At 43.6% G+C, this 288,358-nt stretch overlaps 2 protein-coding genes and 10 long non-coding RNA genes across 13 annotated transcripts in view; 8 read left to right on the forward strand and 4 right to left on the reverse strand.

Moving 5' to 3' along the window:
• Positions 1 to 2,115: 2,115 nt before the first annotated feature.
• LOC307213227 lies at positions 2,116 to 9,113 on the forward strand. Its single transcript, XR_013837445.1, has 2 exons — positions 2,116 to 2,281; positions 8,850 to 9,113. It is a non-coding gene; the product is annotated as an uncharacterized lncRNA (long non-coding RNA).
• A 21,880-nt stretch (positions 9,114 to 30,993) lies between these two features.
• On the forward strand, positions 30,994 to 33,032 carry LOC307211963. Its single transcript, XR_013836653.1, has 2 exons — positions 30,994 to 31,155; positions 32,769 to 33,032. It is a non-coding gene; the product is annotated as an uncharacterized lncRNA (long non-coding RNA).
• A 1,290-nt stretch (positions 33,033 to 34,322) lies between these two features.
• Positions 34,323 to 36,527, forward strand: LOC307213180. The gene is made up of 2 exons (XR_013837433.1): positions 34,323 to 34,373; positions 36,271 to 36,527. It is a non-coding gene; the product is annotated as an uncharacterized lncRNA (long non-coding RNA).
• Positions 36,528 to 41,425: 4,898 nt separating this feature from the next.
• LOC307211959 lies at positions 41,426 to 46,473 on the forward strand. Of its 2 annotated transcripts, XR_013836644.1 has the most exons (5): positions 41,426 to 41,508; positions 43,557 to 43,682; positions 44,979 to 45,939; positions 45,972 to 46,038; positions 46,459 to 46,473. It is a non-coding gene; the product is annotated as an uncharacterized lncRNA (long non-coding RNA). The 2 variants fall into 2 exon arrangements; XR_013836643.1 differs by having other exon boundaries at positions 44,979 to 46,038.
• A 4,428-nt stretch (positions 46,474 to 50,901) lies between these two features.
• Positions 50,902 to 53,381, reverse strand: LOC307213701 (uncharacterized protein). Its single transcript, XM_079971782.1, has 3 exons — positions 53,120 to 53,381; positions 51,627 to 51,752; positions 50,902 to 51,097 (listed from the first exon to the last, which is right to left on the reverse strand). The coding sequence occupies exons 1-3, from the start codon at positions 53,364 to 53,366 to the stop codon at positions 51,090 to 51,092; spliced, it is 381 nt and encodes a 126-aa protein (XP_079827908.1). The 5' UTR covers positions 53,367 to 53,381; the 3' UTR covers positions 50,902 to 51,089.
• Positions 53,382 to 55,432: 2,051 nt separating this feature from the next.
• Positions 55,433 to 59,259, forward strand: LOC307211926. The gene is made up of 3 exons (XR_013836611.1): positions 55,433 to 55,672; positions 57,638 to 57,763; positions 59,064 to 59,259. It is a non-coding gene; the product is annotated as an uncharacterized lncRNA (long non-coding RNA).
• A 55,411-nt stretch (positions 59,260 to 114,670) lies between these two features.
• On the forward strand, positions 114,671 to 120,075 carry LOC307213167. Its single transcript, XR_013837423.1, has 4 exons — positions 114,671 to 114,766; positions 115,025 to 115,123; positions 116,041 to 116,172; positions 120,028 to 120,075. It is a non-coding gene; the product is annotated as an uncharacterized lncRNA (long non-coding RNA).
• A 10,042-nt stretch (positions 120,076 to 130,117) lies between these two features.
• Positions 130,118 to 133,063, forward strand: LOC307213113. Its single transcript, XR_013837396.1, has 4 exons — positions 130,118 to 130,213; positions 130,471 to 130,569; positions 131,487 to 131,618; positions 133,004 to 133,063. It is a non-coding gene; the product is annotated as an uncharacterized lncRNA (long non-coding RNA).
• Positions 133,064 to 143,706: 10,643 nt separating this feature from the next.
• On the forward strand, positions 143,707 to 158,002 carry LOC307213181 (gallinacin-10-like). Its single transcript, XM_079970904.1, has 4 exons — positions 143,707 to 143,766; positions 154,044 to 154,128; positions 155,528 to 155,669; positions 157,700 to 158,002. The coding sequence occupies exons 1-4, from the start codon at positions 143,758 to 143,760 to the stop codon at positions 157,710 to 157,712; spliced, it is 249 nt and encodes an 82-aa protein (XP_079827030.1). The 5' UTR covers positions 143,707 to 143,757; the 3' UTR covers positions 157,713 to 158,002.
• Positions 158,003 to 195,841: 37,839 nt separating this feature from the next.
• Positions 195,842 to 203,046, reverse strand: LOC307211624. The gene is made up of 3 exons (XR_013836547.1): positions 202,734 to 203,046; positions 197,595 to 197,754; positions 195,842 to 196,153 (listed from the first exon to the last, which is right to left on the reverse strand). It is a non-coding gene; the product is annotated as an uncharacterized lncRNA (long non-coding RNA).
• A 4,438-nt stretch (positions 203,047 to 207,484) lies between these two features.
• LOC307213123 lies at positions 207,485 to 210,745 on the reverse strand. Its single transcript, XR_013837399.1, has 4 exons — positions 210,639 to 210,745; positions 209,684 to 209,788; positions 208,682 to 208,799; positions 207,485 to 207,684 (listed from the first exon to the last, which is right to left on the reverse strand). It is a non-coding gene; the product is annotated as an uncharacterized lncRNA (long non-coding RNA).
• A 74,604-nt stretch (positions 210,746 to 285,349) lies between these two features.
• Positions 285,350 to 288,358, reverse strand: part of LOC307212103 — a 3,460-nt gene continuing 451 nt past the window's right edge. Inside the window, exons 2-3 of the long non-coding RNA XR_013836828.1 lie at positions 286,490 to 286,613; positions 285,350 to 285,522 (exon numbers count right to left, since the gene is read on the reverse strand). This is a non-coding gene — a long non-coding RNA (uncharacterized lncRNA). The remainder of the gene's footprint in view (positions 285,523 to 286,489; positions 286,614 to 288,358) is intronic.

The raw sequence follows: 288,358 nt of genomic DNA on the forward strand, positions 1-288,358 counted from the left end.
GGACTGTCTGACAAAGGCAAGACAGCCCATGTTAGACCCCCATATTGTGACCCACCCGTACCCTCCAATATTTCACAAATGAAAATAGGGATGTCCTATTTAACCATAACCATAACCATAACCATAACCATAACCATAACCATAACCATAACCATAACCATAACCATAACCATAACCATAACCATAACCATAATATGCTTATTTATACCCTGTCCATCTGACTGGGCTGCCCCAGCCAATCTGGGCAGCTTCCAACACATATAAAAACATAATGAGAAGAAGAAGAAGAAGAGGAAGAAGAAGAAGAAGAAGAAGAAGAAGAAGAAGAAGAAGAAGAAGAAGAAGAAGAAGAAGAATAGTAGTAGTAGTAGTAGTTTGGATTTGATATCCCACTTTATCACTACCTGAAGGAGTCTCAAAGCGGCTAACATTCTCCTTTCCCTTCCTCCCCCACAACAAACACTCTGTGAGGTGAGTGGAGCTGAGAGACTTCAGAGAAGTGTGACTGGCCCAAGGTCACCCAGCAGCTGCATGTGGAGGAGCGCAGACGCGTACCCGGTTCGCCAGATTACAAGTCCACCGCTCTTAACCACTACACCACACTGGCTTTAAAGGATTAAACATTTAAAAACTTTCCCATACAGGGTTGCCTTCAGATGTCTTCTGAAAGTTTGTATACTTACTTATCTCCTTGGCTTGGGGGGCTCACATAACTCCATACCCTCCAATATTTCTCCAATGAAAATAGGGATGTCCTAAGGAGAATAGGGACATTCCGGGATCAAATCAGAAACCAAAATGGCTTCCCAAAATCAGGGACTATTCCAGGAAAATAGGGACACTTGGAGGGTCAGCCTATCACAGTAGTATGTTGGAACTACAATCAAGGAAAATGTCTATGTGACTGGTGTAGATAAGCCCATGATTGAAGAAGTCCTGTGCACGACTTAGGTTCCTATGCCTTGAGGGCAGGGTTATATAGATTTCCCTTCATAAAAATCCAGCTTAACCCCCCTGGAACCGAGGAAGATGATCCCCCAACTGAGTCACTTGGGCATGTCCCACGTTCCAGTATTAACAGTATGGTGGTAGTTGAGCTGCGGTGTCACAGTAACTCCTTTTGGTGAAAATGTTACAGGGCAGAATCAGCATAGTAATTAGGAGACCCTGATGGGAAGGATTAGCTTTGGCACACGCTAAGCTCATGGTTGAAACATCTGCTTGGCTGGAATCTCCCACTCCAATCATCAAGCAAGAGCTTGACTTGCCCCATGACGGAGTTCAATGCTGGGTGGTTCTCAACAAGGGAGTTGGGACATTTCCCAGCCACAACGGAGTCCCATTCCCTCAGTGAAGGCTGAGTGGAATGAGGCATTTATCCTTGTCCTACTGCCATGCAAACCTGCTTGTGTCTGATAGTCTGTGAAGTTTAGGACAGTTTTGACCCAACACCTCATGTTCTGTTTCAGTGCTTTCACCACTCTCAAGGGGCCACAGAATGCAGCTGCTTGGGCAAGGCCATTATTCAGGTCTATGCTGTCCAGTCAAAGACAACTATGGGGTGTGATGCTCATCTTGCATTTCAGGCCAAGGGAGCCCCTTCCAATTCTTTGAAGTCTATGTTCAAGGTTCTTGGGCCCAAACTACCTTCTGGACTTTCTGATTCCTAATGTTCCACTTCGCTCACTGGTATCTTCTGATAGGGCACTTTTACCCTTTGGTGCTTCATTGATATAGTTGCACAATTGTGGGCTTTTAATTCCCTACTCCACCCCAGTGCAGTTCATAACCTTTTAAATAAATGCCCCCAACTCCTATCTTATTGCATATACTATTTGACAACTGCATAAAGCCGTCAGATTAAAATGTTTGGGTGATGCATTTATTCTTGGTCCTCCACTGTGTTGCAAAGGATCACCATGACTATAATTGCCCAATAAACAGGAAATTCTCCCACATTATTTATTATCCAGGTGGGGTTTTTGACAGATGTTTGCAGGATGTTTGCCCTGCGGCTATTTATTCCACAACTGAGAAGTTTACTGATCATAAACTTGCTGGCCCACTGCCACAAAATTCTGTATAAATAAAGGGTTTCTGCAATCTCGTCCTTCAACCATTCTTCAGCCTTGCTCTTCTCTTCTGCAATTCTGAGATCCCAGCCAATTGTGCACCATGAAGACTGCTTTCGTTCTCTTGGCTTTGGCCTTCTTGGTTTTCCAGGCAACGGCTAAGCCAAATCCTGATGTTTTAGCAGAAGATGATGCCCAAATGCCAGCAGGTGAGTAGAATTAAGCAAAAACTTATCCCTCCCCCTTTCTCTTTCTTTCCCCTCCTCTTGCAATAGTGTGCCCATATCATTGTGGTTCCTTCACCTTTCCAATGTGTTTCTTTTCTCATGCCCTCAATCTCCTGCATCTGCTGGCTTCTACCACTAGGTCTAGAGTTGAAGGGCATATGGCAGGTCCCACAGATTCTTACATTAGCTGTTTCCAGAATCCTGTCTCTTCACCCAGCCAAAGGCCGGTTGATTTGCACACAAGAAGACACAGCATATACACAAAAGCATATCAGCACAAGTAGATAATCAGGTACCACTGCAGCAGGAAGGTTAACCGTGTTTCTGTATGCTGTGGCAATCATCATGGTTTCCCATTGCACCAGAAGCGGTTTAGTCATGCTGGCCACATGATCCAGAAAGCTGTCTGCAGAGAAATGCCGGGTCTATCAGCCTGAAATGCGACATGAGGGTCACACCCATAGTCGCCTTTGACTGGACTTAACCGCCCAGGGGTCCTTTACCTTTACCTGTAAGCATGGCTTGAATTCAAGCTGAGGAAGCAAAGACTCCAGAGCAGGTCTGAGTGTACTTTCAATCCTTCCCTTTAATTTGAATCACCAATGCTTGGTGATGAACAGTTGTTGTTGTTTTTTTAAAATAATATTTATTCAAGATATTATAGGTTACAAAAAGGAAAAAGAGAAAAAATAAAAATAAAAAAGACAATAAAAACACAATCATTTAAAAAAGAAAAAAGCAAAGCAAACCTTTACATGACTTTCTTCCTTTAGTTATTTCCTTGACCTCCTCACACCTCCCATTTTTGTATTCTAATTCAAGCTGTTGTTTCAGCAAATCCTTCCAACCTTGTTTTTATCTTAATAATTTGTTTTAAAGTTCTGTAATTTTGCATTCTCTCTTTCGTCAATTCATTTTTACTTAATCCTTTATGTCATTTCTGCCAAAACCACATAATTTCTTTTTCAAACCTCTTTCTAACAAAATCCTTAATTTTACAATATTTTTAAAAATCACTTTTACTTTATCCAATCTTAACTCTCATCCAAACCTATATATCCATACTTATTCTTGAAACATTTCCCTAAGGTCGAAAAAAGATTCCCTTCCACGAATTTCCCAACTCTCATAAAAAAAAGAAAAACAAAAAAGCAAATTATATTATATACACTTTGAGTTCCCCATTTCCATTCCACCAGACCCCCTCCCCGGTTTCGGTCCCCAGCAAAAGTCCATCAATCTCATAAAACCATCAACCCGGAGATCTTAAATCCGAGGCTCTTAAATCTCTTTCATGTCCCCTCTGCCAGTCTTTTTGATAGTCTTTAGTATTAAAAGCCAGATCTTGGGGAAGCTCCAACCCAACAGCGTCCACATTCCTTCCTGCCAAACCTCCATGGTTGAAAATAGGGCCTATAAGATATTCCAAATCTTGTTTCATACTCCTTTCAAATCCAAAGGCCCCCAAAACTCCAACCTCCACCTGTGTCAGATTTGTAATCCAAAGGTCATCTAGTCTCCACATAAAGTGATCTCTCCATCTTTGATTTTCCAATTCAGGCCAGGCTTCCATCTTCAAAAATTTACTTCTCCTTGTTGCCATCATGTCAGGCCTCAAATTGTAGTCCACCGTTTCCATCTGTAGGGTTACAGCTCCCCCTTTCTTCGCATCCATCACAACATAATTCTCCTTCTCAAATTTTCTGGTTTGTTCAGTTGAAGGAGGTTCCTGTGCCAGGTTCTTATCAGGTTCCTTACTAGTACCCACTCTTGTTCCCAAAGTTGTAACATTTATAGTCAAAACATTTATCTGGCCTTGCAGCTTTCCCAAGAGAAAGAATGTCCTGTTTAATTCAAATTCAATTTCCTTCCCGACCGCCATCCTTAAACAGTCCAAGGTCAGAAAACAATTTCTCAGCTAGTCCTTAAAACAATGTCCCAAAGCTCCCTCTAGAGGGATTCAAGTTCCTTTCACTCTTTTCAGCAGAAACCCAAAAGTCCCATACGTTAAATTGTAACAGTCCTTCCTTCTTTTTAAACGTAAACTTGTAACAAAGATAGACAATAGAAACAATAGAATCAAAGTCCTCTTTTATATCTTGACAGCTAGCTTGACAGCTGTCAAATTGATCTATTCATCATCAACGGGCTCTCACGGACCACTCCCAGGTCCAGGGGGGTGGCACATCAAATCCCAAATTTGTTCTTCTCCTGCAGGCTCCCCTGCTTCCAAGAAGAAAAATTCCTGCTAATTTCAACCAGTAGAATGGCCAGCAGTTGGCCAGCACCACCTATCTGTCAAAAGTGGTCCAGTTCTCCCTTCGGCAGCACGTATACTAAAATTGGAACGATATAGAGAAGATTAGCAAAAGTGGTCCAGTTCTGCATCTCAGCCACTGACTGCTGGATCTAGTTTCTTTCATATAGACCCATTCCAATATGGCTTCAGGTTTGGGCATGACACCAAAAACACTTTGGTCACCCTGACTGATGACTTTTATCAGAAGTGGGGTGGTTCTACACCAGAGTTTTGCAAACATGGGTCTCCAGCTGTTTTTGGACTACAATTCCCATCTTCCCAAGCCACTGTTTCTGCTAGCTAGGGATGATGGGAGTTGTAGCCCCAAAACAGCTGGAGACCCAAGGTTGGGACACCCTGGTCTACTTTATTGACTCTCCTTAACTTCTCAGTGGCTTTCAGTACCATGGACCTAGAGCAGCTCTGAGAACGGAGGATTAGGGGCACAACGTTGCAGTGTCTCCACTCCTCTCTTTTTTTTTTTTAATATTTTTATTAAGTTTTGCATAACTATATTTCACAGACATACAACAGACAAAAGTAAATGAAATAAACATAAAAAGAAAAGAAAAAAAGAAAAGAAAAAGAACATAAAATACGTACAACATAAACAACACAATTTTAACAACACAACATTAATTTTACAACTTAAACAACACAACATTAATTTTACAACAACATTGATCGACTTCCCTTTATCTCGATTTCGGATAATGTTATCTTAATTATCTTTCTGCTGTATCTATTCCAAAATAAAATTTATAACGTAGTAAGCATTATCTCATGCCTACTGTGATTTTTTTTTTTTAAATATATCTATATATCTGATTAACATTTTGATTTTCCCCTTGTCTCTATTTCCATATATATTCTAAATTTATCCCATTCATTACTAAATTTTGTACTTTTTTGATTTCTTATTTTCTGAGTCAATTTTGCCAATTCTAAGTAATCCATTAATTTAAATTGCCACTCCTTTAATGTTGGGGTTTTTGCTGTTTTCCAGTACTGTGCTATGAGGGTTCTAGCGGCCACTGTTGCGTATTGAAGAAGGGTTCTATCTTCTTCTTTAATATCTTTGCCAATTATCCCCAGCAGGAAGGTTTCAGGTTTTTTAACAAACGTATATTTGAAAATTTTTTTTAATTCATTATAGATAGATTCCCAGAATTTTTTGAGAATCTCGCACGTCCACCACATGTGAATAAATTCGCCCTCTTTACTCTTACATTTCCAACACAGTTTGTCGCCTGTTCTATAAATTTTATGCAATTTTATCGGCGTTATGTACCATCTGTACATCATCTTGTACATATTTTCCTTAAGTGTCGTGCATGCTGAAAAGTTCATATCTTTACACCATAAAGCCTTCCATTTATCAAACTCTATATTATACCCTAGATCTACCGCCCACCTCACCATCACCTCCTTTACTTCCTCATCCTTGGTGTCCCACTCAAGCAACTGGTTATACATTTTTGATAGTAATTTTGTTTTACTTTCTATTATTTCAATCTGGAATCTAGATTTTTTCTCATTTATTCCAATCTTTTTATCTTCCGTCCACATAGAATTTATTTGATGATATTGAATCCAACCAGTCAACTTATTTTTTATTTCTTCGTATGGTCTAATCCTCCACCCGGATTCTGTTTTGGTTAATAAGTCCTCATACGTCCATCGTTCCCCCTCAATGTTTAATTTTTTAATTGTTAAAATATCAATTGGTGATAGCTACCAGGGTGTCTTCTGCTCCAGCAATTTTTTATTCCTTTCCCAGACTTCCAATAGTGGCCCTCTGAAAATATGATTAGAAAAACCTTTATGAACCCTTCCCTTATCTCGCCATAGATAAGCGTGCCAACCGAATCTTAAGTTAAACCCCTCTAGATCTAACATCTCTCTATTTTTGATGACGATCCAGTCTTTTACCCAACAAAGACATGCGGCCTCATAATATAACCTCAGATTTGGGACCGCAAGACCCCCCCTATCTCTTTGGTCTGTAAGCAATTTAAATTTAATTCTGGGTCTTTTTCCCTGCCAAATAAATTTGGAAAGTAGTCTCTGCCATTCTTTAAAAATTGCAATTCCCCTAATTATTGGAATGTTCTGGAATAAGAAGAGTAATTTGGGTAATAAGCTCATTTTAATTGCCGCCATTCTGCCCAACCACGAGAGGTGTAATCTGTTCCATATATCCAAGTCCTTCATTATCTCTTTCCATGTTTTCTTATAATTATTTTCCATCAAATTTATATTTTTCATAGTTATCCAAATTCCAAGATATTTTACTTTTTTGGTTATTTTAATTCCAGTTTGTCTTTCAAGCTCATTTATGATGTCTTCTTTCATATTTTTAGTCATTATTTTGGTTTTTTCTTTGTTCAATTTAAATCCCGATAGTTTTCCAAATTCTTCTAGTAATTTTATGACTTTGCCGATGCTCTCCTTTGGTTCTTCCAATGACAACATAAGGTCATCTGCATATGTTTTCAATTTATGTTCATTCGCGCCGATTTTTATACCACGGATCTCTGGGGTTTTCCTTATCTTATTTGTAATTGTCTCTAAGACTATGATAAACAGCAGCGGAGACCCAAGGTTGGGACACCCTGGTCTACTTTATTGACTCTCCTTAACTTCTCAGTGGCTTTCAGTACCATGGACCTAGAGCAGCTCTGAGAACGGAGGATTAGGGGCACAACGTTGCAGTGTCTCCACTCCTCTCTTAAGGGCCACCAAGAAGGAATAGAACCGGGATGCTACCATTTAGACCTGTAGCATTGACACTGTGCGTTCCCTCAGTGTTCCATGTTGCCTCCCTTGCTGTTTAACATTTATGTGACACCACTGGGAGATGTGTTCCAGAGATCAGGATACCCAGCTCTCTCCCTCCATTCTATCTGAATCAGGAGAGCTGTGCAGGTGCTGGGCCAGTGTCTGGAGGCAGATGGGATGGGGGTCAATAAAGAGAAGCTGCATCCTTACGGTTATCTCTTGGATATGAGAATTTGGAAGACAGTTATTCTGGATGGGGCACCAGACCTCCTGACGGAGCAAGTGTGGTGCTCCTTCATTTTAGATGGGCAACGAGTGCCTATCCCCAGTAATCCCTGACAGTCTCTCATATACACTTTAATGAGCTCTGTGTGGATCTGACCTTGAAAGTGGTCCAGAAGTTGAGGCTGGCACAGAATACTGCAGCCCAGATGCAACGGGGCACCATTGGACAGGAACACATCCTTCACTGGCTGCCAGTGAGAGAACAGGTCTGATTCCAGGTAGTGACTAAGAATGATGGAGAAATTTCATTCAGTTAGCAGTTAAAGGTTTAGCTCCCTAATTCACACTTTCCTGGAAAATACACAAATGGAAACACAGCCATCCTTCAAAATTCACACATTACTCAATTTTGTTTTTAATATTTTTTTTATTAGGGTTTATAAAGAAAAATGCAAAGATTATCGTCAAATATCTTCTCTATTTTTGGTTCAAATGAAAACATTAATCTAGAGGGGGCAAAGAAAAAGAGAATAACAGAAAATACTGGGGTAAAGCATGTCTAAATAGGCAGATATTAATGAAAATGGCATGCAACAGGTACCATATTATGTAGAACTGCTTTGGAAAAATATCTGTCTTTGCTTGCAAAATATGTGTTTATTAGGAGAAAGCTGATGAATTTTCATGAGGACTTTTAAAAAATAAAATCTGCAAACTAGTATGGAAAGGTGGTAAATGGAACCTTGGTTTTTTTTTGGCGGGGGGGGGGGGCGGAAAATGAGGACTTCAGAGAAACTCAATTTGACCAACGCACTCAATGCTTTTTGCTGGCAACGAGGCTGAGATGTTGTTCAGAAAGAAACAAGATCTCTGACCATTCTGCAGAGTAGCCTTAATAAAACCTGTGCAGATGTTTACAACAGTATAACCAGCAACACCTGTGTAGGGGAGAGAAAGTCCATTGTTATATCATCGTCATCATTAATTTTATTTTGGTTAGACACTTTTCTTACTGCATAACTCAAAGAGCAGTTTACAGTAAAACCAATCCCCCAAAAACAATAAAAATGAAAACCAAAGCTAACAAAAAAAGGTAGGATCATATATTATGCTCTAATTTGGAAAACTTTACAGAAAAGCTGTGTCCGCTGTGTTAAAGTGAGATAAGACTAAGCTAAGCCAAGGAAAGGAGAGCTACCTGATATGCATGTTAAGGTCTTCTGCCTTTTCTTTTTTTTCCTGCAGAAGGTGTTCCCCGCCCAAGAAATGCCATGGTATGCAATGCTATGGGGGGAAATTGCCGTCCTGGATGCCATGTCAATGAGAAGCCTGTTGGAAAATGCTTTGCAAGTATGTATTGCTGTGTGGGATTCCAGTAGAGAACCTGATCAAGGGAGATGCAAGGAAGACCAACAGCGTACAATCGGAACAGAGGAAGAATCCAACTCCCAATCAAGATGGATTAATGCTAAACCTCTCTTTTTTGATTAAAACTGAGTTTGCTTCCAATTCAGTGGCTATCCAGTATTTTATTCTTCCTCAAAGCATTTGATCACTTACAGTTATCACTAGCACTAAACTACCATTGTTGCTGTGACTACTACTACAAACTCCCCCTGTGCCCCCAATTATCTGAAACAGTCACAATGTTCTTGATTTCTTGATATGATTTATTATACAGTGGTACCTCTGGATGCAAGGACGCAGGTGGCGCTGTGGGTTAAAGCCTCAGCGCCTAGGACTTGCCGATCGAAAGGTCGGCGGTTCGAATCCCTGCGGCGGGGTGCGCTCCCGCTGCTCGGTCCCAGCGCCTGCCAACCTAGCAGTTCGAAAGCACCTCCGGGTGCAAGTAGATAAATAGGGACCGCTTACCAGCGGGAAGGTAAACGGCGTTTCCGTGTGCGGCTCTGGCTCGCCAGAGCAGCGATGTCACGCTGGCCACGTGACCCAGAAGTGTCTCCGGACAGCGCTGGCCCCTGGCCTCTTAAGTGAGATGGGCGCACAACCCCAGAGTCTGTCAAGACTGGCCCGTACGGGCAGGGGTACCTTTACCTTTTACCTCTGGATGCAAACGGGATCCGTGCCAGAGCCCCATTCACATCTAGAAGCAAACGTAACTAGCGACGGCACGTCTGTGCACACGAGCATCGCTTTTAGCTGCTTCTGTGCGTGACGTCATTTTGAGCATCTGCGCATGTGCAAGCGGTGAAACCTGGAAGTAACACACTCTGTTACGTCCGGGTTGTCATGGAGCGCAACTCAATCGCGCTCAACATGAAGCATATTCAACTCAAGGTATGAAGATGTCTTCACCCCAGTTTGGTTCCCCTTTCTCACATACAAGCCCAACAAGACAACAACAAGAATCCCCCGACAGCATACAAATCAATCTGGCTAACCTGATTCAAAAATACACACTCACACCCCACTCTCACACAAAAACAACGCTCGCTACAGCCAGCCAAAGACAACTAACCACACGCTAAGCCACACCCAACCTCTCTCACCACCAAGGAAATACAAGAAGTGAATAGTAAGAAAACTCATACAGTAACGCTGACACATCCCCTCACACGCACTAAGTAGAATAATAGAAGCATAACCACCTCACCTGCCACTCCCCCTTTTTTCTTTCTTTTTCTTTTCTCTCTTCTTCTTCTTCCTAACTGCTTTAACCAATTCATAAACCAAGAACTTATCCATTGACCACTAATAATGAAACATGTGTTGCAGATATTTTCCCACATTTATTATGCTATTTTTGTCATATGCAAATGACATGAGAAAACGTGGTATACTTGTTTGTATAGCATTATTCTTGTTTATAAAACCCAATTTTAAAAAAGAAGTTTCACATGCAGGAGACAGAAGAATAAGTCTTGTCTGTGTATGCTGCAACAAGATACCCCCACCACTAGAAACATCCAAAAGGTGAAGAAAAGGAAAGACCTAATGGATCGAATGGTTGGAGCAAATCCCTTTTCATCCCTCAGGCGAGAGCTGACGGGAAAAACCCTTCTCCGTCTGAAGCTCTGGAGAGAGCTGTTGCCAGTCAGAGTAGACCATATTGGGCTAGGTAGGCAAAAAGCCTTTTACAAGGAAGCTGCCTGTCTTCCTAAAGTTGGGTAAACCTTCAGTCAAAAGCATTTCAAGAGCTTCTGAGTGGGCATTGAGAGCTGCCCTTCAAGAGCACTGGCACAGAGTTGACTCAATCCTGCTCCTAATTTATTGGTGCTTCGCCAGAAGAAAAAAAAAAAATTGAATAAATACCAGGGACTCCGCACACCTTTCCAGAAGTTGTGAGAACCTCTTGGGTTCTTTACTTCCATCAGAAATTGTGGACATATGCAGCTTACCTTTGAGTATGAAGGCCCTTCACCTTGTTTTTACTGTATAGTCCTCTTCTTGGTTCTCCATAGCCCAGCCAGGCTAGATTTGTGGTCTGCAGGCAGACTGAAAAAACAGCACAGATTCTGAGGCTGAGTGTGCTGCATATCAAGCAGATGTTAAGCTGAGGGGTTCTTTCAGAACAAATAGAGAAGGAGGAACCATGGGGTGTGTAAAAATCCTAGAAGGAATCAAATTTAGGAGGAGGGCTGTTGTTAGAGATGGGGGAGAAAATTGATTCAGTTCACATCTAAAGGCAAATCTAAAAACTTTGTGCTTTCTAAGGCAATATATTAGCTGAACCATGGCCATCCCTCAAAAGCAACACTTGTCTGCCTATACCAGAGTAAAATGTGCACACGTATGCATATATTGTTAATATATGAAACTGCATTATCTTAGGGCAAATGGCTTGCCAAAAATGTATGCATTGGGCAAAATTGCATGGAAATACATGTGCATTGGGATAAATTTGTAGCAAGATGCTGATGAATTTTCAGGAGGACTTGCCATTTCACAAACTGATATGGGAAAGTGGAGAACTGCATACAAGTTTTGGATAAGAAAAAGAAGAGGAGGAGAAAAAGCAGAATGGACAGATTTACCCATCTCTGGGTAAGCTAGGTTCTGGCAATATATTGACAGGATTTTATAGAAACATAAAATCTACCTAACATGGATCTGTCCAGCTTCATGGTTCATTCATTGGCCAGCTGTTATTAGCTTATATGAAGACAGAACATAGCTCTCAGGGGCAGCTGAGGCCATGTTACTGCCTGCTGCAATGGACAGGCTGGTGTCCTCTCCATACTACATGCAGAATCTTACAGGATTAGCACTTGAATCTTACTTTACACTGGTGCTGGGACCACACAAAGCATGAGGCTAACTTAGACTGCTGCTGTCTCTCCCCTGACAACAGAGGCAGCTGCCCTGTGCTGTCCAATGGGAGAGTTGGCCCCAAAAACATGTCCCCCAGTATTTTGCAGTTTCTCAGGGGGGAAATTGGTTGAAACTTGATCCCTGCATCTTTAGCTGTCAGACTGATGCAATGAATATATGGTGCACGGCTTATAGCAGGAAACAATTCATTCATTCTAACACCCCCAGCTCCACTGATTACAAAAGCCCCACCTTGCTCTCACCAGTTTCCCCAGTTTTAACAAAAAACATTTCAGGCGCCTTCTGAAAGATGTCCGCAGTTTAGGTATTGGTGAATCAATTGATGCTGAATTGCCTTGCTAAGGTGAGAACACAGAATCAGCATTTGAAAGAAGCACAATGCTAATCCCAGCAATTGTTGGATTAACTGTAAAGTGAAATAATTTCAGGTGGTTTCAACCAATAGTTGACAATGGATGTTTGATGTTGGCAGCAATCTCAGAACACTATTCTCCCCATTTCCTGGTATAAACTGTATAAATACCAGCAGTGCTTCCAGAGATTCTTTATCCTATATGTTGAGCCTTTTCCTTCCATTAGTATCGACGGTGCAGCAAATCTTCAATGATGAAGATGGTTTCCGTTCTCTTTACTGTTGCCTTCTTGGTCTTCCAGGTTCGCGCCAATCCCAAACCACCCTCCAAGGTTGAAGGGGAAGCCAAGGAGTTTCTCGAGTCTCGTGCTTATAAAGATGATGGGAAGTTGGGCTGAAGAAAAGCATTTCAATGTATCTATGTGGGGTTTATTGTCTGTTAGTCTGGTTGTAAGTTGCCTTGTGTTGTCCCAAGCAAGATGACGTGATGGACTAATTTAATTAATAAATTAACCCCCTGTAGTTATTGAGAGGTGAGAAAGAATTCTAGAATCCCACATGGATGTGCAATCCTAGGTTAGCTCAGCAATGGGGTTGCATAAAGAGAATTCTTTAGACTTACAAGCTCTAGCTGCCATGGACTTTCCAGCCTCGCAGGAAGGACCTAGGCAAACTGGTTCATTGCCCAGCTCATACTGGGATAAGGGAATGCATTCAGGTTCATTGCTTACTGAGTTGGACAGGACTGTGTGTTTTAGGACCTTTTCCCTGACTTTCCTTCAATGGCCTGCGTGGGAAGTCCCCCCCCCCCCCAGATTCCTTTAGGGGCAGTCTGTCAGAAGTTGCATTGTGGCAGTGGCTGAGACTAGACTCAAAAGTGGGTGAGCCATTCCCTCTCTCTGCGACCCCCTTTTCTCTATCTCCCACCCCTTCTCTCTTTCTCTCCTCCACCCTTTTGTTTGTTTCACTCCTCCCCTGCCAGTTTCTGAGGCCCCTGGACTGCAAGTTGCTCACCCATACTCTAGAGCACTGCTAAAAACTCACCCCCCCATTCCTTTTTTGGGAGTGGGGAATTGCTGAAAACAGTTTCTGCTTAAGTAACCCTCAATGTTATCCTCTGTAGGAAGTAAGACAGGCATAGGCAAACTCGGCCCTCCTGATGTTTTGGGACTACAACTCACATCATCCCTAGCTAGCAGGACCAGTTGTCATGGATGATGGGAATTATAGTCCCAAAATTTATGGAGGGCTGAGTTTGCCTATGCCTTAAGTAAGATGTTAAAAGAAGCATGCTGTTTGTGCATCTGCACCTTCATATTTCTCTATGGGAATTTCTGTGCTTAATGCTGCAGCCCTGCAGTCATTTATCTGGTAATAAGAATGAGGGAGAGATTCTATTCAGTTTGCACTCCAGCCATTGTTTGAAATTCGCCCCTTCTGTGAATTTTGCAAGGTGGTTCCCAGGTCAATGATGTGTACAAAAATCATATGTATTTTCTACTGAAATCTGCCCTTCAAGAAGTCCTTTGCTCTTCAAGAGCTCTTCAAGTATTTTGAAGATTTCTTTCTTTCTTTTTATATGCAGGCCCTGGGCTAAACCCAGAACCAAAGGATTCTTCACGGTTTCAGGTGGTTCTGTGCTCCGACAACGATGGCTATTGCCTGCCACGTGACTTCCAGTGTCACAATGGCTTGGCGTTCAAGGAACCATGGAACGACTGCCCGTTTTCTGATGTTCTGAAGTGCTGTGTGCGCTGATGCAAGAGAAGGTGGAATCCCGAGAAAGCCCCCAGCAGAAGTTTCTGCAAGCACGAGGAAGAATGAGGAACTCACTTTGAATAAATCATGGGTCAGTTGATTCCAATCCTTTCAGCAAACTATTGGTTAATTTGTCACTCATGTTTCAATAAACAACCTACTCATGGAACAGACAGCCTCCTAAGATTGTTTTTCTTTATGTTTCCAGTCTAAAAGGTAAAGGTAAAGGGACCCCTGACCATTAGGTCCAGTCATGGCCGACTCTGAGGTTGCAGCGCTCATCTCACTTTACTAGTCGAGGGAGCCAGCATACAGCTTCTGGGTCATGTGGCCAGCATGACTAAGCCGCTTCTGGTGAACCAGAGCAGCACACGGAAACACCGTTTACCTTCCCGCCAGAGGAGTACATATTTATCTACTTGCACTTTGACGTGCTTTCGAACTGCTAGGTTGGCAGGAGCAGGGACTGAGCAACAGGAGCTCACCCCATCACGGGGATTCGAACTGCCAACCTTCTGATTGGCAAGTCCTAGGCGCTGTGGTTTAACCCACAGCGCCACCCGCGCCCCGTGTTTCCAGTCTAGATCCCTGTATATGCAGCTACTGTGCTCCGTTCCCCCCAGTTTGTTGGTGCGAACGATAATATTGCACCACACTGCGGTGAAAGTGTGCTTCTTTCCTTGCATTAATCTGAACTTATGAGAAAGCTTCCCTGCCAATGCAGCTTGGCATCATTTGGCACCTTATAAGACTAATATAGCCTCCTGAAGCTTTGCACAGATATTCTGTTTCCCACTGAATGCCAAGGGTTTCCGAGAAAGTAACAGGCATGCATATGTGTGCATGTGCCTGCTTAATCCCTTGGTTTCCCATTTCCCACATCACAATGAAACCAGGTGAAATGCTCTCTTTGCAGGACTGGAGGCTGTGGAAACCAAAGAAACTGATTCCTGTACTGCAGGGGGCTGGATTACTATGATTCTAGGAATGTAACCCTTGATTGATTCCTGGCAGGGAGGGAGGCTCCTTACCTCTCATGCCCTCACCTAGCCAGGTCCTTCAGGTATACTGGACTGAAGCCATTTAGGGCTTTAAAGGTCAGCACCAACGCTTTAAATTGTGCTTGGAAATATACTGGGAGCCAGTGTAGGTCTTTCAAGAGCGATGCTATCTGGTCTCGGCGGCCGCTCCAAGTCACCAGTGTAGCTGCCGCATTCTGGATTAGTTGTAGTTTCCCAGTCACCTTCAAAGGTAGCCCCACATAGAGTGCATTGCAGTAGTCCAAGCGAGAGATAACTAGAGCATGTACCACTCTGGTGAGACAGTCTGCAGGCAGGTAGGGTCTCAGCTTGCGTATCAGATGGAGCTGGTAAACAGCTGCCCTGGATACAGATTTGGCCTGAACCTCCATGGACAGCTGTGAGTCCAGAATGACTCCCAGGCTGCGCACCTGGTCCTTCAGGGGCACAGTTACCCCATTCAGGACCAGGGAATTCTCCACACCTGCCCGCCTCCTGTCCCCCAAAAACAGCACTTCTGTCTTGTCAGGATTCAACCTCAATCTGTTAGCCGCCATCCATCCTCCAACCGCCTCCAGACACTCACACAGGACCTTCACCACTTTCACTGGTGCTGATTTGAAAGAGAGGTAGAGCTGGGAATCATCTGCATACTGATGAACACCCAGCCCAAACCCCCTGATGATCTCTCCCAATGGCTGCATGTAAATGTTGAAAAGCACGGGGGAGAGGACAGAACCCTGAGGCACCCCACAAGTGAGAGACTTGGGGTCTGAACACTCATCCCCCACCACCACTTTCAGAACACGGTCAGGAGGAAGGAGCGGAACCACTGTATGACAGTGCTCCCAGCTCCCAGCCCCTCTAGACTGTCCAGAAGGATGTTATGGTTGATGGTGTCCTCTGCAAATAAAAAATAAAATAAGAAATACACACACACACCAGACACACACATGAATTATAGAATTGTAAAGTTGGAAGGGAGCCCAAGAGTCATTTAGGCCAAACCCCTACAGTTCAGGGTTGGGTTACATCACATGTTTCTTTCTGAATATCTGTCATTGACAATAATAAAGTGAGTGAGTGATTGAATGTGACCGCATTCTGTAAGATATTCTGTAACCTTGGGTGTTGTTAAGTCAATAGATACAGAATCACATAGCTGAGATGACAACAAAGAGAATAATAGTTTGGGGAAATCAGAATTTCAGTGCCCACAAACACTTCATAAAATGCAAAGTGAAAGTATTTGAAATGATTTGGATTCTTGAGTGACAACAGTTGTTTTTGGCAGCAGTCTCAGAAACCTAACACCATTCTTCCCTTTTCCTGGTATAAACCGTATAAATACCAGCAAAGCTTCCATAGATTCTCCACCCTTCTCTTCATTGAGCCTTTTCCTTCCATTAGCATTGCGACTGCAGCCAATCTTCCACCATGAAGATGCTCTACGTTCTCTTTGCTGTTGCCTTCTTGGTCTACCAGGTCCAGGCCAATCCCAAACCACCATCTGAGGATGAAGCCAAGGAGCCTCTTGACCCTGAAATGAAGTTGAAAGAGGCTAGGTTGGGCTGAAAATGGTCATTCTTTCATATTGCAGCTTGTGGAGGAATCCTAGAATCATGCTTAGAAGTACAACTCTAGGTTGTTGTTGTTTAGTCGTGTCTGACTCTTCATGACACCATGGACCAGAGCACGCCAGGCACTCCTGCCTCCCGCAGTTTGTCAGACTCGTCTTTGTAGCTTCAAGAACACTGTCCAACCATCTCGTACTCTGTCTTCCCCTTCTCCTTGTGCCCTCCATCTTTCCCAACTCTAGGTTAGCTCAGCCATATTATTGCAGAAAGAGAATTCTTTTGACTTACAAGCTTTAGTTATCATGGACTTTCCAGCCTCATAGGAAGGACCTGCGCAATCTGGTTCATTGTCCAGCTCATCATGATGCATTTACTTCTTACTGAGTTTGATGGGACTTTGTGTTTTAGGACTTTTGTCTTGACCTTCCTTCAGAGGTTGGGATGGAGTTGTCCCCCCCCCCCCCAGAATCCTTCAGAAGCAATCTGTCAGGAGCTTCTTTGTGGCAGTGGCTGAGACTGCAATCCAAATTTGCAGGGCATCCCCTTTTCCATGTCCTCTCTCTCCCTCTCTCCCAAACCCTTTCCCTAATCTCAGTGCCATCAGTCTTGCCCTAGTTCCTGAGAGGGACATGCGATCACTGTGAGAACAGGATGCTGGACTAGATGGGCATTCCATATGGGCATAATTCATTTAATGGGATGCCTTACTTGCCTTTTTCATAATGACCAAAGGCAAAATACAGATACAATGGTACCTCAGGTAAAGTGCTTAATTCGTTCTGGAGGTCTATTCTTAACCGGAAACTGTTCTTAACCTGAAGCACCACTTTAGCTAATGGGACATCCCACTGCCACTGCGCTGCTGGAGCACGATTTCTGTTCTCATCCTGAAGCAAAGTTCTTAACCCGAGGTAATATTTCTGGGTTAGCAGAGTCTGTAACCTGAAGCATATGTAACCTGAAGCGTATGTAACCCGAGGTACCACTGTAGATATAAAATAGATGTAAAATATATAAGTCGTACAGACTCTAAAAGCATATAGTTGAAACCAACAAGGGCATAAAACAATAAAAGGAAGCAACACACACAACCCCCACAAAAAAAAATATTTAAAAAGCCAGTAGAATATTGATTGAACTGCTCCATTGGTGGTTGGCACCCACTAGAACTGGTAGGGCAGAAGGCAAGGAGGCCAACAGTGGTTGATTTCTACAGGGGCTACAGGAGGAGGAAAGCAACTAGCAGTTTGAAATAAGAAGGCAGGCAATAAGAAGTTCACAAAAGTGGAAAGATAAAGATAAACCAACCAAGGAAGATTGGTTGAATAAACTGACAGGTTATGTTAAGTTTGGCAAGTTTGACAACAAGAATCAGAGACCAGGAGGAGTCTGTAATTAGAGAGGGGTGGAAGTTTTGTGGTATTTGAAGAAATGTAATAACAGACACGGGTGGAACTAGGGATGCGGGTGGCACTGTGGTCTAAACCACTGAGCCTCTTGGGCTTGACGATCAGAAGGTTGGTGATTCAAATCCCCATGATGGGGTGAGCTCCCGTTGCTCGGTCCCTGCTCCTGCCCACCTAGCAGTTCAAAAGCATGCCAAAAAGTGCAGGTAGATAAAAAGGCAACGCTTCTGTGGGAAAGTAAACTTCTCTGGTTTCAGTGTTCTGTTGCGCCAGAAGCGGCTTGGTCATGCTGTTTACATGACCCGGAAAAACCTTTTAATATCAGATTAATACAGAAGTAGGATCTGAACTGTAATCAGCAGCAAAGCAATGTAGATATTAAGTAAGGATGAAGAAGGATGTTAGGTATAATATGCAGCAGGATAAGGGGAAACAAGGAAACAATGGAGGGTTGGAGGGGAAGTTTGGATTTGTTAAAAAATATTGGGGGAAACCAAATATGTAATTAATTTTGAAAATCAAAAGAAAATTGTAAAAACAAGGGGGGCAGGCAGGCAGGCAGGCAGATGGAGGCAATCTGATGTTTGGGAGTGAGGAGTGCCCAGTTTGCCCTAATGGAACAGAACTACTTTCACCATCAGGATGCTCTGCCAGTCAGGATCTCCCCTCACATAAATTTAAGTTCCTGAGGTCTTTGCTCTTTCCTATGTCTATTGACCCTTGAAGTATTTTCACGAAGTTTGCTTTTCTCTTTTATATGCAGACCCTGGGCTGCCCCAGCCAGACAATTCTGCACGACTAACGGCGATCCGGTGCCAAGGCGGCGATGGGTACTGCCTGCCCCGGGGCTTCTTATGTCACAATGGCTTGGTATTCAAAGAAGTGTTTAACAACTGCCCATTTCCTGCAGTTCTGAAGTGCTGCGTGCGCTGATGTCAGATGACAGAGTCCTGAGAAACCCAGTGGCAGACCTTTCTACAATCACCAGGAAGAATGTGCCACTCCACTCCTTTTGCAGAAGTTGCTGGTTAACTGATTCCACTCCTTTCACCAAATCATGGTTTTTTGTTTTTGTTTTTTGTATATAACTGTAGGTAAAGGTAACTGTAGGTAAACCAACTGAGTTTGCACGGAAAGTAAAGAACTTTTGCTTGAACACTCCAGAGACAGTGCTCACTTTTTGAGAATGATGGGTGATGGGGGGGCGGGGCGGAATTCGACTTCCTGTTTTCTGATGTTCTGAAGTGTGCTGATGCAAGATTAGGTGGAATCCTGAAAAAACCCCAGCAGAAATTTCTGCAAGCAGGAGGAAGAATGAGGAACTCACTTTGAATAAAACATGGGTTAATTGATTCCAATCCTTTCAGCGGACCATTGGTTAATTTGTCCCCCATCTTTCAATAAACAACCTCTTAACGGAACACACAGCCTCCTCAAATTGTTTTTCTTTATGTTTCCAGTCCAGATCCCTGTATATGCAGCTACTGTGCTCCCCCCCCCCCCCCCGCGTTTGTTGGTGTGCATGATAAAATTGCACCACGCTGCGGTGAAAATGTGCTTCTTTCCTTGCATTAATCTGAATTTCTGAGGAAACTTCCCTACCAATGCTGCTTGGCATCATTTGGCACCTTATAAGACTAATATAGCCTCCTGAAGCTTTGCACAGATATCCTGTTTCCCACTGAATGCCAAGAGTTTCCGAGAAAGTAACAGGCATGCATATGTGTGCATGTGCCTGCTTAATCCCTTCGTTTCCCATTTCCCAAATCACAATGAAACCAGACAAAATGCTCTCCTTGGAGGCTGTGGAAAGCAAAGAAACTGATTCCTGTACTGCAGGTTGCTGGATTAGGTGACCCTGGGGTTCCTTCCAGCTCTAGGACTCTATGATTCTAGGAACAGAACCCTTGATTGATTCCTAGCAGGGAGGGAGGGTCCTTACCTCTCTCACCCTCACCTTTTGTCACCCCCCCAGGCAAGACACTTGGGGCAGACCACACCCCCACACCCCACTAGTGACGCTCCTGAGGGTATGGAGTTATCTGACTCTCAAGCTGTCTGAAGGGTTTTTTCAAATGTTTTATGTTTTATTACGCTTTTATATATGTTGGAAGCTGCCCAGAGTGGATGCACACTTCTTCAGATACCCTTCTTAAGATTCTGTTTCAGTGTATCTGAAGAAGTGTGTATGCACACGAAAGCTTATACCCAGAACAAACATAGTTGGTCTCTAAGGTGCTACTGGACATTTTTTTAAATTTTTTAATTTATTTCGACTGTGTCAGACCAACACGACTACCTACCTGATTCCTTATTGATGATTTTATTGTTTTATCTTTTTCATAAGCCACTTTGAATTCTTTTTTTTTAAAAAAAACAACAACAGCAATAGAGCAGTGAAAAAATTTCAAGAAATAAATTGATAAATGTTCTGGGTTATGTTCAGAATTTTATTTGTGTTCAAAGTTCTTTGTATGTTTCTACGGAGAAAAAGATTTATATGTATGTTGCACACATGCAGAAACTCCGGAATGTAAATATGAGTAGCCTCTATTGGGCCAAGTGTTAACAGGTGTTAAATTAGCACGGTGATAATGAAACAATATTATCTGCAATAAAGAAGGTCTTATCTTGTGTGCTTTGGCTCAGCAGAGAAATGCTACACGTGTGTGTGTGTGCGCGCGCGCGCAATTTGTGATAGTTTAGCCCCACTGTTTGTATTTTATTCTATTTTTTAAAACGACATAGAGTTTGTAATACACAGGTTCCTATCTTAGATTAGGCAATTGTTTTAGAAAGGTGAGTGTGACATCGGAGGATAGAGGGAGGAATTCAGCACCACATCAAGGCAATTCTAAGCATTTGAGCTTGCCAGGTGAAATGGTTCCCCCCTCTCCTACCTCTGTGTGCCATTCTGGGAGTTTGCCTATACCCACAAGCCATTTGGGAGGGGGGGGCGTGGGGGTGTTTGAGGGAAGGAGGGGGTGCGAAGCCCCATTGCACAAGCGGAAGTGCAAAGCTTATTTGCCAGGAATGAAAACTTGGCTGTAGGGCACAGAGGCAGAAGGGCTTGAATGCCCAGCATCTTTTGAGCAAAGCACCATTAGCAGAAGTAGCAAAAAGCACAGATCGGGCAGGAACAAAATGACTTCAGCAAACCCTCCCCAAATGGGAATTGGAGAGCCCTGGTAAAATTCCTTCATGAGATTAGAAGCTGGATCTTTCAGTCACAAAAGAGCTCCACCTTCCTTCACTTCTGTTAGAATTCTTGCTCCATGACTACAATCATGGGATTGTTGTCTATCACATGACGGTATATGTTTTGATTCCACAGAGTGGGAAGTGATGGAGACAGGATGTTTGTGTTACTGTGTTCTGTGAAGTGGGACTATTGTCCTTTGTTCTTTTTCTCTTTGCTGTCTGATGCTAGAGAGAGAGGGAGCCATGTTGCAGTGCTCCATGTGTGTTTATATGTAAATAAAGTAGATTAGCCAAAATGCTGAGTTGCTGAGGTCTGTTAAGCAAACTGTGCAAACTCTGCGGATCCCTAAGTGTGCTGGGGTCTGTTGGCATCGGTCGCTGAGATGTTTGGCCTGAAGAAAGCTTTTAAACTCCCAAAAGATCAGCCAGGAGGGAGAGAACATGCCAGTCGGGCATGTGTCTCTGCCAGGGTTCTACTCGAGAATAGGCCGAGCTCCTAACAACTTCCACCCCCATTACCTGGGTTTTATCCTTATAGAATTGTGGAATTGTAGAGTCAGAAGGGACCCCAAAGGTCGGCTAGTCCAACCCCCTGCAGTGAAGGAATCTCAGCTAAAGCATCCATGACAGATGGCCATCCAACCTCTGCTTGAAAACCTCCAAGGTAGGAGAGTCTACCCAGCGCCGGAGTTAGCCGCTCGGCTGCTGAGGGTGGTGCGCATGTCCTGTAGCCAGGGCGGGGCGTGCTGTGTGAAGCCTCTCTGCCCTGCCCCCTCAGCTGTAGGGTGACCAAGGGAGAGGTGGAGGGCAGGCATAAGTTCCATGCTGCTGTTCCAGGCAGTGCAGAGCTTGCAGGCAGCCAAGCCGCAACGTCATTCCCAGGGGAGACGCGTGGCTCGGGCAAGCTGCAGGCTCCATGGTTATACAGTGGTACCTCTGGATGCGAACAGGATCCGTTCTGGAGCATTTCACCACTTTTGCGCATGCGTTTGACGTCATTTTGAGTGTCTGCGCATGAGCGAACAGCAAAACCTGGAAGTAACGTGCTCTGTTACTTCTGGATCGCCATGGAGCGTAACCTGAAAACGCTCAACCTGAAGCATATTTAACCTGAGGTATGACTGTATGCTTGTGAAACATGGACCACTTATAAACGTCATCTCCAACTCCTCAAAAGATTCCATCAACTGTGTGTCGAAGCAATGATTCTTCAACATGAACTTCATTAGACTAGTCATGTTGTGCAGTTGGCTGATGATAAAAATGGAAAGCATAATGCTGGTGGTCAACAAAAGAGGTTTAAAGACTGTCTCAAGGCAAATCTAAAAAAAAAAATGTAGTATAAACACTGACAACTGGGAAACACTGGCCTGCGAGCGCTCCAGTTGGAGAACAGCCTTTCCCAAAGGTGTCATGGGCTTTGAAGACGCTCAAACTCAGGATGAAAGGGAGAAACGTGCTAAGAGGAAGGCACGCTTGGCAAACCCTCACCGTGATCAATTTCTGCCCGGAAACCAATGTCCTCACTGTGGAAGGACGAGTGGGTCCAGAATTGGCCTCCACAGTCACTTACGGACTCATTGTTAAAACCGTGTTTATGGAAGACAATCTTACTCAGCTATGAGTGATTGCCAAAGAAGTGCCGGCCCCCGCAGTGTGGAGCCCAGTGCCAACAGCATGTTGTTACATTTGTTGACTGAACTAAAAAGTTTCGTGAGCCTGATTTTTTTTAAAAAAACACACACCTAAAACTCATATTTTTGTCATTTTGTCACTCTCCCCCATGATGACACTTGGGGCGGCCCCCACCCCCTTCCTCCACCACTGAGTCCACCACCTCCTGAGGGACACCATATCACTGACAGACCTTACTGTCAGAGAGTTCTTCCTGAAGTTGGGTTGGAATCTCCTTTGTTGTAACTTGAAGCCATTGGTTTGAGTCCTGCCCTCTGGAGCAGGAGGAAACAAGCTTGTCCTTGGGCTAGATCTCACTCCTATGTTGACCCAGAACGGCACACCCGCTCCCCAGCTGCAAAGACTATTTACCACTCATTTATAAATTGTTTGAATTGCCCCAATATTCGCTCCTTGAAATGGAAAGAACGAAGTTCAAATATCCTTTTTTTATGACGGTTACAGGAAGAGTGGATGCAAAGGACATTATTTCCAGGATGACCTCCTGCACTGCGGCTGCCTGCTGCTGCAAGAAAAGCCTGCCAAGGGAAGGGCCTTTCCTCAAGGACAGAGCATATGCTTGGCATGCAGAAAGTTCATCTCTAGGTTTTTCTGGAAAAGGATGCCTGTCTGAAATGGTGGGAAGATGCTGCCATTCAGTGCATTCAGTGCAGACAAACCTGAGCTAGCGGTCTGTCTCCGAATAAAGCCGTCTCCCATGTTCCACAATATAATGCTCCAAGGACACCCACACGTCTTTGCAAACCTGCCTCCAGCTCTTTTATTTCCCTTCTCTTCCCTCCCCCTCCCCTTTTATGAAGATCACCCGCTCTGAGAACCCTCAGCTAATTCTCTCCTGACCTCCACGCTGGTCCAAGTAGGACCAATTCAGCCAGCTAGCCCTGGGGATTATCTAATTGATTTTTGATTTTTGAATTTTATTGTTATTCATGTTTTTATACTGTATTTTATTTTATTTTTTTATAAGATATTTATTGAAAATTTTCCAGAATAATACATTGTAAAACAACAAAAAAGAAACAACAAAAATACAAAAATACAAAAAAATACAAAAAACAACTAAAAAACACACACATAGAATTTCCCTTTACTTATTTTCTTTTAACTTATTTTCCGGACCTCCTCATACCTCCCTTTCTTATATTCCAATTCAAATTATTAATTCAGCAAATCCTCACCATTAGTTTTTGCTTATTCCAAAACCTTATTTTCCATATCTCTTAAAGCATTACAGCTGGAAACCTCTTAATTTCTGTCCAACATCATTCTAACATTCATTAATTTTACAATATTTCTGCAAATAATCTTTAAACTTCTTCCAATCTTCTTCCGCCGACTCTTTTCCCTGGTCTCGGATTCTGCTGGTCATTTCTGCCAAGCCCATAAAGTCCATCATCTTCAACTGCCATTCTTCCAGAGTGGGTAGATCTTGTGTCTTCCAATATTTTGCGATGAGTATTCTTGCTGCTGTTGTCGCATACATAAAAAAAGTTCTGTCCTTCTTTGGCACTAATTGGCCAACCATGCCCAGGAGAAAGGCCTCTGGTTTCTTCAAGAAGGTATATTTAAATACCTTTTTCATTTCATTATAAATCATTTCCCAGAAAGCCTTAATCCTTGGGCACGTCCACCAAAGGTGAAAGAATGTACCTTCAGTCTCTTTACACTTCCAACATTTATTATCGGGCAAGTGATAAATTTTTGCAAGCTTGACTGGGGTCATGTACCACCTGTAAATCATTTTCATAATATTCTCTCTTAAGGCATTACATGCCGTAAATTTCATACCGGTGGTCCATAACTGTTCCCAGTCAGCAAACATAATATTATGTCCAACATCCTGTGCCCATTTAATCATAGCAGACTTCACCGTTTCATCCTGAGTGTTCCATTTCAGCAGCAAGTTATACATCTTTGACAAAATCTTGGTTTTGGGTTCTAACAATTCTGTTTCTAATTTCGATTTTTCCACCTGGAATCCAATTTTCTTGTCCAGTTTGTAAGCCTCCATTATCTGATAATAATGAAGCCAGTCTCGCACTTTGTTTTTTAATTTCTCAAAACTCTGCAATTTCAATTTATCTCCCACTTGTTCCAAAATTTCCCAATATTTTGGCCATTTGGACTCCATATTAAGTCTTTTAAGAGCTTTCGCTTCCATTGGTGACAACCACCTTGGGGTTTTATTTTCCAATAAGTCTTTGTATCTTATCCAGACATTAAACAATGCTTTCCTGACAATATGGTTTTTAAATGCTTTATGTACTTTAACCTTGTCATACCACAAATATGCATGCCACCCAAAAGCATTATTAAATCCTTCTAAGTCCAGAATGTCTGTGTTCTCAAGAAGCAACCAGTCTTTCAACCAGCAGAATGCTGCTGATTCATAATAGAGTTTGAATTCTGGCAGGGCAAATCCACCCCTTTCCTTTACATCAGTTAATATCTTAAATTTTATTCTGGGCTTCTTGCCCTGCCAGACAAATCTAGAAATATCTTTCTGCCACTTCTTGAAACAGTCCATCTTGTCCACAATTTGCAATGTTTGAAACAAAAACAACATTCTAGGCAATACATTCATCTTTATAACTGCAATTCGACCCAACAAGGAAAGTTTCAAATTTGACCAAATTTCTATATCTTTTTTCACTTCCATCCAACATTTTTCATAATTATCTTTAAATAAGTTCACATTTTTTGCTGTCATATTAATCCCCAAATATTTCACTTTCTTAACCACGGTCAAACCGGTCTCATTCTGAAACCTTTCTTTTTCAATTGATGTTAAGTTTTTCTCTAAAACCTTAGTTTTTGACTTGTTCAGTTTAAATCCTGCCACTTGACCAAATTCTTGAATTAAGTCTAAAACCCTTTTTGTACTAGATTCTGGCTCCTGTAACGTCAAAACTAAGTCATCTGCAAATGCTCTCAGTTTGTACTGTTTAGCTCTGACCTGTATACCTTTAACCAACTGGTCTCTTCTAATCATATTCAGCTGGACCTCCAGAACCGATATAAAAAGCAATGGGGAAATTGGGCACCCCTGTCATGTCCCTTTTTCTATCTTAAATTCTTCTGTAACCACATTATTCACAATTAATTTTGCTTTCTGTTCAGAATATATTGCACCTATACCATTTTCAAAACCTTGCCCTACCCCCATCCCCTGTAGATTCTTTTTCATAAAACTCCAAGAAATGTTGTCAAAAGCTTTCTCCGCGTCCACAAATATCAAAACTGCTTTAGTGTTTATATTCACTTCTAATTTTTCCAAAATATCAATTATATTCCTCAAGTTGTCAGACAAATGTCTTCCCGGGAGAAAGTCCGCTTGGTCTTTATGAATCTCTTCCATCAATACTTTTTTCAATCTTTTAGCCGAAATGTAAGCAAAAATTTTGTAATCCACATTTAATAACGATATGGGGGGTAGTTCTTAAGTTGAGTCTTTTCAGTCTCTGTTTTCGGTATAAGTGTGATATATGTCTCTTTCCACGACTCTGGCGCCCTTTTCCCTTCCAAAATTTCATTGCAGACTTCCTTCAAAGGTTGTAATAAGCACTCCTTCAAAGATTTGTAGTACCTGGAAGTCAGCCCATCCGGTCCCGGAGACTTGCCCAATTGCATATTTTGAATGGCACCTTCTACTTCCTGTTCTGATATTTTATAGTTCAACATCAATTTACTTTCTTGAGAAATTTTTTGTAATCCATTTGTCTTTAAAAATCGTTCTATGTCCATTTCTTTCTGTGGCCCTTGTGAGTATAATTGTTTAAAATACTTCTGGAAACAATTTCTGATCTCAGTTGGGTTATGTATGTTTTTTCCTTCCACTTCTATATTTGTAATAGTGTTTAATTTTTGTCTTTTTCTCATTTGCCAAGCCAAGAGTTTCCCGCATTTATTCACTGATTCAAATGTCTTTTGTCTCATTTGTTTAATTTTCCATTCTATTTCTTGATTCATCAATTCCATATATTGTGTTAGATATAATTTTATTTCTCTCAAAATCTCCTGCGACTTTGGTTTTGCTCTCAGTTTCTTCTCCCCTTCTTTTATTTTCTCTAAAATCTTGTCTTTCTTCTCATTTTAACTTCTTTTCTTTATAGCATTCTGTTGTATCAAAAACCTTCTCATAACGGCTTTACTTGCGTCCCAGATTACTCTTTTTCAACCTCAGTGTTCATATTTATTTCAAAATAGTCTCTCAAAGTTTTTTGGGCCTTTTTGTAAACTTCTTGATCTCTGAATAAGGTGTCATTCATCCTCCATCTGAAGGAGCCAGTTGCTATTTCTTTCATCTCCATCTTTACAGCATTGTGGTCGGAGCAAGTTTTAGGGCAGATTTCCACTTTCCTTATCTTTGGTGCCATTCCTCTAGTTACCCATATTTGGTCAATTCTAGTCCATGTCATCTTGGCTTCAGAAAAGAAGGTTCCCTCTCTTCCCAAAGGGTTCCTTATTCTCCAAATATCCACCAAATCCATATTGTCAGTCATTTCAAAAAAAGTTTTTGGTAGTTTACCATCTTTGGTGACTACCTGTCTTTGTGCCTTGTCCATATTTGTAGATACTACTCCATTCATGTCCCCCATCAAAATCAGATTATAATCCAAATGGTCCAGTAGGGTCTCATGCAACTTCTTAAAGAATTCAGATTTCCCCTCGTTCGGTGCATAAATTCCAACTATCAAGAATTTCTCTCCTTGATATTGAATTTCAATTGCCAAATATCTTCCTTGTTCATCTTTGAAGATTAATTTCGGTAAAAGTCTCTCCTTTGCATATATCACCACTCCTCTTTTTTTAACTTTTTTTTATTGTTGAATTTTATTGTTATTCATGTTTTTATGCTGTATTTTATGCTGCTTTTATAATTAAGTGTTTTAATTTTGTTGTTAGCTGCCCTGAGCCTGGTTTTTGAACTGGGAAGGGCGGGGTATAAATAAAAATGTATTATGATTATAATTATGATTATGATTATTACTATTATGATTATTACTATTATGATTATTACTATTATTATACTTACGGTGATATGCCTGGAAATGGATTGGGACATGGGGACATTTGCCCCACCTACTAGCAGTCAGGACAAAAGGGGTTTGGGAAGAGCTCCAAAGGACCTCTCCAAACTATAGTAAATGAATGGGTGACAAAATGGGAAAGTGAGCAAATGCAAAGTGGCAAAAGGATATTATTTTCAAACAGATGCCCATAGGGTGGTCAATTGGTGGTGCCTGACCCAGGAATGAGACCTTGGGGTCATGGTAGATAGCTCAAGCAAGATGTTGACCCAGTCTGTGAAAAATGCAAATTCTGAGCTAGGGATTGTAGGGAAGCAGTGGGAAATAAAACTGCCAGTATCATAAGCGTTGTTCTGTGAATAATAATAATAATAATAATAATAATAATAATAATAATTTATTATTTATACCCTGCCCATCAGGCCACTCTGGGCGGTTTCCAACAGAACACCAAAATACAATAACCTATTAAACATTAAAAGCTTCCCTAAACCGGGCTGCCTTCAGATGTCTTCTAAAAGTCTGGTAGTTGTATTTCTGACATCTGATGGGAGGGCATTCCACAGGGCTGATGCCACTACCAAGAAGGCCCTCTGCCTGGTTCCCTGTAACTTGGCTTCTCGCAGCGAGGAAACCACCAGAAGGCCCTTGGCACTGGACCTCGGTGTCCAGACAGAACGATGGAGGTGGAGACGCTCCTTCAGGTGACTGCGTGTAATGCCTCCCCCCACCCCCGGGACACAGTGTCTGGAAAGTGGTGTGGCGGTCATATCCCGTATCCTTCTTAGGCTCTTGAGGGATCTTGCAAGATGCAGTCAGGACAAACCTATCTCCTGGCAGCACTTTCTGGAGCTGTAAGGCAGCCCATGTTAGACCCCCATACTGTGACCCACCCATATCCTCCAATATTTCACAAATGAAAACAGGGATGTCCTATTAATAATAATAATAATAATAATAATAATAATAATAATAATAATAATAATAATGTCCATCTGACTGGGCTGCCCCACCCACTCTGGGCAGCTTCCAACACATATAAAAACATAATAAAGCATTAAACAAGGGGATGCGGGTGGCGCTGTGGGCTAAACCACAGAGCCTAGGACTTGCCGATCAGAAGGTCGGTGGTTCGAATCCCCGCGATGGGGTGAGCTCCCGTTGCGCAGTCCCAGCTCCTGCCAACCTTGCAGTTTGAAAGCATGTCAAAGTGCAAGTAGATGAATAGGTTCCACTCCAGTGAGAAGGTAAACGGCATTTCTGTGCACTGCTCTGGTTCGCCAGAAGTGGCTTAGTCATGCTGTACGCCGGCTCCCTCGACCAATAAAGCGAGATGAGCGCCGCAACCCAGAGTCGGTCATGACTGGACCTGACGGTCAGGGGTCCCTTTCCCTTTCCCTTTTAAAGCATTAAACATTTAAAAACTTCCCCATACCGGGCTGCCTTCAGATGTCTTCTAAAGATTTGTATATGAATAGGCCTGAAGAAGTGTGCATGCACATGAAAGCTCATACCAATAAAAACTTAGTTGGTCTCTAAGGTGCTACTGGAAGAAATTTTTTTATTTTGTTTCGACTACGGCAGACCACCACGGCTACCTACCTGTAACTAAAGATTTGTATAGTTACTTATCTCCTTGGCTCGTGGAGTCGCATAACTTCAAACCCTCCAACATATCTCTAATGAAATTAGGGACATCCTAAGGAGAAGAGGGACATTCCGGGATCAAATTAGAAACCTTAAACGGTTTCTCTAAATCAGGGACTGTCCCTGGAAAATAGGGACACTTGGAGCGCCAGCCCATCACAATAGTGTATTGGAACTACAATCAAGGCAAATGTCTATGTGACTGGTGTAGATATGCCCATGATTGCAGAAGTCCTGTGCAGGACTTAGGTTCCCATGCCTTGAGGGCAGGGTTATATAGAGTTCCCTTCATAAAAATCCAGCTTAACCCCACTGGAACTGAGGAAGATGATCCCCCAACTGCTACCCAAGTGAGCCACTTGGGCATGTCCCACACCCCAGTATTAACAGTATGGTGGTAGTTGAGCTGCGGTGTCACAGTAACTCCTTGTGGCGAAAATGGCACAGGGGAGAATCAGCATAGTAATGAGGGGACCCTGATGGGAAGGAATAGCTTTGGCACACGCTAAGCTCATGGTTGAAACATCTGCCTGGCTGCAATCTCCCACTCCAATCATCAAGCAAGAGCTTGACTTGCCCCATGACGGAGTTCAATGCTGGGTGGTTCTCAATGAGGGAGTTGGGGCATTTCCCAGCCACAACGGAGTCCCATTCCCTCAGTGAAGGCTGAGAGGAATGAGGAATTTATCCTTGTCCTACTGACATGCTAACCCTGCTTGTGTCTGATAGTCTGTGAAGTTTTGGACAGTTTTGACCCAACACCTAGTGTTCTGTTTCAGTGCTTTCACCACAGAATGCACCTGCTTGGACAAGGCCATTATTCAGGTCTATGCTGTCCAGTCAAAGACAACTATGGGGTGTGATGCTCATCTTGCATTTCAGGCCAAGGGAGCCCCTTCCAATTCTTTGAAGTCTATGTTCAAGGTTCTTGGGCCCAAACTACCTTCTGGATTTTCTGATTCCTAATGTTCCACTTCGCTCACCGGTATCTTCTGATAGGGCACTTTTACCCTTTGGTGCTTCACTGATATTGTTGCACGGTTGTGGGCTTTTAGTTCCCTACTCCACCCCAGTGCAGTTCATAACCATTTAAAGAAATGCCCCCAACTCCTACCTTATTGCATATACTATTTGACAACTGCATAAAGCCGCCAGATTAAGATGTTTGGGGTGATGCATTTATTCTTGGTCCTCCACTGTGTTGCAAAGGATCACCATGACAATAATTGCCCAATAATCAGCAAATACTCCCACATGATTTACTATCCAGGTGGGGTTTTGACAGATGTTGCAGGATGTTTGCCCTGCGGCTATTTATTCCACAACTGAGAAGTTTACTGATCATAAACTCGCTGGCCCACTGCCACAAAATTCTGTATAAATAAAGGGTTTCTGCAATCTCGTCCTTCAACCATTCTTCAGCCTTGCTCTTCTCTCCTGCAATTCTGAGATCCCAGCCAATTGTGCACCATGAAGACTGCTTTCGTTCTCTTGGCTTTGGCCTTCTTGGTTTTCCAGGCAACCGCTAAGCCAAATCCTGATGTTTTAGCAGAAGACGATGCCCAAATGCCAGCGGGTGAGTAGAATTAAGCAGAAACTTCTCCCTCCCTTTCTCTTTCTTTCCCCTCCTCTTGCAATAGTGTGTCCATATCATTGTGGTTCCTTCACCTTTCCAATTTGTTTCTTTTCTCATGCCCTCAATCTCCTGCATCTGCTGGCTTCTACCACTAGGTCTAGAGTTGAAGGGCATCATGCAAGGGCCCACAGATTTTTACATTAGCTGTTTCCAGAATCCTGTCTCTTCAACCAGGCAAGAGTCAGTTGATTTGCACACAAGAAGACACAATATATACACAAGACCAATTTGGCCACCACTTTTGTTTAGATGTATCAGCATCACTATTGGTTCTGAAGGAAAGATGCTGCCACTTTCTAACTTGTCAGTCGCTCGCCAAACACCCAGGATTTGCCTTGCAACCACATTCTGAATGTCAGATATGAGCCCCAAAGACTTTGAGAGAGCTGCAGAGGTTACAGGATGACATGTGTTATCTAAAACGGGTCTTGGGAGCCTTTGGCCCATGGGTCAAATTAGACCCATCAAGGATTCTAATTTGGCCCCAAAGTCTGTTTTCATCAAGTCATGGCCACCTGCCCCACACCTGACTTCATATAACATTAGGTGTGGGGCAAGTCAAGCTGCAGTGGCAAATGAACAACTAGGAATCTGGTCCTGATCTTACCTCTACAAATGAGGACTTCGGCACCCTTTAGTTTTTGCACCAAATGCAAACCCCATTGGGATTAGTTTCACTCGAGAGCTCCTGGTCAGAGCCACCAAGTAAAGAGGACGCCTGAAAGGAGGGGCTTGCTTTCTGTCCTGTTTTCAACAGGAATCTTTGTAGCCATGAGCAAGGGACGTCGGTGATGCTGTGGTTTAAACCACTGAGCCTCTTGGGCTTGCCGCAGCCATCCTCAAGCTAGAACAGCGAGATGGAGCGCTGTTTTTTTTTTGCGCAGCTATCCCCAAGGTAGAAAAGCGAGATGGAGTGCTGTTTTTTTGCGCAGCCATCCCCAAGCTAGAACAGCGAGATGGAGCGCTGTGCAGCGCTCCGTTTCACTGTTCTGGCTTCGGGGACAGCCTTTGAAGCCTCTGCAGGGCAGCGGGGTGAAGACACCCCACTGCCCTGCGGAGGCTGTGCGCAGCTAGCCCCGAAGCCTTTGGAGCACAGTGCGAGTTCCCGCTGCGCTCTAAAGGCTTCAGGGATAGCCACCTGAAGCCTTTAGAGCGCAGCGGGAACTAGTGCTGTGCTCCAAAGGCTTCGGGGTTAGCTGCACACAGCCTCCGGCCCCTCTCACTCTCCAGGCTTCAGCGAAAGCAACTCGTAGCCTCCGGAGCGCAGAGGGAGCGCTCCCTCTGAGCTTTGGAGTCTTCGCTTTGCTTTCGCTGAAGCCAAGGAGCTTGCATTCACTCCATAGGACGCACAAACATTTCCCCTTAATTTTTGGAGGGGAAAAAGTGCGTCCTATAGAGCAAAAAATATGGTATATTATGCTCTAATTTGGAAAACCTTACAGAAAAGCAGTGTCCGCTATGTTAAAGTGAGATAAGACTAAGCTAAGCCAAAGAGAGGAGAGCTACCTGATAAGCATGTTAAGGTCTCTTGCCCTTTCTTTTTTTTCCTGCAGAAGGTGTTCCCCGCCCAAGAAATGCCATGGTATGCAATGCTATGGGGGGAAATTGCCGCCCCGGATGCTATGCCAATGAGAAGTCTGTTGGAAAATGCTTTGCAAATATGTGTTGCTGTGTGGGATTCCAGTAGAGAGCCTGCTCAAGGGAAATGCAAGGAAGACCAAGAGCGTACGATCGGAACAGAGGAAGAATCCAACTCCCAATCAAGATGGATTAATGCTAAACCTCTCTTTTTTGATTAAAACTGAGTTTGCTTCCAATTCAGTGGCTATCTAGCATTTTATTCTTCCTTGAAGCATTTGATCACTTCTACTTATCACTAGCACTAAACTACCATTGTTGCTGTAACTACTACTATAAGGTCCCCTCGTGCCCCCTATTATCTGAAACAGTCACAATTTTCTTGATTTCTTGATTTGATTTATTATACAGTGGTACCTCTGGATGCGAACGGGATCCGTGCCGGAGCCCCGTTCGCATCGAGAAGCAAACGTAACTAGCGACGGCATGTCTGCGCATGTGCACGTCACTTTTAGCCGCTTCTGTGCATGGCATCATTTTGAGCGTCTGTGCATGCGCAAGTGGCGAAACCCATTACTTCCAGGTTGCCGCAGAGCACAACTTGAATGTGCTCATCCTGAAGCATATTCAACCCAAGGTATGATTGTCTTTCTATGCCACTTTTCATTCAGAGGAATCACAAAAAGCTAATAAATAAACAAATAACATCAACAACATTTATTATTTATATACTGTCAATCTGACTGGGTTGTCCCAGCCACTCTGAGTGGCTTCCAATGTATTGAAACCTGTTGAGACATTAAACATTAAAAACTTCCCTGTGCAGGGAAATAATATATTGCAAGCTGATAATGGAACATGACAAATATCACTTAAATCATATAGAACATTCAATAAATCATCAGTAAAACAATTATAGGTTAAAGCACTATTAGCAAAACAACTAAAAAAATAAGCAAAGCAGCACAATTACAACAAAAGTTATATTATGGGATTCACAAAGTGTTACAGCATTCATAACCAATAAAGCAATCTTAACAACGAGGAAAAAATAGCAACCAAAAAACAAACTAAGCACTGTTGAATTCTTACACTCTTCTCAACTCTCATGACTCATAATATTCCGCTCATTAAAATACACATCTTTAAAAATGTTTGTTTAGGTGTTTCTATACCACTATGTCATAAAATAAAACATGGTAGGACTCAACCCAATGCCTTCAAGTTACAAGACAAGAGAACTCGACTAAACATTATTTCTGAGAGCAAGAGCAGTTCAACAGTGGAACGGTCTCCCTTGGGAGGTAGTGGACCCTCCTTCCTTCAAGGTTTTCAAGCAGAGGTTGGATGGCCACCTGTCATGGATGCTTCAACTGAGATTCCTGCACTGCAGGGGGTGGGACTAGCTGACCCTTGGGGTCCCTTCTGACTCTACAATTCTACGATTCTATAAGGATAAAACCCAGTTGGGGGGGGGGAGTTGTCAGGAGCTCGGCCTACTCTCGAGTAGAACCCTGGCAGAGACACATGCCAAGACCCAGCTTTGCCAGCTGACTATGATGAAGCTTTGAAGGATGAAGGTAACTGTAGCATACATAGCAGATTGCAACATACATGGTGGGCAGGACAGGATTTCATCGGGAGGTTTTCAATCTTTCATTGAACTCCATTAGAAATACTTCTCTTTGGGTGAATCACACACTAATGGCAGTGTTTTCAATGGTGATCAGTAGGCTGTACATGCTCTTAGCCATGGTCTGTTTTTCTATGTGCAAAAGAGAGAGAGAGAGAGAGAGAGAATAGAATAAAATACTGGGGTAAAGGATGTCCAAATAAGCACATATGAATGAAACAGCCTATTCATAAAACATCTCTGAGGGCGTTCTGGCAGTTCCCTCCCTGCGAGAAATAAGGTTACAGGGAACCAGGCAGAGGGCCTTCTTGGTAGTGGTGCCCGCCCTATGAAACACCCTCCATCAGATGTCAAGCAAATAAACAACTATCTGACTTTTAGAAGACATCTGAAGGCAGCCCTGTTTAGGGAGGTTTCTAAAGTTTGATGTTTTGTTGTGGTTTTAATATTCTGTTGCGAGCCACCCAGAGTGGCTGGTGAAACCCAGCCAGATAGGCAGGGTATGAATAATAACTAAAATAATTATAATTATACAATAGGTATTATATTATGTAAAACTGCTTTGACAAAAATGTTTGGCTTTTCTTGAAAATATGTGTTTGTTAGTAGGAAGTTGATTAATTTTCATGAGGGCTTTTTAAAATTAATATTTGCAAATGCAACTGTGGTCTAAACCACAGAGCCTAGTGCTTGCCGATGGGAACGTCAGCAGTTCGAATCCCCACGATGGGGTGAGCTCCCATTGCTCGGTCCCAGCTCCTGCCCACCTAGCAGTTCTAAAGCATGTCAAAGTGTGAGTAGATAAATAGGTACCACTCCAGCGGGAAGGTAAATGGCGCTTCCGTGCGCTGGTTTGGTTCGCCAGAAGCGGCTTAGTCATGCTGGCCACATGACCTGGAAGTTGTACGCTGGCTCCCTCAGCCAATAAAGCGAGATGAGCGAAGCAACCCCAGAATCGTCTGAGACTGGACTTAATTGTCAGGGTACCTTAACCTTTACCTTTACCTTTTAATAACAGATTATTACGCAAGTAGGATTTGAACTGTAATTGGCAGTAAAGCAATGTACATATTAAGTAAGGATGAAGAAGGATGTTAGATATAATATGCAGCAGAATAAGGGGAAACAAGGAAACAATGGAGGGTTAGAGGGGAAGTCAGGGGTCCCTTTATAAATGTGCTGAATGGAACTTCATTATTTGCAGGTGGAGGGGTGCAAGAGAAACTGAAATTGACAGAGTCACCCACTGCTCATTGTTGGCAAGGGGCCAATAGCATGTTCATAGAGAAACAAAATCCCTAACTTCTCTGCAGGGTAGTCTTATCCAAACCTGTGTAGATTAGTACAGTGGTATAACCAGCAACACCTGTGTAGATGAGAGGAAGCTTTTGTTCTTATATCACCATCATTAATTTTATTTTTGTTAGACACTTTTCTTACCTCATAACTCAAGTTACAGGTAGGTAGCTGTGTTGGTCTGCTGTAGTCAAAGGAATTTTTTTATTTTGTTTCCAGTAGCACCTTAGAGACCAACTAAGTTTGTTACTGGTATGAGCTTTCATGTGCATGCACACTTCTTCAGATTTTTTTTTTTTTTTCTCATAACTCAGAACAGTTTACAGTAAAGCCAACTTGAAAGAAACCCCTATACAAATGAAAATCAGAGCTAAGAAAAAAGAGAAAAAGCTAGACGTATGGAGATGAAATATATCAGGCTTTAATTTGGAGAACGTTTATTTATTACAGAAAAGGAGTGTCCGCTATTTAACACTAAGCTAAGCCCAAGGAACGAGTGATACCTAATAAGCATGTTAAAGTCTCTTGTTATTCCCCCCCCCCCCCAGAAGATGTTCCCCACCCAAAAAATCCCATCGTATGCATTACTATGGGGGGGAGATGCCGTCACAGGTGCTGTCAAAATGAGAAGTTGGTTGGACGATGCTTTTCAACTAGGTCCTGCTGTGTGCGTTATCAGTAGAAAACATACTTGAGAGAGATGCAAGAAAGACCAACAGCGTTTGATCGGAACAGAGAAAGAAACCAATCAAGATGAAATAATGCTGAATCATTTATTTTCAGTTAAAATTGAGTTTGCATCCAATTGAGTGAATATATGGTCTTTCATTCTTCCTCAAAGCAATCACTCATCACTATCACTGAACTACCACTGCTGCTGTAACTACTTCTACAAACTCTCCCAATGCCCCAAATTACCCACAACACTCTGTTTTCTTGATTTTTTATTATACTTCTAGGTAGCTTTTCATTCACATGAATCGCAAAGCAAATAACAACTATAACAATAATAATAAGGCCTTATTTAAATGCCGCCCATCTGACTGGATTGTCCCAACCACTCTGGATAGCTTCCAACAAATTAAAACACAGTAAGACATCAAACATTAAAAACTTCCTTATACAGGGAGCCTATATATTGCAAATGATATATACTGCAAACGATAAATAACAATTACTTAATAGAACACCACAAATGCCACTTAAATCATATAGAACAATTAACGATTCATCAGTAAAACAATTAGTCTCTAAAACACAATTCACAAAACAACCAAAAAAATAAAATAACCAAAGCTGCACAATTACAACAAAGGTTATATTATGGGATTCACAAAGTACTACAGCAGGGGTCAGCAAAGTTGACCTTGCCTGGGCCGGTTCACTCCAGTGGAGATCCCTCTGTGGGCAGGATTGCACACGTGTGTCAGTGTGCGCGCTTGCGATTTCTGACGTCTGCGCAAATGCGATTTCTGGTGCCGCAGAAGTGAGTCCCCGCGTCGCGCTGAACAGGTTTAGTGCAGTGCGCAGGGACTTGCCGAGTAAGTGGCTCGGTTAGGGGGAAGTTCATGGGCCGGTTAAATGACCCCCATATGCCACATGTGGCCCACGGGCCTTAGGTTGCCTACCCCTGTACTACAGCATTCATAAGGCATACAGCAATCTTAACAACACTAACAAAATAGGAATAAAAAATAAACTAAGCACTGTTGAATTCATGCACTAACATTTCTCAGCCACTATTACTCGAAATCTTCCACTCTGTCCAGCTCATTAAAATACACATCGCCATCATGCGCATGGCAAGAACTCCTTTCTGAAGGTTTATTGGGTTGGATGTGGGGCAGCACAAGTGAAACCAACCTCCCTCTGATGACAGACAAGGTGTCTCTCCCCCACATTTCTTTCTCTATTAATAATAATAATAAAATTTTATTTATATCCTGCCCTCTCCAGCTGAAGCCGGGCTCTGATCGGCTAACAACAGTTAAATGATACAACATTCTAAAATCATTTCATTATAAAATCAGTTCAAATCAGATTAATGGCAACCATTGAGCTAGAGTTCTGTGAGGATTGCCAAAGGAGGGGGTCAGGCTGCGCCTTGGCCAAAGGCCTTGTGGAAAAGCTCTGTCTTGCAGGCCCTGTGGAAAGATGTCAAGTCCCGCAGGGCCCTGGAAACCTTCCCCCTTAGGAAGGCTCCAAGGGCTGGAGGGTGAGGCAAGGCAGGTGGGAAAAGGTATTGCCTGATGGCCAGCACCAAGTTTCTCCCTCCTCACAGTACTTCCTCTTGTAATTATCCCAAGGAAAAGGTCACCCCAAATTCTCTTTTAGGGGTGTGTGTTTTTTGGGGGGAGAAGGAGTAGCATCTTTTCGATTTTTTAGGAAAGCATTTCTGTGCCACTGTATCATAAAATACAGGGTAGACTCAACCCAATGCCTTCAAAAGGAGAATCTGACGAAACATTATTTCTGACAGGAAGAGCTGTTTGACAGTGGAACGGTCTCCCTCAGGAAGCAGTGGACTCTCCTTCTTTGGAGGTTTTCATGCAGAGGTGGGATGGCCATCACTCATGGATGCTTTCACGTTGAAGGGGGTTGGGCTAGATGACCCTTGGGGTCCCTTCCAACTCTACAGTAATATGAAACTACCTGTCAGGAGTGCTTGCAGGAGCCAGGCCCTGTGACTGGTAGGGCCTCGCAGGACTGGGGGCTTCCTGAGTTTGGCCTGGAAGGGCAAGGCACTACTGCACAGGTGATGCTTGACAGAAGACTTGTAGCACCTGGTGGCAAGGGCCGGGAGGGGTATATAAGACCAGCATTTCCCTCTGGCTCTTTGCCTTGGCAACATGCTACCCACCTAGCTGTGCTTTGGCTTCCTGACCCTCAGACTCTTGGCTTCCTAACTCCTGGTTTCTTGATTTGTGGACTCTTGGCCTTCTGACCCCTGGACCGTGGACCCTGGACTGCTGCTTCCTGCTTCCTGACCTCTACTCCGGTCCTGATGTACCAAGCCGAGACTCTGACTGCCCGTAACCCGGACTGTGACACCACTGCTCAGTCAAGATTGATAAAGGCTTAATTCTTCCTTTTCAGTTTAAATGATGTTTGGATCCAATTCACTGGGTATCTCAGAGCTTGGTGCTGATAACAACAAGGTTGGAGGTTTGATCTACTTCTGGGACAGCTGCCATATTCCTGTATTGCAGGGGGTTGGACTAGATGATCCTCAGGGTCCCTTCCAACTCTACAATTCTATGGTTCTAAGACTGTCCCCTCAGAAGTGCATCACATTCAGTTACATGGGACTTATTCCTAAGTAAATATTGGTATTTCACTCTTCCTCAAAGCACTCTATCACCTCTAGTTGTCAGCCGTAATGAACTGGGTATCTATGGGGTGTTAGGGGTGGGGTGATACCTCTGTTGTGAGACACAATTTGCTCCTTCTATGGTAGTTTGTCCACCTTTGGTCCCCCTCAACTGTACTCGGTTCTCACCTGTGGATCCTTGAAGTTGTCAATATGTGCCGCCCCAGGATATGGCTTCGACTGGGTGGCCAAAGCAGGTGTCACTGTATCCGATGGGTCTCAAACCCTTGGTGAGATTGGGATTTCCCCTGAATGTGAAGACAGGCTCTGGAAGATTGAGTGGACAAGACCAATAGTGGGTCCAATGGTCAAGAAGGCGGTTTCTGCATGTGCTGTAGAGGGAATTGAGCGGGGAGAAGGGGCTCATGAACCTGGGAAGGCAGCCCATGTAAGAGAAGCAAAACTCTGATCCTAAACCTCCACTGCCTTGTAGGATACCTTAGGGAGAAGAAAAGGCTAAAGAGTAAACTCAACACAAATCCAAGTGAAGTCCCTAAGATGGTTGGGTGGTGCCTTGTACTCCTCCTTCCAGCAACTCCTGCAGCCAAACAGGTACCAAACATATTGCTCAGCCAGTGGCGTAGCGTGGGGGGTGCAGGGGGGGCCGGCCGCACCGGGCGCAACATCTGGGGGTTAGGGTTAGGGGGCGCAAATCCACGGGTTAGGGGGCGCAAATTACTTGCCTTGCCCCGGACGCTGACAACCCATGCTACGCCACTGTGCTCAGCAAGGCCATAAAGATAATTAACAGCAGAAAGAATTTATTCCTATATATAGGATTGTTAAGGGGCTGTGACGAATCTCACAGAAGTCAAACTGGTGCCAAACATATTGCTCAGCAAGGCAACCCAGCTAGATGGGCAGGGTATAACAGCAACCACCACCACCACCACTTTATTATTTATGCCCTGCCTATCTGGGTGGGTTGCCCCAGCCACTATTTTTATTATTAATAAAATATTCCTATGTACAGGATTTGTAATGGGCTGTGTTCCACTGCATTTGAATTTCCACCCTTGATAAGAGTGCAATATGGTGTTTGAGATTACTTCATACTTAATGGCCGATTTATCTTTGACGTTGCCTCCAAATATATTGGCCCTTTCATCAGAATTGCAGCATTTATTTAACTTAACCATCTTCCTTAAACAATCCCTGGCTCCCCATCCCTTGTCCTGTTTCCACACCATCACATTGCAGACACACCCTGATCACAGTCTATTAGTCGTTATATGGGTAACTGAAGAGATTTGCCTTGTTTCTCTGTTATCGTACCTTTTCCAGGTTAAACAGAATCCAATCTTTCAAATATTTATTCTTAGGGGTTTTCCTCACCAACCTGGCCATAATTCTCCAGTCAGCCTCCTCCTTTTCAATGCGGTGCCCAGAGCCAGATCCAGGACCCAGGTTGTGTAGGGGGGAAAGTGTACAATTTGTATAGAACAAAGTGAATCTATATAAATCATTCATGATTTGGATACTATGCTTCTGTTACTTCAGCCTAAGATTAGACTATTTTAGCCGGCAATTGCTGGCACCTGTTTAGCTTCTAATGAGCTAAGACAATTAAAATTCTCCCCTGGGCTGCTGCTAATGCAAGTTTTCCGGATCTTGTCCCATCCCCCCACTTTGTACTGAAAAGCAGAATTTCAACGCTTCTCGTTGGCTGGATCTAGGCCATAGCTGTCAACGTTTCCCCTTTTTAAAGGGAAATTCGCTTATTCCGAATAGGATTCCTTGCAAGAAAAGGGAAAAGTTGACAGCAATGATCTAGGCATGTGAAAGAAGCATTTCAGTTAAACGAGTTGTAAACTCTATAAAGGGAAATCACATTTTCACAGTGTTATAAAGCACCTTCTCTTTATGAATGTTGCTGAGTGCCTTGATTCCGCATGTGTCGCAGCTCCTGTTGAATATTGCTTTGCAGATTATCGCAAGGATGTGTCAGCTGACTGATGGAGAGATGAACAAACAAATGGAGAGCAAAGGGGATTTTAGCAACAGCAACAGTGCAAATAGGAAGATTGCAACACTGAACAGATTGGCCAACAGGTTGGTGGCAACATCAAAGAGAACTGTGTTGCTAAGGGTAAAGTAATCTCAAATGCCACGTTCACCCTTATCTAGAGAGCTACTTCAAAGACAATGAAACCTGTCCCATTAGGGTAGCCTTCTTGGCTTCCCACCTGCATATATAGGTACAAACTCTGTGAAGGCATCACCATTGCTAGTTCATCCTTGCGACTCTTTTCAGTGGCACACAACTAATCTTAGAAGAACCATGAAGTTCATCTGTCTTTTCTTTGCTGTGGTCTTCCTTGGCAGAGCCTAGGCTGATGAAGAGCAAGACTTGAGTGGTCCTCAGGACCAAAACACAGCTTGCCAGCTGGTTATGATGAAGCTTTGAAGAATGAAGGTAATTGTAGTATACATAGGAGATTGCAACAATGGAGGTCTTCACTCTTCCATTGGACTCAATTAGATCATGCACTGATGGCAATGTTTTCAGTGGTGATCAGTAGGCTGTACATGCTCTTAGGCATGGTCATCTCACACATTACATAAAGGTAAAGGTAAAGGGACCCCTGACCATTAGGTCCAGTCGTGGCCGACTCTGGGTTTGCGGCGCTCATCTCGCTTTATTGGCTGAGGGAGCCAGCATTCAGCTTCCGGGTCATGTAGCCGGCATGACTAGGCCACTTCTGGCGAACCAGAGCAGCACACGTAAACGCCATTTAACTTCCCGCCAGAGCGGTACCTATTTATCTACTTGCACTTTGATGTGCTTTTGAACTGCTAGGTGGGCAGGAGCAGGGACCGAGCAACGGGAGCTCACCCTGTCGCGGGGATTCAAACCGCCAACCTTCTGATTAGCAAGTCCTAGGCTCTGTTGTTTAACCCACAGCACCACCCGCGTCCCCACACATTACATAGACACCCACAAATATGTTCCTGAAAAATGCTGAGTTAGACCCAAGTAGTTTACCTCCTTTTCTTCAGTGTTGGAAATTTCTAGCTGGGCCTGCTAGGATTGGAGATGGACAGCCTCCCTGATTTTGATTTGAGAGAAAGCAAAAAGTCCAAGAAGGAACTTAAGGTTTCAAATAAGAAGCCCAAACAACGAAACATGTAAGTAAGTCCTGATTCTGGTTGAGCTGGTGGTGGCTTCTCAGCACAAGGAGGAAACAAGGGAACTGCTGAAGGAGCAGGCTGGTTTGCTCCTGAGCCTAGCCTAGTCCAGCAGAGAGATCTCCTGGTCTGCAGCTGCTCCTGTTGCCTTATCTCCTGCTTGGGAAGTGCTGAGCACAGGACTTGAAATGAGCATTCTGCAGCCTTCCTAAATGCCAAACAAATAGCTGTTGGATGCCTGGGAAGCCTTGTGCAAGAGAATTTGACTTGATGCCATTATGAGCATTATGCTGAACATGAATCATGATACCAACAGGGCAATTATGGGCCCTGGAGTTGGGTCTTCCATGCACACAGAAAACTCCCTGCTGCAAAAAAGCCAGGAAGTGCAGTGTGACTTTGTGTTGTGCGTTTAAATGCATGACACCCACCTTACTTTTGACATGCCTTCCCCTCCACATGCAAGTGATGCAGACAGGCAGCATGGTGCAGTGGTCAGAGTGTTGGGTTCAAATCTGCACTCAGTCATGCATCTCGTTGGGTGACCTTGGGCCAGTCACTACAGTCATACCTCGAGTTGAATGCGCTTCGGGTTGAGCGCATTCGAGTTGCACTCCGTGGCAACCCAGAAGTAACGGAGCGTGTTACTTCTGGGTTTCACCGCTCACACATGCACAGACGCTCAAAATGACGTCACATGCATGCGCGGTAGTGGCAAAATGCGGCCCACGCATGCGCAGATGCACCGTCACACCGTCGCGTCTTGCGTTTCATTTGGGATGCGAACAGGGCTCCAGAACGGATCCCGTTCGCATCACGAGCTACCACTGTATTTTCTTTTCACTGTAGCCAACCTCACAGGTTTGTTGTGAGGATAAAAGAGGGGGAACCATTTACGCTACCTTGAGCTCCTTGGGATGAAAATGGGGGACAGAAATGCTATAGTGAATAATGGGGCTTGGGGGTTAAGTAGCCTTTCCCCTGCTTGCTTCTGTCTTCCCCCACCTTCCATCCAACCAACCAACCAACCAACCAACCAACCATCCAGGCAACTGCTTGCTAAGGAGAAATGAAAGCCAGAGAAATCAGAAAGGCAAAGTGTGATGAATGAGTAGCTGGCCACTCAATGGGGACTTGTTATTACAGATTCTGTTTGTTTCATGATGACTAGCAATGAGAAAGGGCTCCATTCACCAAAATTTCCTATTCATCCCCAAAACAGATGCTCGCTACCAGTGTTATGCATAAAGATAACATCATTTCATTTCATCTCTGCTTTGTGCTATACTTCCGTGTAACAGGTTCCATGCAATCGGACTGTTTTTCTCTGTACAGGAAACATGCAACGGAGGAATGGTACTGGTCAATGTAAGAGTGGTGGCCATAAATACTTTTTTGGCATCTGCCCTTGTGGATCTGTGCCCCCTGGAAAATGCAGTTCTTTCAAGAGCTGCTGTAAAGGTGAAGTCTGCGTTCCTCATTAAGACACCTTGTTCTTATTAGTAGATGTTTATTACTGCAAAAATGGGGGTCATAGGTCACCTGCCTGCACACAGAATCATAGAATTGTAAAACTGGAAGGGACCCCAATTGCCCTTTAGTTCAAGTCCTTGCAGTGCAGGAATCTCAGCTAAAGCATTCCATTCAGAAGTTAAATGGATGGCAACCAGATATTTTGGGTTGTGCTTCCCAACGGTGAATGGTGCCCATTAGGGCTGGTAAGGAGGAAAGCAAAGAGACCTATAGTATCGTACTTCCCTCTAGTAGATGCAGCAGAAATCACAGATCAGACAAGGACAAGAGGACTTGAAGAACCCTGCCCCAAAGGGGAACTAGAGAGTTCCATAAAATTCTTTCATGTGGTCAGAAGCTGGACCTTTCGATAGCTCTGTCTTGCTTCATTTCTTCCCCCCACTTCCTGGGTATTATCCTTATACGGGAAGTGTTAAGAGAAACACAACAAGTTTTGCTTTGTCTTCAAAATTTTGAAAACATGTTCATCTCTGAAGTTTCTTGAAGTGCCTCACTTTGGGGCAATCCTACGAGATCCCACTTTCATTCTGGGATGGAAGACTGGGGCAAGCGTAACCCAAGGAGTCTGCCCATAAGAACAGCTACACACATTTTAGGATAGTTCCATAGGACCACATGGGAGAAGGGGTGTGACAAATTTGCTCCCCCTGGAGGGGTGTATGGCATTGTTTTTTCTCGTGTGTGTGTGTGTGTGTGTTTGTATGGTTTATAAAGAAAAATGCAAAGATGGTTGTCTTTTTTTGTCAAAACAAAAATATTACCGGTAGAGGCAAGAAAGAAAAAAAGTATTGCATAAAATACGGGGGCAACGCATGTCTAAGTATGCACATGTTAATGAAAATGGCATGCAATAGATACCATATTGTGTAAAACTGCTTTGAAAAAAGTCTGTCTTTGCTTGCAAGTATGTGTTTATAAGGAGAAAGTTGATGAATTTTCATGAGGACTTTTTAAAAAATAAAATTTTCAAACTAGTATAGAAAAGTGGTAAATGGAACTTTAATTTTTGCAGGGGGGTGGAAAGTGAGGACATGAGACAAACGAAAAAAAGAAGAAGATGCTAAATGCATGGAGATGAAATATATCATGCTTTAATTTGGAAAACGTTTATTTATTACAGAAAAGTGTTACGTATGTTAAAGTGAGCTAACACTAAGCTAAGCCAAAAAAGGGCGAGATACCTGAAAAGCACATTAAAATCTCTTGCCTTTTTCCCCTCTGTAGAAATTCCCCTCCCAAGTAATCCCATCGTATGCAGTTCTATGGGGGGGGAGATGCCGTCACAAGTGCGGTCGCTCTGAGAAGTCTGTTGGACGATGCTTTGCAACTATGTCCTGCTGTGTGCGTTTTCAGTAGAGAGCATGCGCGCGAGAGAGGCAAGAAAGACCAACAGCATATGATCGGAACACAGGAAGAAACAGATCAAGATGAATTAATGCTGAATCATTCCTTTTCAATTAAAATTGAGTCTGCATCCAATTCATTCTTCCTCAAGGCACTCAATTACTACTAGTTATCACTACCACTGAACTACCACTGCTGTTCTAACTACTACTACAAACTCTCCCAGTGCCCCGAGTTATCTGAAAATGTCTCAGTTTCCTTGATTTCTTAATTTTATTTTATTTATTTTATTTCTATGCAACTTTTCATCCTCATGAATCTCAAAGCAGCTTCCAAAGAGCAAATAACTGAATAGAACATCACAAATCATATAGAATGATGAACAAATCAGTAAAACACTATTAACAAAATAACAACAACAAAAATCAAAGCAGCATAATCACAACAGAAGTCATATTATGGGATTCACAAAGTACTACAGCATTCACAATCTATACAACAATCTTAACAGCATTAACAAAATAGCAAAAAAAAAAAAAAAATAAACTAAGCCCTTTTGAATTCATACACAAACTCTTCTCAACCCTCATGACTTCAGCTCATTAAAATACACATCAACATCTTGCCCATGGCAGGAACTCCTTTCTGAAGGTTTATTGGGTTGGATGTGGGGCAGCACAGGGGAAACCAACCACCGTCTGATGACAGACAAGGTTTCTCCTCCCTCCCAGTTCTTTCTCTGGAAACAGCTCCCTTATGAAGGCTCCTAGGAGTGGGTGCTGTTGACAGTTCCTGGCTATCTGCCCAGGAAATCAGAAATGCAGAGAGAAAGAGCTTTTCAGTTCTTTTATTTGTCCACAGGAATGCAAGAAGACACAGGGAAAACACCTTACAATCAAGCCAACATTGCTCGGAATAACGCTCCACTGGCCCCCTGGCTGTTTTGTTGTTGTTGTTATTGTTGTTTAGTTGTTAGTCATGTCTGACTCTTCATGACCCCATGGACCAGAGCATGCCAGGCACTCCCGTCTTCCACTGCCTCCCACAGTTTGGTCAAACTCATGCTGGCAGCTTCGAGAACACTGTCCAACCATCTCGTCCTCTGCCGTCCCCTTCTCCTTGTGCCCTCCATCTTTCCCAGCATCAGGGTCTTTTCCAGGGAGTCTTCTCTTCTCACAAGGTGGCCAAAGTCTTGGAGCCTCAGCTTCAGGATCTGTCCTTCCAGTGAGCACCCAGGGCTGATTTCCTTAAGAATGGAGAGGTTTGATCTTCTTGCAGTCCACGGGACTCTCAAGAGTCTTCTTATGGAGCTGGAGGAAGCTGAGGCTCCAATACTTTGGCCACCTCATGAGAAGAGAAGACTCCCTGGAAGTAATTAGACCCCTCCTGCTGCTTATGGTGGCTGCTAAGGGCAAACCGCCTTTGGGCTCCTTGTTCTGCGACATGCAGAGCATGTCTAGTTCTCAGGGAAGGACGGGGGCTCTGGAAAACTCTCCAGAGAGGGCGAGTCACTTGGCTGCTGCATGGATCTGAATCCTGCCTCTGTGCACTGCTCCAGTCCTTCATCACCCATTATTTCCCAACTCCTCCCTCTCTCCTGGGGTGCGACCTGTCTCAAACCACCAGTCCAACACATTATTCTCTCCCCCTTTGCCCTCACTGGAATGCTTCTGCAGTCTCCGCCTCTTGTCATCAGCAGTCCAGTCCCTGACAGGTGGAGGATGAGGCAAGGCAGGTGGAAGCAGATATTGCCTGATGGACAGCACCAAGTCTTTCCCCCCTCACAGTACTCCCTCTTGTTATTATCCCAAGGAAAAAGGGTGCCCCAAGTTCTCTTCTAGGGGTGTTTTATTTTGGGGTGGGGAGGAGTAGCATCTTTTCAGTTTTTTAAAAAAGTATTTCTGTACCACTGTACCATAAAATACAGGGTAGGACTCAACCCAATGCCTTCAAAAGGAGATTCTGACCGAACATCAGTAAGGGCTGTTTGTTTTTTGTTTTTTTTTTATAAATGTTTATTAGAATTTTTAAATACAAATGCAAAAATAATCAACAATATAACATATATCATGACATATTTTCAAAACCTCTTTGGACTCCCTCACATCTCCCGCTCCCACTTTGTTGTTGTTTAGTCGTTTAGTCGTGTCCAACTCTTCGTGACCCCATGGACCAGAGAACGCCAGGCACTCCTGTCCTCCACTGCCCCCCACAGCTTGATCAGACTCATGCTGGTAACCTCGAAAACACTATCCAACCATCTCGTCCTCTGTCGCCCCCTTCTCCTTGTGCCCTCCATCTTTCCCAACATCAGGGTCTTCTCCAGGGAGTCTTCTCTTCTCATGAGGTGGCCAAAGTACTGGAGCCTCAGCTTCACAATCTGTCCTTCCAGTGAGCACTCAGGGCTGATTTCCTTCAGAATGGAGAGGTTTGATCTTCTTGCAGTCCATGGGACTCTCAAGAGTCTTCTTCAGCACCATAATTCAAAAGCATCAATTCTTCGGCGATCAGCCTTCTTTATGGTCCAGCTCTCACTTCCATACATCACTACTGGGAAAACCAAATTTTAACCAGCAAATTATCATCTTATTTATATTCCTAGGTCCCATTCTTTTAAACATAATCTAAACGTTCTCCAAGTGGTTTATATTTTCCTCGATCTACTTATCGTCCTAATTCCATCTAATTTAGTGGTGGTCAATTATTTATGATCTAGCATCCTTCTTAACATTCAACCAAATTACAATGCTTTTAAAAATAAATCTTAAATTTCTTCCAGTCTTCTTCAACCTTCTCTTCTCCCAGGTCTCGGATTCTGCCAGTCATCTCGGCTAGTTCCATATAGTCTATCAGCTGCATCTGCCACTCTTCCAGTGTGGGTAGATCTTGGGTTTTCCAGTGCTTAGCGATAAGTATCCTTGCTGCTGTTGTTGCATACATAAAAAATGTTTGGTCCTTCCTTAACACCTTCTGGCCGACAATACCCAAAAGGAAGGCCTCTGGTTTCTTAGTGAAGGTATACTTAAATACCTTTTTCAGCTCATTATATATCATTTCCCAGAAAGCCTTCACTCTAGGGCAAGTCCACCAGAGGTGAAAGAATGTTCCTTTATTTTCTTTACATTTCCAACATTTATTATCAGACAAATGGTATATTTTGGCAAGTTTAACTGGGGTCATGTACCATCTATATATCATTTTCATTACATTTTCCTTCAAAGCATTACATGCAGTGAAGTTCAACCCAATGGTCCACAACCTTTCCCAGTCCTCAAACATAATGTTGTGCCCAATGTCCTGTGCCCACTTTATCATAACCGATTTAACCATTTCATCTTGTGTATTCCATTTTAACAGCAAGTTGTACATTCTTGAGAGTATCTTAGTCTTAGGTTCTAACAGTTCTGTTTCCAATTTCGATTTCTCCACCCGGAACCCTAACTTTTTGTCATTTTTAAAAACTTCCTTAATCTGAGCGTAATGTAACCAGTCTCGCACTTTGTCTTTAATTTTCTCCAAACTCTGCAATTCAGTAAGGGCTGTTTGACAGTGGAATGGTCTCTCTCAGGAGACAATGGACTCTCCTTCCTTGGAGGTTTTCATGCAGTGGCTGGATGGCCATCAGTCATGGATGCTTTCACATTGAAGCTACAGGGAACCAGGCAGAGGGCCTTCTTAGTAGTGGCACCTGCCCTATGGAACGTCCTCCCATCAGATGTCAAAGAGAACAGCAACTACAGTCATACCTTGTGTTGCGTTTGCTTCAGGTTGAGCATTTTCAGGTTGCATCCCACAGTGACCCAGAAGTACCAGAAAGGGTTACTTCTGGATTTCGCCGCTCACGCATGTGCATGCGCAGATGCTCAAAATGACATCACGCACATGCGCAGAAGCGGCAAATAGCGACCTGCAGACGTGCAGACGTGGGTTGCGTTCTGCTCATGTTGTGAACGGGGCTCCGGAATGGATCCCTTTCGCAACCAGAGGTACCACTATAGCAGACTTTTAAAAGACAAGTGAAGGCAGCCCTGTTTAGGGAAGCTTTTAATGTTTGATGCATTACTGTGTTTTAATATTTTGTTGGAAGCTGCCCAGAGTGGCTGGGGAAGCCCAGCCAGATGGGCGGGGTATAAATATATTATTATTATTATTATTATTATTATTATTATTATTATTATTATTATTATTTCAATATCTTAGACATAAGTTGCCTTGAGACGGTGGTTTAGAAGGCAATTAGTAAGTCTAATATTAGAATACTAGAATAAATCCCACTGGGGATTGCTCCCTGATAAATGGGTACAGGATTGAATGGCAGCCCTAAAAAACCTATATTCCAAGCTGGATCTCTTGTATCTTTTTGGAAGAAAGGCACGCCGCGTTCAGCAGTGATTATTCCTGCTGGGTGCTGCAGTAAGAGTGTAGGTAAGAGGTAACCCATGTTGTTACCTTCAAGGAGGGGTCTCTCTAATTTGCTTGCTCAAGCACACAAAGTGGGGGGGAACTGAACGCCCTTGCCAGAGATGGAAAACACACACTCTTTCAATGTGTGCTGGAGTTTGCACTCCTCTTTAGCAGCTGCTGCTGCGCTGGGGCGAGTAGAGTCCTCCGCTTAACTTGTGTCCGAGTGCAAGCGCCTCGTATGGGCCTCAGGGTGTGTGTGCAAAACGAAGCCACAACCTCCAGGGCGCGTGTTTTCCCTTGGGGAGCCTCCGCTGTGGGTGGGGAGGGTGCAGCGCTATGCACCCGCTCAGAAGCACGCTGCTACGTTGAGAGTTCCGAGCAGCCGCCTTCCGCCTCCTCCTGCTGCTAGGCTCGTTCCTGCTCATACTTGCGTGGGGATGTCTCAGCTGGGAAGTAGTTTGAGAACAAAGCTGTTAAAAAACCGAGGTACCACTGTATTGCTCCACTCTCTCTCTCCACATGGATGCGCCAACCACCCTTTCTAAACTAAAACCTTGGTAAAGGTAAAGGGACCCCTGACCATTAGGTCCAGTCGTGATCGACTCTGGGGTTGCGGTGCTCATCACACTTTATTGGCCTAGGGAGCCGGTGTACAGCTTCCGGGTTACGTGGCCAGCATGACTAAGCCACTTCTGGCGAACCAGAGCAGCACATGGAAATGTCATTTACCTTCCCACCAGAGCGGTGCCTATTTATCTACTTGCACTTTGACGTGCTTTTGAACTGCTAGGTTGGCAGAAGCAGGGACCGAGCAATGGGAGCTCATTCGAACCGCCAACCTTCTGATCAGCAAGCCCTAGGCTCTGTGGGTTTAACCCACAGTGCCACCCGTGTCCCACTTGGTGTTCAGGCTAAATTGCTGTGTTGGCACTTTGCAATGAATAAGGGGGTTTTGGGTTGCAGTTTGGGCACTCAGTCTCTAAAAAGTTTGCCATCACTGACCTATGGAGTCCTAGGGGGTTGGACTAGATGACCCCAGGGTCCCTTCCTCCTCTACAATTCTATGATTCTAAGTGGGCCAATCTCTCAAGGGGATTCAGCCAGGCTTAAATAGACATATTTCCAAAGAACTTTGAATTCCTCCCTCCCTCCATATGTAATATGGACTTTTTTAGTTGCCTGCTTCAGGGAGCTGAGCACTAATTTTGTGGGGAGCCAGGAACCGGCCCAGAGATTCTGATATTTTGCCAACATCATACTATTGGGATTTCTTGTTCTGGAGTGGTGTTTTGATTGGTTAGTTGGCTTTTAGTCTGGCCAGAAGCATGCATAACTAGATCTCTTAGGGTAATGAGTTGTTTTTTTATGAAGGAATAAGAAAGCACATTTGCTAAAAGTATTTCTGTTGATTGTTTATTTGTAGTAGTAACAGCTGAAAGGAAGGAAGAGATTCTTGACTTAGCAAGGATAGACTCGCACCATGCCAGATTCCTTGGAGCCCAAATTAACAGAGATGATTACTTGATATTAAATTTCTTCCGCGGATGATCAAACAATGGCCCAGCTTTGAAATCCCTCTCAGTTACTTCATTTTGCTAAAGAAAAGGGGAAGAAGAGGTGGTTTAGTCATGATCACACATATTGAGAATACGGTCATATCTCTACTTATGTATCCCTCTGGATACGGAATATTTGGGTTACGGCCATGGCCTGTATACTTCCGAGTTTCGCCACACGTGCTTGCACAGAAGCACGCCTCTATTTACATAATTTTGGGGGTGCGAACGGACCCCTGGAACGAATTAAGTTCGTATCTGGAGGGTCCACTGTATATAGTGTTACATATATGTGCTGGATCAGTTCCAGCAGTCATGCTCATGGCAGGCCCATTGAAATCAATGGGTCTACACCGAATAACATTGGATATCATCGTGCAATTAAATAGCTGCCCTTCACCCAATGGTCAAAGGGTCAATTACACCAACTAACACTCAGAGCTCATCCACACTTGCACTTGTCCCATGCTTAGGAAGAGTGGGTTTGAGAGGTTTTCTGCTAAACATGAGATATCTTAATGGTTTTCTGCTAAACGTGAGATGTCTTAATGAGGAACACAGGCTTCACCTTTACAGCAGAGATACGAAAAGGTGCATTTTCCAATGCGAGTAGTTCCACGAGGGCAGAGGGCTAAAAAGCATCTACCACCAGAACGCCAACATTGCCTTGTACGATCCTTCCGTTGCATGTTTCCTGCACAGAGAAAAACAGTCCTGTTACATGGAACCTGTTACACGGAAGTCTAGAAGCATTCACACAAAGCAGAAAGGATGTTATCTTTATGCATAACACTGGTGGTGAACATTCGTTTTGGGGATGAATGGGATTTTTTTGATGAATGGAAGCCTTTCTTATTGCTAGTCAGCATGAAACAAATAGACTCTGTAATAACAAGTCCCCATTAAGTAGCCAGCTACTCATTCATCACACTTTGCCTTTCTGATTTCTCTAGCTTTTGTTTAGAAGATATCTGAAGGCAGCCCTGTTTAGGGAAGTTTTTAATTTCTGATGTTTTAATGTATTTTTAATCATTTGTTGGAAGCCGCCCAGAGTGGCTGGGAAAACCCAACCAGATGGGAAGGGTATATATATATATATATATATATATATATATATATATATATATTATATGCTCCACAACCTCTTTTCCATCAGACCTAAGAAAGAGCACCCCGTTCCATTGTAACAAGCACAAATGAAACTGATCCACTGCATATCCCCATCACACAGTTCAAACTCTAAGGAAACAAAACCACACAGGGAAGAACACACTAGGTGATATCCTATTTCAGACAATTATCTGAAATATAGCCTTGATAATCAGATATCATCAGTGGCTTCAGCCGTGTTTGAAGGCAGTACATCTTTGACGACCAGATGCAGGGGACAAGCTGGCCACCCCTGCTCGAAATTTCCAGTGCTGGAAAAAAGGAGGTAACTGTTGGAAAATTCCTTTCCACCTTTAGTTACAGACATGGAACTGTTGCATGTCACATGTCTGTTTACATTCCAACACAGTCTGCTGGCAACTTCTGTTGTGTGTATAGCTTTTGCTTTTCTCTGTCTCTCCAAGAAGACAAAGGGAGAGACAACATGTTTCTTTGTCCTGATTTATGATTAATAAATCCGTAGTTGTAGTATGCTTCCACAAGCCTCACACCTATTCTGTGTGCACAGTTCACTCTGCTGACATAGTGTGCCCTGGCTTTGAAGCCCGGGTCGCTGATTTACGTCAGAGCAGAGGTTGATGGGTCTTTGCAGTGGGACGGCTGGAAGGACACGACCCAGCTGGGGCTAACCAGCTGGCCTTGTGACCCTCTGCGTACCGATAACAACTACCTTGGTCTAACTCAGCATTCCTTCCACAATGTATTAGAGAGTTTCAATGTAATGTCCAAGAGGACCATGCCTAAGAGCATGTACAGCCTACTAATCACCATTGAAAATACTATCATTAGCTCATGAGCCAGCCAAGGAGAAGTATTTCTAACTGAGTTCAATGAAAGAGTGAACTCTTCCCAATGAAATGCAGTCCCGCCCACCATGTACGTTACAATCACCTTCATCCTCCAAAGCTTCATCATAACCATCGGGGTTTTCATCCTGAGGACCACTCAGATCTTCCAAAGCCTCTGCCTCTCGCTTCTCTGCTTGGTCCAGATCTGCTTCATCAGACTGGGCAATGCCAAGGAAGACCACAGCAAAGAAAAGACAGATGAACTTCATGGTTCTTCTAAGACTTGTTGTGTGCTGCTGAAAGGAGTCACAAGGATGAACTGGCAGTGGTGATGCCTTCACAGAGTTCATGCCTATATATGCAGGTGGGATGCCAAGATGGCTGCCCTAATGGGATGGATTTCATTGTCTTTGAAGTAGCTCTCTAGAAAAGGGTGTGAAATAAAGATGAATATGGCATTTGAGATTACTTCACACTTTGCAACACAATTCTCTCTGATGTTGCCCCCAATCTGTAGGCCTTTTGTTCAGTGTTGCCATCTTTCCATTTGCACTGTTGCTAATAACCCTCTCGCTCCCCATATGCTTGCCTATTCATCTCCCCACCAGGCAGCTGGCACATCCTTGCCATAATCTATGAAACAATATTTATTGTGATGGTTCTGGGCTCTGAGAGAAAGAGGGGGGTGTTTCTGGACACCATGCTGAAAAGGAAGCTGTCTGGAGTAGGACGGCCAGGTTGGTGAGGGGATCTCCTAATAAGAAATATTGGAATTCACACCCCTGATAAGAGTGCAATATAACACCACATATGGGATTAGAGATTAATGGCCGATTTATCTTTGACGTTGCCTCCAAATATATTGGTCCTTTCATCAGAATTGCAGCACCTATTTACCTTAACCTCCTTCCTAATAACCCCCTGCCTCCCCATCTGCTGATCTGTTTCCTCAGCATCATGTGGCTGAAACATCCTGATCGATCTATTAGTTCTTCAGTTACCTTGTTTGTCCTTCATCTTACCTCTTCCAGGTTAAACAAAGTCCTATCTTTCCAATATTTTTTATTAGGAGATCCCTTCACCAACCTGGCCATCCTACTCCGGACAGCCTCCTTTTCAGCGTGGTGTTCAGAACAACCTACAATACCCAAGCTGTGTAGATCAGAGTGAAACTATAACCAGTGCATTTTTCCCAGGGGGTACTCAAAGGTACGCAGTACGAGCACCTCTTTTTTGTTCTTACTCACTGTAACAACTTCATTGCAAGTTTGTTGTTTAGTCGTTTAGTCGTGACTGACTCTTCAGAGCATGCCAGGCACTCCTGCCTTCCACTGCCTCCCGCAATTTACCAAGGTTCATGGTTCTTACATTCCAGGTTCCTATGCAATATTTTTCTTTACAGCATTGGAGTTTCCTTTAGCTTCCAGGTATATCCGCAACTGAGTGATTTTTCGGCTTTGGTCCAGCCGCTTCATCAGCTCTGAATCTACTTGTACTTGTCCTCCGCTCTTCCTCAGTAGCATGTTGGACGCTTTCCGACCTAAGGGGCTCATCTTCCAGTGTCATAACTTTTATATGCCTGTTGTCTTTGTCCATGGAGTTTTCTTGGCAGGGATACTGGAGTGGCTTGCTGGTTCCTGCTCCAGGTGGATCACGTTTGGTCCAAACTCTCCACTATGACTGGTCCATCTTGGGTGGCCCTGCATGACATAGCTTCTCTGAGTTATTCAAGTCCCTTTGCCACGGCAAGGCAGTGATCCATGAAGGGGTCATTGCAAGTACCAAAATCTATTTTTATGGAGGGGGTGGGAGAACACTGATTATAACGATTCATTATTTCTTTGTACCTGCAGCCTAAGATTAGACTATTTTAGCGGGCAATTGATGGCACCTGTTTAGCTAATAATGAGCTGAGATAATGAGATAATCTCACCTGTGCTGCTACTAACGCAAGTTTTCCCAATATTGTATGTTTTTCTTTTTCTTTTGTACTTAAAAGCAGACTTTTACATTTCCAGCTTGATTTTGCACTTGTTGCAGCTGCTTTTGACACACCCAGTGCCAGTCTTCCACCCCCCCTCTTTCTCTCAGAGCCCAGAACCATCACAATAAATATTGTTTCATAGATTATGGCAAGGATGTGCCAGCTGCCTGGTGGGGAGATGAATAGGCAAGCGTATGGGGAGCGAGAGGATTATTAGCAACAGTGCAAATGGAAAGATGGCAACACTGAACAAAAGGCCTACAGATTGGGGGCGACATCAAAGAGAATTGTGTTGCAAAGTGTGAAGTAATCTCAAATGCCATATTCATCTGTATTTCACACCCTTATCTAGAGAGCTACTTCAAAGAAAATGAAACGTGTCCCATTAGGGCAGCCATCTTGGCATCCCACCTGCATATATAGGCATGAACTCTGTGAAGGCATCACCATTGCCAGTTCATCCTTGTGACTCCTTTCAGCAGCACACAACAAGTCTTAGAAGAACCATGAAGTTCATCTGTCTTTTCTTTGCTGTGGTCTTCCTTGGCATTGCCCAGTCTGATGAAGCAGATCTGGACCAAGCAGAGAAGCGAGAGGCAGAGGCTTTGGAAGATCTGAGTGGTCCTCAGGATGAAAACCCCGATGGTTATGATGAAGCTTTGGAGGATGAAGGTGATTGTAACGTACATGGTGGGCGGGACTGCATTTCATTGGGAAGAGTTCACTCTTTCATTGAACTCAGTTAGAAATACTTCTCCTTGGCTGGCTCATGAGCTAATGATAGTATTTTCAATGGTGATTAGTAGGCTGTACATGCTCTTAGGCATGGTCCTCTTGGACATTACATTGAAACTCTCTAATATGTTCTGGAAGGAATGCTGATTTGGACCCAAGTAGTTACCTCCCTTTCTGCACCACAGGGCCTGCTATGATGTGAGGTGGCCAGCTTATTCCCTGCATCTGGTCATCAAAGATGTACTGCTTTCAAACATGGCTGAAGCCACTGATGAGTGATCTTCCATGATATCTGATTATCAAGGCTATATTTAGTGGTACAGCATCTCATAGATAATTGTCTGAAATAGGATATCACCTAGTGTGTTCTTCCCTGTGTGGTTTTGTTTCTTTAGAGTTTGAACTGTGTAGGGGGGATACACAATGGATCAGACACATCTGTGCTTGTTACAGTGGAGTGGGGTGGTCTTAGGTCTGAGGGAAGAGAGGTTGTTGGCCTATGCTGAATCTCACTGAGCTAAGCCCGCACTCAGAGAGCCATGTGCAATCAGAAACATGCTCTGCGCCCTCTGCTGTTGATGTGACAGAAAGCAAAAAGTCCAAGAAGGAGCTTAAGGTTTACAATAAGCAGCCGAAATAATGAAACATGCCATGTAAGTTCTGGTTCTGGTTGAGAGGGTGGTGGTATGGTGGCTTCTCAGCACAATGAGGAAACAAGGGAACTACTGAAGGAGCAGGCTGGTTCGCTCCTGAGCACAACCTAGCTCAGCAGAGAGATCTCCTGATCTGCATCTGCGTCTAATGCTTGGTAACTGCTGAGAACAGGCCTTGCAGTGCACATTCTGCAACACTCCTAAATGCCAGTCAGATGGCTGTTGGATGCCTGGGAAGCCTTGTGCAAGGGAATTTTATCTGATGCCATTATGGGCCCTGGAATTGGGTCTTCCATGCACACAGAAAACTCCCTGCTGCAAAAAAGCCAGGAAGTGCAGTGTGACTTTGTGTTGTGCGTTTAAATGCATGACTCCCACCTTACTTTTGACATGCCTTCCCCTCCACATGCAAGTGATGCAGACAGGCAGCATGGTGCAGTGGTCAGAGTGTTGGGTTCAATTCTGCACTCAGTCATGCATCTCGTTGGGTGACCTTGGGCCAGTCACTACAGTCATACCTCGCTTTGGGTTGAGCGCGTTCGAGTTGCACTCCGCGGCAACCCAGAAGTAACGGAGCGTGTTACTTCCAGGTTTCACCGCTCACACATGCACAGACGCTCAAAATGACATCACACGCATGCGCAGTAGTGGCGAAATGCGGCCCGCGCATGCGCAGACACGCTGTCACGCCATCGCGTCTTGCGTTCCATTTGGGATGCGAACAGGGCTCCGGAACGGATCCCGTTCGCATCCCGAGCTACCACTGTATTTTCTTTTCACTGTAGCCAACCTCACAGGTTTGTTGTGAGGATAAAAGAGGGGGAACCATTTATGCTACCTTGAGCTCCTTGGATGAAAATGGGGGACAGAAATGCTATAGTGAATAATGGGGCTGGGGGGTAAAGTAGCCTTTCCCCTGCTTGCTTCTGTCTTCCTCCACCTTCCATCCATCCAACCAACCAGGCAACTGCTGGCTATGGGGAAATGAAAGCCAGAGAAATCAGAAAGGCAAAGTGTGATGAATGAGTAGCTGGCCACTCAACGGGGACTTGTTATTACAGATTCTGTTTGTTTCATGCTGACTAGCAATAAGAAAGGCTTCCATTCATCAAATTTTCCCATTCATCCCCAAAACAAATGTTCACCACCAGTGTAATGCATAAAGATAACATCATTTCTGCTTTGTGTGAATGCTTCTAGACTTCCGTGTAACAGGTTCCATGTAACAGGACTGTTTTTCTCTGTGCAGGAAACATGAAACGGAGGAATGGTACCAATCTATGTGAGAGTGCCGGTGGTAAATGCTTTTTCGCCTTCTGCCCTCGTGGATCTATGCGCATTGGAAAATGCAGCCGATTCCGTCGCTGCTGTAAAGGTGAAGTCTGCGTTCCTCATTAAGACATCTCACGTTTATTAGTAAATGTTTATTACAGCAAAAGTGGGGTGCACAGGTCACCTGCCTGCACATAGAATCATAGAAATGTAGAGCTTGAAGGGGCGCCAAGGGTCATCTAGTCCAGCCCCCTGCAATGCAGGATTCTCAGCTAAAGCATTTCATTTAGAAATTAAATGGATGACACAAGGATTCTTTGGGTATGGCTGCCCAGTGGTGGATGGTGGAGGAGGAGGAGGAGTTTGGATTTGATATCCCACTTTATCACTACCCGAAGGAGTCTCAAAGCGGCTAACATTCTCCTTTCCCTTCCTCCCCCACAACAAACACTCTGTCAGGTGAGTAGGGCTGAGAGATTTCGGAGAAGTGTGACTAGCCCAAGGTCACCCAGCAGCTGCATATGGAGGAACAGGGAAGCGAACCTGGTTCACCAGATTACAAGTCTACCACTTTTAACCACTACACCGCACTGGTGCCCATTGGGACTGGTAGGGAGGAAAGCAGAGAGACCTACAGCTGCTGGCACCAAAGCCAATGGCAGGCAGCCCCAGCTAATTCTTGTTTGGTCCCCATCTTCCTCCTCTCTTGCTTCTACTGGAGCAAAACTGAGCTGGAGGAGGAGAAGGAAGCTGACAGTCAGGGCCAACATCTGGACTGACTGCAAGGAAGGAGGTAGGGCAGCTGCCATGAAGGCTGATTGAAGTCCATCTGAGGCTTGTGAGGAATGCACAGTTGGCCCGGTAGACCAGCCTTCTCTTGTGCTCCCTGAAATAGACCCTGGCTTTTGACACCTGAGATGTACCTTCTCTTTATTTTTGTGGTCATAAGTTGTTTTATAATGCTTTCAACCCTGAGGGTTTATCAAAGAGAGCAAACAGCAATTTGGGTTTTCTCCAAGTTGACACTTGCTCTGATTTAGCAGCAAAGAGTGGGTTTTCCCTGCAAATGGCGTGCGGCAAGGGGAAAACCACGTGGACCCATGCCTCGAAATTGTGGGTCAAGCAGAAAACCTCTCAGACCCACTCTTCCCAGGCATGGGATAAGTGCAAGTGTGGATGAGCTCTGAGTGTTAGTTGCTGTAACTCACCTTTGGACCATCGGGTGAAGGGCAGCTATTTAATTACAGGGTGATCTCCCATGTCATTCAGTGTAGACCCATTGATTTCAATGGGCCTGCTATGAGCATGACTGCTGGAACTGATCCAGCACATATATGTAACACTATATATTCTCAATATGTGTGGCCTTGAATAAAATCACCTCTTCCTCCCCTTTTCTTTAGCAAACTGAAGTAACTGAGAGGGATTTCAAAGCTGAACCATTGTTTGATTATCCGCGGAAGAAATTTAATTTCAAGTAATCATCTCTGTTAATTTGGGCTCCAAGGAATCTGACATGGCGCAAGTCTATCCTTGCTAAGTCAAGAATCTCTTCCTTCCTTTCAGCTGTTACTACTACAAATAAACAATCAACACAAACATTTTTAGCACATGTGCTTTCTTATTCCTTCATTAAAAAACAACTCATTACCCTAAGAGATCTAGTTATGCATGCTTCTGGCCAGACTAAAAGCCAACTAACCAATCAAAACACCACTCCAGAACAAGAAATCCCAACAGTATGATGTTGGCAAAATATCAGAATCTCTAGACCAGTTCCTGGCTCTCCACAAAATTAGTGCTCAGCTCCCTGAAACAGGCAACTCAAAAAGCCCGTTTTGCATATGGAGGGAGGGTTAGGAGTAAAAACAGGGCAATTCAAAGTTCTTTGGAAAGAAGCTGTCTATTTAAGCCTGGCTGTATCTCCTTGGGAGATTGGCCCACTTAGAATCATAGAATTGTAGAGGAAGAAGCAATCCTGGGGTCATTTAGTCCAACCTATCAAATATTATCTGGTTCTTCTTACCAGGGGGAGCCCAGGGCATAGCAAAGATGCCCCCATTAATTTGGGAGTGGAATAGCTAAAGAAATGGAAACTGCTCTCCTTTCATTTCAAAAAACGAATACAAGCTTTACACTGAGCAGCTTAGTTTCTGCTGGTTGTTTTTGTATTCAGGGAGGGAAATGCTTCAGTTTAACATTTCAAGGCAAATCTCCCTCTCTAATACACTCTGTGAAGTTACAAACAGTTCTGGAATGCTTTTTTAAAATTTTTCAAACAAAGAAGGGAATTTTTTAAAAAAAATCCTTCACAGCTCTGGTTTAAGAAAAGAAAAATCACACGGCATTAAAGCAACCTCACTTCTGGAAAAGCTCTTGGACTAGAGGAGCACAGAGGCTCAGACAAACACAGAGATACAGTGCACAGGGAAGTAGAGAGTGCGTAAAAATAGAGCAATGGAATGACATAAGACTTTGTGGGTCCCTGAGTTCAACTGGAAACACTTTATTAACATTGCAGTTGACTGAATTGCTCCAGTTCTTCAGCCCCAGCACAGAACAATTGCACACCCTTTGTCAATTAATTCCAGAGATTAAATTTATCCACTTGGTGGCAGCAAGGAGGACCAAATAAGGAGAGCTAGCCTCTCATTTGCTTTTCACTCTTTCCTCTCATAGTGCAGACTACAACCAGTATTGCCACAGCTGTATTGAGTCCATTTATACTGGCCACATCTGGCACAAACGATGCAGGTTAAGGTGGCGGTGGGACAAAAGGCATTCAGAAAGTGCTTCACTAAATATTTGTACATATTTTCTTGCAACCCCTGCCTTACACTATTTGGTGATATCAGGAGATTTGCAGAATAGCCCATAATTCAGCTGAATATAAGTTGTTTTTATTTTCAGATGATCTTCTTCCATTTATTTCTTAACCTCATATTACTATTGCTGTGTTGATGCAAATGATAGATGCTTTCGGCAAAATATCAGGATACTCTATTAACTGGTCCAAATCGGAACTGATGCCAATAGGTGAAAATTTGCTTATCCATTCATTTAAGGAGTTTAAATTCCACATCTCCCCCCGAATCTGTTAAAACCAAGAGATTTAAATCAGTTAGTAACTTTTAATATAAAACTAATATACAGGTAGGTTTCTTCAGACATTGATAGATGGGAGTCATTAGACCTTACCCTTTGTGGAAAGACGAACACTCTCAAAATGAAATAAAAAAATTCCTTCCAGTAGCACCTTAAAGACCAACTAAGTTAGTTCTTGGTATGAGCTTTCGTGTGCATGCACACGTATGTATCTGAAGAAGTGTGCATGCACACGAAAGCTCATACCAAGAACTAACTTAGTTGGTCTTTAAGGTGCTACTGGAAGGAATTTTTTTATTTTGTTTTGACTATGGCAGACCAACACGGCTACCTATCTGTAACTGGAACTCTCAAAATGAATATTATTCCCAGATAATAATAATAATAATAATAATAATAATAATAATAATAATTTATTTGTACCCCGCCCACTCTGGGCAGCTTCCATAGAAACCAAAAATACAGTAAAATATCACAGATTAAAAACTTCCCTGAACAGGGCTGCCTTAAGATGTCTTCTGAATGTCAGGTAGTTATTTATCACTTTGACATCTGATGGGGGGGGGCGTTCCACAGGGTGGGTGCCACTACCGAGAAGGCCCTCTGCCTGGTTCCCTGTAGCTTTGCTTCTTGCAATGAGGGAACCACCAGAAGGCCCTCGGCGCTGGGCCTCAGCATCCAGGCAGAACGGTGGGGGTGGAGACGCTCCTTCAGGTATACTGGACCGAGGCTGTTTAGGGCTTTAAAGGTCAACACCAGCACTTTGAATTGTGCTCGGAAATGTACTAGGAGCCAATGTAGGTCTTTCAAGACTGGTGTTATGTGGTCTCGGCAGCCGTCCCCAGTCACCAGTCTAGCTGCTGCATTCTGGATTAGTTGTAGTTTCCGAGTCACCTTCAAAGGTAGCCCCACATAGAGCGCATTGCAGTAGTCCAAGCGGGAGATAACTAGAGCATGCACCACTCTGACGAGACAGTCCGGGGGCAGGTAGGGTCTCAGCCTGTGTACCAGGTGGAGTTGGTAGACAGCTGCCCTGGATAGACAATTGACCTGCGCCTCCTTGGACAGTTGTGAGTCCAAAATGACTCCCAGGCTGCGCACCTGGTCCTTCAGGGGCACAGTTACCCTATTCAGGACCAGGGAGTCCTCCGCACCAGACCGCCCCCTGTCCCCCCAAAACAGTACTCCTGTCTTGTCAGGATTCAACTTCAATCCATTAGCCGCCATCCATCCTCCAACCTCCTCCAGGCACTCACACAGGACCTTCACCGCCTTCACTGGTTCTGATTTGAAAGAGAAGTAGAGCTGGGTATCATCTGCATATTGATGGACACCCAGTCCAAACCCCCTGATGATCTCTCCCAGTGGCTTCATATAGATGTTAAAAAGCATGGGGGAGAGGACAGAACCCTGAGGCACCCCACAAGTGAGGGCCCAGGGGTCTGAACACTCATCCCCCACCACCACTTTCTGAACACGGCCCAGGAGGAAGGAGCGAAACCACTGTATAACAGTGCCCCCAGCTCCCAGCCCCTCTAGACGGTCCAGAAGGATGTTATGGTCTATTGTATCAAAGGCTGCTGAGAGATCCAGCAGAACCAGGAAACAACTCTCACCTTTGTCCCTAGCTCGCCGGAGATCATCAACCAGTGCAACCAAGGCAGTTTCAGTCCCATGGTGAGGCCTGAATCCTGATTGGAAGGGATCCAAATGGTCCGCATCCTCCAGGCGTGCCTGGAGTTGTTCAGCAACCACGCGCTCAATCACCTTGCCCAAGAATGGAAGATTTGAGACTGGGCGGGTCTAAAGATGGTTTTTTAAGAAGCGGTTTAATGACCGCCTCTTTCAGCGGATCTGGGAAGGTTCCCTCATAGAGGGAAGCATTCACCACCCCACAGAGCCCATCGCCCAGCCCTTCCCGGCTTGCTTTTATTAGCCAGGATGGGCAAGGATCAAGGAGACAGGTGGTTGGTTTCATGCGTCCAAGCAGCCTGTCCACATCCTCGGGGGTAACGGAGGAATCCCAGTTCATATAACCGGAAAATATTTTCAGAAAATAAATTACTTGTTTAGAAAATGTGTTTGAGGTCCTTTGACTCTGATAATATCATTACAGAAAATGTGACTGCATAATTTTGTCCTCCAAGCTGCGTTCCCACAAATACACATGAGATATCTGAGGTCATTTGTTTCCCTTCCTTCATGGCCTTCTGTCTTAACTTTATTTCCTTTGTTCTCAAAACCACCCTGGGAACTGTAGGACTTTGAGGGGAATAGTAGTCCCCTAACAACTTTCAGCACCCTTAACAAACTAGATTTCCCAAGATTTGTGGTGGCAATGTAATTAAGAAGGCTTGGGTGAATTAGATACCAGAAAGATAACAAGTTCACACAGGACTGGAGAAAGTTTACGATTTATCTGGAAAATATTTGTGATGAACAGACAACGCTAGTTGGATTTAAAGAGGCTTTGTGATGAGAAAGGGTATTGTGAGAGGGATAAGAGTTGTAAAGATTTATTAACTGGCAATACAATCATAAAGGAAATGTGAAATAAATATAAAATTATGAGGATTGTGGAGGGAGCGGGGGGAAGTCCAAAAGAATTTGGCATTATAGTGGATGTGAATGTGTTATTTAAATCTGTAAAAGAAAATTTTTCTAAAAAATTAATAATAAAAAAAAAAGAAGGCTTGGGTGAAGTGGAAATACATATTTTTTTTAAAAAAAAAACAACCTCAAGCATAACGTCTAAAAGAAAAGAACAGTGGGTGCAAGCATTACAATAAACGGAGACTCACCTTTTACAGCAGCGATGTATTATGTTGCACGACCCAAGGCTCCAAGATCCAGAAGGGCATTTCAGAAAGTGGCAACGACCACCCTTTCTTATACATAGACTGAACCTATAGTTGATCCTATGGCCTCCTGAACAAAGAACAACAGTCTATCCAGTGTGCCAACTCAAATAAAAAAAAATGGGTCCCACATAACTGATCACATGTCATGGCACACACACACCTTTTGTGGGCAAAGGTGGACTGGGTAGAGGGCAACAAATTATCTGCCCTCCCCCCTCCACCAAAAAAACCACCCCTTTTAAAATGGATTCTTCCTCCATCTCTAAATGTGAACGAAGAAAAAATTTCTCCATTGCCTACAATCTTAAAATGTGGGGGCACACAATCAAATCAAGGGGTGGCTGTTTTGGACTGGCAGTAAAAAGGATTTCTTCAAAATAACAATATTAATGAATGTAGGGAATCCCGCCGCCCAGATTATGCCTTCTTGGTTAGTGGCCAAAATGAGTGTAAAGAGAGATTAGACATACTCATGGAGGGGAGATGTGTTATTGAGCTCCCTGCATGCATCTATCTGTGGCTATTAGCTATAATGGCAGAGAAGAGATACAATGCACTGAATAAAAAATGTAGGTGGGAGTGGAGATGGATACTAATATTGTTGTTGTTGTTGTTTGAATTTATGTACTGCCCTATGGGACGTGGGTGGCACTGTGGGTTAAACCACAGAGCCTAGGACTTGCTGATCAGAAGGTCGGCGGGTCGAATCCCCACAATGGGGTGAGCTCCCGTTGCTCGGTCCCTGCTCCTGCCAACCTAGCAGTTCAAAAGCACGTTAAAGTGCAAGTAGATAAATAGGTATCGCTCCGGCGGAAAGGTAAATAGCATTTTCGTGCGCTCCTCTGGCTTGCCAGAAGCTGCTTAGTCATGCTGGCCACATGACCCAGAAGCTGTACACCGGCTCCCTCGGCCAATAAAGCGAGATGAGTGCCACAACCCCAGAGTCTGTCACGACTGGACCTAATGGTCAGGGGTCCCTTTACCTTTACTGCCCTATACCCAGGGACCTCAGGGTGGTTCACAGAATGAAGTCAAGGTATAACACTACAAAATAAATAATAGAAATAGAAACAACCCTCCACACAAAAACAACACATTTTAAAAGTGCATACGATATGGAATGCAACATAATGGATTGATTATTTGAAGCAGTCTCTCCTCCAAGCCCATCACTTTAAACATCTGTAACACGGCTGGCTAATGATTAGCCCTCTAGATTTTGTCCCATCACCCCTGGTCATTGACAATGCTGATGGGGATGATGAGAGTTGAAGTCCTCTAAGCTCTGGAGGACCACCTCTTGACACACACACACCCCATCCTATAAGCTATGTCTGAATGTGTCAAAAATGGATGGATGTCTTACCCAAAACCAAAATTTCAGAAACCAGGAACATTCCTGAAAAAACAGCAAGGAAAAGCCATTGAACCTTCATAGCTGACTCTCGAAAAGGATCTCGAGCCAGACTGCAATAATGGAAAAGAGCTCTGGGACCGTTCTGCAGTTTCTCAAATGCCAAGTCTCTGCTTATTGATAGGGCTCTGTGATATACTGACATGTCAGCCCTGTTCATTAATCTTCCTGTTGTGATGCAGGTGACAGAAGAAATTCTCAAGAGGACATGGTGTGCAAGAGACAGGAAGCTAACACACAGTGCATTAATCTGACTAGGCATTCCATATTCACTGGGCTGGAAATATTGTTTCGATGTGCCTTGTGCCCCAATGAGGTGAAACATCGATGTAGGTTTGCTAAGTGATTCCATCCTTGAGGTGCCATGGAACCGCTCCCAGTCTGCAGCTGAGTGGTCTCCCTTCCCATCTCTGAAACTGCCCTAGGGGCTGATCCTTCAGGACTGACACTAGGAATCCCCAGGGTAAAAAGGCAGTTTGCACTCTGTGTTTTAGAAAAAAAGGCTTTCTGTATGGTTTTCTCACTCTTTCAGGGTCCACACTCCTCATTTGGCAAGGAATCTGAAGTCAGTTTGGGGGATGGAAACCATCATATGACAGAAGGTTTTGAAAGAGGTCAAGTAAGGCCGGGTCTTGGGTCCCTTTTCCTCCACATGTTCAACTTTCCAGGTGTGGTTTACCTTGGTACAGAGACTTGTAAACCCTTCTGTATCCTCCAGGAAGACAAGTGACATTATCAGTGTTTGAGGACTTAGGAGTTTGGCCGACACCCAAGACAATGTAAAGGAGTAATTTCTGCCTGGAGATACAGAGGCCTGGAGACAGCTCCCTCATTGGTCAAGCCTACTCCCAGGAATAATGATTTATGGCCTACTGACTGGAATGTGTTAGTAGAATGTTGAGAGTTAAGAGTTAGTGTGAGAGTCATGTGGTGAGAGAGCTAATTAAAGATCCGTGTTCTGTTCTGTTCCTGTAAATAGTAATTTGAAGTCCACTGTATATAATAGAATCATAGAATCATAGAATCATAGAGTTGGAAGAGACCACAAGGGCCATCGAGTCCAACCCCCTGCCAAGCAGGAAACACCATCAGAGCACTCCTGACATATGGTTGTCAAGCCTCTGCTTAAAGACCTCCAAAGAAGGAGACTCCACCACACTCCTTGGCAGCAAATTCCACTGTCGAACAGCTCTTACTGTCAGGAAGTTCTTCCTAATGTTTAGGTGGAATCTTCTTTCTTGTAGTTTGGAACCATTGCTCCGTGTCCGCTTCTCTGGAGCAGCAGAAAACAACCTTTCTCCCTCCTCTATGTGACATCCTTTTATATATTTGAACATGGCTATCATGTCACCCCTTAACCTCCTCTTCTCCAGGCTGAACATGCCCAGCTCCCTTAGCCATTCCTCATAAGGCATCGTTTCCAGGCCTTTGACCATTTGGGTTGCCCTCCTCTGGACACGTTCCAGTTTGTCAGTGTCCTTCTTGAACTGTGGTGCCCAGAACTGGACACAGTACTCCAGGTGAGGTCTGACCAGAGCAGAATACAGTGGCACTATTACTTCCCTTGATCTAGATGCTATACTCCTATTGATGCAGCCCAGAATTGCATTGGCTTTTTAATAAACACCTGATTCCTTTCGTGAACTCTGTGCATACTCTGCCAAGGTCTGGCTAAGGTCCTGCAACAGGTTAGAAAGTTGCAAAACACCAATACTTTCAAAGTCAGCAAATGCCGACAATGAAGTCCAGACAGGGGTGTTAAGCTGCAGGGGGAAAGTTTCAACGTCATATAGAGAAGCCTGGATTTTGGGGGGGTTGGTCATATCTGACATGTAGGCTTGAGGTTCCCTAATCCTGCTCTGAAAGGGGAGACGATACCGACAATCTTACAGAATGAAATGAAACTTATAATTTGATATTTATGAATGAATAACAAAGCACACATGATAAAAAAAAATATGGATATGCTGTTGTTTTTTATTAGTAGTAGCAGAAAGAGAGGAAGGGACAGGTGCATGCCATCGTAGATTCTTTGACATCCAAGGTAACAGAGATTTTGACTACCATCTAAGTTTCTTCTACCAACGATCAGAAAGTGGGATTTTATATTGTTTCCTTTTGGTAAAGAAAAAAAAGAAGGGGAGGGAGAAACTGTTTTATTCATAGGGAGACATATTGAAAAAAAGTAGTGTCACTTTTATGTATTTTGTTAGCCTTTGAAATTAAGTGAGCCAGAGAAAGATCAGCAAGGACGTTTAACTGGAAATAGCCTCATGCCTCAGGGTTCTAGTCTTTGTTCCTCTAGGTCACCTGATTTCAAAGACAGTTCCAGGAGAGCCGCTGAAGTCCATGGGAGTCCACTGATTTTGGTGGGGCTACACTGAGTTGGATAGAATCCATGGATTACCAGATGTGAACATAGAAGCTGAGAATTTTGATTTCTTAAAAAAGAAACTCAACACACCTACACAAAGAGACACAGTGACAGATTCATCCATTCGCTTTGGGAATAGCCTAACGGCAAAAGTTTTTAGGTCTTTTATTTTTGTGGCGGAGTAGGCGAGTATTCGTATTGGTTTCTGTGCCAATTCTTTTTTGTGCTATTGGAGGGCTGGTTCACACCCATTGTATTCCAGCTCTGATTTGGCTATCCTAAGTAAATCAGTGGAAAGATAACTTATTGTATGTGGTTACAGATAGGTAGCCGTGTTGGTCTGCCATAGTCAAAACAAAATAAAAAAATTCCTTCCAGTAGCACCTTAAAGACCAACTAAGTTAGTTCTAGGTATGAGCTTTCGTGTGCATGCACACTTCTTCAGATACCAGGTATCTGAAGATATTCTTCAGGTATCTGAAGAAGTGTGCATGCACACGAAAGCTCATACCTAGAACTAACTTAGTTGGTCTTTAAGGTGCTACTGGAAGGAATTTTTTTATTTTGTTTTATTGTATCTGATATGCTTGTCAGCGGGGGATCTCAAAATGCCCTGCATGCAAAAAGTTCCCAAGTGGTCTCCCATCCAGACACTCAGGTGAGTCTCTGTGGATTCTATGATGGAACAATATTAGCCCAAGAAACAACATCAGTCAATGCACTTCCTAACTAGCCAACCAGCCAATTGCAGGTCCAAACGGAAAGACATTATAAGGTGGCAGGGTTGTGCATTGGATTTGACCAAAGCCTGTTTTGAATGGGGAGATCCAAGTTTTGGCTGAGTTGGATTGTGACAGCCATGGATTTCCATGGCTGGGTTGCACTACCCAGAATTGTCTGTGGTTGGCAAGGGCAGGGTTAGCATTTGGACAGACCCATTGACAGGAACCAATTTATTCTCAAATCTGTAGATTTCAGTTGGTCTGCTCTGAATGGTGATGAATATCACACTATATATATGAGATATAGTTGTATCAGCATACTGCCAGCTTGTGCCATCCCTTTGCTCAATCAAAATCTGCCCCATTTCTCTCTCTCTCTCTCTCTCTCTCTGCATTTTATGTCTGAAGAAGAGACCATCGTGCATTTTAAATATGTTCTCTTGCAAAGTATTCATTTTTGCCCCTATTTTATCCGAAAACAAGCATTTTCAAATGCGCTTTGCACTTTGCTACGATGAGCCAAGAACTGCATCACATCATTCAGAGTTTATTAAAAAGCTATCATTTCTCCATTAATCTGTGTTTTCTTTTTAAAAACAACTTCGCTCCTAATTATTTCATTAAATTTTATTCATCTTAATTAAAAAATATTAAGAATATTTAAAATACTTGGTTGGAGTGGAAATATATCTTAAACAAACAAACAAACAAACAAACAAACAAAAACTTTTAAAAGAAAGGAACATGTATTGTAATATGGAATGAAGACCCACCTTCTACAGCAGACATAGATCCAGTTGCAGGCCTCCAATCTCACAGTTCCACAAGGGCAAAACAGAAAATGGCACTGACCATCATTTTCTATACATCCATGCTTGGTATTCCTGGTCTTAAACAGTTCTGAACAAAGAACAACAGTCTTTCTTACTGCATGGAACCAGACACGTGAAATTCAAGTTGCAATCACACATGAAGTTATGAAGTTTATACATAATATTAGGGAACCCTTTCATTCTATTCATTACTTTGCCTGAAACAAAGAGAAGATATAGTACTAGCTAATCCCCATTGAGCAGAGATATTACTACTTAGCATAGGCGCCAACTCCCTGAAGGGGGCTGAGGCACTTCCACACACCCCAATGTTTCCTTAGAGGGGACTGAGCCTCTTCAATAATTTGGCCACCTCATGGGAAGAGAAGACTCCCTGGAAAAGACCCTGATGTTGGGAAAGATGGAGGGCACAAGGAGAAGGGAACGACAGAGGATGAGATGGTTGGACAGTGTTCTTGAAGCTACCAGCATGAGTTTGACCAAGCTGCGGGAGGCAGTGGAAGACAGGAGTGCCTGGCGTGCTCTGGTCCATGGGGTCACAAAGAGTCAGACTTGACTAAATGACTAAACAACAGCAGCAACAACAAGCCTTTTCAAATTTAGAAGACATTGCATGTGTGACATCAGGACATCGTGCGATGTTGAGAAAGTGATGTTGAGATGTCATGTAACATCATTCAAGGGCTTTTGTGAGATATCTCCAGAAATATCTTGGTCTCTTGGCTTTCAAGAAACCTTTTACCACAGTTTCCAAAAGTTCTGCAATAATTGAATTATTTTGCTATGGAAATGAACAAAATTGTCAATTTGGGCTTCTCTCAGTTTCTCACGTTTGAATCGTAATTTTGAGGAGTTTAGTGATCTAACTTGGTCATCTCTTCCAGCCTCTGCTCACTTCCCTTCTCTATCTCTTGTTAAAGTTCTTTGGTGGCTGAGAACAGCCTTTTAATGTATAATCTGGTGGGAGGAAGAAGTGATAATGCAGGGTATCTTCTGACCTTTTTTGATGTTAGAAATTGTTTGGAGGAATGTGCAGGTATTGGAAGAGGGTGCTAGCTAATGAATAATCTGCACATAGGCAGTTGGGCAAGCCATACAGGCTAGCGATCAATAATCTATAAATCAGATGGTTTGGGAGCATAGCTCAGAAGCTCATGTGCGAACTCATGGCTGGAGGGTTGTGCAACCTGAGGCTACCTAGGGGTCACTTTGCTACTTCTTGAGGGCTTCCCAGTGGCAGATCAAAGTGCTTGCTTGGTAATATATATAATGCTTGCTGTTTAGAATAAACTCTTTAATCTTCTCACTTACTTGTGTTTGTATTGCTTCTGAATACGCCTAGCATTTGGCAAGAAACCGCATAAGTTTTGTTATCCATCCATCATCTATCCCTATCATCTATCCAAATCTATCTATCTATCTATCTATCATCTATCTATCATCTATCTATCTATCTAATCTGTCATCTATCTCTATCTCTATCATCTATCTATATCTATCTATCTATCTATCTATCTATCTATCTATCATCTATCTATCTAATCTATCTATCATCTCTAGGAAGTTTAGGAAAATCATGGAGGATACATCTGTTATTAAGCCCCCTGAATGTATCTATCTGTGTCTATTAGCTATAATGGCAAAGAGCAGCCGCCATTGACAGTTGCAATGCACTAAATATAAAATGTAGGGGGATGAGGTATATGAAATGCAGCATAATGGATTGATTGTGCCGAAACTGGTCTGCCTTTCAAGCCATTGTTTTAAAGATCTGTAGCACGGGTGGCTAATGATTAGCCCTCCAGATGTCACTGACAATGGAGATGGGGATAAGGGGAGTTGAAGTCCACTAAGCTCTCAAGGACCACCTCTTGACCACCCCATCTTAGAAGTTATGTCTGAATGTTTCAAAAATGGATGGACGTCTTACCAGAAAGCCATGTTGCAGAAACCAGGCACATTCCTGAAAAAAGTGCTAAGAGAAGCCATCGAACCCTCATAGCTGATGCTCAAAAAGGATCTCAGGTCAGACTATAATAATGGAAAATTGCTCTGTGACCGTTCTGCAGCTTTTGGAATGCCAAGTCTCTGCTTATTGATTGGGCTCTGTGATATACTGACATGTCAGCCCTGTTCATTAATCTTCCAGTTGTAATGCAGGTGGCAGAAGAAACCCTCAAGAGGACATGGTGTGCAAGAGAGAGGAAGTTAACACACAGTGCATTAATCTGATTAGGCATTCCATATTCACTGGGCTGGAAATATTGTTTCGATGTGCCTTGTACCTCAATCAGATGAAACATCGATGTAGGTCTGCTAAGTAATTCCATCCTTAAAATGCCATGCAAAGATCTTCCAGTCTGCCCAGTGGCGGAGGAAGCCTCTCAGGCACCTGGAGCGAACCGCCCATAGTGGTGGGACACATGGCAGCCATAGGGACAGGATGGGGTGCACAGTGCCCATAGGGATGGGATGCGCCATGGGGCCTCAGCCACCCCATGGGGGGGAGGCAGTGGGTGGACAGCGCGGAGCCTGTGGGCGCCAAGATGCATGGCTGGGGTGCACTGCAGGCCCTACAGTGAGTGCTGTCCACAATTTTGTCACTCCCGTCAGGGTGACACCCAGAGCGGGCCACCCCCCAACCCTCTTCCTACACCCCTGAGTCTGCCACTGAGTCATCCAGAGGCTCATTAGTCACCTCTGACATCACCAGCTCTGGACCACATGAAGCAAGCAACTCTCATGGGCCAAAGTGGCAATGAAGTTGGCAATGAAGTTACCTAAGTTCAGTGAGTTCCCTCTCACTTGCAGACCTAGCATGCTTTTTTCTGTCTGCCTTTGCTTAGTAAAATAAACGGCAGTGTGCCCTTTGCAGCACTTGAAAGACCCTCAGGAGAAGCTGCTTTGATTTTCTGCAAGACTTGGAAGGAGTGTCAAAAAGCAAAGCTTTAAAATTAAAAGCATCTTTCTCCCAAATCCCTTTAATTGGAGTGCCCTGGGGAAAGAATTAGCTGTGATTAAAAGCTTGACTTGCCTTTCAAAGTTAAATATGCATGCACACTTCTTCAGATACACTGAAGTATCTGAAGTATCTGAAGTATCTGTATCTGAAGAAGTGTGCATGCACACGAAAGCTCATACCTAGAACTAACTTAGTTGGTCTTTAAGGTGCTACTGGAAGGAATTTTTTTATTTTGTTTTGACTAAGAGCCTTAGGATCTGGACCACTAAGTTCACATACACCCTTGGGTTTTGACAAGCCTGAGAAAGTGATACCACCGTCAAAGGCAGAAGACCTTTTGGGTGCGGTAGGAGGAAAGTAAAATTATCTCAACATGTCTCTGCAACTATTAAGTTGGAACATTCATGGTTTTAACTCCCCTGAGAAGAGAAAAAAGATCTTTCATTTATTAAAAAAGGAACAATTAGACCTAATTTGCCTACAGGAAACACATGTGATTAGGCTTCACAGGAAAGTCTTAATTAACAAGAGACTAGGCCAAGAATTTATCTCATCCGACAGAGTGAAGAAGAGAGGAGTTGTTATCTATGCAAAAGAAAGCCTAACACCAAAATTTCTTTTTAAAGATGAGCAAGGAAGAATTTTGGCAATTGAAATTCAAATACAAGGAGAAAAATTTTTGATTTTAGGAATTTATGCACCAAATGAGGGGAAGTCGGAATTTTACAAAAAATTGCATGAGACAATGTTGGACTATATGGATTACAACAATATCATCATGATGGGCGACATGAATGGGGTGGTATCTACGAATATGGACAAAGCACAAAGACAAAATATAACAAAAGAGGGCAGGCTACCAAAAACCTTTTTTGAACTAACCGACAATATGGATTTGATTGACATTTGGAGAACAAAAAATCCCTTAGGAAGAGAAGGGACATTCTTCTCTGAAGCCAAAATGACATGGACTAGAATTGACCAAATATGGATTACTAGAGGACTGGCACCTAAGATTAGAAAGGTGGAAATCTGCCCAAAAACCTGCTCCGACCATAATGCGGTAGAGATGGAAATGAAATTAACACCAACTGGTTCCTTCAGATGGAAGATGAATGACACCTTATTAAGAGATCAAGAGATTGTTAAGAAGGCCCAAAAGACTTTGAGATTATTTTGAAGTAAATCTGAAAACTACAGTTGAAAAAAGAGTAATCTGGGACGTAAGTAAAGCGGTGATGAGGGGGTTTCTGATACAACAGAATGCAATAAAAAAGAGAACTCAAAATTAGAAAAAAAATATAAAATTTTGGAGAAAATAAAAGAAGGTGAGAAAAAGTTAAGATTGAAACCAAAGTCACAGGAGATTCTGAGAGAAATTAAATTGTATCAAGTACAATATATGAAATTGATAAACCAGGAAGTTGAGTGGAAAATTAAACAAATGAGACAAAAGACTTTTTAAACTGGTTAATAAATGTGGAAAACTGCTAGCGTGGCAGTTGAAAAAAAGACAGAAGTTGAATACGATTACAAATCTTGAAATTGAAGGGGAAAACATTCAGAATCCTGTGGAGATTAGAAAATGCTTCCAGAGATACTTCAAACAACTGTACACCCAGGGGCCACAGAAAGAGACTGATATAGACCAATTTTTAAAAACTAATGGACTACAAAAAATATCTCAAGAAAATAAGACAATATTGAACTATAAAATAACAGAACAGGAGATTGAAGGTGCCAGTCAGAACATGCAATTGGGCAAGTCTCCAGGGCCGGACGGGTTAACCTCCAAGTATTACAAGACTTTGAAAGACTATTTAATTCAACCATTAAAGGAGGTGTGTAATGAGATTATGGAGGGGAAGAAGGCGCCGGAGTCGTGGAAAGAAGCTTTTATCACGCTTATACCAAAATCTGAATCTGAAAAGACACAACTCAAGAACTACCGTCCCATATCCCTTTTAAATGTGGATTACAAAATCTTTGCAGATATCTTAGCTAATAGACTAAAAAGAGTGTTAAATGAAGTGATACACAAAGATCAGGCAGGCTTTCTCCCAGGCAGACATCTGTCTGATAACACAAGGAACATTATTAACATTTTGGAGTTATTACAGATGAATATTAATACAAAAGCATTTTTAATTTTTATTGATGCGGAGAAGGCCTTTGATAATATTTCTTGGAATTTTATGAAGAAAAATCTTAAGGGAATGGGAGTGGGACGGGGGTTTGAAAATGGTATAGAGGCTATTTACTCAGAACAAAAAGCAAAAATAATAGTTAACAATGTGGTGTCAGAAGAGTTTAGAATAGAAAAAGGAACACGACAAGGCTGCCCTATCTCCCCATTGTTATTTATTTCGGTCCTGGAGGTGCTCTTGAATATGATCAGAAGGGACCAGTGGATTAAAGGAATTCAGGTCGGAGCTAAACAATATAAACTTAAGGCCTTTGCAGATGACCTGGTTTTGACATTACAGGAGCCGGAATCTAGTACGAAAAGGGTTTTAGAATTGATTCAAGAATTTGGTCATGTGGCAGGATTTAAATTAAATAAGCAAAAAACTAAGGTTTTAGAGAAAAACTTGATAACAATGGAAAAAGAAAGGTTTCAGAAGGAGACAGATTTAATTGTGGTTAAGAAAGTGAAATACCTAGGGATTAATATGACGGCCAAAAATTTGAATCTATTTAAAGGCATTTGACAAGCTGCCCTATGATATTCTTGTAAAGAAGCTGGTAAAATGCGGTCTTGACTACGCTACCACTCTGTGGATTTGTAACTGGCTGATTGACCAAACCCAAAGGGTGCTCATCAATGGTTCCTCTTCATCCTGGAGAAGAGTGACTAGTGGGGTGCCACAGGGTTCTGTCTTGGGCCCGGTCTTATTCAACATCTTTATCAACGACTTGGATGATGGACTCAAGGGCATCCTGATCAAATTTGCAGATGACACCAAACTGGGAGGGGTGGCTAGCACCCCAGAGGACAGGATCACAGTTCAAAACGACCTTGACAGATTAGAGAACTGGGCCAAAACAAACAAGATGAATTTTAACAGGGAGAAATGTAAAGTATTGCACTTGGGCAAAAAAAATGAGAGGCACAAATACAAGATGGGTGACACCTGGCTTGAGAGCAGTACATGTGAAAAGGATCTAGGAATCGTGGTTGACCACAAACTTGACATGAGCCAACAGTGTGACACGGCAGCTAAAAAAAACCAATGCAATTCTGGGCTGCATCAATAGGAGTATAGCATCTAGATCAAGGGAAGTAATAGTGCCACTGTATTCTGCTCTGGTCAGACCTCACCTGGCGTACTGTGTCCAGTTCTGGGCACCACAGTTCAAGAAGGACACTGACAAACTGGAACGTGTCCAAAGGAGGGCAACCAAAATGGTCAAAGGCCTGGAAACGATGCCTTATGAGGAACGGCTAAGGGAGCTGGGCATGTTTAGCCTGGAGAAGAGGAGGTTAAGGGGTGATATGATTGTTGGTTTCTGCTTCCTTCACTATGCAGCAAAATGCTTGTCACAAGACAGTTGTTTACATTCCACAGTCAGCGTTACTGTTGGGTTCCCACGGGAATGGGAGACTGGATGTGACGTTCACTGGTTTCCTGTTTTTCACTGTTTCTCTCGGTGTTCTTTGTTTCCGAGAGGAGTTGTTTCTCTGCTCTCGCAGAGGCAAGATGCACGTTTGTATTCTCTCAGCATAGAAGTGTAAATAAAGTTAAGAATGTGGCACATACTGCTTATCCTTCCGCTGTGTGGATTACGCTGTTCGGGCTCAAGATAAGACGGGCCGAAGCTGGTCTAAAAATCTCACATATTTGGTTATGGACTCCAGAAGTCGAATCGGAATGCCGGCAGAGGAACAGAGAGACGGATCGGCGTTATCTGCTCTGCACGCCAAGAATGATTGATGAGAGGTATGTGCTCATGGAGCCTGCCAGCTCCTAATTACTGGCTTTAAGGCTGGACTTTGAACTTTTAAAGCCGTTTGCCGCGGCAAAGGCGCAAAGGCTCACAGGCTCACAAGCTCACAGGCTTGAGAGGCTTGAAAAACGAAAGTACTTTTAAAAGTGCTTTTGAAATGAAGCTGCAGTAAACACAGACGCAGCTTGTTTAATGACGCAGAAGGCTAATGCCAGAGTCATGGCAGCCCTTCAGGATGCTTTTGGGATTCCTAAGCTCAATAAGAAGAACTCTGCAGAGTGGATACTCTATGCTGAGGCTCTTCTGCGAAAAGAAGGTCTGTTTACAGTTATTACAGACAACCCCCCAGCTCCAATAACAGATGAATGGGCAGCTAAGGATTCCAAAGCAAGGGGAACTCTTACATTGATAGTCTTTGAGAAAGGCTCATTTGAGAACAGAAGCTGGTGCTTCTTTGTTCTACTATGCCAAGCTGCATGATATGGCACTTGCTGAAGGTGCAGATGTGCGTACACATCTGATGGAGATGCATAATCTGAGACATGAGCTGCAACAGAGAGGACTCACCTTTCCAGAGGCTGTGTATTCCTTCATGATACTACATTCTTTGGGTTCAAGTTGGGAGTCCATTGCCACTCAGATTGCTGTTCAGACAACTGCTCAGCTCACAGTAGCCCTTGTTACTGCCGTGATTCTGAATGAAGCAGACTGCCGGGGTGCTAGCTGCATCGGTAAGGGGGAGTCTTCACAGACGTTATCCCAGAATGCAGTGGAACCACCAGATGGCGCCAAAGCTTTGAAGGCAGTGAAATGCTACTTGTGTGGACGTCTAGGCCATATGAAGAGGGAATGCAGATTTCCCAGGGCCAAGACAGAGCAGCGCAGCATAAGCTCATCGCGTGGAAAAGGCAAAGGCAAAGGTCCGGTGTCCAGGACAACACAGCAAAATGCAATGGTCTCACGCTTCACTCCAAAGGTTGCAAAGGTCCAGAAGACGTCAAGATCCTTCTTCGTTTTCTGCTTGGCAGGGGGTTGGACTCGATGGCCCTTGTGGTCTCTTCCAACTCTATGATTCCATGATTCTATGATTCGTTGTTGATTCAGGAGCCACGAGACATTTATGCAACGATAAGAGACTGTTTGTGTCTTTTACACCACAGGAAGGTGTGATTCACCAGGCGGATGACCACACGATCCCCAGTAAAGGCTACAGAACTGTTGTTCTTCACAGTTTGGACTTATCAATACAAGATGTGCTTTACGTTCCAGATGCCACACACAATCTACTCAGTGTTGCACAGCTGAATGATCGGAAAATTGACGTTTCCTTCAAGAACAAGAAGTGCACCATCACAAAGAAAAACGATTATGTATTGCATGCTGAATATGTTGATCGTTTGTTTGTTTTGTATTTTGATGATGTTGTGCAGGATGAAACTCGTTGCATTGAAGGTTCTAACAAAGGTTTGCATGCAGAATGTATTCATGATTTTCACAGAAAATTTGGTCATTTGCATTTTGAGGCAGTATCTAAAATGCCTGCCTTGGTTGAAGGTATGACTATTAAACCCTGCAGGTACCACATGAAGTGTAAAGCATGATCAGCAAACAAGGTGAAAATGGCTGCGAAAGGTAAGGTGTCTAGTAGGCAAGCTACAGAACCATACCAGGTTGTTCATGCTGATTTGGTTGGTCCACTATCACCCTCTATGGGTGGAAACAGGTACTTCATGGTTCTCATTGATGCATTTTCCAGGTATATTTATGTGTATAATCTCAAGCAAAAATCAGAGGCTTTTCCAAAGTTCAAGGAATTCTGTGCTTGGTTGGAAAATGTGCATGGTAAGAAGATAAAGACCTTTTTCACTGATCGCGGGGGGGGGGATTCACTTCTCAGCAGTTTGAAACTTTTCTGACTGAGAAAGGAATTCAACACGATTTGTCTAGTCCTCGCTCACCATGGCAGAATGGACTTTGCGAGAGGGCAAGTCAGACATCGCATCAGGGTATGAAAACCTTGCTGCATGATGCCAATCTTCCAGAGAGTTATTGGGCAGAATCTTTGGTGTGTTTTGTTTACAGATATAATTGCAGGTTATCTTCAGCGATTGGTTGTACCCCCTATGAGAAGATGTTTGGCAAGAAACCTTACATCAAACACATGAGATTTTTTGGTTCTGAAATGTGGGTTCACACACCACAAAGCTCCAAGTTAGGCAAGCATGGATTGCATGGTATCTTTCTAGGGTATCAGAAAGGTTCTTACAGAATAATGATGACTGACTCTAAGACAATTGGGCTCACAAGAAGTGTTGAGTACAATGCCAAGTGGGGGGAGAATGTGAGAATTTTCCAATCCTATCCTGATGACAGTGATGAGACTGAGGATAGGTAAAAGCAGCAGCAACAGCCACAGCTGCTGCAACAACCCACACCTACTGATGAAGGTCCTGATTCTGATTCTGAGTCTGAAACTGAATCGGGTGATTCAGAGGATTTCAAGAGTATGAAAGCCTCTATGTGATCCTCTGAAAGCTCTGATCAAGAATTGAAGGAACCATTGTTCACAATAGGTCACTTTTCTCCTAAGAAGGAAGAGGAGAGTGTTGAAGACTTAAGGCTAATTCGCAGGTTACAAAGAGCCACAAAAGGCAGACCTCCAAAGAGATTTGCTGATGAGTTTGCTAAGTCAGCAGTAGCAGCTGTTAAAAGCTCCAAGAAAGTATTTGAACCTTCAAGTTTCCAAGAAATCCAGGATTTGGATTCAAAGGATGCTGAGCCATGGTTAAATGCCATGAAGGCTGAGCTTGATTCCTTAGAGAGGAACAAAACATGGGAGCTAGTTCCAGTAGTTCCAGGAATGAAACTGCTTGGAAGCAAATGGGTCTTCAAAGGAAAGACAGATCAAAATGGCAAGATAGTCAGACACAAAGCCAGATTGGTAGCCAGAGGTTTTTCACAGGTACCAGGAGAAGACTATCACGAGACCTACTCACCCACCATGAGGTATGAGAGCATTAGGCTTATGCTCAAGCTGGCTGCAGAGGAGAATCTTCACGTTTCTCACCACGATGTGAATACAGCATTTTTGTACGGATCTCTAGGTGAATCTCTTTATATGCTTCCATCTGATGGCGTACAGGTAAAACAGGGATTTGTTTGTGCTCTGAAGAAATCCCTATATGGCCTCTGTCAGAGCTGCCTCTAGGTCCCAGCTCACAGAGGACCAACGCTAGGCTGTAGTTATGTACAAAAGTCTTTATTGAGGTTCAGTTTCCATTTCAAAGCCGCAGCGCGTAGCTCTACGTCTTAACCCTAGACCGGCGAAGTCCCGTCTGAGTCTCCGCCCCTTCCACACCAGTTTAAGACTCTCGCTTTGCTCCACCTCTTCCTAAGTTCCTTTCTCCTCTGGGCCCTCCTGCCCGCTAGGGTCTCATCCTTTCTGGACTCCTCTGACGCTGACCCTGATGATTCTTCCCCCCCCTTCCGGCGGGCTTTAGGACCTGGTTCCCTATCCGGGCTACCTTCTGTGCCGCTCGCCTGTACATTTGAACTTGGCGCACGCGCCCAGCCGGCAACTTTCCTCTTGACCGTTCCCTCGCTCTCCGATGGAGGCGTGGCCAACCCTGACTCATCTTCTCTCGCTGGTGGTGAATATGTGGGCTCTGATACCTGGGACTCCTCCCCCCCACTACGCTCTGGTGGGAAAGCTGGTCCTGATTTCCAACTGCTGCTCTGGGAGTCCCCGCTGGCCCCTTTTTTCTGGGGTGTCCCCCTTGGGTCCCCCCTTGCCCTGCCCATCGGCGCCCCCTTCTGTGAATCTTCCGATTCGCTGGAGAGGCTCACGGAATCTATTGGGCTGCTGTCATCTTCTCCTACGCTGCCCTCGGATTGCTCCCCCTCGCTCTCCATCTCCTCTCCTCCCTGCGCTCCCGCTGAGGCCCTGACAGCCTCAAACAAAGTGCACGGTGTTGGCACACAAAACTCACTGAAGTATTGTTTTCTCTAGGTTTTAAGCAAGGGAAAGCTGATCCATGTGTATTTGTCAAAGAGGAGGGGCAAAAAGAAGCTGTATTGCTTGTTTTATGTTGATGATATTTTGTTCTTTGGAAAGATGTCACAATGTACAATAACGCCCTAACTCAACTGAAAGAGCACTTTGACATGAAAGATCTTGGTGAGGTAAACAACTACCTATCTCTGGAAACAGAGAGAGATCAAGATGGTAACATTCTAGTACACCAGTCACGGAAAATTGCTGATGTGTTAAGCAAACTAAACCTGATGGATGCTAACCCTGTAGACACACCGATGACAACAGGTTATCAGGTAGATGACACTGAAGAAGCATTTTCTGACACTGCACTGTACAGAAGTGTGCTAGGCAAACTAAACTTCATTGCCAGATGTTCAAGACCTGACATTGCTGTTAGCTGTAATTTGCTAAGCAGACAAGTCAACAATCCTACTGTTAAGGATTGGAAAGCTCTGAAATGCATAGTATTGGAAAGGCACTATGCATTACAGACTGAGATTTAACAATCAGAAGTCTGGTGGTCTTGAGATATTTGCAGATGCAAGTTTTGGAAGTGACACTACAGACAGGAAAAGTACGTCTGGAGTTTGCTATATGTACAATCAGCGTCTATTTGATTGGTCATGCAAGAAGCAAACAACAGTTAGCTTAAGTACTTGTGAAGCTGAACTGAATGCACTGTCTTATTCACTTAAAGATTGTGAATGGTTGTTACAATTGTGCAAAGACATGAAAATTCCTGTCAAATGTCCAATCCAGGTTTACCAGGACAACAAAGCATGTTTGGCTTTGCTGAATTCTGAAGGTTGTAAGCAAAGCACGAAGCACTTGCAATTGAAGTTGCAACATGCTAGGGAAAGTATTCAGAAGGGACTCGTAACGGTGTCCTATATGCCAGGTAATGAAATTCCTTCTGATGTATTGTCCAAGATTGTATCAAGAGATCAACACTGTACCTATGTGCAGAAGTTGGGTTTGTACTGATATTGTACGAACACGCTGCCCAGTGATGTTCACAGAAAGGGGGAGGATGTTGGTTTTTGCTTCCTTCACTGTGCAGCAAAATGCTTGTCACAAGACAGTTGTTTACATTCCACAGTCAGCGTTACTGTTGGGTCCCACGGGAATGGGAGACGGGATGTGACGTTCACTGGTTTCCTGTTTTTCGCTGTTTCTCTCGGTGTTCTTTGTTTCCGAGAGGAGTTGCTTCTCTGCTCTCACAGAGGCAAGATGCACATTTGTATTCTCTCAGCATAGAAGTGTAAATAAAGTTAAGAATGTGGCACATACTGCTTATCCTTCCGCTGTGTGGATTACGCTGTTTGGGCTCAAGATAAGACGGGCCGAAGCTGGTCTAAAAATCTCACAATGATAGCCATGTTCAAATATATAAAAGGATGTCACATAGAGGAGGGAGAAAGGTTGTTTTCTGCTGCTCCAGAGAAGCGGACATGGAGCAATGGTTCCAAACTACAAGAAAGAAGATTCCACCTAAACATTAGGAAGAACTTCCTGACAGTAAGAGCTGTTTGACAGTGGAATTTGCTGCCAAGGAGTGTGGTGGAGTCTCCTTCTTTGGAGGTCTTTAAGCAGAGGCTTGACAACCATATGTCAGGAGTGCTCTGATGGTGTTTCCTGCTTGGCAGGGGGTTGGACTCGATGGCCCTTGTGGTCTCTTCCAACTCTATGATTCTATTCTATGATTTCATTTTCCATTTCAACAGCATTCTACTATAGGTGAGCTAGAATACAGCCTCAGTACTAAATGAGTCCTACCAAACAGTCATTTCCAAATTCTGCCCCAACCAATTTATGATTCTCTGAGCATCACCAGTTTCCCTTTTTTGACCTGTGCAGTCTGTTGTATATTATAGGGTAAATATGTTGGGGATCACACCCATCCTTTGCCTTTTATTCCGTCTTTTCTCTGAGGCTCATTGGTTTGCTACCTCAACCAATTACTTGAAGACTGCATCCAGAAAGCTCTCTTGTTTTAGCTTCTCTAGCTCAGCTCTCTTTGCCCCAAAGGAGCAAATCTGTACTGTGAGAGCCAGGATCTCACAACTCCAAGCAAGCACACATCCTTTAAGAAGAATGTTGACAAGGTGGGACATGTGCAGAGGAGGGCATCCAAGATAATCAAGCCATATGAGGAACAGTTGAAGGAGCTGGGTATGTTTAGCTTTGAAAAGAGGAGACTGAGAGGAGATTTGATAGCCATTTTTTAATATCTAAAGATAGAGCAAGGTTGTTTTCTCCTGCTCTGGAAGGTAGGACTTGAACCAATGGCTTCAAGTTACAAAAAAGGAGATTCTGACTAAACATCAGGAAGAACTTTCTTTTTTTATATATAATAATTTTTTTGTTATACATTTTATAAATTTCCATCCAATTTTTCATTTGATCCCGCATACAACAAATCATAGTTATTTTTTGACTTCCTTCAGCGTCTCTGACAATCGTCCGTAGTTATACCTTTAATACACATTCCCTTCTTTCGTATTGCCATTTTTCCTCCTTACTCCCATTATTTCTAATAAACAATACTTATTTTCTTTTTTTACAGTGCCTCTTTAAATCCCACTAGCGTTGTATTCACACCACATATATTTTTCAGATAATCCACAATTTTCCCCCAGTCTTCAATGAACTTTTGATCTTTAGTATATCTGATTTTCCCAGTTAATTTATCCAGTTCTGCATAGTCTGTCATTTTTAGTCTCCATTCTTCTATCGTCGGTATTTCCTCTTGTTTCCACTTCTGGGCCAACAGGATTCTGGCTGCCGTTACCGCATACTGGAAAAGCTTACAGTCCTTTCTTCTGATGTCCTTTCCTACCATACCTAAGAGAAAAGCTTCGGGTTTTTTCACAAAAGTGTATCTTAACATTTTTTTCAACTCATTATATATCATTTCCCAAAAACTTTTCACTTTCTTACATTCCCACCACTGATGAAAGAATGTCCCTTCCTTGTCTTTACACTTCCAACATTTGTTATCAACCTTATACATCTTTGCTAATTTTACAGGTGTCATATACCATCTGTAAAACATTTTCATCACATTCTCCCTCAGTGCTGTACATGCCGTAAATTTTAAATGCTCTTTCCACAGTTTTTCCCAATCTTCAAATTGAATATTGTACCCAAAATCCTTTGCCCACTGTATCATTACCGATTTAACCTCTTCATCTTTCGTATTCCATTCCAGCAATATCTTATACTTTTTTGACAGAGTTTTATACTCATTATTTATAATGTCCTTTTGGAAACTTGATTCTTTTTCCACATAACCCTTTTCCTTCAGATCTTTCTTAAATATTTCATTTACTTGGTAGTGGTGCAACCAATCATAAACTAAGTCTTTAACTTGTTCATATGGCTTCAATTTCCATTTTCCTCCCTCATTAGTTATCAATTCCCCATAGGTGGCCCATTTGTTTCTCATATTAGTCTTCTTCACACTTATTACCTCTAACGGGGACAGCCAGTGTGGAACTTTTGGTTCCAGTATATTTTTATATCTCTCCCAAACCTCTATTAATGAACCCCTGAAGATGTGGTTTCCAAATCCTTTATGAACCCTCTTTTTGTCACACCAAAGGTACGCGTGCCACCCAAATCTGTTATCAAATCCTTCAAGATCTAATAATTCATTATTTTCTAACTTTATCCATTCTTTTAACCAACATAAACAGGCTGCTTCATAATACAGTCTCATATCTGGTAGGGTGAAGCCTCCTCTTTCTTTTACATCTGTCAGTAATTTAAATTTTATTCTAGGCTTCTTCCCCTGCCAGATATACCTTGAAATCACTTTTTGCCATTCTTTGAAAATTCCTATACCCTTTAGTATGGGTATGGTCTGAAATAGAAATAACATCTTTGGTAGCACCGTCATTTTTATCGTAGAAATTCTTCCCCAAAATGATAATTTCATTCTGGCCCACACCTCCAGAACTTTCTGACAGGAAGAACTTTCTGACTGTGAGAGCTGTTTGACAGTGGAACGGTCTCGCTCGGAAAGTTGTGGATTCTCCTTCCTTGGAGGTTTTTAAGCAGAGGTTGGATGGCCATCTGTCATGGATGCTTTAGCTGAGCTTCCTGCATTGCAGGGGATTGGACTAGATCCCTTCCCACTCTAATATTCTATGGTTCTATGATCCACAACTTAATTATCTACTAGCTTTTGAAATTCCCCGATCATCCAACCCAGTTCTTTGCTAAGATCATGTATCCAAATGCATTTGGAGATGCATGTTTCCAAAGTGTGTACATTTAGAGATGCACATATAATTGCAGGAATGTCCTGTGGATTTTCACAATAAACACACAGGGAGATTTCAGCGACATATTGTGTTTATTCCAATCATTTTATTCATTCATTTTCAGAAGGAGGGCTTCATTAATCAGAGATCAGTGAGCTCACTTCTTCAGTTGCTTTTTCTGGAGGTCAAATAAGTGATTTTGTCACAAAAGATAATGATGCTGAAGTTAATGAGAAGAATCTTCTCCAACTGCAAATCTGCAGAAAGATAACAACAGAAAGATAATTAAATGTTTCATTTTCTTTCCCTGTTAAATCCCTTGTTGTTTGCTTTGAAGTCAGTATGGGAACATGATCTTGGGGAGGAAATTGAAATTCTTTCTGGGGTGCAGTGATGGGGGAAATCAGCACAGTTGTTGGCAAATTAGTCCAGTTCTGTGCCAGCTTTCCATATTTAAAGGCAATAACTCACCTGCTGCATCAAAAGCACTTGTCCTTTATATTGTCATGGCAGCCCACCCTATTAGAAAGAGGATTTATTCAACTGAAAGGAAAGTATTTATTAAGATGCATAATCTCCTCCTTGACTGGGAAGTTGAGGAAGAAGAGGTTAAATAAGTTATGGTCCATCGGGCAAAGGATTTTGGACATAACATCTATATGAATGGCATATAGATAACATCTATATGAATGGCAACAGCTCTGGAGAGAAGATATAAAGTTTACCGCGTGTTATAACTTGAAAGAAAGCGGGATGAAAATGTTTTATTAATGGTACTTGACCTTGGCTAAATTGGCCAAAATGTATTAAAAAAACCTCAAACTTTTGTTGGAGATGTAAAAAAGGGGAGGGCACCTTAATGCACATGTGGTGGGACTGTGTGAGGATATGAGAATTTTGGGACATAATATACAACAAACTTAAAAAGATCTTTAAATTCTCCTTTCAAAGGAGAAGAAGAAGAAGAAGAAGAAGAAGAAGAAGAAGAAGAAGAAGAAGTCTTTCTGTTAGGCATTATGTTCATTGAAATAAAAAAATAAAATAAAAATCCCTTTAGGACCATCTTTATGTATGCAACCACAGCGGCCAGAATTCTGGTAGCAAAAACGTGGAAAGGTGACTTAATTCCTACAAAGCTTGACTGGCAGGTGAAGATGATAGAATACCTGGAACTTGCGTAAATGACTGGGAGAATAACAGGAAACTCGAATCAGAAAGTGAGCAAAGAATGGACAATATTTAAAGAATATTTCAAACAATACTGTGAAAATGCAAATCTCCTGACAGGTATAGATTGTATCTTGAATATTAAAGAAAATTATAAATGTAAGAAAAATTATCCGTATGTAATAGATATAATAGGAAGTGTGTATAGGTTTAAAATATTTAGAAAGCACAATGAAGTGATTAGGAAGTCAAAAAGATGTGTGATGTTAGATATGTGTAGTCAATTAACATTTAGTTGTCATTGTGGTATTGTTTTTGTCTGTTTGTGTTGTATTTTTTTGCAATAAAGATAATAAATTTGGGGGAAAAGAAAAAAAGAAAAAGAGAGAGTCTTTGAACCTCTTTTGTTGACCACCAGCATTACATTTTCCATTTTTAAGTTTGGAATAGAGTAGTTGCTTTGGAAGATGATAATCAGGCATCCGTACAACCAGTCCAACAAAGTTGATGTTGAAGAATCATTGCTTTGACACTAGTGATCTTTGCTTCTTCCACTACACTGGCATTAGTTTGTCTGTCTTCCCAGGTGATGTGTAAAAAAAAATGGAGACACCATTGATGGAATCTTTCAAGGAGTTGGAGATGGCGTTTATAAGTGGTCCATGTTTCACAAGCTTACAGTAAGGTTGGAAGTACGATAGCTTTGTAAACAAGCATTTTTGTTACCCTGTGAAAGTCCCAGTCCTCAAACTCTCTGCATTTCAGTTGGGAGAAATCTGTACTCCAAGAGCTCAGGCAATGCTGGATTTTGGAATCAACATCTGCCCTTGTCGAAAGATAACTGGTATATTTAGTCCGGTAACTTATGGGCAGCCAGCGCAATCTTTTTAACCCTAGCATAATATGATGGTGATATTCTGCCCAAGTGAGCAGTTGAGGCACTGTGTTGTGAACCAGCTGCAATGTCCGTGTCAACCACAAACAGAGCTCTGCATAGAGTCCATTTTGAAAGTTATCAGGGATGGCCGTAGCCAGGCTATCTCAGTCCAGTAACCTTCATGTCAGTCAGTGCTGGTAAATGGCATTCCTAACCACTCAGGCAAACTGGGCTGCTCCTGACAGAACTTGTGGGGTGGGTGTGTTCTTAAAGAAGACTTAACCTTATTTTAAGAACTAAGCTCACTCTCCCACAAGCTAGATATTCGTTGTATGGAACTATATTGAAATTTTCTTTTTACCCCTTTTCCAAAATGGGAATTTATTCCCCTTCAAGCTTGACTTCTAGGCTAATCCTGAACACTAGCTTTTCGAGAGACTTCACACCCCAGGAATTTAGCTCCTATGTACTTTCAGGATTTGATTCCTAGTGCACAATGACCTGAGTCCTTCTTAGTCTGTGCTGTTTTGATTAAATGATAGAATGCATGGCTACAAGAGTGCAGCTGGAGAAATTGGCTTTAAGATAAAGACTGTGGGAAACCAGTTCTGACCTTGAACATCTCAAGAATGTTGGATAAGGAAGAAGTAATGTCTGTACTGAATAGGACAATTTATCTGTTGGGAAAGCTGCATAAACAGATAGATGTCATGGCTACTAATATTGATATCTTGGAAACAAAAGTGGGCATCAGCACAGAAGTTGACAAGAATCCGGCACAGGAATCTATTTTAATTGAATAAATTGATGAATCGGAGAAGGAGAAAGTTACTGTTGTTGAATATAAAGCAATACAAGGGGGAGCCTTAACCTTACAGAGGCAAATGGAGGATTACAAGTTGAGGCCCTATATGACTGTAACTAGGAAAAGCCAGATTTTGAAGAAGGGAGCCTGGCCTGGTCTGGAAAAGGAAAGTTGGAGAGATCCCCTTATGCAGGGATCAATTGACTTTTGGGATATGGATTTGGGCCAGGAGGAGATTGGAGTTTTTGGGGCCTTTGGACTTGGAGGAATTGTGAAACAAGATTTGGAATACTTTATGGGTCCTAGCTTTAATTATGGAAATCTGGCCGACCTCTTAAGAAGGAATACAAGCATTGTTGGGTTGGAGCGTCCCCGAGATCTGCTTTTTAGCATCAAAGATTATCAAGAAGATCGGCAGAAGGGACATGAAGAAGAGTTAAGAGCCTCGGATATAAGATCTCCAGGTTGATGGACTGTTGGGGGTTGATGGAACTGATGGCAGGGGCCGAGACCAGGGAGAGGAGATGGTGGAAGAAGATTGGGAATTTAAAGTGTATATATGGAGACTTAAAAAATTTTAATGAGAGATGAAAAAATCGTGGAATGAAATTTTTATGACCCTAGGGGAAATGTCTTAAGAGATTAAGTTCAAATATATTAGTTTTAATGAGAAATAAAATTAAATAAAGTAAAAATGGATTGTTAATTGGTGAAAGAAGAGAATGTAAAATTACAGTATATTAAGATAAATTATTAGGATAAAAACAAAGATGAAGGATTTGCTGAAATATTTAATTGAACTAGAATACAAAAAAGGGAGGTGTGAGGAGGTCAAGGAAATAAGCTAAGGAAAGAAAGTTGTGTAAAGGTTTGATTTGTTCTTTTTTGATTGTATGTATCTTTTTTCTTTTTTGTTTGTTTTCTTATTTTTTTTTTGATGTGACTTGTTTTTATGCATTGTTTTCTTTTTTTCTTTAACTTGGTGTGTTTTTTCTGTTTTTTTCATGTAACCTTTAAAATCTTAATAAAAATTTATTTAAAACAAATAGAATGCATGGCTGTTACTTACCCTCTCCCTGCTTAACTCGCCTTGAGGCTTTGTCAGCTAGGACAGAGGCGCTTCAGCAGCTGGGGCTCCTTGTGCTTCTTGAACAGAGGCAGACCTTTTTGCGTCGTGAATCTCTGTTGGATTAGACACTCTGAAAGTAATTGGTTTAGGTCAGTGTGTTGTTTCAGCAACTCCATCTCAAAACTCTGCCCTAATTTTTGTTAGGTATAATTGATTTAATTGATTTAATTTGCACAGAAATGAAAAATGCATGTGCATGGATGAAAGTTTAAAATGGAAAATGGCTGCCTTGAATTAAAATAAGGCACCCATGAATGGAATTGTCTGAATGTATGCATCACTTGGGTGCCATGGAAGGAAAATAAGAAAGATTACCCAGTGGCCCTGCAGCAAATCAGACCTCCACCACATTTTCCAACCTTTACGGAATGGGCTCCACAAGTGCGAACACAATAAGAATGAAATTCTTCACACTGCTTTTTAGTAGTAATATCTAAAAAGAAAAAAAGTGGAGAATCATAACTGAAACCATTCTAATATACTGTATCTTTCCATGTATAAGACTATATTTTCTGCCACTTTTCAAAAGTTTATAATTGGGGGTCGTCTTATACATGGAATGTTTAAAATATTTATTTCTTAATTTTGGGCTTAAAAAATAGGGGTCATCATATACATGTGGGCATCTTATACACGAAAAAGTACGGTATTTCATTCAACAGTATACACATATACACTCCATCTAAACTGATGCACATATTCTGCAAAACTATATGTCTATAATTTTACATATAAATTATTGAGCTATTTTTAACACCAGTAATGCATAAACGGCTTGAACATGAGCAGACGCTTGATGCAAGTGGGAGTCTGATAAGGGCAGAGGTTTCCAGATTGGAAACCGACAAATTCTCTGCAAAATAAGGCATTTTCAAATGAGTTTTTCCACTATTTCTAAATTTAAATAAAGAAAACATTTCTCTATTACCTATGATCTTAAAAATTGGGGACACTCAATTATATCCATGGACAGTGGTTTGGGGACTGGCAGGAAAAGGAGACAAATTCATGGAGGATATAACAGTCATGGAGCCCTTGGCATAGAATCATAGAATTACAGTGGTACCTCGGAATAAGTACTTAATTCGTTCCGGAGGTCCGTACTTAACCTGAAACTGTTCTTAACCTGAAGCACCACTTTAGCTAATGGGGCCTCCTGCTGCTGCTGTGCCGCCGGAGCACGATTTCTGTTCTCATCCTGAAGCAAAGTTCTTAACCTGAAGCACTATTTCTGGGTTAGCGGAGTCTGTAACCCGAAGCATATGTAACCTAAAGCATATGTAACCCGAGGTACCATTGTATAGAGTTGGAAGAGATGTTAATGGTCATCTAGCACAACTCTGCAATGCAGAAATCTCAAGTAAAGCATCCATGACAGATAGCATCCAGCGTCTGCTTAAAAACCTTAAATGAAGGAGAGTCCGCCACCATCTGATGGAGTCCGTTCCACAGTCAAAACTCTTACCATCAGAAAGTTATTTCTGATGTTTAGTCAGAATCTCCTTTCTTGTAACTTGAATCTATTGTTTCATGTCCTACCCTCCAGACCCCTGATCATCATGGTCGCTCTCCTCTGCACACAATCCAGCTTGTCAACATCCTTCTTAAACTGTGGCACCTAGAGCTGGACACAATATTCCTGGTGTGGTCTACCCCAGGCAGAATAAAGGTAAAGGGACCCCTGACCATTAGGTCCAGTCATGACTGACTCTGGGGTTGTGCACTCATCTCGCTCTATAGGCCGAGGGAGCCAGCGTTTGTCCGCAGACAGCTTCCGGGTCATGTGGCCAGCATGACTAAGCCACTTCTGGCAAACCAGAGCAGCACACAGAAATGCCGTTTACCTTCCCGCCGGAGCGGTACCTATTTATCTACTTCCACTTTGACATGCTTTTGAACTGCTAGGTTGGCATGAGCAGGGAATGAACAACAAGAGCTCACCCCATCACGGGGATTCGAACCACCGACCTTCTTATCAGCAAGTCCTAGGCTCTGTGGTTTAACCCACAGCGCCACCTGCGTCCCTCCTATGCCTCTCTTCTACATCCATGTAATCAAGATGAATTATAAGAGTGAGGCTTAGGTCTCTCCCCCACACATGAGACGACTCTGGAAGTTAATTTATTAAGATTTATTGGTTCAACAAAAAGCCCCAGTTGGAGCTCCGCAAATTTCAATCTTCCTTCGATTCCACTGTTGCCAGGAATGAGCTCTGCCCCCTTCACCCCCAACAGGAAAACCCCCACCTCCCCTTCCTGTACTTTTCACACTTCTCAGCTAATCTCATGAGTCTACACGATCGGGGTGATTCCCCTCTCCCCATTTCTGTGTCTGTGTCACTATCTGAGCCTTTCTTTCGACTAACTGCTTCTCCCCCCTCCCGTAGGAATCCTCCTCCTCCTTCCTCTGTGCCTGCTCCTTTGCAGGGCGATGAGTGGCATAGAGTGAAGGATAACAGATGGATCATGTCCAAATTGTGGATTTGTCCCTCCTTCAGGCCCGTTGTTTTAAACACCTGCAGCATGGTTAGCTAAAGTGTAGCCCTCTTGATTTTGTCCCATCAACCCAGAGCATTGTCAATGGTAGTGCGGATGACAGGAGTCCACTAAGCTCTGCAGGGCCACATCTTGACCATCCCAGTCAATATTTCATATCTAAATATTTCAAATTTGGTTATGTCTTACTTTTCTTCCCTGCAGAAAGCAGGAATACCCCTGAAAGGACCACAAGGGAAAGCCAACAAACATTAATAGCTGATACTTGACAAAGATCTAAAGTTAGGCTGCCAGAAGGGAAAATGACAACAGAACTCTGTGACAGTTCTGTGTCTTCTGTAAGGCTAAAAGTCCTCTCATTTATTCAGCTCTCTTATAAATGATGTCTAAGCACTGATGCATAAGCACTGCCTGTGGTGGAAGAATAGCTATCATATCTCCAATCAGTCTTCTTTACCAGGTTAAACATACCAAACTCCTTCAACTGTTCCTCATAAGGCTTGGTTTGCAGACCACTGATCATCTTGGTCACCCTTCTCTGCACAGGTTCCAGATTGTCAATATCCTTCTTAAACTGTGGCGGCCAGAACTGGACATAGTACACCAGCTGGGGTCTGACCAAGTCAGAATAGAGCGGCACTATTAGTTCCCTCCCCTTCATGGATCACTGCCTTGCCGTGGCGAAGGGGCTTGAAGAACTCAGAGAAGCTATGAACTATGCCGAGCAGGGCACCCAAGATGAACAGGTCATAGTGGAGAGTTTTGACCAAACGTGATCCACCTGGAGGAGGAACCGGCAAGCCACTCCAGTATCCCTGCCAAGAAAACTCCATGGACAAAGACAACAGGCATATAAAAGTTATGACGCTGGAAGATGAGCCCCTCAGGTCAGAAGGCGTCCAACATGCTACTGGGGAATAGCGGAGGGCAAGTACAAGTAGATATAGAGCTTATGAAGCGGCTGGGCCAAAGCCGAAAGGACGCTCAGTTGCGGATATGCCTGGAAGCGAAAGAAAAGTCCAATGCTGTAAAGAAAAATATTGCATAGGAACCTGGAATGTAAGAACCAAGAACATGGGTACGTTGGAGGTGGTCAAAAATGAGATGGCAAGAATAAATATTGACATCCTGGCCATCAGTGAACTAAAATGGACGGGAATGGGTGAATTCAGTTCGGATGACCATCATATCTACTACTGTGGGCAAGAAACCCGTAAAAGAAATGGAGTGGCCCTCATAGTCAACAAAAGAGTGGCAAAAGTTGTACTGGGATGCAATCTCAAAAAATGATAGAATGAGTTTATGCACCAACTACTGGTGCTGAAGAAACTGAAATTGACCAATTCTATGAAGACTTACAACACCTTATAGAAGTGACACCAAAGAAGGATGTTCTTCTCATTATAGGGGATTGGAATGCTAAAGTAGGGAGTCAAGAGATAAAAGGAACAACTGGCAAGTTTGGCCTTGGAGATCAAAACGAAGCAGGGCAAAGGCTAATAGAGTTCTGTCAAGAGAACAAGCTGGTCATCACAAACACGCTTTTCCAACAACACAAGAGACGACTCTACACATGGACATCACCAGATGGGCAGCATCGAAATCAGATTGATTATATTCTCTGCTGCCAAAGATGGAGAAGCTCTATACAGTCAGCAAAAACAAGACCTGGAGCTGACTGTGGCTCAGATCATCAGCTTCTTATAGCAAAATTCAAGCTTAAACTGAAGAAAGTAGGAAAAACCACTGGGCCGGTAAGATACAATCTAAGTCAAATCCCTTATGAATACACAGTGGAAGTGAGGAACAGGTTTAAGGATTTAGATTTGGTGGACAGAGTGCCTGAAGAACTATGGATGGAGGCTCGTAACATTATACAGGAGGCAGCAACGAAAACCATCCCAATGAAAAGGAAATGCAAGAAAGCAAAGTGGCTGTCCAATGAGGCCTTACAAATAGCGGGGGAGAGAAGGCAAGCAAAATGCAAGGGAGATCGTGAAACATACAGGAAATTGAATGCAGATTTCCAAAGAATAGCAAGGAGAGACAAGAAGACCTTCTTAAACAAGCAATGCAAAGAAATAGAGGAAAGCAATAGAATGGGAAGAACCAGAGATCTGTTCAAGAAAATTGGAGATATGAAAGGAACATTCCGTACAAAGATTTCCATAATAAAGGACAAAAGTGGAAAGGACCTAACAGAAGCAGAAGACATCAAGAAGAGGTGGCAAGAATACACAGAGGAATTATACCAGAAAGAAACGGATGTCTCATATACCCCAGGTAGCGTGGTTGCTGACCTTGAGCCAGACATCCTGGAGAGTGAAGTCAAATGGGCCTTAGAAAGCACTGCAAATAACAAGGCCAGTGGAAGTGATGGTATTCCAGCTGAACTATTTAAAATTTTAAAAGATGATGCTGTTAAGGTGCTACACTCAATATGCCAGCAAGTTTGGAAAACTCAGCAGTGGCCAGAAGATTGGAGAAGATCAGTCTACATCCCAATCCCAAAGAAGGGCAGTGCCAAAGAATGCTCCAACTATCGCACAATTGCACTAATTTCTCACGCTAGCAAGGTTATGCTTAAAATTCTACAAGGAAGGCTCAAGCAGTATGTGGACCGAGAACTCCCAGAAGTGCAAGCTGGATTTAGAAGAGGCAGAGGAACCAGAGACCAAATTGCAAACATGCGCTGGATTATGGAGAAAGCTAGAGAGTTCCAGAAAGACATTTACTTCTGCTTCATTGACTATGCAAAAGCCTTTGACTGTGTCGACCATGGCAAACTATGGCAAGTTCTTAAAGAAATGGGAGTGCCTGATCACCTCATCTGTCTCCTGAGAAATCTCTATGTGGGACAAGAAGCTACAGTTAGAACTGGATATGGAACAACTGACTGGTTCAAAATTGGGAAAGGAGTACGACAAGGCTGCATTTTGTCTCCCTGCTTATTTAACTTATATGCAGAATTCATCATGCGAAAGGCTGGGCTGGATGAATCCCTAGCCGGAATTAAGATTGCCGGAAGAAATATCAACAACCTCAGATATGCAGATGACACAACCTTGATGGCAGAAAGTGAGGAGGAATTAAAGAACCTTTTATTGAGGGTGAAAGAGGAGAGTGCAAAATATGGTCTGAAGCTCAACATCAAAAAAACGAAGATCATGGCTACTGGTCCCATCACCTCCTGGCAAATAGAAGGGGAAGAAATGGAGGCAGTGAGAGATTTGACTTTCTTGGGCTCCATGATCACTGCAGATGGTGACAGCAGCCACGAAATTAAAAGACGCCTGCTTCTTGGGAGAAGGGCAATGACAGGCCTAGACAGCATCTTGAGAAGTAGAGACATCACCTTGCCAACAAAGGTCCGTATAGTTAAAGCTATGGTTTTCCCAGTAGTGATGTATGGAAGTGAGAGCTGGACCATAAAGAAGGCTGATCGCCGAAGAATTGATGCTTTTGAATTATGGTGCTGGAGGAGACTCTTGAGAGTCCCATGGACTGCAAGAAGATCAAACCTCTCCATTCTGAAGGAAATCAGCCCTGAGTGCTCACTGGAAGGACAGATTGTGAAGCTGAGGCTCCAGTACTTTGGCCACCTCATGAGAAGAGAAGACTCCCTGGAGAAGACCCTGATGTTGGGAAAGATGGAGGGCACAAGGAGAAGGGGGCGACAGAGGACGAGATGGTTGGATAGTGTTTTCGAGGTTACCAGCATGAGTCTGACCAAGCTGCGGGGGGCAGTGGAGGACAGGAGTGCCTGGCGTTCTCTGGTCCATGGGGTCACGAAGAGTCGGACACGACTAAATGACTAAACAACATTAGTTCCCTTGATCTGGACACTATACTTCTGTTAATGCAGCCTGGAATAACATTATGTTATACCGCTGCATCCCACTACTGAATCATGTTTATCTTGTACTACTGACAAACCAAGTGCCCCTCATCTGATATTGGTGCAGTTGATCATTCCTCCCTAACAGTAGAACCTTACACTTGTCCCAATCTGTTACGGCCATATTGAATCTTGATTCTGTCTTCTGCACCATTAGTTATGCTCCCAGTTTGGTGTCAATTGCAAATTTGTTGAGCATCCCCTCAATTTCTTCATCCAAGTCGTTCATGAAGACATTGTACAATAACAGGCTCAGGAGAGAACCCTGCAGAACCTGACTTGTCACTTTCTTCTAGGACGATGGGGAACCTCATCTGACCAGCTTCTCCACAAGAACATCATGCAGAAAGCCATCAAAAGCGTTGCTGAAATCAAGATATACTATGACATAGCATTCCCCTGATCCACCAAGCGTGAAACTCTCTATAGCAATAATATTCATCTGGCATGGCTTCTTTTTGAGAAACCCATGCTATCTCTTAGTAATCAATCTATCAGGGGCTGTTAGCTATAATGGTAGAGAGAAGCCCCCACAGAGAGATGATATACATTGAATCCAAAATGTAGCAGAATGAGGTATGGAACTCAACATAATGGATAGATTACTCCCCAAATGTGAACTTGTCACTCCTTCAAGCCCATTGCTTTAAACATCTGTATCATGGCTGACTAAAAAGCAGAGCCATTGTTGCCAACAAAGGTCCATATAGTTAAAGCTATGGTTTTCCCAGTAGTGATGTATGGAAGTGAGAGCTGGACCATAAAGAAGGCTGATCGCCGAAGAATCGATGCTTTTGAATTATGGTGCTGGAGGAGACTCCAATACTTTGGCCACCTCATGAGAAGAGACGGCTCCCTGGAAAAGACCCTGATGTTGGAAAAGATGGAGGGCACAAGGAGAAGGGGACAACAGAGGACGAGATGGTTGGATAGTGTTCTTAAAGCTACCAGCATGAGTTTGACCAAGCTGCAGGAGGCAGTGGAAGACAGGAGTGCCCGGCCTGCTCTGGTCCATGGGGTCACGAAGAGTCGGATACGACTAAACGACTAAACAACAACAACAACAACATTGCTGGCTAATGATTAGCTCTCTACATTTTGTCCCATCATCCCTGGTCACTGACAATGCTGATGGGGATGATGAGAGTTGAAGTCCTCTAAGTTCTGGAGGACCACCTCTTGACCACCCCATCCTATAAGTTATGTCTGAATGTTTCAAAAACAGATGTATGTCTTACCAGCAGAAACCAGGCATAGCCCTGAAAAGACAGCAAGGAGAAGCCATTGAACCTTCATAGCTGATGCTCAAAAGGGATCTCAGGTTAGACAGCAATAATGGAAAAGAGCTCTGTGACTGTTCTGCAGCTTCTCGAATGCCAAGTCTCTGCTTATTTATAGGGCTCTGTGATATACTGACATGTAAGCTCTGTTCATTAATCTTTCTGTTGTGATGCAGTTGGCAGAAGAAACTCTCAAGAGAACATGGCGTGTAAGAGAGAGGAAATTAACACACAGTACATTAATCTGACCAGGCATTCGAGGATTCACTGGGCTGGAAATATTGTTTCGATGTGCCTTGTACCCCAATCAGATGAAACATTGGTCATGGCTTGCTAAGTGATTTCATCCTTGAAGTGTCATGCAATGCACTCACAGTCTGCCACTCCAAAGACCTCTCCACCACCTTTGACATGACGAGCAGTATGCCAAATGAAACAACTCTATTGGGCAATATTGTCAGAAATCAGAATAATAGAATCACAGAGTTGGAAGGTACACGAAGGGTCATCTAGTCCAACATCCTGCAATGCAGGAATCTCAGCTAACGCATCCATGACTGATGGCCATCGAACCTCCGCCCTGTAATGAGAATCCACAACTTTCTGAGTTGTTAAATTAAATTGAAGCCATTTATTTGCTACTTGTGTATACCATTCTTTATCTGAGGATCAAAGAGTTGTTTACAACATAAAAAATATAAAATGAGAATACAAAACCAATAATAAAAAACAGAACCCATTCCCTCAAACTTATTTCGAATGTCACATATGGTTTTATCAGCCAAATACCTTTTTATAAAGACACTTTTTTTCTTTCCTGGGGAGAGCCTTCCATAAATGGGAATTCAGCCCAGAAAAGACCTGTTATTGGGTTGCTACCCTCTTGTGGAGGAGGCAGACAAAGGAGGACCTCAGAGGATGTTGGCAGCCTTTGGGTCGGTTGATATGGGGAGAGGCAGTGTTTGAGGTACTGCAGTCCTGAGTCATTTAAAGGCATTTAAGGCTATATAGGTCAGCTTCCTCGCTTTTCTCCTTGGGTCTACTCTGGGCATCCACTGCCTTGGTCTCCTGCCCACCCCAAAGAGAGGTGCCTCACCATGCCACCCCACAGGGGCCTAGGAAGAGGGTCCCCCAGCCCTAGTGTCCCAACGGAGAGTGGCCAAAGGTGAACATGAGGCCAGCACCTTATTCACCTTGGGAGGCAGCAGCTGGTGCCACCAGGCCTGTGTGGCAGAATGGCTCCCCTTTGGCACCGGCCACTCAGCTACCAGACAAGGACAAGAAAGGCCAGCGTGGCAACTGCCTGTCTGCCCAGCCTCCCACTTGTCTGCCCGTTCCCAACACCAAGGGATGGCAGTCTGGCTTGAGGGCTCCCTCACCCACTTGTGTACTCTGAGGCCACCACAGCTCTTGACACCCAGCACTGCCTGGCCAATACTACCCAAGCATCATCCTTTGGAAACAACCATCCAAGCTGAACCAGAACCACCGCAAAGCAGTGCCACCCACCCCCAACTCAGAAAGTCCCTTCAGAAGCATACCATGCTCAGTGGTATCAAAAGACCCTGAGAGGTTGAGGAGAGTGAACAAGGACACATTTCCCCTGTCTCTCTCCTGAGAGATTTTCTGTGCCAAAGCCAGGTCTCAACCGCAATTGAAATGGATCTAGAAAATCAGTTTCCTCCAAGAACGTCTGGATCTGGTCCATGATCATCTACTCAAGAACATTGTGTAATAAGGAGAGACCAGCAACTAGCCAGTAATTACTTAGATCTTTTGAATCTAGGGAGGGCTTTTGAACCTGTGCTCTTACCACTGTCTCCTTCAACTCCCTGGTTTCCCAACACAAGTCAATAGGATTTCCAAAATTTTCATTTCATGGATACAGGATGGGCTGGGTTGGTCCAGAATCTGGCACAATCTAAATTACAAACTGGGCCAGAAATCAGATCCAGGTATCTGTTCACAGCCATACTAAGCATTTTTTTAAATAGGATCTTTATTCTTACCAGAATAACAGCAACAAATGTCTTTACCACAACTTCCAATGTCTGAATAGATGAGAGGACATTCCTTCATTACACAGTATGTGGGCACAGCAGCATACATGCACAAATTTAGGTCCGACACATCAGTGAATCCTGTAGTCACAGAGCAACAAATGACCTTTATCTGCCTCTCCACGTTCATGAGACTTCAAGCTGGATGGTTAGGAAAATAGAATCTAATAAATAACACTATAAGTTAAAATATATACCGTATTTTTTGCTCTATAAGACACACCAGACCATAAGACGCACCTAGTTTTTAGAGGAGGAAAAAAAGAAAAAATAAATATTCTGAATCTCAGAAGCCAGAACAACAAGAGGGATCGCTGCGCAGTGAAAGAAAAGGAATACAACAGACTCCTTCTTGCTGTACTGAAACCCAACTTTAAGCTACCAAAATCCCTACACAAACCTGTCGCTGGTACCCAGTGTACCCAGGCCTCTGCCATTGTTGAAAATTACATGACATGTGCATTTAACCTGCACGGTTTCAGTTGTAAAGGACAAGGTGAGGATGCTGTTGTGAGATGTCACAGGAAGTCAGTTTATCCTGTGACACCATATAAGAGCATCCCTACCAGTCCCAGAGCTGCATGATGATAGGCCTTTGCTTAAAGCTGAGTGGTTAGAATCAAAAGATAACCTAATTTTGTCTATATGCAAAATTTTGCACATGTGCTTTGCCCTTGGAAGCAAACACCTACATGAGGTGCAAAGCTACTGCATATGGAAATTGGAAAGGCAGAACTTGGAAACAAAAATGGAAGAGGACGAAGAATCTGGGATACGTTTTGGCCCTACACGGTGATATTATTCATTCCTCTCCTCAAGTAATTTCTTGCCTGGATTGGGAATGACTAGCAGAGCAAGCACAACATTGAAAAACTATATGGTCTTCATAGCTCTGAGAAGGTCAAGGTGGATGCTCCTTTTACCCCAACCTGAGACGTAATGAAGAGGCAATGCGCACCCTTCTAGGGATTACAAAATCTCCAGTGATTGGAGCCCTAGGCATTACACAATGAATTACAAAATGCCTTCCCTGTGTTACCCTTCCAGAGCCTGTGGTATTCCAGAGAGAGGAAATTGTGGCAGAGTACATTAATCTGGCAATGCATTCACGATTCACCCAGTTGGAAATATGGTTTCAATGTGGTTCAGATCCCACTAATAACCAAGATCCTTGTCAAGCAACACTGGTTTGCTGGTTTTTCCTTGCTGTTCAAGAAGTTCTGTACAGTACATTAACCTCATGATGCATTCAGGAAAAATGGTATCATATCCCCTGAAGCATTACTTAGCCATCATAGCCACTGATCCATGTTTCATCCCTTGTGGGTTCCACAGCTGGTCCCCCCCTTCCTCCGCATCCAACCAGTCCATGAGAGATATACACTTCTGGGAGAAGAATTGACAGATTAACTCTCTCTCTAAGAGCTCTCACTTGATAGAAAATAATTACATTGTTATTGATGATAGACTTATGACCTGAATATTAAATCAGCTTGTAGATATGAGTGAATAGGGAGAATGCCCACCGTGGGGTGGATCGCCAAGAGGTGGACTAGGCCTTGTAACAGAGGACCAAGAGAACCAAGAACGATTATTATTATTAATTAACTTGGTTTTGTTGTTGTTTAGTCGTGTCTGACTCTTCGTGATCCCATGGACCAGAGCATGCCAGGCACTCCTGTCTTCCACTGCCTTACGCAGTTTGGCCAAACTCATGCTAGTAGCTTCGAGAACACTGTCCAACCATCTCGTCCTCTGTCATCCCCTTCTCATTGTACCCTCCATCTTTCCCAACATCAGAGTCTTTTCCAGGGAGTCTTCTCTTCTCATGAGGTGGCCAAAGTATTGGAGCCTCAGCTTCAGGATCTGTCCTTCCAGTGAGCACTCAGGGCTGATTTCCTTAAGAATGGATAGGTTTGATCTTCTTGCAGTCCATGGGACTCTCAAGAGTCTCCTCCAGCACCATAATTCAAAAGCATCAATTCTTCGGCGATCAGCCATCTTTATGGTCCAGCTCTCACTTCCATACATTACTACTGAGAAAACCATAGCTTTCAATGTTGTGCTTGCTCTGCTAGTCATTCCCAATCCAGGCAAGAAATTACTTGAGGAGAGGAATGAATAATACAGTGGTGCCCCGCAAGACGAATGCCTCGCAAGACGGAAAACCCGCTAGACGAAAGGGTTTTCCGTTTTGGAGGTGCTTCACAAAACGAATTTCCTATGGGCTTGCTTCGCAAGATGAAAATGTCTTGCGAGTTCCTACAGGGTTTTTTTCCTCCCCCCCCCTTTTTCCCAAGCCGCTAAGCCGCTTACCAGCTGAGCCGCTAAGCCGCTAAGCCGCTTACCAGCTGAGCCGCTAAGCCGCTAAGCCGCTTAACAGCTGATCCGCTAAGCCGCTAAGCCGCTTTTCAGCTGATCCGCTAAGCCGCTTATAAGCTGATCCGCTAAGCCCGCTAAGCCGCTAATAGCGCTAATCCGCTAAGCCACTAATGGGCTTGCTTCACAAGACCGCAAGACGAAGAGACGCGCGGAACGGATTCTTTTTGTCTTGCGAGGCACCACTGTATCACTGTGTAGGGCCAAAACGTATCCCAGATTCTTCGTCCTCTTCCATTTTTGTTTCCAAGTTCTACCTTTCCAATTTCCATATGCAGTAGCTCTGCACCTCATGTAGGTGCTTGCTTCCAAGGGCAAAGCACATGTCCAAAATTTTGCATATAGACAAAATTAGGTTATCTTTTGATTCTGCCCTCAGCTACCTAACCTGCCTTCCATAAGGTGGCTTATGAGGCAGGGAAAACCCGACTAAATCCCGCAACCTGACCAAATTTTTGAATTAATTGCAATACTCTTTTAGCACTGGATTCTGGCTCCTGCAATGTCAAGACTAAATCATCGGCAAAAGCTTTCAATTTATACTGTTTAGCTCCAACTTGTATACCTTTGACCAACTGGTCCTTTCTAATCATGTTAAGCAAAACCTCCAGGACTGAAATAAAAAGCAATGGGGAAATTGGGCAGCCCTGTCGTGTTCCTTTCTCAATCTTAAATTCTTCTGTAACTACATTATTCACAAATAATTTAGCTTTTTGTTCTGAATAAATTGCACCTATACCGTTTTCAAAACCTTGGCCTACCCCCATTCCCTGTAAGTTTTTCTTCATAAAGCTCCAAGAGATGTTGTCAAAGGCTTTCTCCGAGTCCACAAATATCAAAACTGCTTTAGTGTTAATATTCACTTGTATTTTTTCTAAGATATTAATTATATTCCTTGTATTGTCTGACAAGTGTCTCCCCGTGAGAAAGCCTGCTTGGTCTTTATGGATTTCCTCTACCAATACCTTTTTTAATCTTTTAGCCATAATTTCAGCAAAAATTTTATAATCCACATTGAGCAAAGATATGGGACGGTAGTTTTTAAGCTGTGTCTTCTCTGATTCTGTTTTCGGTATAAGTGTAATATAGGCTTCTTTCCACGACTCTGGTGCCTTTTTCCCCTCCAGTATTTCATTGCAGACTTCCTTCAAAGGCTGTACTAACCATTCTTTCAAGGATGTATAGTATCTTGAAGTCAAGCCATCCGGCCCTGGAGATTTGCCCAATTTTATATTCTGAATTGCTCCTTCAACCTCTTGATCTGTTATTTTATAGTTTAGCATTAACTTATTCTCTTGAGAGATTTTTTGTAATCCATTTGTTTTCAAAAATTGGTCAATATCTATTTCTTTCTGGGTCTCCTGTGTATATAACTGTTTAAAATACTTCTGAAAGCACTTCCTAATCTCCACAGGATTCTGTATATTCTTTTCCTCCACTTCCCAATTTGTAATGGTGTTGAGTTTTTGTCTTTTTTTCATTTGCCAAGCCAGCAGTTTCCCGCATTTGTTAGCCGATTCAAATGTCTTTTGTCTCATCTGTTTAATCTTCCATTCTATTTCCTGATTCATCAATTTCATATATTGTACTTGATATAACTTTATCTCTTTCAGGATCGCCTGTGATTTTGGTTTTGCTCTCAGTCTCTTCTCTCCTTCCTTTATTTTCTCCAATTTTTCCCCTTTTTTTCATTTTGAGCTCTCTTCTTAATTGCACTCTGTTGTATCAAAAACCCCCTCATAACTGCTTTGCTTGCGTCCCAAATTACTCTAGTGGTATTCATATTTATCTCAAAGTAGTCTCTCAAGTTTTTTTGGGCCTTTTTAGTCACTTCCTCATTCCTAAACAAAGAGTCATTCATCCTCCATCTAAAGGAACCAACTGGTGTTAGTATCATTTCCATTTTCATGGCATTATGGTCGGAGCAAGTTTTAGGGCAAATTTCCACTTTTTTAATCTTTGGGGCCAGCCCCCTAGTTACCCAAATTTGGTCAATTCTTGTCCACGTCAGTTTGGCTTCAGAGAAGAAAGTTCCTTCTCTTCCCAAGGGGTTCTTAGTTCTCCAAATGTCAACAAGGTCCATATTGTCAGCCATATCAAAGAACGTCTTTGGTAATCTGCCATCTTTTGTAACCACCTGTCTCTGGCCTTTATCCATATTTGTAGACACCACTCCATTCATATCTCCCATCAAGATCATATTATAGTCCAGGTAATCCATCAAAGTTTCATGCAACTTCTTGAAAAATTTCGATATCCCCTCATTCGGTGCATAAATACCTACTATCAAGAACTTCTCTCCTTGTGATTGAATTTCAATTGCAACAAATCTTCCTTGATCATCTTTAAATAAAAATTTCGGTGACAGGCTCTTCTTTGCATAAAGTACTACTCCTCTTTTCTTAACTTTATCTGATGAAATAAATTCATGTCCTAATCTTTTGTTACTCAAAATCTTCCGATGCAGCCTTGTCACATGTGTTTCTTGTAGGCAAATCAAGTCCAATTGTTCTTTTTTTAATATATGAAAAACTCTCCACCTCTTTTCCGGGGAGTTCAGTCCATTCACATTCCAACTTAATGCTTGCAGTGTCATGATGTAATTACTCTGCTTCTCCTCCACCAGCACCCAGTAGATTGTCTATATCAGTCGGTGGTGTTGGTTTCCCTTTTTTTGTGAACTCTTGTCCAAAGCTTCTGGCTCTTTTCCAAATCCTTTCTGCAGGTCTTCTTCATGATTTCCCAGGAACTTGTCTTTTTCCTCCACTGATCTTATTTTTATCTTTCTTCCTTTGTAGCTAAAAGATAGGCCTTGGGGGAATTCCCACCTGAAAATAATTTTATTCTTTCTCAGAAGGGCAACCAGATCTCCAAAATTGGATCTAAGATCCAAAAGATGTTTCGGTATGTCTTTGAAAATTTCCACTCTTGATTGCAGAATTATCAAAGGATTCTGGAAATGCAAACCCAAATTTTGTCTCTTTCTTCTTTAGATCGGAGGGTAATCAGACAGTCCCTTATTTTGATCTTCTTTCCTCCTTTTCCTAGTCTGAAAGCCCTCACAATTTTAAATTCTTCTTGTTTCAATTCCGACTTCCAAAACTCTGCAAATTCTTGTGTCAAAAAATCTATCAGGGTGCCCTTCTCCAATTCAGGTACAGCTCTAATCCTTAGGTTCGTCTGTTTTTCCTTCAATTCAATCATAGACAACGCCAGTTTATGGTCTTCAATTTGTTTCTGTAGGTCTGGAACCTTTTCTGTTTCCAATTGCGTTACCTTAAATTCCACAGCAGCAGCTTTTTCCTGGGTCAAGGTGGATTCCTGCAACAATTTCTAAATAGATTCTGTATTACAGTTAACCTTCTGTCCCAAAATGTTTAATGTTTCTGTGTTTAAGTCAATTTTTAAAGTTGCAGTATCGACCTTGTTATTTGTCTCCTCGACCCTCTTATTAGTCTCTTCAACCCTCGTACTGAGTTGCAACAAAGTTTCATTAATCTTAGTTAATGCGTTCGCTAAAGCATCTTCTGAAGACATTCCACTAGACTTAGGTTGTGTTGGTACAGTCACAGATAAAGTAGGAAGGCCAGTTGTTGATTTCCTTCACTGCCCCAAGGTCTTCCCAGACCTTGTTGTTCTGTCTGGGAATGACAAGTCTACTTTCTCTTTCCCATTTGCCATAACACTAAAACAATAGAAGAGCCAAGTCTCAGATACACAGTTCCTGTTTACCAGTGGAAAATTCCCCTTGTAGCAATTTCTAAGGGTCCCTCTAGGTGGAAACAGTTGCAATAATCCAGAAAGAAAGTAACTTTTCTTCTTCTTTTTTTAAACTCCACCCGAGAAAAATAAACAGTTCCAATTTTTGTTACCTTCCAGTTGCTTTCTCGCCCTTTAACAGATAAAGTATAAAAGCTAGTCACAATGTATCTCTCTTGCTGTCAAAAAGCCTTCTCTTGACAGCTAGCACACAGTTTAAAAAGCAACAGTCTTTTTCACTGGCAGGCCATTCCCAAGTTTGAGCAGTGGATTTTAAGTTCTTTCCCTCTCTCTTGCAGGCTGTACAGTCCAAAAACACAGCCCCCTTCCTTCCGTGCTTCCCAGGAAGGGGATTCAGAAATTTATCGAGTTAGAAAACAGTCCTTTTCAAGCGTAATTCCAACTCTTTAGCTTAAAAGTCTCTTTGCTTTGATCTATCTACAAAGCGGAAGGCGGACTTCCTGTTTAGACCTCCCCACTTCGGTATCCAATTGAGTCTTTTTTCCCTTCTTTTTCAAATAAATCCAATTTCCCCTTCTCACGGGTAGTTGCTTTTATGTTCAAATTGTCCCAGGAAAAAGTCAGCGTTCTCCAGCAACGGCTATGCGACTTCGCTCCGTGAAAGAAGCAATTGACTCACAGCACCACGCCGCTCACCCCGCTCTGCTCCGAAGCCCGTAAATGGGTTTCCTTGCGAGGTGGGGGGGCGCAAAAGGTGCCCGCCGAGTCCCACGTTCACAGGCTTCACCCGCCAGTGATTCCTATAGGGTCCCCGCTTCGCCGTAGAGGTGCAGACCCGATTTCCATGGAGCCGATCCCCTCCAAATCAGAGGAAATCCGCCATTAGCTGATGGCGCCAACCCAGAAGTCTCCCAGGTTCATGGTTCTTACATTCCAGGTTCCTATGCAATATTTTTCTTTACAGCATTGGACTTTCCTTTCGCTTCCAGGCATATCTGCAACTGAACGTCCTTTCGGCTTTGGCCCAGCCGCTTCATCAGCTCTGGATCTACTTGTACTTGTCCTCCGCTCTTCCCCAGTAGCATGTTGGACGCCTTCCGACCTGAGGGGCTCATCTTCCAGCGTCATAACTTTTATATGCCTTTTGTCTTTGTCCATGGAGTTTTCTTGGCAGGGATACTGGAGTGGCTTGCCGGTTCCTCCTCCAGGTGGATCACGTTTGGTCAAAACTCTCCACTATGACCTGTTCATCTTGGGTGCCCTGCTCGGCATAGTTCATAGCTTCTCTGAGTTATTCAAGCCCCTTCGCCACAGCAAGGCAGTGATCCATGAAGGGGGATGAATTCGCTGTTGAGTTTCCCAGATCTCGCGCGTGAATTTGAAATCCCCTATATGCACAAGTTGATCGTCCAAAACACATGATAGCCGACCTGGCCTTCACATTCTGGGCATCCCAAGCTCTTGTGGGTGCTGCTGGGATGTGGTTTTCAATCACTCCAAATATCCTCTAACTCTGAAGCAGGGCTTTCATTTTCATAGACCATGAGGAATAATTGTCATTAGTTAGGGTGTGTATGGATAAGGTAAACCCACCCCTTTCTTGGCATCCATCTTGATTCCAAGTTACAGCTTTCAGCTAGGAGCTGAAAAATACAACAGTCTGTGAGCTGTTTACAACTGTACTCTACAAGCTGCAAGCCCTTCGCAGCAAGCTATCGCTGAAAAATCCAACAACCTTTTTCCAGCCTCTCAGCCTTTTACTGCTCTGGCTTGCTTCCCTCTTGCCTTTGATGCTTAATGAGCCCATTAATCAGCCCCAAAGTACTCACGACTCCTTGGCAGGCGATGACAGTTCTTATCAGGCTCCCCCGGAATGCGTGGAATGTGGCTTTCTCTGTCTGTTTTAATCCAAAAACAGCAGTTCTTCAGTGAACTGGAGAACCGTTCAATCTGCGTTCATCATGCAGCCATTAATCAGCAACCGTCTGGGGTCAGTGGAACATCGCAAATCAGCAAAAACGTCTCCACCGGGTGCTCCAGCTGTCCTTAACTGTGCTTTGTAGCCTTCACCATCCACGTGCTACCACTTGTTGGAAAACCTGCCCCCTCGGGAGAGGCTGGCCCCTCTCCCAGGCTCCTGGGGGTTTGTTTACCAGTGATCTACTCTGGCAGTTGACGCCCCGGCAGTCCAGGAAGATCTTGATAAGCGACATCTCCCTGCGTGGAAGATGCACACCCCCTTCTTCCTTGCATACCAGCAGGGGAAAGAAGATAGAAAGTCTTTTACATCTTGTTTATTTCTGACTGTTCAACTCTACAAAAAACATGTCCAATCAGTTCAGTCTCCTCCGAGCAAGTGACACAGACTTCCTTCACATACGCAACAGGAAGGTTTCATATTACACACAGAACAAAGCCCTGTGAATCCTGTGAACTTCTGGGAACATTCTTTCCCACAGCTAGCCACATCATGTGATGTAAACACCGAGCTGCCAGTGGTACCTCTGGTTTAGTACTTAATTATTTGCGGAAGTCCGTTCTTAACCTGAAGCTGTTCTTAAGCTGAAGACCATTTTAGCTAATGGGGCCTCCTCCTGTTGCTGTGCCACCAGAGCACGATTTCTGTTGTCTTCCTGAAGCAAAGTTCTTAACCTGAGGTAGTATTTCTGGGTTAGCAGAGTCTGTAACCTGAAGCGTATGTAACCTGAACCGTATGTAACCAGAGGTACCACTGTATATAAGATAAAAAATAAATAAAATAAAACCTACATGCAGCAACAGTGTTTCGTGTTGTGTAGGCTCCATATTATGTCCATAAATTACCATATAGCATATATTCAACACAAAAAACAGTGACAATTTGTTGTTGACAAAGGAAAGCTGGACAGCTCACGGAAGAACCCTGACCAAACCTAAGAGGAGGCGTGTAGTGGTGATAGGGGATTCCCTACTGAGGGGAACAGAAACAGTGATCTGTGGGCCTGACAAGATGTCTCGGGAAGTGTGCTGTCTCCCCGGGGCTAAGATCCAAGATGTAACTGAACGACTGCAAGGAATCATAAAACCCACTGACAAATACCCCTTCCTCTTGGTTCATGTGGGAACCAATGACACTGCAAGAAATAGCCTCCAGAAGATCAAAAGAGACTATGAGGCTCTGGGCAGGAAATTGAAGCAATTAAATGCAAAAATTGTCGTCTCATCTGTCCTCCCAGTTGAACGACGTGGCCCAGGGAGAGAGAGAAAAATAGTGGAAGTGAACAGCTGGCTTCGCAAATGGTGTAAACAGGAACGGTTTGGATTCTTAGATCACGGACTGCAGTTTCTTGAAGGTGGACTTCTGGCAAGAGATGGGCTGCACCTCACAACGCTTGGGAGGAATGTTTTTGCCAAAAATCTCAGAAGCCTCATCAGGAGGGCTTTAAACTGACTAATGTGGGGGAGGAAGACAGTGCTCCTGAAGGTAGGAGTCTATCAATTGATGAAGATGATCATCCAAATGTCATAGACCGAATGGAGCAAACAGCACGCAGACCTAGTGATGGGAGGAAAAAATCCTTAAATAAGAGACACGGGGGAATGATTAATGGATTTCAATGTCTGTACACTAATGCGCAAAGCATGGGCAATAAACAAGATGAGCTTGAGCTCTTGGTACAGCAAACTAAATATGACATAATAGGCATCACTGAAACCTGGTGGGATAAGTCCCACAACTGGAATGTAATAATGGAGGGATACAATCTATTTCAGAGAAACAGACCAGACAAGAAAGGAGGAGGAGTGGCGTTATATGTCAGGGATGTGTATACCTGTGAAGAGATCCAAGATTTAGAACCTCAAAGCCAAAGTGAGAGCATTTGGGTCAAAATTAAGGGAGAGAAGAATAACAGTGACCTCATTGTGGGAGTTTACTATAGATCCCCAAGCCAAACGGAGGACATAGATGATGCCTTCCTGGAACAGATGGCCAAGCATGCAAAAGGAAGGGAAATAGTAGTAATGGGGGACTTCAATTACCCGGATATTTGCTGGATGTCAAACTCAGCCAAGAGCATAAGGTCAAACAGATTCCTCACTGGCCTTGCAGACAACTTCATTGTCCAGAAAGTGGGAGAAGCAACAAGAGGAACAGCCATTTTAGATCTGGTCCTAACCGGACTTCCGGGTTGGCGCCATCGCCGAATGGCGGACTCCCTCCGAGCTCCGGAGGGAGCCTTCTCGGCAGGGGCTGGGTCCTACCGCACCGGCGACCCGGGGACCCTCAAAAACCATGGGCGCTGAAACCCATGGACATGGTGACTCGGTGTTGAATGGTTTCTTTAAATGTAAAGGTTCATCATTGTTCCACCTAATGTGTATGTCTTTAAGGGGCCAGAGCAAGGGCCAGAGCAAGATAACGAGACCCAGCTTTACAGCTGTGAAACATAGCAGGTGCTGCTGAGTTGCATTGATTAAGGCGTGTCAGCATTTGCATGGAGTATATAAGGAGCAGCACCTAGCTCTACCATTACCCTGGGGGTTGGGTTGGTGGTTGGGTCTGGTTTGTTGTTAATGTATTTAGTGTATAAGGAGTTTTTGTTTTTTGTAATTAAAACATTGCTTAAGTTATTTTTGAGTCCCTTTCTTTCTAATGCATGGTCACCCCAGCAAGCTCTCTGCAGCGCTACCATACTGCAAAAAGCCAACACCTTTTGCGCCCCCCGACCCGCGAAGGAGCCTTTTTAAAGGCTGCAGAGCGGGTGACGGGGGGGGTGGTGCTTTGAGTCCTTCGCTTCCCCTGCCGAGCGAAGCTGTCAAAGAGCCGTCAAAGCGGAAGAATAAAATAGAGATCTTTGTTACGAGGACTTTGCCGGTTACATTTGTTATAAATTGGATACAAATTGTTACAAACAAGGAATAACAAGTTATTTTGACTGGTGGACGTGATCTGGAAGGGAATTTAGTTATTGCAATCCACCTAGAGGAGCCGAGGGACATTACAAGTATTGTTGGCGTGGAATTTGACCAGAACTTTCTATCTCCTGGGAAACTGCAGAAATGGAACACTATTTTGTCTACAGAGGTCTACGCACTAAAGGAGACAATAGATTTATCTATTGAAGAATGAAAAGGACTTGACGTAATGTTTTGTTCTTGAATAACAAGCCTCTGCAGAGGAATTAGAAGCTTTTGGAATTGGAACATTTGTGCAGGAGAGCAGGGGAAAAAAAAAAAAAAGGAGGAGTGAGATCAACAAGAACAACAAAAATAATAAGAACTAGACAAAGTTGGAAGTGGGAACATTTGGGACATCAAGATTTGACAGGTTTAAAGGAATAAAATTGGAGCTTTCACTCCTAGATATAAAAATCTGGATGGAAGAAATGGGTCTTTTTTGAGACAGACTCCTTCCAAGATTGGACATTCAAAACTAAAGATGACTGGGAAAGGACTATGGTTTAGAGAGATGTGGGAACTCCAGGAAGATATCAGACGTCGAGGAACATTGGGAACGCAACCGGGAAAGGGGGGAGGGAAATTTGGAATCCAAAGGGCGTAAAATTATTTTTTATTTATTTTTCTTCTAATGTAATCTGTATTGCATATTAAAGGGGGGAACTCGCGGAAGGGAACAGGTCGATTTTAGGGGATGGGAAAATATTTTTAAAATTGAGTCAATGATAATAAGTTTAAATTTGGGATAAGAACTTGTTGAAATTCTCTTTTGTTTATTTGTAAGAATTGGAATACAAGAGGGGGAGGGGAGGGGAAGTCCTAAAAAGATGTTATTGGGGAAAAAGATTTTATGGAAAATCTTAATAAATATCATTTAAAAAAAAAATAGATCTGGTCCTAACCAATGTTGATGACCTGGTTAGTGGGGTAGAAGTGGAAGGATCATTAGGCACGAGTGATCATGCTCTTCTGAAGTTTACTATACAGCGGAAAGGAGCAGCCAAGCATACTAGGACTCAATTTCTTGACTTTAAGAAAGCCGACTTCATAAAACTTAGGGAAGTGCTGGGTGAGATTTAGTAATGCTAAAAGGAAAGGGAGTTCATGATGGCTGGGAGTTTGTTAAGAGGGAGATAGTAAAAGCACAACTTCAGGCAATACCAATGAGACGGAAACATGAAAGATGCCTAAAGAAGCCAGGGTGGCTATCGAAAGAACTTTTAACTGAGTTAAGATTAAAAAAGGATGTGTACAAAAAATGGAAAAGGGGGGAAACCACCAAAGAGGAATTCAAATAAATAGCCAGCATGTGTAGACACAAAGTCAGAAAAGCTAAAGCACAGAATGAACTCAGGCTTGCTAGAGAGGTTAAAAGCAACAAAAAAGGCTTTTATGGGTATGTTCGTAGCAAAAGGAAGAACAAAGAAACAGTGGGGTCACTCAGAGGAGAAGATGGTGAAATGCAAACAGGGGATACAGAAAGGGCTGAACTCCTCAATGCCTTCTTTGCCTCAGTCTTCTCCGATAAAGAAAACAATGCCTGACCTGAAGAATTTGGAGCAAATGATTCAGCAGAGGAAACACAGCCCAGAATAACTAAGGAGATAGTGCAATAATACTTGGCTAGTTTAGATGTATTCAAGTCTCCAGGGCCAGATGAACTGCATCCAAGAGTATTAAAAGAACTGGCAGATGTGATCTCAGAACCACTGGCACTCATCTTTGAGAATTCCTGGAGAACATGCGAAGTACCAGCAGACTGGAGGAGGGCAAATGTTGTCCCTATTTTCAAAAAGGGGGAAAGAGAGGACCCAAATAATTACCGCCCAGTCAGTCTGACATCAATACCAGGGAAGATTCTGGAGCAGATCATTAAGCAAACAGTCTGTGAGCACCTAGAAAGGAATGCTGTGATCACCAATAGTCAGCATGGATTTCTGAAAAATAAGTCATGTCAGACTAACCTGATCTCGTTTTTTGACAGAATTACAAGCCTGGTAGATGAAGGGACCGCAGTGGATGTAGTCTACCTTGATTTCAGCAAGGCATTTGACAAGGTGCCCCATGATATTCTTGTAAAGAAGCTGGTAAAATGCGGACTTGACTATGCTACCACTCAGTGGATTTGTAACTGGCTGACTGACCGAACCCAAAGGGTGATCATCAATGGTTCCTCTTCATCCTGGAGAAGAGTGAATAGTGGGGTGCCACAGGGTTCTGTCTTGGGCCCGGTCTTATTCAACAACTTTATCAACGACTTGGATGATGGACTCAAGAGCATCCTGATCAAATTTGCAGATGACACCAAACTGGGAGGGGTGGCTAACATCCCAGAGGACAGGATCACACTTCAAAACGACCTTGACAGATTAGAGAACTGGGCCAAAACAAACAAGATGAACTTTAACAGGGAGAAATGTAAAGTATTGCACTTGGGCAAAAAAAATGAGAGGCACAAATACAAGATGGGTGACACCTGGCTTGAGAGCAGTACATGTGAAAAGGATCTAGGAGTCTTGGTTGACCACAAACTTGACATGAGCCAACAGTGTGACATGGCAGCTAAAACAGCCAATGCAATTCTGGGCTGCATCAATAGGAGTATAGCATCTAGATCAAGGGAAGTAATAGTGCCACTGTATTCTGCTCTGGTCAGACCTCACCTGGAGTACTGTGTCCAGTTCTGGGCACCACAGTTCAAGAAGGACACTGACAAACTGGAACGTGTCCAGAGGAGGGCAATCAAAATGGTCAAAGGCCTGGAAACGATGCCTTATGAGGAACGGCTAAGGGAGCTGGGCATGTTTAGCCTGGAGAAGAGGAGGTTAAGGGGTGATATGATAGCCATGTTCAAATATATAAAAGGATGTCACATAGAGGAGGGAGAAAGGTTGTTTTCTGCTGCTCCAGAGAAGCGGACATGGAGCCATGGTTCCAAACTACAAGAAAGAAGATTCCACCTAAACATTAGGAGGAACTTCCTGACAGTGAGAGCTGTTCAACAGTGGAATTTGCTGCCAAGGAGTGTGGTGGTGTCTCCTTCTTTTGAGGTCTTTAAGCAGAGGCTTGACAACCATATGTCAGGAGTGCTCTGATGGTGTTTCCTGCTTGGCAGGGGGTTGGACTCGATGGCCCTTGTGGTCTCTTCCAACTCTATGATTCTATGATTCTATGATTCTATATAAAGGGCCCCATTACCTTCATTAGCTTAGGGCCTCATGAAATCTAAATTCAGCCCTGTGCATGAGCCTTTGCTGTGGAGGGGAAGGGAAATCCTATGTAGGACTGCTTCCCCTGGAGCTTACAGCCATTTTGCTGGTGATCTGGCTGCTCTCATGGGTCACATCATGCTCTTGCTTGAGCAACTAACTAACTCTATGAGGAACATTCTTTTTTTATTGCTTTGAGATCAAAGAGGTATAAGAAAAGATTGGATGGAGGGAGGGCTCTCCTGCTACTTTAATGATGCTGTGAAGCGTATCAGCTGCATCCACTCACTCCATGCACAATCCAAATATATGCAATGCTTGCAAACAGAACATGATGACAGAGACTCTTTCTTGGACGTAAGGGGCAAATATTTCCTGAACAAGAGAGTTATTCCCCTCCAACCCCCAAAAAAGTTATAACTGGTGAAAGGATGGTGGGACCACCCAGGAGTCAAAGCCCAAGAGTCCAAGATCAGGACATGAGCTTCAGCACTGCATGGCAGCTACGACATTGACCCAAGAAATGCCCATGCCCCCTCCCCAAACTATTAAGCTCAAGATATGGTCTGCTCACTCATGGGATGCCTGTGCCATGCAGGAATGTTGGCCTCGCCAGCACACGCTCCCTTTGCATGGTAGGATCTGTTCCTTTCTATGGATGTTGGAAGCTTCATTGGGTTACTTTAGACAAGGTAAATTGACTAATGAAATTAATAGACCTTGACCTTCAACACGAATGGTTGATGATAAAACCACCTGTGCCCCAAGGCCCTTCCGATTCCTACCCATAGTCTCATAGGCCCTTCCTATATGTTACACACTGTGTCTGGCAGTCTTCATTTCTACCTACATGAATCAGAAGGAGATGGTTTCTATGTTATCTCTGGGGCAGAATTAGAGAAACGTTCCCAGAGTTCTGGCAATGCTGATTTGAGACAGCACTTTATGTTGAAGAATATGAAATCGAAAAGAGAGATTTTTAAAAATAGAATGGGGGGAAATGACTGATTATTTGAAGATGCACTATAAACAAAGCACAACATTAGCAGGCCTGATATAAACATGTGCAGTAAATGATAATTAAGGGGAAAGATGAAGGCAAATTAGTAAATAGATTTAAATTGGTTATGCAGTAATGAAAAGATATAAAATATAAAATAAATAACCGCAGAAAGGAGGGGAGAGAGAGGGAGTGCACTGTATATTTTGTACTATGCGTTATCGCTGATGCTGTCCATTTGAGAGCAGCTGGGCCACATGGGGTGCCAGAAAGAGGTTTATAAAGCACCGTTTGACAGCCTTGGGACTCCACTCTGGATTTGTGTAGACGTTTTGCAAGACAGAAGATATGGATTATTCCTTGGGGATCACAAAGCAGTGAAGGTAGAGGATCAAAGATTTTCTTCTCCTAGATGGGCTCCCATCCCTGGTTAATGAGCCCCACCTGCCTCACATTTCCTCCATAGAATAATAATAATAATAATAATAATTTATAACATCCCTAAACAGGGCTGCTGTTAGATGTCTTCTAAAAGCCAGATAGTTGTATATTTCCTTGACATCTAATGGTAGGGCATTCCACAGGGCAGGCACCACTACCAAGAAGGCTCTCTGCCTGGTTCCCTGTAACCTCACTTCTTGCAGTGAGAGAACCGCCAGAAGGCCCTTGGAGCTGGACCTCAGTGTCCAGTCTGAACAATGGGGTGGAGATGCTCCTTCAGGTATACTGAGCCAAGGCCGTTAGGGCTATAAAGGTCAGCACCAACACTTTGAATCGTGCTTGGAAACATACTGTGGGCCAATGTAGGTCTTTTAGTATTGGTGTTATATGGTTTTGGCGACCACTCCCAGTCACCAGTCTAACTGCTGCATGTGCAGAAACTGCCTTCTTGACTATTGGGCCCAGTATTAGTCTTGTCCGCTCAATTCTTTGAAGCTTGCCTACATTTGCAGGGGACAGACAAGTCCCTAATTTACTCTGGATTTGACACCCATCAGCTACCCTCACCTGGTTTAGCCAGCCATTAGACAGCTTTTAGGAACCACAGGTAGAGTTGAGTGCAGGTAGGGGATCAAATGTTGAAGAACTACTACAGAGGGAGAACAATATCTCCCCCTGCCAGAGGTACTACCCCTCCCCTAACGCCCCATACATAGGTCAGGAGAACTTGAGATATAAGGCTAAATGTACATTCTCTATCTTCCTCATTTCTCTGTGTGAGAGAAACAAGCCTGTCCTCTTCAACGTTTTACTTTCTCTCTCTCTCTACAAATTTCTGTGGACACCCATGCCTCTACCTTTGAGGTTACAATTTTCTCTCCGTAGAAAGTGGCTGTAATATTGTGGAAAACATGCATGTGAAATGTGGCCCTGGTTCAGTCCACTGAGTTGTGTCTCCATGCTTATTCCTGGTTCTGGTTGCAACTGGTACTTTTTAATACATGGGAAAGGTGGGTGGAAGAAAGAGGACTAATAGAAAAACAGAGATGGTTGATGGCTTAAATTATTTTAAAAAGAGATGGAAGAGACTTTGCTCAGTGGCTATGATGGTTGAGTGGATCTATAGGTGCTTCTGGGGGTATGAAACCATATTTCCAATCCAGTGAATCTTGACTGCATCGTCAGGTTAATGTACTGTACAGAACAGCAAGGGCGAACAGGTGCTGCTTGATAGGGACCTCAGTTATCCGTAACATCTGAGCCACATTGAAACCATTTTTCCAACCGGGTGAACCACGAAGGCATTGCCAGATTAATGTACTCTTGAGCAGTGATACTTAAAGGCAATTTATAATTAAATGTATAATGCCTAGGGAGATTTTTTTTTAATACCCAGAGGAGTATAACACACACCAAACACATTGCCTCTTCATTTCCTTTCAGGTTGGGATACAAGGAGCATCCACCTTGACCTTCTGGGAGCTATGAAGACCATATACTTTTTCTATATTGTGTGTGCTCTGCTACTCATTCCCAATCCAGGTAAGCAATTATATGAGTACTAAATGGGAATGGAATGAGTAATACCACTGTGTGGGGCCAATGCTTACCCTATTCCTCTCCCCCCCCCCCCGTTTCCCCGTTCTACATTTCCAATTCCCATATACAGTATCTACTTGCACTTGTGCTCTTGTGAACTGGTGGGTTGACAGCGGGAACTCACCCCACTACGGGGATTTGAACTGCTGACCTTACAGTCAGCAAGTCCTAGAGGCTCAGTGGTTTAAACCACAGCACCACCCACATCTTTTTCAACTAAACACCAGGCACACTGAAAAGGCGTTGCCGTGGAAGAAAGGTGAACGGCTAAATGCTTACTTGGTGCGTAAAAAGCTTTAAACTCTCAATCTTTCTTCTTGGGCAAAGGCCAATCATCATGCAGGTCAGGGACTGGCAGGGATGCTCTTACATGGTGTCACTGTATAAACTGACTTCCTGTGACATCTCACAACAGCATCCTCACCTTGTCCCATACAATGGAAATCACACAGGTTAAATGCACATGCCGTGCAATTTTGAACCATGGCAGAGGCCTTAGTACACTGGGTACCAGTGGCAGGTTTGTGTGGGGATTGTGGGTTAAAGTTTAAAGTTGGGTTAAAGCTTAAAGTTGGGTATACGTACAGCAAGAAGTGAGGTGGAAGGAGTCTGCCATATTCCTTTTTTGATGTGTTCTTCTGTGTTGCACCCATCTCTGCTATTTCTTCTTGTTAGAATAGGTGTTTGCCTGCCTGCTTGCTTGTTTTTTAAAAAAACATCCACCCGAGTTTCTCTGCATTCTCTGAACTATTTTTTGCTGATATTGTTATTTATTAGATTTTATCATACCCACCATTTTACTTGAATTCTCTTGTAAGTGGATAGGTAGCTAAAGGTCATTTGCTGCTCTGTTACTACAGGATTCACTGGTGTTTCAGATAAAGAATCTTGCATGTATGGCGATCGGCCAGGGCACTGTGTGTTGAAGGAATGCATTCGTGGCTATGAAGACATTGGAAGTTGTGGAGAAAAGTTTCGCTGCTGTTTTTACCGTAAGAATAAAGACCCTATAACCGGATCTGATTTCTGTCCCAGTTTGTAATTTAGATTGTGCCTGATTCTGGACCAACCCAGCCCATCCTGTATCCATGAAATTAAAAACTTTGGCAGCCCTATTGACTTGTATTGGGAAACCAGGGAGCTGATTAATGCCTATTCTAGAGAGGAGATATTGCCTCCCAACTTGGATGGATGTTTCCAAAGGGTGATACTTGGGGAGTATTGGCCAGGGCTGCAGGGTGTCAAGAGCTGAGGTGGCCTCAGAGTACACAAGTGGGTGAGGGAGCCCAGCCAGCCAGCCAGTTTGCCAGCCCTTGGTGTTGGGAAAGGGCAGACGTGGGAGGCTGGGCAGACAGGCAGTTGCCACGCTGGCCTTTCTTGTCCTTGTCTGGCAGCTAAGTGGCCGGTGCCAAAGGGGAACCTTTCTGCCATACAGGCCTGGTGGCACCAGCTGCTGCCTCCCAAGGTGAATAAGGTGCTGGCCTCAAGTTCACCTTTGGCCAGTCTCCGTTGGGACACTTGGGCTGGGGGCATCCTCTTCCCAGGCCCCTGTGGGGTGGCGTGATGAGGCTCCTCTCTTTGTGGTGGGCGGAAGACCAAGAGAGGTGGCAGTTGGTGCCCACAGTAGACCAAAAGAGAAAAGAGAAAAGGCTGACCTATATCGCCTTAAATGCCTTTAAATGACTCAGGACTGCAATACCTCAAATACTGCCTCTCCCCATATCAACCGATCCAAAGGCTGCCAACTTCCTCTGAGGTTCTCCTTTCTCTGCCTCCTCCACAAGAGGGTGGCAACCCAAGAACAGGTCTTTTCTGAGGTGAATTCCCATTTATGGAATGCTCTCCCAAGGCAAAAGAAAAAAAAAAAAAAAAAGTGGCTTTATTAAAAGGTATTTGCTTGTTTTTTATGAAAAATAATTTGGAAATGATTGGTCTGGCATGCCTGGCTCTCCCCCCCAAATACAAACCTATTTAAGGATAACTACAAAACACCATGGAAAGAAGTAACAACAAATCTGGAAATATGGGATAGATTGAAACTACCTTTTTTGTGGAAGAATAGCAGCCATTAAGATGAATGTCTTACCTAAGATGCTCTTAGGTATCTATTTCAAACCATCCACATAGTCACAGGACAAGGTCAATTCAACGAGTGGCAAAAAATGATCTCAAAGTTTGTATGGCAAGGGAAGAAGCCTAGAATAAAATTTAAAATTCTAATTGACAGAAAGGAAAGAGGAGGTTTTTCACTACCAGATCTTAAAATATATTATGAGGCTGCATGTATAACATGGCTAAAAGAGTGATTCAGTTTGGAAAACACAGATGTATTGGATGTGGAGGGGTTCGGAAACAGATATGGGTGGCATGCATACCTTTAGTATGACAAGGTTGGAGTGCATTTAAATCATATTATAAGAAGCCCATTATATGAAGTCTGGATAAGATCTAAAGAGTAGTTTGAAAGAAAGACCCCATGGTGGCTGTCACCCCATGAGGCCTTCTCAGTGAAAAGATTAAATATAAAAGGAGAATGGTTAACTTATAGAGACATGTTGTTGGAAGAGAATAATGTAATTAAGATGAAGCCTTATGAGGAATTAAAAGATAAATTATCAAGCTGGATGGAATAGCACCAGATGAATGACATTTTCTCAAAAGATAAAAAAGCAAGAGATTTGAACAAACAAAATCAATATTAGAAACTGCAGTACTACAAAACAACAACAAAAATACTGTCTAAGGTTTACGAGTTTTTACTAGAATGGCACACAAAAGATGAAGACATCAAAAGTGTCATGATTAAATGGGCAATGGATGTTGGCCAAAACACTGAGTATGAAAAGTTGATAAAATTATGGAACACTGGGCTAAAATCCACAGCATGTACATTTACATTGTTAAAAGAAAATCTGTTAAAAGTGATGTACAGGTGGTACTTCACGCCAATTAAATTAACAAAGATGTATAAAACAGGAAATAAGAATTGTTGGAAGTGTGGGATGAAAGAAGGCAGTTTCTTCCCCATGTGGTGGACATGTGACAAAGTGAAAACTTATTGGGAAAACATATACAATGATCTAAAGAAGACCTTCAGGTATACAGTTTTGAAAAAAACCAGTCATTTTTGTTGGGGATGGTAGGAGAGTATATTAATAAGAATGACCAGAAATTGTTCCTGTACACAACAACAGCGGCGAGGTTATTGCTGGCCCAGGTGCGGAAACAGCAACAAATGCCAACAGTAGAAGAGTGGCAGTACAAGGTTATGGAGTATGCAGAAATAGCCAACCTAATAGGAATATTTGACATCAGGGCGATAAAACATTTCAAAAAGAATGGGAAAAAATTGTGTCATACATAGGGAGGATGAGGTGAAATAGGGAAACCAGTAGAATTGAAATAAACCTCATAATGGGAAACTAAAGAAGAAGAAGAAGAAGAAGAAGAAGAAGAAGAAGAAGAGGAGGAAGAAGAAGTGTTTGGATTTGATATCTCACTTTATCACTACCCTAAGGAGTCTCAAAGCGGCTAACATTCTCCTTTCCCTTCCTCCCCCACAACAAACACTCTGTGAGGTGAGTGAGGCGGAGAGACTTCAAAAAAGTGTGATTAGCCCAAAGTCACCCAGCAGCTGCATGTGGAGGAGCGGAGACTCGAACCCGGTTCCCCAGATTACGAGTCTACCTCCCTTAACCACTACACCACACTGCTCTTATTGGACAATAATAACAATAAGAAGTAAAAATGTATAATATGGCCAATGTAACAAACAGTATATGTAAATGAATATAGACAGACAACAAGAATCATATATATAGAAAGATTTATTTGTTTACAGACATCTTACGGACAGAAATGGAAGAACAACAACTATATACAAAATGGATAAAGACAATGAGAACAAATAGAGATGACATAAAAAAGCCACAAGAAGGAAGGAGGGAAGTCTGCTCTTAGGAGCAAGTATAAATGTAAAAAGCAATGTAATATGTGTATGTACAGTATGAAAATAAATAAAAAAACTAATAAAGGTCATCATGGGAAAAAATAAAAAAAGAATAAAAAAGGTATTTGGCTGAAAAACCATATGTGACCTTTGAAACAGGTTTGCAGGAATGGGTTCTGTTGTTTTATTTTTTGTTTCGTATTTTCATTTTGCATTTTTATGTTGTAAACCACTCTGTGGTCTTCAGATGAAGAATGGTAATAAATAAGTAGTAAACAAGTAGTAAATAAAGTAGTACAGAAGTAGTAAATAAATGGCTTCAATTTAATTTAATTGGCTATTCAAACCTAAGCAGAGTTTCATACTAAAAGCAAGAAATAGAACCCACTCCTCCCTTGTAGAGTATGGATTTGCCTCTGAGTAAGATACCACTTCTGTCCAGCTCTAAGTTCTCACAAAGGTCAGTCAAATATTTATCTTTGCACAGTGTCATTTCAAAAGATTAAGAATGGAAAATGCAGAACATGAAAGAAAGCGAAATGGATAGAACCGAAAATCTTTGCTCAAAGCTGAGGCTACCAAGGGGAAGCCTTTGAAGACCACACTCTCTGCCCCTTCATCAAGATGATGATGATGATGATGATGATGATGATGATGATGATTTATTTGTACCCCGCCCATCTGGCTGGGTTTCCCCAGCCACTCTGGGTGGCTTCCAACAAAGATGAATAATACACTTTCCACCTGGAGGTTTAAGTGAAGTTGACTGAGCTCTGAAAATTACAAATACTCTTCTGCCAGATAACTTTTGCTAAATTAATGTAGAATTAGAAATATTGGTTTAGGGTATTATATTTAGATGGCATTTCACTTGCTTTCTCTCTCTGTGTACATGCAGATAAAGATCCTGTAAGAAACAGAAGGCAATGTAAGGAGATCCATGGGTTTTGTCACAACCCCGAATGCACACTTGGATATTCTTTTAAAGGAAAATGTGCAGAGAATGTTGCATGCTGCAGACCTGTGTAAGTATGAAGCTCCCAGATATTGGGGTGGGTTGGACCTGATGACACTTGGGGTCCCTTCCAGCTCTACATTTCTATGATTCTATGAAAAATACTTGGTAATTAAAGTATTGATTCACTTGCAAGTGAATTGAAGATGGTGCATTTGAAATATTCTTGCTGGCGGCACACACATTACACTTGCCCCAGATATTGTCAAGGCAAACAGTTCCTGAAGGTGGTTGTTCTTGTGCTTGTTGTTGTGAATAATAATATCAATAGCAAGAATACTTTATTTTAAAAATAGAACACCACAAATCAGCAACAAATGGAGTAGTGCGCTTGTTCAAGGGCCAGAGGTTAAATTTGACTTTGTCTTATTTATTTTCTTTTTATTCCTTTTTTCTCACAGAGGATTTGGCTGAAGGAGGTATCTACATTTGCTCTTACACTCCTGCTCATTGGAATGCAGAATAAAATTGGACCTGTCTGCAGCGAAAGTATCTGTGTGTGCTTCTTCCCTTTCTGCTCATTTTACTTATTTCTCTTAAAAGCCCCATTCCCTGCCCAATAAGCATGGGGCACCTTTGTCTGGCAGCACTGTGGCCCATAAATTGCAGCAAAATCTCCTCTGTGTAATGGGCTTATGGGAAAAAGCTGTCCCATGAGCAATGCCAGATTTACATATAAGCTAAACAAGCCATAGCTTAGGGCCCCACTTTCTTGGGGGCCCCCAAAAAATTAAAGGGGGAAAAACAGGGATGTACATTTCCAATACAGTGGTACCTCAGGTTAAGAACTTAATTCGTTTTGGGGGTCTGTCCACTTTAGCTAATGGGTCCTCCCGCTGCTGCTGTGCCACCAGAGCACGATTTCTGTTGTCATCCTGAAGCAAAGTTCTTAACCCGAGGTACTATTTCTGTGTTAGCGGATTCCGTAACCTGAAGCGTATGTAACCTGAAGCGTGTGTAACGCAAGGTATCACTGTATACACACACACACACACACACACACACACACATACATACACATACATACATACAAACATACAGATGTCTGCCTTCAGCTGTCTTCTAAAGGTTGCATAGTTACTCATCTCCTTGGCTTAGGGTCCTCATTACTCCCTACCCTCTAACATTTCTCCAAGGAAAATCGGGATGTCCTAAGGAGAAGTGGGGCATTCTGGTATCAAATCAGAAACTGGGGTTGCTTCTGTGAATCTGGGATGTCCCTGGAAAATAGGGACACTTGGAGGGTCTGTTATTTCCAACCACAGTGTTCATATTGTTTCAATACAATGAATAGTATACAGTGTTGGAAAATTTGCCCCCTTGGGAGAGGCTGGCCCCTCTCCCAGGCTCCCGGGGGTTTGTTTACCGGTGATCTACTCTGGCTGTCGATGCCCCGGCAGTCCAGGAAGATCTTGATAGGCGACATCTCCCTGTGTGGAAGATGCACACCCCCTTCTTCCTTGCATACCAGCAGGGGAAAGAAGATAGTCAGAAAGTCTTTTACATCTTGTTTATTTCTGACTGTTCAACTCTACAAAAAACATGTCCAATCAGTTCAGTCTCCTCTGAGCAAGTGACACAGACTTCCTTCACATACGCAACAGGAAGGTCTCATATTACACACAGAACAAAGCCCTGTGAATCCCGGGAACTTCCGGGAACATTCTTTCCCACAGCCAGACACATCATGTGATGTAAACACCGAGCTGCCAGTGGTACCTCTGGTTTAGTACTTAATTCGTTCCGGAAGTCCGTTCTTAACCTGAAACTGTTCTTAACCTGAAGACCACATTAGCTAATGGGGCCTCCTGCTGTTGCTGTGCCACCAGAGCACAATTTCTGTTGTCTTCCTGAAACAAAGTTCTTAACCTGAGGTAATATTTCTGGGTTAGCGGAGTCTGTAACCTGAAGCATATGTAACCTGAAGCATATTTAACCCAAGATACCGCTGTATATAAGATAAAAAATAAATAAAATAAAACCTACATGCAGCAACAGTGTTTTGTGTTGTGTAGGCTCCATATTATGTCCATAAATTACCATATAGCATATATTGAACACAAAAAACAGCAACAATTTGTTGTTGACAAAGGAAAGCTGGACATATAAAGGGCCCCATTACCTTCATTAGCTTAGGGCCTCATGAAATCTAAATTCAGCCCTGTGCATGAGCCTTTGCTGTGGAGGGGAAGGGAAATCCTATGTAGGACTGCTTTCCCTGGAGCTCACAGCCATTTTGCTTTGAGAACTTCCCTCTCAACCACCCTCAAATTAGAGCTTTTACAGAGCAATTTTGGGATGATCGTTGACGGGGCCAGAAGTGATTTTCTCTCTCTAAAACTGAGACACTTGGTTGTTGTTGTTGTTTTGCCTTTCCCTCAGTGAAATTATGGCTTTCCTTTGTTAGGCAGAAGAACATTGTTTGTATGAGGGCGGAAATGACCTTGTGTACGATCAACATAGTATAGGGAAGAACCTATAGGGGGTCTCAGGGGTGGATTGACCACAGCAAATCCAAGCGTTGGTTCGGTATCTGCTTGCTTGGAGTCTGCACCCTGGTCTCCCAGTGAGACCTCGCTTGCCTGGCTTGCACCACAGCAAACTTCAATACCGACCGATTCCCATTGTTCTGGTTTGGAGGGGTTCAAACCCAGCAGAACCACTCCACCAACATGGAGCTTGTGAGATGATGTACTGATCCTTTGACCCAATGCCATGCCAACCATTGCCCTGCCTGCTGCCATCCAGAAATATTTAGCCTGACTTTAATCCAATCACCATTGAGCTGTCTGGTGATCTAGCATGCTCTTGCCTGGGCAACTAACTACCTCTATGAGGAACATTCTTTTTTTTTTTTATTGCACTGAGATCAAAGAGGTATAAGAAAAGATTGGATGGAGGGAGGGGCTCTCTTGCTACTTAAATGATGCTGTGAAGCATATCAGCTGCATCCACTCACTCCATACACAATCAAAATATATGCAATGCTTGCAAACAGAACATGACGACAGAGACTCTATCTTGGAAGTAAGGGGCAAGTCTTTCCTGAACAAGAGAGTTATTCCCCTCGACCCCCCAAAAAAGGTCACTGGTGAAAGGAATGTGGGACCACCCAGGAGACAAAGCCCAAGATTCGAAGATCAGGACATGAGCTTCAGCACTGCATGGCAGCTACGACATTGACCCAAGTAATGCCCATGCCCCCTCCCCAAAATAGTAAGCTCAAGATATGGTCTCCTCACTCATGGGATGCCTGTGCCTTGCAGGAATGTTGGCCTCGCCAGCACATGCTCCCTTTGCATGGTAGGATCTGTTCCTTTCTATGGATGTTGGAAGCTTCATTGGGTTACTTTATTTTTTTTAAAAAAAATATTTATTAAGTTTTTACCAAAAAAAGAATTACAAAACAGTAAACAGTAAACAAAGAACACACAAAGAAAATACAAAAAAACAGAATTTAACATAAAATAAAAAATAAAAATCCCTCTTTCTAATATCTTATCACTCATTTACTTATTTTCATGACTTCCTCACACCTCCCTTTTTTGTATTCCATTTAAAAATTTGTTCAGCAAATTCATACCCTCTTTTTTAAAAATTTACTTATTTATTTATACAACAAGAAAAAAAACACACACAAAAACACACAAATACCAAATTACACACAAATTACAAAAATAACCATAGCCACATAATTTTCTTGGCAAACAATAAAACATCTATTGGTCTTAACACTAAAGACCCAACTTCCCGTCTATTCCATATTTCAAATTCATGTTACTTACTGCCAATACACATTTTTTTTCATAATTAAACTTATTCTCAATAAATCTGATTTCTTCTATCTACCTAGCAGCTATTACTGAAGTTCCTCGAATGCTGCAACAGAATTTAAACTACTATATTTATTTTTCAGATATTCTTTGAAAACCTCCCATTTAGAAACAAATTCCTGTTTTGATTTATTCTTTATCTTTTCTTAATTTACCCTTAATTGTTTATCCTCACATATTTTAACTTCACATTTTCATCTGATATCAATCCATTCTTGCATATTCTTATTTTGCCTTATTGCTAGAACCACTTCGTTTCATTCCAACGTCATTAAAAGGTAAAGGTACCCCTGCCCGTACGGGCCAGTCTTGACAGACTCTGGGGTTGTGCGCCCATCTCACTTAAGAGGCCAGGGGCCAGCGCTGTCCGGAGACACTTCCGGGTCACGTGGCCAGCGTGACATCGCTGCTCTGGCGAGCCAGAGCCGCACACGGAAACGCCGTTTACCTTCCCGCTGGTAAGCGGTCCCTATTTATCTACTTGCACCCGGAGGTGCTTTCGAACTGCTAGGTTGGCAGGCGCTGGGACCGAGCAGCGGGAGCGCACCCCGCCGCAGGGATTCGAACCGCCGACCTTTCGATCGGCAAACCCTAGGCGCTGAGGCTTTAACCCACAGCGCCACCTGCGTCATTCAATAATTTTACAGTGTTTCTGTAGATAGATTTTAAACTTCTTCCAATCTTCTTCCACCAACTCTTCTCCCTGGTCTCGGATTCTGCCAGTCATTTCCACCAATTCCATATAGTCCATTACTTGCATCTGCCATTCTTCCAAGGTGGGTAGGTCTTGTGTCTTCCAATGCTTTGCAATGAGTATCCTTGCTGCTGCTGTAGCGTACATAAAGAAAGTTCTATCCTTCTTTGGCACCAATTGGCCGACCATGCCCAGGAGAAAGGCCTCTGGTTTCTTCAGGAAAGTATATTTAAATACCTTTTTCATTTCATTATAGATCATCTCCCAGAAAGCCTTAATCCTTGGGCACGTCCACCAAAGGTGAAAGAATGTACCTTCAGTCTCTTTACATTTCCAACATTTGTTATCGGGCAAATGATAGATTTTAGCAAGCTTGACTGGAGTCATGTACCACCTGTATATCATTTTCATAATATTCTCTCTTAAGGCATTACATGCCGTAAATTTCATACCAGTGGTCCACAACTGTTCCCAGTCAGCAAACATAATGTCATGTCCGATATCTTGTGCCCATTTTATCATAGCAGATTTTACCGTTTCATCCTCAGTGTTCCATTTCAACAGCAAGTTATACATTCTTGATAGTATCTTAGCTTTGGGTTCTAACAGTTCTGTTTCTAATTTTGATTTTTCCACCTGGAAGCCAATTTTTTAATCTAAATTATAGGCCTCCCTTATTTGAAAATAATGAAGCCAATCTCGCACTTTATCCTTTAATTTCTCGAAACTCTGCAGTTTTAATTTGTCACCCTCCTGTTCCAAAATCTCCCAATATTTTGGCCAGTTGGCCTCCATATTGAGTTTTTTCAGAGCCTTCGCTTCCATAGGTGATAGCCACCTTGGGGTTTTATTTTCAAGTAAGTCTTTATATCTTGTCAAACATTAAACAATGCTCTTCTGGCAATATGATTTTTAAATGCCTTATGTGCTTTAACTTTGTCATACCACAGATATGCATGCCACCCAAAAACATTATCAAAACCTCTAAGTCTGTGTTCTCAAAAAGTAGCCATTCTTTCAGCCAGCAAAAAGCTGCTGATTCATAATACAGTTTAAGGTCCGGCAGGGCAAATCCACCTCTGTCCTTTGCATCAGTAAGTATTTTAAATTTTATTCTGGGCTTCTTGCCCTGCCAGACGAATCTAGAGATATCTCTCTGCCACTTCTTGAAACAGTCCATCTTGTCTATAATTTGCAATGATTGAAACAAAAACAGCATTCTTGGCAATACATTCATTTTGATAACAGCAATTCGGCCTAACAAGGAAAGCTTCAGGTTTGACCATATTTCAAGATCTTTTTTCACTTCTGACCAACATTTCTCATAATTATCTTTAAATAAATTCACATTCTTAGCAGTCATGTTCACCCCCAGGTATTTTACTTTTTTTACCAATGTTAAACCTGTCTCCTTCTGATACCTCTCTTTCTCAATTGGTGTTAAATTTTTCTCCAAAACCTTAGTTTTTAACTTATTCAATTTAAAACCTGCCACCTGACCAAATTCCTGGATTAATTCCAAAACCCTTTTAGTACTAGGTTCTGGCTCCTGTAATGTCAATACTAAGTCATCTGCAAAAGCTTTAAGTTTATATTGTTTAGCTCCGACCTGAATACCTTTAATAAGATGGTCCCTTCTAATCATGTTTAACAGGACCTCCAGGACCGAAATAAAAAGCAATGGGGAAATTGGGCAGCCTTGTCATGTCCCTTTCTCCATCTTAAATTCTTCTGTCACCACGTTATTGACTATCAGTTTAGCTCTTATTTTTACTTTTTTCCCTTTGTAGGTAAAAGAAAGACCTTGGGGAAACTCCCACCTGAATACAATTCTTTTGCTTCTTAACAGGGCCACTAAGTCTCCATAGTTGACCCTAAGATACAGTAGATGTTTTGGAATGTCCTTAAAAATTTCTATTCTTGAGTCTTCTATTTCCAAAGATTCCTGGTAGTGGAGACTCAGTATTTTATCTCTCTCTTCTTTTGTTCGAAAAGTTATCAAACAGTCTCTCACCCTGTTCTTTCTCCCCCCTTTTCCAAGTCTGAAGGCGCTCACTATCTTGAACTCTTGTTTATCTGGGTCAAGGTTCCAAAATTCTTCAAATTTCTGTGTAAGATAACCACTTAGGTTATCTTTCTCAAGTTCTGGTACAGCCCTGATCCTCAGATTAGTCTGTTTTTCCTTCAGTTCAATCATAGACAGTAGTGACCTATGATCCTCTAATTGTTTATTTATCGGCGGTATCTTTTCCTCTACGGCCAATGCTTTCTCTTTCGCTTCTTCTGCTATTTTTCTATTTGATGTAGATTCCTGCAGCAACCTGTCAATAGCCTCTGTATTAGAATTCACCTTCTGCCCCAGGTTGTTGATACTTGTGGTATTTTGGTCAATTTTAGTTGATAATTTTTCCAAGGATTCAAATATTCTGTTTAATGATGAAGATAGTCCCTCTTCAGATGCCATTACTTTTGGCCCAACCTACACAGACTCTTCCCCTTCTGGGACAGAAGGACCAGATGCTGATTGTCTACGTTGCTGCAGCCTAGTTTTAGCCAATCTTGTCATTTTTTTCCTGAGGCAGATTTGCCATCGCCTTGTGTCTGAAGATCAAGGTCACTCCCACAGCCCAGACTTGTTTTTCTAATGGAAATTTCCCTAGCCAGCTGGAATGGAAAATTCCCAGTTGTAACAGTTTCTGAGTTCCTCTAGGGGGACACAATGGCAACAGTATTTATTTCAATGGAGTATCTTTCCCAACTTTCAAGTCCCCTTTCAATAATAGGCAACAGTTTCAAGTTTAAGGGAAACCTTCAAAACCTTCAAAATATTTGCAGAGTATCTATCACAAAGTTACATTGTCCATAAGTAGTGCGACTCTCAACACGGCAGTTTATAATTCCTTAGCAGTCCGATACCAAGGAATAAGTGGTGGTCTTTGTTCCCTTTCCTTTCCTTTTCCTTTTTTGCAGGCGAAAAGAAGTTTCTTTCTTCCCCTCCCTCCCCTCTCCTGCAGCTCAGGGAGGGAGTCCTTTTATTTTGACGTTAGGAATTAGATCCCTTTAGCACGATTTTCCAGTTCTTAGCTTAAAAAGTCTTTGCTTTAGTCTATTTACAAAAAGCGGAAGGCGGACTTCCTGTTTACACCTTCCCGCTTCAGTGCCAATTTCAAGTTTGTTCCTTTGATCAAAGGAGCAATTCCTTTGATCTCCCCATCTTTCGCTTGACCTACTCACGGGTTGTTGTTTAAAAGTCGAATTGTCACAGGAAAGAGGACTGCGCTCTCCGACAGCAGCTGTGCAGCTTCGCTCCGCAGAAGTAGCGATTGACTCTCAGCACCGCGCCAAACTCCCCGTCCCGCTCTGGAGCCCTTTGCAGGGTTCCTTTGCAAATCGGGGGGGGGGCACAAAAGGTGCCCACCGAGTCCCACGGTCGCAGGCTTCACCCGCCTTCGGTTTTCGAAAGGGTCCCCGCTTCGCTGTATCGGAGGACCCGATTTCTGCAGAGCTTTCTCCCTCTAAGCAAGAGGGGAATCCGCCATTGCCGATGGCGCTGCCTCCGGAAGTTCATTGGGTTACTTTAGACAAGGTAAATTGACTAATGAAATTAATTGACCTTGACCTTCAACACAAATGGTTGATGATAAAACCACCTGTGCCCCAAGGCCCTTCCGATTCCTACCCATAGTCTCATAGGCCCTTCCTATATGTTACACACTGTGTCTGGCAGTCTTCATTTCTACCTACATGAATCAGAAGGAGATGGTTTCTATGTTATCTCTGGGGCAGAATTAGAGAAACGTTCCCAGAGTTCTGGCAATGCTGATTTGAGACAGCACTTTATGTTGAAGAATATGAAATCGAAAGGAGAGATTTTTAAAAATAGAATGGGGGGAAATGATTGATTATTTGAAGATGCACTATAAACAAAGCACAACATTAGCAGGCTTGATATAAACATGTGCAGTAAATGATAATTAAGGGGAAAGATGAAGGCAAATTAGTAAATAGATTTAAATTGGTTATGCAGTAATGAAAAGATATAAAATATAAAATAAATAACCGCAGAAAGGAGGGGAGAGAGAGGGAGTGCACTGTATATTTTGTACTATGCGTTATCGCTGATGCTGTCCATTTGAGAGCAGCTGGGCCACATGGGGTGCCAGAAAGAGGTTTATAAAGCACCGTTTGACTGCTTTGGGACTCCACTCTGGATTTGTGTAGACGTTTTGCAAGACAGAAGATATGGATTATTCCTTGGGGATCACAAAGCAGTGAAGGTAGAGGATCAAAGATTTTCTTCTCCTAGATGGGCTCCCATCCCTGGTTAATGAGCCCCACCTGCCTCACATTTCCTCCATAGAATAATAATAATAATAATAATAATAATAATAATAATAATAATAATTTATAACATCCCTAAACAGGGCTGCTGTTAGATGTCTTCTAAAAGCCAGATAGTTGTATATTTCCTTGACATCTAATGGTAGGGCATTCCACAGGGCAGGCACCACTACCAAGAAGACTCTCTGCCTGGTTCCCTGTAACCTCACTTCTTGCAGTGAGAGAACCGCCAGAAGGCCCTTGGAGCTGGACCTCAGTGTCCAGTCTGAACAATGGGGTGGAGATGCTCCTTCAGGTATACTGAGCCAAGGCCGTTAGGGCTATAAAGGTCAGCACCAACACTTTGAATCGTGCTTGGAAACATACTGTGGGCCAATGTAGGTCTTTTAGTATTGGTGTTATATGGTTTTGGCGACCACTCCCAGTCACCAGTCTAACTGCTGCATGTGCAGAAACTGCCTTCTTGACTATTGGGCCCAGTATTAGTCTTGTCCGCTCAATTCTTTGAAGCTTGCCTACATTTGCAGGGGACAGACAAGTCCCTAATTTACTCTGGATTTGACACCCATCAGCTACCCTCACCTGGTTTAGCCAGCCATTAGACAGCTTTTAGGAACCACAGGTAGAGTTGAGTGCAGGTAGGGGATCAAATGTTGAAGAGCTACTACAGAGGGAGAACAATATCTCCCCCTGCCAGAGGTACTACCCCTCCCCTAACGCCCCATACATAGGTCAGGAGAACTTGAGATATAAGGCTAAATGTACATTCTCCATCTTCCTCATTTCTCTGTGTGAGAGAAACAAGCCTGTCCTCTTCAACGTTTTACTTTCTCTCTCTCTCTACAAATTTCTGTGGACACCCATGCTTCTACCTTTGAGGTTACAATTTTCTCTCCATAGAAAGTGGCTGTAATATTGTGGAAAACATGCATGTGAAATGTGGCCCTGGTTCAGTCCACTGAGTTGTGTCTCCATGCTTATTCCTGGTTCTGGTTGCAACTGGTACTTTTTAATACATGGGAAAGGTGGGTGGAAGAAAGAGGACTAACAGAAAAACAGAGACGGTTGATGGCTTAAATTATTTTTAAAAGGAGATGGAAGAGACTTTGCTCAGTGGCTATGATGGTTGAGTGGATCTATAGGTGCTTCTGGGGGTATGAAACCATATTTCCAATCCAGTGAATCTTGACTGCATCGTCAGGTTAATGTACTGTACAGAACAGCAAGGGCGAACAGGTGCTGCTTGATAGGGACCTCAGTTATCCGTAACATCTGAGCCACATTGAAACCATTTTTCCAACCGGGTGAACCACGAAGGCATTGCCAGATTAATGTACTCTTGTGCAGTGATACTTAAAAGCAATTTATAATTAAATGTATAATGCCTAGGGAGATTTTTTTTAATACCCAGAGGAGTATAACACACACCAAACACATTGCCTCTTCATTTCCTTTCAGGTTGGGATACAAGGAGCATCCACCTTGACCTTATGGGAGCTATGAAGACCATATACTTTTTCTATATTGTGTGTGCTCTGCTACTCATTCCCAATCCAGGTAAGCAATTATATGAGTACTAAATGGGAATGGAATGAGTAATACCACTGTGTGGGGCCAATGCTTACCCTATTCCTCTCCCCCCCCCCCCGTTTCCCCGTTCTACATTTCCAATTCCCATATACAGTATCTACTTGCACTTGTGCTCTTGTGAACTGGTGGGTTGACAGCGGGAACTCACCCCACTACGGGGATTTGAACTGCTGACCTTACAGTCAGCAAGTCCTAGAGGCTCAGTGGTTTAAACCACAGCACCACCCACATCTTTTTCAACTAAACACCAGGCACACTGAAAAGGCGTTGCCATGGAAGAAAGGTGAACGGCTAAATGCTTACTTGGTGCGTAAAAAGCTTTAAACTCTCAATCTTTCTTCTTGGGCAAAGGCCAATCATCATGCAGGTCAGGGACTGGCAGGGATGCTCTTACATGGTGTCACTGTATAAACTGACTTCCTGTGACATCTCACAACAGCATCCTCACCTTGTCCCATACAATGGAAATCACACAGGTTAAATGCACATGGCGTGCAATTTTGAACCATGGCAGAGGCCTTAGTTCACTGGGTATCAGTGGCAGGTTTGTGTGGGGATTGTGGGTTAAAGTTTAAAGTTGGGTTAAAGCTTAAAGTTGGGTATACGTACAGCAAGAAGTGAGGTGGAAGGAGTCTGCCATATTCCTTTTTTGATGTGTTCTTCTGTGTTGCACCCATCTCTGCTATTTCTTCTTGTTAGAATAGGTGTTTGCCTGCCTGCTTGCTTGTTTTTTAAAAAAACATCCACCCGAGTTTCTCTGCATTCTCTGAACTATTTTTTGCTGATATTGTTATTTATTAGATTTTATCATACCCACCATTTTACTTGAATTCTCTTGTAAGTGGATAGGTAGCTAAAGATCATTTGCTGCTCTGTTACTACAGGATTCACTGGTGTTTCAGATGAAGAATCTTGCATGTATGGCGATCGGCCAGGGTACTGTGTGTTGAAGGAATGCATCCGTGGCTATGAAGACATTGGAAGTTGTGGAGAAAAGCTTCGCTGCTGTTTTTACCGTAAGAATAAAGACCCTATAACCGGATCTGATTTCTGTCCCAGTTTGCAATTTAGATTGTGCCTGATTCTGGACCAACCCAGCCCATCCTGTATCCATGAAATTAAAAACTTTGACAATCTTATTGACTTATATTGGGAAACCAGGGAGCTGATTAATGCCTATTCTAGAGAGGGGATATTGCCTCCCAACTTGGATGGATGTTTCCAAAGGGTGATACTTGGGGAGTATTGGCCAGGGGTGCAGGGTGTCAAGAGCTGAGGTGGCCTCAGAGTACACAAGTGGGTGAGGGAGCCCAGCCAGCCAGCCAGTTTGCCAGCCCTTGGTGTTGGGAAAGGGCAGACGTGGGAGGCTGGGCAGACAGGCAGTTGCCACGCTGGCCTTTCTTGTCCTCTTTGTGGTGGGCGGAAGACCAAGAGAGGTGGCAGTTGGTGCCCACAGTAGACCAAAAGAGAAAAGAGAAAAGGCTGACCTATATCGCCTTAAATGCCTTTAAATGACTCAGGACTGCAATACCTCAAATACTGCCTCTCTGTCAGTAAAGGTACCCCTGCCCGTACGGGCCAGTCTTGACAGACTCTGGGATTGTGCGCCCATCTCACTTAAGAGGCCAGGGGCCAGCGCTGTCCGGAGACACTTCCGGGTCACGTGACCAGCGTGACATCGCTGCTATGGCGAGCCAGAGCCGCACACGGAAACGCCGTTTACCTTCCCGCTGGTAAGCGGTCCCTATTTATCTACTTGCACCCGGAGGTGCTTTCGAACTGCTAGGTTGGCAGGCGCTGGGACCGAGCAGCGGGAGCGCACCCCGCCGCAGGGATTCGAACCGCCGACCTTTCGATCGGCAAGCCCTAGGCGCTGAGGCTTTAACCCACAATGGCTTCAATTTAATTTAATTGGCTATTCAAACCTAAGCAGAGTTTCATACTAACAGCAAGAAATAAAACCCGCTCCTCCCTTGTATAGTACGCATTTGCCTCTGAGTAAGATACCACTTCTGTCCAGCTCTAAGTTTTCACAAAGGTCAGTCAAATATTTATCTGTGCATAGTGTCATTTGAAAAGATTAAGAATGGAAAATGCAGAACATGAAAGAAAGCGAAACGGATAGAACCGAAAATCTTTGCTCATAGCTGAGGTTGCCGACATTAGTGCCTGCTGGACCTCTACTGATACCCTGGAAGTCTTTGAAGACCACACTCTCTGCCCCTTCATCAAGAGAAGACTTTCCACCTGGAGGTTTAAGTGAAGTGGATTGACCTCTGAAAACTACAAATACTCTTCTGCCAGATAACCTTTGCTAAATTAATGTAGAATTAGAAATATTGGTTTAGGGTATTATATTTAGATGGCATTTCACTTGCTTTCTCTCTGTGTGTACATGCAGATAAAGATCCTGTAAGAAACAGAAGGCAATGTAAGGAGATCCATGCGATTTGTATCAAACCCTACTGCATAATGGGATATTCTACTAAAGGAAAATGTGCAGAGAATATTGCATGCTGCAGACCTATGTAAGTATGAAGCTCCCAGATATTGTGGTGGGTTGGGCCTGATGACACTTGGGGTCCCTTCCAGCTCTACGATTCTATGATTCTGTGAAGAATAAAGAATACTTTATTTTAAAATAGAACACCACAAATCAGCAACAGATGGAGTAGTGCGCTTGTTCAAGGGCTCTAGGTCAAATTTGACTTTGTCTTATTTTTTTTCTTTTTATTCCTTTTCTCTCACAGAGGATTTGGCTGATGGAGGTACCTACATTTGCTCTTACACTCCTGCTCATTGGAATGCAGAATAAAATTGTACCTGTCTGCAGCGAAAGTATCTGTGTGTGCTTCTTCCCTTTCTGCTCATTTTACTTATTTCTCTTAAAAGCCCCGTTCCCTGCCCAATAAGCATGGGGCGCCTTTGCCTGGCGGCACTGTGGCCCATAAATTGCAGCAAAATCTCCTTTGTTACTGGGCTTATGGGAAAAAGCTGTCCCATGAGCAATGCCAGATTTACATATAAGCTAAACAAGCCATAGCTTAGGGCCCCACTTTCTTGGGGGCCCCCCAAAAATTAAAGGGTAAAAAACTGGATGTACATTTCCAATACAGTGGTACCTCGGGTTAAGAACTGAATTCGTTCTGGGGGGTCTGTCCACTTTAGCTAATGGGTCCTCCGGCTGCTGCTGTGCCAGCAGAGCACGATTTCTGTTGTCATCCTGAAGCAAAGTTCTTAACCCGAGGTACTATTTCTGTGTTAGCGGATTCCGTAACCTGAAGCTTATGTAACCTGAAGTGTATGTAACCCGAGGTACCACTGTGTATAAGATAAAAAATAAATAAAATAAAACCTACATGCAGCAACAGTGTTGGGTAGGCTCCATATTAGGTAAATAAATTGCCATATAGCATATATTCAACACAAAAAACAGCAACAATTTGTTGTTGACAAAGGAAAGCTGGACATATAAAGGGCCCCATGACCTTCAGTAGCTTAGGGCCTCATGAAATCTAAATTCAGCCCTGTGCATGAGCCTTTGCTGTGGAGGGGAAGGGAAATCCTATGTAGGACTGCTTCCCCTGGAGCTCACAGCCATTTTGCTTTGAGAACTTCCCTCTCAACCACCCTCAAATTAGAGCTTTTACAGAGCAATTTTGGGATGATCGTTGACGGGGCCAGAAGTGATTTTCTCTCTCTAAAACTGAGACACTTGGTTGTTGTTGTTGTTTTGCCTTTCCCTCAGTGAAATTATGGCTTTCCTTTGTTAGGCAGAAGAACATTGTTTGTATGAGGGCGGAAATGACCTTGTGTACGATCAACATAGTATAGGGAAGAACCTATAGGGGGTCTCAGGGGTGGATTGACCACAGCAAACCCAAGCGTTGGTTCGGTATCTGCTTGGTTGGAGTCTGCACCCTGGTCTCCCAGTGAGACCTCGCTTGCCTGGCTTGCACCACAGCAAACCTCAAGACTGGCTGACTCCCATTGTTCTGGTTTGGAGGGGTTCAAACCCAGCAGAACCATTCCACCAACATGAAGCTTGTGAGATGATGTACTGATCCTTTGACCCAATGCCATACCAACCCTTGCACTGCCTGTTACTGTCAAGAAATATTTGGCCTGATTTTAATCCCATCACAGTTGAACAGTCTGGTGATTTGGCTGCTCTCATGGGTCACATCATGCTCTTGCCTGGGCAACTAACTAACTCTATGAGGAACATTCTTTTTTTATTGCATTGAGATCAAAGAGGTATAAGAAAAGATTGGATGGAGGGAGGACTCTCCTGCTACTTTAATGATGCTGTGAAGCATATCAGCTGCATCCACTCACTCCATACACAATCAAAATATATGCAATGCTTGCAAACAGAACATGACGACAGAGACTCTATCTTGGAAGTAAGGAGCAAATCTTTCCTGAACAAGAGAGTTATTCCCCTCCACCCCCCAAAAAAAGTTATCACTGGTGAAAGGATGGTGGGACCACCCAAGAGTCAAAGTCCAAGAGTCCAAGATCAGGACATGAGCTTCAGCAACATAATGATGACAACATAATGATGATGATAATAATGTTAATTTATTTATTTATACCCCACCTATGTGGCTGGGTTTCGCCAACCACTCTGGGTGGCTCCCAAAAGAATTACAGTGGTACCTCAGGTTAAGTACTTAATTCGTTCCGGTGGTCTGTTCTTAACCTGAAACTGTTCTTAACCTGAAGCTCCACTTTAGTTAATGGGGCCTCCTGCTGCCGCTGCGCCGCCTGAGCACGATTTCTGTTGTCATCCTTAAGCAAAGTTCTTAACCCGAGGTAATGTTTCTGGGTTAGCGGAGTCTGTAACCTGAAGCTTATGTAACCTGAAGTGTATGTAACCCGAGGTACCACTCTAATGATAATTGAAAACATGGAGGGGGAGGCGATAAAACACCAGACATTAAAAACTTATCTAAACAGCGCTGCCTTTTGATATCTTCTAAAAATCAGGTAGTATTTCCTTGACATCTGATGGGAGGGCGTTCCACAGGGCAGGCACCACTACCAAGAATGCTCTCTGCCTGGTTCCCTGTAACCTCACTTCTTGCAGTGAGGGAACTGCCAGAAGGGCCTCGAAGCTGGACCTCAGTGTCCAGGCTGAATGATGGAGGTGGAGACGCTCCTTCAGGGATACTGGGCCAAGGCCGTTAGGGTTTTAAAGGTCAGCACCAACACTTTGATCGTGCTTGGAAACGTACTGCTGGCCAATGTAGGTCTTTTGGTCTCTATCTTCCTCATTTCTCTGTGTGAGAGAAACAAGCCTGTCCCCTTCAACATTTTACTTTCTCTCTCTCTGTAAGAATTTCTGTGGACACCCATGCCTCTACCTTTGAGGTTACAATTTTCTCTCCGTAGAAAGTGGCTGTAATATTGTGGAAAACTTGTATGTGAAATGTGGCCCTGGTTCAGTCCACTGAGTTGTGTCTCCATGCTTATTCATGGTTCTGGTTGTAACTGGTACTTTTTAATATACGGGAAAGGTGGGTGGAAGAAAGAGGACTAACAGGAAAACAGAGATGGTTGATGGCTTAAATTATTTTTAAAAGGAGATGGAAGAGACTTTGATCAGTGGCTATGATGGTTGAGTGGATCTATAGGTGCTTCTGGGGGTATGAAACCATATTTCCAATCCAGTGAATCTTGACTGCATCGTCAGGTTAATGTACTGTACAGAACTTCTTGAACAGCAAGGAAGAACATGCAAACTGGTGCTGCTTGATAGGGACCTCAGTTATCCGTAACATCTGAGCCACATTGAAACCATTTTTCCAACCGGGTGAATAGCGAATTCATTGCCAGATTAATGTACTCTGCCACAGTTTCCTCTCAGTTGCGTACCATGGCCTCTTGAGGGGTGGCAGTAGGAGTTTCTTTCACCACAGGCATCACAACCAGATCATTAATAAACAGTGTTTATGCATCTGTTTATAAGAGAGTTGAATAAATGAGAGGATGTTTGTGTTAGATAAATTCAGCTCCGGTCCTCCGAGCTGATACAGCTCATCTTGGATTGAGCCCAGCAGAGTATAAAACACCCAGAGTCTGCGACGAAAGGATGAGGCAGGTATGGCTACATTGCTAAGCTTTATTACTAAGCTATGCAGAGAGCATACAAATATACATCTTGCCTCTGTGAGAAGCAGAGAGCAACTCCAACAAAGAAACGACAGTATAAAGGAAACAGGAAACCAGTAAACGTCACATCCTGTCTCCCTTTCCCGTGGGAATCCAACAGTATGGAATGTAAACATAGTCCTGTGACTCGCAGCAGCTGCTCAGTGAGGGAAACAGAAACTAACATCCTCCCCCTTTCTGTGTACATCACTGGGCAGTGTGCTCGTACAATATCAGTACAAACCCAACTTCTGTACATAGGTACAGTGTTGATCCCTTGGAAGAACCTTGGACAATACATCAGCAGGAATTTCATTACCTGGCATATAGGACACCGTTACAAGTCCTTTCTGAGCACATTCTCTAGCATGTTGCAGCTTCATGTGCAAGTGCTTTGTTCTTTGCTTACAACCTTCAGAATTCAGCAAAGCCAAACATGCTTTGTTGTCCGGATAAACCTGGATTGGACATTTGAGAGGAATTCTCATGTCTTTGCACAACTGTAACAACCATTCACAGTCCACAAGTGAATAAGACAGTGCATTCAGTTCAGCCCAGTCAGTCTGACATCAATACCAGGGAAGATTCTGGAGCAGATCATTAAGCAAACAGTTTGTGAGCACCTAGAAAGGAATACTGTGATCACCAATAGTCAGCATGGATTTCTGAAAAATAAGTCATGTCAGACTAACCTGGTAAGAAGCTGGTAAAATGTGGACTTGACTATGCTACCACTCAGTGGATTTGTAACTGGCTGACTGACCGAACCCAAAGGGTGCTCATCAATGGTTCCTCTTCATCCTGGAGAAGAGTGAATAGTGGGGTGCCACAGGGTTCTGTCTTGGGCCCGGTCTTATTCAACATCTTTATCAACGACTTGGATGATGGACTCAAGGGCATCCTGATCAAATTTGCAGATGACACCAAACTGGGAGGGGTGGCTAACACCCCAGAGGACAGGATCACACTTCAAAACGACCTTGACAGATTAGAGAGCTGGGCCAAAACAAACAAGATGAATTTTAATAGGGAGAAATGTAAAGTATTGCACTTGGGCAAAAAAAATGAGAGGCACAAATACAAGATGGGTGACACCTGGCTTGAGAGCAGTACATGTGAAAAGGATCTAGGAGTCTTGGTTGACCACAAACTTGACATGAGCCAACAGTGTGACGCGGCAGCTAAAAAAGCCAATGCAATTCTGGGCTGCATCAATAGGAGTATTGCATCTAGATCAAGGGAAGTAATAGTGCCACTGTATTCTGCTCTGGTCAGACCTCACCTGGAGTACTGTGTCCAGTTCTGGGCACCACAGTTCAAGAAGGACACTGACAAACTGGAACATGTCCAGAGGAGGGCAACCAAAATGGTCAAAGGCCTGGAAACGATGCCTTATGAAGAACGGCTAAGGGAGCTGGGCATGTTTAGCCTGGAGAAGAGGAGGTTAAGGGGTGATATGATAGCCATGTTCAAATATATAAAAGGATGTCACATAGAGAAGGGAGAAAGGTTGTTTTCTGCTGCTCCAGAGAAGCAGACACGGAGCAATGGTTCCAAAGTACAAGAAAGAAGATTCCACCTAAACACTAGGAAGAACTTCCTGACAGTAAGAGCTGTTCGACAGTGGAATTTGCTGCCAAGGAGTGTGGTGGTGTCTCCTTCTTTGGAGGTCTTTAAGCAGAGGCTTGACAGCCATATGTCAGGAGTGCTCTGATGGTGTTTCCTGCTTGGCAGGGGGTTGGACTCGATGGCCCTTGTGGTCTCTTCCAACTCTATGATTCTATGATTCTATGAAGTACTCAAGCTAACTGTTGTTTGCTTCTTGCATGACCAATCAAATAGACCCTGATTGTACATATAGCAAACTCCACACGTACCTTTCCTGTCTGTAGTGTCACTTCCAAAACTTGCATCTGCAAATATCTCAAGACCACCAGACTTCTGATTGTTAAATCTCAGTCTGTAATGCATAGTGCCTTTCAAATAGCGTGCTATGTGTTTCAGAGCTTTCCAATCCTTAACCGCTGGATTGTTGACTTGTCTACTTAGCAAATTACAGCTAACAGCAATGTCAGGTCTTGAATATCTGGCAATGAAGTTTAGTTTGCCTAGCACACTTCTGTACAGTGTAGTGTCAGAAAATGCTCCTGCAGTGTCATCTACCTGATAACCTGTTATCATCGGTGTGTCTACAGGGTTAGCATCCATCAGGTTTGGTTTGCTTAACACAGCAGCAATTTTCCGTGACTGGTGTACTAGAATATTACCGTCTTAGTCTCTCTCTATTTCCAGAGATAGGTAGTTGGTTACCTCACCAAGATCTTTCGTGTCAAAGTGCTCTTTCACTTGAGCTAGGGCTCTATCGTACATTTTGACATCCTTCCAAAAGAAAAGAATATCATCAACATAAAACAAACAATGTTTGCTGACTTTCGCTTGTAGTCCTTTCAGGGATATTCCTGCTTTCCGCAGGAGTGAAAAGTAACAAACAACACAAGCAACACAAAGACCAGTATACTAGATGAACTCACATCTGTCATTCTTTGAAAGTCCGTAGAAGTACCTTTGTTCTTCTTATTGTATTTGTAGCATATGGGTTGTAAAGGGTGAAGTTTATATATTTTTCATGTACACAGGTCATTGTTTCATATTTGAATTCTTTTGCAGTTGTGCTGAAGAAGATTCCAGTGAAACAGTCAGATTATACGGGATCACTGTCCTACGTTGTTATTCACTTACTACTTCGGCACCCATGAACGCCTAAAAAGTTTTACTGCTTAGCCCACAGGATTGCATCTACTACTTTGTTTCAACTATAGACTTAATATACTTCTACGGACTTTCAAAGACTGACAGACGTATTTGATTTCAAATATATTAGAGAATTTACAAGTGCGCACATTTTGTTTTTGTTTTTTTGTTGTACTAAATTATGTATATCATGCAACAAGAATTGGAGTGCTATCTAGAATACTGGTCTTCATGTTGCTTGTGTTTGTTGTTGTATTAAGTTTGCAACACGTGGGTTTGTTGTTCTGAATAGTGGTGAAAAGTAAGACATATAACCAAATTTGAAATATTTAGATATGAAGTATTGAATGCGATGGTCAAGATGTGGCCCTGCAGAGCTTAATGGACTCCTGTCATCCACACTAGCATTGACAATGCTCAGGGATGATGGGATAAAATCTAGAGGGCTACACTTTAGCTAACCATGCTACAGGTGTTTAAAACAACGGGCCTGAAGGAAGGACAAATTCACAATTTGGACATGATCCATCTGTTATGCTTCACTCTATGCCACTCCCTGCATTTCATATTCAGTGCACTGAATCTGTCAGTGGAGGTTCTCCTTTCCCTTCTATTTCCAGGTTTTGCTTCACCCCCTCCTGGAGGGTTTTTGCTTGTCTGGGTCCCCAAACTCTGTGTCAGACAACTGGACCTTCTGACAAGCAGCAAAAGAGCAGGCACAGAGGGAGGAGGAGGATTCCTACAGGAGGGGGGAGCAGTTAGTCAAAGGAAAGGCTCAGATAGTGACACAGACAGAGAAATAAAGAGAGGGGAATCACCCTGTCACAAGATTAGCCAAGAAGCATGAAAAGTATAGGAAGAAGAGGTGTGGGTTTTCCTGTTGGGGGAGAAGAGGGGGGAGCTCATTCCTGGCAACTGTGGAATCAGAGGAAGACTGAAATTAGTGGAGCTCCAACCGGAGCTTGTTGTTGAACCAATAAATCTTAATTACTGTATTTTCTGGCATATAAGACTACCTTTTAACCCAGGAAAATCTTCTCAAAAGTCGGGGGTCGTCTTATATGCCAGCTACAGCAGCAGCTCCTGCAGCAACTCCCCACCATAGGATAAAACAACAACAAATTAAATCAGAGGACACCAAGCTCTCTAGATAAAGCAGAAATATGCCTGAAAATTGGCCCCAGAAGCCCCTGGCCACTGGGATTTCTGAGCTGGACTGGAGACTGGTTTTTTAAATTTGGTGTGTGTTGGAAGAGGGGTAGTTTTCTATGACGAGTATATCCCAAACTCTATATTTTAACTGGAAAAGTTGGGTGGTCGTCTTATATGCCCAGTCGTCTTATATGCCTGAAAATATGGTAATTAACTGCTGGAGTCGTCTTGTGTGTGGGAGAGATACCCAATCCTTACACTCTGGTTAATCCGGCCCCTGAGACAGTTTATTTCAATCCTTTAAAAAGCTCCCTGATCTAAGCCATACACGTTAAGAACCCAACAATATTAGCCAATAAGTTTGGACTCTGGAGTCAAATTCCAAATGGGGATAATTGGAAGAATACTGTGTGTGGGTTTGCCCCCACCCAACCCTATGGTGGGTGGTTATATTTCAGCAGTGAAGAATGGCTCGAAAGAGGTCTTGATGGTTGTTATTTAAACTGATACTGATCAGGAAATGACTCAGAGCAGGTACTGTGCTAGGTTACTTAAGCATGACTGCTGAGAAAGTAAAATGATATCATCTCGGGAGAAGGAGCACAGATCAGTGATGCAGGACAAACTGTGCGCATCCAAGGTCATGGGTTCAAATCATGACAACTCTAAGCAGGGTTGGGAAAGATGCCTGTCTCAAGACCTGGATGGCCATTGCCAGACACTAAACGCCACACATTTTTCCCATCCAAAGGATCCTGGGAACTATGGTTTATTAAGCATGCTGAAAACTGCAGCTATGTGAGAGGTAAACCACAGTTTCCAGAATCCACCAACACATGGGAAAATGTACTTTAAAAGTATGGCATGTATGTATGTAACTTCAGTGTAGAATAGAAAACACCGAGCCGATTGCTCAACTCAGTATTAAGCATCTCGCTTTATAACTCGTTTGTACCTCTATTTCAGCAAAACCAACATTTTGCTTATTCTGATGAGTGATGACCAAGATTCCAGAAACTGATGGGAGCACTATCTTGTCTCCCTCTGAAAACATAAGGGATATTTTGAATATTCCTGCCAGACAGTCAGAAACTTTGCTGAGTTTTTTTTTTTTTTTATTTAAGAGTGTAGCACCCTGCTTGTGGTTAACGCTTAGCTGGAATGAAATATTCAACGCAGCAATAGAGAAATTAAAATAATAATTTATTTGTCAGACAAATAAATATGAGGCACAGTGGTATATGGTTACCAAGCTCTGGCCTGGCCTCTTGCCATTCTGGCCAGCACTTATATTTCCTTAATCCAGCCCCCTTGCTCCTCCTGTGGCTGCCTCTGTCCAATCAGCCTGGTTGAAATTCCTGTTTGCTAGAACCAATCACAAAAGATACACCCATTTCCTTCTGTCCTTTTATGGGAAACAAAAAGCTATATATTCTTCTATCGGTGCACCGGCCCTCAGCTGAAAAAGGTTGCTGATCCCTGGTTTAAAGGAACAAATGAGTGCGGGAGAAACAAACTTCTTGCGTGTTTCTCCTACTTTATTTTAGATAATAATACTAATGATGATGATGCAAGAATATAAATCCTTACTTCAAGAGACAGGAATTGTTGTTCTATAAACTAAATTCTGGAGAGAAAGCCAGCCAGACTCATCAGATTGACAAGAGGGAATGTCCTGTTTCCTTCGTATGTCCCCTGGTACTGAGCAGGAGGCAAAACCCAAGTTTGTTTGGCAACCCTTCTGATGTTATACAAATGTTTGCACAGAAATACAGAGAAAAAGAGAAAACTGTGCATACTTTGGTGAAAATAACATTGAAATGCATTTTATTAGGGGAAATTGCTTGCAAAAATATGTACAAAATGGGTATGTTTGAAGAAATTCACCCTAAATTGCTGATGAATTTTCAGGAGGATTTTTTCAGATTGCTGCAGAAATGGTCAGAGCTGAATTTAAGATTAGAAAAATGAGAAAGTAAGAGATATCATATTGGTTCTCTGAAACTATTGCCCAGAAACCTATGTCCCCACTGTGGAAGGATGTGTGGATCCAGAACTGGCCTCCACAGTCACTTACGGACTCACTGTTAAAACCATGTTTATGGAAGACAATCTTACTCAGCTATGGTAAAGGTAAAGGTAAAGGTAAAGGACAGTTAAGTTCAGTCGCGAATGACTGGGGTTGCGGTGCTCATCTTGCTTTACTGGCTGAGGGAGCCAACGTTTGTTTGCAGACAGTTTTTCCAGGTCATGTGGCCAGCATGACTAAGCTCCTTCTGGCAAAACCAGAGCAGCGCACGGAAACGCCATTTACCTTCCCGCCATTTACCTACTTGCACTTTGATGTGCTTTGAAACTGCTATGTTGGCAGGAGATGAGACCGAACAATCGGAGCTCACCCCGTCGCAGGGATTCAAACCACCTGCCTTCCGATCGGCAACCCCTAGGCTCAGTAATATAGACGACAGTGCCACCCGCATCCCTACTCAGCTATGAGTGATCACCAAGGAAGAAGAAGAATACTCTGTAGTATAACATATACACTATGCTGGTCACCAGACAACAGTTTTGCTTGAACTCACAAACTCAGCATTGAATTTTAATTAATTATTGCAATTGTAGGAAATATCAGACTATTGCACCTCTCTGGCTGTGTGAAAAATGAGAAAGATATAATAAGACGCTGAGATACAGAACTAGATTGGTGGTGCTGTGTCAAAATACAACAAGCTCTTCCCATTAACTCATGAATAATTCACTCAATTCTTCCCATTTAAAAAATTGAAAATACTAGTCTCTCCTTGCAAACAGTTGCACTGGACCTGTTGATCTTTTCGGGGGGAAATGCAGGTCATTTTGCAGGGCAGTGGGGAGCCCTCTTGCCCCTAGTTTTCACAAATTGCAGGTGTGTCTATTTTCCTTTTATTTCCTAATTAAAAAAAAATTCCTACAGGAACTAGAGGCCCTACAGTAAATACTGCATTGGGGAGAAATGTCATTTCTGTTGCTTGTCAAAAATTTGAATCCAGAGATCCCTTCAGCTGTAGGTTTTGAGGATTGAACAAGATGCCAAATTACCTGTAAAGCCAGAACTGTATGCTTGGAGTAAGTCAGAACTAAGAATTTATTCATTATAGTAAGAACAGCACAGGTTGTGCTGAGAGGGAGGGAGGGAGGGAGGGAGGTTTGTTGTTTTGAATGCACTCATTGTAGCGCTGACATCATAAGTTGCATTAAGCACTTGGGTTTACTTATTAAAATTGCTATATAAATGGTTCCTGGTATTAACCCTGGGAGATAAATCCTCCCGGTGGAGATTTAACGTGAAGAATAAAATCCATTCAAATGGCTGAATGAGCTGACATGTACGTATAACATTTGCCAGGCTATTAAATCCCAAGTTTAGAGAAGTTAAAGGTGACTGATCAGTAGCAGAGAAAGAACTGAAATGTATTTGTGGGTCGCAGTGCATTGAGTAGATCTCTCTGCTGGATCTGGTGGAATCTCAGTACCTGGACCAAATTAGTCTGATTGCAATTATTGTGAGCTATTCTGAGACCAACATTTGTTGTTGGAAAACAAGAATTCAAATATAGTGGTACCTCAGTTTTTGCACGTCTCTGTTGATGAACGTTTAGGTTTTCAAACGGCAGAAACATGGACATAAATGCTTGAGTTTTCGAACACTTTTCGGAAGTCGAACATGCTGTAGCACCCTGCTTGTAGTTAACGCTTAGCTGGAATGAAATATTCAATGCAGCAATAGAGAAATTAAAATAGTAATTTATTTGTCAGACAAATAAATATGAGGCACAGTGGTATATGGTTACCAAGCTCTGGCCTGGCCTCTTGCCATTCTGGCCAGCACTTATATTTCCTTAATCCAGCCGCCTTGCTCCTCCTGTGGCTGCCTCTGTCCAATCAGCCTGGTTGAAATTCCTATTGGCTGTTTGCTAGAACCAATCACAAAAGATACACCCATTTCCTCTTGCCCTTTTATGGGAATCAAAAAGCTATATATTCTTCTATCTATAAATGACAAATAAGTAGTAATATATCTTACATGTGTCTCAACAAGGAATCTTAATTACCAGCTCACCTCTTGCCCTCCTTGCCCTATTGCCTTCCAAAACAGATGGTTAATCTTGAATTTTTATCTTAAACATATGTCAAGGATTTTGAGTTCACATCAACATTGAGAGATCTCCTTCATTTGAAGGTTTCTAAACAAAAGGCCTGACAACCATATATCAAGAGTGCTCGATGGCGTCTCCTGTCTGGCAGGAGGCTGGTGGCTGATGGCTGACTTAATTTCAGGATAGTTACAACTCTTACAACTATATAAGAATCTAGCATTTCTTAAATCCTTTGCATAATTATATTTAAACTAATATATTTAATACATAAATAACCTTTTAAAAGGAAAAGAAATCTTAAAAGGATCTTAGTTTAAGAAAGAAACAGCTTTAGAAAAGACTTCCCAAAAATGCTCCCTTTCTGCCAGCTAGATGCTTTTTCACTGCTCTTGACCTTTTTTAACCTTAGGAAGAAGATATGGCTCATTTTACTATTTATCCACCCTTAATTTGTAGGGTCAGTGTAACCTTGGCTCTCAGCCTGTAATTCCCTTTTTACGACTTTGAGAATTGTTTTCTGCTATAAATCAGGGGGCCCCCTTGTCTAGGAGTAAAAACATTGCCAAGGTTCTTAGGCAGCTGGTCTTCTGCCTGGCATGAAACATTTGAAGATCTTTAAGCTCATTTTTAAAATACAAGCCCTGATTAAACATATAAGCTTTAATAAAAATGCAAGCTTATGATTAGATGCCTCAATGCCACGTGGCTTCCGTGTTGAGTTTTCCATATTGAGTTTTCCTTATTGAGGCTTCTGTACTGAGTTTTCAGTTTTTGAATGTCTCAAAACTCAAATGGTCTTCCGGAAAGGATTACATTTGAAAACTGAGGTACCACTGTATTAAATCAACTCGACTCAGTTGTGGAATTCCCTCCTCACACAGCTTTTGTTGTATGCAGAAGACACACACCTCTGCCTTTGGCAGTTCAGGTCTTTAGTTTTCTCTGAATGGCCTTCCTTTGCTGTATCTATACTGCTGTGTCTCAGGGATTCCTTAGCTGTGATTCCTGCATTGCAGGGGGTCAGCCTAAATGACCCTCAGGGTCCCTTCCAACTCTGCTATGACTGAAACACTTTTTATAACTGCATGATTATACTGCTGTAACCTGCCTCACGTCCTTAGAGAGAAGGTGGGCAAGAAATCTTATAAATAAAAACAAATAAAACAAGTGTCCTGTTGTTTTTAAGTCGTTGGCAGTGCATTTGTTACCACAAACCAGATCACTAAGAAATCACATCCCCTCCACTGCCTCAGTCATGGAAGCATATGAAGAAAGCATTCCCTGAAACATTCATCTGATTAAAATAGGGATATCCTATTCAATAATAATAATAATAATAATTTTCTTATTTAAACCCTGCCCACCATCTGACTGGGTTGCCACAGCCACTCTAGGTGGCTTTCAACATATTAATAATAATAATAATAATAATAATAATAATAATAATAATAAATTAAACATTAAAAACTTCCCCTATTCAGGGCTGCCTTCAGATGTCTTCTAAAGGTTGTATAGTTACTTATCTCCTTGGTTTGGGGGGTCACATAACTCCATACCCTCCAACATTTCTCCAGTGAAAATTGTTGTTCTTTAGTTGTTTAGTCGTGTCCGACTCTTCGTGACCCCATGGACCAGAGCACACCAGGCACTCCTGTCTTCCACTGCCTCCCGCAGTTTGGTCAAACTCATGTTGGCAGCCTTGAGAACACTGTCCAACCATCTCATCCTCTGTCGCCCCCTTCTCCTTGTGCCCTCCATATTTCCCAACATCAGGGTCTTACCCAGGGAGTCTTCTCTTCTCATGAGGTGGCCAAAGTCTTGGAGCCTCCGCTTCATGATCTGTCCTTCCAGTGAGCACTCAGGGCTGATTTCCTTAAGAATTGAGAAGTTTGATCTTCTTGCAGTCCATGGGACTCTCAAGAGTCTCCTCCAGCACCATAATTCAAAAGCATCAATTCTTGGCGACCAGCCTTCTTTATGGTCCAGCTCTCACTTCCATACACCACTCTTGGGAAAACCATAGCTTTAACTATACAGACCAATTGAAATGTCCTAAGGAAAAGTGGGACATTCCGGGCATTCCGGGATTAAATCAGAAACCAGGACAGCTTCTGTAAATCCAGGGCTGTCTCTGGGAAACAGGGACACTTGGAGGGTCTGAGAAAGACAAACACAGGGACTCCTCTCTCCTCTAAAGTAAGAAAACTCTCCATGTTATGACTCAATCACAGAGATACGAGCACAGCAAAATGGCACAGCTTACACAAAGAGAGGGTGACCACATGTTTTCTAGAGATCAATAAACCACAGGTGGGGAGGTTCTGCACAACCATAAGAAGCACCCAAAAATACAAATATATTAAAAGCAGAAGGGTCTGGTTGATACAATTGTGGGTTCCAGGAAAAGCACCACTGTGATTTGGGCTGTGTACCCACCATAGAGATAAACGGAATAACTGGCAAGTTTGGCCTTGGAGTTCAAGACGAAGCAGGGCAAAGGCTAATAGAGTTCTGCCAAGAGAACAAGCTGGTCATCACAAACACTCTTTTCCAACAACACAAGAGACGACTCTACACATGGACATCACCAGATGGGCAGCATCGAAATCAGATTGATTATATTCTCTGCAGCCAAAGATGGATAAGCTCTATACAGTCAACAAAAACAGACCTGGGGCTGACTGTGGCTCAGATCATCTGCTTCTTAAGAAAAATTCAAGCTTAAACTAAAGAAAGTAGGAAAAACCACTGGGCTGGTAAGATACAGTCTAAATCAAATCCCTTATGAATACACAGTGGAAGTGAGGAACAGGTTTAAGGATTTAGATTTGGTGGACAGAGTGCCTGAAGAACTATGGATGGAGGGACGTTTCCCACAAAGGTCCCTGGAAACTTTACCCTTCTACAATTCTCAGCACCCTAACAATTCCCAGAATTGTTTGCTTCAAGTGCATGTTTGCGTTGTTTTAATGCTGTAGAAGGTGCTTTAATTTCTTTTTAACTCCAACCTTCTAAAGGGTCAGCTAGGTAGCTGGGTTGGTCTGACACAGTCAAAAGAAATTAAAAAAAAATGTCCAGTAGCACCTTAGAGACCAACTAAGTTTGTTCTGGGTATAAGCTTTTGTGTGCATGCACACTTCTTCAGATACTTTTATTTTTTATTTTTTTAAAATATTTATTGAGATTTTTTAAATACAGAAATGCAAAAATAATAAACAATATAACATGTATCATAACATCTTTTCATAACTTCTTTGGACTCCCTCACGTCTCTCGCTCCCACTTGCATCATTGTAAAACTTTTTCCAGCAATTTATCAACTTGTTTACATTCTTAAGCCTCATTATTTAATTTAGTCTAATAATTCTCCAAAATATATATATATATATATATACTTTCCTCAATCTCCTTTATCATCCAGATTACATCTAATTTAATGGTGCTCAATTATTTATGATCTAGCATCCTCCTTAACATTCAACCAAATTACAATATTTTTGTAAATAAATCTTAAATTTCTTCCAATCTTCTTCAGCTCTCTCCTCTCCCAGGTCTCGGATTCTGCCGGTCATCTCAGCCAATTCCATATAGTCTATCAGTTGCATCTGCCATTCTTCCAGTGTGGGTAGATCTTGGGTTTTCCAATGCTTAGCGATGAGTATCCTTGCTGCCGTTGTTGCATACAGGAAAAAAGTTCTGTCCTTCTTTATCACCCTCTGGCCGACAATACCCAGGAGGAAGGCCTCTGGTTTCTTGGGAAAAGTATACTTAAATACCTTTTTCAACTCATTATATATCATTTCCCAGAAGGCCTTCACTCTAGGGCACGTCCACCAGAGGTGAAAGAATGTTCCTTCATTTCCTTTACATTTCCAGCATTTGTTATCAGACATATGGTATATTTTGGCAAGTTTAACTGGGGTCATGTACCATCTATATATCATTTTCATTACATTTTCCTTCAAAGCATTACATGCAGTGAAGTTCAACCCAGTGGTCCACAACCTTTCCCAGTCCTCAAACATAATGTTATACCCAATATCCTATGCCCACTTTATCATAGCCGATTTAACCATTTCATCTTGTGTATTCCATTTTAACAGCAAGTTATACATTCTTGAAAGTACCTTGGTCTTAGGTTCTAACAGTTCTGTTTCCAATTTCGATTTCTCCACCTGGAACCCTAACTTTTTTCACGAATTTGCGTGTCATCCTTGCGCAGGGGCCATGCTAATCTTCTCTGTATCGTTCCAATTTTAGTATATGTGCTGCCGAAGATACTTTTAAACGTTGTTAGCTAGGTGTGTTTTATTTGTATTTGTTTTGATTTTTCTATCTGCTTTAATTCTGCCACCTTGAGTCCTGGTCCTGGGAGAAAGGCAGGGTGTAAATAAATATAACGCTAATAATAAAAGTACATTTAAATGTGGTTTAAGTGTATGCTGCCTGTTTCACCAAGAGTAGCATAATGCACAAAGGAAATCAAGTTACACACACATGAGAACACGAGAAGAGCCTGAAGGATTTGGTCATGAAAATCCTCTACCCTCCTGCAGTTTCCAGCCACTAGTATTGAGAGGCACTACTGCCTCAACAGTGGCAGTAGAGCATAATCATTGTGGTTAATAGCTATAAATAGGAGGAGTTTTGGATTTGATATCACGCTTTATCACTACCCGAAGGAGTCTCAAAGTGGCTAACATTCTCCTTTCCCTTCCTCCCCCACAACAAACACTCTGTGAGGTGAGTGAGGATGAGAGACTTCAGAGAAGTGTGACCAGCCCAAGGTCACCTAGAAGCTGCATGTGGAGGAGTGGGGAATGAAACCTGGTTCACCAGATTACGAGTCCACCGATCTTAACCACTACACCACATTGGCTCTCTCCTGACCCTCTCCTGCATGAATTTGTCTGTCTTTTAAAGCCATCTGGATTGGTGGCAGTCACTCTTATTAGGAATCATAGGTATCACGATTCCAAAACACCAGAAAAGACTGTTCATATACGCAACAACAGCTGCACAGATACTACTAGCCCAGAGATGGAAGGAAGAGACAACCCCAACCAGAGAAGAATGGCAAGCCAAGCTGATAGACTATGCCAAAATTGCAAAATTGCAAAATCAGCTGCGGAGCTCAGCAATCAAGAAGAAGTTTATTTTTAAAGTTCTTTAAATTCTTTTTTAAAAAGTTTATAATTTATATACAAGATCATTGTAAGCAGGTTAAAACATTGGCAGGATTTCATCCCCACTTGTAATGTAACAGAATGTACGGATAATTTAGAATGACAAAAATAATCAGAGAAGTATTGATATGCAGTTGAAAATATTATCAATAGGACGCATGGGAAGGATGGGGGGAGGAGTCAGGAGATTGAGAGTAATCTTGATCTCTGGATTCTGAATTGGTTTTGTTTTATGTTTATATTTTTGAAAATCAAATAAAAATGTATTTACAAAAAAAGAAGAAGATTGGTGGTCGTCACTGTCTCCTGCAGGAGTTCCATAGTTTAACTGTGTGCTGCATGAAGGAAAATTTGGCCTGAATCTTCCACTGGGAGCCAGTGTGGTGTAGTGGTTAAGAGCAGTGGACTCGTAATCTGGTGAACCAGGTTCGATTCCCCACTCCTCCACATGCAGCTACTGGGTGACCTTGGGCTAGTCACACTTCTCTGAAGTCTCTCAGCCTCACTCACCTCACAGAGTGTTTGTTGTGGGGGAGGAAGGGAAAGGAGAATGTTAGCCACTTTGAGACTCCTTAGGGTAGTGATAAAGCGGGATATCAAATCCAAACTCTTCTTCCCTCTTCTTCAATGTTCAGATTCATTGCATGTCCGCACAAACATTGTGCTGCCCAGGCTATCATGCCTGGCAAAAGTGCAGTTTCCTGGCAGTGCTGGATTTAGGGCACTGTGGACACCGCGCGCCACAAAATTGAGAAGATCCATAATTGAGAAGATCCATTTTGGTGTGCCAAATTTTGGCCTCGTACAGGGCACCATGCTACGAAAGAAGGAATCCCATGGGTGCTTTGAACAATCAGTTACTAGCCAGTTGCCTTTGGGGCAGCGTGCACTTTGTAGGCGGCTGACATAGGCCTGCGGAGAACTTTGTTCTGGTGCTCCAGGCTGACCTATCAGTTGCTATGCTGACGGGGAACAGATCTTGGAAAGTACGTCCTTGAGTATTAAGTGACCCATAACAAATGGGAATAGATGATGGGCAGCCAGCCTTGTTGCCTCCAGCTGTGAGCTTCTGATCTGTGACGGACATTGAGACAAGAATCAGCAGCCCATGCTGGCTAGCCTGATGCAACTAAGTTAGAAAGGATTTCCTCTGATATGGTCCCAATTTGGAAACTCCAGGTGGCTTCATTATGTAAAAACGTTCCTCTTCTCCCAGGTCTTTGGCTAATTAAGCAATCTATGATGTTTAGGGGATGGGAGTATTGTTTTGTTTGCTATTATATTACTTTTTTAAATACTGTACATCACCCTCAAAACAAAAAAAATTCCTTCCAGTAGCACCTTAAAGACCAACTAAGTTAGTTCTTGGTATGAGCTTTCGTGTGCATGCACACTTCTTCAGATACCACCCTGTGATTCTCAGATGAAGGGCAATATATGACTTTAATATCAATCAATCTAAACTGTGTTTAGGGGGGCTATTGTTTTGTTTGCGATTATATTACTTTTTTAAATATTGTACATCACCCTGTGATTCTCAGATGAAGGGCAATAAATAACTTTAATATTAATCAATCAACCAACCAACCTTTATGGGTATACAGGATTATATGGATCAAAACATAAAATTGGCAGGAGGAGATGCTTTGAGACAAAACTATACAGGTGACAAGTCTAATAGATGTAATAAACAGCAACAACAATTTAGAGAGCTTATCAGTGTTGAATAAGAATAATGATATTCTCCTTTCTTGTCTCTTCTTTCATTTGTGTGACCTCATCGGTGGTTTCCTCTGAAGGAGGTAAATCAGTGCCAAGAACATTACTTAGCTATAAGTTATTTACCAACTAGAGACCTGCTCAGATTTCGCCTCTTATCATCCGTGCAGATTGCCAGACTCCACTTTCAGTTGTATAAGTGCATAGCCGGCCCAAGGCTTCCATCAATTGCGCAAATCAAGGCTTACATCCAGGGCCAAGTTCACAGGTTGGAACGTTTAGGTGTTAACGGCATTAAAGCCTCAGGACAAGGCCGGATAAATGATTTGCATGTTATAGGTCATTTAAATAATAATAATAAGGTCAGACAGTTTCAAGTAGTCAAGTTGAAGCTGTGGAATTTTCCTGTTGCTTCACCCAGACTCTCCTCACACTCAGTATTTCATGCGCAGTTTGTGATTTCACCTTCTCCCCAAGTGAAGTTAAAAGAAAAAAGCAACAATGCTTACCCTCACCATTATCTTTTTCTTATTTCTTATTTAAAAGAGACAAATTCAAGAGGAAAGGCTATCAATGATGATGATGATGATGATGATGATGATGATGATAATAATAATAATAATAATAATAATAATAATTTATTATTTGTACCCGGCCCATCTGGCTGGGTCTCCCCAGCTACTCTGGGGAGCTTCCAGCAAATATTAAAAAATACATTAAAATGTCACACATTAAAAACTTCCCTAAACAGGGCTGCCTTCAGGTGTCTTCTAAATGTCAGGTAGTTGTTTGACATCTGATGGGAGGGCGTTCCACAGGGTGGGCACCACCACTGAGAAGGCCCTCTGCCTGGTTCCCTGTAGCTTTGCTTCTTACAGTGAGGGAACCGCCAGAAGGCCCTGAGCGCTAGACCTCAGCGTCCGGGCAGAACAATGGAGGTGGGGACACTTCTTCAGGTGTAACACCTCTTTCTCCTGTCAGTGTCATCCGCATCCCAACTGGCCAGCCAAAAGCTGGTACTTACCTGCCAGGTAGTGTTCAACTTATTGATGTAGTTGACCATGTTGTGAGAGAGAGGGGGGAAGATGAGGACATTGTTAGCGCCCATTAAGGACCACCAGGAGACACAGAGATGCCACAGACTGCCACATTTTGGAGACTGGAACCCTAAGAGGGGTGGGGGTGAGGAAAAAGAATGGAAGCAAATTTAAGTTGCATGACTGATAAACTGCCAAATAAAAATGAACAAGAAAGCTGCACATCAGTCTGTTAAAAATAGCATATAAATGTTACAAGTAATTATGGGCATGCATCTTTTTTGGCTAATGCTATCTTGCCTGGACGCAGGTGGCGCTGTGGGTTAAAGCCTCAGTGCCTAGGGCTTGCCGATCGAAAGGTCGGCGGTTCGAATCCCTGTGGCGGGGTGCGCTCCCGATGCTCGGTCCCAGCGCCTGCCAACCTAGCAGTTCGAAAGCACCTCCGGGTGCAAGTAGATAAATAGGGACCGCTTACCAGCGGGAAGGTAAACGGCGTTTCCGTGTGCGGCTCTGGCTCTGGCTCTGGCCAGAGCAGCGATGTCACGCTGGCCACGTGACCCGGAAGTGTCTCCGGACAGCGCTGGCCCCTGGCCTCTTAAGTGAGATGGGCGCACAACCCCAGAGTCTGTCAAGACTGGCCCGTACGGGCAGGGGTACCTTTACCTTTACCTATCTTGCCTGGGGTGGGCTATTGACTAGCCAGAGATCTCAGCTCATTGTATATATAAAAAAAGCATTTAATTTGGTTGTTTTTTTTACTATTACTGATGATGGCTATGCTCTGCCTACTCAGTTGGAGGCAGAAATGCTTGTGAAATACCAGTTGCTTGAAACCAAAGGAGGGTAGAAGGCTCTTGTGTACGAATCCTGCTTACATATTTCCCACAGGCATCTTGTTGGCCACTGTGAGAACAGGATGTTGGACTAGGTGGGCCATTGGCCTGAACCAGCAGGCTCTTCTTATGATCATTTCTCTGTTTCCAAGAGCCCCCAGGAGTTCCCTCCATCAATTAGGTCACAAGGAACTTAATGTGTTTTTGCTGAAGTTTCGTAAGAACAGGTTAATGGATTTTCACCGTGCATTTTGCATCACTGTTTAATTGTCACATCATTTGAAATGTGCAATTACCCGCCAGTAGCCGGCAAATTTTCCAAACTGTTAAGGACAGTTACTTATTGACAAGTAACATATGCACCTAGATTTCACAATCGTTTCAACCCTATAAATACGCAAGCAGTCTCTAGCTTCGACCTCCAAAAAATATCTGGCCTGAGAATTTGTGTGAATTTCTACTGCCCACCAGACTCCAGAGCCCACCAGATCATCAGCCATGAGGATCCTTTACTTCTTTGTTGCTGTTGTCATGCTCCTCTTCCAGATTTGCCCAGGTAAGTTGGAAAAGAACTTTGGCCTCATATATTTTCAGTTTGGTGGAAGAGAGGAAGGGGCACAGTTTGTTTTTATTCTTAGTTTATTTGGCTTGCTTCATTCTAAAGGCTTAGAAAGCTTCCTCATCCATTTAGCTCAGTACTTTCTGTACCGAAGTAGCCAGTATGGTGTTCTTCAGATCTTCTGGGTGACAATTCCCATGTGCCCCAGCCAGGATGGCCAGTGTTCACAGATGATGGAGCATCACATTGGCTAATCCTGGTCTACACTGATTGGCAATTGCTCTGCACAAGGTTGATGGTGGACAAAGAGAAACCTACCTGGGGACTGATATCATCATTATTATTGAGGGGATTAGTTTCTTGAGTCCTAATCCGTCACACACAGGCACTGAACGGGTTATCAGACTTTATTGGTTTCTTCTCTAGCACCAGCTTCAGAACATCAAACAGCAAGTCTAATCCATGGTGTGTTCTCTTTCCCTCCCAGCAGGTTAACTCAAAGATTTATAGGGGGTGGGGAACGCTGGCAGCCAGCCAGCCCCATCACATGATCCCACTTTGGGGACTAATTGTTACCATCTGAGGGGCCCCACCCAGCAATACTTGCTCACAGGATACTACTTCAGGACAACTATTATTATTGCATTCTTCAAATTTATTATATACATCTTACAGTTCTGTTTTAATCATCTCAACTCATATCTGAAGATTTCCCAGTCTATCCCTCCTTGACATCCTAGTTGATCTTTATCAAGCTGCATATATCCTTTTGCTCCACCCAATGTCATTCTACTTAATTTCCTAGTTGTTGTCTACTGCTGCACCTAAGACAATCCCTACTTGGAAGTTTATTTTGGCTGCTGTACATCTTTAAATATTTTCCAAAGAATTTCCCCTCTTCCCTTATCTGTGTGGTGGAATTCCACTCAGCATTGATCCAGAGCAGATTCCAATGTATAGTTAGCAGAGTAAAAACATAAACATGTTGCAGGATTCCCGAAAAATAGACCAGAAGCAATTAATATTTCATCCAGCAGAGCTTTACTGCTATTGAAGGCAAATGAGCTTAATGGGCAATGAAGGAATCTCAACACATGGTCCCCTATCCAATTTGAAACTGTACTGTACGCTGCTTAGCTTTGCAAATATGCCAGCAATTTTATTGCAAATGTGATGGGAATTTTATTGCTGGCTTTGGCAGAGGGGAGTTTCATGGAGTCAGCTGCTGGGTGGTGTGGCACCTTTCCATTTTGCCGCCTGACGGGCTGCCCCTAATAATATGTTCCACAGACAGATACCTGCCCACACCCCAAGCTAATGCTCACAACTGTGGGTTGTTTGTTGTATGTGAAGGAATAATAAGCTAAGAAACTAACACCCCGTCTCTTGTGTCTAGGTTATGCTCAGGGTCCTCCTCCTGATCTCAGCGATACCCTTGCCTGCAGAGCAAAGGGGCAGAGTTACTGCATTTTTGGTCCATGTCCTCCAACTTTTAGTGTATCCGGAAATTGCCATGGAGGAATGAACTGCTGTACCAAGTATGTACCAATATTTGCATGACTTCAAATATTAGTTCCATTTTGTTTTTCTGATTTGCTACTATGGGACAGCATTCCTCTCAATGTAGCAATGGATGTTCCTCTTACTTTTGTCTGGTAGACTACATTCCAGCCACAGAGAAGTCGTAAGATTTCTATACACACATACATACTTCTCCATTCACTCACCATTCATGCAAGAGGCATTATCACTGTCCAATGACACATTCTAGCAAGACAAATAAACTCGAGAAGGGTGCAGAGCAGGGCTGGTAAGGGGGTGGTGGTCTCCCTGGTGAAGACTCTAGAGCAGGGGTGGCCAACTCCCAAGAGACAGAGTTAAAAACTGGCAGTAATCTACCCATTTTGAGGGGTTCAGGTTGAGCTTTTTTTAGGGAGGAAGAAGGCCCTGCTTTTGGGGGTTCAGGTCAAAGTTGTTGAGTTTCTTTGAGGGGGGGAGAGATCTACCACAGATGTCCAGTGATCTACTGGTAGATTACGATCTACCTGTTGGATGTGCCTGCTCTAGAGAATTGGATAGGAAGGCCTGGAGGGCCTCATTTGAATGCCCCCCCTTGGACCAGAGGTTCCTCCATCCTTGAGATAATGATTGATATATGGGCCACATGAATGTGTGACTCAGCACACAGAGTGGAACTTCATTGCAAGTGATCAGAATGACATATTATAAAAACTTGGGTTGCAAAGCATGGGCTGTGAGAGGTGTGGCCCTGGGGGGAGATTTCAAAGGCCAGATAGAAAGGCCTGGAGGACTGGCTCCCCACCCATGTCTTGTGAAATAACATAATCATTGAGTTCCCATGAGGATCCCCTGCCCTGCACTGTAGGAATCTCAGCTAAAGCATCCGTGACAGATGGCCACCCAACCTCTGTTTAAAAGCCTCATGAAGCAGAATTGACTACCTTCCTGATGGTTCTACCTGATGATTACTTGAAATCTTGTTTCTTGTACAGTGGTACCTCAGGTTACATACACTTCAGGTTACATATGCTTCAGGTTACAGACTCCTCTAACCCAGAAATAGTGCTTCAGGTTAAGAACTTTGCTTCAGGATGAGAACAGAAATTGTGCTCTGGTGGCGCGGCGGCAGCAGGAGGCCACATTAGCTAAAGTGGTGCTTCAGGTTAAGAACAGTTTCAGGTTAAGAACAGACCTCTGGAACGAATTAAGTACTTAACCCGAGGTACCACTGTAATTTGAAACTTGAATCCATTGGTTCGGATCCTGCCTTCCGGAGCAAGAGAAAACAAGCTTTTTCCATCTTCTGTGTGTCAGCCCTTCAGATGTCTGAAAATGGCAATCAGTCTTCTCTTCTCCAGGCTAACATACCCAGCTTCCTGACTGATAGAGAGAGGAGATTGTTAATATCAGGATTGGAAAATTGTGAAGTAATAGAGAAGATAGCAGAAAGTAAAGGATGGATATTTGGCTTTTGAAATCCAGAACACAAGAAGTCCCATTGAAATTAATTAATTCGGATTGTAGAATTGAATATATTGGGTTGTTGTTGTTTTTTGAATGTGGAAAGATTTGATTTGGTATTAATATGAATATTTTTTAATTGGAAAATGAATAAAAATTATTTACAGAAAAATAAAAATAAAATAAACATACCCAGCTTCCTCAACTGTTCCTCATAAGACTTGGTTTCTAGACCCTGATGGTCCTACCATCAGTAGGCAGAAGAAGTCCAGAAAGCTATTACAGTGGTACCTCGGGTTACAGATGCTTCGGGTTACAGACACTTCAGGTTACAGACTCCACTAACCCAGAAATAGTACCTCGGGTTAAGAACTTTGCTTCAGGATGAGAACAGAAATTGTGCAGCGGTGGCACTGCAGCAGCAGGAGGCCCCATTAGCTAAAGTGGTGCTTCAGGTTAAGAACAGTTTCAGGTTAAGAACGGACCTCCAGAACGAATTAAGTTCTTAATCTGAGGTACCACTGTACCCGTTCCTTTGGGGACTGTACCACATTGATCTAACCTTTATACTTTTTAATCTTTATAGGACAGTTGCCTGAGGACAACTCTGTGCTCTGATTGCTCCACTCCCATCAGAACCCGTTCTTTGCAAGAAACAAGTCCACAGTACTCTCTTTTTTCTCACCACTGCAAAGATGTTCTGAAAATGTACCACAGTTGTGCACTGCATCTACAGCTCAATCACCACTCCTGTCTCTCTTGGCATTCCTCTGCATTTCTGCCCACAATCTGTTCAGGGATGCAGTCATCAAATGTAGAACATGCATGCTCTCCTCTTGTCACTTATGGGCATTACTTTCAACAAGAGCCAGTTTTCTGTCATTTTACTCTTTAGATTACAACTTAATAAAAAAAATTAAATGAGCACCATGTCTGTGATCTCCCTCATTTTAAACAGAGCTGTAGAGTCAAACACCTGCAAAGTTAAACACAGAGTTTCTGCAAAACCCAACGTGAGTGAAGCCAGCCAGTATCACTATGCAAGAGTGAGGTCTGACCATATAACTGCTAAGAAACAGTTTAGGAGAAATCTAACAGCTGAATGCTGGAGTGAACAATAACTCCAGGTAAGGTGCAAGGGCACAAGGAGAAGGGGACGACAGAGGACGAGATGGTTGGACAGTGTTCTTGAAGCTACCAGCATGAGTTTGACCAAACTGCGGGAGGCAGTGGAAGGCAGGAGTGCCTGATGTGCTCTGGTCCATGGGGTCATGAAGAGTCGGGCATGGCTAAATGACTAAACAACAACAACAACAAGGTGCAAGGGAGAACTCTCCCCATATTGTAAAAGAAAAGGGGGGTTGAGTAAGTGCTTCAGAGCACTGTGGTAAATGCTGAGGTTACAGAAGGTGGTTAGAATGAGGTTGAAAGAACCCAATACGACATAGCTTTATCTTCATTAGAGTATCATAATAGAAATAGTCTTTGTAGTAAACGGGGGCCCAGCCACTTGCCCCTCCCTCGCCTGTCTTTGCTTCTCCAGCCAGAGCAGACGTCTGGAGCAAGGCTGGCAAGCCCGTTTACTTTTCCAGAAACAGGACAAAATAGAACTGGTAAGGCTGCCACCACTCCCTCAACCCAGGGTTACCAGAAGCCACAGCTCAAGGGAACACAATTTCCATTCATATCCTGGGGCCAGGTTCTCAACTCAAGGTAACTCTTCCAGGTTAGCAGAGTTTGTAACCTGAGGCATTTGTAACTTGAGGTACCACTGTACCTACATTCTTTTTCTTCTTGAGTGGTGAGAAGACAAGAAGGAATAATTCAAGAACCCCTTGGGATCAGCTCCAGGGTCCACCATCACAATTCCACAAGATGGAATCCAAAATGATGTAGCTGAAAAGACACAAGATTTATATATCACTTGGTCAAGAAAAGCTTAGAGCTGCTTAGGTAAAACCAATTAAGTTATTTGTAAGAAAAATACCAACAGAATCAAACTTTGAAACCAAAGAGACATACAATTTATAAGTAAAACCAGCACTTCTAAACTCCCTTTAAAAATGGAGAACTATTAGTGATACCACCAAACTTTTCTTTTTCTGGAAAAAGACTATCTGTATCCTTTACCCCCCAAAAAAACAACATGAGTAAGAAACTTACGTGCACAATTCCCAGCTCTCGAGTGTCACCTAAGGCCACCTTGGCCACCCTGATCTATCATGACATCCATTGTGCCCAGGTGTACAAAGAACAGGGTCTTCTTTCAAAGAACAGGGTTGTACAAAGAACAGGGTTGTCCAACTCCAAAGAACAGGGTCTTCTTTCCATATAACAGTGTGGCACACTGCCTAATGGTTTGTTTGTTTTGGGGTTGTTGGTTTTTTTGGGTGGAGGGAGTATTATTCAGTATTTATGCCCGATGGCTGGGGAAGTTGCCATCCCCAGAACAGTATAAAAGGCTTGCACAGACCACATTCTTGCCATTTTTCCTTTCCTTGTACAGCAGATCTCCACCTTTACCTTCTCAAAGCTATGAAGGCCTGCTACTTTCTCCTTGCTGCCCTTGCTTTGGTGATCGTTTCTAACCAAGGTAAGCAATTATCTGAGACCCAGGTAGGTTACCTTTTTAACAGTATCGTTGTGCTGGGCCAAGCCTTATTCTGGACTGTTTATCTTGATTCTGCCTCTCATGCTTCCCCCTTTGATGCTCACATATGGTACCGCTGACATAGCATCACTTTTCTTATTAAATGACTAAGGACACTATATGACACACTTAAGGTGATGTCGTGGCAAACAATGCTAACTCCCAAATATAAATGTAAGAAGAGCCAATGGCTCATCTAGTCCAGGCTTTCCCAAACGTGGGTCTCCAGCTGTTTTGGGACTAGCAATTCCCATCATCCCTGACCTCTGGCCCTGCCACCTAGGGAAGATGGGAGTTGCAGTCAAAAGCCAGCTGGAGACCCAAGTTTGGGAAACCCTGATCTAGTCCCTGTTCTTACAGTAGCCAACCAGATGTCCATGAGAAGCTCGCATGCTGAATCTGGCCGCACCAGGTTAAGGGCACTCTTAAGTCACTTTGCACTGCGTTTGTGGGTCCATGGGAAAGGTGCCCTTTAAAGTCTGATGTGTGCACCTAGGTGGACACTGAACAGCAGCATGAGGGTGTGCCTGCCAGGTTTATACACCCAAGGCTTCCAATCCTTGAAATGGGGCAGGGAGGACACAGAAAGCACCTGTAAACATGTCCATGGGATGGGACACTCGTCTATGGCTGACAAAGACCTGCTTGCCCATGCTTTCATCATTCAGCAGTGCAGAAGTGGAGACGCTTCTCTTCTTTCCAGAAGGTACAGTGGTACCTCACTTCAGGTTACAGACTCCGCTAACCGAGAAATAGTACCTCGGGTTAAGAACTTTGCTTCAGGATGAGAACAGAAATCGTGCTCCGGCGGCACAGCGGCAGCGAGAGGCCCCATTAGCTAAAGTGGTGCTTCAGGTTAAGAACAGTTTCAGGTTAAGAACAGACCTCCGGGACGAATTAAGTACATAACCAGAGGTACCACTGTATTGGGGGTGGGAGAGGATCCAGCACACCATTTTGTTAGTTAATTTGAGAGAGACTGGACTGTACAATTAGCTAATGGCCAGAGAATGGGAGACGGGCAGAAAAGTCTGCTGGAGTTCATTCAGAAGACGAATGAGTGTGTGGGAAGCAGGAAATATTGTGGCTTGGGAATGCTTTTATTTGGGTGGAAACTTTTGTTTGCTTCCTTTAGAAGCTATGTAGTGGTGGCAGTGCCCCAGTTGCCCTAAATGGGCATCAATGGTCATCCGTCATGGATACTTTAGCTGCATTGCATGGGGGTTAGACTACATGACGTTTGGGATCCCTTCCAACTTTACAATTCTATGGCTCTATGATTCTATGGTTCAACCTCCACTGCCCAGTCTCTCTCTAGAGAGGTGATCCATCAGGGCAAGCAAGGCAAACTGGGCTTCAAGCCAGATTGAAATGGCTCTAGATAACCTCTTTCTCTAGGCATACTTGTAGCACCCTGCTTGTGGTTAACGCTTAGCTGGAATGAAATATTCAACGCAGCAATAGAGAAATTAAAATAGTAATTTATTTGTCAGACAAATAAATATGAGGCACAGTGGTATATGGTTACCAAGCTCTGGCCTGGCCTCTTGCCATTCTGGCCAGCACTTATATTTCCTTAATCCAGCCCCCTTGCTCCTCCTGTGGCTGCCTCTGTCCAATCAGCCTGGTTGAAATTCCTATTGGCTATTTGCTAGAACCAATCACAAAAGATACACCCATTTCCTTCTTGCCCTTTTATGGGAATCAAAAAGCTATATATTCTTCTATCTATAAATGACAAATAAGTAGTAATATATCTTACATGTGTCTCAACAAGGAATCTTAATTACCAGCTCACCTCTTGCCCTCCTTGCCCTATTGCCTTCCAAAACAGATGGTTAATCTTGAATTTTTATCTTAAGCATATGTCAAGGATTTTGAGTTCACATCAACATTGAGAGATCTCCTTCATTTGAAGGTTTCTAAACAAAAGGCCTGACAACCATATATCAGGAGTGCTCGATGGCGTCTCCTGTCTGGCAAGGGGGGCTGGTGGCTGACTTAATTTCAGGATAGTTACAACTCTTACAACTATATGAAATAAGAATCTAGCATTTCTTAAATCCTTTGCATAATTATATTTAAACTAATATATTTAATACATAAATAACCTTTTAAAAGGAAAAGAAATCTTAAAAGGATCTTAGTTTAAGAAAGAAACAGCTTTAGAAAAGACTTCCCAAAAATGTTCTGTTTCTGCCAGCCAGACCAGTTGCTTTTTCACTGCTCTTGACCTTTTTAACCTTAGGAAGAAGATATGGCTCATTTTACTATTTATCCACTCTTAATTTGTAGGGTCAGTGTAACCTTGGCTCTCAGCCTGTAATTCCCTTTTTACGACTTTGAGAATTGTTTTCTGCTATAAATCAGGGGGGGCCCTTGTCTAGGAGTAAAAACATTGCCAAGGTTCTTAGGCAGCTGGTCTTCTGCCTGGCATGAAACATTTGAAGATCTTTAAGCTCATTTTTAAAATACAAGCCCTGATTAAACATATAAGCTTTAATAAAAATTCAGGCTTATGATTAGATGCCTCATACTCACATTTTGGCATGGATCCAGATGCCTATCTGCTTGCCACTTCTGCTGCTGCTCTGCTCTGCCTGTCTCATTTTCTTTCAATTCAGCTATGCACTTAGGGGGTGCTTCTTAGTCCCTGTCTGGCAAAGGAAGCCACTGAATGTTTGCTGCCTAGGAGAGAGGGTTGTGTCCGTCAAAGAAAAGGACAAAGTAGCATAATAATAATAGGATTGAGTACTCATGGTCTTTTTTCAAAATATATATGTTATGGGGGGGTTGGGGGGGACCCACACCCAAATATAAAGGTAGGTAGTCCATGCCCCCCTGAAGATGTGTGGTGTCTCCAAACTGCAAATCTCTATGCATAGCTGTCAACTTACAGATTTGAAAATAAGGGACCAGAAGCCAAAATAAGGGACCTGCAGCCTCACCTGTTCCAGGCACTCCAGTCTTCCTGTCCTCCTGCAGTCTGGTCAAACTCATGCTGGTAGCTTCGATAACACTGTCCAACCAACTTTGTAACCAGAGGTTCAACTGAATAGAATCTGAATCACATGCACCACAAGGCTTACGCAGCCTCAACTTAAGATGGCTCCCTGGCCTGGCTCTGCACTGCAAAGTTTGCAGCAGCACATGCAACAAAATGGCGTCCAACATTCAAAAAAACCCTCAGCTTGCATTAACTAGCCACACACAAGGCATGCAAGCTCCACCCCCCAGTTGTTCTTAGACTTCTTATTGGTTGAGCAACACAGCCAAGCAACACAGTTGGAGCCTCCCTCCTCCCTGGCCGGCAGGGAGGGAGGGAGAGGAGCTGCTTCCTTTGAAATTTAAGGAACATCCTTTAAGGGACATTTAAGGGACATCCATCAATAAGGGACAGCAGCGGGACATGGCGCTGGAATAAGGGACTGTCCCTTCAAATGAGGGACACTTGACAGCTATGCCTCTATGTGAAGTAAAATAAAAAAGTTATAATAATAATAATAATAATTTATTATTTGTACCCCGCCCATCTGGCTGGGTCTCCCCAGCCACTCTGGGCGGCTTCCATAAAAACCAAAAATACACTAAAATATCACAGATTAAAAACTTCCCTGAACAGGGCTGCCTTAAGATGTCTTCTGAATGTCAGGTAGTTATTTATTGCTTTGACATCTGATGGGAGGGCGTTCCACAGGGCAGGCGCCACGACCGAGAAGGCCCTCTGCCTGGTTCCCTGTAGCTTTGCTTCTCGCAATGAGGGAACCGCCAGAAGGCCCTCGGCACTGGACCTCAGCGTCCGGGCAGAACGATGGAGGTGGAGACGCTCCTTCAGGTATACTGGGCCGAGGCCGTTTAGGGCTTTAAAGGTCAACACCAGCACTTTGAATTGTGCTCGGAAACGTACTGGGAGCCAATGTAGGTCTTTCAAGACCGGTGTTATGTGGTCTCGGCGGCCGCCCCCAGTCACCAGTCTAGCTGCCGCATTCTGGATTAGTTGTAGTTTCCGAGTCACCTTCAAAGGTAGCCCCACGTAGAGCGCATTGCAGTAGTCCAAGCGGGAGATAACTAGAGCATGCACCACTCTGGCGAGACAGTCCGCAGGCAGGTAGGGTCTCAGCCTGCGTACCAGGTGGAGTTGGTAGACAGCTGCCCTGGATACAGAATTGACCTGCGCCTCCATGGACAGCTGTGAGTCCAAAATGACTCCCAGGCTGCGCACCTGGTCCTTCAGGGGCACAGTTACCCCATTCAGGACCAGGGAGTCCTCCACACCAGCCCGCCCCCTGTCCCCCAAAAACAGTACTTCTGTCTTGTCAGGATTCAACCTCAATCCATTAGCCGCCATCCATCCTCCAACCGCCTCCAGGCACTCACACAGGACCTTCACCGCCTTCACTGGTTCTGATTTGAAAGAGAGGTAGAGCTGGGTATCATCTGCATATTGATGAACACCCAGTCCAACCCCCCTGATGATCTCTCCCAGCGGCTTCATATAGATGTTAAAAAGCATGGGGGAGAGGACGGAACCCTGAGGCACCCCACAAGTGAGGGCCCAGGGGTCTGAACACTCATCCCCCACCACCACTTTCTGAACACGGCCCAGGAGGAAGGAGCGAAACCACTGTATAACAGTGCCCCCAGCTCCCAGCCCCTCTAGACGGTCCAGAAGGATGTTATGGTCTATTGTATCAAAGGCCGCTGAGAGATCCAGCAGAACTAGGAAACAACTCTCACCTTTGTCCCTAGCCCGCCGGAGATCATCAACCAGTGCGACCAAGGCAGTTTCAGTCCCATGATGAGGCCTGAATCCCGATTGGAAGGGATCCAAATGGTCCGCATCCTCCAGGCGTGCCTGGAGTTGTTCAGCAACCACGCGCTCAATCACCTTGCCCAAGAAAGGAAGATTTGAGACTGGGCGATAGTTGGCCATACTGGCCGGGTCTAAAGATGGTTTTTTAAGAAGCGGTTTAATGACCGCCTCTTTCAGCGGATCTGGGAATGTTCCCTCACAGAGGGAAGCATTCACCACCCCGCAGAGCCCATCGCCCAGCCCTTCCCGGCTTGCTTTTATTAGCCAGGATGGGCAAGGATCCAGGAGACAGGTGGTTGGTTTCACGCGTCCAAGCAGCCTGTCCACATCCTCGGGGGTAACGGATTGAAATTGATTCCATGCGACTTGACCAGACAGAGCTCCAGCACTCTCCCGCCCCGGCACTGCTCCCACGGTGGTGTCTAGCTCCTTCCGAATATGAGTGATTTTATCTGCAAAAAACTTTGCAAAATCGTTGCAGGAGATTTTGGGGTCTTTACAAGGCCCCGGTGGTAAAGGTGGTTCCGTTAAATTACGAACCACCTGAAAGAGTCTCCTGCTACTATTTTCTGCAGATGCAATAGAGGCGGTGAAGAAAGTCTTCTTCGCCGTCGCTATCGCCACTTGGTAGGCTCGACGTTGAGCTCTAACCTGTGTCCGGTCAGATTCAGAGTGAGTTTTTTGCCACCGACGCTCTAGCCGTCTCAGCGATTGTTTCATCGCCCTCAGCTCCGAAGAAAACCACGGAGCTGTCCGGGCTCCATGCAATCGGAGAGGGCGCTTCGGAGCCAGACAGTCGATAGCCCTGGTTAACTCCGCATTCCAGCGGGCCACCAGGGAATCAGCTGAAAGGCCATCAACATGGGATAAAGCATCCCCTACCACTCTCTGGAAACCATTTGGATCCATTAAGTGGCGGGGGCGGACCATCCGAATTGGTCCCACCTCCCTGCAGAGGGGATGGGTCGCAGAGAAGTCCAGTTGCACCAGGAAGTGATCTGACCATGGCACTTCTTTTGTTTCACTTTTACTTAGTGTCAGATCACCCACGTCACTAGAGGTGAACACCAGGTCTAAGGCATGTCCATGACTATGAGTTGGGCCAAACTTATTCAGGGACAGCCCCATGGAGGCCATGCTTTCCACGAAGTCCCGAGCAGCCCCTTGTAAGGTCGTGTCGGCATGGATGTTAAAATCTCCTAGGACAACCAAACTAGGTGTCTCCAGGAGAAAATCCGCCACGACCTGAAGCAGCTCAGACAGGGAATCCTTGGTGCAGCGGGGAGGTCGGTACACCAAAAGGAATCCTGTACTGCCCCTATTGCCCAACTTCCAGAACATGCACTCAGAAAGCTGGATCTTCCCAGTAGGACGCCTGGTGCAAGCTAGTGACTTCCTAAAAATCACTGCAACCCCCCCTCCCCGCCCACATGACCTGGGTTGCTGTGCGTAAGAGAAACCTGGTGGGCAAGCAGCGGCAAGGACAGGCCCATCTGCTTCCTCCAACCAGGTCTCTGTCACACATGCCAGGTCAAATCCTCCATCCACAATCAGGTCGTGGATGGCAGTGGTTTTATTCATCATTGACCTGGCATTACACAGCAACACCTTCAGGTCATGTAGGTTTCCCCTGTTGATTCCAGTATCCATCTGGTCAAGGCCAGACCCGGAGGCAGGGATAGTCTTCAAACAACGACTAAACCTGCCTCCTCGGTAATGACATGGTCTGGTCTTAGCGTAACTCCGCCTCCTGCCCATGATCACCGAGATCGGATGTCCCAGTGCTTCCCCCCCTGTGGAACTTGTCCCAGCCATCGTGTTGGCTGGGGCCCCACTCCCAGGCAGCCCTGATCCCGCCCCTTAAAAACAAAACACAAACTATACAGAACCAATAAAACAACAACAACAAAAAGAAACAAAACAATAATACTAAAATTAATCCCCAACTAAATATTATAGTGGTTATAGTGGTTTTACTTAAAATGTAAATCCCCTGTGTGAAATTTGGGTTACTTCCCCACTATAGGGGCAACTGTGTCTCCATATGTCATGCATGTGGGAATGTTCAGGATGGCAGGAGAGGATATATTGTTTATTAATATCCTTCCTAACTTGCACTAGCAAGTTCCTTTGCTTGGCAGAGTTTACATTCCCCTTCTCACGCAAAGCAGATATCTGGTTGCAGGCTCGTTAGAACCTCTTACTATTATGCAATTCAATCTCCCTCAGATTGAATTGTATGTCCCTGGTAAGAATCCCCTTTTAAATTCCTCCTAAAAGAATGAAGACATGACAGTCTTATTCATAAGCAATAAAAGGGAAATTTGCTGACAATCAGGCAGAGCACAGTGTGATCCCTGTAGGCAGGCTTTAGGCTGAAAGTTACAAACTTATACGAACAGGTTTGTCCCATAAGGAAGCTGACCTGGGGGACTGCTTGGCTGGCAGCCGGCAGTTCAGTCCAGGAAGTTCACAGGATGAAAGGAAGATGGAAAAGAGAGAGAGTGGCAGCATGCCTTGTCCTTTTACCAGGTCTGGAAAGGTCAAGCCCACCCACTAGTCACATTCAAGGAAGGATGCTTCAGGCCAGGAGGAACAGGAAGTTTTGACTGGCTGGACCAAACATTCCCTTGCATGTCCACTCTAGCAAAACAAGGAATGTTGTATTTGACTGCTCCCAGTGGATTACATCCCACAATGCACCTATCTGGGGGAAAACAAAAACAATGAAGTTATAACTGTTTAGCTTTCCCAATGCAAGTCAATGGGATTTTAAAACATTTGGTTTTGAGGACCATAAGTCTGACCAAACTGCGGGAGGCAGTGGAAGACAGGAGTGCCTGGCGTGCTCTGGTCCATGGGGTCACGAAGAGTCAGACACGACTAAACGACTAAACAACAACAACAATCTAGATTCTAGGGTTGGGTCAGGTCTGTTCCACTCTGGATCATCAGGCTCCCAATGAGATCAAGGGCATGCACAGCTATCGTCTGCAATTGCTTCATGGTTTACCTGAGTTGTTTCTGTTAGGATATTCCATTCCACTTTAAGTACAGGCATGACTGTTGTGTGTCAAATAACTGTTTACACTCCAGTACAGCTTGCTGGGAACTTCAGTTTTGTGTATAGCTATTGCTTATGCTGCTTGCTTGGATATGAAGGGGAGAAGACATGTTCTTCCTTTTGTCCTGATGTATGCTGAAGAAACTGCTTGTAAATATGCTCATCACAGCCTCTCCCTGCCACTTTGGTTGCATAGAATTTACTCTGCTGATTAGAGTGGGTTCCAGCTTCTGAAGGTGGGGTCACTGATGCTGAACCAAGGATTGGAGATCTCCCAGCTTACTGGCCGGGGGGGGGGGGGGCTGGTGCCAGCTGGGGGCTTGCTAGTTGCCCTCGATTCCTTGGCTACATCCCAACAGTTTCTCATTCTTAATTTTTTAAATTTATTGGTATTTTTTTGTTCAAATCTCATGTTATTCTCTCCGGGCAATAAACATAGACTTCCTTCATTCTTTTTGCACAGGAATATATGCTGCTGTATACAATGAGGAACAGTGTATACAATCTGGAGGTGCATGCACAGGTGCTTGCCCTAGTAAGCCAAATAAGATCCTCGGATATTGCGATGAGGGAAAGATAAAGATGTGCTGCAAAAAGTAAGGCAAGATTTTCCCATATACCCTGTGCAGAGCTGGGAATGCTCACCATTTGATGTTAAATATTCCCTCTGACTTTGGGCTGGGTGCCTGTCAGCATGTGCAGAATTTAATAATAATTATTATTATTATTATTATTATTATTATTATTATTATTTATACTCTGGGCAGCGTCCAACCAAATATTAAAATCAATACAGCATCAGACATTAAAACCTTCCCTAAACAGGGCCGCCTTCAGTTGTCTTTCAAAAGTAAAATATTTGTTTATTGCCTTGACATCTGCTGGGAGGACGTTCCACAGGGCAGGTGCCATTACCAAAAAGGCCCTCTGCCTGGTTCCCTGCAACCTCACTTCTCGCAGCGAGGGAACCACCAGAAGGCCCTTGGCACTGGACCGCAGTGTCTGGTCTGAACAATTGGGGTGGAGACGCTCCTTCAGGTATACTAGACTGAGGCCTTTTAGGGCTTTAAAGTCAGCACCAACACTTTGAATTGTGCTCGGAAATGTACTGGGAGCCAATGAAGATCTTTCAGGACCGGTGTTATATGGTCCTGGCAGCCACTCCCACTCACCAGTCTAGCTGCCGCATTCTGGATTAATTGCAGTTTCCGAATCACCTCGGAAGAAGGACCCTCAATGTGCTGTGTTCAGGAGACAATGAATCAACTGGGCTCAGATTCCAATCCCCCTCCTCTGCTTTTATGTTTGGAGAGGTCAAAACTGTACTGGAGTTTGCTTCTTGGCACAAACCACAGTTGCTCATGGCAGTGCTTAACGCACTCAATACCTAAAAGGCCCCAAATACTTGAAAGACTGTTCCACCCCCCCCCCCCCACAGACCCTCTCAGGTGGTCAGAGCAGCAGAGGGAGTCCTCTTGGCTTCTTCCACCACCTTTAGAAGTTCAGGCGTGGTGGGCCCAGGAGAGTACATTCAGTTTGGCAGCCCCTGGGTTGTCAAGCCCCTTCACTTCAGAGGTGCATATGGCAGCGGTGTGGAACAGGTAGGGCCACAGGTGCCAGCTCGCGAGGGTAATGGAGGGGGGGGTGATGCTGTACGTGTTAGAAGAAGTAAAAAAAGAAGAAGAGTTTGGATTCGATATCCCGCTTTATCCCTACCCTAAGGAGTTTCAAAGCGGCTAACATTCTCCTTTCCCTTCCTCCCCACAACAAACACTCTGTGAGGTGAGTGAGGCTGAGAGCCTTCAAAGAAGTGTGACTAGTCCAAGGTCACCCAGCAGCTGCATGTGGAGGAGCTGAGACGTGAACCTGGTTCACCAGATTACGAGTCTACTACTCTTAACCACTACACCACACCAGCTCTCTAGCATCCCAAGCCGGTCAAAAGCTTCCCAGGCTTTGGGAAGAAGGAACCAGGTTTTAATACATCAATACTCCAATTTACCAGGAACATTTGGAGGAGTAGCCTAGTCCCCCATATCCACTGACCACACACAACTGGCATATGACACCTTCATTATATTGTTGTTGTTATATTGTTGTTGTTGTTTAGTCGTTTAGTCGTGTCCGACTCTTCGTGACCCCATGGACCAGAGCACACCTTGCACTCCTGTCTTCCACTGCCTCCCACAGTTTGGTCAGACTCATGTTTGCTTCGAGAACACTGTCCAACCATCTTGTCCTCTGTCATCCCCTTCTCCTTGTGCCCTCCATCTTTCCCAACTTCAGGGTCTTTTCCAGGGAGTCTTCTCTTCTCATGAGGTGGCCAAAGTATTAGAGCCTCAGCTTCAGGATCTGTCCTTCCAGTGAGCACTCAGGGCTGATTTCCTTAAGAATGGATGTGTTTGATCTTCTTGCAGTCCATGGGACTCTCAAGAGTCTCCTCCAGCACCATAATTCAAAAGCATCAATTCTTCGGCGACCAGCCTTCTTTGTGGTCCACCTCTCACTTCCATACATCACTACTGGGAAAACCATAGCTTTAACTATATGGACCTTTGTTGGCAAGGTGATGTCTCTGCTTTTTAAGATGCTGTCTAGCTTTGCCATCGCCTTTCTCCCAAGGAGCAGGCGTCTTTTAATTTCGTGACTGCTGTCACTATCTGCAGTGATCATGGAGCCCAAGAAAGTAAAATCTCTCACTGCCTCCATTTCTTCCCCTTCTATTTGCCAGGAGGTGATAGGCCCAGTGGCCATGATCTTCATTTTTTTGATGTTGAGCTTCAGACCATATTTTGCGCTCTCCTCTTTCACCCTCATTAAAAGGTTCTTTAATTCCTCCTCACTTTCTGCCATCAAGGTTGTATCATCTGCATATCTGAGGTTGTTGATATTTCTTCCGGCAATCTTAATTCCGGCTAGGGATTCATCCAGCCCAGCCTTTCGCATGATGAATTCTGCATATAAGTTAAATAAGCAGGGAGACAATATACAGCCTTGCCGTACTCCTTTCCCAATTTTGAACCAATCAGTTGTTCCATATCCACTTCTAACTGTAGCTTCTTGTCCCACATAGAGATTTCTCAGGAGGCAGATGAGGTGATCAGGCACTCCCATTTCTTTAAGAACTTGCCATAGTTTGCTGTGGTCGACACAGTCAAAGGCTTTTGCATAGTCAATGAAGCAAAAGTAGATGTCTTTCTGGAACTCTCTAGCGTTCTCCATAATCCAGTGCATGTTTGCAATTTGGTCTCTGGTTCCTCTGCCCCTTCGAAATCCAGCTTGCACTTCTGGGAGTTCTCGGTCCGCATACTGCTTAAGCCTGCCTTGTAGAATTTTAAGCATAACCTTGCTAGCGTGTGAAATGAGTGCAATTGTGCGGCAGTTAGAGCATTCTTTGACACTGCCCTTCTTGGGGATTGGGATGTAGACTGATCTTCTCCAATCCTGTGGCCACTGCTGAGTTTTCCAAATTTGCTGGCATATTGAGTGTAGCACCTTAACAGCATCATCTTTTAAAATTTTGAATAGTTCAGCTGGAATATCATCACTTCCACTGGCCTTGTTATTAGCAGTGCTTTCTAAGGCCCATTTGACTTCACTCTCCAGGATGTCTGGCTCAAGGTCAGCAACCACACTACCTGGGGTATACGAGACATCCATTTCTTTCTGGTATAGTTCCTCTGTGTATTCTTGCCACCTCTTCTTGATGTCTTCTGCTTCTGTTAGGTCCTTTCCACTTTTGTCTTTTATTGTGGTAATCTTTGTACAAAATGTTCCTTTCATATCTCCAATTTTCTGGAGCAGATCTCTGGTTTTTCCCATTCTATTGTTTTCCTCTATTTCTTTGCATTGCTCGTTTAAGAAGGCCTTCTTATCTCTCCTTGCTATTTTTTTTGAAATCTGCATTCAATTTCCTGTATCTTTCACTATCTCCCACGCATTTTGCTTGCCTTCTCTCCCCCGCTATTTGTAAGGCCTCGTTGGACAGCCACTTTGCTTTCTTGCATTTCCTTTTTGTTGGGATGGTTTTAGTTGCTGCCTCCTGTATAATGTTACGAGCCTCCATCCATAGTTCTTCAGGCACTCTGTCCACCAAATCTAAATCCTTAAACCTGTTCCTCACTTCCACTGTGTATTCATAAGGGATTTGACTTAGATTGTACCTTACCGGCCCAGTGGTTTTTCCTACTTTCTTCAGTTTAAGCTTGAATTTTGCTATAAGAAGTGGATGATCTGAGCCACAGTCAGCTCCAGGTCTTGTTTTTGCTGACTGTATAGAGCTTCTCCATCTTTGGCTGCAGAGAATGTAATCAATCTGATTTCGATGCTGCCCATCTGGTGATGTCCATGTGTAGAGTCGTCTCTTGTGTTGTTGGAAAAGAGTGTTTGTGATGACCAGCTTGTTCTCTTGACAGAACTCTATTAGCCTTTGCCCTGCTTCTTTTGAACTCCAAGGCCAAACTTGCCAGTTGTTCCTTTTATCTCTTGACTCCCTACTTTAGCATTCCAATTCCCTATAATGAGAAGAACATCCTTCTTTGGTGCCATTTCTATAAGGTGTTGTATGTCTTCTATAAGGTGTTGTATGTCTTCATAGAACAAACAAGATGAATTTTAATAGGGAGAAATGTAAAGTATTGCACTTGGGCAAAAAAAATGAGAGGCACAAATACAAGATGGGTGACACCTGGCTTGAGAGCAGTACATGTGAAAAGGATCTAGGAGTCTTGGTTGACCACAAACTTGACATGAGCCAACAGTGTGATGTGGCAGCTAAAAAAAGGCAATGCAATTCGGGGCTGCATCAATAGGAGTATTGCATCTAGATCAAGGGAAGTAATAGTGCCACTGTATTCTGCTCTGGTCAGACCTCACCTGGAGTACTGTGTCCAGTTCTGGGCACCACAGTTCAAGAAGGACACTGACAAACTGGAACGTGTCCAGAGGAGGGCAACCAAAATGGTCAAAGGCCTGGAAACAATGCCTTATGAAGAATGGCTAAGGGAGCTGGGCATGTTTAGCCTGGAGAAGAGGAGGTTAAGGGGTGATATGATAGCCATGTTCAAATATATAAAAGGATGTCACATAGAGGAGGGAGAAAGGTTGTTTCCTGCTGCTCCAGAGAAGCGGACACGGAGCAATGGTTCCAAACTACAAGAAAGAAGATTCCACCTAAACATTAGGAAGAACTTCCTGACAGTAAGAGCTGTTTGACAGTGGAATTTGCTGCCAAGGAGTGTGGTGGAGTCTCCTTCTTTGGAGGTCTTTAAGCAGAGGCTTGACAACCATATGTCAGGAGTGCTCTGATGGTGTTTCCTGCTTGGCAGGGGGTTGTACTCGATGGCCCTTGTGGTCTCTTCCAACTCTATGATTCTATGATTCTATGATTCTATGATTAATTGCTCAGTTTCAGTTTCTTCAGCACCAGTGGTTGGTGCATAAACTTGGATTACTGTGATGCTAAAAGGTCTGCCTTGGATTCATATCGAGATCATTCTATCATTTTTGAGATTGCATCCCAGTACAGCTTTTGCCACTCTTTTGTTGGCTATGAGGGCCACTCCATTTCTTTTACAGGATTCTTGCCCACAGTAGTAGATATGATGGTCATCCGAACTGAATTCGCCTATTCCCGTCCATTTTAGTTCACTGATGCCCAGGATGTCAATATTTATTCTTGCCATCTCATTTTTGACCACATCCAACGTAGCCAGGTTCATGGTTCTTACATTCCAGGTTCCCATGCAATATTTTTCTTTACAGCATTGGACTTTCCTTTCACTTCCAGGCATATCTGCAACTGAGCGTCCTTTCGGCTTTGGCCCAGCTGCTTCATCAGCTCTGAGTCTACTTGTACTTGTCCTCCGCTCTGCCTCAGTAGCATGTTGGACGCCTTCCGACCTGAGGCGCTCATCTTCCAGTGTTATAACTTTCTTTTTTTTTTTATAAATATTTATTGAAATTTTTTAAATAAATACAAAATGCAAAAATGATAAACAATATAACATGGATCATAACACATTTTTTCAAAACTTCTTTGGACTCCCTCACGTCTCCCGCTCCCACTTACATCATTATAACCTTTTTCCAGCAATTTATCATCTTGTTTACATTCTTAAATCTCGTTCAATTAATTTAATCTAATAATTCTCCAGAAATTTTATATTTTCCTCAATCTCACTTATCGTCAAATTCAAATCTAATTCAATGGTAGGCAGTTATTTATGATCTAGCATCCTTCTTAGTCTTCTGCCAAATTACAATACTTTTGTAAATAAATCTTGAATTTCTTCCAGTCTTCTTCAACCCTCTCTTCTCCCAGGTCTCGAATTCTACCAGTCATCTCGGCCAGTTGCATATAGTCCATCAGCTGCATCTGCCACTCTTCCAGTGTGGGTAGATCTTGAGTTTTCCAACTCTTAGCGATGAGTATCCTTGCTGCCGTTGTTGCATACATAAAAAATGTTCGGTCCTTCTTTAACACCTTCTGGCCGACAATGCCCAGAAGGAAGGCCTCTGGTTTCTTAGTGAAGGTATACTTAAATACCTTTTTCAACTCATTATATATCATTTCACAGAAGGCCTTCACTCTAGGGCAAGTCCACCAGAGGTGAAAGAATGTTCCTTCATGTTCTTTACATTTCCAACATTTATTATCAGACAAATGGTATATTTTGGCAAGTTTAACTGGGGTCATGTACCATCTATATATCATTTTCATTACATTTTCCTTCAAAGCATTACATGCAGTGAAGTTCAGCCCTGTGGTCCACAACCTTTCCCAGTCCTCAAACAAAATATTATGCAGTGTCATAACTTTCATATGCCTGTTGTCTTTGTCCATGAAGTTTTCTTGGCAGGGATACTGGAGTGGCTTGCCGGTTCCTGCTCCAGGTGGATCACGTTTGGTCAAAACTTTCCACTATGACCTGTCCATCTTGGGTGACCCTGCACAGCATAGCTCATAGCTTCTCTGAGTTATTCAAGCCCCTTCGCCACGGCAAGGCAGTGATCCATGAAGGGGAGCTTCTGCTTATTATCTGTTCATAATCACATTACAAGTACAGTGGCACCTCAGGTTACAAACACTTTGGGTTAGAAACACTTCAGGTTACAGACTCTGCTAACCCAGAAATAGTACCTCGGGTTACGAACTTTGCTTCAGGATGAGAACAGAAATCGCATGGTGGCAGCGGGAGGCCCCATTAGCTAAAGTGGTGCTTCAGGTTAAGAACAGTTTCAGGTTTAGAACAGACCTCCAGAATGAATTAAGTTCTTAACCAGAGGTACCACTGTACTTCAAAATCCTGCCAATGTTTTAACATGTATACAATGCCTTTGTATATATGCAATGATAAGCAAAAATAGTAAAAAGATAAAGTGAAAATAATGTTTTTCAGACTACAAAGGACATGCGGTGTGAAGAAATACAATGTAACAAAGGAAAGGTTTAGGGCAGGGGTAGTCAACCATTTTATACCTACCACCACAAATGCCTCTAAAATTTCCTTACTGCCCACCAGTGCTCGATGGAAGGAGGATTCAACTTGTGCCATAGAACCCCCTACCACCCACCTTGAATCATGAAACGCCCACTAGTGGGTGGTAGGGACCAGGTTGACAATCCTTGGTTTAGGGCGAAGTCATTTTTTTAAAAAAAAAATTTGGATATGAATATATATTGTTATGGGACATAGGTGGCGCTGTGGTCTAAACCACAGAGCCTCTTGGGCTTGCCGATCAGAAGGTCGGTGGTTTGAATCCCTGCGAGGGGGTGAGCTCCTTTTGCTCGGTCCCAGCTCCTGCCAACCTAGCAGTTCGAAAACACGTCAAAGTGCAAGTAGATAAATAGGTACCACACTGGCGGGAAGGTAAACGGCGTTTCCATACACTGCTCTGGTTTGCCAGAAGTGGCTTAGTCATGCTGGCCACATGACCCGGAAAAACTGTCCGCAAACAAATGACGGCTCCCTCGGCCTGTAAAGTGAGATGAGCGCCATGACCCCAGAGTCGTCCGCAACTGAACTTAATGGTCAGGGGTCCCTTTACCTTTACCTTTTATATATTGTCATTATATAAGTTTTGTTATTTTTGGAAAATTAATAAAATATTATAGGTATACGGCCTCAGTCCTGTATACCTGAAGGAGCGTCTCCACCCCCATCGCTCAGCCTGGACACTGAGATCCAGTGCCGAGGGCCTTCTGGCAGTTCCCTCATTGCGAGAAGTAAGGCTACAGGGAACCAGACAGAGGGCCTTCTTGGTGGTGGCGCTCGCCCTGTGGAACGCCCTCCCTTCGGATGTGAAGTAAATAAGTAGCTATCCTATCTTTAAAGGACATCTGGAAGGATTTGTCCTTTGGTTTATACTTAGAATAACAATTTCTTTGTTCATGTAGGCCTGGCAGTCTTACATTTTTGTGTTTCTTTTTTTTGCAGATCGTAATTCTGGAGTTGAAGTTCTATTTCATCAATCTTCCAGCGTACAAGGACTCGGCATGTAATCCAAAGGTGAAAATTCATATAGTAAAGCACCACAGAGAACTTGGATCTTTTGCTTAGAATAAATACATGGGGTGTTATCCAACCATAACTTACTCAGAGTAAACTCTTTCAAATGAATTCATTGATTCATTGATTTGAATGACTCTGTTCTGACTACTGTTGAATATCACCCATGTTGATTTCTTTTCTTTTCATGACTGATACCTCTCCTTTGATCTAAAATACATATTTTCCTCTTACGATTGCGAAACTAATAATTTTAGTTGTGAATCATATATTTTTCCTCTTCAAAGGAGAGATTGGCAAAAATATAAACATCTGCTTGTTCTTCTCTTTTTGAGAGACACAGATTGCGCCACAGGTAGAAAAGTATTTTTGCCTTAACGCTGCCATACAATCATATTTCCCACTGCCTCGTCAGAGACTATTTTCCATATGTGATTGAACCGCATGCTTTTCTCTTCTGTAATCATGGATGGTATTTGCTTAAGTAAAGAAGTTTGCTGGCAAAAATAAAGAGATTGTGACTCTTCCCTGACCCCTAAATCTTCTGTGTGCTGCATAAAGGTGGCTGTTTCTCCTGGGCTTTTAAAAAAAAAACGGAATGGGGTGGATGTGATAACATGCAAAAGTGGCTGTGGAATAGGAGAGAGGGGAAGGGTTGGGAATGGTGTCTGTGTGTGATTTCTGTACAAGATCAAGTTGAGGAATGGAGGAACGGAGAGGAAAAAGCTGGTGTAGATGAAAATGGGGCTATGAAGGTGATTGCAAAAAAGCAGGGGAATAGAGAAGATGAAAGAACAATGAATGAAAGGAGCTCCCATTATAGGAGGTGATGGAGGGACACTTAGGGGTTGTTTTTGGTTTAAAAATTGAAATGAAAACCAAAGAAGTGGACGCAACACAGAAACTAACATAACAGAGACATTGCTATATTCAAACTTTGTGTTAAACCAAAGTTTGAATTACTGTCAATAAGTAATTCATTTTGTCCGCCATGAATCTTCCAAAGTTCATATTCATTCAGTGACTCTGGGTTCTATATTCACTGTTGGAAGTGGTATGCACCGTTTTGTTTTTTAAAAATATATATATAATAATAATCAAAAATCAAAATAAATAAATTTGTATACCACACTTCATCCATCGGTCTCAGGGCGGTTCACAAGAGAAAAACACACAAAGTACCTAATAAATACCCGTATCTACGGGACCGCCTCTTCTGGTATGCCCTCAGAAGACCTTATGGTCTGCTAACAACAACACCTTGAAGATCCCGGGCCCCAGGGAAATTAGACTGGCCTCGACTAGAGCCAGGGCCTTTTCAGTGGAACCCTTTCCCACTGGAGACCAGGGCCCTGTGGGATTTGTCATCTTTCCACAGGGTTGCAAGAAGGAGCTGCTCCGCCAGGCCTTTGGGCAGGATGCATTCTGACTTACTTTCCATTGTATAAAACAAGCCCAAAGGAGACCCCCAACCCACTCACAGGTCCTTGTATGATCAGTGGAAACAATTGGTCCTGGCAAGTATTAACCACTCTCAGTTCCAAACCTGATGATTGCCACCTGCCCAGATTTTAACTTGCCTGAATTAATTTTAAGATATATTTTAATTAATTGATGTCTGTTTTTATGCATATTGTGCTGTTTTTATGATGTTAGCTGCTCTGAGCCCAGCCTCGGCCGGGGAGGGTGGGATACAAATAAATTATTATTATTATTATTATTATTATTATTATTAGCAAGAACAAAAAACTCAAACCAATGAACCCCCTTTCCCTCCCAAAAACTAAGGAACTATGAAACAAGATGAACACTGTTGTTGGAAATAACAGAGGCTCCAAGTGTCCCTATTTTCCAGGGACATCCCAGATTCACAGAAGCAACCCCAGTTTCTGATTTGATCCTGGAATGTCCCCCTTTTCCCTAGGACATCCCTATTTTCCTTGGAGAAATGTTGGAGCATTATGAAAACCCTAAGCCAAGGAGATGAGTAACTATGCAACCTTTAGAAGACACCTGAAGGCAGCCCTGTATATATATAATATGAGACAGTACACACACTGTATACCTTTAGTATACTTATGCAGAAGGCAGGGAGGGAAAGCTGCAAGTCCAGCTGGTATTGGTAAGGATTACTCACAGGCAAACCTTGATGGCAGAAAGTGAGGAGGAATTAAAGAACCTTTTATTGAGGGTGAAAGAGGAGAGTGCAAAATATGGTCTGAAGCTCAACATCAAAAAAACGAAGATCATGGCTACTGGTCCCATCACCTCCTGGCAAATAGAAGGGGAAGAAATGGAGGCAGTGAGAGATTTTACTTTCTTGGGCTCCATGATCACTGCAGATGGTGACAGCAGCCACAAAATTAAAAGACACCTGCTTCTTGGGAGAAGGGCAATGACAGGCCTAGACAGCATCTTGAGAAGTAGAGACATCACCTTGCCAACAAAGGTCCGTATAGTTAAAGCTATGGTTTTCCCAGTAGTGATGTATGGAAGTGAGAGCTGGACCATAAAGAAGGCTGATCGCCGAAGAATTGATGCTTTTGAATTATGGTGCTGGAGGAGACTCTTGAGAGTCCCATGGACTGCAAGAAGATCAAACCTCTCCATTCTGAAGGAAATCAGCCCTGAGTGCTCACTGGTAGGACAGATTGTGAAGCTGAGGCTCCAGTACTTTGGCCACCTCATGAGAAGAGAAGACTCCCTGGAGAAGACCCTGATGTTGGGAAAGATGGAGGGCACAAGGAGAAGGGGGCGACAGAGGACGAGATGGTTGGATAGTGTTTTCGAGGTTACCAGCATGAGTCTGACCAAGCTGCGGGGGGCAGTGGAGGACAGGAGTGCCTGGCGTTCTCTGGTCCATGGGGTCACGAAGAGTCGGACACGACTAAACGACTAAACAACAACAACAACTCACAGGCAATCAGGTAGAGGAGTGTAGCCCTCTTGCAGCAAGGAGGGACCAGCCGCCGAGGCCGGGATGCGAGGCATCACACGCATGCGCTGTACGTAGCGACGCCGCACATGTCCTGTAGAGCGGTTTGCCACCGGCGCTGCTCCAGCGCTGTACGGACGCTGTCGGGATCCTCTGCTCATGGCTACAGCCATGAATGGAGAATCATCCAAAGCCGGCTTGTCACCCCGACAGACATGGAACCTGGGACGTGCCACCCCCATGCCCCCCGTTGCAATGCCACTGTGCCAAGGGCACCTCCTCTGCGCCCCCACTCCCCACTCCTCCGTGGGTCCCCAGAGGCTCTAGGAGGGCCAGTCGTGTCTCTTCCTCCCAGGGCTGGGGGTGGGGGCGGCTTTATGCAACACTAAAAAAAGGGGCGTGGGGCTGGCAAGGCAGCACAAGGCGCAAAATGCACCATCCCAAAAATGGTGTCCAGAGAGCATCTCTAGGGAGGGGAATTGCTGCCGCTCTGCCAGTGACAACCTGCCCATCCCAATGCCTGCTGCCTGCAGTCCCTCGTTTCAGCTGTGTGGAGCGTGTGTGCGGCTCTTGGGGGCTTTTCCTGCCTGCCTCCCACCTGCATTCGCTCCATAAGATGCACACACATTTCCCCTTGCTTTTTAGGAGGGAAAAAGTGTGTCTTATGGAGCGAAAAATACGGTATACCTCACCAATCTAGCTGTGTTTCCCAATTACTCTGGGCGACTCCCAACAGAATGTTATTGATAATAATAAAGCAATAAAACTTCAAACATTAAAACATTCCTAAACAGGGCTGCCTTCACACTCGATTTCCCAAGTTCAAATATACCAAAGGGGGGCAAGTTAAAGCTACGTGGGAACCACAAGTATAACCTTGGAAGAGGTTGATGGGGTATTCCCTCTCTTGGTCTTTGAAGAATTTAAATATTTTCCAATAAATGCATGCTTGTGAAGTACCAGGGTTTTCCCTCCCTTTGAGAGGACAGTGCAATGGGCAAGACTGATGGATTCCTTGTCCTTTTTTATGAGCTTCCCATTCATTTATGGCTGGCTGCTTTCATTTATGGCTGGCTGCTGCATTCATTATGAGCTTCCCATTCATTGATGGATTCCTTGTCCTTTTTTATGAGCTTCCCATTCATTTATGGCTGGCTGCTTTGGAGGAAATGGGATGCTGGACTGCATGGACACTGAATCTGATTTGTTAGAGCTTTTAAAAGACCCTTCTGCATTTTCTTAGATGAAGAAATCTGAAGGAAAAGAAGAAGGTAAAGAAATATTTCACACAGAAACTACAGGATACAAATTACCTCTGCAAGTTAACGGATGTGGGTTTATTAAATATGAACAGAAGACATTACACCAGTAGCTGCTAAAACAAAGGATTAAGATCAGAATTGTGGAATTTGGACTAATTAAGAGAATTGGAGCAGGACCAAGGATTAACATCAACTCCAGAACACGGGAAGTCATCCAAAAACATTGAATTCAGAACTGATTAATTGGCTTTTTTGATTGTATTGTGATTTGGCAAAGGAAATGCTTCAATGTCCCAGAAAATCCAGACATATGGCAGCCCAGTATGGAGAGCCAGTATGGTGTAGTGGTTAAGAGCGGTAGTCTCGTAATCTGGGGAACCGGGTTCATGTCTCAGCTCCTCCACATGCAGCTGCTGGGTGACCTTGGGCCAGTCACACTTCTTTGAAGTCTCTCAGCCCCACTCACCTCACAGAGTGTTTGTTGTGGGGGAGAAAGGGAAAGGAGAATGTTAGCCGCTTTGAGATTCCTTAAAGGGAATGAAAGGCGGGATATCAAATCCAAACTCTTCTTCTTCTTCCCATGCCAGAAGTGTAGATTTTGGGATGTTGCAAAAAAAGTGACCAGATTTTCACTTTTTGAAAATGTAAGAGGAAATGTAGCTAGTTCTTCTTCTAACCCCTGCTGTGAAATAATAAAGAAGAAAGAAAAATAAGATACAATAGTTAGATTTAATCTCTGCCCTGTTATATTAAGAACTTAAAGTATAATAATAATAATAATAATAATAATAATAATAATAATAATAATAATTGTCGTCGCCATCAACCACCACCAACTTTGTCTAGGACTTCTATACTTACAGTGCTACTTTGCAGCATAAAGCTGATTCAGAACATCTTCCAAGATTATAAAATATAGGAGGGCACCTCTTGCGGAAACATCTCCCACGGATCCTCTTACATTGTCTTTTATTTCTAACAGGTTCACTTGCTGTATAGACAAACAGATGAAAAAAATATAGATCACACAGGTATATTCTCTCCCTCCCTCTCATTCTGCTTGATAGCAAGAAAAATGCCACCTGAATCCAATATTCTAAACCAATGTTTCTAATACTGTTTTAATTTTGGAAAGTTATCACACAGAAAAGTATTTGCTTCTGATGAAGAGGCAAGGGGTGGCGACCTATGAGGCTTGCTGGGCACCAAGAGAAGTTGACTTTTTCCTTGGAACATTCGGATTCTAAAACATCAACCCGTGAGTAATGCGGAAATTCGAACTTTAAAGAAAAATTTGTTGAATCAGGAACGAGTGGGGAAGGGTTAAAAAGGAAGTCCACCCCCCCTCTTTGTAAACAACTCAAAGCAAAGGACCTGTTAGCTAAGGTCAAGAGAACAAAAGCGAAAGGTAAAAAAAACACAGAGAAATCACTCCTCTCTGCAAACATGCCATGCCTCAGAATGTGAGACGTCACTCAGAACTGTTTAACCCTGTAAGTTCTGAATCTCCTCACAAAAAAGACCGGCAGAGAGGAACTAAGAGAGAATTGAGAGCCTCGGACGTGAGATCTCCAGGCTAAACAGTATATTGAGACTGATGGATTTTTGTTGGGGATTGAAACCGGGAAAAGGGTGGGTGGAGTTTGGGAATCCAAAGGGTATATAAATATAGTTTGTCTTGTTTTTAATTTGCTTTGTTATTGGTATGGAAATTGGGAAAGTCGTGGAAGGGAAATTTTGGTCGACTTAAGGAAAAACGTTTAAGAAAAAATAATGAGGTATAAATATTGATGTGTAAATTTGGACAGGTTAAAATTGGTTTTTAAAACGGTTTAAACTAAATGAAAATAAGGTTTGTAAACATAAATTGAGGAAATGGAAGAAAGAAAAAAAGTAAAATAATAACAGGTTAGAATAAATTATTAAGTCAAAATGGAGAAATAAGTGAAGGACTTGCTGAGCTAATAACTTAAATTGGAATACAAGAAGAGGAGGTGTGAGGAGGTCTGAGAAACAAGTTAAAAGAAAATAAGTATTTGAATTTTTATGTGTTTTTAATTGTTTTTAAGTTTTGGTTTTTTGTTTTTTTGTCATTTTTTTGTTTAATTTTTGTTTTTGATTTTATATGTATTTTGAAAACGCCAATAAATATTTATTAAAAAAAAGAGAAGTCGAGAAGGCACTATATTTGGCAACCCCAGCTCTTAGGTGGGGTTAACAATTCATTCAATTTCACTTTCTTTCAGTTTCTGCATTTTCCAGTTTTAAGCCCGTGGAACAATACTTTAAATTTATTACATTATTGACGTTTGTGAAAACTTGGACAGAAGCTATACCCTAGGCAAATCCACACACTGAGAGGAGGCAGGCTTATTATCTTTATTATTATGAAACTGGTTTGAACAGTCAATAAAATAGATTTAATTTTAATTACTTTTTTATACCACTTTTTCTCCAACGATCACAGGGTGGTTTGCAACATAAAAATACAAAATGAGAACACAAAATACATAGCGAAAACAACAACAAACCAACCAACCAACCAATAAGCCACTCCCACAAACACATTTCCAAGTATGCATATTGTTTAATCAGTCAAAGGCCTGGTTACAGACAGAGGCGGAGCTAGCTGCTCTGGCTTCCAGAGTGGTGTGCATGCCGTGCACCTGGGGTGGGGCAAACCACCCAGGGGGACGGTGCGGCAATGTCAACCCCCCCCCCCCAAGGATGACACCTGGGCTGGGGCGTACCCCCCTTCCTCCGCCAGCGATTACAGATAACACCAAGGCATGGAGAGGAGTAGGAGTGGAGCTGTATTTTGCTTATTGTGAGAAGAAGAAGAAGAAGAAGAAGAAGAAGAAGAAGAAGAAGAAGAAGAAGAAGAAGAAGAAGAAGAAGAGTAGTAGTAGTAGTAGTAGTTTGGATTTGATATCCCACTTTATCACTACCCTAAGGAGTCTCAAAGTGGCTAACATTCTCCTTTCCCTTCCTCCCCCACAACAAACACTCTGTGAGGTGAGTGAGGCTGAGAGACTTCAGAGAAGTGTGACTAGCCCAAGGTCACCCAGCAGCTGCATGTGGAGGAGCCAGTTCACCAGATTATGAGTCTACCGCTCTTAACCACTACATCACACTGGCTGCAGGGCTAGAATCTTAAGCCATGCAACCCTTGCCAGTGTTTGAACTCCACCGGACAGCATTTTGCCGAGCTCACACTGGGAAAAATGGCAGTTCTAGCTATAAGAACTGATGCAGAGTAATTCTGGTGCAAACGAAAAGGTCATTTGGTCAGGCAGGCAGTTTTCATAGTGGCAAAGCAGATGCCATAGACAGCCCCAAAGCAAAACCTGAGTGTAGCAAACATCAGCAATTGGCATCCATGAAGCTTACTGTGTTCAACAGTGGATGTTGAACACAGCCCTTGTGGCTAGTAGCCACTGAGAGTGTTATTCTCCACAAATAGGTCTCATAAGAGCATAAGAAGTTTCTTTGATATCAAGCCAATGGCCAATCTTGCCTTGCACCCTGTTTTCACAGTGACTAATCTGATGCCTCCATTCTTAAGGAAATCAGCCCTGAGTGCTCACTGGAAGGACAGATCCTGAAGCTGAGACTCCAATACTTTGGCCACCTCATGAGAAGAGAAGACTCCCTGGAAAAGACCCTGATGTTGGGAAAGATGGAGGGCACAAGGAGAAGGGGACGACAGAGGACGAGATGGTTGGATAGTGTTCTCGAAGCTACCAGCATGAGTTTGACCAAACTGCGGGAGGCAGTGGAAGACAGGAGTGCCTGGCGTGCTCTGGTCCATGGGGTCATGAAGAGTCGGACATGACTAAACGACTAAACAACAACAATCTGATGCCTCTGAGAAGCTACTCTCTGTTACATAACACAAGGTGCATGCACAGACACACACAAAATACAATGTCCAAAAACATGTTACTTAAGCCAGAGAATCATGGTGAGGCATCTAATCATAAGCCTGCATTTTTATCAAGCTTATATTTTTTGATCAAGGTTGTATCTTAAAAATGAGTTCAAATTCACAAATGTTTCATGCCAGGCAGGAACTAGGCTGGCTAAGATTTTGGCAAATGTTCATCCTCTTGGCCAGAGAGGCCCTCTGGTTTATTGCGGTCATAAAAGGCTGAGCGAGGTCACTGACCTTGCATGTTGCAGAGTACAATTAAGCTACAATTAAGTTGGTAAATAGTAAGAATTATTGTGCCTCCCGTTAGAGACTTGAGCCACATTTTCCTAAGGGCAAGAGCTAATGGAAATAGGGAAAGAAAGTGTTTTTAAGTTTTTTCTTACTTTGAAAACGTCTTTGCTTATAAAAAAAATATATATATTATGTATTAAAAATATATTGGCTTAAATGTAATTAAGCAAAGGAATTAGAAGCTAAGAAATGTTAAATCCTTATGCTAGATTCTTATTTCATATAGTTGGAAGAGATCACAGGGGCCATCAGCCACCAGCCTAGCCCCCCCTTGCCAAGCAGGAAAGCACCATCAGAGCACTCTAGACAGATGGTTGTCAGGTTTTTGTTTAAAGGAACCTCCAATGAAGGAGATCTTTCATTGATGATGCGTACAAAAGATCTTTGATACCTGTTTAAAATAGAATTAGCCACCATCTGTTTTAGCCATCTGCTCTATTTTAGAATTAAGGGGGCAAAGGTGATTTGGTAATTAAGGTGCCTTGTAGAGGTTAATGGCTACTTGTTTGCCAATTATAAATATAGCTTTTATTTCCCATAAAAGGGCAAAAGGAAATGGGTGTATCTTTTGTGATTGGTTCTAGCAAACAGCCAATAGGAATTTCAACCAGGCTGATTGGACAGAGGCAGCCAAAGGAGGAGCAAGGGGGCTGGATTAAGGAAATATAAGTGCTGGCCAGAATGGCAGGAGGCCAGGCCAGAGCTTGGTAACCATATACCACTGTGCCTCATATTTATTTGTCTGACAAATAAATTATTATTTTAATTTCTCTATTGCTGCGTTGAATATTTCATTCCAGCTAAGCGTTAACCACAAGCAGGGTGCTACAATGGCTATACAAAGCATTTCTGTATAGGATCTTTATTCTTACCACGATGGCAGCAATGGCTGTCCTGACCACAACTTCCAATGATTGAAAAGTCGTGAGGACATTCCTTTGATATGCAGTACCCTGGCAAGTCACCATTCACACATGATTCCAGATCCGACACATCAGTGACCCCTGTAGTAACAGAGCAACAAATGATCTTTATCTATCTCTACACCTACTTGGGAGCTCATGTGGAGTGGTGGGTGAAAAGTCTTTAAAAATCAAATCAAATCAAGAGAAACTCCCTTCTTGCTGTACTTGAATCTAACTTTAAACTACCACTCTCCCAACCCAACTGTGTGCATCAAGTGTACACAGGCCTTTGCCATTGTTTAAAATTGCACTACCTGTGCATTTAACACCTGCGATTTCAATTATATGGACAAGATGAGGATGCTTTTGTGAAATGTCACAGGAAGTCAGATTGCAAGACCTTCCAAGAGCATCCCAGAGCTGAACGGTGATCATCGGGCCTTGCCCAAGAAGCAATATTGAGAGCTTAAAAGCTATTCTCACATCAGGTAAGAACAAATGGACCCGGTTTGAAAAAAAGCTTTCAAGCTCTTGGTCTTGCTTCCCTGGCAAGGCCTGTTCAGTGTGCCACCTGTCAGGTTAAAAAAGATACTCTTCCACTCTGCCTCATGAACCACTTTATGGAATTGGCTAGCTGAAAGCAGGCTCAAAAGGCAACACAATTTGAGCATACAGGAATGTAATAGTCATACTCTATATGGGAAATGGAAAAGGTAGAACATGGAAAGGAAAATGGAACAGGAAGAAGAGTCCAGGATAAGTTTGGGCCCTACACAGTGATAGTACTTATTTCTCTCCTGCCTAAGACTTAAGCCAGGGTTAGGCAACCTAAGGCCCGTGGGCCAGATGCGGCCCAATCACCTTCTCAATCCGGCCTGTGGACAGTCTGGGAAGCAGCGTGTTTTTGCATGAGTAGAATGTGTCCTTTCATTTAAAATGCATCTCTGAGTTATTTGTGGGGCATAGGAATTCATTCACCCCCCCAAAAAAAACAATATAGTCCAGCCCCCCCCATATGGTCTGAGGGACGGTGGACCGGTCCATGGCTGAAAAAGGTTGCTGACCCCTGACTTAAGCAATTGCTTACCTGGATTGGGAATGAGTAGCAGAGCAAGAACAACATAGAAAAAGTCACAGGTCTTCATAGCTCTGAGAAGATGGATGTGGGTGCTTCTTGTAGCCGAACCAGAAAGGAAATGAAGACTGACAGGAGATGGTGTGTATCAGCATGTTTTGTACTCTTCTGGAGATTGCACCCTCTCTAGCAATTGAAGCCCTAGGCAATATACCTTGAATTACTAATTGCCTTCCCCTCTCGAACTAATGAGAAACCCATTGGGTGCTTTGCCCTGAAAGCAACAGGTACTAAAGTCTATTTACAAAAACACTGTAAAATCTTTGAATGTTGAGGACATTGAAAAGGAAAAGAAGGGGTTCTAGTGACTGAGTTAAATAAGAGCACAAAGGGAGGGATCAAGAATCAAAACGAACAAAGATTGAGCTTGCTGAACTAATTATTACATAGAATACAAGATCGGGAGGCGGGTGGAAGTAAGGAAAATAAGGTTTTGAAGGTTATAATTGGAAAGTGAGTTTATTTTTATGTTAAAATCTCCTTTTTTCTCTTCTTTTTTTTTGTTTATGTCTTTTTTCTTTCTCTTTTGTAATGTTTGTGAAAATTTTTCTTTTTTGTAATGTTTGTGAAAATTTGCTTTTTTGTTCTTTTTTGTGGAAAATGCAATAAAAAAAATTATTTAAAAAAAATAGAAAAAAAATGAAAGCAACAGGTACAATTTGATATGCTCTTAAACTTTGCTGCATGGGAAGAAAAAGCAAACAATTCAAACGGTAAGGATAACTGAGTTTAGAAATGTACTGGCTCATGTTTCAAATGACATTTATTCTTCCATGTTCCTCCTGAGAGTTCAAAGATTTAGAACATAAGATCCCAGCTGAATCTAATCCAGCTTTCTATTTGGGTTGAAGAGATGCCACGGAAGCTCAAAAGCTGTACACCAGGGCAGTATTTTTCTACTAATGCTCTTCCTCAGTGAGTATTATTTGAAGACATCGTGGCCATCACAATAAGGAGCCATCGATAGTCTGGATATAGTTAAATGTTAAATGATAGATAGATAGATGATAGATACACACACACAACTTGTAGGCTTTTGAAGATACATTTATATAAAGATACATACAATGATAGCCCGACTTTCATACATTCTTTATACAAAAAGCAGCATAAGTCAATTTGGCCAGGACTTCACATCACTTCAGCTGACCTGATGAGGGCATAGGTGAAAAATATCCAGTTTAAATCCCCAAATATATCCAGCCTGCCTGCCTGGATATGCCACCATATAGGCATAAGAAGCTAATACATTAGTCAATCTGGTTCAGTATTCTCAACACAGTCTGGTAAGATTCCCTCTCTGGCTTCAGTGTGGAGCCTTTCACAACATTACCAGGATCTTTATGGGTCTTTAGGCTGATATCATTCTTGTATCCCATTCCATGCTGCAAACGGGCAGGAAGCTGGAGAGGTAGAAAAGAATAGAGGGCTAACATAAGATAAAATTTGCAAGAATTTTCTCTAGGGTTGGGGTTATTGTCCTCTCCACATCTTCCAGCTTCCACCTTGGTTCCTTCCTGCACTTGAAACAACCTCTCCATCTGTATTGGTCCAATTGTTTTCATGTTCACATGTTTTAACTCACAAATTGATGCTCACTTTGTTGGCAAAACCCAATAGGATCCACTCATGGACCAGTACTTACACAATAGGGAGGCTGTGGGTCACCAATAATGCTTCAAACTGTGAGGGCAGTTGAGAAGGAATTAATTATGTGATTGCTCCCAATGACATTTGAATTGACCTTCACACATAATCTTCTAAGTTCAAATATCCTGAAGTGGTACATGGGCACCACAACTATAATCCTGGAAGAGGTTGATGGTCAATTCCCTCTGATGTGTTTTGATGAGTTTTAATAATTTTTCTTCACTAAATAATTGATAATTATTCTTTACCAAATGCATGCCTGTGTATGAAGTATCAGGGTTTTCCCTCCCTTTGAGAGGACAGTGCAATGGCCAAAAGTGATTGCTTTCTTGTCCTTTTTCTGAGCTTCCCATTCATTTATGGCTGGCTGCTTTGGAGGAAACTGAGTGCTGGGTTACATGGGCTCTGAATCTGATTCAGAAGAGTTCTTTAAAGAACCTTCTACATTTTCTCAACTCCTCGCAATTCAGCAGGAAGAAGAAGACTGTATGTACCGTATCCAGGCTATAATCTTGATAGAAGTTTGCTCTTTGAAGGGGGGGGGGGACATTTACTGGTTTTCATGGTGGTTAAATGGTGTGTGCAGATGAGTCTCTGAAAGCAACAGGGTTTTGTGGTTCGAGGACCCGACCCCCGCGAAGTAAAATGAAGACACAGGGACACGTGATATAAGGTTAATGGGCTAGAAAAGGCCACAACTTTATTGATTACAGCAATGTAAAGGTATTGGCTTAGGCATTGGATCGCGAAACAAGTGGGTTTATTCACCAGGGGTTCATCACCTGTTGATGCTAATCCAACTATAGGCTCACCCCTGATGTCACCGAGGGTCGTGCCATGGCCTCCCGCCAAGCAGGCTTCGGACGGAATACACGACCGCCAGATTCCATTAACGGAATACCCCTAGAAATTGAAGGCATAGGCGATGGCCACACCTAGCACTTCGACACACCACAACACATTATTCCAATGCCTAACCTACCCACCAATACCACCAAAACGTTGTGACGATTGCTACGAGGTAGGCGAAGAAACCAAAAAGCCTAATGCCAAATGGAAAAACTCCTACCAGGCCCCCCGGGCAACCGGGGCGACCAACCTAAGGTCCATAGCAAGGCCAATGACCTAAGCCCTAACTCAAAGGGAGTGGAGAGTGGGTGACTCGCCCAGGACAACAAAGAGAAATGAGGCCGAGGGGGAGGCTGGCACTGCAGCATAAAGGCTGCTGGACACGCCCCCCCCCCATGGCACCTGGTTGGACGGCCACCGGGGGGGCGTGAGTGCCAGCCAGGTGAGCTGGAGGCAGGGGGCAACGCCCCCTGCTAGGAGCGGTGCTCGGGCTCCCGTCCACAACCACTCCCCTCTCTTTCAGGGAGGAGAGTCTTTAGCATGCCAAACTTGTGGCATGGGAACAGTGTGAGCAAGAATGAAAGATTAATGGTTGGAATGGTGCGCAATGGTGCACTTTTTCTTTTTCTTTCTTACTTTGAATGGACCTCTTGACCCGTATCCAATCTGTTTCCCAATAAAGTTGATAGGATCCCTAGTCTCACAACTAGTTTGGCTGCAAGAAGACAGCATTTTATGTTTCTTTCTACCGTGTCAAGTGATTTTTCAATATTGTTGGATGAGCAGTCACTCCAAAAGTTCTCAGGCAGCTCACAATCTCATACCTTTCATCCTTCTTTTGAAAGCAATATTATAAGCCCCAAAGTTCATATCAAGCTGGGCTCACTGAACCAGGATGGTGTAGTGGTTAAGAGCTGTGGACTCATAATCTGGTGAACCGGGTTCACTTCCCCGCACCTCCACATGCAGCTGCTGGGTGACCTTGGGCTAGTTACACTTCTCTGAAGTCTCTCAGCCTCACTCACTTCACAGAGTATTTGTTGTGGGGGAGAAAGGGAAATAATAATAATAATAATAATAATAATAATAATAATAATAATAATAATTTATTATTTATACCCCGCCCATCTGGCTGGGCCTCCCCAGCCACTCTGGGCGGCTTCCATAGAAACCAAAAATACAGTAAAATATCACACGTTAAAAACTTCCCTGAACAGGGCTGCCTTAAGATGTCTTCTGAATGTCAGGTAGTTGTTTATCGCTTTGACATCTGCTGGAAGGGCGTTCCACAGGGTGGGCGCCACTACCAAGAAGGCCCTCTGCCTGGTTCCCTGTAGCTTTGCTTCTCGCAATGAGGGAACCGCCAGAAGGCCCTCGGCGCTGGACCTCAGCGTCCGGGCAGAATGATGGGGGTGGAGAGGCTCCTTCAGGTATACCGGACCGAGGCCGTTTAGGGCTTTAAAGGTCAGCACCAACACTTTGAATTGTGCTCGGAAACGTACTGGGAGCCAATGTAGGTCTTTCAAGACCGGTGTTATATGGTCTCGGCGGCCGCCCCCAGTCACCAGTCTAGCTGCCGCATTTTGGATTAGTTGTAGTTTCCGAGTCACCTTCAAAGGTAGCCCCACGTAGCGTGCATTGCAGTAGTCCAAGCGGGAGATAACCAGAGCATGCACCACTCTGGCGAGACAGTCCGCAGGCAGATAGGGTCTCAGCCTACGTACCAGATGGAGCTGGTAAACAGCTGCCCTGGACACAGATTTGACCTGTGCCTCCATGGACAGCTGTGAGTCCAAAATGACTCCCAGGCTGCGCACCTGGTCCTTCAGGGGCACAGTTTCCCCATTCAGGACCAGGGAATCCTCCACACCTGCCCACCTCCTGTCCCCCAAAAACAGTACTTCTGTCTTGTCAGGATTCAACCTCAATCTGTTAGCCGCCATCCATCCTCCAACCGCCTCCAGACACTCACACAGGACCTTCACCGCCTTCACTGGTTCTGATTTAAAAGAGAGGTAGAGCTGGGTATCATTCGCATACTGATGAACACCCAGCCCAAACCTCCTGATGATCTCTCCCAGCGGCTGCATGTAAATGTTGAAAAGCATGGGGGAGAGGACAGAACCCTGAGGCACCCCACAAGTGAGAGCCCAGGGGTCTGAACACTCATCCCCCCCCCACTTTCTGAACACGGCCCAGGAGGAAGGAGCGGAACCACTGTATGACAGTGCCCCCAGCTCCCAGCCCCTCAAGACGGTCCAGAAGGATGTTATGGTCGGTGGTATCAAAGGCCGCTGAGAGATCCAGCAGAACTAGGAAACAGCTCTCACCTTTGTCCCTAGCCCGCCGGAGATCATCAACCAGTGCGACCAAGGCAGTTTCAGTCCCATGATGAGGCCTGAATCCCGACTGGAAGGGATCCAAATGGTCCACTTCTTCCAGGCGTGCCTGGAGTTGTTCGGCAACCGCTCGCTCAATCACCTTGCCCAAGAATGGAAGATTTGAGACTGGGCGATAATTGGCCATCGTGGCCGCATCTAGAGATGGTTTTTTAAGAAGCGGTTTAATAACCGCCTCTTTCAGTGGGTCTGGGAAGGCTCCCTCACGGAGGGAAGCATTCACCACTCCACAAAGCCCATCGCCCAGTCCTAGCTTTTATAAGCCAGGATGGGCAAGGATAAAATTTATTATTATTATTATTATTATTATTATTATTATTATTATTAGAAACCCTAGTCTCACAAGCTTCTCAGCTACTTTGCCTGCAAGAAGACAGCATTTTATGTTATTTTCTGCTGTGTCAAGTGATTGTACAATATTTTCTGGTGGACAGTCACTCTCAGAGAATTGAGGCAGCTGACACTCTCATCACCTTCTTCCTCTTTTTGGAGGCAAGTATTATGAACTCCAAAGTTCATAGCAAGGTGGATTCACTGAGCTTCACTGGCCTTGCTGATGTTCAGTTTAAACAGGGAGAATCAACCCACTAGCTGCAATCTCTGTAGGGTGTAGAACTTGCTGTCAATGGCTACTAGTCACCATTGCTCTGCTCTACCTCCGCAGCTGGCAGAAGCAATACTTCTGAATACCAGTTGCTGGAAACCATGGGAGGAGAGACTGCTTTTGTGCTCATGTTCTGCTTCCTGGTTTCCCACAGGTGATTGGTTAGTCACTATAAGAATAAGATCATGGACCAGTCCGGCCAGTGGCCTGATCCAGCAGGCTACACTTATGCTCTTATGTGATGCAATTTTCACATCTCCATTTCTTCAGTTGTTTCCTGCATTATCTGAATCATTCCCTCTCCTTTATCCACTTGTCTATAGACAGGCAATAGGTTTCAAAGGCATATATGCTGATCCTTCACTCATCTGCATGTATCTACCATCTTTATCTGCCAGTCTTCCAATGTAGGAAGTTCTTGCTGCTTCATTTCTGGGCCGGGAGTATTCTTCCAGCCATTGTGGCATACATAAACAAATTTACATCTTTTTTCTGAATTTCCTCTCCAATTAACCCTAACAAAAATACCTCTGGTTTTTTATTAAAATTGTATTTAAAAACCTTTTTCAGCTCCTTGTATATTGTGTCCCAGAATGCTTTCAGAGATCTGTTAGCAGAAGTGGATGGTAAATTAAAGCTTAAAATTTTTGAAAAGCTGAGAGGAAAATAAACTGACTAGTTGCAGTATTACTAATTGCAAGATGTTTTTTTTTTTTTTTTTACAAAATCCTTTATTAGGCATAGCACACCACACATTAACAAACAAACATCATATACAAACTGTATAAAATACAGGCACAGCACACACAATTTATCCCAGTCCTGTTCTTAACTCCCAGAAATTAAATGATGTACATAAATAACACAATACAATATAATATAGAATAATAATACAACGCAGCAACATCATCTACCATTAACAACCACTAAGTCTCTTTATCATGGCCCATTCTTTCTTCATGGACAGCTCTTAAAAATTCGGCCGCTATTAAAGTAATTTGATCATCGCTGTCCGCCAGCATGTCCTGAACAGTTGGTTGTGTAAAAATCTGTTTATTGAATTTTAGGGCCTCAAATAATTTTCTTCTGGCATAACTGCCAAAATCACAGGAAAAGAATATATGCTCTAGAGTATCAAGTTCCTGTTTCCTGCATTTGCAGAGACACTCTAATTCTGGGGTAGCTAAATATCTTCCTCTCACTACCACCGAGGGAAACATGTTAAATCTGGCCAACATAAACAGCCTACACGATTCATGTTTCTTCAGATTTGTCATGTATCCCTTTTGGAAATCTCTACACAAAGGGAGATTTAAGTGGATAGGAGAGCAGGTGCTGTGCTTTGCAACCTCAAGCATGGCGAGAGCACTTTTTTCTGTGAGAGTCTTCCTAATAATTTCCCATGTATCTTTGGGATCAGAGATTTCAAAGTCAGTTAGAGTGAGCCCTATCGAATCCAGTTTTCTCCTACAGATCAAAGATAGATTGTAGATTGCACTATCACTTAAAAGATCGTAAAGTAGAGAATTAGGGGATAGGGCTCTATAATGGAGGAAGATCCAATATTTCAAGGTCCTCAGCCATGCTCTTACTGATAAAGGCAATATTCCCAGCTCACAACATATTGTTTCATATTTTACTGAGTTTGCACGTCCTAATAATGACCTCAAAAGGGAAGCGTGAAATTTATCCAACCTCTTGAGGTCACCTGAAATCCACACTGGCATGCCGTATAGAAGTTGGGCACAAGATGTTTTTAGAGAGGACTATAAAAGTAATGGATTTGGAAGTATTAAATCAAAAATATTGCCAGATCAAAAATTATGGAACTGGTATCACAATATGGATTTCAAGCCAGTTTTGGACAATATATTGCCACTGTGAGAATCAGATACTAGACTAGGTTGATCTTTGGATGAATCCATAAAGGCTCTTCTTGTTTTCTTACCTAGGAGTGAGCACTGTAAATCGCTGCATTGCACTCTCTTAATCTACATATCACACAGAGCCTTTAATTTTGTAATTGTAATCCTATGGCAGCCATACTTATCAGGATTAGAAATTAGTACCAAAGCAAGGGCAGTCAAAAGGAGATGGCAGGACTTCATAGCTATGAGCAGGTAAAAGTGTATGTTAGCTGTAACTCTACAAGAAAGGAAAGGAAGACTGAGAGGAGACAATGGGTCTGTCTTTTATACTGGACTAGCTGGGATTCCAGGGAATTGAATTGAATTGCAAATGTGCCCTCTCCTCCTAAAAAACAACAACACCAAAAACCATTGGACAGCATTCCCTGCAAACAATGGGCACAATGTGCAAAGTCCATTAAGAAGTGAAATATTAAAGGTGGTAGATCTTAAAGATGTAGATGGGTCAATTTAAATGCCCCGATGCCCCAACTGTAGCACATATATAGGGGTAAATTGTGCATAGAAATGCATATATTAATGAAAATAACATTAAAATGTATTATATAATGAATTCAGATTATCCTCCACCAGAGCCAGGGCCTTCTCAGTGATGGCTCTGACCTGGTGGAATGCTCTGTCCCATGAGACCAAGGCCCTGCTGGATTTAACTTCCTTCCGCAGGGCCTGTAAGGCAGAGCTATTGCGCCTGGCTTTCAATTTGAACTTAGCCTGATCTTTTATTTTCCTTCCTTCCTTCCCTCCCCCTCCCCTTTTTATGAGGATTACCCACTCTGGGATCCCACAGCTAATTCTCCCCTGGTCTCCTCGCTGGCCCAAATAGGCCTAATTTAGCCAGCTGGCTCTGGTGATCATCTAATGTTTATTGGATGGATTTCCCCCCTAAATAGATTTTTGAATTTTGAATTTATTGTTATTCACAGTTTATACTGTATTTTATGCTGTTTTTTGTTGCATCAATTAAGTGTTTTAAATTTGTTGTTAGCTGCCCTGAGCCTGGTTTCTGAACTGGAAAGGGTGGGATATGAAAAATTATTATTATTATTATTATTATTATTATTATTATTATTAGGGATGTATGTGTGCAAAATTAGAAACATGTATACAGTTCAGTTTTTCCTTTTCTTTTAAATTACAATCTGCTATGGAAATGTAGACAACTCAAGACTGGAAAAATGCAAAACTGAGAGAAACCAAAATTGACAGGTTTACCCACTCAAATGTGTTAGTAAAAAAATATAAATAATCTTGCAGCTGTATCTCTTCCCACCTCTGTGTTTTCTTTACATAGAAGGCTTGAGACAACAAGGCTCAGCTTTCTGAGGATGTGTTTTGCTTTGGGTACCTTCTGAAAAACTTCTCAATCAAGGATTTAAAAACTGTGCTTGTTTTGCATGTGGGTCTATGCCTTTCCATATCCAAGTTAAGATAAAGATACAGGAATATCCAAAAATGAGCATAAGATATATGAGTGAGAAACCTCTCCCCATCAATGACTTTTTCATAACAGGGTTCATCTGGAATGACCACTTACCTGGGAGTGCTGGGGATTAGTAGTTTGAGGCCTGAGATAGCATAGACTAGGGTCATCTTCTGCCCTGAGTGGCCATGCTGGGGGGACAGCAATGCCTCCCGCCATGGCTGCACAGTTTGAAGGGAGGTGCCCCATTCAAGCAGGCCCAATGGGTCATTCAGGTAACAGTAGGTGGGGGAAGAGTAGGGGGATGTCAGGATTTATGATTTCCCTCTCACAACAAGAACGTGGCAAGCTGGCAGTTTAATTACACTTAGATTTAGTATTTACACAGTAGTTTCAGCCCGAGCTCACAGCTCAGCCATCTGCTGATGATGACGATAATGTTGAGCTCACTAAAGGGCAGGTTCTTCTCCAACAGTATCGCCTGAGCGCTGCGAGTGCGACTTTCTCCCAACTGAAGTGCAGAGTGTTTGAGGACTGGGACATTCGCAGGGAAACCAAAATGCTTATTTACAAAACTATTGTACTACCAGCCTTACTATATGTTTGTGAAACATGCACCACTTATAAACACTATCTCCAACTCATTGAAAGATTCCATCACCACATGAACTGATATCTGTTTTCCCCATATCTGAAAATAATGCAATAGAAACATTTTTTGCAGGCAACAAAACATTTCTCTCACACACATGACCATACACACATTGTGCCCCACTCACAGAGATACACTCTTCCTATTTGTCCAAATGGACCTCTCTTACTCCAACTCACAGACTACCTGTCCCACACATACATGAAGTATTGAGTCTAAAGTCATTCTAAAAGGTAAAGGTAGAGGTACCCCTGCCCATACGGGCCAGTCTTGACAGACTCTGGGGTTGTGCGCTCATCTCACTTAAGAGGCCAGGGGCCAGCGCTGTCCGGAGACACTTCCGGGTCACGTGGCCAGCGTGACATCGCTGCTCTGGCGAGCCAGAGCCGCACACGGAAACGCCGTTTACCTTCCCGCTGGTAAGCGGTCCCTATTTATCTACTTGCACCCGGAGGTGCTTTCGAACTGCTAGGTTGGCAGGCGCTGGGACCGAGCAGCGGGAGCGCACCCCACCGCAGGGATTCGAACCGCCGACCTTTCGATCGGCAAGTCCTAGGCGCTGAGGCTTTAACCCACAGCGCCACCTGCGTCCCTTAAACGTAAACTACTGTTGCCGAAACCCAGGAGTCATTCTACTCTACAGCAAATCAGATGTTCCCACTGTTGTTGCAGTCCGAGCTGTGGTGTCCAGTGTTGCATCTTGTCTGGCTTTTGGAGATCACTTTCAGCAAATGCACCCTGATGATGTGAACAGGGTGTTTGTGGGGATGTGACTTGTGAAATAAAGCAGTTGATCAGGTGGCTCCAGGGCAAGATTAAAGCTTCCTTGCATGAGGGAGTGTTGACCAACCACTGCCTTATAGGACTAACACTGTAGGATGGGCATTGGTGCCTGTGAAGGGAATGGAAATAAGAAATTGAGTGATAATTATGCTGGGAATTATGGGGTTAATTTGCTTCCTGTATCCAGCAATGGCTGACAAATAAGCGATTTGGATGGTTGGCTCTGACCCCCCTTTCCTTTATATTTCTTTTTAGAGTGGTGTAAAAATATTGCTTGATTGAGTGATGGTGGCGGCTCCTCTTTTTGTAAATTCTTTCGTGCTATTATTATTTTTTAAGTGCATGTCCTGGTGGAAGCCATGAATATCATACAACATGACAGGAGAATAATTCTGCAAGGATTGGGGTAGGGGCGAAATGCAGCCAGCCTCCTGTGCATAGCTGTCAACTTTTCCCTTTTCTTGTAAGGAATCCTATTTGGAATAAGGGAATTTCCCTTAAAAAAAGGAAAAAGTTGACAGCTATGCTCCTGTGTACCTGTGTTCAAGCCACAGACTTTTACCACATACAGCAGTTATCACAATGTCAAAGTAATAAAAATCTCAAGGAAAGCTAGGCAATATTTTTGGGAGAAGGAGAAGTAAACATTTGCATGAGTGAACACAGTTCATTCCTGGTATAGGGCCATCATTCTCACCTTTGGAGCTGTCATTTTCGTCCTGGCAATTGCAGATAGCAGCATGGCCAAAATATTGAACACTTTCCAATAGGGTTAAAGGTCTCAGGGCACTTAATAAATGCACACACACCGTTTATCTGGCGGCATTGGCTTTGCTTGTACACATTAGCAGACGATCCTGTTTCCCCACCAAAAAAAAAAAAAAGTTTACAAGGGGAAACAATAACAAATAATCAGAGCCCAACATTCCTATGTTTCATTACAATTGGCAACATTGTCATTTCACAGTGCAGTGCTGGGAAAGAGACTTCCCCAGGGCTGGAAATATCATGTGGAGCAAGATTGGAACTACCAGGCCAGATGGAATGTTGGATTCATTGCCGGTCAGAGGTATGTGCCTATCTCTCCAGGCACCGGCTGAATTCTTTCGACCTCCCTCCGGCAACTCCCGGCAGGAAAAACACACGAGGTCCGTTCCGGCGATTTTCCTCAGGCTGTGAGAAAAACACACCAACTGCTTCTCTTCCTCCCTTCTCCCTGCATATCCCCAGGGAGGGGAATCAGACACAGACAGAAATGTATCTACATTCTTTTATTCCTGTCTTTACTTCAGTACAGAGAAAACATGTCTGCTCTCTTCAACAAACAGAGAGAAACACCAAACTCCACCCATGTACATCCTGTACAGGTCATATAACACACACTGAGCTAACATCCGGTGCTCAGTACAGAATGGACTGCCCCTTTGTTTCCATGGCAATGGTCACACACATCCTGTTTGGCTTTCCAGCCACAAGCAGCTGACTTGGCTGCTAGAGCCTTTGCTTGCTGCTGCATTGCTGCTTTAGAATAACATACTCCCCCTAAAGTATCAATGCGTGCAGCGAGCAAAGCGTCATCCAGAGAAGAAAACAAACAGTTGTTATACATATAACACTCCCCTGTTGTTTCAGTTCCATCCTTGGAACTACCCGCCACTGGTTTTACCAATGTACCTCTCTGGTTGTGTGACTTCCAAGGAATGAGTGCTTCTGCATTACCTTGGTTAGCAACTCTCTGTTGTGCCTTTGTCTCTGACTCAGACACAGCTTCACTTTGACCTTGGTCGTTCACAACAGCAACACATGCAATAGCTAGGTTTGCAAACTCCTTTGAATACCTCTTGGGTGGTACACCCTTCGTTGCTCTCTCAGACCTACGTAAGAGGTGCTGCTCTTCTCTGCTTTCTGGTTCAGCCTCTGAACTCTCTGAAGAACCAGTACTAAGCTTAATCAGTGGTTCATCCTCCTCTTCTGAGGGTCTAGTCATTGTGTGAGATTTCCTCTCAATGACTGTGACAACTGATCTGTCTGAGCTATCGCTGTCATCATCAGTACTACTGAACTCAATAAGATCAAACTCATCATCATCATCTGTGGGAAATGTGTGAACAATCACTCTCTCCTGTTCAGGAGCACTCTCTAGGAATTTTGTGAGAATCACCTGACCAGATTCAGACAAAATTACTCTGTAGAGACCCTTTTCATAACCCACAAAAATGCCTCTGGCATTCTTTACTCCACCCGGAGCTTCTGTTCTCACATGAGACCCAAAAACCTTGAAATGGGCAACAGAAGGTTTTCTGTGGAACAGTTTCTCAAAAGGAGAACATCCCACATCTTTTGAAACCTTTCTCAACCACGTGTAACAATATGACATTAGCGACTCAGCCCAGTACTCATGTGGCAGATGTGAACTAAGCAATTGCGCATCCATTCCCTTTTGCAAGTCTTTGTTCACCCTAACACAGACACATCTGTTCCAAGCTTCTTCGGAAGCTGCAATTTTGTGTCTTATCCCTTTCTTCTTCAGGAACCTCTGGAAATCCTGTAAGAGAAAAATTGGCTTCTCATCTGTGCAAAGACAATCTATGTCAGCATCATGCATATTTTTAACCTTGTCACAAAACTCTTTAAACCTTTCTAAGGCTTCTTTCGGTCTCTCCAAAAGATAAATCCAGACAAAACCTGTAAAAGAATCAACACATATTAGGTAATACTTTGCATTGCCTCTAGATGGTGCTAAAGGACCAATCACATCAGCATACACCCGCTGAAATGCCCTGTCGACCCTTGAGGTGACCTGCTTGGTGTTCTTCTCAGCTACACCTACAAAAGAAATCATGTTAGAATCACAAGAATTACATTCCATGTAATCACTTTGATCAAAAGTCAACAAATACAGTCCATCTTTCTCTTCGGCAGAAAGATACAACTCTCCATCTTTGTAGATCTCACAGTGTTGATCATCATAGGACAGTTTTAGTCCCTTCTTGGCAATCTGCGAAACGCTGAGCAGATTGTACTCCAACTCTGGAACCAAATAAACATTGTTTATAGTCAAGTTCAGACTTTTAAGATACACAGTCCCAATTCCGGTGGCTTCCAGCTCTTGACCGTTGGCTTGTTGTACAACGAAGCTTTGCTTCTTAAACGACGAAAACAAATCCCTGCGATGGGTCATGTGAACCGTCGCTCCCGTGTCTAAAACGAAGGAATTCCCCACTTGTGGTGTGGCTTTTAGGGACATCAAAGCCTTTGCAGGCTTCGCCTGTGACTTGGCATGACTTCTGCCTGACGCCTCAGACTTCGTGGAGCTTCCCTTGGCTCCTTTGTTCTGACGTGGCTTCTTGCAGTACCGCTGAAAATGCCCAGTCTGCCCACAATTGTGGCATCGGACAACGTTCAAAGCTACAGCGTCTCCTCCAGTAGCTACAGCAGTGGGGGTGTCTGAACTCCGTTCTTCCCTCCCCCTGTCCTTCACTTCCAGGGCAGCAAGTCTGTCCTGTTCGTTCAGAACCACGGCAAAGACCCTGTCCGACGTTAGATCTTGCGCTGGGAGAGACCCCAGCTGACTGGCAACCGTTTTGTAAGTCCGATTCAGGCTGTTTATCACCATGAAGCAAAACACTTCCTCATCCAGACGGAAATTGCGTTCCACCATCTGCTGACGCAGAAATTTCATTTCCGTCAGGTGTGCTTGAACATCTCCATCAGGCGCAAGCCTCAGGTTAGTCAGCTTTTCAAAATACAGCAACGCTGAAGAACCTGCATCTCTCTGATGTGTCCTTCTCAGCGTGTCCCAAACATCTTTCGCGTGCGGTAAATCTTGTATATGAATAAGCTGAGAGTCTGACACGCACAGAATTATAGCGGTTCTGGCCTTCACATTCTGTGACTCCCAAGCACGCGTTGGTGCTGCAGGGATGGGGTTCTCAATCACCCCAAACAGTCTCTGATTCTGCAGCAAGGCCTTCATCTTAATAGACCAAGATGCATAATTGTCACTGGTCAAAAGGGGTGGAGAAGGCAGGCCTCCCCCCTTCTTGGCATCCATTTTGAGTCCTTGCATTGACTCTCAAACACAAGCCTCTAAAATCCAATAGCTGGCTTGTTTACACTCTGTGCACCTGGCAGCTCTAACACTGGCCGCTTGGAAAGTCCCTTTTCAACAGTTCCTTTGTAAGGGCCTAGTCTAAACACGAGCTGTTTTAGCCTCTCTGGGCATAGCCTGACTTCCAGCCCTTATCTTGAAACTGGCCTGCGTTGCTAAGCAACCACATTCCTTTCCTTGGACAGGAAAAACCACAGGAATGTTTGGAATGCAGACTCTTCTCTCTCGGAGCTGTTTTTCCCAAACGTTGCTCCCATGAAGCAGAGAATTAATCCATCTGCATTCACACTCTTAAGCCCGAAAATCTCATACCTGGGCTCCGTAGCTTGGCTTTCAGCTTCTTCTGGTCAGCTTCTAGCTGCAGAGAATCAGCCTCCATCTCAGGCTTCCATGGAGAGGGATGAATACAGTCTCCTTGATGCAGACTCCCATGGATCGTAGCAACCATCCTCTGCTACCAGTGTTGGATTCATTGCCGGTCAGAGGTATGTGCCTATCTCTCCAGGCACCGGCTGAATTCTTTCGACCTCCCTCCGGCAACTCCCGGCAGGAAAAACACACGAGGTCCGTTCCGGCGATTTTCCTCAGGCTGTGAGAAAAACACACCAACTGCTTCTCTTCCTCCCTTCTCCCTGCATATCCCCAGGGAGGGGAATCAGACACAGACAGAAATGTATCTACATTCTTTTATTCCTGTCTTTACTTCAGTACAGAGAAAACATGTCTGCTCTCTTCAACAAACAGAGAGAAACACCAAACTCCACCCATGTACATCCTGTACAGGTCATATAACACACACTGAGCTAACATCCGGTGCTCAGTACAGAATGGACTGCCCCTTTGTTTCCATGGCAATGGTCACACACATCCTGTTTGGCTTTCCAGCCACAAGCAGCTGACTTGGCTGCTAGAGCCTTTGCTTGCTGCTGCATTGCTGCTTTAGAATAACAATCCTTAGATCAAAGCAGTTTCAGCTCCTCATTTAGTCAACACTTTTCTAACCTTAATTCCCACAAGGAAGCCATCTTTTTTGTAATCTCACTGTATACAAGTTGTACAAGTGATAATAAAGTATTTCAATTACTGCACACACATTCAAGTGTAAAGCATCAAGATATCTGACTGTATGTAGGCCCCTACAAGAATAGTAATCACCAGGGCTTGAACTGGATAGGAGGATGTGCCTGTGCATGCCACCCCTGATGCCAGCCCTCCCCCATACAAGCCACACCTCCTCCATTCAGAGTCTTTAAGAAGGTTGGAATGGAGCTTCTGCATGTGTTTGGCTAATGACATTTGGAAGCCCCTTGGTTAAGTCCAAGGGGATGCGAATGGCACTGTGGTATAAACCACTGAGCCTTGGGCTTGCCGAACGGAAGGTCAGCAGTTGAAATCCCAGTGAAGGGGTGAGCCCCCGTTGTTCGGTCCCAGCTCCTGCCAACCTAGCAGTTCGAAAGTGCAAGTAGATAAAGTGCAAGTAGATAAATAGGTTCCACTCCAGCGAGAAGGTAAATGGCGTTTCCGTGCACTGCTCTGGTTCGCCAGAAGTTCGTCATGCTGGCCACATGACCCAGAAAAACTGTATGCAAGCAAAAACCCATTTCCTCAGCCAGTAAAGTGAAATGAGCACCACAACCCCAGAATCGCTCGTGACTGGACTTAACTGTCAAGGGTCCTTTACCTTTACTTTACCTGGTTAAGTCCAGAACTTAACTGATGACTTACCTGGATGAAACAAAAAACCAAGGACAAGAAAGAGAAGGTAACAGATCTTTATGGCCATGAGAAGATGAAGACAGATGTTTGGATGGGAACTCTCTATCCCTAAAACAAGAGCCACAAAGAATAAAATATGGTGACTTCTCTCCAAAGCTGTTCATAAATTTAGTGGAACAATGGTGACTGGTGGGATTAGTAGAACAGATGGCAGGCATCTAAAAGGTAGGTGGAATAGGCAGAATAAACCAATTCTCCATTTGTTCCCATTCTCCTCCCTGGTGAGTTCTACAAAGGTAACAATGAAACTACTGACAGCCAGGGCCAATTCTGGATTTGTTGTAAGTCAGAATACAGTAATGTGTGGGCTGTCTGCAGGCAGATATGGAAGTTTCCCATGCACCCAAATGGACGAGTCTCCACTACAACCAATTGTTGCATGTTGTGATGTTGAAGCTGCAGAATATTGAAGTATAACCATGGGAAGAGGACCAGAGTTTTAGCTAGAACTTTGAAATGTTCTTGAAACAGTCCTGATTGCTGTGCTGGATAGCTCTCATAACAACAGACTGAAGTGGGAGCCTTCCCAGTAAGGCTGAAAAGCAGGCAGTCCTACTGATTTTGAAATCTCAGTTGCATGGTTTTTCTGCCCAGACACACATGTGAGGGGTGTATTTGACATAGCTATACATTTGGATTAGGATGTGCTGAGTGTCACAGAGAGCGGATTTGTCAGGGAAGAAGGGAAATGTCTGTACACAGCTCTGTAAGTTCAAGGAAGTATGAATGTTTATGGGACAGAAAATAGTGTGTGGCTTTGAGAATGAGAGAGGGGGCTTCAAAAATGCTTGGCATTCTCATTGGGAAGGCTGTATTCAGGTAGCCCCAATGGCCCAGACTCCACTGCTTGTGAGAACATGTGCTGGCTGACTTGGGTGTGGCCATTCATACATTCATCTTGGCAAAAACCTTAAAGGCTCTTTTGATCTTGGGCACTAAGTGCTGCAGAGATCTGGCACCTTGTTAGAGAACTGAAGAGCTGTTAGTTAGTTAGTTAGTTAGTTAGTTAGTTAGTTAGGTTTTTTGTCTCTCAAGAAGATTGGCAGAGTTTTTCTTCTTCTTCCTGCCCTACAAAAGGAGGCAAGTTGAGTCAGAGGACATCAGCCAGGTAGGAATTGGGTGAGCAATTGGAAAGTGCTATTAAAATGAGAGTAAATTACAAAAACTTGCCTTTCAGAGCTGTGGGAACTGAGAGTTAGGGTATGTGTCCCCTTTAGGGTCAACTTCAACCCCTACGCAAAAGTCTGGAGCTATGTGGGGCGAAGCTTACTTCAAATCTGTTCACGTGTGGCTTCTGGGGCTAGATCACAGAAAGCCATTTCTGAGCCTCGGGAAGAGAGGGGGTTGCGGGCTGGCCCCTCCCACATGCGTGGGGGCTGGATTTCAGCCCCCGCAAGATCCAGGGAATCCTCGGGCGTGCCTGCCCCCCCTGCCTGCCAATCGGCGGGCCAGGGAGGCGTGGCCTAATACTATTTAAGGCCAGGCACGCCTCGGGTCCGCCCTCTTCACTCCTCGGCGGCCGAGAGGTTTTCCCATCCCACCCACCCTCAGGTTAGGCAGGCTTGACCTTGCTATGGACTTCGGTTGGTCGCCACAAGGGGCCTGGTAGGAATTTTTCCAAGTTGGCAAATTTCCAGCCTTTTGGTTTTTTCGCCTACCTCGTAGCAAACGTCACAGCTTTCACGGTATTTGGCGGTTAGGCATTGGCAGGGGTCAATTGTTATGCAAATGGACGGGGGGGAAGGAAATGCCATCACCTTCCCCCAAGGAAAAGGGTAGTCCGGTAGAGGACTCCGGGGGCGTTGCCTTGTCTGAGACCTAGTAAGGTAAGGGCCACCGGCACGCCCACGAGCGGTGACACCCGTGGGGTCCTAGTTGGCGTACTTCAACAGGACACCCACGGTTAGTGTTCAACCCTTCCCGGTCACCGTGCCGGGTAGTTGATAGGAGCCAATGCCTAAGGCCAATACCTTCAATTCTGTAATCAATAAAGTTGTGGCCATTTACGCCCATTAACCTTAAATAACGTGTCCTGTGTCTTCATTTCTTATGGGGGAGGGAACTTGCCACGCAATCACAGAATCTTAGAGTTGGAAGGGTTCCCAAGAATCATCTAGTCCACACCCCTACAATGCTGTGTTAAGTCGATGACTAAGCCCACACATATCACAGATCCTGTTCATTGCTGATCAGAGACATCATTAATGGAATATTTCGGGGAGTTGGAGATGGTGTTTATAAGTGGTTCATGTTCCGCAAGTGTACAGTAAATGGAAGACAATCTTACTTGGCTATGAGTGATTACCAAAGAAAGAAGAAAGATCCTGTTGTGTTAATTAATCAATTTTCCACCTACTTCACTCAACGATCTTGCATTATTTCATTATTCCAGGGTACTCTTGCAGACAGATTTGAAGCAGGAGGGAAATGTTTCCTTGCTTTTGCTGGAGAGATTTATAGAGAGTGAAGGAAAGTAGAATTAGCAAGCAGTTGAGGAGCAAAGAGCTTCTAGATAGGCACAAAATGCTAAAATGAAGAAAGTTAAAATGTTAAATGCTAAAAATGCAGAACGAACTTTTGCAACGAAGGAAGGGGAGGGAGAAACAGATCTCAGGCTGGTTTATGAATCCATGAAGGGGGGAAGATAGGAGCCAGTTGAAAATATTACCTCTCCTTGTCTGTGTGGCTTGCTGGTCTTGTGGTGGAGGCAATGGGGTGCCTCTTCAGCAACAGGCGGAAAGATAAAAAGAGAGGGGATGTGTTGTTTTTTTAATGCAAAACGTTGTTGACGAGATATGGTTAAGTGGAGGAAATGTCAAGCACTTTTCTTGGCTTCTAACTAAAAGCGGCTCTGATCCAAAGTACACAATGATATAGGTGGGCAGCAATGATTCAAAGCACACAGTAGTATTGGTGGGTATCAGGAAGGGACAGGGTAGGAGGAAGGATGAAAGAAGAAAGAGGTCTCATTGTAACCATTTGCCCAAGGACCCAACTTTTCTAAGGTTGGTTTTGTGCATAGCTCACCTGACCAGTTATTTTTAAAAGGGATCAGTCGCAAGGCAAAGACATGAAAGCACAAGTTATATAGAATTCGAGATTATGAAAAAGCAATGTAGATGTTTGTCTGGGAACTTTATATCCCAATAAGAAAAAGCAATGGAAGAAAGCAGTAACACATTGTGGTGGTCACATGGCTGCCTGAAGGAGCACCTCCACCCCCGTTGTTCTGCCCCGACACTGAGATCCAGCGCCAAGGGCCCTCTGGTGGTTCCCTCACTGTGAGAAGCCAAGTTACAGGGAACCAGGCAGAGGGCCTTCTCGGTAGTGGCACCCGCCCTGTGGAATGCCCTCCCACCAGATGTCAGAGAGAAAAACAACTACCAGACTTTTAGAAGACATCTGAAGGCAGCCCTGATTAGGGATGTTTTTAATGTTTAACAGATTATTGTATTTTAATATTTTGTTGGAAGCTGCCCAGAGTGACTGGGGAAACCCAGCAAGATGGGTGGGGTATAAATAAATGATGATGATGATGATGTCCAAACCTCATGAACCAAGTTGCATGGAACTGTTAAGTGTGACATCAAAATATTAGGGAATGCACTGCTACAACAATGTACAGTGGTAGCTTGGGTTACAGATGCTTCAGGTTACAGACGTTTCAGGTTACAGACTCTGCTAACCCAGAAATAGTACCTCGGGTTGAGAACTTTGCTTCAGGATGAGAACAGAAATCACATGGAGGCAGTGGGATGCCCAATTAGCTAAAGTGGTACCTCAGGTTAAGAATAGTTTCAGGTTAAGAACGGACCTCCAGAATGAATTAAGTTCTTAACCCGAGGTACCACTGTATGTGCTTTTAAATTACAGTGTTACCTCAGGTTACATATGCTTCAGGTTGCATACACTTCAGGTTACAGACTCCGCTAACCCAGAAATAGTACCTCAGGTTAAGAACTTTGCTTTAGGATGAGAACAGAAATCGTGCTCCAGTGGCGCGGCAGCAGCAGGAGGCCCCATTAGCTGAAGTGGTACCTCAGGTTTCAGGTTAAGAACGGACCTCCAAAACGAATTAAGTTCTTAACCCGAGGTACCACTGTATGTGCTTTTAAATTACTTTCATTTCTCAATCTTCCTCTTTCTTACTCAAGAATGGGGACATGGTTCACCCCTATAGTCTCTTTTTAAAGACTTAAATTGACTTCTTAGGGAGCAAGGTCTGGATACAAGTATATTAATAACTTTTTACAAAGGACATGTGGGTCCAGAATTGGCCTTGACAGTCACTTACGGACTTATTATTAAAACCGTGTTTATGGAAGACAATCTTACTTGGCTATGAGTGATCACCAAAGAAGAAGATGTCACAGAGGAGCCCCTGAATATGATAGATCCCTTTAGGGAGGTATATATAATGAATGAAAAACAGATGCCCATAGCAATCCCAGAAGCATGACAGGCAGACTGCATGGCCTCCTTACATGTGAATATTGTCTTGTGGATTCCATATCTGGACATGAGATGCACCTACATCCACATCACAAATGGTAATATGTCTCCCCAACTCATGGCCTGCGTAGTGCTTCCATTGTCCAACAATTTGTATAGCATACCTTTGGTGACTTATAGAATTTGCATACAGACTGTCATACAATTTCACCCCATCAGTGTCAAACATAAAAGGAGACACAGTAAACTTTTGGACCATCTGCACTATAGTTTTTATTTTTTATTAATGCATGGTCTTTGAAACTTTTACACCAAGTGTGCTTTTGTGGTCCTCCAGCTGATGGAAGAAACATCAACGATTCCTGGATAATGCTGGAGTTCAGGTAGGAACTGATGAATCCTCAAGCCAAGTGGCAGCAGAGATGGACCCCATCATTCAGACTCAAAACTAAGATGTTTGGAGATTATAAATTAATATTGACAAATTCACACATATCTTGATAAATTGTAAAATGCTGTTCCTGCTTCCCCCTTCTTCCTGCACTCAACCCCACTTCTCTACAGATTTTGTGATAATAATAATAATAATAATAATAATAATAATAATAATAATAATACCTTTATTGTCAGTGTGTTTATTCGATCTGTGTAGAATGAAATTAACTGAGCCTCCCTCCCCCACAAACACTCAATCTCATTGCATTCTGTGTGCTTGTCCCACAACACACCAACCCTGAAAATCAGTTGCACTATATTATTTTCTGTTCATGAACTTTTAATAATAAAATTATATTTATTTATATGTATCTTTATTGTGTTTCATGACCTCCCTGATTTTGTATGTGAGCTGGAACTCGTCTGTGACTAAAATAATATATTCATTCATTCATGTATTTATTTAAATATTATTTTGAACCTGAAAAGAAAGAATTGTGAACAAAATATTATGAACATAATGAACAAAAATCCGCTTATGTCCTACTTGCTAAACAAGTAGAGAAATATATTTATATAAAGATCTTAACCCACCAGATTTGGCAGTGGGAGCAAAACAAAAATTCAAGCATAGGAACAATACTATGGTTTTAGGCCTCTCTTCTGTGTTCAGTCGTCTGAGAGCGGGCAATAAATTCCTTACTCAACTAATCAACATACCACACATGCCGAAAAACTTTGTTGTTGCAATATTCTGTAGCGCTTCAAGTTTCCAAAGTCTCTTCTGTGCTAGCCCCCTTTGGAGCAAGTTGCAGTATTCCACCCTGGATGTAATTAAGACAGACCTGTGGCCAGATCTGATCTCTGCAGGGACAGGTGGAGATGGTGCACTGGCATAAATGGGAAAAATGTCCACCACTTTGGCATTTCCAATTAATTCACTCCTTTTGACATTCAAGAAATGCACCTTGCTTTTTTTGTTGGTTGGTTAGTTGTGGTATAACTCTCACCTTATGCAGCAACGTGTTGTACTGCATTCTCCAATGTCTTCATGTTCTTTCTCACAGCTGTCTTTGCAGACGCCACCCATTTCACCACATTTTCCCTCGCCTATTACCTGAGCAAAGACTGTTCCTCCCAAAGAGAAAAAGAGGAGGAGGAGGAGGAGGAGGAGGAGGAGGAAGAAGAAGAAGAAGAAGAAGAAGATACTAAGAATACTTTTCTTTCCATTACAACTAGTGAACTTGAAAACTGCATCTAGCTAGTTATTCAGTTGCTTTCTTTTCCTCTTGGCATCATTCCATCATCTGATTGTTGGGCCTTATTGCAAATTCTGTTTTTCCTAAAAACAGTATAAACAAGGGATAGAGAGCCCCAAGGACTGTGGTACAGAACGACGGCTTGTGAAAAATGCTCTCACTGTTGCCAAGGGAAGTTGTTTCCTCATGTCTAGTTGTCATGCAGGGGCAATTATATATTTTAAGGTGGGGGTCACAGTTGGGGAGACCAGCCCACTGAGACTTCCCTCCAAGTTGCACCCCTTCCAGCTTCTGTTGGAGGCTTCTACTGCCACCAAAAGCAACATTTTCCTAAATTCAATTGCCATGCAGAACACAATTTCTAAGTGGGGCAGTGGTGCTTCAACCTGTCATGGCTGGCCCAAGACCTGTCGGCACCTGAAGCATACCATGAAAAGGTATCATCCCCCACTAGGGAAGAAGGGGTGAATGAAGGGAGGGAGGAATGAAAATCTACATTGGGAACAACTGGAACAAATACATAGTTGTGTTTAGCCTAGTCATTTCAGTGTAAAAGTAGCAGTCAATGGCCCAACAACTAGCCATCTCCACAAAGGGAATTGTTTCAGTGGAAGAAGCCTAGGGAGTTCTAGGAAAATATGAGCAAGACAGGGAAGCTAGATCCCCAGCAGTGAGCTGCATGCAGACACATTTGGAATACTGTGTACAGCTTTGGTTGCCTAACCTCAGAAGGGAGCTGGACTAATAACTTACCTAGATCAGCTGAGAGGATTAAGGCAATGGCAAGAAGGAAATAGTAACAGGTCTTCATGGCTTTGGTTAGGCAAAGGTCTGTGTTTAGCTAGGAACTCTATATCCCTAAAAGAAGAGATGCCATGACTGAAACAGAATATTTATAGCACTCTGAAAATTGAAAGGGATCCATCTATTCAAGCTAGGGCTGAGCTCACATTTCATAATAAAAAAAATTCTGATGAGGGCGGTTTCTCCTGAAAGGTTGTGAAATAGCCTCCGAAATTCCACCACCCATGAATTTTGGGGGAAAGATGACGCTCTAACTTGAATAGCGTTTACCGTATTTTTCGCTCTATAAGATGCACCATACCACAAGACGCACCTAGTTTTTGGAATAGGAAAACAAGAAAAAAAAATATTATGAATCTCAGAAGTCAGAACAGCAAGAGGGATCACAGCGCAGTGAAAGCAGCAATCCCTCTTGTTGTTCTGGCTTCTGGGATAGCTGCGCAGCCTGCATTCGCTCCATAAGACGCACACACATTTCCCCTTACTTTTTAGGAGGGAAAAAGTGAGTCTTATAGAGCAAAAAACCCGGTACTTTTATTGTACTCCATTCCCTGCCCTTGGAAATAGGGGCCCCTAGTTGAGGTTTCATTAGCAAAAATTGCATGACTGCACCCCCAATGCAGTAGTGGGCTTTGGGCTTTATAGTTTCAGCAGCGCCCTGTGCAACATTCATTTCCCACCTCCCACCACTTGCTTTCCATTGCCACTTGCTCATCATTGCTGCAGTGTCCCCTGTGGCACCCTCTTGGTCCGGGGCCCAGTGCAGGCAAACCAGTCACATGCCCCTAAATCTGCCTCTGCCCAAGGAAGTCAAAATAACCCAGCCCCAAACCAGCCCATGAAATTATGGGTGAAAATCTGCTGTTATAAAAAGAGAAGATCTACTCAAATTTCCTTCACTCACCAGTTTCACTACAATTCTTGATCGGTGTGACTCTTCCCAAGGTGCAAGGGGTCTTGGAGGGAAATGGCAGCGAAGTTCTCACTCTTTGCTAAATGCCAATCCCTCGAGTGCATCCTTTTTATAGCTACTTCACAGCAGTTGCAGCCTTTCCTCTGGAACCACATGATCCAAATCTCCACAGAGGATTGGTGCTCCCTGCCTGAGGCATAAAGATCAATTCTGAAGCTCTCACAAGTGCTCCAGGCAAGAACGACCCCTTCACAGGATGGTACAACTGCAACATTCTCTCATTTTGACACTGATATCTCCTCAGTCTCTGCAGAGAGCACATGAGATGCTATAAAACAGGCATGTCCAACTCCCAAGAGACTGCGATCTACTCACAGTATTAAAAAACTGGCAGTGATCTATTTAGGGAGCTTAAGTTGTTGAGCTTCTTTTTTTTTTGGGGGGGGGGTTGTAGTGGATCACAGAAGGTCCAAAGATCAACAAGGATTGACCAGTAGATCACAATCGACCTCTTGGACATGCCTGCTATAACAGCTTGCACTATTTGACTCAGGTTACTGTATTCATCCCAACATGAAGGATAAAATTATACTGATGGGTCCCAGATTGGCCTCAAAGTCCAGGATACTGTGGACTTGCAACAGCATAGGCTGTTGCAAGCTTCCTGGGGAAAAACACATTGGATTTAACATAAGAAGTTCTAAGACGTTATTTCACTCAATTACAACCATTTAAATAAAAATAAAAATGGTTGGATTCTGAGACCCGCATTGCCTTCGGAGACCCATTCATCCCCCGCCTCTACCCCTTCATGAAGCAAAACATCTTTGTTTGTAAAGATTATATCTTGGCTACAGTACGTACAATGCAATCTTCTTCTTCTTGACTTCTGGGCAATTAAGAAAGCACAGCAAGGTATTTAATGGCCTTTCCTGAACCTAATTCAGGGTCCATGATGTCCAGTACTCAGTTTCCTCCAGAGCAGCCAGTCATGAATTAATGGGAAGCTCAGAAAAAGTACAGAGAAGCAGGAGTCACAGGCATACATTGGCTGCGTGTGTGTGATTTAAGCTCTTTAGAACCCATGAGAGATCATGGTGTATCAACCAACCAACCAACCAACCAACCAACCAACCAAACAAACAATACTGTTCTCAAAGCTCAATATTCTATTAGGAAATCATGGTTAATAACCACAGGTAATGTAGCCCTTCAGATGAGATCCACCTTTTGCCTGCTATGGAGGGTGAGATAAATTCTTTTTATTGAAGAATAGAGAGAATATACTGAAAACTCCATAATTTCCCAGATGCCTTTGCTCATATGTAGTGATGTCCACTAGCTGTTCAGTAAATAACTGGAATAAGAAAAGCAACTATTTCAGATACTCCATTCTCTCTGTGCAATTAATGGTTTGCATTTTCAGTGAGGTTTGGTGTGTACAGCTTGTCTGTGATATGCTAATGCAGTTATGTTAACCAGGGTTTGAGAAGGCTGCTGATTTCAGTTTCCTCCAGTTTCTCATATCTCCATTTTCAAATTCATTTCAACGCCTTTTTGCAGAAGAGTCGTCATAATTCATGATTGCGGCAGTTGGGGAATGTAGTAATGAAGTGAATTAAGTTAGACCAGGCACCCCCAACCTTCGGCCCTCCAGGTGTTTTGGACTACAATTCCCATCATTCCTGACCACTGGTCCTGTTAGCTAGGGATCATGGGAGTTGTAGGCCAAAACATCTGGAGGGCCGCAGGTTGGGGATGCATGAGTTAGACACTCCATTTTCTCTGTACAATTAATGGTTTGGTGTGTAGAGCTTGGCTGCAGTATGCTAATGCAGTTATGTTAACCAGGGTTTGAGAAGGCTGCTGATTTCAGTCTCTTCCAGTTTCTCATGTATCCATTTTCAAATTCATTTCAACACCTTTTTGCAGCATTCCCCCCCCCTTTTAAAACAAACAAATAAAAAGCCATCCTCATGAAAATTCACCAGCATTTTATTGAACATTTCTCAGGACGTGTACATTTTTAGATTTGACCTTTGATGGCTTATAAACCTATTTTAAAATGTGTTAGGGACAATCATGCAACTTTGTCTTGCCCTTTTCAAATGTAAAAGGAGACACAATAAATACTTCCCCATTGAATTATAAATTATTATTATTATTATTATTATTATTATTATTATTATTTTCACAGCAAATATTCTTTGGGGGTCCTTCAGCTGCTGAAAAAGCTATTTCAAAGAGACATTCAAGCTGGAGTTGATTATTCCTCAATCAGAGTTTCAGTAGATATCAGCTTTCTTTCATCCAATCAAAGGCAAAACTGAGAAGTGTGGAGATGAAAAAGGAATATTGTCAAATAGAAGGAAAAAACCATCCTGACTTTCTGCTGCTGCATTCCATCCCCATGAACAGCATTGCTTAATCTCTTTTCCTTGTGGCCTTCCTTGCACCCTGTTTGAACAAATTCTGAAACCTGGCCTATTTCTGGCTCTGGCTCTGGCCAGAGCAGCGATGTCACGCTGGCCACGTGACCCGGAAGTGTCTCCGGACAGCGCTGGCCCCTGGCCTCTTAAGTGAGATGGGCGCACAACCCCAGAGTCTGTCAAGACTGGCCCGTACGGGCAGGGGTACCTTTACCTTTACCTTTAATCATAAACCATTATGACCAAGCTTCTATTTATGGTTGTGAATTTGTAAAGAAACATTCTACGTTGTCATAGCAGGTTTAGACTCCCTAAACCCGTTGCAACCCAGGCCTAGCCAATAAGCAAATTCTGCCCCTTCAGGTTCCTAGGGATAGGTTTTATAGCTATTTTAAGATTGTGCATACACAGCAACTGTTATGGAAAAAAGGGACATCCCATTTTTCCTGTGCAAAAGAACAGTGTCCAAAATTGCTACCACAATTTTGGACCACACTCTCAGCCTAAAAAAATGCTTTTGGGGGGCAACGATCTTGCATGGCAACCTAAAACACTTCTTTGGGGGCCCTGCACCCAAAAAAGTGGTTTTGGGGGGACCGCGGTCTCATGCAGGTCACATGATGTACACAGGAGTGTGGCCCCAAAAGCTGGGATCCCTGTTTTGAGCCGCTTTGTATTGGAGGGTATGGATTATGCAAGCCGTTCTTTCCCAGATTCAATATGCACAAAAGCTTCAAATCAAGAGCAGTCTACCTGTTAGAGTTTGAGGCTAGTATTTTTCTTCGGGGGAAGTGATCAGGGGCCACATGCATGTTTGTGGCCAAAGCTGGTGACGAGTGAGTAAAATGCCTGAAAGTGGATGGTTCCAGCATCTTTATATTCCTTTCCCTTCTTTCTCCCTTCTCCCTTTGCTTTCTCACAGACAAACATACACTAGGGTTACCAGATGTCCCTTGTTCCCGGGGACAGTCCCCAGATTTTCAAATCTGTCCCTGGACAAATTTTGTCCCTGGAATGTCCCCAGATTTGCAAATCCATCCCTGGGAAACATGGCAGCGGCAGCCTCAGCAGCCCGGAGCCAGCCAGGTAGGGCAGTTGGCTCTGGCTGGCTTCAGGAGCTGCTCGCTGCCGTAGTGCCCACCATTTTTCCTCTCCAGAAGTCCCCATATGATGTGTCTTGTGCGCAACCCATCATATGGGGACTTCCGGAGAGGAAAAATGGCTTGCGCTCCTGAAGCCAGCCAGAGCCAACTGTGCTACCAGGCTGGCTCTGGACTGCTGACTGCCACTGCTGCCGCCACTGCCAAAGGGGAACCGGGGACATCCAATGGTACAGATCCCCCTTTGTTTTGACTGATCAGGGAAGGCTCGGGAGTCACATTTATGTTTCACACGGTGTGAAAGAAGGGCTTTGCAGCACCTTTATACAATATGCATGTGTGCTTGGGCCCAGGGTCTTTTGCCTCACCATCCCCACTACTGACTCGCTGCTGCTACTCAGCTTCAAAAAAGTGTCCCCATATTCATTGAAAAAAATCTGGTAACCATAACATACACCAGATTCCTCAAACACACCACACACCTCTACACATCCTGACAGCCCTTCTAAACTAGGGCTGCCATATTCTGAAGTGCAAAAAAAGAGGATGCTATGACGACTCTCATTTTAAATACCCCCTAGTATATGCAGGCTATAGGTGCTATGATATATGATATATTGCTGAGGGGGGCAGGAGAAGAGAAGAGGAAAGCAAGTCTTGAACTACCAGTTATGTCTATGTCTCATCCAGAAAATATAGCCAGAGACATTTTGGCAAATTTTAAAAATCTACCCTGACAGAAAGGTTACCCCAGAAAAAGAGGACGTGTTCTGGAAAAAGAGGACACATGGCAAACCTAATTACCAATCTGACAAGTTTTGCAACTGGCAGCCCATTTTCTGTGAGATGCGGTGATTTGAAGTGATTTGAATCTGTGATTTGGTTCAGCATAACTGCCCTTTGAGTAAGTAGGGTTTCTCTTTTGTTTTGTTTTTATGCTTTATTTCAAGAAAAATGTGTAACAGGACAACAGACCTTTTTTCCATAGGAGGCTCAATTATTTCTTTCAACGCCTGTGAGTTTTCACCATGGCGGGCTCAACATGCAGATGTTTGTTGGGGCTATCAGGCTTTATGGGACCTTTATGAGGACTTCCGGCATGTTGATGCGTTCTGAATTGCATATCCTTTTGGCTGTTGAGAGAAGATAAGAGCCATAGAGCAAAAAGGAAATCAGGTGCCAGAGAAAGAAGAAGGGGAAAAAATAATAATTGAATCATAGAGCTGGAAAGTACATTGGAGGTGATCTATTCCAAACCCTTGTTCAATGAAGATCTGCTGTGGTCTGTCACCAGCTTTAATTTTCCCCAAATCGGTTTCAATACTCCTCATCAATTCAAGATCCTGTGCTCTTCCTCTCCTTCTGAATATATGGCAAAGGGAGATTGGGTTCCCTTTGGACAGAAATTTTACCTCTTTATGAACAATGTAGATACCATCTACATCAATGTTCTCCAAAGCCAGGAAGATTGGCGGGCCCAATTACAGGCATACTATTGGCAAAACCTGTTGGTGTTTCGCAACTTTCTGACTAGTTGCAGGACCTTAGCCAGACCTAGCAGAGTAAACGCAGATTCCACAGAAGCAATTGGCGACTTAGCTGCAGACAGGGTAAACGAAGCAGGAACCAGGAACTTGTAGTTAGGTGTTTATTATATGCAGTGGACTATTTACAGGAACAGAACACGGATCTTTAGCTAGCTCTCTCTCACACAACTCTCAACTCCTACACTGATACACAGAACTCTGAATACTGTATTCTGAACTAACACATTCCAGTTTAGTGTTGTTAGCCGCCCTGAGCCCGGCTTCAGCTGGGGAGGGCGGGATATAAATAAAATTTATTATTATTATTACTTATTAGTAGGTCATTAATTATCTCTCTCTTGAGAGAGCTTGACCAGTCATGGAGCTGTCTCCATGCCTCTGAATCACCAGGCAGACTTACTCCTTCACATGACCTTTTGGCTTTCTGCCAAACCTTAAATGACTCTGTGTGAGTAGTTGCATGTACACAGTTTCCTAACATGTACCTCTATTGTATTCCAGATCTATTGTTTGTAGAAAGGTTCCACTGATTCAGGTGCAGAGTCCAAGGGTTGAGTGAGGAAGCATCCCATGGAGGTTTGTTTCTGCCCTTCCAGCACTCAAGGTACTCTCTCTACAATCTAATGAAGCGAGTCTACTTCGTCATAACAGATAGCTCATGTATGCTGATGGAAGGATAGAATCATAGAATCATAGAACTGTAGAGTTGGAAGGGACCCTGAGGATCATCTAGTCCAACCCCCTGCAATGCAGCTGGTCCATACAGGGATCGAACCTGCAACCTTGGTGTTATCAGCACCATGGTCTAACCAACTGAGCTATCCAGGATGGGAAGGACCAATTCCCCACTGGAATTCTTGAATTGGATTGAAATATAGCACATAAGAGGAGTAATTCTGGATTAGACGACAGGCCTGTCAGTTTTTATATGGGCTGAACCAGAGGCCTATGGTTGCTCACAAGCAAAAGAAGACGATTCAAATGAGAGTTTTAGCCCTACCGTTTCGGATTTGCTTAAGACCTGTAAAACATTGTACATTGTTGTTGTTGTTTAGTCGTGTCCAACTCTTCGTGACCCCATGGACCAGAGCACGCCAGGCACTCCTGTCTTCCACTGCCTCCCGCAGTTTGGTCAAACTCATGCTGGTAGCTTTGAGAACACTGTCGCACCATCTCGTCCTCTGTCGTCCCCTTCTCCTTGCGCCCTACATCTTTCCCAACATCAGGGTCTTTTCCAGGAAGTCTTCTCTTCTCATGAGGTGGCCAAAGTATTGGAGCCTCAGCTTCACAATCTGTCCTTCCAGTGAGCACTCAGGGCTAATTTCCTTCAGAATGGATAGGTTTGATCTTCTTGCAGTCCATGGGACTCTCAAGAGTCTCCTCCAGCACCATAATTCAAAAGCATAAGTTCTTTGACATTATACATTAATGTCCTTTTTTAATTTTTTTATTGTTTGAAGTCACTGTTCTTACCTTATGCAGCAAGTCATCTTCTCATTACAGATACCATAAGCCACGTATTTTGGTCGGCACCTCTGTTCATTCTCACAATAGCCCTTCAAGCTATGGCACAATTTTTCACTTGCTTGGTCAGCAAAACCTATGCATATGAGAAGAAAAATAAGAAATGGAGCAGGACTAGCAAAATACCAAAATATTTCATACTAAGCCAACATTTCTAATCGTACTGCAGCTGCCAATTGGGAAGCATGCCAAATAAAAATAAATATGCCAGCTTGAGTTAAATGCTAACCCATTTTCTCCATTGTTTATTTAAAAAGATCCACAATGATATATGTGGGAACCCAGAAAGGAAGAGGTGGCAGGAAGCCTGGAAGAAGATAATGCAGCTGTTATTATAAGGGCTGCCAGGTCAGAACCATCTCAGACCCTGAGATTTCAAGAACCAAATCTGTACAAATTCAGAAAGTGTGAATTAGGAAGGTATGCTTTTTGTCTAGAGGTGACGAAAGAACTTACTTGGATCAAAAAAGAGCACCAAGACAAGGAGAAGAACAAGAGCAGGAAGGTACCAGGTCTTCATAGTTGTGGCACATCAAAGGCTGATGTTCTGTTGAGAACGCCTAGGAACTGGAAACCAAGGGGGAAACCAGACATTGTATTTCTGTGTCATTTAGTTTATATCACTCTGCAGATTGCTGTTCAAACCATAAGGATGGATTTTAAAAGAAAAGAAAGCCTCTCCTCTTCACCGAGGGGAGGTGTTGTGAGCAGGAACCGGCCCCGCGCTAGCAATGGGGGCGTGGTCAGCCCCCTGCATCACTGTAGGGCTGGGTTGTGGGCGGGGTTTGAGCCACATTCAAGTGGACGTGGCAGCCTCATGTCCTCACTCTGCTGCCTGGTGCCTTCGGATCACCCGCCCACCCTCCCTTAGGTCATAATTCATGCTTTTGACCTTGCTATGGACCGTGGTTGGTTGCCCTGGTTGACCAGGGGGCCTGGTAGGAATTTGTTTCCTTTTGGCAAATTGGCACCAGCCTCTTGGTTTTTTTGCTTACCTTGTAGCAAATTGTCACAACTTTTCAGGTATTGACGGTTAGGCACTGGAACATCTGTTGTGTGCTGGCGGGCAGGTCATGGCCATCACCCACCCCTCCCCTTGCTGGGTATTTGGTTAAAGGAATCCGGAGGTCGTGGATCCTGTCCAATGCCCTGCTGGTGGCTAGGGCCATGGCACGACCCCCAGTGACTTCAGAGGAAGCTTCCAGTTGTATTTGCGTCAACAAGCTCCTCCCACTGGGTGTTAACCTTCAAATGACTCCCCGCTGTGCGGGGTGTGGTCATATGTTGATTGCTGATCCAATGCCTAAGCCAATACCTCTCACATGCTGTAATCAATAAAGTTGTGGCCTTATTTAGCCCATTAAGTTGAAATAAATGTGTCTGGTGTCTTATTTATCCCCAAGCGGGTGGAGGGTCCTCGACTCACAAAGGAAACCTCCATGTCAAGATTATCCCAAGTTTGTTTTTTTTTCCTGCTGAAAATGCAGACAAATCTTGATGTTTACATAGATAGATGATGATGATGATAGATAGATAGATGATAGATAGATAAAATAGATAGATGATAGATATAGATAGATATAGATAGATAAATAGATGATAGATATTATGCATTTAATTTTGTATATAATTAGTTGGCCTTTAAAAAGAACACTGACTAACAGTGCAGACATAAGTGGGTGCATGATGGAAGGGGCAATCTTACGCATGCAAAGATCACCTGGATCGGGACAGCCAAAATTCATGCATAAATTCATATAATCTGGGTTACTCCTCCATCCTTATGAAGAAGTAACTTATCTTCTAAAGGCATGTTAGCACATAATGTGCTGTCTATGTGGATGTGCATGCACAAATGTCCCCAAGACATCTCACTCCAAATGCTTAGTTCTTGGCCTTGATCAAGTTGAGTGAAGGTGGTTTGCAGGGGTCTTCTACTTCCATTTGCTTGAATATGTGTTGAACCGTCCATATAGTTGGAGATCCTGATAAAACAGGGTCGCTTCCCACACAATGGCTCAAGGTTAGAGCGTTAATGTGTTCAGGAAAACTCCTGCAATTCTAGGAAAAATATTGGGCAAATATTGGGAGACTTTGGTTGTACCTGGAACACTTCTTCTTTATGCCTCTGTCTGCATGTTTTGGGTGGAAACCAAGACAGTAGACCATTTCAGATGAAGAAAGGCCATGAGCTACGGGTGAATAATGTAACTGATGGTGATGATTTATTGAATTTATATACCGCCCAATACCCAGAGGTCTCAGTGCAGTTCAAAGAATAAAATCAAAATATATACCCACAAAGTACATAATCAAAATAAACAACAACAACACAGTAACAACCCCACTCTCAGGGGGGGGAAAACACATTTCAAAAGGGCATAGGATGATCAGTTACAGAAGTGAAATTGTGATGGCACAATTATTCTGAAAGGAAAGAGTACAATGTGCAGAACTCTTGAACCTTGCTTCTAAGAAGCATGAGATCTGGATTTAAATATTTGGGGTTTTAATAGAGTATATCAGAGTAGATGTCATCTATTCTTTGAATTATGATTGATTTCATGCTATAGATTTCTTCAGGGGTGTTCAAGGAGCCCACCTCACCTATGTTGATCCTGTTCAGTGCCACTTCTGCCTACAAAGGCACCTCCTCACTGCTTTCCAGGCCCTGGGCATAGTCACCCCCTGCACAAGTCATACACCACCACCTCTGAAATAGTGACCTGTTTCAGGCTTTTAGCATCACCACCAGCAACAACAAAATGCATGAAGCTCTCAAACCTTCCTCCATACCTCTGGAAAATCCAGAGAAGCATCAAAATCACACCCACCCACTCACCTGTTTCCCAGTATTCCAGCCTCGCTGGAGAAGCTCAACCAGACTTTTCTCAGAGCATATCAGCCCAAAGTGCACACTGTTTCTCTTTATAAGCACTCCATAGATTTTACTTCCCTCTGCAGGTATGTTACATCTTGCCCAATCATGTTCCCCAAGGGCTGAGGCTCCTCCCCTTTCTTCGATACCCAAGGGGCTAAAATCGACAGATGAATCATTCCCTGTTGCTGTGGAATTCTGTTGGTCCTTGAGCAATTCTCTTTAACCTCTCTGGGGAAGGATGTGGAAACCTGGAGTTCAACCATGTTGACTCTAATTATCTTGTGTATTCTGTGAAGTTCTGAAGTTCATAATATAACGTTATGTATATTTGACAATGTATGGTTGTGTAAGTAAATATACAGTCATACCTCAGGATAAATGTGCTTCAAGTTAAGTATTTTCGGGTTGCACTCCATGGCAACCCGGAAGTAACGGAGCACGTTACGTCCGGGTTTTGCTGTGCGTGCATGCGCAGATGGACAAAATGATGTCACGCACATGCGCGGAAGCAGCGGGACGCGGCCCGCGCATGTGCAGATGCCTGGATGTGAGTTGCGTTCGCTTCAGGATGCGTACGGGGCTCAGGAATAGACCCCGTTCGCATCCTGAGGTACCACTGTACTAGATAAATTAATGGGAAGGATAGAATGGGAGGCTGAAGGTGTGTTGGAAGAGAATGGTGATTGGATGGGAGTTTTGAAAGGGGGTTTGAATATTGGTGTGATGTGAAAAAGAATAATAATAATAATAATAATAATAATAATAATAATAATAATAATTTATTATTTGCACCCCTCCCATCTGGCTGGGTTTCCCCAGCCACTCTGGGCAGCTTCCAGCAAAGATTAAAAATACATTAAAATGTCAGGATGTCAGGAATCCAGTTCCAGGATTGAAAACACATATATAGGTGTTTGGCTCACTACTGGGCGTAACATTTACTGTGAACAGAACTTGTTTAACTAAACTAGAAAGGTGGGTTGATTATGTTAGATCAATTCACTGATTTCTTTTTATAACAAGAGATATTAGCATATTGTTTCCAGATAGGGAAGGGGCAATGCTACCATGAACACCACAACTATGATTTAGAATGAAGCTCAAGAGATGCAGGGATGCTGAATTTTGGTAGTTTTACCATATGCCCATTTGGTAGTTTTGCCACATGTCCTGGCGTCAGTGTTGTCTGCTGCTCCACCTGCATAAAGATCTCTTTCTTATTTACAACTAAGAGCCTCTATGTGTTTTGGGTGGGAGCCAGGATGGAAGACCATTTGTTTTGCATGCAGAGCATAATGCAGAAAGGTCATGAGATTTTCTTCCTGGACTATAGGAGAATAATGTTATGGATGTTCTGTTACATAAGTGAAATTGTGATGGCCGATTGCTCTGAAATGAAAGAGCACAATGTGCAGAACTTCATGGGGGCATAGGAGTTGGATTTAAATAATTGGAGTTGGAATGGAGTGCATCTCAACCATCTGTTCTATCGATTACTATTCAAAAGGTTATTTGGTTTTATAGTACAGATTTCCTCCTAGATGCCCAGGATTGTGTACAGACCATTCCTATCTCAAAACCAATGAGATCTGGAATTGACCTGGAATTGAGCCACTTGGCGCTAAAGCAGGGGTGGCAAACTTATAGACCTGCTGAGATTGCTGCACTCTACTTCTAATTATCCATGACCATTGGCTATTACGGTTGGGGTTGATCAGAGTAAGAGTTCAAAATAAAAATAGCACTGTTATACAGTGGTTCCGCTCCTTCCTCCTGGGCTGTGTCCAGAAAGTGGTGTTGGGGGGTGAGTGTTCAGACCCCTGGGCTCTCACATGTGGGGTGCTCAGGGTTCTGTCTTCTCCCTGGTCCTGACTGGGGCAACTGTGCCCTGAGGGAGCAGGAACACAGTCTGGGAGTCATTTTTGACTCACAGCTGCCCATAGAGGTGCAGGTCAATTCTGTTTCCAGGGTAGCCAGCTCCATCTGGTATGCAGGCTGAGACCCTACCTGCCTTTGGACTGTCTTGCCAGAGTGGTTCATGCTCTGCTTATCTCCTGCTTGGACTACTGCAACACGCTCTATGGGGGGCTACCTTTGAAGGTGACCTGGAAACTACAACTAATCCAGAATGCGGCAGTTAGACTGATAACTGGGAGCGGCCGCCAAGACCACATAACTGGTATTGGAGGACCTACATTGGCTCCCAGTATGTTTCCGAGCACAATTCAAAGTGTTGGTGCTGACCTTTAAAGCCCTAAATGGCCTTGGTCCAGTATACCTGAAGGAGCACCTCCACCCCCATTGTTCAACTTGGACACTGAGGTCCAGCGCCAAGGGCCTTCTGGCAGTTCCCTCACTGTGAGAAGTGAAGTTAAAGGGAACCAGACAGAGGGTTAGGGTCAAAGAAATAAACAACTATCTGACATTTAGAAGACATCTGAAGGCAGCCCATCTAATATAGAATGCTTCTACTCCTTCTCCTCTGGTGATCAGTTATACCCACGTAAGATTGTCTTCCATGAACACAGTCTTAACAGAGACTCCGTAGGTGACTGTGGAGGCCAATTTTGGATCCACACATCCTTCCACGGAGGGGGAAGGGACACAAAGGTTTCCGGAAGGGGAGCTGATCATGGTGAGGGTTTGCCAAATGTGTCTTCCCCTTAGCTTGTTTCTCCCTTTTGTCCTAAGATTGAGCATCTTCAAAGTCCATGACGCCTTTGGCAAAGGCTGTTCTCCAGTTGGAGTGCTCACAGGGGATTCAGCAATGCATCAGAGAGAGTGCCCTCTCCCGGGCCACCAACATCCACATTTCGGAGGACAGCAGAACTAACAAGAGGACCCCCTACACTGATCATAACACATGAGAAGGTTGGGAGGGAAGAATAAAGTCTTCCGAACATGTGGGGCTTGGATCATTTAGATTTTTAAACACTGACATGACATGAGGACTTAGAATGTTGAAGTGAGTGTCATTCATTCCCTGAAACAAGTTACAGAAAGTTCGTGAAAGTTAAAGAAGCTGCCAGAATGCTGGATTGTTTATCTCAGGTGAAAGGTCATCCCTGTGAGAACTGTTTTCCGCACAGCTTACTGGACTGTACTCAGGGACTGTTTAGTCTACTCCCATCTCTTGGACTGAAAGGATGAGGGGTGGTGGGCAAAGTCTGTAACCATCCAGGGTAAGGTCTGCAACAGTTGAGGGAACCTCTACCGAGAAGCTTGTAAATAGTTTTCTCTTTTTTTATATAATAATTTTTTATTAATTTTCCAATTTTAAAACAAAACAACAACAACATAGATACATCAACAGAAACAAACAAACACACAAAATATCATTTCTTAACCTCATTTTCATAACCCTCCTTTCTCGGACTTCCCCATACCTCACCCTTTTTGCATCCTTGTTTTACATTTTTTCAGCAACCCTTTTTGCCAATTAAATTAAAACTTATTATCTTTCTCAATTTCACCTTAAATCATCAAACAGTTTCAGCTGCAATTCTGCATCTTCCTTCCCCTTGACATTTTAGCACTCCTCAATTTTATAACAGTCCTTAAGATATACTTTAAACTTCTTCCAGTCTTCCTCCACCATCTCCTTCTCTTGGTCACGGATTCTGCCAGTCATTTCTGCCAGTCCCATAAAATCAATCACTTTCGTCTGCCATTCTTCCAGTGTGGGTAGTTCTTGTGTCTTCCAAATAGTTTTCTCTAACCACTAAGCTCTAATGACAGTCAAACCATTCTGAGTGTACCTAATAGTTTCTGTGATTTGCTACTCCATGTCTGTCTTGGGACTCCTACATGCTGAAGCCTGTGTGTACACCTACTAATTCAGTGCCTGGTGAAGCTCTTGGTGAAGCTCTTGAGCTCTTGGTACAGCAAACTAAATATGACATAATAGGCATCACTGGAACCTGGTGGGATAAGTCCCACGAGTGGAATGTAATAATGGAGGGATACAATCTATTTCAGAGAAACAGACCAGACAAGAAAGGAGGAGGAGGAGGAGTGGCATTATATGTCAGGGATGTGTATACCTGTGAAGAGATCCAAGATTTAGAACCTCAAAGCCAAAGTGAGAGCATTTGGGGCAAAATTAAGGGAGAAACGAATAACAGGGACCTCATTGTGGGAGTTTACTATAGATCCCCAAGCCAAATGGAGGACATAGATGATGCCTTTCTGGAACAGATGGCCAAGCAAGCAAAAGGAAGGGAGATAGTAGTAATGGGGGACTTCAATTACCCGGATATTTGATGGATGTCAAACTCAGCCAAGAGCATAAGGTCAAATAGATTCCTCACTGGCCTTGCAGACAACTTCGTTGTCCAGAAAGTGGGAGAAGCAACAAGAGGAACAGCCATTTTAGATCTGGTCCTAACCAATGTTGATGACCTGGTTAGTGGGGTAGAAGTGGAAGGTTCATTAGGCACGAGTGATCATGCTCTTCTGAAGTTTACTATACAGCGGAAAGGAGCAGCCAAGCATAGTAGGGCTCAATTTCTTGAATTTGAGAAAGCCGACTTCATAAAACTTAGGGAAGTGCTGGGTGAGATCCCATGGACAGTAATACTAAAAGGAAAGGGAGTTCATGATGGCTGGGAGTTTGTTAAGAGGGAGATAGTAAAAGCACAACTTCAGGCAATACCAATGAGACGGAAACATGGAAGGTGCCTAAAGAAGCCAGGGTGGCTATCTAAAGAACTTTTAACTGAGTTAAGATTAAAAAAGGATGTGTACAAAAAATGGAAAAGGGGGGAAACCACCAAAGAGGAATTCAAACAAATAGCCAGCAGGTGTAGACACAAAGTCAGAAAAGCTAAAGCACAGAATGAACTCAGGCTTGCTAGAGAGGTTAAAAGCAACAAAAAAGGCCTTTATGGGTATGTTCGTAGCAAAAGGAAGAAGAAAGAAACAGTGGGGTCACTCAGAGAAGATGGTGAAATGCAAACAGGGGACACAGAAAGGGCTGAACTCCTCAATGCCTTCTTTGCCTCAGTCTTCTCCCATAAAGAAAACAATGCCCGACCTGAAGAATTTGGAGCAAATGATTCAGCAGAGGAAACACAGCCCAGAATAACTAAAGAGATAGTACAAGAATACTTGGCTAGTTTAGATGTATTCAAGTCTCCAGGGCCAGATGAACTGCATCCAAGAGTATTAAAAGAACTGGCAGATGTGATCTCAGAACCACTGGCAGTCATCTTTGAGAATTCCTGGAGAACAGGCGAAGTCCCGGCAGACTGGAGGAGGGCAAATGTTGTCCCTATTTTCAAAAAGGGGAAAAGAGAGGACCCAAATAATTACCGCCCAGTCAGTCTGACATCAATACCAGGGAAGATTCTGGAGCAGATCATTAAGCAAACAGTCTGTGAGCACCTAGAAAGGAATACTGTGATCACCAATAGTCAGCATGGATTTCTGAAAAATAAGTCATGTCAGACTAACCTGATCTCCTTTTTTGACAGAATTACAAGCCTGGTAGATGAAGGGACCGCAGTGGATGTAGCCTACCTTGATTTCAGCAAGGCATTTGACAAGGTGCCCCATGATATTCTTGTAAAGAAGCTGGTAAAATGCGGACTTGACTATGCTACCACTCAGTGGATTTGTAACTGGCTGACTGACCGAACCCAAAGGGTGCTCATCAACGGTTCCTCTTCATCCTGGAGAAGAGTGACTAGTAGGGTGCCACAGGGTTCTGTCTTGGTCCCAGTCTTATTCAACATCTTTATCAACGACTTGGGTGATGGACTCAAGGGCATCCTGATCAAATTTGCAGATGACACCAAACTGGGAGAGGTGGCTAACACCCCAGAGGACAGGATCACACTTCAAAATGACCTTGACAGATTAGAGAACTGGGCCAAAACAAACAAGATGGATTTTAACAGGGAGAAAAAAATGGGCAAAAACTTGGGCAAAAAAAATGAGAGGCACAAATACAAGATGGGTGACACCTGGCTTGAGAGCAGTACATGTGAAAAGGATCTAGGAGTCTTGGTTGACCACAAACTTGACATGAGCCAACAGTGTGACGTAGCAGCTGAAAAGGCCAATGCAGTTCTGGGCTGCATCAATAGGAGTATAGCATCTAGATCAAGGGAAGTAATTGTTGTTGTTGTTGTTTAGTCGTTTAGTCGTGTCCGACTCTTCGTGACCCCATGGACCAGAGAACGCCAGGCACTCCTGTCCTCCACTGCCCCCCGCAGCTTGGTCAGACTCATGCTGGTAACCTCGAAAACACTATCCAACCATCTCATCCTCTGTCGCCCCCTTCTCCTTGTGCCCTCCATCTTTCCCAACATCAGGGTCTTCTCCAGGGAGTCTTCTCTTCTCATGAGGTGGCCAAAGTATTGGAGCCTCAGCTTCACAATCTGTCCTTCCAGTGAGCACTCAGGGCTGATTTCCTTCAGAATGGAGAGGTTTGATCTTCTTGCAGTCCATGGGACTCTCAAGAGTCTCCTCCAGCACCATAATTCAAAAGCATCAATTCTTCGGCGATCAGCCTTCTTTATGGTCCAGCTCTCACTTCCATACATCACTACTGGGAAAACCATAGCTTTAACTATACGGACCTTTGTTGGCAAGGTTATGTCTCTACTTCTCAAGATGCTGTCTAGGCCTGTCATTGCCCTTCTCCCAAGAAGCAGGCGTCTTTTAATTTCGTGGCTGCTGTCACCATCTGCAGTGATCATGGAGCCCAAGAAAGTAAAATCTCTCACTGCCTCCATTTCTTCCCCTTCTATTTGCCAGGAGGTGATGGGACCAGTAGCCATGATCTTCGTTTTTTTGATGTTGAGCTTCAGACCATATTTTGCACTCTCCTCTTTCACCCTCAATAAAAGGTTCTTTAATTCCTCCTCACTTTCTGCCATCAAGGTTGTGTCATCTGCATATCTGAGGTTGTTGATATTTCTTCCGGCAATCTTAATTCCGGCTAGGGATTCATCCAGCCCAGCCTTTCGCATGATGAATTCTGCATATAAGTTAAATAAGCAGGGAGACAAAATGCAGCCTTGTCGTACTCCTTTCCCAATTTTGAACCAGTCAGTTGTTCCATATCCAGTTCTAACTGTAGCTTCTTGTCCCACATAGAGATTTCTCAGGAGACAGATAAGGTGATCAGGCACTCCCATTTCTTTAAGAACTTGCCATAGTTTGCCATGGTCGACACAGTCAAAGGCTTTTGCATAGTCAATGAAGCAGAAGTAAATGTCTTTCTGGAACTCTCTAGCTTTCTCCATAATCCAGCGCATGTTTGCAATTTGGTCTCTGGTTCCTCTGCCTCTTCTAAATCCAGCTTGCACTTCTGGGAGTTCTCGGTCCACATACTGCTTGAGCCTTCCTTGTAGAATTTTAAGCATAACCTTGCTAGCGTGAGAAATTAGTGCAATTGTGCGATAGTTGGAGCATTCTTTGGCACTGCCCTTCTTTGGGATTGGGATGTAGACTGATCTTCTCCAATCTTCTGGCCACTGCTGAGTTTTCCAAACTTGCTGGCATATTGAGTGTAGCACCTTAACAGCATCATCTTTTAAAATTTTAAATAGTTCAGCTGGAATACCATCACTTCCACTGGCCTTGTTATTTGCAGTGCTTTCTAAGGCCCATTTGACTTCACTCTCCAGGATGTCTGGCTCAAGGTCAGCAACCACACTACCTGGGGTATATGAGACATCCGTTTCTTTCTGGTATAATTCCTCTGTGTATTCTTGCCACCTCTTCTTGATGTCTTCTGCTTCTGTTAGGTCCTTTCCACTTTTGTCCTTTATTATGGAAATCTTTGTGCGAAATGTTCCTTTCATATCTCCAATTTTCTTGAACAGATCTCTGGTTCTTCCCATTCTATTGCTTTCCTCTATTTCTTTGCATTGCTTGTTTAAGAAGGTCTTCTTGTCTCTCCTTGCTATTCTTTGGAAATCTGCATTCAATTTCCTGTATGTTTCACGATCTCCCTTGCATTTTGCTTGCCTTCTCTCCCCCGCTATTTGTAAGGCCTCATTGGACAGCCACTTTGCTTTCTTGCATTTCCTTTTCATTGGGATGGTTTTCGTTGCTGCCTCCTGTATAATGTTACGAGCCTCCATCCATAGTTCTTCAGGCACTCTGTCCACCAAATCTAAATCCTTAAACCTGTTCCTCACTTCCACTGTGTATTCATAAGGGATTTGACTTAGATTGTATCTTACCGGCCCAGTGGTTTTTCCTACTTTCTTCAGTTTAAGCTTGAATTTTGCTATAAGAAGCTGATGATCTGAGCCACAGTCAGCTCCAGGTCTTGTTTTTGCTGACTGTATAGAGCTTCTCCATCTTTGGCTGCAGAGAATATAATCAATCTGATTTCTATGCTGCCCATCTGGTGATGTCCATGTGTAGAGTCGTCTCTTGTGTTGTTGGAAAAGCGTGTTTGTGATGACCAGCTTGTTCTCTTGACAGAACTCTATTAGCCTTTGCCCTGCTTCGTTTTGATCTCCAAGGCCAAACTTGCCAGTTGTTCCTTTTATCTCTTGACTCCCTACTTTAGCATTCCAATCCCCTATAATGAGAAGAACATCCTTCTTTGGTGTCACTTCTATAAGGTGTTGTAAGTCTTCATAGAATTGGTCAATTTCAGTTTCTTCAGCACCAGTAGTTGGTGCATAAACTTGGATTACTGTGATGTTAAAAGGTCTGCCTTGGATTCGTATCGAGATCATTCTATCATTTTTGAGATTGCAACCCAGTACAGCTTTTGCCACTCTTTTGTTGACTATGAGGGCCACTCCATTTCTTTTACGGGTTTCTTGCCCACAGTAGTAGATATGATGGTCATCCGAACTGAATTCACCCATTCCCGTCCATTTTAGTTCACTGATGCCCAGGATGTCAATATTTATTCTTGCCATCTCATTTTTGACCACCTCCAACTTACCCATGTTCATGGTTCTTACATTCCAGGTTCCTATGCAATATTTTTCTTTACAGCATTGGACTTTCCTTTCGCTTCCAGGCATATCCGCAACTGAGCGTCCTTTCGGCTTTGGCCCAGCCGCTTCATCAGCTCTGGATCTACTTGTACTTGCCCTCCGCTCTTCCCCAGTAGCATGTTGGACGCCTTCCGACCTGAGGGGCTCATCTTCCAGCGTCATAACTTTTATATGCCTGTTGTCTTTGTCCATGGAGTTTTCTTGGCAGGGATACTGGAGTGGCTTGCCGATTCCTCCTCCAGGTGGATCACGTTTGGTCAAAACTCTCCACTATGACCTGTTCATCTTGGGTGCCCTGCTCGGCATAGTTCATAGCTTCTCTGAGTTCTTCAAGCCCCTTCGCCACGGCAAGGCAGTGATCCATGAAGGGGAGGGAAGTAATAGTGCCACTGTATTCTGCTCTGGTCAGACCTCACCTGGAGTACTGTGTCCAGTTCTGGGCACCACAGTTCAAGAAGGACACTGACAAACTGGAACGTGTCCAGAGGAGGGCAACCAAAATGGTCAAAGGCCTGGAAATGATGCATTATGAGGAACAGCTAAGGGAGCTGGGCATGTTTAGCCTGGAGAAGAGGAGGTTAAGGGGTGATATGATAGCCATGTTCAAATATATAAAAGGATGTCACATAGAGGAGGGAGAAAGGTTGTTTTCTGCTGCTCCAGAGAAGCGGACACGGAGCAATGGATCCAAACTACAAGAAAAAAAGATTCCACCTAAACATTAGGAAGAACTTCCTGACAGTAAGAGCTGTTCGACAGTGGAATTTGCTGCCAAGGAGTGTGGTGGAGTCTCCCTCTTTGGAGGTCTTTAAGCAGAGGCTTGACAACCATATGTCAGGAGTGCTCTGATGGTGTTTCCTGCTTGGCAGGGGGTTGGACTCGATGGCCCTTGTGGTCTCTTCCAACTCTATGATTCTATGATTCTATGATTCTATGATTTGGGAAACATGCCAGACAAACATAAGGTGTTTCTGGTAGTAAAAAAAACTCCCACAGGTTATGGGTAATAATAAATAAGTCATGTCAGACTAACCTGATCTCGTTTTTTGACAGAATTACAAGCCTGGTAGATGAAGGGAACGCAGTGGATGTAGCCTACCTTGATTTCAGCAAGGCATTTGACAAGGTGCCCCATGATATTCTTGTAAATAGTTTTCCCTAACCACTAAGCTCTAATGACAGTCAAACCATTCTGAGTGTACCTAATAGTTTCTGCGATTTGCTACTCCATGTCTGTCTTGGGACTCCTACATGCTGAAGGCTGTGTGTACACCTACTAATTCAGTGCCTGGTGATTTGGGAAACATGCCAGACCCACATAAGGTGTTTTTGGTATTAAAAAAACCTCCCACAGGTTATGGGTAATAATAAAAATTATTATTATTATTATTATTATTATTATTATTATTATTATTATTTTCCTCAGCCTTCTAGGCTGGGTTTCACCAGCCACTCTGAGCAACCCACAGCACATTAAAAAATGGCAAAACATTAGACATTTAAAATTGCAAAACATTAGACATTTAAAATTTCCCGATACAGGGTTGCCTTTGGAGGTCTTCTAAAAGTCAGATAGTTGTTTATTTCCTTGACATCTGATGAGAGGGCATTCCACAGGGCGCCCAAAACAAAAATGGCTCTGGAAATGAACTGGCAACCAATTGTACCCATTACTTGCCTGGATAACTGCTGTGTGAATTCAGAAAGTGTGAATTAGGATGGCTTGCCTTTTGTCTAGAGGTGATGGAAGAACTTACTTGGATCAAAAGAGAGAACCAAGACAAGGACAAGAACAAGAAGGTACCAGGTCTTCATAGCCATGGCACATCAAAGGCAATTGTTTCATTGGCAAATACTAGGAAATCAAAGCCAGGAGGGAAGCAGGAGATTGTATTTCTGTGTCCTTTAGTTTATATCACACTGCATATCGTAAGATACTGAGCTATTCAAGATGTAGGGATCGTAAAAGAAAGGAAGGAAATAAAGAAAGGAAAAAAAATATTTCCCTCCAGACACGGTGCTGGCGCGGGGGAAGCCCGAGCTTCCCCCAACCCTAGCCCCCAGAACAGCCTGCAATCCGCAAGCCTAGGGAGCAGCGTCTCCTCAGGCTTGCGGAGAGCTGTTCGAAGCCCAGGGGCACTCTTCAGCGCTCCCCAGGCTTCGGAATGCAGGCAGCTCTGCACAACCCTAGGGAGCCTGGCGCGCTGGGCTCCCAACTGTTGTGCAGAGCTGCGCGACGCCCGGGAGCTCATGGTTTCTGCAGGTCATTGGGCAAAATACTTCACTAAGTGAGTCTCTTTAACCTCATAGAATCATAGCACTGTAGATTTGGAAGGGACCCCAAAGGTCACTAACCCAACTCCCTGCAATGCAGGAATCTCAGCTTAAGCATCCATGACAGATGGCCATCCAACCAGTGCTTAAAAGCCTCCAAGGCAGGAGAGCCCACCACCTTTTGTGGGAGTTTGTTCCTTTGTCGAACAGCTCTTAGCCTCAGACAGTTTTGCCGTATGTTTAGTCGGAATCTCCTTTCTTGTAACTTGAAGCCACTGGTTCGAGTCCTACCCTTCAGGGCAAGGAGAAAATAAGCTTGTTCCTTCTTCCATGTGAGGGATATTTGAAAATGACTATCATATCTCCTCTTCACCTGCTCTTTTCCAGGCAATACATACCCAGCTTCTTCAAGAGCTCCTCGTAAGGCTTGATTTCCAGGTTGGTTGCCCTTCTCTGCATACATACCTCCTAAACAGTTTCTTCTGGATGAATGAACTAGGCTATGTTAAGATGAATGCACTAACAACCCCACTTCAGACTTTTCCATATTTTTTGTCATTGTTGGCACCCGTCTGTTTCAAGAGACAACAGGTTCAAAGCCAAACCACCAGAGAATCACAGCACCCACTGTGGCTGCAGAGACCTGTAACACATAACTGCTGCCTGCCATGTTGCTTTTGTTGCATTATCAGCAATTATGTGATGGCCTGGGATTCAGACTTGGATGCTGAACCTGAGGTATCCCAGTCTGTACAGGAGTCCCCGCCTCCAGAAGCAGCTGAGCCGAGGCTGGGGCATGAGCCTGAAGGGTCCTCACCTGTGCTGGATCCTTAGGTGCAGGCATCAGCTGAGTCTTCTCTGGCTCCTGAGGTGATGGAGGACCCATTGCCTGCAGGTGCTCCACTCTCAGCCCCATCAGAGGAAGCTGAGGTTGCCTTTGGTCCGGTAACCCAGCCTCTCCTAAGCTTCAGAGGCTCAGGGCAGAGAGGCAGAGGGAACTAAGTTCCCTCAGGAGGAGTGCTCGCCTTCAGGCCAGGAGAGGCGAGTCACCAGAGGATCGGGGTTGCCCTATACCTCATGGCAGTACTTGCCTCGTGCTAGTACCTGCCTGAACTCCTGACCTGCCCTGGCTCCCTGCTTGCATGCTTGTCTCTGACTTCATCCAACTCCCTGCCCTGCACCCAGCTTCAACTGTTACAGACTGCCTCCACGTTGCACCTTTGACCATGGACCAGACTTGGACCTCACCTCTTGAGTAACCCATGGTACCAGCACAGATTAAGTGACTTCTCTAGGCCGCAAGTCTGGGCCTTGTATATGGAGGTCCTGGGCTGTCCAGATGACAATACCCTGTTGAGGGTCTCACTGATGTGGTCCAAAGGAAAGCAGGCCATGAGAACACAAACGTCTGGATTGTAGTCATCTAAGTTTTACTCTAATAATAATAATAATAATAATAATAATAATAATAATAGTAATAATAATAATAATATTTTATTTATTCCCCAGCCACTCCGGGGAGCTTCCAACAAATATTAAAAATACAAAAATAAAATAAAATCGAACATTAAAAACTTCCCTAAACAGGGGTCCCTTCAAATGTCTTCTAAAAGTCAGATAGTTGGGTCTCCAGGAGACCCAGAAAGAAATGGACATTGATCGATTTTTGAAAACAAATGGATTACAAAAAATCTCTCAAGATAATAAGCTAATGTTGAATTATAAAATAACAGACCAGGAGGTTGAAGGACCCATTTAGAACATGCAATTGGGCAAATCCCCAGGGCCGGACGGCTTGACTTCAAGATACTATAGATACTACAACATACTACAGAGTCTGAAAAGACACAGCTTAAGAACTACCGCCCTATATCATTGTTCAATGTGGATTACAAAATTTCTGTTGATATTATGACTAAAAGGCTAAAAAAGTTGCTGGTAGAAGAAATTCATAAAGATCAAGCGGGCTTTCTCCCGGGGGGACACTTGTCTGATAATAGAAGGAATATAATTAACATTTTAGAAAAGTTACAAGTGAAGATCAATACCAAAGCAGTTTTGATATTTGTGGACATGAAGAAAGCCTTTGACAATATTTCTTGGAGTTTCATGAAGAAAAATTTACAGGGAATGGGGTAGGCCAAGGATTTGAAAACGGTATAGGTGCAATTTATTCAGAACAAAAAGCTAAATTAATTGTGAACAATGTAGTTACAGAAGAGTTTAAGATTGAGAAAGGAACACGACAGGGGTGCCCAATCTCCCCATTGCTTTTTATATCGGTCCTGGAGGTTTTGCTAAATATGATTAGAAAGGACCAATTGGTTAAAGGTATACAAGTCAGAGCCAAACAGTACAAATTGAAAGCATTCGCTGATGATTTGGTATTGACATTACAGGAGCCAGAATCTAGTACTAAAAGAGTATTGGAATTGATTCAAGAATTTGGTCAGGTAGCAGGTTTTAAGCTGAACAAGTTGAAAACTAAGGTTTTAGAGAAAAATCTAACAGCAATTGAAAGAGAGAGGTTTCAGAAGGAGACAGGATTAACATTGGTTAAGAAAGTGAAATACCTAGGGGTTTATATGACTGCTAAGAATGTGAACTTATTTAAAGATAATTATGAAAAATGTTGGACGGAAGTGAAAAAGGATTTAGAAATATGGACAAATTTGAAGTTATCATTGCTAGGCCGAATTGCTGCAATAAAAATGAATGTATTGCCAAGGATGTTGTTTTTGTTTCAAACATTGCAAATTTTGGACAAAATGGAATGTTTCAAGAAGTGGCAGAAAGATATTTCTAGATTTGTCTGGTAGGGCAAGAAGCCCCGAATAAAATTTAAAATACTAACTGACGCTAAAGAAAGAGGTGGATTTGCCCTGCCAGACCTTAAGCTTTATTATGAGTCAGCCGCATTTTGTTGGCTGAAGGAATGGCTACTTCTTGAAAACACTGATGTATTGGATTTGGACGGGTTTAACAATGTATTTTGTTGGCAAAGCACACAAAGCGTTTAAAAAGCATATTGTCAGGAAAGCATTGTTTAATGTCTGGATAAGATATAAGGATTTGCTAGAAAACAAAACTCCAAGGTGGTTGTCACCAATGGAAGCAAAGGCTCTGAAAAAGCTGAATATGGAGGCCAACTGGCTGAAATATTGGGAAATATTAGAACAAGAAGGAGACAGATTAAAGCTGCAGAGTTTTGAAAAACTAAAAAACAAAGTACGGGATTGGCTACATTATTATCAAATAATGGAAGCTTATAATTTGGATAAGAATATTGGTTTTCAGGTGGAGAAGTCAAAATTGGAAACAGAATTGTTAGATCCTAAAACTAAGAACTTGTCAAGAATGTATAACTTGCTGTTGAAATGGAATACTCAGGATGAAACAGTGAATTCTGCTATGATAAAATGGGCACAAGATGTTGGACATAACATTATGATAGCTGACTGGGAACAGTTATGGACCACAGGTATCAAGTTTACGGCATGTTATGCCTTAAGAGAGAATATAATGAAAATGATATACAGGTGGTACATAACACCAGTCAAGCTTGCAAAAATCTATCATTTGCCCGATAATAAATGTTGGAAATGTAAAGAGACTGAAGGTACATTCTTTCACCTTTGGTGGACGTGTCCAAGGATTAAGACCTTCTGGGAGATGATCTATAATGAAATGAAAAAGGTATTTAAATATACCTTTCAGAAGAAACCAGAGGCCTTTCTCCTGGGCATGGTTGGCCAATTGGTGCCAAAGAAGGACAGAACTTTTTTTATGTATGCAACAACAGCTGCAAGAATACTCATCTCATCGCAAAGTATTGGAAGACACAAGATTTACCCACCCAGGAAGAATGGCAGATGAAAGTGATGGACTATATGGAACTGGCGGAAATGACTGGCAGAATCCGAGACCAAGGTGAAGAGTTGGTGGAAGAAGATTGGAAAAAAATTAAAGTTTATCTACAGAAACATTGTGAAATTAAGGAATGTTAGAAGGATGTTGGAATGAAGTAATGTGGTTTTAGCAGAAATGATATAAAGAATTAGGTAAAAATTGATTTTTTAATTGATGAAAGACGAGAATGTAAAATTACAGTATATTAAGATAAATTATTAGGATAAAAACAAAGCTGGAAAGGATTTGCTGAAATATCTAATTGAACTAGAATACAAAAAAGGGAGGTGTGAGGAGGTCAAAGAAATAAGAAAAGGAAAGAAAGTTATGTAAAAGTTTGAGCTGTTTTTCCTTTTCTAACTGTTTGTATTTTTTCTGTATTTTTTCTGTATTTTTTGTTTCTAATTTTCTTTTTGTAATCTTTAAAACTTGAATAAATATTATTTTTTTAAAAAAATAAAAGTCAGATAGTTGTTTTTCTCTTTGACATCTGGTGGGAGGGCGTTCCACAGGGCGGGTGCCACTACCGAGAAGGCGCTCTGCCTGGTTCCCTGTAACTTTGTTTTTCTCAGTGAGGGAACTGCCAGAAGGCCCTCAGCCTTCATTAAAATTTATAGACCTAAACAAGGCATGCTTTCTCACCTCAGTGGGTCTACTGTAAGTTTGACTTAGTGGGATGGAACACTGTGCTTCTATTAATCAATTCAAAGTGCTGATTATGAATAGAGGATAGGCATTATTCCACACTACTTAAACTCTGTCATTAGGAGTTTATTTCTGTGATGACAAGGCACCTGCTTTGCCACAGATTCTCTCCTTAAAGACTTCCTTGTACCTTTTCTGCTTAGAACAAACTTGAAACCAAGAGTGGGATAGGAGAACTGAAAAAATATTGCATCTGGCACGCAATGCACCTCTTGCAATTAAGATGGGTAAAGGTAAAGGGACCCCTGACCATTAGGTCCAGTCGTGACCGACTCGGGGTTGCGGCACTCATCTCGCTTTATTGGCCAAGGGAGCCAGCGTACAGTTTCCGGGTCATGTGGCCAGCACGACTAAGCTCCTTCTAGCAAACCAGAGCAGCACATGGAAATGCCATTTACCTTCTCGCAGGAGCGGTACCTATTTATCTACTTGCACTTTGATGTGCTTTCGAACTGCTAGGTTGGCAGGAGCAGGGACCGAGCAATGGGAGCTCGCGCCGTTGCAGGGATTCAAACCGCCAATCTTCTGATCGGCAAGTCCTAGGCTCTGTGGTTTAACCCACAGCGCCACCCGCAACCCATAGTACATGGGTAGATGGGTTTAAAAAACCTAGGATACATGGGTCGAATAGCAGTTATAAAGATGAATGTATTGCCAAAGATGTTGTTTTTGTTTCAAACCTTGCAGATTGTGGACAAGATGGATTGTTTCAAGAAGTGGCAGAGAGATATTTCCAAATTTGTCTGGCAGGGCAAAAAGCCCAGAATAAAATTCAAAATATTAACTGATGCTAAGGAAAGAGGTGGGTTTGCCCTGCCAGACATTAAACTTTACTATGAATCAGCAGCATTCTGCTGGTTGAAAGACTGGCTGCTTCTTGAGAACACTGACATTTTGGATTTGGAAGGCTTCAATAATGTTTTTGGGTGGCATGCATATTTGTGGTACGACAAGGTTAAAGCTCATAGAGCATTCAAAAATCATATTGTCAGAAAAGCGGTGTTCAATGTCTGGATAAGAGACAAAGACTTATTGGAAAGCAAGACCCCAAGGTGGCTGTCACCTATGGAAGCTAAGGCTCTGAAAAGACTCAATATGGAGGCCAAGTGGCCGAAATATTGAGAGATATTAGAACAAGAAGGAGACACACTGAGATTGCAGAGTTTTGAGAAACTAAAAGATAAAGTGCGAGATTGGTTGCATTATTATCAAATTAGAGAGGCCTATAATTTGGACAAAAAAATTAGGCTTCCAGGTGGAAAAATCAAAACTGGAAACAGAATTGTTAGAACCTAAAACTAAGATACTTTCAAGAATGTATAACTTGCTGTTGAAATGGAATACACAGGATGAAACGGTCAAATCAGCTATGATTAAGTGGGCGCAGGATATTGGTCATAACATCATGTTTGCTGACTGGGAAAAGTTGTGGACCACTGGTATGAAATTTACGGCATGTAATGCCTTAAGAGAGAATATTATGAAAATGATTTATAGGTGGTACATGACCCCAGTCAAGCTTGCTAAAATTTATCACCTACCTGATAACAAATGTTGGAAATGTAAAGAAACTGAGGGTACTTTCTTTCACCTTTGGTGGACGTGCCCAAAGATTAAGGCTTTCTGGGAGATGATATATAATGAACTGAAAAAGGTATTTAAATATACCTTCCTTAAGAAACCAGAGGCCTTTCTCTTGGGCATAGTCGGCCAATTGGTGTTAAAGAAAGATAGAACATTCTTTATGTATGCAACAACTGCAGCAAGAATACTTATCACAAAATATTGGAAGACACAAGATTTGCCCACCCTGGAAGAATGGCAGATGCAAGTGATAGACTACATGGAGATGGCAGAAATGACTGGCAGAATCCGAGACCTGGGAGAAGAGTCGATGGAAGAGGACTGGAAGAAGTTTAAAGACTATTTGCAGAAACATTGTAAAATGTTTGAATGTTAAAATGATGTTGGATTTAAAGAGAATATGGCATCAGTGATGTCAGGGAACTGCCATCGGAAGAACAGGTGGTGGAAAGGCTCCAGGAGAATAGCAGAGACACTACAGCAGAAGAGGGAACCAGTAGGGGGGAGCAGGAGCTCCAAGGGAAAGGGAGTCGGAGGGGAGGCTCTGGGATACTTCCAGTGAGAACAGTGAGGAGGTATCAAGACCCCCTTTAGGGACCCCCATCCCTCGCCGGAAACTGTCACGCAGAGAATCCAGGAGACGCGTTTCCGTTAAACAGCTTTTATGTTGGAAACGTTTCCGCAGACGCCCACTGTCAGATTCTACCAGCGACTGACGGAGCCATGCCAAAGGGCTCCGCTCAAGGCAGAGCTTTACTACACTGAGTAATCTCTGAGGGATCAAGCTTTTACGCACAAGCAGCTCATTATCCCATCACAGCAATCTGATAGTCTCTGAAAGCAGTTTGTGCAAGGAGAGGTATCATGAGCAACCCAGCCGGAGCCGGAGAAGGGGGAGCAGCTGCAGCCGGTCCAAGCCTGGAAGAAAGGTACAGGATGTTGGAGGTCCAGTTAGCTCTGCAAACGGCTAGGCTTGAGGAGAGGAGGGCTCATGATGCAGAAAAGGGAAAAGCCACCCAACTCTCGAGGAAGGTGCCAGGACTGGTGCAGAAGTTTGGGGGTGATCCCAGGAACTATCAAGCCTTTAGGACAGAGATGCAATATGCCCTCAATCTGCAGTTTGATGATTTTCCTGATGAGGATTCGAGGGTAGCGTTTGTGATTGGCCATCTCGAAGGGGGGGGCGAAACACTGGGTGAGACCCCTAATGGCAGCCAATAATGAGGTCCTAAAGGACACAAGGAAGTTTTTTCGCGCCATGGATCTGATGTTCTCCAGCGAGATTGAGCAGGGAGTGGCGCGCAGACAGTTAATGGCGTGTAAACAAGGGAACCGATCTGTCCGTGAGTACTGGACTGAGTTCACCATGTTGATCCATAAATTAAGTTGGGATTTGTCAGCGGAACCGATACAAATGCTGTTCGAAGAAGGACTATCTTCAGCAGTGAAAGACGAACTTTCCCGGGCGCCCAGGGCGGAGTCTATGGATCAGCTGACTAAATCCGCGCTGGCCATAGGAGCACGCCAGGAGGCCAGAGCCCTGGAGAAGCGGGAAGGGAAAGGGGAGCGTTGGAGGGATTTCCGCATTCCAGAGATTCCAGAGCAGCCTTCCCTGCCCGCAGAGCCGATGGAAATTGGAACAGCGCGCGCGCAGTTTCAAACCCCAGTGAAGGGCGGAAGAAGGAGGGAAAAGGCGCCAAGAAATGTTTTCTCTGCCAACAACCAGGTCACTTTGCCAGAGTTTGTCCGCAAAGAAAGGAATGGCAAGGGATGGCGGGAGCTGTTGGGGAGGAGGCAGAGGGAGCTAAGGAGCAAGTAAAAGCCAACGCCTGGCTGCCACCATTGGGGCACAGCAGCCAGGCCAAGGAACAGTGAATGTGCCCACGCCAGAACCCCCAAGACCAGCTCTTGTAATAGAGGTGTTGCTAGAGCTGGCAAACGGACACCCACTAAAGGTGAAGGCGCTATTGGACTCAGGCAGCTCCTGCAACTTTATGAGTAAGGAGTTTGCAGCCGAACACCAGATACAGACTATCCCCTTAAATAACCCTCTGCAGGTGACCACGATTGATGGGAGGGCGTTGTTGGGAGGAGCTGTTAACCAGCAGACTGTCCCCATGATAATGAGGGTGGCAAGGCACACAGAACTGATAGCGTTTAATATAGCCACCTTGGGAGGAGCACCCATTATTTTGGGAATGAGCTGGCTAGCGCTGCATGATCCGCTAGTGGGATGGCACCAGAGGGTGGTTTCCTTTGGGTCAGCGCATTGCCTGGCATATTGCACGGAGAGGGGGAGCCAAGTAGGTACCCAAGCCACGCTAGCAAGGATGGAAGTAACAGACCCAGGGAGGGTACCACGACAATACGCCGACTTGGCTAACGTCTTCAGCGAAAGAGAAGCAGATAAACTACCCCCGCACAGACCCTTTGACTGTCAAATCAACTTACTCCCAGGAGCACAATTGCCAGTGGGCAAGCTGTATGCAATGTCAGACAGGGAGATGCAGGAGTTAAGGGAGTTTATAGACAAGAACCTCAAGCGAGGGTTCATCAGAGAGTCACAAGTGGTGGGGGGTAGCCCAGTGTTTTTTGTGGACAAAAGAAATACAGATAAACCGAGATTGGTCGTAGACTTCAGGGCCCTAAATGCTGTGTCCGAACCAGTGGCTTTCCCCATGCCCAGAATCGATGACATTCTGACCCGGGTGAGGAAAGGGAAAATTTTTACCAAGCTGGACCTAAGGGGGGCGTATAACCTGATACGTATGAGAAAGGGAGACGAGTGGAAAACCACTATGTTCACCCCTTTGGGGGCCTTTGAATACCTCGTTATGCCCTTCGGCCTCCAGGGGGGGTCGGCCGTTTTTCAATCATTCATGAATCACGTCCTAGGACCATTGCTTTACAAGAACTGCGCAGCATTCTTAGATGACGTACTAGTGTACTCAGAGAATGAGGAGCAGCATGTGCGAGATGTACGAGAGGTACTGAGCAAACTGCAAGAAAACCAGCTGTGGGTGAAACTGGAGAAGTGTCAGTTTCACGCCAGAGAGGTGGAATTCCTGGGGTACTGGTTGTTAGACAAGGGGCTGGCCATGGATCCTAGCAAGGTTCAAGCGGTACTGGAATGGAAACCACCGAAAACTAAGAAAGACGTGCAAAGGTTCTTGGATTTCGGAAACTTCTATCGGAAGTTCATCAAGAACTTTGCCCACTTAACGGCGCCCATCACAGATTGTGTCAGCAGTAAGAAGAAATTTGTCTGGATGGAAGAAGCGCAGCAAGCGTTTGAAAGGTTAAAGAGGGCGTTTGCTTCGGAAGAACAACTCTTACACATGGATCTGCAGCAGCCAATGAGAGTGGAGACCGACGCGTCAGACAGAGCGGTGGGCGCTGTGCTCCTACAGCCAGGAAAAGCTACGTCAGAATGGAGACCGTGTGCCTTCTTCTCGCGGAAGTTGAACAAATCCGAGAGGAACTATACAGTGTATGACAGAGAATTACTCGCCATCCATGAAGCGTTCCGGAAATGGCGACACCTGTTGATTGGGGCGCAGCACAAGGTTCAAGTGCGGACAGACCACAAAAATCTAGAATACTGGAGAACGGCCCGAGTGCTGAACCAGAGACAAGTAAGATGGGCGCAAGAGTTCTCCAAGTTCAATTTTGAAATTCGCTACGTGCCAGGGCCAGAGAACGTCAGGGCGGACGCTCTCTCCAGAAAACCTGAGTACTTGGAGGGGGAGGGAGCGGCGGAGGAAAGACATATCATCCCCGAGGACCACTGGGTTTGTGGTGCGGCATTGGTGGGGCAAAGAGAACTGGTGGAGGGTACCGAGAACGATGAATACGCCCAAGAAAAGCTCAGGGAACTCAGGGGAACAGGGGAGAACACAGGGGGTTTTTGAGGAAAAGAACGGAAAATTGTATTACAAAGGGGCACTCTACATACCAGATGGGGAACTAAGAGGCCGAGTGCTCAGACAGTTACACGACAGCCCCACGGCGGGGCACTTCGGGCAGCACAAAACCATGTGGTTGGTTACCAGGGAGTTTTGGTGGCCCAAGGTGAGGGAAGACGTGCGGGAGTATGTCCGGGGATGCGACAGGTGCCAGAGAGCAAAAGGAGAGAGGCTGGCACCAGCGGGGCTATTAGAACCCTTACCCACACCAGAAAGACCATGGGAGATGGTATCCATAGATTTTATGACAGATCTGCCAAAATCCAGAGGAAAAACAGCTGTCATGGTGGTGGTGGATCTATTAACTAAGATGTGCCATTTTATAGCCTGTTCACATGCAGTCACAGCGGAAGAAACCACAAAGTTGTTTGTAAAGCATATTTTCAGGTTGCATGGCGTCCCCTTGAGGGTGGTCAGCGACAGAGGGAAACAATTTACTTCCAGGTTCTGGAGGAAGCTAATGAGCTTGCTGCACGTGGAGGTAAGTTTTTCCACCGCCAGACACCCAGAAACAAATGGGCAGGCAGAAAGGGCAAACGGGGTTTTGCAACAATACCTGAGGTGTTATGTAAAGGACAGAGAAAATGATTGGGTAGACAAGTTACCTCTGGCAGAATTTGCCTACAACAACGCGGAGAACGTGTCCACAGGGATGAGTCCCTTTCTGGCAAATTATGGGTGTCATCCTCGGGCATTTCCAGGAGAAGGAGGGGAGAGGTGGAGTGTACCGGCGGCGGAACATTTTGTTGAAGAGATGGAAGCGATCCACCGTCAGCTCCAACTCAACTTAGAGAAAGCCAAAGAAGAATATAAGAAGCAAGCAGACAGAAATAGGAGGGAAGGTGAAACCATAAGGGTGGGTAACCGGGTGTGGCTATCCACCCAAGGACTGCCGTTCAAGGGAGGGTGTAAGAAATTGAGACCCAAACGGTTGGGACCCTTTGAGGTCATACAACAGGTCAACCCAGTAGCATTCAAACTCCGATTGCCCAGTCACATGAAATTGCACCCAGTATTTCACAGGTCATTACTGTCGCCGTACAGAGAGGGACGTGAGTGGGGGGAACATGAGAGGGAGGTCACCCAGACACCCGTCATAGAAGAGAGAGAATGCAACATGGACGTGGCAGGAATCATTGATTCCAGGTGGAAGGGAAATCAGGTGGAATACTTGGTAGAATGGGAGGGGGAGGAAGAGTCAGAAAACACATGGGTACTGGCAGAGGAAGTCAATGACGAGATTTTAATAGAAACGTTTCATCGGCATTTCCCAAGAAAACCACAACCCGTGGCACGATTTAGGAGGGAACACTTCGGGACCACAGATGAGGAAGGGGAGTTTGAAGGGTTCCCAGAGTCAGGGGTGGAGGAGGAAACAGATTCCGACGAAGGAGAGGAAGACGGGGAAAGAGACGGAAAGCCGTGGCTAGAAGTGTTTGAATCCTCTGAGGATGAGGAGAGTTCCTTCCGGGGCTTTCCATCCTCACCGCCAGTAGGAGAGGAGGCGGGAGGGGGTGAAGGGGGCCCTGGGGGGGAGGTGGATGTCAGGGAACTGCCATCAGAAGAACAGGTGGTGGAAAGGCTCCAGGAGAATAGCAGAGACACTACAGCAGAAGAGGGAACCAGTAGGGGGAGAGCAGGAGCTCCAAGGGAAAGGGAGTCGGAGGGGAGCCTCTGGGATACTTCCAGTGAGAACAGTGAGGAGGTATCAAGACCCCCTTTAGGGACCCCCATCCCTCGCCGGAAACTGTCACGCAGAGAATCCAGGAGACGCGTTTCCGTTAAACAGCTTTTATGTTGGAAACATTTCCGCAGACGCCCACTGTCAGATTCTACCAGCGACTGACGGAGCCATGCCAAAGGGCTCCGCTCAAGGCAGAGCTTTACTACACTGAGTAATCTCTGAGGGATCAAGCTTTTACGCACAAGCAGCTCATTATCCCATCACAAGTGATATAGTTAAAAGGAGTATGCAAAAATTCTTAAAAAGAAAAGGGGGAAAAGACCAGAGTAATATTATGTCAAACTTAAATAAAATGGCACAAGGGTTTAAGTTATAAAGAATAGCTAAAAATTGATTTTGAAAAGAGAAGAAAAATTGGAGACATAATAGGTTGGAAAATACAATTATAAATGAGGTTTGAAAGAGGGTCAGAATTTGCTGAACTTGATTGTGTAAAGGGGAACACAAAAAAGGGAGATGTGAGGAAGTCAAGAAAGAAGGTTATATAGACAATAAGTTAAAAACTGAATTCTTTCTTGTTTATGTTTTTATTGTCTTTTTCTGTTTTTCTGGGATGTATTTTTTCTTTTTGATGTATTTTTTCTTTTGTGGTATGTTTGTTTTATTATATAAAATCTTAATAAATATCTAATAAAAAACCTAGGATACCAATTTTTATTTACCAGAAGCAATGTACAGTATCTAGTGTTAACTCTGGAAGTGTTTACATGATTCTGACTAAATTAAACCTCCTAGAGCAAAATATACCTAGGAGGTTTAGTTAATGCTAAATACAATACTTCAGGTAAATGAGCCACCTTACCTGCTAGAGGACCATGAAAATTTGTGTCCTGGGTTTTTCAGGCTCATCTACCCATGTACCACCTGCAACCCAAGGGGCACCTTGGTTTCTGGATGTGAAATATATTGGCATTATATTTAGCTCTCCTTCCCCACTGCAGAGCTATTTGACAGTCTGACCCACGTTCTCCCCAACATTGCCTAGACATAAATAAACATTTGTCTTACCGGAGAACATTTAGACTCCCTAAAGGTTGAGGTACAGTCCTAGCAGTCCTCCACCCCTTCAACCTACTAAGGATCTTTAAAAAAGTATTTCAAAGTTTTCCCTGTGGGGGAAATTGTCCTGGTGGCCAGCATCAAAAGTGGGTAGAGCAAAACCAAAGTGGGTGGGTACACCTCCTCCTCCTCCTTTTCCTCTCTTCTTTCTCCCCTTCCCCTTTCTCTCTCTCTCATACACACACACACACACACACACACACACACACGGAAACATTCACCAAAGTTATGAAACACAAAGGCCACACATCATCCACCTTTACAAAGAGCTACCAAACCAATCTGTCAAGTTTTGGAACTGGCAGCCCATTCTCTGGGAGATGCTGAAAATCAGTTATTTGATTCAGTGTAGCTACCCTTTCAACTAAATAGGCATTTTTGTTAATTTTCTTTACATTTTATTTTTCTTTTCACATAAAATGTATGATGGTATGGCTGATCTTTTTCAGTGAAAATATTAACTATTTTGTTTTTTCATTAAAGGGGTAGTTTTGCGCTGAGAAGGTGTTGGTTTGGGTGTTGGTTTGGGTGTTGGTTTGGGTGTTGGTTTGGGTGCTGGTTTGGGTGCTGGTTTGGGTGCTGGTTTGGGTGCTGGTTTGGGTGTTGGTTTGGGTGCTGGTTTGGGTGCTGGTTTGGGTGTTGGTTTGGGTGCTGGTTTGGGTGCTGGTTTGGGTGCTGGTTTGGGTGCTGGTTTGGGTGCTGGTTTGGGTGTTGGTTTGGGTGGCTTAGGCTTCCCAGGAGATGTAGGAGGCCTCTTGGCGGGTCCTGGTGGCTTTCCAATGGGTACATAAGGTTTGACCTTTTCAATCAAGTCAGGGCTGTCAGAGAAAGACAATTTGGTATATAAGTTTGCTGTTAATAATAATAATAATATTTTTTTATTTATACCCCGCCCTCCCCAGCCAAGGCCGGGCTCAGGGTGGCTTACAAGCAATAATAAAAACACGTTGAATGATTACAACTTAAAAACAAAATTAAAATACAACATTAAAATATTACAACATTAAAATAAAATGTAGCCTCAATGCAGGAGGAGAAGGAAAGAAAAAAAGAAAGAGAGGGAGGAAATCAAATTGGCTCCGAGCCAAAGGCCAGGCAGAACAACTCTGTCTTACAGGACCTGTGGAAAGAAATCAGATCCTGCAGGGCCCTGGTCTCATGAGGCAGAGCGTTCCACCAGGCCGGAGCCAGAGTTGAAAAGGCCCTGGCTCTGGTTGAAGCCAATCTAACTTCCTTAGGGCCCAGGACCACTAGGGTGTTGCTATTTATGGACTTTGAGGCTTTGAAAAGCACTGGGTGAATATGCGCCCATGGCAGAGACCCCATGAGGAGCCTCGTTACAGCATTCTGAACCCGCTGGAGTTTCTGGGACAGCTTCAAGGGCAGCCCCACATAGAGCGAATTACAGTAGTCAAGCCTGGAGATGACCATTGCATGGATCACTGTGGCCAGGTCAGGGCGGGAAAGGTAAGGGACCAATTGCTTGTTATTTCATTCTGCAACTCTCTACTATTTAGGCTGTTCTCTTTCTTCGTTACTTACTCACTTTTTACAGTGTCTTCTTACGGCATGTAACAAAATTCAATAAAAATTGGGGAGAGACTGGGACTTTCAAAGCACCAAAAGATGGTTCAGAGTGTTCTTTTCTTTCTTTCTTTCTTTCTTTCTCTCTCTCTCTCTCTCTCTCTCTCTCTCTCTCTCTGTGTGTGTGTGTGTGTGTAGAACCAGTGTGAAGCAGCATGTGCCTCTGTTGCATCAGTTTTGAGAGAAGGCATTGATCCTGTGGAGTGGGATGTCAGAAAGGAAGGAGATCCAGGCAGCGTTGGGTCTGCTTGAGGTCTGCTTGAGGTCTGTCCGATACCTGCCTGGTAACCTGTCCCCTAAAATCCCTAGATCCCTCTGGGCCATCTAATCTGATTAATGCATTTCTCAACCCAAGCTCAGGATGAATCCTGCTCAATAGACACAACTTGTCTTGGGATTTGGCCGAATCTGGTGCACAGTCCAACAAAAAACAGTTAAACTCATTATCTCAATGAGTGATCTCAGGGTTCCTAGGGACTAGGTCATTCAGCAGTCAAATAACTAGGTAAACACTATGAACTGGGCCAGTCACAGTGACAGCCCCGCCAAGATCTCTGCTGCCAATTTTCAGATTTGAGACTGAGTTGGACATTTTAGATGCTCTTCCATATTGTTTATTAAAGCACTTATTAAATCATTACATTTTCTGTCATACAATAGGTTGGTGCTATCTTTTTTTTGTTTTACTATACTACAAATGACTGCAGATTTTATTTGAATAGATAGAATAGTGGCATTAAACAGATAGAAATGTTTATGTTAAAAGAAATGTTAAAAGAAATGTTTTAGCACAACCATTTTTGACTCAAACATTCTTTTTGACACAAGAAACATTACTCATTAATGACACATTGATCTATTCAGTTTTTGTGATTCTTGTTCTCACCTCAGGCAGCAAACCCATTGCTCAGCACATGTTCCGATGACCACATCATCACCTTGGCACTTATAGGTGGCACAATGGCCCAGAAAGACATGGCACATGGTCTGGTCTGTTATATTAGTAAAACCTATTCACAAAAACAAGAAATGGAACAGGACTATTCATTAATTTATTATTTTCTTTATTTCACTCATAGGTTTCATGGTGGTTCACTATATTAAATAATACCAAATACCTAATATTAAGCCTCTATTTCTACCTCTACTACAACTGCCAATGGTGTTTTCTGTATACAGAGCCCTGGAGTAGTGGACAGGGGGGCACACACAACTTTCCATGAGTGGCTGGGGCAACTCAGCCAGATAGGTGGGTTATAAATAATAACAACATTGTTATTATTCTGTAAAAAGGAAATATTACTAATAACTAAATAATATTTAATTTAATAAATTTAAGTTTATTATTTAAACCCCTCCCATCTGGCTTGGTTGTGCCAGGCATTTTGGACCATATAAAACATAATAAAACAAGCATTAAAAACTTCACAATGCAGTTCTGCCTTCAGGTGTCTTCTAAAAGTTGTGTAGTTCTTTATCTCTTTGACATCTGATGGGAAGGCATTCCATAGGGAATGTGCCACTATACCTAACAAGAGGGACCTTTTGCCTTTTTACGAAACCTTCTCCCTCACCTCAGCCTTGGCCATATCCATTGTACGAGAGCCCCCCCCTGCCCCCCGCTCAGCTTGTTACAATTTTTTTTTTGGGGGGGGGACTTCTACCTCTAACTCAGAGAATGCCCTCTCTTGGGCCACCACAACCCAAACCGCCATTGGTGTCCAAATATCAAGAGGGCCCCATCTGTTGATCTAAACAACCAATAAGGTCTGTGGAGGAATGAGACAATATTCCAAATGATTGAGGCCTAGGTCCTTTAAGACTTTAAACACTGCTGTGTGCACTTCGAGTGGGAATTGGAAATGAACTGGCAATCAAGTGTACACAATACTTGGCTGTAGTGCAAAACTGAGAGGTTTTCTTTTATCTAGAGGTGATGAAAGAACTTACCGGTACTTGGATCTGAAAAGAACACCAAGACAAGAAGGTACCAGGTCTTCATAGCTATGATAGGTCAAGGTGAGATGTTTGGTGAGGGGGCTTGTTGTACCTAGGAAGTAGAAACCAAGGGGGAAATATGAGGCTATGGGGTATCTCCACCCTCATTTAGGTTGTAGAACTCTGTAGATTGCAACTTATTGAGTTATTCAATCCATTGGAGTGGGCTTATTTATTTACAAGAATTCAAGATTCTCCCACAACCTTGTCTTTCTGCTAAAAATGCAGAGAAACCTTGCATAATATATGAATGGCTGCATACTAGGAATATGCATATACCCCTTTGTAGTTGGGAGCAGATACCTACCCCAACAGAGTAAACACTTGCAGTCATTGTATAACTGTTACCATAAAGAAGCAATGCAGCAGCAAGCGGCAGCTTTGTCAGCTGCAGGTGGCTGGAAAGCCAGACAGGATGTTGATGTTTGTGACTGTTACCATGGCAAGAAAGGGGCAGTCCATTCTCTGTACTGAGCACCGGATTTTAGCTCAGTGTGTGTCATATGACCTGTACAGGATGTACATGGGAGGAGTTATACTCTCTCTGCTGTGGTTGTAAGAGTGTGCAGACATGTTTATCTGTATGGCTGCTAAGGACAGAAATAAATGCATGTAGATACATTTCTGTCTGTCTGTTTCCCCTCCCTGGGGATAGCAGGGAGGAAAAAGAAGCAGTGGTGTGTTTTGCTCACGTCTGGGAAAAATCGCCGATTACAGACCTCGCCTGTTTTCCTGCCGGGAGTCGCAGGAGGGAGGTCAGTAAGGAATTCAGCCGGTGCCTGAAGAGTGGCACATTCCTCTGACTGAGGCAGAATTACATGGCTGCATACTAGGAATATGCATATACCCCTTTGTAGTTGGGAGCAGATACGTACCCCAACAGAGCAAACACTTGCAGTCATTGTATAACAACAAGGCAAGAGAGTGCCTTGGGTGAATGTGCTATGCTTCATCATTCAAAGCTTGGTGGGAGGGGCAGGAGAATTTGTGGCAACATCTTTGTGGCTTCCATCCAGTTCTGAACTTATTGCTCTGGACCATAAGCCTTGGGTAGTGATTCCTGAGTGTTCTGTCTGCTGCTCAGCCTGTACTGTTACCTGGATGAATAATTAAGCTCCTCTGCATCCATGCATATTTTTGGTAGAAGGGTGGAAGGAGGTCATTGCTAATTCAAGCAGAGTGTAATAAAGAATGGACATGTAATTTTCTGCTTGAAGTGTAAGAGAATGATATAATCAATGACCTGTTCCTGAAGTTATGATGCCACATTATGCTGAAAGCAAGGATTATAATGTGCAGAACTCATGAACCTTGCTTCATGAGAAGCATTAGAGTTGGATTGAAATATTTAGGATTCCAATGGAGTGCATCGGACCAAATGTTATCTGTTCTTTGAATTGTTCTCAAAAGGGCTCTTTGTTTTTTATAATACAATGCTACCTTGGGTTACATACGCTTCAGGTTACAGACTCCGCTAACCCTGAAATAGTGCTTCAGGCTAAGAACAGAAATCATGCTCCAGCAGCACAGCAGCAGCAGGAGGCCCCATTAGCTAAAGTGGTGCTTCAGGTTAAGAACAGTTTCAGGTTAAGAATGGACCTCCAGCACAAATTAAGTACTTAACTCGAGGTACCACTGTACACATTTCCTCCTGTGTACAGGCCATTCCCATCCTGAAATCAATTGAGTTTTAACTCTCTTGGAATTCATAGAAGCATAAAAATGTAAAGTTGGAAGCGACCCCCAAGAGACATTTAGGACAACCACTTGCAATCTCAACTTACATTTCTATGACACTTTATATTTTTACAAAACAAACAAACCAAAACAACCCAACAACCCTCAGTGTTCTTATGGCATGGGAATTGACCGATTTTTAGCATTAAGGTATGGGTGGCTAAGGGGACGCAGGTGGCGCTGTGGGTTAAAGCCTCAGCGCCTAGGACTTGCCGATCGAAAGGTCGGCAGTTCGAATCCCTGCGGCGGGGTGCGCTCCCGCTGCTCGGTCCCAGCGCCTGCCAACCTAGCAGTTCGAAAGCACCTCCGGGTGCAAGTAGATAAATAGGGACCGCTTACCAGCGGGAAGGTAAACGGCGTTTCCGTGTGCGGCTCTGGCTCGCCAGAGCAGCGATGTCACGCTGGCCACGTGACCCGGAAGTGTCTCCAGACAGCGCTGGCCCCTGGCCTCTTAAGTGAGATGGGCGCACAACCCCAGAGTCTGTCAAGACTGGCCCGTACGGGCAGGGGTACCTTTACCTTTACCTTTATGGGTGGCTAACTTATAGCCCTGCAGAGATTGCTGGTCTCCAACTCCCATCAACCCTGACCATTGGCTATGATGACTGGAGTTGATCAGTACTGGTGTCCAATAACATTTGAAGGGCCACAGGTTCCTCACTCCTAGCTGTGTTTTCATTGGGTAGAGGAATAATTGTGAATTGTTTCTTGGTAATGGGAAATTTTCCTTCTGTAATAACTATTTTCTTTCTGTAATAATTTCAAAAAATTCTCAAGAGTGGCTGCAGGAATAGTGGAACTTTGTCTCTCACCCCTTTAACTGTATCAAACAGTGGGGGTGGCGGTCAGAGGAGAGTTCCAGCTGCTCAGAGTTTCCTTTTTAGACTGCCCCTTACAAAGATGCTAGCACTATACCAATAGCACCATTAAGTGGGTGTTTGGGATGAATCATGCACTAATCAGTGCTTTTTTCAACAACTAAAGGAGAAAATGTGTCATTAGCAAAGCATTTTTGAGATCAAAACAAAAGAAAACCTTCTTCTTCCCTAAAGCAGAATATCTGTACATAAGAAAAGACTGCTTAAATGGGTCTTCTATTCCAGCATGCTGTTCTCACAATAGATGCCCAGATGCCCATTGGAAATCTTCAAGCAGGGCATAACTGTCCACCCAACAAATGGTACTCAAAGGAATAATGAATGGATCTATTTTACCCCACCATGATCACTAGCATGGTGTCCCCAAACCATACATCCCCCACCAAGCCTCTTGAAAATCTACCATTAAAAAGTGGGGAGAGGTCTCCAAATCTTACCAACTCGTTCTCCTGTTTGTCTTCAAGTTCCAGTCCTCACTAGAGATGATCAGCTAGGCATATCAGCAGAAAGCGAACTCTGTTACTTCATATATGCACACCATAGGTTTTATTTCCCTCTGCAGCTATAATAATGATTCTTTATAATAATTTATTATTTATACCCCGCCCATCTGGCTGGGTTTCCCCAGGCACTCTGGGCAGCTCCCAACTGCATATTAAAAAGCAATACAGGATTAAACAATAAGTACCGTATTTTTCGCTCCATAGGGCACTCCTGACCATAGGGCACACCTAGTTTTCAGAGGGGAAATCAAGGGAAAAAATATGATTTCCCCCTCCCAGCTGTGGGAGCAGCAGACAGGCTGCAGTGGGTGCATGACTAACAGTGCAGACATAAGTGGGTGCATGATGGAAGGGGCAATCTTACGCATGCAAAGATCACCTGGATCGGGACAGCCAAAATTCATGCATAAATTCATATAATCTGGGTTACTCCTCCATCCTTATGAAGAAGTAACTTATCTTCTAAAGGCATGTTCGCCTGAACATAATGTGCTGTCTATGTGGATGTGCATGCACAAATGTCCCCAAGGTATCTCACTCCAGATGCTCAGTCCTTGGCCTTGTTCAGGTTGAGTGAAGGTGGTTTGCAGGGGTCTTCTACTCCCATTTGCTTGAATATGTGTTGAACCGTCCATATAGTTGGAGATCCTGATAAAACAGGGTCGCTTCCCACACAATGGCTCAAGGTTAGAGCATTAATATGTTCAGGAAAACGCCTGCAAGCACCTCAAGTGGATTCTAGGAAAAATATTGGGCAAATATTGGGAGACTTTGCTTGTACCTGGAACACTTCTTCCTTATGCCTCTGTCTGCATGTTTTGGGTGGAAACCAAGACAGTAGACCATTTCAGATGAAGAAAGGCCATGAGCTACGGGTGAATAATGTAACTGATGGTGATGATTTATTGAATTTATATACCGCCCAATACCCAGAGGTCTCAGTGCAGTTCAAAGAATAAAATCAAAATATATACCCACAAAGTACATAATCAAAATAAACAACAACAACACAATAACAACCCCACTCTCAGTGGGAAAAACACATTTCAAAAGGGCATAGGATGATCAGTTACAGAAGTGAAATTGTGATGGCACAATTATTCTGAAAGGAAAGAGTACAATGTGCAGAATTCTTGAACCTTGCTTCTAAGAAGCATGAGATCTGGATTTAAATATTTGGGGTTTTAATGGAGTATATCAGAGTAGATGTCATCTATTCTTTGAATTATGATTGATTTCATGCTATAGATTTCTTCAGGGGTGTTCAAGGAGCCCACCTCACCTATGTTGATCCTGTTCAGTGCCACTTCTGCCTACAAAGGTACCTCCCCACTGCTTTCCAGGCCCTGGGCATAGTCACCCCCTGCACAAGTCATACACCACCACCTCTGAAATAGTGACCTGTTTCAGGCTTTTAGCATCACCACCAGCAACAACAAAATGCATGAAGCTCTCAAACCTTCCTCCATACCTCTGGAAAATCCAGAGAAGCATCAAAATCCCACCCACCCACTCACCTGTTTCCCAGTATTCCAGTCTTCGCTGGAGAAGCTCAGCCAGACTTTTCTCAGAGCATATCAGCCCAAAGTACACACTGTTTCTCTTTATAAGCACTCCATAGATTTTATTTCCCTCTGCAGCTATATTACATCTTGCCCAATCACCTTCCCCAGGGGCTGAGGCTCCTCCCCTTTGTTCGATACCCAAGGGGCTAAAATCAAACAGATGAATCATTCCCTGTTGCTGTGGAATTCTGTTGGTCCTTGAGCAATTCTCTTTAACCTTTCTGGGGAAGGATGTGCAAACCTGGAGTTCAACCAGGTGTACTCTAATTATCTTGTGTATTCTGTGAAGTTCTGAAGTTCATAATATAACGTTATGTATATTTGACAATGTATGGTTGTGTAAGTAAATATACAGTCATACCTCAGGATAAATGTGCTTCAAGTTAAGTATTTTCGGGTTGCACTCCATGGCAACCTGGAAGTAACGAAGGAACGCGACCCGCACATGTGCAGATGCCTGGACATGAGTTGCGTTCGCTTCAGGATGCGGACGGGGCTCAGGAACGGATCCCGTTCGCATCCTGAGGTACCACTGTACTAGATAAATTAATGGGAAGGATAGAATGGGAGGCTGAAGCTGTGCTGGAAGAGAATGGTGATTGGATGGGAGTTTTGAAAGGGGGTTTGAATATTGGTGTGATGTGAAAAAGTATAATAATAATAATAATAATTATTATTATTATTATTATTATTATTATTATTATTATTATTATTATTTATTTGCACCCCTCCCATCTGGCTGGGTTTCCCCAGCCACTCTGGGCAGCTTCCAGCAAAGATTAAAAATACATTAAAATGTCAGTTACAGATAGGTAGCCGTGTTGGTCTGCCATAGTCAAAACAAAATAAAAAAAATCCTTCCAGTAGCACCTTAAAGACCAACTAAGTTAGTTCTTGGTATGAGCTTTCGTGTGCATGCACACTTCTTCAGATACCAGATACTTGGTATCTGAAGAAGTGTGCATGCACATGAAAGCTCATACCAAGAACTAACTTAGTTGGTCTTTAAGGTGCTACTGGAAGGAATTTTTTTATTTTGTTTTGATTAAAATGTCAGGATGTCAGGAATCCAGTTCCAGGATTGAAAACATATATATAGGTGTTTGGCTCACTACTGGGCGTAACATTTACTGTGAACAGAACTTGTTTAACTAAACTATAAAGGTTTGTTGATTATGTTAGATCAATTCAATGATTTTTTTTTTATAACAAGAGATATAAGCATATTGTTTCCAGATAGGGAAGGGGCAATGCTGCCATGAACACCACAACTATGATTTAGAATGAAGCTCAAGAGATTCTTATTTACAACTAAGAGCCTCTATGTGTTTTGGGTGGGAGCCAGGAAGGAAGGCCATTTGTTTTGCATGCAGAGTATAATGCAGAAAGGTCATGAGATTTTCTTCCTGGACTATAGGAGAATAATGTTATGGATGTTCTGTTACATAAGTGAAATTGTGATGGCCGATTGCTCTGAAATGAAAGAGCACAATGTGCAGAACTCTTCATGGGGGGCATAGGAGTTGGATTTAAATAATTGGAGTTGGAATGGAGTGCATCTGAACCATCTGTTCTATCGATTACTATTCAAAAGGTTATTTGGTTTTATAGTACAGATTTCCTCCTAGATGCCCAGGATTGTGTACAGACCATTCCTATCTCAAAACCAATCAGATTTGGAATTGACCTGGAATTGTGCCACTTGGCGCTAAAGCAGGGGTGGCAAACTTATAGACCTGCTGAGATTGCTGCACTCCACTTCTAATTATCCATGGCCATTGGCTATTATGGTTGGGGTTGATCAGAGTAAGAGTTCAAAATAAAAATAGCACTGTTATACAGTGGTTCCGCTCCTTCCTCCTGGGCTGTGTCCAGAAAGTGGTGTTGGGGGGTGAGTGTTCAGACCCCTGGGCTCTCACATGTGGGGTGCTCAGGGTTCTGTCTTCTCCCTGGTCCTGACTGGGGCAACTGTGCCCTGAGGGAGCAGGAACACAGTCTGGGAGTCATTTTGGACTCACAGCTGCCCATAGAGGTGCAGGTCAATTCTGTTTCCAGGGTAGCCAGCTCCATCTGGTATGCAGTCTGAGACCCTACCTGCCTGTGGACTGTCTTGCCAGAGTGGTTCATGCTCTGCTTATCTCCTGCTTGGACTACTGCAACACGCTCTATGGGGGGCTACCTTTGAAGGTGACCTGGAAACTACACCTAATCCAGAATGCGGCAGTTAGACTGATGACTGGGAGTGGCCGCCAAGACCACATAACTGGTCTTGGAAGACCTACATTGGCTCCCAGTATGTTTCTGAGCACAATTCAAAGTGTTGGTGCTGACCTTTAAAGCCCTAAATGGCCTTGGTCCAGTATACCTGAAGGAGCACCTCCACCCCCATTGTTCAACTTGGACACTGAGGTCCAGCGCCAAGGGCCTTCTGGCAGTTCCCTCACTGTGAGAAGTGAAGTTAAAGGGAACCAGACAGAGGGTTAGGGTCAAAGAAATAAACAACTATCTGACATTTAGAAGACATCTGAAGGCAGCCCATCTAATATAGAATGCTTCTACTCGTTCTCCTCTGGCGATCAGTCATAGCCACGTAAGATTGTCTTCCATGAACACAGTCTTAACAGAGACTCCGTAGGTGACTGTGGAGGCCAATTTTGGATCCACACATCCTTCCACGGAGGGGGAAGGGACACAAAGGTTTCCGGATGGGAGCTGATCATGGTGAGGGTTTGCCAAATGTGTCTTCCCCTTAGCTTGTTTCTCCCTTTTGTCCTAAGATTGAGCATCTTCAAAGTCCATGACGCCTTTGGCAAAGGCTGTTCTCCAGTTGGAGTGCTCACAGGGGATTCAGCAATGCATCAGAGAGAGTGCCCTCTCCCGGGCCACCAACATCCACATTTCGGAGGACAGCAGAACTAACAAGAGGACCCCCTCCACTGATCATAACACATGAGAAGGTTGGGAGGGAAGAATAAAGTCTTCCGAACATGTGGGGCTTGGATCATTTAGATTTTTAAACACTGACATGACATGAGGACTTAGAATGTTGGAGTGAGTGTCATTCATTCCCTGAAACAAGTTACAGAAAGTTCGTGAAAGTTAAAGAAGCTGCCAGAATGCTGGATTGTTTATCTCAGGTGAAAGGTCATCCCTTGAGAACTGTTTTCCACACATGCACAGCTTACTGGACTGTACTCAGGGACTGTTTAGTCTGCTCCCATCTCTTGGACTGAAAGGATGTGGGGTGGTAGGCAAGGTCTGCAACCATCCAGGGTAAGGTCTGCAACAGTTGATGGAACCTCTACCAAGAAGCTTGTAAATAGTTTTCTCTAACCATTAAGCTCTAATGACAGTCAAACCATTCTGAGTGTACCTAATAGTTTCTGTGATTTGCTACTCCATGTCTGTCTTGGGACTCCTACATGCTGAAGCCTGTGTGTACACCTACTAATTCACTGCCTGGTGATTTGGGAAACATGCCAGACCTACATAAGATGTTTTTGGTAGTATAAAAAAAACTCCAACAGGTTATGGGTAATAATAAAATATAATTTATTAGTTATTATTATTATTATTATTATTATTAGTAGTAGTAGTAGTAGTATCCTCACCCTTCTAGGCTGGGTTTCACCAGCCACTCTGACCAACCCACAGCACATTAAAAAAAATGGCAAAACATTAGACATTTAATATTGCAAAACATTTGTCATTTAAAATTTCCCGATACAGGGTTGCCTTTGGAGGTCTTCTAAAAGTCAAATAGTTGTTTATTTCCTTGACATCTGATGGGAGGGCATTCCACAGGGTGCCCAAAACAAAAATGGCTCTGGAAATGAACTGGCAACCAATTGTACCCATTACTTGCCTGGATAACTGCTGTGTGAATTCAGAAAGTGTGAATTAGGATGGCTTGCCTTTTGTCTAGAGGTGATGGAAGAACTTACTTGGATCAAAAGAGAGAACCAAGACAAGGACAAGAACAAGAAGGTACCAGGTCTTCATAGCCATGGCACATCAAAGGCAATTGTTTCATTGGCAAATCCTAGGAAATCAAAACCAGGAGGGAAGCTGGAGATTGTATTTCTGTTTATATCACACTGCATATCGTAAGATATTGAGCTATTCAAGATGTAGGGATGAATCTTAAAGGAAAGGAAGGAAATCTTCATGTCAAAATTATCCCCACATATTTGTTCTTCTGTTGGAAATGCAGACAAATCTTTCATATCTTTGAAATAGTTACACGCTTCAGGTTTCCTAAAGTATCAGTAGATACATCTATTTCATTGCCCTCACAGCCACAATCAGCTGTATACATTTTGCCTTTCATTCCTCCCTGAGGTAGTGCCTCTATTTCAGGGTTTTACCATCATGACCACCACCAACAAAATGGATGCAGCCCCCAAACCATACTCCCCAAAGCCCTTAAAACTCTTTAATTAAAAAGCAGAATGAGAAATCCACATCTCACAACACTTACCTGTTTGGTCTACAAACCCTCAAGAGGTTTGTATACTCTGCTTCTCTTTATAGGCACTTCATGGATCTTATTTCCTTCTGCAGGTAAGTTTCATCTGGCCCAATCATCTTATTTGAAAGCTAAGACTCTGTCTCCTTAAGAGCTTCCCATTTGGTCAAAATCAGCAGGTGACCATTTCTTTATTACTCATGGTTTCTGCAGGTCATTGGGCAAAATACTTCACTAAGTGAGTCTCTTTAACCTCATAGAATCATAGCATTGTAGATTTGGAAGGGACCCCAAAGGTCACTGTCAGGGAACTGACATCAGAGCGAGAGGTGGAGGCAGGGCTCCAGAGCGATGCCAGAGAGGGGACCAGCAGGGGGGAAGGAATGCAGCGTAACACCAATAGAGAAGAGAGGGAGATGGAGGAATTGGAGACAGGGCTCCAAGACCCTTCGCCCGAAACTAGTGGAGAGAGTGCTGGCACACCCCTGCCTTCCCCTTACTTGCGCAGACGCGTTCCATGCTGGAACATAGGAGGAGACTTGGCGTCAAACAGCTTTTATGCTGGAAGAGGTTCAAGAAACGCCCACTGACGGATTCTGCAAGTGACTAACAGGTCACGGAGGGCGAGCTGTGAGCCTAAGCATGGTTGGGCAAGCAATCAAACTAAACCGAAGGCAATTTACGCACAAGTAACCCCCTCACAACCATTACAGCAATCCGTCAGTCACTGCTGTTACTTGTGTGCAAGCAGGGGAAACATGAGCCAGACGGGAGGCGCCGGGGCAGCGGAGAAAGCTGCGGGGGTGCAGGACCTGGTGAAGAGGAACCAGGAGCTGGAACGGCGCGGCTAGATGAGAGGCGCATCCGGGACGCGCAGGTTAGACCCACCCCAGTGGCAAAGAAGGTGCCCGGACTGGTACACAAATTTGGGGGGAAGCCCCAGGAATATAACGGATTCCAAACAGAAATAGAGTACACTTTGGAGCTGCAGCATGATCACTTTGCTGACGAGGCAGCGAGGGTGGCGTATATCGTGGGGCACCTTGAGGGCGGCGCAGGGGAATGGGTCAGACCCCTAATGGCCGTGCAGAATCCCGCCATGAGGGACGTCCGGAAGTTTTTTCAGGCGATGGACGCAATGTATTCAAGCCAATTGGGGGAGAATGTAACCCAGAGGGAGCTGATGAGATGCAAGCAGGGGGATCTTTCCATTAGAGACTACTGGTCCTGCTTTGCGATGCTAATACACTGGCTCGAATTGGATCTAGATAGCCCGCCCATACGGATGCTGTTTGAGGAGGGGTTGTCCCCAACCATTAAAGACGAGCTCTCCTGCGCGCCCCGCCCGCAGTCTATGTGGAGTTTGGAACAGACAGGGTTAAAACTCCGTGGTGTCCTGTATCTGGGAGGAGCTTGACGCAGAGAACTGCGTCACAGTCTGCAAGCAGAGTTGCTTTCACTTCTCACTGAGAGACACAGCTCAATGGAGAGGCTGTGAATCTGTCTGCTTTTGGAAGCACGGAGAGATGCCGGAATGGCGGAGGTTTCTGATGGAAAGAGACTGATTTATGGCTTGTAAATAAACGCTTCTAGAGATAAGAACCGATCTGCCTCTGGACTTGATTTATCCCTATTCTCACACCGACGCAGGACCGCTGCTGCTACTCTGCTCTCCTGCCAGATCAGGGCTTCCAAGCAGAGAGCTGTGCAGAGGAAGCGCGACTGGACGGCAATTTATCTTTACCCGAAGGTGGATTTATATTCACCCGAACAGTCTATGGATGAACTGACCAAAGCTGCGCTTGCGATAGGCGCTCGGCAGGAAGCGCGCGCTTTGGAAAGGCGGGAAGGGAGAGGAGAGTGTTGCCCTGACTACCACATTCCTGAGATGCCAAAGCAGCCTTCCAATGACGTGGTGCCAATGGAAATTGATGGAGCGCACGCGCACGAGGTTTCGAGCGCCAACCAAGGAGTCAAAAGGGAGGGAAAGGCTGGGAAAAGCACCAAGAAGTGTTTCCTCTGCCAAAGGCCAGGACACTTTGCCAGGGTCTGTCCACAAAGAAAGGCTTGGCAAGGGATGGTGGGAGCCGCTGGAAGCGAGGAGGAGGGGGCGGAGGAAAAGGTGCAGGGAAACACCAGCACTTGACTGCCCACGGGGGGGCGCAGCAGCCAAGTGAACAACTAACAGAAGTGCCCCAACCAGACCCACCCAAGGCTTCTATAGCGATAAAGGTGGTGCTAGAACTCCCAAATGGACACCCAGTCAAGGTGAAGGCAATGCTGGACTCAGGCAGCTCCTGTAATTTTTTTAGCAAGGAGTTTGCACTAGAGCACCAACTCCACCTGCTGCCACTTGATTTCCCACTCCAAGTGACCACGATAGATGGCAGGGAGCTGCTGGGAGGGGAGGTGACACATCAAACACCACCAATGAGAATGAGGGTGTCCAGGCACACAGAAACCATTGCCTTTCATGTGGCCACACTGGCGGGACACCCGATAATACTGGGCATGAGCTGGCTAGTGCTACATGATCCAGTGGTGGCTTGGCATCAACGGACAGTCACCTTCGGGTCAGCGCACTGTTTGGAACACTGTCTGGGGGGAAGAAGCCCAGGGTGAGGTTGGCCAGAGTGGCAGCAACTACACTGAAGCAGAGAGCAGAGGTGCCGCCACAGTACGCGGACTTACAGGAGGTCTTCAGCGAGAGGGAAGCGGACAGGCTGCTGCCACATAGGCCCTTTGACTGCCAAATCAACCTACTCCCTAGGGCGCAGCTGCCGGTGGGTAAGCTGTATGCCTTGTCAGACCGGGAGATGCAGGAGTTGCGAGACTTTATTGACAAGAACCTAAAAAGGGGGTTCATAAGGGAATCTAAGGCAGTGGGGGGGCAGCCCTGTGTTTTTTGTGGATAAGAAAAACACGGATCAGCTTAGGCTGGTCGTAGACTATAGAAAATTGAACCTCGTATCGGAACCCGTGACCTTCCCAATGCCCAGAATTGATGATATTCTAACTCGGGTCAGGAAGGGTAAGATCTTTACCAAGCTGGACCTCTGGGGAGCATACAATTTGATTAGAATGAGGGAGGGGGACGAATGGAAAACCACCATGTTCACCCCCCCTAGGGGCCTTTGAGTACCTAGTCATGCCATTTGGATTACAGTCAGGCTCAGCCTGTTTTCAAAGCTTCATGCACCATGTGCTGGGCCCCCTGCTGTACAAAAACTGCGCAGCATTTCTGGACGACGTCCTGATCTATTCGGACAATGAAAAACAGCATGTCCAGGACATCAGGGAAGTGCTGAAGAGGCTACAAGAGCATCAGTTGTGGGTCAAGCTGGAGAAGTGCCAATTTCATGCCAGAGAAGTAGAATTTCTGGGATACCGATTGTCGGACAGAGGCCTAGCCATGGACCCCGGCAAGGTGCAGGCGGTGCGGGAATGGAAGGCCCCCAAAACCTGGAAGGATGTGCAGAGGTTCCTCGGGTTCAGCAACTTCTACCGGAAGTTCATCAAGAACTTCGCCACTTGACCGCACCCATCACGGATTGTCTCAGTAGCAAAAAGAAGTTCGTCTGGACGGAAAGTGCCCAACGATCCTTCGAAAGGCTAAAGAAGGCGTTCGCATCGGAGGAACAGCTCCTTCACGTGGATCTGCAGAAGCCGATGAGGCTGGAGACCGACGCATCAGACAGAGTGGTAGGAGCGGTGTTGCTGCAGCCGGGATGGAGCCAACACACCTGGAGGCCGTGCGCCTTCTTCTCACGGAAACTGAACAAATCGGAACAGAACTACACGGTGTATGATCGCAAACTGCTAGCTATTTACGCAGCATTTCGGCAGTGGAGACATCTCCTAATAGGGGCTCAGCACAAGATTCAGGTTTGCACTGATCACAAGAACTTGGAATATTGGAGAACAGCTCAAGTCCTCAACCAGAGACAGATTCGATGGGCATAGGAGTTCTCCAAGTTCTTCTTTGAGATCAAGTACGTGCCGGGAGAAGAGAACGTAAGGGCAGATGCGCTTTCCCGGAAGCCAGAGTACACGGAAGGAGAAGGACCGCCGGAAGCTTGACACGTGTTCCCTGAGGAACGATGGGTGTGTGGGAGAGAGTTGGTTGGGAAACGAGAACTAACCGAGCTGATTCGCCAGGATTGTGGCTGATAAGCTGTTCTCCCTGTGCAAAGGTCAGAGGGGGCAGGGTTTCTGTTGAGGTAGGTGATTAGCTGTGGGAGGAGCTTATCAGAGCTTGTAGGGCAGCGGCGCGTGCCTGGCAGTGCGCGCAATTTGATCTATCTTTAGGTTTAGGGGAGCTAGTCTCAAACGTTTGTTGGGGGAGACCTAGGGTTTTTTGGGGGGAGTTACTTGTCCTGTCTGCACGCTTCTTATGATGGAGGACCACTGTAGCCAGCCCCAACGACACGTTCTCAAGATGGAGAGTGAGGGAACAGCTGCAGTCGCCTGCGGATCCTACACAATGTTTGCCATCTTGCCAAAGGTTGCAGGCAGCTTTACCTGCAGCAATTGCATGTTGATTGCCCTCTTAAAGGACAAAGTCCAGCAACTGGAGGAACGTGTGGCTACGCTCCAAAGAATTAGAGAGCTGGAGCTCTTCTTGGAAGCAACAGAGCACACCGTCTCCACCAAGGAGGAGACAGGGGACTCCCCTGAGAAGGAGGCTAGTTCACCAACACAGGAGCCAGATATATGGAGAAACGTGACTCAAAGAAGTAGGAGGCCCAGGGTTCGCTCTGATTGTTTAGAAATACACAATCGCTTTGAGGTCCTCTCCCCTAGAATGGAAGACGAAGAGCAGACTCCATTTGAGGATCTCTCCCTCGTTACAGTCGATCAGGTATATGAAGACGAGCAGCAAAGTCAGTCCTCAGGGAATGTGCAGGTGACCTTGGAATGGACAGATCACGGAAGAACCCCGACCAAACCTAAGAGGAGGTGTGTAGTGGTGATAGGGGATTCCCTACTGAGGGGAACAGAAGCAGTGATCTGTGGGCCTGACAAGATGTCTTGGGAAGTGTGCTGTCTCCCCGGGGCTAAGATCCAAGCTGTAACTGAACGACTACAAGGAATCATAAAACCCACTGACAAATACCCCTTCCTCTTGGTTCATGTGGGAACCAATGACACTGCAAGCAATAGCCTCCAGAAGATCAAAAGAGACTATGAGGCTCTGGGCAGGAAATTGAAGCAATTAAATGCACAAATTGTCATCTCATCTGTCCTCCCAGTTGAACGACGTGGCCCAGGGAGAGAGAGAAAAATAGTGGAAGTGAACAGCTGGCTTCGCAAATGGTGTAAACAGGAACGGTTTGGATTCTTAGATCACGGACTGCAGTTTCTTGAAGATGGACTTCTGGCAAGCGATGGGCTGCACCTCACAACGGTTGGGAGGAATGTTTTTGCCAAAAATCTCAGAAACCTCATCAGGAGGGCTTTAAACTGACTAATGTGGGGGAGGAAGACAGTGCTCCTGAAGGTAGGAGTCTATCAATTGATGAACATGATCATCCAAATGTCATAGACCAAATGGAGCAAACAGCACACAGACCTAGTGGTGGGAGGAAAAAATCCTTAAATAAGAGACACGGGGGAATGATTAATGGACTTCAATGTCTGTACACTAATGCGCAAAGCATGAGTAATAAACAAGATGAGCTTGAGCTCTTGGTACAGCAAACTAAATATGACATAATAGGCATCACTGAAACCTGGTGGGATAAGTCCCACAACTGGAATGTAATAATGGAGGGTTACAATCTATTTCAGAGAAACAGACCAGACAAGAAAGGAGGAGGAGTGGCGTTATATGTCAGGGATGTGTATACCTGTGAAGAGATCCAAGATTTAGAACCTCAAAGCCAAAGTGAGAGCATTTGGGTCAAAATTAAGGGAGAGAAGAATAACAGGGACCTCATTGTGGGAGTTTACTATAGATCCCCAAGCCAAATGGAGGACATAGATGATGCCTTCCTGGAACAGATGGCCAAGGATGCAAAAGGAAGGGAGAGAGTAGTAATGGGGGACTTCAATTACCCGGATATTTGCTGGATGTCAAACTCAGCCAAGAGCATAAGGTCAAACAGATTCCTCACTGGCCTTGCAGACAACTTCATTGTCCAGAAAGTGGGAGAAGCAACAAGAGGAACAGCCATTTTAGATCTGGTCCTAACCAATGTTTATGACCTGGTTAGTGGGGTAGAAGTGGAAGGATCATTAGGCGCGAGTGATCATGCTCTTCTGAAGTTTACTATACAGCGGAAAGGAGCAGCCAAGCATACTAGGACTCAATTTCTTGACTTTAAGAAAGCCGACTTCATAAAACTTAGGGAAGTGCTGGGTGAGATCCCATGGACAGTAATACTAAAAGGAAAGGGAGTTCATGATGGCTGGGAGTTTGTTAAGAGGGAGATAGTAAAAGCACAACTTCAGGCAATACCAATGAGACGGAAACATGGAAGGTGCCTAAGGAAGCCAGGGTGGCTATCTAAAGAACTTTTAACTGAGTTAAGATTAAAAAAGGATGTGTACAAAAAATGGAAAAGGGGGGAAACCACCAAAGAGGAATTCAAACAAATAGCCAGCACGTGTAGACACAAAGTCAGAAAAGCTAAAGCACAGAATGAACTCAGGCTTGCTAGAGAGGTTAAAAGCAACAAAAAAGGCTTTTATGGGTATGTTCGTAGCAAAAGGAAGAACAAAGAAACAGTGGGGTCACTCAGAGGAGAAGATGGTGAAATGCAAACAGGGGACACAGAAAGGGCTGAACTCCTCAATGCCTTCTTTGCCTCAGTCTTCTCCGATAAAGAAAACAATGCCCGACCTGAAGAATTTGGAGCAAATGATTCAGCAGAGGAAACAAAGCCCAGAATAACTAAGGAGATAGTACAAGAATACTTGGCTAGTTTTGTTGTTGTTGTTTAGTCGTTTAGTCGTGTCCGACTCTTCGTGACCCCATGGACCAGAGAACGCCAGGCACTCCTGTCCTCCACTGCCCCCCGCAGCTTGGTCAGACTCATGCTGGTAACCTCGAAAACACTATCCAACCATCTCGTCCTCTGTCGCCCCCTTCTCCTTGTGCCCTCCATCTTTCCCAACATCAGGGTCTTCTCCAGGGAGTCTTCTCTTCTCATGAGGTGGCCAAAGTACTGGAGCCTCAGCTTCACAATCTGTCCTTCCAGTGAGCACTCAGGGCTGATTTCCTTAAGAATGGAGAGGTTTGATCTTCTTGCAGTCCATGGGACTCTCAAGAGTCTCCTCCAGCACCATAATTCAAAAGCATCAATTCTTCGGCGATCAGCCTTCTTTATGGTCCAGCTCTCACTTCCATACATCACTACTGGGAAAACCATAGCTTTAACTATACAGACCTTTGTTGGCAAGGTGATGTCTCTACTTCTCAAGATGCTGTCTAGGCCTGTCATTGCCCTTCTCCCAAGAAGCAGGCATCTTTTAATTTCGTGGCTGCTGTCACCATCTGCAGTGATCATGGAGCCCAAGAAAGTAAAATCTCTCACTGCCTCCATTTCTTCCCCTTCTATTTGCCAGGAGGTGATGGGACCAGTAGCCATGATCTTCGTTTTTTTGATGTTGAACTTCAGACCATATTTTGCACTCTCCTCTTTCACCCTCAATAAAAGGTTCTTTAATTCCTCCTCACTTTCTGCCATCAAGGTTGTGTCATCTGCATATCTGAGGTTGTTGATATTTCTTCCGGCAATCTTAATTCCAGCTAGGGATTCATCCAGCCCAGCCTTTCGCATGATGAATTCTGCATATAAGTTAAATAAGCAGGGAGACAAAATGCAGCCTTGTCGTACTCCTTTCCCAATTTGGAACCAGTCAGTTGTTCCATATCCAGTTCTAACTGTAGCTTCTTGTCCCACATAGAGATTTCTCAGGAGACAGATGAGGTGATCAGGCACTCCCATTTCTTTAAGAACTTGCCATAGTTTGCCATGGTCGACACAGTCAAAGGCTTTTGCATAGTCAATGAAGCAGAAGTAAATGTCTTTCTGGAACTCTCTAGCTTTCTCCATAATCCAGCGCATGTTTGCAATTTGGTCTCTGGTTCCTCTGCCTCTTCTAAATCCAGCTTGCACTTCTGGGAGTTCTCGGTCCACATACTGCTTGAGCCTTCCTTGTAGAATTTTAAGCATAACCTTGCTAGCGTGAGAAATTAGTGCAATTGTGCGATAGTTGGAGCATTCTTTGGCACTGCCCTTCTTTGGGATTGGGATGTAGACTGATCTTCTCCAATCTTCTGGCCACTGCTGAGTTTTCCAAACTTGCTGGCATATTGAGTGTAGCACCTTAACAGCATCATCTTTTAAAATTTTAAATAGTTCAGCTGGAATACCATCACTTCCACTGGCCTTGTTATTTGCAGTGCTTTCTAAGGCCCATTTGACTTCACTCTCCAGGATGTCTGGCTCAAGGTCAGCAACCACACTACCTGGGGTATATGAGACATCCGTTTCTTTCTGGTATTTCTGGTATACCTCTGTGTATTCTTGCCACCTCTTCTTGATGTCTTCTGCTTCTGTTAGGTCCTTTCCACTTTTGTCCTTTATTATGGAAATCTTTGTACGAAATGTTCCTTTCATATCTCCAATTTTCTTGAACAGATCTCTGGTTCTTCCCATTCTATTGCTTTCCTCTATTTCTTTGCATTGCTTGTTTAAGAAGGTCTTCTTGTCTCTCCTTGCTATTCTTTGGAAATCTGCATTCAATTTCCTGTATGTTTCACGATCTCCCTTGCATTTTGCTTGCCTTCTCTCCCCCGCTATTTGTAAGGCCTCATTGGACAGCCACTTTGCTTTCTTGCATTTCCTTTTCATTGGGATGGTTTTCGTTGCTGCCTCCTGTATAATGTTACGAGCCTCCATCCATAGTTCTTCAGGCACTCTGTCCACCAAATCTAAATCCTTAAACCTGTTCCTCACTTCCACTGTGTATTCATAAGGGATTTGACTTAGATTGTATCTTACCGGCCCAGTGGTTTTTCCTACTTTCTTCAGTTTAAGCTTGAATTTTGCTATAAGAAGTGGATGATCTGAGCCACAGTCAGCTCCAGGTCTTGTTTTTGCTGACTGTATAGAGCTTCTCCATCTTTGGCTGCAGAGAATATAATCAATCTGATTTCGATGCTGCCCATCTGGTGATGTCCATGTGTAGAGTCGTCTCTTGTGTTGTTGGAAAAGCGTGTTTGTGATGACCAGCTTGTTCTCTTGACAGAACTCTATTAGCCTTTGCCCTGCTTCGTTTTGATCTCCAAGGCCAAACTTGCCAGTTGTTCCTTTTATCTCTTGACTCCCTACTTTAGCATTTCAATCCCCTATAATGAGAAGAACATCCTTCTTTGGTGTCACTTCTATAAGGTGTTGTAAGTCTTCATAGAATTGGTCAATTTCAGTTTCTTCAGCACCAGTAGTTGGTGCATAAACTTGGATTACTGTGATGTTAAAAGGTCTGCCTTGGATTCGTATCGAGATCATTCTATCATTTTTGAGATTGCATCCCAGTACAGCTTTTGCCACTCTTTTGTTGACTATGAGGGCCACTCCATTTCTTTTACGGGTTTCTTGCCCACAGTAGTAGATATGATGGTCATCCGAACTGAATTCACCCATTCCCGTCCATTTTAGTTCACTGATGCCCAGGATGTCAATATTTATTCTTGCCATCTCATTTTTGACCAACTTACCCATGTTCATGGTTCTTACATTCCAGGTTCCTATGCAATATTTTTCTTTACAGCATTGGACTTTCCTTTCGCTTCCAGGCATATCCGCAACTGAGCGTCCTTTCGGCTTTGGCCCAGCCGCTTCATCAGCTCTGGATCTACTTGTACTTGCCCTCAGCTCTTCCCCAGTAGCATGTTGGACGCCTTCCGACCTGAGGGGCTCATCTTCCAGTGTCATAACTTTTATATGCCTGTTGTCTTTGTCCATGGAGTTTTCTTGGCAGGGATACTGGAGTGGCTTGCCGGTTCCTCCTCCAGGTGGATCACGTTTGGTCAAAACTCTCCACTATGACCTGTTCATCTTGGGTGCCCTGCTTGGCATAGTTCATAGCTTCTCTGAGTTCTTCAAGCCCCTTCGCCACGGCAAGGCAGTGATCCATGAAGGGGATAGCACTTATAGGAGGCACATTGGCCGCGAAAGACATGGCACATGGTCTGGTCTTTTATATTAGCAAAACCTATTCACAAAAACAAGAAATGGAACAGGACTTTTCATTAATTTATTATTTTCTTTATTTTACTCATAGGTTTCAGGGTGGTGCACTATATGAAATAATACCAAATACCTAATATTAGGCCTCTATTTCTACCTCTACTACAACTGCCAATGGTGTTTTCTGTATACAGAGCCCTAGAGTGGTGGACAGGGGGGCACACACAACGTTCCATGAGTGGCTGGGGCAACCCAGCCAGATGGGTGGGTTATAAATAATAACATCATTGTTATTATTCTGTAAAAAGGAAATATTACTATTAACTAAATAATATTTAATTTAATAAATTTAAATTTATTATTTAAACCCCTCCCATCTGGCTTGGTTGTGCCAGGCATTTTGGACCATATAAAACATAATAAAACAAGCATTAAAAACTTCACAATGCAGTTCTGCCTTCAGGTGTCTTCTAAAAGTTGTGTAGTTCTTTATCTCTTTGACATCTGATGGGAAGGCATTCCATAGGGAATGTGCCACTAACCCTAACAAGAGGGACCTTCTGCCTTTTTACGAAACCTTCTCCCTCACCTCAGCCTTGGCCATATCCATTGTACGAGAGCCCCCCCGCTCAGCTTGTTACATTTTTTTTTTGGGAGGGGGGCTTCTACCTCTATCTCAGAGAATGCCCTCTCTTGGGCCACCACAACCCAAACCGCCATTGGTGTCCAAATATCAAGAGGGCCCCATCTGTTGATCTAAACAACCATTAAGGTCTGCGGAGGAATGACACAATATTCCAAATGATTGAGGCCTAGGTCCTTTAAGACTTTAAACACTGCTGTGTGCACTTCGAGTGGGAATTGGAAACGAACCGGCAATCAACTGTACACAATACTTGGCTGTAGTGCAAAACTGAGAGGTTTTCTTTTATCTAGAGGTGATGAAAGAACTTACCGGTACTTGGATCTGAAAAGAACACCAAGACAAGAAGGTACCAGGTCTTCATAGCTATGATAGGTCAAGGTGAGATGTTTGGTGAGGGGGCTTGTTGTACCTAGGAAGTAGAAACCAAGGGGGAAATATGAGGCTATGGGGTATCTCCACCCTCATTTAGGTTGTAGAACTCTGTAGATTGCAACTTATTGAGTTATTCAATCCATTGGAGTGGGCTTATTTATTTACAAGAATTCAAGATTCTCCCCACAACCTTGTCTTTCTGCTAAAAATGCAGAGAAACCTTGCATAATATATGAATGGCTGCATACTAGGAATATGCATATACCCCTATTTAGATGGGAGCAGACTCACCTATCCCAACAGAGCAAACACTTGCAGTCATTGTATAACAACAAGGCAAGAGAGTGCCTTGGGTGAATGTGCTATGCTTCATCATTCAAAGCTTGGTGAGAGGGGCAGGAGAATTTGTGGCAACATCTTTGTGGCTTCCCTCCAGTTCTGAACTTATTGCTCTGGACCATAAGCCTTGGGTAGTGATTCCTGAGTGTTCTGTCTGCTGCTCAGCCTGTACTGTTACCTGGATGAATAATTAAGCTCCTCTGCATCCATGCATATATTTGGTAGAAGGGTGGAAGGAGGTCATTGCTACTGCAAGCAGAGTGTAATAAAGAATGGTGTCAGAACTGCCTCTAGGTCCCAGCTCACAGAGGACCAACGCTAGGCTGTAGTTATGTACAAGAGTCTTTATTGAGGTTCAGTTTCCATTTCAAAGCCGTAGCGCGCAGCTCTACGTCTTAAAGCCTAGACCGGCGAAGTACCGTCTGAGTCTCCTCCCCTATGACACGAGTTTAAGATCCTAGCCCGGCTCCACCTTTTACGCTGCTCTCTCCTCCTCTGGGTCCTCCTGCCCGCTGGGGCATTGCCCTTTCTGGACTCTTCCCCCTCCCTCCGGCGGGCTTTAGGACCCAGTTCCCAATCCTCATTCTTGCCTCTCGCGCCAACCCAGTGACCTTCCTCCTGACCGTTACACTACTTCTGTCACTGCTTCCCTCTTCCGGTACACTGGCCGGATCTGACCTCCCCTCCGTTGTCTGACTCTCCGATGGAGGTGTGGTCAGCCCTGCCTTATCTTCTCTCCCTGGTGGGGAATGCACTGGCCCTGATCCTTGGGACTCTTCCCCCCCACTCTGCTCTGGTGGGGAAGCTGGTCCTGATTTCCAACTACTGCTCTGTGAGTCCCTGCTGTCCCCTTGCTCCTGGGACGTTCCCCTTGGGAACCCCCTACCCCTGGCCACTGGCGCCCCCTTCTGTGAATCTTCCGATTCGCTGGAGAGGCTCATGGAATCCCTCGGTTCACTGTCTTCTTCTCCTACGCTCCCCTCGGATTCCTCCCCCTCGCTCTCCATCTCCTCTCCTCCCTGTGCCTCTGCTCCTGAACCCCTGACAAATGGACATGTAATTTTCAGCTTGAAGTGTAAGAGAATGATATAATCAATGACCTGTTGCTGAAGTTCACTGATGCCCAGGATGTCAATATTTATTCTTGCCATCTCATTTTTGACCAACTTACCCATGTTCATGGTTCTTACATTCCAGGTTCCTATGCAATATTTTTCTTTACAGCATTGGACTTTCCTTTCGCTTCCAGGCATATCCGCAACTGAGCGTCCTTTCGGCTTTGGCACAGCCGCTTCATCAGCTCTGGATCTACTTGTACTTGCCCTCCGCTCTTCTCCAGTAGCATGTTGGACGCCTTCCGACCTGAGGGGCTCATCTTCCAGCGTCATAACTTTTATATGCCTGTTGTCTTTGTCCATGGAGTTTTCTTGGCAGGGATACTGGAGTGACTTGCCGGTTCCTCAGGACCAATTGGTTAAAGGTATACAAGTCAGAGCCAAAGAGTACAAATTGAAAGCATTTGCTGATGATTTGATATTGACATTACAGGAGCCAGAAACTAGTACTAAAAGAGTATTAGAATTGATTCAAGAATTTGGTCAGGTAGCAGGTTTTAAGCTGAACAAGTTGAAAACTAAGGTTTTAGAGAAAAATCTAACAGCAATTGAAAGAGAGAGGTTTCAGAAGGAGACAGGATTAACATTGGTTAAGAAAGTGAAATACCTAGTTTATATGACTGCTAAGAATGTGAACTTATTTAAAGATAATTATGAAAAATGTTGGACGGAAGTGAAAAAGGATTTAGAAATATGGACAAATTTGGAGTTATCATTGCTAGGCCGAATTGCTGCGATAAAAATGAATGTATTGCCAAGGATATTGTTTTTGTTTCAAACATTGCAAATTTTGGACAAAATGGAATTTTTCAAGAAGTGGCAGAAAGATATTTCTAGATTTGTCTGGCAGGGCAAGAAGCCCCGAATAAAATTTAAAATATTAACTGACGCTAAAGAAAGAGGTGGATTTGCCCTGCCGGACCTTAAGCTTTATTATGAGTCAGCCGCATTTTGTTGGCTGAAGGAATGGCTACTTCTTGAAAACACTGATGTATTGGATTTGGAAGGGTTTAACAATGTATTTTGTTGGCATACATACTTGTGGTATGATAAGGCCAAAGCACACAAAGCGTTTAAAAAGCATATTGTCAGGAAAGCATTGTTTAATGTCTGGATAAGATATAAGGATTTGCTAGAAAACAAAACTCCAAGGTGGTTGTCACCAATGGAAGCAAAGGCTCTGAAAAAGCTGAATATGGAGGCCAACTGGCTGAAATATTGGGAAATATTGGAACAAGAAGGAGACAGATTAAAGCTGCAGAGTTTTGAAAAACTAAAAAACAAAGTACGGGATTGGCTACATTATTATCAAATAATGGAAGCTTATAATTTGGATAAGAATATTGGTTTTCAGGTGGAGATGTCAAAATTGGAAACAGAATTGTTAGATCCTAAAACTAAGAACTTGTCAAGAATGTATAACTTGCTGTTGAAATGGAATACTCAGGATGAAACAGTGAAATCTGCTATGATAAAATGGGCACAAGATGTTGGACATAACATTATGATAGCTGACTGGGAACAGTTATGGACCACAGGTATCAGGTTTACGGCATGTTATGCCTTAAGAGAGAATATAATGAAAATGATATACAGGTGGTACATAACACCAGTCAAGCTTGCAAAAATCTATCATTTGCCCGAGAAAAATGTTGGAAATGTAAAGAGACTGAAGGTACATTCTTTCACCTTTGGTGGACGTGCCCAAGGATTAAGGCCTTCTGGGAGATGATCTATAATGAAATAAAAAAGGTATTTAAATATACCTTTCAGAAGAAACCAGAGGCCTTTCTCCTGGGCATGGTCGGCCAATTGGTGCCAAAGAAGGACAGAACTTTTTTATGTATGCAACAACAGCAGCAAGAATACTCATCTCATCGCAAAGTATTGGAAGACACAAGATTTACCCACCCAGGAAGAATGGCAGATGAAAGTGATGGACTATATGGAACTGGCGGAAATGACTGGCAGAATCCGTGACCAAGGTGAAGAGTTGGTGGAAGAAGATTGGAAAAAAATTAAAGTTTATCTACAGAAACATTGTGAAATTAAGGAATGTTAGAAGGATGTTGGAATGAAGTAACCTGGTTTTAGCAGAAATGATATAAAGAATTATGTAAAAATTGATTTTTTAATTGATGAAAGACGAGAATGTAAAATCACAGTATATTAAGATAAATTATTAGGATAAAAACAAAGCTGGAAAGGATTTGCTGAAATATCTAATTGAACTAGAATACAAAAAAAGGAGGTGTGAGGAGGTCAAGGAAATAAGAAAAGGAAAGAAAGTTATGTAAAAGTTTTAGCTGTTTTTCCTTTTCTAACTGTTTGTATTTTTTCTGTATTTTTTGTATTTTTTTTGTTTCTAATTTTCTTTTTGTAATCTTTAAAACTTGAATAAATATTATTTTTTTAAAAAATAAAAGTCAGATAGTTGTTTTTCTCTTTGACATCTGGTGGGAGGGCGTTCCACAGGGCGGTCGCCACTACCGAGAAGGCCCTCTGCCTGGTTCCCTGTAACTTTGTTTTTCTCAGTGAGGGAACTGCCAGAAGGCCCTCAGCCTTCATTAAAATTTATAGACCTAAACAAGGCATGCTTTCTCACCTCAGTGGGTCTACTGTGAGTTTGACTTAGTGGGATGGAACACTGTGCTTCTATTAATCAATTCAAAGTGCTGATTATGAATAGAGGATAGGGATTATTCCACACTACTTAAACTCTGTCATTAGGAGTTTATTTCTGTGATGACAAGGCACCTGCTTTGCCACAGATTCTCTCCTTAAAGACTTCCTTGTACCTTTTCTGCTTAGAACAAACTTGAAACCAAGAGTGGGATAGGAGAGCTGAAAAAATATTGCATCTGGCACGCAATGCACCTCTTGCGATTAAGATAGTACATGGGTAAAGGTAAAGGAACCCCTGACCATTAGGTCCAGTCGTGACCGACTCTGGGGTTGCGGCACTCATCTCGCTTTACTGGCCAAGGGAGCCGGCGTACAGCTAATAGGTCATGTGGCCAGCATGACTAAGCTCCTTCTGGCGAACCAGAGCAGCACACAGAAACGCCGTTTACCTTCCCGCCGTAGTGGTACCTATTTATCTACTTGCACTTTGACGTGCTTTCGAACTGCTAGGTTGACAGGAGCAGGGACCGAGCAATGGGAGCTCGCGCCGTTGCAGGGATTCAAACAGCCAATCTTCTGATCGGCAAGTCCTAGGCTCTGTGGTTTAACCCACAGCGCCACCCACATCCCATAGTACATGGGTAGATGGGTTTAAAAAACCAATCTGTCAAGTTTTGCAACTGGCAGCCCATTCTCTGGGAGATGCTGAAAATCAGTTATTTGATTCAGTGTAGCTACCCTTTCAACTAAGTAGGCATTTTTGTTTCTTTTCTTTACATTTTATTTTTCTTTTCACATAAAATGTATGATGGTATGGCTGATCTTTTTCAATGAAAATATTAACTATTTTTTTTTCATTAAAGGGGTAGTTTTGCGCTGAGAGGGTGTTGGTTTGGGTGCTGGTTTGTGTGGAGTTTGGAGTTTACAGGGTTAAAACTCCTTGGTGTCCTGTACCTGGGGAGTGGCCTGAAGCAGGGCCGTACATCACAGGCTTTGTCTGTCTTTGTCTGTGAGAGTTGTCTGTGAGACTGATTTATGGCTTGTAAATAAATGCTTTTAGAGATAGCAACGAACTGTCTCTGGACTTGATTTATCCCTCTATCTCACAGGGATGGCAGGACCGCTGCTGCAACTCTGTTTTTCCTGCCCAGGTCAGCCTCAAGCAGAACTACGCAGGGAAGCGCTGACTGGACGGCAGGATTTAATGGCCAAAGGTTAAGGATCTTCCATGTTTCCTGCCAAGTGTGAGGAGGGAAGAAGGCTGCCAGCTTTAAGCTGCTTTGAGCTCCTGCCAGGAAGGGCAGTGGGAGACGCTGGTGGAGAGCAGAGCCAAGAGGAGGCTGCTTCAGAGGACCAGCTAGCTGGCAATGCGTGAGTACGCTTAAGCCCCAGGGGGAGGAAGATGGCTGCTCAACCACAGCAAGGCCATGAAAGTTACCCCAGTGAAAGACTCAATGGGGCCAATTGGGAAGCCTGGAGTAAGCGCATGTACTACTGGCTGGAAGAAAGACGGCTTTGGGAATGTACACAGGCCGATTCAGTTCTTGCCCAGCCCAGTGCTGCAGCTGCAGAGGCTAAGAAGTCTGCAGGAGCAGTGAAAGCCTGTGAAGCAGACATGGCTGCTGCTCTAGAAAGGGAGCAAAGGGTGCTAGCCATTTTAAGGGCCAGCGTTGATGCTTGAATGTTGCCAAAGCTCCAAGGGAAGAAGCCCTGGGTCGCGTGGCAGGCACTGAAGACGACGTGTCAGGCCGCAGTGGGAGCCAGACCAGAGGGGGCTAAGAGATGCCCAGAGAGAGCACCAAGCCCAGAGGGGGCTGGGACTGTTCTGGGAAGCTGTTTCTATGCTTCAACATGTCTGTGTGATGGTCTGGGAGAGAGGCTGAGAGCTGGGAAGAGGAAGGCAGTTGCAGTCTGTTCCTCAGGCAGCTGGGCACCCAGGAGTGGGGGTGCAAGTCGTTCCAAGAGCTCTGGGAAAGCCAAAGTCTCCAAGAGTTGTTTGTGCTCTGAGGCGAAGTCCCACGGCGAAGGGCATTGTTCTGCAGAGGCTCTGGAATGCAAGGTCAGCCACCTGCTAAGGCAGATAAGCGGCGGTTCTCAGACAGCGAAGCGTGAGAACACCAGCAGAGGCCTTGCAGCAACCATGGCAACCAGGAGGGACACTAGCAGAGGCCCCGGTGGGGGTGCGAGCGTCACCATGGCAACCTTGGAAAACTGCCAGAGAGCCACGTTGTCTCATGTAATCGATACGGGAGCTACCCACAGCCTAGTGCCATCTGGTGGGCTCCTGAGAAATTGCAAGACAGTTAAATCTGGACGTTTTGTCACAATGGCAGATGGCTCTAAGAGACAGATAACTGAGACTGGTTTTTTATACTGTCCTTTTATAGATCATGAGGTGCAAGCTTGTGAGATAAAATAGCGCCCGGCACGTTTCCTTGCTGCGTCACTGAACGTCCGTGCCGAGCGAAAACTTCTTCCAGCTCCCTTAGCTCTCTTACTTAAGGCTTTAGCAGAGTTCACGCAGCGGGGAAAAATCTGTTGCTTTGTGTGGGTAATAAATCGAACTGAATGCAGGCTTTTCTCTTATCTCCAATAGTCTTTAATGAGTAGAAAAACAACATAAATCAGCCCGACGAATTGGTTGGCATCTTTCCGCTTCACCGTCAAAAGCGAAAGAGACAACACACACAGAGAAACACTCCCCTATGTGAACATAGCCATGCCTCAGAATGTGAGACATCACTCAGAACTGTTTAACCCTGTAAGTTCTGATTCTCCTCACAAAGCTTTTGTGGTCCCCGAGCTTGCTCATTCTCTTTTAAGTGTATCAGCTCTTATTGCTGATGGGTTTGATGTGGTGTTTACTAACAACATGTATTATTTTTACAGGGATGGGAAGAAGCTCCACAGTGTTGAGGGGAAGGACAGGTTCTTTCTGGTGCAGATGCCTGTCACTGATGCCACTGTTGCAGAGTCCCCTGAAGAAGCACAAGTGCAGTGTGCAAATGTACCACCACACCATGATTGTTTACATTTGTGGCATCGCAGATTTGGACATGCAGGATGGTCATATATTAAGAAAGCCACAGAGAACACCACTGGGTGTGGGTTCAAGGCATGTGATAAATACTTAGATTGTCACGCTTGTAAGCAATCAAAGATTACAACATGCACATATCCCAGGTCAGAGAGGAGGACCACCAAACCTTTTGAGCTGGTTCATACAGATTTATCTGGGCCGATGCAGGTAGCTTCGTTAAGTGGTTCGAAGCATGTTTTGGTTCTGATTGATGATTTTTCGAAATACACCTGGCTGTTTACACTTAAACACAAGTGGGAGGCAGCTGCACTGATCAGGGATTGGATCACAGCGGTAGAGCTGCGTTTCTCCGCCAGGGTGGTTTCCTTCCAATCTGATTGGGGGGCAGAGTTCACAGGTTCTGCGCTGCAATCTTTCTTCAGGCAGAAAGGTATCAGTCATCGATTGACTGCCCCCTACAGTCCGCAACAGAATGGGGTGGCGGAGAGAAAACATCGCACCCTACAAGAAGCAGCAAATGCTATGCTGGCAGACTCGGGTCTGCCACAGCGCTTTTGGGCTGAGAGTTATAAGATGGCATGCTTTGTTCAGAACAGGGTGTTCAGTTCAAGTGTGGGAGACACGCCGTACTTTCTGCTGCATGGGAAGAAACCCAAAGTGGATTTCTTGCGCGTGTTTGGCTGTGAGGCTTGGGTCCTCATTCCAAAGGCCACTCGCAGAAAGGGTGAACCAAGATCTAGGAAAATGATCTTTGTAGGCTATGAGCCGGGCTCAAAGGCGTAGCGTTTCGCATACCCTACTGGCAACCAGTCTAAGCTGCCTATTAGCGGCAGTGCTGAGTTTTGCGAGCAGAGTGGGTGGAAACGTCTTCACGGGAACCCGGATGTTCTGTTTGACTCAGATGAGGAAGAGGAGGAGGACGAAGCTGAACCTGTTGCTGAGGTGGACAGTCCACAGCCACAGAGTCCAGAACTGGGATCTCCAAGGCAGAGGCTCCGAACCTCTCCAAAGGGGAATCCCAAGACCCCTCCACAGGTCTCTATCAAGTCTGAGCCAAGGAGTGAGCCATCCTCACCAGCAGACCAACCTGTGAGGCCAAAAAGGTGCAGCAGGTCAGAGTGGGAGGTTTCTGACACAGGGGATGGTGTGGCTGGCCCAAGTGAATGAGGCGCAGTTCCAGAGTCCACGCTGAGGAGGTCAGCAAGGTCAACCAAGGGAAAGCCACCGGAAAGGTACGAAGCCACTAGCGTCTGGGTAGGTGTGGCTAGATGTGAACCTGAATCCTTTGAGGATGTTCAGAAGTTGCCTCAGGAAGAAGCTAGCAAATGGCGTGAGGTGATGCAGAAGGAGATGAACTCAATGGAGTCTCTTGGTGTGTTCTCACTCACACAGTTGCCAGCTGGAAAGCAGGCTGTGAGTTGCAGGTGGGTTTACCGTCTTAAATCCACAGAAGCTGGAGAACCCCAGTATAAAGCTAGATTAGTAGCCCGAGGATTCACACAGAAGAAGGGTGTCCACTTCACAGAGGTCTATTTGCTGACCTCGAGGGCCGAGACTCTGAGAACGCTTTTAGCTTGTGCAGCACAGAGAGGTTGGAAGGTGAACCATTTTGATGTGGATGTTGCCTACCTGAACTCAGACCTCCAGGAGGAGTTGTACATGCTTTCTCCTCCAGGGTTTGGAGTCAGTGTGCCAGGCATCGTGTGGCAGTTGCACAAATCCATCTATGGATTACGCCAATCTGCCAGAAATTGGAATATGTGTCTGAATGAAGCCTTAGAAGAGCTAGGTTTTAGGAGAAGTGTTGCGGACAGCTGTCTCTACCTTAAAGATTCAGGTGAGATGCAGCAAGTTGCCCAGATTTTTGTTGATGATATCTTGATCATGGCACAGACAGGTAAACAAGTGGAGAAGTTTGCTAAGGAGCTTGGAAAGCGGTTCAAGCTCAAGCAGCTTGGAGATGTCAAGTCAAGTCTCGTAGGGATAACGAGAGCAAGAGATGGAAGCTTTTTGCTCAGCCAGAAAGGTAAGATTGAACAGTTACTTGAGAAGTTCAGAATGTCTGAGTGTGCAGGTTGCAGAACACCCATGGAGGCTTCTTACGTGAAAGAATGTCAGCAAGTAGAACGCGTTGTGTTTGAAAATACTGAACTCTTTCAGTCAGCTCTGGGTAGTCTACTGTATCTGTCACAGTGGAGCAGACCAGACATAGCGTTTGCTGTCAATCTGCTCAGTAGAGAGGCTTCAAGTCCTAGTGTGCAGGCCTGGAATGGTATTAAACGGGTGCTATGTTACCTGCAAGATACCAAAGATTTTTGCCTCAAGATGTCAGCTAAGGGTGGTGTCAAGCTGACCGCCTGGGTGGATGCAGATTGGGCTAACCTTGAGGACCGCAAGTCAGTGTCAGGCCTAGTGGTGAAGTTTGGGAACTCAGTAGTTGGGTGGAGGTCCCGAAAGCAAAGTCTCATAGTGCTTTCATCTACTGAAGCTGAGTTCAGTGCGCTATCTGAGGTTTGCAGAGAGCTGGAGTTCTATGTGTTTGGTCCAGGAACTCTGTGGAGAAGATTGTCTTCCGGTCGTGGTGCATGAAGACAATCAACCGTGTCTCAAATTGGCTGAGACGGCGCAATTCAAGGCCAGGACCAAACATTTGGACATACGTTTTCAGAATGTGTGTCAGAGTGTTCGTGAAGGGCTAGTTGCTCTAAAATACTGTCCCTCAACCAAGAACCTCGCTGATGGTTTCACAAAACCGTTAACCTTCCAGAAGCACGAGGAGTTCTGTGAAGGTCTGTGTTTGGGGTGAGCATTGTTGCTTATTTCCCCCAGATGCAGGACAAGAGGGGGTGTGGAGTTTGGAGTTTACAGGGTTAAAACTCCTTGGTGTCCTGTATCTGGGGAGTGGCCTGAAGCAGGGCCATTCATCACAGGCTTTGTCTGTCTCTGTCTGTGAGAGTTGGTTTCACTTTTGACTGAGAGACGCTGCAAAGAAGCTGTGTGTGCTTTTGGCACGGGAAAGATGCCGGAAAGCTCCGATGGAATGAGACTGATTTATGGCTTGTAAATAAACGCTTTTAGAGATAGCAACGAACTGTCTCTGGACTTGATTTATCCCTCTATCTCACAGGGACGGCAGGACCGCTGCTGCAACTCTGTTTTTCCTGCCCAGGTCAGCCTCAAGAAGAACTACGCAGGGAAGCGCTGACTGGATGGCAGGATTTAATGGCCAAAGTTTGGGTGTTGGTTTGGGTGTTGGTTTGGGTGCTGGTTTGGGTGTTGGTTTGGGTACTGGTTTGGGTGCTGGTTTGGGTGTTGGTTTGGGTGTTGGTTTGGGTGTTGGTTTGGGTGCTGGTTTGGGTGCTGGTTTGGGTGTTGGTTTGGGTGTTGGTTTGGGTGCTGGTTTGGGTGCTGGTTTGGGTGGCTTAGGCTTCCCAGGAGATGTAGGAGGCCTCTTGGTGGATCCTGGTGGCTTTCCAGTGGGTCCATGAGGTTTGGCCGTTCGAATCAAGTCAGGTCTGTCAGAGAAAGACAATTTGGTATATAAGTTTGCTGTTAATAAGAATAATAATATTTTTTTATTTATACCCCGCCCTCCCCAGCCAAGGCCGGGCTCAGAGCGGCTTACAAGCAATAATAAAAACAAGTTGAATGATTACAACTTAAAAACAACATTAAAATACAACATTAAAATATTACAACATTAAAATAAAATTTAGCCTCAACGCAGGAGGAGAAGGAAAGAAAAAAAGAAAGAGAAAGGGAGGGAGGGAGGGAATCAAATTGGCTCCAAGCCTGGAGAAAAATTTAATGCCAATTGAGAAAGAAAAGTTTCAGAAAGAGACAGATTTATTATTAGCAAAAAAAGTAAAATACCTGGGGGTGAATATTACTTCAAAAAATGTTAACTTGTTTAAAGACAATTATGAGAAGTGCTGGTCAGAAGTGAAAAAAGACCTTGAAATTTGGTCAAATTTGAAGCTTTCCTTACTTGGTCGAATTGTTGTCATCAAGATGAATGTATTGCCAAGAATGTTGTTTTTGTTTCAATCGTTGCAAATCATAGATAAGTCGGACTGTTTCAAGAGGTGGCAAAGAGATATTTCTAGATTTGTCTGGCAGGGAAAAAAGCCCAGAATAAAATTTAAGATACTTACGGATGCAAAAGATAGAGGGGGGTTTGCCCTGCCAGACCTTAAGTTGTATTATGAAGCAACAGCTTTTTGCTGGTTGAAGGAATGGCTACTTCTTGAGAATACAGACACTTTGGACTTGGAAGGTTATGATAATGCATTTGGGTGGCATGCATATTTGTGGTATGGTAAGGTTAAAGTACATAAGGCATTTAAAAACCATATTATCAGAAAAGCACTATTTAATGTCTGGATTAAATATAAAGATTTATTGGAGAATAAAACCCCAAGGTGGCTTTCGCCTATGGAAGCAAAGGCTCTGAAAAAACTTAACATGGAGACTAATTGGCCAAAATATTGGGAAATTTTGGAACAGGAGGGGGACAAATTGAAATTACAGAGTTATGAGAAACTTAAAGATAAGGTGCGAGATTGGTTACACTATTTTCAAGTAAGAGAGGCCTATAATTTGGACAAAAAAATTGGCTTCCAGGTGGAAAAATCAAAGTTAGAAACTGAATTGTTAGAACCCAATGCTAAGATACTGTCAAGAATGTATAACCTGCTGTTGAAATGGAATACTTAGGATGAAACGGTAAAATCTGCTATGATAAAATGGGCACAAGATGTAGGACATGATATTATGTTTGCTGACTGGGAGCAGTTGTGGACCACTGGAGTTAAATTTACGGCATGTAATGCCTTAAGAGAGAATATTATGAAAATGATGTACAGATGGTACATGACCCCAGTCAAGCTTGCCAAGATCTATCATTTGCCCGATAATACATGTTGGAAATGTAAAGAAACTGAAGGTACATTCTTTCACCTTTGGTGGACGTGCCCAAGGATTAAGGCTTTTTGGGAGATGATCTATAATGAAATGAAAAAAGATATTTAAGTATACTTTCCTGAAGAAACCAGAGGCCTTTCTCCTGGGCATAGTCGGCCAATTGGTGCAAAAGAAGGATAGGACTTTCTTTATGTATGCTACAGCAGCAGCAAGAATACTTATTGCAAAGCATTGGAAGATGCAAGATCTACCCACCTTGGAAGAATGGCAGATGCAAGTGATGGACTATATGGAAATGGCGGAAATGACTGGCAGAATACGAGATCAAGGAGAAGAGTTGGTGGAAGAAGATTGGAAGAAATTTAAAATTTATTTACAAAAACATTGCAAAATTTTTGAATGTTTAGACATTGAAATGAGATGAAGGGGTTCTAGTAAAAAAGGTTAAACAAAAATATGAAAGAAGGGATTGATATTAGATGAAAATCGGGAAAGTATAATATGAGAAAGGAATTACTTAAGGATAAAACTAATAAGAATGAATTTGCTAATTAATTTAAATTTGGAATACAAGAAAGGAAGGTGTGAGGAAGTCTGGAAAATAAGTTTATGAATGGTAAGAATGTTTGTTGTATATGTAGTGTTTTTATTGTAAAACTTAATAAAATATCATTTTTTAAAAAAACAAACAAATTGGCTCCAAGCCAAAGGCCAGGTGGAACAACTCTCTCTTACAGGCCCTGCGGAAAGAAATCAGATCCTACAGGCCCTGGTCTCATGAGGCAGAGCGTTCCACCAGGCCGGAGCCAGCGTTGAAAAGGCCCTGGCTCTGGTTGAAGCCAATCTAACTTCCTTAGGGCCCGGGACCACTAGGGTGTTGCTATTTATGGACCTTGAGGCTCTCCGTGGGGCATACCGGGAGAGGCGGTTTCGTAGGTACGAGGGTCCTAGGCCGTGAAGGGCTTTAAAGGTCAAAAGCAGCACCTTAAATCTGACCCTGTACTTCACCGGGAGCCAGTGCTGCTGGAAAAGCACTGGGTGAATATGCTCTCATGGCAGAGACCCCGTGAGGAGCCTCGCTGCAGCATTCTGCACCCGCTGGAGTTTCTGGGACAGCTTCAAGGGCAGCCCCACGTAGAGCGAATTACAGTAGTCAAGCCTGGAGATGACCATTGCATGGATCACTGTGGCCAGGTTGGGGTGGGAAAGGTAAGGGATCAACTGCTTGTTATTTCATTCTGCAACTCTCTACTATTTAGGCTGTTCTCTTTCTTTGTTACTTACTCATTTTTTACAGTGTCTTCTTACGGCATGTAACAAAATTCAATAAAGATTGGGGAGAGACTGGGACTTTCAAAGCACCACAAGATGGTTCAGAGTTTTCTTTTCTGTGTGTGTGTGTGTGTGTGTGTGTGTAGAAATATGAAATAATACCAAATACCTAATATTAAGCCTCTATTTCTACCTCTACTACCACTGCCAATGGTGTTTTCTGTATACAGAGCCCTAGAGTGGTGGACAGGGGGGCACATATAACTTTCCATGAGTGGCTGGGGCAACTCAGCCAGATGGGTGGGTTATAAATAATAACATCATTGTTATTATTCTTTAAAAAGGAAATATTACTAATAACTAAATAATATTTAATTTAATAAATTTAAGTTTATTATTTATACCGCTCCCATCTGGCTCGGTTGCGCCAGACATTTTGGACCATATAAAAACATAATAAAACAAGCATTAAAAACTTCACAATGCAGTTCTGCCATCAGGTGTCTTCTAAAAGTTGTGTAGTTCTTTATCTCTTTGACATCTGATGGGAAGGCATTCCATAGGGAATGTGCCTCTAACCCTAACAAGAGGGACCTTTTGCCTTTTTACGAAACCTTCTCCCTCACCTCAGCCTTGGCCATATCTATTGTACGAGAGCCCACCCCCCCCCCCGCTCAGCTTGTTACAATTTTTTTTGGGGGGGGGACTTCTACCTCTATCTCAGAGAATGCCCTCTCTTGGGCCACCACAACCCAAACCGCCATTGGTGTCCAAATATCAAGAGGGCCCCATCTGTTGATCTAAACAACCAATAAGGTCTGCGGAGGAATGAGACAATGTTCCAAATGATTGAGGCCTAGGTCCTTTAAGACTTTAAACACTGCTGTGTGCACTTCGAGTGGGAATTGGAAACGAACTGGCAATCAAGTGTACACAATACTTGGCTGTAGTGCCAAACTGAGAGGTTTTCTTTTATCTAGATTTGATTATGATTTGATTATGTAAATGGGAATACAAAAAGGGGAGGTGTGAGGAGCTCAAGGAAACAAGGTAATGAGCTTTAAAGTTAAAAAAGGAAAGATGGATTTTTTCTTTTTTCTTTTTCTTTTTTGTCTACTTTTTTTTTCCTATCTTGTATTTTTCTGTTTTCTTTTTTCTCTTTTTTCGCTGTATTTTGTTTTGATTTTGTAAAATCTCAATAAATATTTATATATATAAAAAAAATACAGGGCTGCTTCAGATGTCTTTTTAAAGTTCTGTAGTTCTTTATATCCTTGACATCTGATGGGAAGGCATTCCACAGGGAGGGTTCCACTAACCCTAACCAGAGACACCCTCTGCCTGTTTATGAAACCTTCTCCCTCACCACAACCTTGGCCACATGCAGCATGAGAGAGGGGCCCACTGCCCAGCTTGGTACATCTTTTCTTCAGGGTGGGAGTGGGAGATTCAACATCTATCACAGAGATTGCCTTCTCTTGGGCCACCACAACTCAAGCTTCCAATGGTGTCCAAATGTCAAGAGGGCCCCATCTGTTGATCTTAACAACTAATAAGGTTTGTGAGGAAGGAGGCAATTTTCCAAATGATTGGGGCCTAGGTCATTTAAGATTTAAACACTGCTGTAAGCACTTTGACTGGGACTTGGAAACACCTTGGTTTAAGAACGGTTTTGGTTCAAGAATGGACTTCTGGAACAGATTAAGTTTGTAAACCGAGGTACCACTGTACATTACTTCTGGTAAATGAGACAACTTATCCACTAGAGGGCCATGAAAAATTGTGTTCTGAGTTTTTCAGTCATCTACCCATGTACTACGTGAAACCTAACGTGAAATATATTGGCATTAATTTTAGCTCTCCTTCCCCATAAGATGGCTATTTGACAGTCTGACCCACCCTCTCCCTAATATTGTCTAGACAATAAATATTTTACCTTACCGGAGCAGGTTTAGACTCCCTAAAGATTGAGGTACAGTCCTAGCAGTCCTCCATCTTTTCAACCTACTAAGGAACTTTTAAAAAGTATTTCAAAAATTCCCCTTTGGGGAAAATGGTCCTGCTGGACAACATCAAAAGTGGGTGGAGCAAAACCAAAGTGGGTGGGTATACCACCTCCTCCTTTTCCTCTCTTCTTTCTCCCCTTCCCCTTTTCTCTCTCTGATACACACACACAGAAACATTCACTAAATTTATCAAACACAAACACCACACATCATCCACCTTCACACATTATCAAAGAGCTACTAAACCAATCTGTCAAGTTTTGCAACTGCAAGCCCATTGTCTGGGAGATGCTGAGAATCAGTTATTTGATTCAGTGTAACTGCCCTTTCAACTAAGTAGGCCTTTTTGTTTCTTTTCTTTACATTTTATTTATCTTTTCACAGAACATGTATAATGGAACGGCTGATCATTTTCAATGACAATATTAACTGTCAGAGCTGCCTCCAGGTCCCAGCTCACAGAGGACCAACGCTAGGCTGTAGTTATGTACAAAAGTCTTTATTGAGGTTCAGTTTCCATTTTAAAGCCGCAGCGTGCAGCTCTACGTCTCGACCTTAGACCGGCGAAGTCCCGTCTGAGTCTCCTCCCCTTCCACACCAGTTTAAGACTCTCGCTTTGCTCCACCTCTTTCTAAGTTCCTTTCTCCTCTGGGCCCTCCTGCCCGCTAGGGTCTCATCCTTCCTGGACTCCTCTGACGCTGACCCTGACGATTCTTGCCCCTCCTTCCGGCGGGCTTTAGGACCTGGTTCCCTATCCGGGCTACCTTCTGTGCCGCTCGCCTGTACCTTTGAACTTGGCGCGCGCGCCCAGCCTGCAACTTTCCTCTTGACCGTTAACTCGCTCTCCGATGGAGGCGTGGTCAACCCTGACTCATCTTCTCTCGCTGGTGGTGCATATGTGGGCTCTGACACCTGGAACTCCTCCCCCCCACTGCGCTCTGGTGGGGAAGCTGGTCCTGATTTCCAACTGCTGCTCTGGGAGTCCCCGCTGGCCCCTTGCTTCTGGGGTGTCCCCCTTGGCTCGCCCCTTGCCTTGCCCATCGGCGCCCCCTTCTGTGAATCTTCCGATTCGCTGGAGAGGCTCATGGAATCTCTCGGGCTGCTGTCATATTCTCCTACGCTGCCCTCGGATTGCTCCCCCTCGCTCTCCATCTCTTCTCCTCCCTGTGCTCCCACTGAGTCCCTGACATTAACTATTTATTTTTTTAATTTTGGGCCGAGAGGGTGTTGGTTTGGGTGGCTTAGGCTTCCCAGGAGGCCTCCTGGTGGGTCTTGGTGGTTTTCCGATGGGTCCATGAGGGTTGGCCAGTTGAATCATAAGTTTGCTGTTATTTCATTCTGCAACTCCCTACTACTTAGGGACACATACCTAAGGTGGCCAATAGCTTGCCTTGGGTGAGGACAATATCAAAAGTGGGTGGAGCAAAACCCAAGTGGGTGGGTCCACCTCGTCCTCCTTTCTCTCTTCTTTTTACCTTTTCTCTCTCTCATACACACACACACACACACACACAGAAACATTCAACCAAATTTATCAAACACAAAGGCCACACATCACCCACCTTTACACATGATAAAAGAGCTCCTAAAACAATGTGTCATGTTTTGCAACTGGCAGCCCATTATCTGGGAGATGCCGAGAATCGGTGATTTGATTCAATTAAGTAGCCTTTTTCGTTTGTTTCCTTTTAATTTTATTTATCTTTTCAAATAACATGTATGATGGAGTTATTAATCCTTTTCAGTGACAGGCTGAATTATTATTATTTTCTATTAAGGGGAAGTCTTGGACCAGTAGGGTCCTGGTTTGATTATCTTATGCTTCTTGGCGGGTGTACGATGTCGATTGCCGGGTCTTTGTGACTTTCCGATGGGTCCATGAGTTTTGGCCCGTAGAATCAAGTCACGTCTGTCAAAGAGAGACAATTTGGTATATTAGTTTGCTGTTATTTCATTCTGCAACTCTCTACTACTTGGGCTTTTCTTTTTCTTTGATACTCATTTTTTTCCGGTGTCTTCTCCTAGCATGTAACAAAATTCAGTAAGAATTGGAAGGAGACAGGGATTTGGGCAAATTCCCTGCAATAAAAGAACATTGTGAAGCAGCACATACCACTGCTACCTCAGTGTTGAGAGAAGGCATTGATCCTGTGGAGTGGGATGTCAGAAAGGAAGGAGAGCCAGGCAGCATTGGGTCTACCTTCTACTGGGAAGATGCAGCTGGTGGACATATGGTAATGGCGCTTTTACACTTTGTCAGCTTGAAGTCTGCCCAATACCTGCCTGGTGACCTGTCCCCTGACATCCCTGGATCCCTCTGGGTCATCCAACCTGATTCATGGATTTCTCAACCCAAGCTCAGCCTGAATCCCTCTCAATGGACCCAACTTGTCTTGGGATTTGGCTGAATCTGGTGCACAGTCCAATGAAAGACACTTAAAAGCATAATCTCAATGAGTGATCTCTCGGTTGCTAGGGACTAGGTCTTTCAGCAGTCAAATATCAACGTAAACACTGTGAACTGGGTTGGCCACATTGACAGCCTCACCCAGGTCTCTTCTGCCAGTTGTAGAATCTGAAACTGAGTTGGACACTATAGGTGCTCTTCCATATTGTTTACTTAAGCACTTATTAAATATTATAGTTTTTGTCATCTAATAGGTTTATGAATTATTATTTTTTTACCATTCTTCAAACGACTACACAGTTTATTTGAATAGATGAGTAGTGTTATTATGAAAGAGATTGTAGTTCATTCCTGGGGGTAACAACTTTTTAGCACAACCATTTTGGACTCAAACATTCTTTTTGACACATGAAACATTGCTCATTAATGACACATTCATTTATTTAGTGCTTTTGATTTTTGTTCTCACCGCTCGCAGCAAACCCATCTCTCACTGCAGATGTCGATGGCCTCAAATGCATCCGGGCACCACAAGAGGGCGCAGTGGCCCCCAAAGGCAGTGCAGAGGATCTGTAGTGATATCATAGCAAAACCTATTCACATGAGAACAAAAACAACAAATGGAACAGGACACCAGTGTGGTGTAGTGGTTAAGAGCGGTAGACTCGTAATCTGGGGAACCGGGTTCGCGTCTCCGCTCCTCCACATGCAGCTGCTGGGTGACCTTGGGCCAGTCACACTTCTTTGAAGTCTCTCAGCCCCGCTCACCTCACAGAGTGTTTGTTGTGGGGGAGGAAGGGAAAGGAGAATGTTAGCCGCTTTGAGACTCCTTCGGGTAGTGATAAAGCGGGATATCAAATCCAAACTCTTCTTCTTCTCTTCTTCTATTCATTCATTCATTATTTCCTTTATTACACCCAAAGGTGACAGCGTGGTTCACAATATGAAATAATACAAAATCCCTAATATTAAGCTGCTCTTTCTACCTCTAATGCAACTGCCAATGGTGTTTTCTGTATACAGTGCCCTTGAGTGGGTGGAAGGGGGGGCACACAAAACAATTCAAGAGTGGCTGGGGCAATCCAGCCAGATGGGTGGGGTATAAATAATAACATTATGGTTATTATTCTTAAAAAAAATAAGTTGTTAGTAATAAATAATTATAAAATAAAATAACATTTAATTTAATAATTCTAATTTTAATATTAATACCCCTCCCATCTGGCTGGGTTGCCCCAGATATTTTGTACCATATAAAGCCATAATAAAACATCAAGCATTAAAAACTTCTTCATACAGTTCTGCCTTCAGATGTCTTCAAAAAGTTCTGTAGTTCTTTATCTCCTTGACATCTGATGGGAAGGCATTCCACAGGGAGGGTTCCACTAACCCTAACCAGAGACACATTCTGCCTGTTTACAAAACCTTCTTAACAACCAATAAGGTTTGTGAGGAAGGAGACAATATTCTAAATGATTGGGGCCAAGGTCATTTAAGACTTTAAACACTGTTGTGAGCACTTTAAATTGGACCTAGAAATGTTCAACAACCATGGTTGTTGAACCTAAAGTAATACAAGTGGAGAAAGAGAGAGCCCCAGCCTTACAAAGGCAATTTGATGATTACAAGTTGTTGCCCTCTATGATTGAATTCAGAGAAAGTCAGATTGGAACCCTGCTTGGACTAGAAAGTTGGATAGATCATTTCATGCAGGGATTCACTGACCTCACTGACCTTTGGGATCTGGACCTAGGTCAGGAGGAAATTGGAGTTGTGGGGATCTTCAGATGTGGAGGGATTTTGAAACATGTCCTGAAATATCATTTGGATTTTAGTTTTAACCATGGAGATTTGGCTGACCTGTCGAGAAGGAATAAAAACATTGCTAGGTCGGAGCTTCCACGAGATCTACTCTTTGGTATCAAAGGAAGGAAATTAAGAACAAGATTAGCAGAAGACAAAGTAAAGTGCATGTATAAATATGAAGAAGACCTGCAGAAGGGACTTGAAAAAGAGTTAAGAGCCTCGGACAGAAGATCACCAGGTTGATGGACTATATGGAACTGACGGAAATGACTGGCAGAATCCGAGACCAGGGAGAAGAGACGGTGGAAGAAGATTGGAAAAAGTTTAAAGTTTATTTATAGAAATATTGTAAAATTAATGAGTGTTAGAAAAATGTTGGAATGAAATTATATGGCTTTAGTAAAAATGTTATAAGGAGTTAAGCATAAATAAGTATTATAGTATTAATGGAAAATAAGGTTAAAATAAGTTAAGATAATTATATGACAGGAAAAAGTGAAAGATGGAAAGGATTTGCTGAAACAATTAATAA

The sequence above is a fragment of the Podarcis cretensis genome, assembly GCF_951804945.1.
Source record: "Podarcis cretensis genome assembly, chromosome: 3".
In the NCBI taxonomy this organism is placed as follows: domain Eukaryota; kingdom Metazoa; phylum Chordata; class Lepidosauria; order Squamata; family Lacertidae; genus Podarcis; species Podarcis cretensis.

Bases quoted from the DNA above. Each gene is read 5' to 3' on its own strand.
- LOC307213701 (XM_079971782.1), bottom strand. From the start codon at position 53,366: ATGAACTCTGTGAAGGCATCACCACTGCCAGTTCATCCTTGTGACTCC. The intron at 51,753-53,119 runs GTGATTGTAACG...TTCTCTGTGCAG, and splicing joins TGAAGCTTTGGAGGATGAAG to GAAACATGCAACGGAAGGAT.
- LOC307213181 (XM_079970904.1), top strand. The intron at 154,129-155,527 runs GTAAGTTGGAAA...TCTTGTGTCTAG, and splicing joins CCTCTTCCAGATTTGCCCAG to GTTATGCTCAGGGTCCTCCT.